The sequence below is a fragment of the Myodes glareolus genome, chromosome X, assembly GCF_982192425.1.
Source record: "Myodes glareolus chromosome X, mMyoGla1.1, whole genome shotgun sequence".
NCBI classification, from domain to species: Eukaryota; Metazoa; Chordata; class Mammalia; order Rodentia; family Cricetidae; genus Myodes; species Myodes glareolus.
The window spans coordinates 86,835,961-87,124,318 of NC_142053.1; the positions used below are offsets into that span (position 1 = coordinate 86,835,961).

General features: G+C 37.5%; 3 protein-coding genes and 1 pseudogene across 4 annotated transcripts; 2 read left to right on the plus strand and 2 right to left on the minus strand.

The window, feature by feature from the left end:
* The first annotated feature begins 39,504 nt into the window (after window positions 1-39,504).
* Eda2r (ectodysplasin A2 receptor) lies at window positions 39,505-86,861 on the plus strand. Of its 2 annotated transcripts, XM_087902738.1 has the most exons (8): window positions 39,505-39,637; window positions 46,706-46,802; window positions 59,428-59,524; window positions 75,767-75,945; window positions 76,472-76,557; window positions 78,082-78,246; window positions 81,159-81,533; window positions 83,053-86,861. In XM_087902738.1, the coding sequence occupies exons 3-7, from the start codon at window positions 59,438-59,440 to the stop codon at window positions 81,521-81,523; spliced, it is 882 nt and encodes a 293-aa protein (XP_087758864.1). In that variant the 5' UTR covers window positions 39,505-39,637; window positions 46,706-46,802; window positions 59,428-59,437; the 3' UTR covers window positions 81,524-81,533; window positions 83,053-86,861. The 2 variants fall into 2 exon arrangements, with proteins under 2 accessions (XP_087758864.1, XP_048273967.2); XM_048418010.3 differs by having other exon boundaries at window positions 81,159-86,861.
* Window positions 86,862-100,170: 13,309 nt separating this feature from the next.
* On the minus strand, window positions 100,171-100,865 carry LOC148117398 (ferritin light chain-like). The gene has a single exon (XM_087902939.1). The coding sequence runs from the start codon at window positions 100,848-100,850 to the stop codon at window positions 100,320-100,322; it is 531 nt and encodes a 176-aa protein (XP_087759065.1). The 5' UTR covers window positions 100,851-100,865; the 3' UTR covers window positions 100,171-100,319.
* A 59-nt stretch (window positions 100,866-100,924) lies between these two features.
* Window positions 100,925-202,660, plus strand: LOC125389212 (heat shock protein HSP 90-alpha pseudogene; annotated as a pseudogene).
* A 78,285-nt stretch (window positions 202,661-280,945) lies between these two features.
* On the minus strand, window positions 280,946-283,793 carry LOC125389211 (G protein-coupled receptor 83-like). The gene is made up of 4 exons (XM_048417677.2): window positions 283,357-283,793; window positions 283,036-283,161; window positions 282,587-282,720; window positions 280,946-282,209 (listed from the first exon to the last, which is right to left on the minus strand). Exons 1-4 carry the CDS (start codon window positions 283,723-283,725, stop codon window positions 281,486-281,488), a joined length of 1,353 nt encoding a protein of 450 aa, XP_048273634.1. The 5' UTR covers window positions 283,726-283,793; the 3' UTR covers window positions 280,946-281,485.
* Window positions 283,794-288,358: the final 4,565 nt, after the last annotated feature.

Below are 288,358 nucleotides of genomic sequence, written 5' to 3' on the forward strand. Positions count from 1 at the left end.
TGTCCATTGGTGTTGAATGGACAGGTCATTTCCATTCAATGAGAGGAGTGTTGAAGTCTCCTACTATTAGTGTGTGTGGTTTGATGACTGCCTTGAGTTCTAGAAGAGTTTCTTTTACATATGTGGGTGCCTTTATATTAGGGGCATAGATATTCAAGATTGAGACTTCTTCCTGATGAATTGTTCCTGTTATGAGTATGAAATGTCCATCTCCATCTCTTCTGATTGATTTTAGTTTGAAGTCGATTTTGTTAGATATTAGAATGGCCACACCCACTTGTTTCTTAGGTCCATTTGCTTGGAAAACCTTTTCCCAACCCTTTACTCTGAGTAGGTGTCTGTCTTTGTGGTTGAGGTGTGTTTCTTGTAGACAGCAGAATGTTGGATCCTGTTTTCGTATCCAATCTCTAAGTCTGTGCCTCTTTATAGGTGAGTTGAGACCATTGATATTAAGTGATATTAATGACCAGTGATCGATGACTCCGGTCATTTTTTTTTGGGTAGTAGCGTGTATGTGTTTTCCTTCTTTGAGTTGTGCTTGTGGAGGGTCGCTAAATGTCTGAGTTAATGTAGGCAGTGTTGGGAATGTTGGATTCCTTGGGTTGTGATTTTCCTTCTAGTATTCTCTGTAAGGCTGGATTAGTAGCTACGTATTGTTTAAATTTGTTTTTATCCTGGAATATTTTGTTTTCTCCGTTGATAGTGAACAATAGCTTGGCTGGGTAAAGTAGTCTGGGTTTGCATCCATTGTCTCTTAGTTTCTGCAGTACCTCTATCCAGGACCTTCTGGCTTTCATGGTTTCCATAGAGAAGTCTGGTGTAAGTCTGATAGGTTTACCTTTATAAGTTACTTGACCTTTTTCCTTTGCAGCTTTCAATATCCTTTCTTTAGTCTGAATGCTTTGTGTTTTGATTACTATATGACGAGGGGATGTTTTTTTCTGATCCAGTCTATTCGGTGTTCTGTATGCTTCTTGAACCTTCATAGGAATATCGTTCTTTAGGATGGGAAAGTTTTCTTCTATAATTTTGTTGAGTATATTTTCTGGACCTTTGAAATGCAATTCTTCTCCTTCTTCTACTCCTATTATTCTTAGATTTGGTTTTTTTATTGTGTCCCACAGTTCCTGAATGTTTTGTGATGAGAATTTGTTGGATTTGCTGTTTTCTTTGGACAGAGTGTTTAATTTCTCTATGGTGTCCTCAGAGTCTGAGATTCTTTCTTCTATCTCTTGTATTCTATTGGTTAAGCTTGTTTCTGAAGTCTCTGTTCGTTTACCCAGATTTTCCATAGCCAGCCGGCCCTCGGTTTGTGATTTCTTCATTGACTCCATTTCAGTTTTCAAATCTTGAACTGTTTCTATTACCTGTTTGATTGTTTTTTCTTGGTTTCCCAGAATTTCATTTACGGATTTACTCATTTCTTCAAACTTTTTGGTATATTTCTCTTCCATTTCTTTACTCATTTCCTCAATTTTTTTGTTATACTTATCTTCCATTTCTTTACGGCAGATTTTCACCTCCTGTTTAATTTCCTCTATTATTTTCATAAAGAAGCGCTTAGAGTCAATTTCTTCTATTTCTTCTGGCGTAGGGTGTTCAATTCTTCTAGTTTCGAGCTCCCTGGATTCTGGCGGTGTCATGTTGCCTTTCAGGTTGTTGGAGGAATTCTTGCATTGGCGCCTGCCCATCTCTTCCACTCTGGATGAAACTCCTCAGCACTTTCTGGATAGAACTCCTCAGCACTCTCTGGGTAGGACTTCACAGCACTCTCTGGATAGAGCTCCTCAGCCCTCTCTGGGAAGAACTGCTCAGCAGGGCAACAAGGCTAGCTGGTCTTCCCAGGACTCAGGAGACAAAGGGCCCGCAGCAGTGGGGGGAGGGGAGGGGTCCCTTGGAACACCAAAGACCCTGCTGCAGATGCTGGGGGGGGTGTGCTCTCTTCCTGGGCAGTGGTGAGCACCCACTCACCTCTCTGGGAAGAACTGCTCAGCAGGGCAACAGGGCTAGCTGGTCTTCCCAGGACTCAGGAGACAAAGGGCCCGCAGCAGTGGGGGGAGGGGAGGGGTCCCTTGGAACACCGAAGACCCTGCCGCAGAAGCTGAGGGGGGGAGGGCTGTGCTCCCTTCCCAGACAGGCAGGCAGGCTGCCCAGGCTAGCACCCACTCACCTCTCTGGGAAGAACTGCTCAGCAGGGCAACAGGGCTAGCTGGTCTTCCCAGGCCTCAGGAGACCTGTTTACTTAGTTTTTATCACAATGAACAGCACGTAGTAACAGCTAGTGGATGATTTTATGGTTCTCTATCTGTGCCACTTCTAATATACTCAAATGATTGTAATAAATATTATTCTACTTCTTATGAATATATATATGTATATATATTATGCATTTCACAACACCCACATTCCATAAGTGATCCTTAATAATATGTCATTTCAGAATATGAACAGAGGTGGTACCAATGACAAAGGGCTGAGGAAGGAATACATGAACTCTAGACACTTCCTTGTAAAAGATTCTGTTCCAAACACACTTCAGGCTGGGTAGACAATTACTATCTAAAGGTGATATACACCTGTAGCATTCTTGTGGCAAACACTGATTGACTCACGTTCATACAGTTTGTATTTGAAGATTGTGACTTCAGTTTACTAGCATTATAGCAAACCTCTAAATTCCACCTTCTTAGCATGGAAAAATGAGAATGAAAATTCTCTTAAACCCTAGGGTTGTTGCCCATACCAAGTGAGTGAACAAATTTGAACTTTTCAAGAGTGTCTTGGTGATAAGAATTAGAAGATGTTATTGTTCATGTCACCTTTCAAGAACCTTGGAGGAGAAAGTCTCAAAAGCTTTTGCTGTTCTGTGGTCTCTCATAATAATGCTGTTAACTAAAGATGTAACTAGTGTCCAGCAAGACACATCAAAGCATCTCCAAATCCATGTGCTCCACTTTCATCTGAGCTTAGTGTAACCTGTGGTTTTGGTCTATTTGCTATGCCCCTGGTCTGGCCTCACATGCCAAGTTGCATCCTCTCACACACTCTTTAAACATCTGTCTCTCTATACTCTACTACACCATCTCAGTTGGAAAAAAAGTCCTCCCACCTTATATCCTTCTCAGACTGCAAATGCTTTTCTTGCTTTTCCTTAATTACCTCCACAGTCACACCTGCCGCTCTATTTTTTCATAGTAAGACTCACATCAATCCAGTACACACTCTCACCACTCCTCTGATAGAGTTCTGGTAGACATCACCAACTACCTCTTTAATATTAGAAATTGGAAGTCACTGCAGAAAACTTGCCAATTTGGCCCTTGATCCAGAGAATTGAGTCTGTTTGCAACTCTTTTGGCTTTGGGTAAACATATCTTAAGCACTTCCTGTCATCATTTCTCCTCTATATCTCATGTTTGTAGACTTCTCTTAATATACCCAAAAGACTACTTTTCCTAGTTGTTTTGCCTCCTTTTCCACTCATTAATCTATGCATAGATAGTGGACATTCCTATTCATTGCCAATAACTTGCTTACAGCAGTGATTAAGTATGCAAGTCCTAACTCAAGACGGCTGAGTTTAAATGGTTTCTTTGTCACTTGTAATGTATTTAATCTCCTCTAATCCTTAGTTTTTCCCTTAGTAACCAAAGTACTAGTATGCTTGCTAAATAATAAGATCTTTGTGAGAATTAAATAAGAAAATATTTTTAAGTGCTAATCATGTAATGATTTTTGAGTCAGTTTAATACTATTTCCACTCAGAATAATATTAGTGGGTTCTCCTCTAAGGCCTAGGACCTATTGAGCCATAGGTTTTTGCTACTAATACCTCTGCCAAATACAGGTTTTATCTTGTGCGCAAGGCCTTAAATCCATCGAAAGGTAGTTGACTTTACCCATGATGTCCGTGTCAGTATTTAACCAGTATGCATCTCTTATTTTTAATAATTGTATTGCCTATATGCATGTCTGTGAAAACTGTTCATGCCTGGGTGCCATGAAAGCCAGAAGAAGGCATCATATCTCCTGGAACTGGAGTTACAGATGTTTGTGAGCTGTCATGTGTAGACTAGGAGTCAAAACCAGGTAGATCCTCCAAAAGACCAGCACAGCTCTTAACTGCTGAACCATCTCTCAGAATTCCTAGCTGGTAATATCAGCGACTAATTTCCTACTCTGGTACTGTGCATAGCTCCTTCCATTACCGTGAAAACTAGGTAGTATGGATAGACCTTTCATTGGAGCGCATTGATTTCTCCATACTCTATGACCCAAGTATATTGTATCTTTACCAATGCAGTCTTACCATTAAGTTCTATAGGGTAAACTACAACATTGGCAGTAACTCGAATTCCAGATCAGTAGCAGCGATCAGATCCTCAAAGAGATCATCAATGAAAATGCCTCCAAAATGAGAAAGGATATATCCATAGAGAAACAAGAAGTATACAGAACACCAAATAAATAGAAAAGACAGGAAAAGAAAAGTCTTACAGCATGTCATAGTTAAAATACTATATATGTAGGGAAAAGATATCAAAAGTACAAGAAAATCCATCAGAATAATAGTTGATTTCTTAATGGAAACTTTGAGAACCAGAAGAATGCATTTCAAGTTGTAAAATACCATGATTACTCCCCTAGACTACTGTATCCAAGAAAATTTTCTGCCATAGTTGAAAAATAAAGATAAATTTTACATGATACCACTAGGCTAAAAGAGTTCATGTTCAGAACATGAGACCTACAGAGACTAGAAATAATACTTTGTACTGAAGATAAGAATAAGAATAACCAAGAGACTGTAGAAAAAAAATATAAATCAAGTTACAATACTGAAAAACAAACTACAGGTAAGAGCAAAAACTAAATAAAAAAGAAAAAAATGAAACAAATGACTGTAATTGGCACAGACCTTTCAATCGTAACTTTAAATTGAGATAATGTCAAGTCTCCAATCAAAATGCACAGGCTATTTGAATGGATCAAGAAATATAATCCAACTTTGTTATCTGCAAGAAGTTCCATTTTAATGATAGGAATGGCCTTAAAAGGAAAGGATGGAGAAAGGTGTTCCAAACAAACAGAACCTAGAAGGAAGAAAGCTCTGCTCTCTTAATACAGGGTAAAACTAAAATCAGTCAGAAGTGATAGAGAATGGAACTTAATCTTATTAGTAAAGAAGACATCAAAATCCAAAAGCTATATGTACATCTATGACAGATTTTTTTTTCTGGGAGGATACAAACTACACATGCACGCATACACACACACACACACACACACACACACACGCACACACACACACACCTACTCATGTCAGATAAGGAACTCGGTCGGTACAGATCAGATTACAGATACCATTGAAGTCCAATTTTATGAACCAATTCATTTTGCAGGGTTTATTTGCTGTAATATGAGTGAGGGGTTATTTACAGAAGCAGGAATTTACAGAAAGACAGCATTAGCAATTCTTACCCCATGGGTAACAGCTAAGCTCACAAACGATGGAATCCTGGAGCACAATGCATACCGTACAGGCAACTCAGTGGACTGGAGCATGTCCTTCTTATGTGGCCCAGATTGTCTGAGCCTCTTTCAGACAGATGATCTTTGTCTTTTTTTTTTTTTTCGAGACATTCCAGCAGTCGCTGATTCTTTCAGGTTGATTGGCTAGCCTTTACTTCTTCCTCTACTGTTTATATAATCTTAGGAAAGAAGGAACTTAGTAAATTTGGTCAATTTTAGGAACTTACTAGAGCTGTTTTGAGTTGTCTACCATGGAACTTCTCTGCAGGATGACAAGTTTCACTTCCCTGTAAATATCTTGTCCTAAATATCCTGTTATTTTACATACTGTTTATATTCTGTACCTTAAGATGTTTCCCTCCAAATGACAGGATTTAAACTCAGAGGAAACTGCTACATAACAACACCAAACTTTGGAACATTTCAGTTTCTGAAAAGCATATTACAACTCATAATTTTAGAAGATTTACCTTTACGTATTTGAGAATTCTTCACAGTTATTTGTAGAGTAGCTAAAGCAGTCTGCACTACCATCAAAGATGAATGAGGGTTAAATTTCCAGCATACCTTGCTTGTTGTTTTGTTGATCATTACCATTCTGACTGAGGTAAAATAAAATAACAAAGTTGTTTTGGTATGAATTTCCCTAAATTATTAAGTACAGTGAATATTTTTTAGTTATTTCTTAGCCATTATATTTCTTTTGAGAACTCCCTGTTTGCATGCCAGGCCCATTAAAAATATTTTTATTGTTTTTCATAAGTATATATTGTTCATGTGTTTCCCTCCTTCAACTCCTCCAAAATCTTCCTGTAAGTGTTATAACTCTGAAGATGAAGGATTTTCCAATTCAAATGTCTCTGATATAAAGAGAAAGGTATCCTGGAAGTTGGAAACCAAAGAAGGCAATTGGAAGACAAGGAATACCACAAAGTCACACTGCACAACAAACCTCACACAAGAGATTTATTGCATGACACAAGAGGGTGACTGCCTCCGCTTTAGAGAGAAGCAACAGAGAACCAAGTGGGAGGCAGGTGTATATAGGGATAATTGAGGGTAGAGTTTTTCAGGGTGGAGATTTCCAGGGTTGGGGATTGGTACAATTTCAAGTCCTGATCTTGGGGAAAGCGCAAGGATTGGTGGTTTATGAGTTGAGGTATTGGTGTGTTTTCAAAACCGGGAAGTAAGCTCATACTTTTTACCCTACATTTCCCATTTCCCTACACACCCAAATTCATGATCGTTCTCCCTCCCAATGCCCCCATCACTGTCTGTTTCTCTCACTCCCTGAAAAACAAAAGCAAACAAAAACCAGAAGTTTAATAAGATAAAAAACAAATAAAACAAAATGAAAAAATGGTTCACAAATAAACAACAAACATGGAATCAGTTTCGTGTTAGACAACTAATCCTGGGCAAGGGCTTGCCCTTGAGTGTGGTTAACAAAAAAATTAGTTTTCATTTTCTAGCAAGTTCAATAAGAAATAAGTTCATAGTTAGGAGTGCAATATTGTGTTCTCTCTTCTTTCTCAGTATTAGAGATTTATCTGGTTTGAAATTGTACAGACATTGTGCATTGTGCCAGTTTCTGTGAACTCATATGTATATCAGTTCTGCTGTGTTTGAAAGACAATGCTTCCTTGGAGGCACCACTACCTCATGTTCTCCCACCTAAAACATTGATTTTCTTACAAGATACACTAGAGCAAAATTGGCACAAATGTTATGGGAATAACCAAGCACTTTTTTACATGATAAGTCATTTCATATGTCATTTTCTGTGAGAAAGAAGATGTATGGATAAAATATGAGCAAAGAAACATGAATTTTAAATGACATCTTACATAAAAGGAATGTAACAGATATCTACAGAATATTCCATATAAAACCAAAGGATATACATGCCATTTACCAGTCCATAGAATTTTCTCTAAAACATACAACACCCTGGAAAATATACACACACACAAACCTTAGCCACTTTAAAAATATTCTAATAACATCATGTATGCCACCTGAATATAAGGCCATAAAACAAAATCAAAAGCAAACAAATTTCCAGTAAGTGCACTAACTCATGAAAGTCATGGGATCCAATATTGAATGATAAATGAGTCATATAAATAATCAAGAAAAAATTTATGGAACTGCTGAAACTGACAATATAACACAATTAAACCTATAGGAAAATTTCAAAGAAATCCTGCAAAAAAAGTTAATCAAAGGCCCAAACGTAAGTACATGTAATTTGAGGCAGATTCTAAAAACATAGATAGAAGAAAAGAAAGTATATTCTATAAATGGTGCTGGGGAAACTGAATGTTCATACGTAGAAGAATAAAATTAAACACATATCTTCTCAAAATAGCTCCATGTGGATCAGAGACCTAAAGTTTAAACATGAGCCCCTGACACTGGTACATGAAAACATTGGCAATATCACCCTACGTGATATAGGTGTAGAAAAGAAATTTATGACTAGGATTTAATTTGCCCAAGAGTTCAGGTCAACATATGATAAGTAGGATTTAATAAAACTAGAAAAGATTTTGCATGGCTAAATAAACAATCATTGGGTAAAGAGGAAACCCACAAAATAATAGAAACTCCTTGCCAGCTATACATCTGACAAAAGATTAATATCAAGATAAACAACGAAGTCTAAGCACAAAACAAAAACAAATGACCCATGCAAAATATGGATTTTGAACCTAAACAGTGAATTCTCAAAGAAAAATAATAGTTAAGAAATATCTCAAAAAATGTCCATCTTTCCTAGCAATTTGGAAAATACCAATAAATTGTGAAATGCTGTCTTAACATGATTAGAAACAAACATATAAAAACCTGGCATCAAATGATGTAAAGGATGTGGGGATCAAATGAACTTTCATTTGCTATGGGTATGATTGCAAATTGGTCCAGCCATTCTGAAAACCAATGTGGTGAATTCTTTCTTTGGCACATGTCCATAGGAGCCGACATCCTATTCTAGAGATACTTGCTCAGATATGTTCATTGCAACTCTATTCACAATACCTAGGAAATGGAAGCAATCTAAATGTCCTTCAATTGATGAATGGATAGCGGAAATGTGGTACATATGCACTACCGAATACCATTCAGCTGTAAAGAAATATGAAATTAAGAACTTTACAGGTAAATGGATAGAATTCAAAAAAGATCACATTAAGTGGTGTAAACCAGGGCCAGAAAGACAAACAAATCCTAATCATCAGATTTGGAATGTAATACACATATCCTAGAATAACTGTAAAAATCAAGAAAATAAAAAGGGACTGTTACTGGCGTAGGTATGGGGTGGGGGATCAATAGAGAGATGAATAGCAGGAATCAAGTGATGTGATCAAAGAAATGGAAAGAGAGAGGGCTGTAATTAGGGAGGGGAAGGAGAAAAGATACAGAAGGGGAAAGAGAGTAAAATAACAGTAAAGATTACTGTTAAAGGTAATATGCAATCATACTATTAATTATCTACCTAAAATGTGTACAACACATAGGTTTGTTTTATATATGTGTGTGTATAAAGACGTTTTCATAAATGCATTAAAAGAAGTTTTCACATATAGTTTAAAAGTGGTTTAAAAGAAACTTTCTTATCTTGACCGACAATACTCCCTCCAAAAGCCAAAGACTACCTAACAAAAGCCCCAACAGCAAGCATGAGAAGTCCTCTTTTAAGTTGTTGGTCAGAGTTGTCCAAGAGACTCCTGCAGCTTTATGGGCTATTTCTATTGTCCACGGTTGAAAGGCCAGTCTCGATTGTTGAAGACACCAGGCCCTTCAGACATAGGCTCAGAGGCCCCTTGTTGAGGACCAGCCGCAACAGTAACAACAACAACAACAAAAATAGCCCACTTCTTGCCAGGCTACATATGTTGGCGACCAGCCTCAACAAGAATCACTTCTCACCAGGGTAGAGACATGGGAAAATAAGGACAAAATCACACAACAGCTTCAGGAAGGAGCTTCAGGGATTATTTGAAATAACCCATGTTTATTTTTTCACAGCTTTTTCTATGAATGTAAACTGGGGTTGCAGATAACAAAAGGCTTCATTAACATTCTGTTGCCTAGGTACCGGGATGGCACGGTCAACACTTGGTCATGTCGTCATAAAAGACCTCCTCCCCAGGTGACCTCATAGTTAAAATGGAAGGAGCAGAATCACCTTAGCATATCCTGACCGCCTCAGTCAGGATGGCCTCGAATTTGAATTTACTTAGCTTCAGAAAGGCCAGGCGACCACCTCCTGTGTGGAAGGTGCAAATCGAGCCTGTTAGTTTCCTGCCAGACAATGGTGAAAAATGGCCCTACCTTTCTCTGCTGCTACAGCCCCTGAGGTGGAACCGACTAGAAAGCCTTCTCCTTGAAGACTAGCTTTCATGATATGAGAAAATGTCATGTAAACTTCCAAAGGAAAGAAGCAACCAACAATCCTAACCAGCTTTGACACCTATGAACGAAAACAAACAGCAGCCTGGCGCTATACCCCAGCATAAGTTTGGGATAACCAATCACCTATCACTAGGTGGAAAATCATGTCTGATATTGGAAACCCAGCCAACTTCCCAGGGTTAGTGATGTCATGGATCACTCACTGGTGCTGGAGAATTATCTGTATTCTTTCAATCATATTTTAATAAAACGCTGATTGGCCAGGCAGGCAGTATAGGCAGGAAAGCCAGACAGGAAGTAGAGGTGGAGCAAAGAGACTGGGAGTATTCTGGGAAACAGGAAGCTCCCTTCGCCAGTTCGCCCAGACCACCAGAGAGGAAAGATGTAAGCTGCCCAGCTGAGAAAGGTACCAAGCCATATGGCTAACATAGATGAGAATAATGGGTTAATATAAGCTATAAGAGTTAACAAGAAGCCTGAGGTAATGGGCCAATCAGCTTTATAACTTATAGAGATCTCTGTGTGATTGATTTTCTCTGGGACTTGCTAGCTGTAGGGTACCGGGCGGGTCGGAAACCTCAACAAGCCAGACCCATCATGTTACACTCCACTTTACTAAATGGCTGTTTCCATTTTCTAGCTGTTGTGGTTAGAACAGCAATGAATGTGACTGAGCAAGTATATGTGTAGTAAGATGTCCAGTCCTTCCAATGTACTCCAAGAAGTGATTCTACTGATCCAAGTGCAGTACTGTGGAGCCCAGTCCCAGTGAATACATTTACAAAACTCAGCTTTCGACTCTACAGATTCTTACTCAACTGTATATGGCTCTTCTATTCTCAAGAACTGAAATATGGAAACTACACAATTGTAGCTTTGTGGATGAATAGATAATAAAAATATGTCATATATACACCATCAATATTATTCAGCTTTAAAGAAAAATGAAATCATCAAAATTTTGTGTAAATTGATGAAACTAAAAAATATTTTATTGCATGAGCTAACTCAGACTCAGAAAGAAAAACTACTGCATATTCTCGTTAAATTATTCTTTTTAGGTGCAAATCTTCAGATGTGAGTATATAACCCAGAATTACTGCAGAAATGGGGAAATGACAACAGAACTCTTGTGGGATACTCTAAAGATGGTAACATAGAATCAGGGTAATATTAAGATGGAAAGGGAACAAAAAGGGAGAGAGACTTTAACTCAGGAAGACTGAGCAAGAAAATACAGAAGGAAAGAAAGGGAAGCGGGATAAGTAACATCAATGATGTTTTTAAGAGATATACTGAATAAATCACATCATTTTATATTTGCCTATAATTATACATAGACATGGATATATATTAAATAAAATTAATTTGTGCCTCTTGGAGTGATATTTCCTCCAAGAGTAATAGGTTGTTTAATAAATCCCTAGTACCAGGCAGAAGAAGCTTCCTATCAAGTTCTTAGATTTAGAGTTTTGGTTATTTCTATATTGATATAAGCTATGGCCTTTGTCTTTGGTTACCTCCTAGAAGCTGGAGTTAAGTCCCTATGGCTGGACAAGACACACATTGGATACAAGACTTAGAGAATTTGAGGTGACTCTGAGCCTAAAAACTTCTTTAAGAAGACAAACTATCACAGTACTAGAAATTCCTATGCCATTTGTCAAGGGAAGAAAGCAATCAATACTCCTACCCAGACATGATGCCTATGAATCACAGCATCACTAGCACTAAGGATATCCTTAACAGCACAACAATAGAGCTTGTATCTTGGCAGTAGCCCCAGCTCTCTCTTTGGTCATTAGGCCTGCTCACCAGGAGACAAATTGCATCTGGTACTGTAAACCTAGACAATAAGCTATGGCTAGTAGGGTCATGGATCTTAGAGAAGAATCTACTACTACTTTCTTAAATCAGTACAATTCCTAACTTCTTTCTACCGTGATAACATTAGGTAAGTGTAGCTCTCACCCTGCATTTAAAAATCCTCTTTTGCGGAAGTTGGAGACAATTGCAGAAAGCTAAACTTCGTTAAAACAGGAAGAACAACAGACCATGGTGTTTCCGGCCTCAGTTGATATATCTACAATGCAACCTCTACCCCTTATTCCCAAGAAGAGGAACATTTCAGAAGAAAGTCTGGGCAGACTGTCACAGCCAGAGGACCAGGAAGACTGACATGAGATTGGTCTTCTACATATCACTGTCAAATCTCAACAGTGTGACTGGCTAAATAAGAAATGAATAAATAAATTCCAGTAATAGCTGGCATGTCATGTGGATGCAGGCAATCTTATGGTCCCAGACAATTAATGACTGCTTATAGCAAGAGAATTAATTTTCCCCAGGGATTAGTCCCCTCATTGCTCATTAAATACCAAATAACCAGCCCTAAAAATGCATGCATAGAAGCAACATATACAACAACCCTGCATATTTTATTTGTAGAATAAAGGGGACCTGCTTGTTGGGGTTTCTGTCCCGCCCAGTACCCCACAACCGGCAAGCCCCAATAAAAATCACACACAGGACTCCATAAGGTTATAAACTGATTGGCCCATTAGGTCAGGCTTCTTACTAGTCCTTGTAACTTATATTAATCCATTATCATTATCTATGTTAGCCACACGGCTCAGTACCTTTCTCAGCATGGCAGCTCACATGTTGCCTCTTCGGTGATCTGGGCAGGAATGGCAGAGGGAGCTTCCTGCTTCCCAGAATATTCCTGTTCTCATCGCCCCACCTCTACTTCCTGTCTGGTTGACCCACCTATACTTCCTGCCTGGCCAATCATCGTTTTAATAAAATACATGATTGACAGAATACAGATAATTCTCCCGCACCATTTATTTATATATTTATTTGTATATACATGTGAATGAGTGTGTGTGTATGTGTGTGTGTATGCGTGTGTATGAATGATGATAACAATGGAAGAAAAAGATGGGCTTGAGAGAGAGTGTGTGTGTTGGGTAACATGGGGATTGGAGAAAGAAGGAGGAGGATAAATACAATGACATTTTAAATGAATATAAAATTTTCAAAAGAAAACCTATTTCATGGTAAGCACTTAATGAAACAGCTAATAAATTTCACTTTCTTTATTGCTTGTATATACTAATACATGAATTTTGCCGAATATTTTGCCCCTAGTCTCAGTATCTCTATAAGATCAGGCAAAGTTTTAACATTTGTATTTGGAAAATAGTGAAATTGGGGCTCAGAGAAAGCAGTGACTTACTAAACCAAAGGTCATGAAAGATAACTCATTTGAACATCTTATGTTTAGTCGTTTTATTCATATATATGACAGAGTGAGTTGGGATAGAGCACGGTGGAGACAGTAGAAGGAGGAAAATGCTGAGAAACAGCCAGAATTGAATTTAAGGTTTAATTTTTTTTATTGTGGACCACCTAGTTCCTTGAAAGGTTATGCCCTGGCTGTTATGACACAAGGAGGCACAACAGAGAGAAGCATAAAACCAGGATAAAAATCAGTTGGGAGAGATGACATAAAAACAGCCCAAACCTCACCCTCCTTATCAGTCATCAAGCCCGACAGAAAGTGCTGAAAGAGATGAATCAACTTCCTGGGGAGAAAGGGGGAGCTTTTACACAATTATTAAGAACATCTGGCAAAAGGCTTTCCGATTGGCCAGCATAAGTTCTTAGGGTAAATCTTTGAGTTCAATGTTTTGCAGTTAATTCGTGGTTGTCACAGTGACATAAACATAGCAATAACTACTTTTTCCTCACTCAGAACACTCATCATAATCCCAGCTCCAGGAAAAAACTAAATTTTACCCTAGCCTTTTTTGTGTTTCTTTTCACTTTTTCCTGGTTTTGTTTTTAGAATTCTATCGTAATTATCTCCCCTCCCTGCTTCCAGTAAAGTTATCTGACAGTCAAAACAAAGAAGTGGTCTCACTATTTCTTTCTGAATCATATATCTGCTTAACTCTCCACACACTACTCTCTTACAAACCGACACACACACACACACACACACAGTCCTATTGCTGTCTCCCTAGATGGGTTGAAGTGGAATAATTAAATTTCACTAGTGGCATGGTTTTCAAACTTACAATGTTCATAGTGGCTTAGAAAGAAGATAAATATCGGGAAGCAATAATACCTACCACATACCATGGATTGCACATTTTAAATAGTACTTCTTGTCACAAGCCTTTCTTAAAAGATTTTTATTAATCTTCATCTTACGAATCAGACAAAGGAGGCTTGAAAATGGCAAGAGATATAAACTAGCAAACAATGCCAAGTATATCTGGCTCTAAAGCTACATGCTCTATGCAGTGTATCCCATCATTATGAAGGAAACAAAATGTCAACAGGACAGGATGAATGCTAAACCAATAACTGTCTTATTTAATTCTCACAGTGCATCTGCCCACTAGTTGTTAACTCCCTTCTATAGATGAAGAACACAATGTTCATTTTGCAATGTATAAAGTGAGTTTATAGCAATGGATTATTAAGTAATTAAAACAATATTATGTACAAACTCCTAGAACTACATTTTGTACTAGTCAGAAACTGTAGTATTAGTTTCCTCCCTGACTTCAGTGAGAATTTAACAGTGAGTTTGGACAATTCTTGATGTGTTTTAACTGGTTCTTAATATGCTTAATATCATGCTCAGTTTCAAAATGACTCAGTCTTGGATCCCTATTTAGAAAACTATATTCAGAAGAAGGGAATCCAACTTGAGGTATGTACTCCTATGGCTCATAAGCTAAAAATAATTTAAGGATATTTAATGGGTTGTAACACAGAAGAGAAGAACATGAATAGGAAGTAAAAACAACAGTATGTGGCCCACAGGCCTGAAATGCTCCCTAATCCCTTTAAAAAGTTTGCTAGATTCTGTGTTATTACCTAGTATAGTGGTGAAATCACAAATAGTAATTAGGCTGTGATAGTTGTTTCCCTTTCAACCATATCTTTCTTATTCCTGTTTCTCTATTGGCAAGTTCTCTACAAATTGTATGAATACATAATCCAAGACCGGCTAAACATAATGTGGCATTTTTTTTGACAATGATGATTGTTCTAGGTCAAACAAAGCCTATTTGGGTCTTTATCTGATATTTGTAAACTCTAGAGGGAAAGTTATTACTTTTTACTGAAATTACTAAACCAAGATTCATAGCAGCAGTGTTTCCTGATGTAGACAAGTACTGTCTGAAATAAGAAGCGAGGGAGAAACTTGAATTCAGAAATGAAGATGAGAGATAAAATGAAAACAGAATCATGGCATTTCATCGTCCCTTGTCCTGATATTGAAGTGTTCTTGTGGTTTTTACTTCAATTCCATGACTCACCTTAAGACTTCTTCCAAGGATATCTCACATGTTCTTCTTAAAGAAAGCCCGTGAATATTTTTGTTTATTTCATTTTTGCCTAATCTAGACTATTGATTTTATAGCACAGCAAACAAAACAACAAAATCCTGCCCCAGTAGAGCACTGGTTAGAATTTTTTTATAATAGCTATCAAGCAAACATCCCACTTCCTTCCTGACTGTGAACTTTAGAAATGTACCATATGCCATTAATGTCTGTTTCTACATCTTAAATTTAGGATGATAATACCTATGTAATCAAGCTTTATAAAAAGTACACAGGTAAGCTAAATGTATAAAATAGTCACGACAAAGGTGGCAATATGTGCTCCCAAGTATATGAGTTCTTTTCTCCAATGGCAAGGTCTAACAGACCGGCTGATTTCCAGACAAGGGAAATGTTCATGACTCATAACTGCCCAGCTGTTTCTTAGTGACTCTTGACTGTAATAAACCTGTCACATCTCTACTCTATAAATCAAATCTTGAACTCAGCAGCTAGCATGACAGGTGTAGTTTAGTAGCGTAGGCTAAAGAAATCACTGAAACTTCTGATAAAGCTTGAGTCAAGACAATTTCCTCCTGCCACATGTTATCTAGCTTCATAAATTGTATGCTTTGCAACCCTCTAGGTTTTCCAGTCACCTAAATAAGCATATTCATCTTAAATCAAGTCACATAATTGTGATGAAAATATATTCTGGACTCTCTGAGTGGGTAAATAAAAATTCATGCCTCTTTTTAGGAAGAGTACTTTTATTAAGAGATAGATTTGGGACTGGGGATATGGATCATTTGGTGAAGTTCTTGCCATGCAGTTATAGAGACCTGGAGGAAACCTGAGTTATGATCCTCAGCTCTCATTTAAAGAGCTGGGCATAGTGATGCATTTTTATCACCAAAACACTGTAGAGATGAAGACAGGAAGGTTCGTGGGAATTGCTAGTAAGCTTGTCTTTCAGAATCAGCGAACTCCAAGTTCAGTGGAAGAACCTATCTCAAATAATCACAGGATACTTGACTTTGATGTATATTCTACACATACTATACAGAGACAACTTCCTTAGTTTTAAGAGAAAATTGTTACAGACAGGGTAAGAAGTGAGCTTTAGATTTCACATTTGGACCAAGATAAGTAATATACATTAGAAAAAAACAAAATCTTCCAATTATACACATCAGAAAAGGACTTGCTTAAAATGGAGCCATGTCTCAGAGCAGCAAATGCTGTCAAGTAACAAGAAACTTTGAGTGTGTGTGTGTGGGGGGGGGTACATAGCTAGACGTGGCAGCTTAATTTGGAAGATGATCTCGATATCCACCCAGTAGAGAAGCCACAGATAACTCATGGATAAGACACTTCAACTCAAATAGTATCAGTATCCCAGCCTCCATTTTCCTGAGAAAATCAGACAGTAACATGGAAGACAAGTATAAGTAAGGAGGGCTTTTTCCTTATTGTCTGTTCTCTTCTTTTCCTAAGACCAAAGTATTTAGGTCATGAAAAACATACAGCTCTGTAACTCTATGCCTCCAAACACATAAATATACATATGTGAATACAAATCTAAAGTTCCAGAGAAGAAGGCAGAAAGGAATATTTTATGTATTTTTTTTAAAATTCTGCTTCTTCGAGCTACAAAACTTGACTGTGACATTAAAGAATAAGTCTTGAAAGAGATATGGCATTAAGATTTCAGATTGGGTCAACTTTTCGAAAAATAGTTATGGAATCTGATGAAAATATCTGTTAGAATCTATCACTCAGCAAAAAGAAAAACAGAAAGAAAGAAAAGAAAGGAAAAAAATAATTAATCCTAGCACAGTAAGCTATCAATGGAATTAAAATATTTCACACTGAGTTACACTGTTCAGCTAATCTGTGCACATCCAGTTTCTTTGAATTCTCTAAGTAATTACTATTTAGCTCAGTAAAAGTTAAAACTTTACTATCTAAGGAAAAGCCCAGGCTAATCTCTCAACTCTGTATCCACAATGTCATAATCACACTGACTTTTCTTGGCTTACTGAACTCACATGAATTATTCCCATGTTTGTGACTTTATTTCATTTTTCTATAGCTTTCTTAACTAGATCTCATGGAACTAGCTCCTTTAAAATACCAGCTTATATGCCATCACCTGTGTAATGGTTTGAATAAGAATGTCCCCCATAAGCTCATGTATTTGAATACTTGTGGAGTGACTTTGGGAGGTGTGGCCTTGTTGAAGTGGGTGTGGCCTTGTTGTGGGTAGGTGTGGCCTTGTTGGAAGAAGTTTGTCACTGGGATTAGGCTTTGGGGTTTCAAGTGCTCAAGCCAGGCCCAGTGATTTTATTTTCCTGCTGCCTGCTGAACCAGATATAGTAGTCTCAGCTTCCTCTCCAGCACTATGTCTGGTCTGCCAGCATATCACCATGCTTTCTAGTGTGATGATAATGGATTGAATCTCTGAATGTAACCTAGCCCCAGTTAATATTTTATTTTATAAGAGTTGCAGTGGCAGTGATATCTCTTCACAGCAATAGAACATTGACTAAAGCAACCTGGGAACCATACTTTCTATTTGAAATGACCCTCTCAAGACTAAGGGTGTCATCCATTTAGCACAGTATTTGCCTATGGGAATCATTTGTAAAATTTAAAGAAATTGAACAGGTTTCTCTAAGATGAATTGGCCCTCTCTTTACATTCATGTATGGAATTTTCCTTATGATAGTTATTTGCTCACCGGTGTTCCCTCACTAATATATTAGTGCTGTGAGAATAAGTATCTTGACGTTTTCTTTTAAAACATTAAAATATATTTATTGTATAAGATGATGTATTTCATAACTAAATTTCAATTCAAGTATATTATTTAGCATATCCATATCTACTGCCCTTTCCTGTTCTTCCCCTTCTCTAACATACCAATTATTATTCTTTCCTTAAACATTTTCTGTCTACTTTGATCACACAGAAAGAGAGAGAGGGAGAGAGAGAGAGAGAGAGAGAGAGAGAGAGAGAGAGAGCGCACCCCTCTAGGCTGCCACTGTGAATGCAAAAATCGGTAAAATTTGGGAGTAAGTATACGCATTTTGCCCATTGTGCAAGGTTGTAGGTAAGAAGCACTACAACAGTGTACCTTGCTTCACACAGATTTCAAAGACTGCATATGAAAGCCATTGGTTCTAGGGAGGGGGATTCTCTAATAGTGTAATTCCTAATGGAGCTAAAGAAACAGAATATTCCAAGACTCCCAAGCCATAGCCTGAAATATCATTTTTGGAAACTTTCATGAAAAATAATCCAACCAGTGAGATCTGTAGTGTGTGATGCTCTTGAAAACCTGGGGCCTAGTCTATATCAGAAAGCGGAAAACACAAAGGTTATTCTCATTTCTCAACATTTAATGGTAGTTTTCGGTTACATTTTGTATTTCCTTTGGGATCTTTATTCCTTTTCACTGTGTTACCAAGTTCTATTGTTCAGACATTTTGCTTTGAGTGTCTTCTGTGAGTCCATGCAAACCAATGTCTTTATAAATGAAAGAGACCCTAATGATCCCAGAAAATAACTCTCAGACCTGATAAACACTTTCAGCACAGTGTCAGGATACAAAATCAGTACCCATAAATCAGAAGCCTTGTTCTATATTGGCAGCAAACTCAATGAAAAACATATCAAGAAAACAATTCTGTTCCCTAAAACCACAAAAATTAAATTCCTAAAAAGATATCTAACTAACAAAATGAAAGACCTCGACAGTGAAAACATTAAGACACTGAAGAAAGAAACTGAGGAATATACTCAAAGATGAAAAATTCATTCCATGCTTACTGATTGGAGGAATGAATATGTGAAAATGCTCATCCAAAAACAAGCTCCAGACTGAATGAGATTCAACAAAAATGTTAGTTCAATTCTTCACAGACATGAAACCAAATTGTAATGATTTGTCCTGTGCCTTTAAGAGACAAGCCACGCCCACTCCTTCCCCTGTTCACTGAGACAGGCAGATCTTCCTTCCTGCTTGCAGCCTGAGTATCTTCATTTTCATTCTCTCCCCCAAGAGGCAGCTTCTGCCTTGCTCTATTTTCCCCACTTCTCCCCTTTCTCGCCTCTGTTTCCCTCCCTCCCTCCCTCCTTCCCTTTCTTCCTCCTTCCCTCCCTCCCTCCTTCCCTCCCTCCCTCCCTCCCTCCCTCTTTCCCTCTCCTTCTCCTTCTCCCTCTCCTCCTCTCTCCTCTCCTTCTTCCTTCCTGTCCATAACCTACTAAATATCCAACCTAACTCTGCATGGCATGCCTATCCATGTCTGTGTCTCTTGCCTGCCACCACGTGTCTCCTTCATGGGACCAGCCGCCTTGGGAGACCTGCAATGTGGTCTTGTGGTGTGCCCATCTGTCTATCTCTCCTCGTGGGACTGACTACTCCATCAAGGTCTCTCTCACCCACCAGGCAGCTTCATGTCTGGGACTACTGCAGCCACTCAGGGAACTGTATCATCCTTGCCTGGGACTGGCTGATCTCTGACTGGACTTACTGTTCGCTTCCTGCTGCCACATGGCCCACTGCTACCCATCAGGAACCAGTGCCAGTCCCTGTTTAGGATTGTCTGCTCTCAGGACCTGCTGCCCACTGCTGCTGTTCAGGGACCTGCAGCATTTCTGCCACCACAGCCGCTGCCGGGGTCCTGCAGTATTTTTAATTAATAGATTACACAAACAACCTCAAAATTTGTATGGCAGCACAAAAAATAAGGATAACCAAAGCAGTCTTGGACAAAAAGAATACTTTGACAGGTATCACCATACTTGTTGAACAGCATGATGCTAACATATAAACAGAAGTTAAGATACATAAGTGTATGTTTGTGTTTGTGTGTATGTATGTGTGTGTGTGTGTGTGTGTAGTTTCTATGAAGTTATGCCACTTGAATACCACCCCAAAAGCAACAGACATGCTACCAAAACTGTAGCACTAATCATGAGGAATTTCATTTTAAATTCTTAGACACAGGAGTCCAAAAGTCTCCCAAAACATCGTAGGCTCTTGTCTGAGTTTGTCGCCCAAAAATTAAAGTTATGTCCATATTGCTAAAGTTATATCCATATTGCTAAAGGCACCTTCCAACTAAAATACAGAATCCAGGGAATAAATGAATAAAGGAAAAATAAGTTCTAACAGATAGCCTTCTACCTGAGAACTAATTTTCGTACTACCTGAAGTTGCTATTCAGGCTTCTAACAAAGGAATTGACCAATGGTTCTTTTCAGTTTTGATGCTTATGAACAATAACAATGATCTATACGACAAAATATCCCTAAAGTTACAATATTGCATGGTGGTAAACAACAGCTGTTTAATTGGACTTAAGTACTACTGAACAGAAGGGCAATCATGTTCTTTACTGTTAACCTAGTGAACTAGGTTAACTATGGCTAGGGAGGTTGTAGATAATTGAGGAGAATATACTACTGCCACTTTTCCATTACAGTTTCTAATTATATTCTAAATGGTCATTCTTATACCCATAGATAATTGTTAACTCTCAACCCTCATTACAGAAGCTTCTTTTTGCCGCAGTTAAAGAAAAATACAGAAAACTGTAACTATTTAAAATTGACAGATCAACTAACCATAGGGTTCCCAGCCCTTGTTGATGCATCTATAACACAATCTCTTTAAGTGTGACTCAGGGAAAATTTCAGAATAGGGGGTGGAAACTCTGTAAGAGTCAAAGTACCAGGATCTGATGTAAGACAATGTGTTATAATATGATAAGGAAGCTGTACTCGTGGAATCTCAACAGTAAAGCTACTTAAAGAAAACCTAAACAATGACAATTCCAGTTAACATAAAAGTATGGATGGGAAAAATTTCACGGGACACCACCCCTAGATGAAGAGCTATAGTCAACTAATGACTACTGAGAGGAGAATTAGTCTTCCCAAAGGGTGAACCCTTTAAATGGTTATCCAATACCAAGTAGTTGGGCCTAAAAACTGACATGCAAACAGCATTAAACAGACTCAGTAGGGTGCACTTATATATGTATAATAATACTTTTACAAAGAGGCCATGAATTTGAAAGGCAATGGGTGGGGGTATAGAAAACGTTAAAGGAAAAAGTAGATGGAAATGATGGAAATGTATTGTAATTAAATAAAAGTGTTGGTGTTGTTTGCTGTGAAGGAAATGAAGACTAATATTACTTTGTTGATTCATTTGCAACAGCCAGAATGACCAAGTTCAGGAACTCAAATGACAATACAGTCTAGTATGGGTGTGGGTACAGGTGAGCTATTACACTGTTGATGAGAACAGAAAGCAGGCCAGATGCTTCCCAAAAATAGAGGTAGAAATGCCCTATGACCAAGCTATATTATTCCCGGGTTTATACAGTCCCCAAAGACTTTATGTCTTATTTTAGAGAAACTTAGACATCCATATTAATTGAGACTCAGCTCAAAATAGTAAGGAAGTATAGCGAACCAAAATGTTCACCAGTTGATGGATGGATGAGAAAAATGCGTTGCATATGCATAATGGTCTACCACACTACTGTACATAATAGGTGATTTTATGAAAATTTCAGGTTAATGAATGAAATTGGTAAAAAAAAAATTATAAGGAGTGAGGTCATCCAAACCCAGAAAGACATGCTGGATGTTCTTTCTTACATCTGCATACTACCTTCAAACCATTTGTTTTGTATGTTTAACCTAGAATATATGTAGAAGCCAGAATACTAGAAACAAGTTGTTGGAAGATGGCTACTGTAAAGGTAGCGATATATGGAAAGAAAGGTAAAATGAAAGTAGAGAAGGAATTTACCTAGGACAGAAATGTTTAAGCATGGAGAAGGCAAAAAAATGGAAATGAGGTATTGAACAAAGGCTTAAGTGTTTTACAGCTGTGTTGAAACCTGTAATCTTCCAGCCCCAGAAAAACAGTTCAATTAGAGAGGTAGTTGAACAGTGGTGAGAATAAAAAGAGGAAATACTCAGAGTTAAAGGTGTAAGTGGGAATAGGATTGCAAAAAAGAGCAAGGGAAACGGAGGGTGTGTTATCTTGAAAGAAAATGGTCTCCAAAGGGAGTGGCACTCTTAGGAGGTGTGGCATTGTTAGAGTAGGTGTGGTCTTGTTGGTAGAAGTCTGTCACTGTGGTGGAGGACATTGAGGTCTCATATATGCTTAAGTCATGCCCTGTAACATGAGGGGGCCGGTTTGTTGGGGTATCTATCCCACCCAGTACCCCACAGCCGGCAACTCCCAAGGAAAATCAACCACACAGAGATCTCTATAAGTTATAAAGCTGATTGACCCATTAGCTCAGGCTACTTATTAGCTCTTATAACTTATGTTACCTCATTATTCTGATCTATGTTAGCCATATGGCTTGGTACCTTTTTCAGCTGTCAGCTTACATGTTGCCTCTTAGGTGGTCTGTGCAGGAGTGGCTGAGGGAGCTTCTGCTTCCAGAAGACTCCCAGTCTCTTTGCTCCACCCCTACTTCCTGTCTGGCTTTCCTGCCTATACTGCCTGCCTGGCCAATCAGCATTTTATTAAAATATGATTGACAGAATACAGTCAATTCTCCCATACCAATGCCCAGTGAGACAGACCACTTCTTGCCTATGAGTCACGATGTAAGAATTCTTAGCACCTTCTGCTTCTCCATGTCTGCCTGTATGCCGCCATATTCCCAGCTGCCATGCTCCCCTCTGTGATGATAGTAGACAGAGCCTCTGAAATTGTAAGATACCACCTCAATTAAAGGGTTTCCTCTTAATAGTTGCCATGATCATGGTGTCTCTTCACAGAATTAGAAACCCAAAAAGACAGAAGTTGGTACCAGTGACTTAGGTATTGCTGTAGTAGACCTGATCATGCTTTTGTTTGAAGGATTACGGACCTTGGTTTTGTGGATGAGGAAAGCACTACTACTTAATGGGCCATCCTAGTAGGAACATGGAAGACAGGACAGTGGTGCAAAGTGTGAATTGAACTCTGGGGTACTAACTCAAAAGGTTTCAAGAAGAAGAATTTTAGTATGTTGCCTAGAGATTGTTCTTCAGATATTTTGGTAAAGAATATGGCTGCCTTTTGCCTTTGTCAGAAGACACTGTCCGAAGCTAAAGTAGAGAGATTTGGATTAATTTGATTGGTAAAGAAAATCTCTAAAGAGCCTAGTATAGGCTCTGTCATGTGGTTATTACTGTTAACTCTAATGAAGATTGATAATGAAAAGGAAAAAGCTAAACAGAGAAGTAACAAAATGTAAAATTTGAGAAGAAAAGGAGCACCAGGAAGTAGAATGGAGCTAAACCCTGTGTTCAAGTTGATAAACAGATTAAGAAATGGAACAAAGGGAATGGTAAACGTAGGGCAAAATCCCACCCAGTTACATTTCCAACTTGTGAAAAGAAATTAAAGAAAAGTGTAGAGTTGGGTGCAGTGGTGCAGGCCTTTAATCCCAATGCTAGGAAGGCAGCAGCTGGTGGATCACTGAGTTTGAGGCTAGCCTGGTCTATAGAGAAAATTCTAGAACAGACTACATTAGGTAGTAAAGAAAATCATTGAAAATACTGGTGAAGATGTGATTGAACAAGTAAGCAGCAGAATTTGGCGGCTTTGGCCACATGGTTCTAGAGTTAAGGATACAAGAAAGGGGTTATAGAATCTCCCTCCATGACTAAGGAAAGCTGCTGAGGTCAGACACATACGTGTCCCTGAATAGAGGCCTAGAGAAGCCATTGTGTTAAACCCTGGGGGTAAAGGCTGGATTGCCTTGGAGGCCACAAGATGTTGGAAATGACAGAGTCATTGGATACTTGTCAAGGAAAGCTGCTAACAGGGAGTGGAACCATCTCAAGAATATAGAGAGAGATGTGTTGCAATCAACAAATCTGAAAGGAGTAAAAGATCTGAAGAGCGCTTGACATCAGACATGGAGATGCAGAATTTGGTGTTTGCACAGCTGACTTTTGGTCTTACTTTGATCCAGTATTTCTTCACTGTTAGGAAAAATCTCCTAAGATGGGTGGCTCCGCTGGCGCAAAGAAATCCTATTAGGTCAGATCAAACCAAATTAAAATGCCCATTGTTTTATTAAATATGGTGCTCTCAGGTAGCTGAGTGCATGGCAGAGAGACAGGAAAGCAAGGAGCACATGCAAATCTTGAACCACATGTTTCTCTTCTGGGAGCCCACTTAAAAACCCTGTGGAAGTGGTCCTGACATCCCCCCCCCACCCCGAGGGGTCAGAACCTGGCATGCTGGGATTTGGAGGCCAGACTAATGCAACTCCCAGGCCAAGGGGCTGAGATGAATGCCAGGGACTGGGGCTATGCTTCAGACTTAACATTCACTATGTTCCTTTCCCTACATTTTGGAAGAGTAATGCATATTCGTACACCATGATATGTTGGAAGTGTGTGATCTGCTTTTTGAGCTTGATTTTTACAGGGAATTCCATGTAAGAAATTGCACGACTCTCAGAAGGGACTTGGAACTTTAGAATTTGAAATAAATTTGAGACTGTTTTAGACTATGGGGACTTTTGAAATTGGACTGAATATATTTTTGCATTGTGATATGGATATAAGTCTTGGGGATCTAGGTACTGGAAGGTGGTGGTTTGAAAGAAAATGACCCCCAAAGGGAGTGCACTATTAGGAGGTGTGACCTTGTTGGGATAGTAGGTGTGGCCTTATTGGACAAAGCGTGTCACTGTCGAGACAGGCATTGAAGTCTCATATATGCCCAAACCACGCCCAATGAGACAGACCTGTTGGCTACAAGTCAAAATATAAGAATTCTCAGCAACTTCTCTAGCACGATGTCTGCCTGCATGCCACCATACTCCCAGCTGCCATACTCCCCACTATGATAATAGACTGAACCTCTGAAATTGTAAATCACCATCTCAATTAAATATTTTCCTTATAAGATTTGCCATGGTCATGATGCCTATTGTAATTTTAAAAAATGGCATGAGAGAGAGAAAAATGCCACTTGACAGGGTTCACATGGAGGTTTTTTTGTGGGGGAAAAGAGAATGGGAAAAGGGGGGGAAGGGAGAAAAAGACTGGCCTCTGGTGACAGAAGTGGCAGAAGAGAGGAGAAGAGAAAACAAGAGAGAGAAAAACAGACAGAAGGACAGAGAAAGAAGGGGGAGAGAAAGAGAGAGAAAGAGGGGGGGGTCAGGGTCCTTTTAAAAGGGAACATAGTGAATGTGCACAGGAGGTGCTCTTAGTGGCTAATGCTGAGGATGGCAGCCTGTCAGAACCCCAAGGGCAGGCCAGTACAGAATGCTAACAGTGTCTCTACACAGAAATAGAAACCCTAACTAAAACAGAGGGTAAGCCAACGCTAATGGTACATAAAGATGTCTTGCCTAAATCTACTAGTTTATAAACCAATTAAACTTGTGTGTGTGTGTGTGTGTGTGTGTGTATTGTTGGTTTGAATGATAAATTTCCCAGTATTATCACATATTTGAATATTTATTTCAATTTGGTGAAAGTGTTTGGGAAGGATTCTTAGGTGTGGCCTTGCTGAAGGATGTCTATCACTTGGGGGAGGCTTTGAGGTTTCAAAAGTCCAGGCCAATCAGGGTTAGCTTTCTCTCTGCCTGTTGGTTGTGTCTCATAGTATAAGTTCTCAGCTACTACTCTAAAGTCATGCCTGCCTGCCTGCCTCTTACCATGCTCACCACCATGATGGTAATGTGCTTTAACCTTCTGAAACTGTCTAAGTTGTCTTGGTCACGGTGTCTTATTACAGCAATGGAAAGTAACTAAGGCGTATATATCTAAGAAGGGAGTAGAGGCAGAACTATCCTGGAAGGGTGGACAGTGCTGACTCTGGAATATATGGGTTAGTTAACAAAAATCTCAGTGCCAGCCATGGGTTATCTCCTTGTCATTTAATGTTCAGGGGTGTCCTAGAAGCACCCAAAACAACACAGGTTATTGTATTGTTCTTAGTTTCCCACCATAATCAGATAATGAGACACTATTTGTGAAGACACTACTCATTTTGGATGCAGGGTTTGAAGAAATAAACCTCCAACTGACTATAAAACTCCCTAACCTTACATAAAGTCACAAGTTGTTAATCTATACTTCTGGGGGAAGACACCCTGGCTTCTCCATACAACAACACTGACCTTGTTGGCAAGATGGGCCTGTTAGTGTGTAATAATGGTATGATGAAAATGGCATAACTAACCACTTTCTGTTTGTATATGGGGCCAGATCCAACTGGAAAATTTTATGCCTGATACTGTAAATAGGGTCAAAACTCCATGATTGGAAAGACCATTAGCCCTAGCGGAAGCACATAGACTATTGTTTTTTAAGTGTCTTACAGTGTCAAATTGCATTCTAAACACTATGTTTACACAATAGATTTGTGCTACCCTCAACTGCAGGAAAAGAAACTTCTTTGTTAGGTAAGTAATTGTAAAAATACAAATAACTGAGTGTTCTGCTTCCAACCATCCAAGACTTAGGGAACTTTTCAGAAGAAGAGAATAAAAACATGATAGAGGGAATTTGGAGGAGACTTGTAAAATGCTAACTTCTGAACATGACATATCTGTAGCAAACAACTCATAGCTGCTCTGATTACTTGCACAAGATCAAGTCACTGAAAATCTCATTATGGATGAATAATGCCTAATTTCACACTTCTATCAAAAGAGCTATAAGGAGTTGATGAATGTTGAGGGAGGAGGTTCCACTCTCCTTTGTAGATGTCACACAAGAGTGGATTGCTCATCTATCATTTCATATAGATGTATAATTATCTTCTCCAACTTAAAGATAAACGTTCAACAGCCATTTATTCCCAGCATTTTGGCCAGTTATAATCCTCTACAGTAACCATTGCTAAGTATTTAAAGAAGTTTATGAGATTGAAATGGACAGAAGCAATAATACATGGACATAAATATAAATATTAAGAAGGCAATTTGACAAGTATACCATGCTCATCAATAAAACAAAAGCAGATGTTTCCCCATTGAGGCCTATGACCATTCCAGGCAAAGGGTATTCTTATCCTGACTTAAAATATTAGACACTGATCTCTTCATGCTGAGGTCTTTTGTAAAACCTGGTGCTCACTTTAATCTCCTTCTTCCACATACATATACAGGGTATCTTTCCCCACAACATATTGCTTGCACTTAGAGGAAGTATAATGTAAATCTTCCTTTTCTATCAATTCCAAAGAGTTTTAATTTTGTGGTATACTATAATCCCTCACATAAACACCTTAGTTTATGAAGGTATTTTTATGTATGGATAGTTTATAAAATTGATATTTCTACAAGAGGACAAGTACCGAAATGACCTATTCTATTATGTTGTTGAAGTTGTTCCCACTTAGTATTTTACTTGTTCATTCTTTCCAGTTTTATACCTTTTAAATTTTTACTTTAAGTTTCTGTGTTACTACATGCATATATGTGTATGCACCATTTACATGAATAGTACCAGAGAAGGCCAGAAGAGGACATGGGATGTTCTGAAACTTGAGTTGCACGTGGTTATGAGCTGCGCAATGTAGGTTCTGGGAACCAAATCAGAGTCTTCTGCACAATGTGAAAGCACTCTTAACCACAGTGCCATCTATCCTGTTCCCTGTTTTCATTTTTAAAATGGAACCAATATTTGAAGTGGTGTAAAAGACTGTGTCTGTCTCTCTTGCTGTTGATGTTGCAGTAATAAAACATTTTGACCAAAAGCAACTTAGAGTTATTTGACTCAGGGTTCCAGTAGGTTAACATTAATAATGATGGGGAGGACATAGTGTCACAAAAAGGATGCTGAGAATTCATATCTCAGCAACACACAAGAAGCAAACAGCTAACGAAAATTTGGACGAGGCTGCAAACCTTCAAAACCTTCTTTGAAGGACTTGCTTCATCCAGCAAAAGGGTTCCATAATGTTTCCAAACAGCACCACCAATTAAGAACCAATTAGTCAAATATATTAGCCTATTGTGGGGGCATTATTTTTTAAACTACAGCAAAGAGTTAGTGAGATAACTTTTTAAAATTTCCTAGAACCAGTGTCTATATATAGCAAAAGTCTCATGGATGGTAATTCTGTCCTTTGCAACTAGTAAACTAGCATAATTATGATAATCTTTCCCATCATATTAAATTTAAATGACAGAGGATGGCTATTTGCTTTCAAGTTACTTTAAAGTAAAATTATTAATAAGCATATATGTAACAGTATCTTTCTGGCCTTAAGCCTGCTAGTGTAGTCTGTAGAAGAAAACATTGGTTTGGCTACTTGCCTCAGTCACAATTGTATTATTTCAGTCAGTGTTTGAGTAATGAAAGACCAAATAAAACCAGGAAGTGTTGAGAAGGAAGTAGATTAATAAGCAACGTTCTCAGCGAGGATGTGGAGAACATGGTTGGTGGGCTATGAGGAACTTGGCAGTTAGGATGTCCACACAAGATTTATTGTTTGGTTATGCTCTGTTTATTCACACAAGAATTCCTTACAATACTATGCTGTAATAAAGTTATGATAACCTTATGCAAACTTGGGTGTCTCTCTAAGCAGGGAACTATTGGTCAGGCAGAATATTGCTGCACGTTCCTTTCCTGTTAGGATGCTTCTCGCAGGCCTAACCCACTTCTTTGTGTAGCTCTTCACCTGTGGTAGGTCCAGAGAATGGCACTGTTGGAAGTCCCAAAAGGTCCTTGAGAGTTAAGACACTGTTAGCACTGGCAGGTAGGCATGTGTGAACTCAACAACAGTGCCAAAAACTCAATAGTTACTAAAGCCAGAGCCAAACAGAGAATATTCTCAAAGTCTACTTGTGCATAGATATCATTGTAGAGGCTTGAAATGCTATCTCAGGGCAGTTTTATACTAGAATTGCCTCCAAATTTTCAAATCTTTGTATTATTCTAACAGTGTTAGTTACATGCTATGGGACTTTCAGACTTTAGGGATCTTTCACTAATATATTAGTGCCACCTTGGGGCTGTTTAATTAATATGCCAAAGCCTGTATTGGGTTTGGCTCATCTAGGGAAACCCTGTGGTTATCTCCTGTCTCCTGGCAATTAATCGTTCCAAATCAAACAACATAGTTTTTGTTGCACAAATTGTCTCATTTACATTTCTAACAGAGCATCAGAAAATTACTTGGGTAAGGTGTGCTTTATTCCATTCTGGGTGGTAGAAAAAAAATCTCTTAACCTGGGTAGGCTATAAGAAACCTACATTTCTCGTTTTCCTATCAGCTTGGAGTACAAGATTAAGATGTCATCAGATTGACCATTTGGTTCATGTCCACTTCCTCTATTGCTGTCCTCGTGTGCTTCCACATGATGGAAGGGGCCCGGAATACTTATGATCTATATGATTTTTTTTCATAAGAATACTTATCATTTTCATGAAGTCTCTGCCCTCACAATCTAATCACTTTCTAATGATGGCGTACAAATCCCCTGTCATTAGAGTTTAGGCTTTGACATATGAATTTTGGAAAAATATAAACTTTTAGACCATAGCAAGAGGAAAGGTTTAGTAATATAATCACTTGTATTAGCAGGATCTAGTGGTGATAATTTCAGTTACTGAGGTCCTGTGTATAGGGTTCAGATATGGAGTCTATAAATGTTCCTCTTTAATCTTCCTAAAAATCCTTATTTTGTTCTCATTTTAAGGATATGGACATTGATGTTCAAAAAGGTTTAAGTTCCTTCTTCTAAATCTTATAACATATAAGCCAGTGAAAGATGAGTAACCTCAACTTATATTCCAAACTCAGTCTACTGTTGAGTTACATATGTATATTTGTTTAAGAAGGACATGTTTGGAATCAGATTCTGGCTTTCATTCTGGCATGAGTTTGTGCTCCTTGAGTCCTTGGAGTTCCCTACTTTATAAAAGAATGAAAAGAATACATCCTTCAAAGGACTGCCTATAAGGTAGATGAATTCATGTGCATAAAATATTTTGAGAAGACTCGCCTTAAAAATATCCATAGAGGCAAGACAAGAGAAAGATTTGTGACATGCTCTGAGAGGGAATATTTTGAGAAATAGAAGAAAAATTTTCTCTAAAGAAAGAATGTTTCAGAAAGAAAAGTGATCAACATTGGAAAAAGTTGTGAATAAAGAAGAAAATGAGAAAAAAAATGTTCCCTAATATTTGGCGCTAAACTTGTCCCTTGTGGTCCGAAGAACAACACATGGGATAAGAAGCCTGATTACAATATATTAGGCTGGTGATAGAAAAGATTGCATGAAAACAGTTAGTGCAAAGTACTCTGATCATAATTTTAAAATTATTTCATTCATATATATTAATTATATACTATAATAGGTTTCATTGCTACATTTTTACAAATATATACAATATAATTTGATCGTACTTTCATTTTTCCTTATTACCACTCTCTCTACCACTAATCCTCCTTCTCTTCCTAACAAAGTCCGCTCCATTTTCATAGTGTGTGTGTGTGTGTTTGTGTGTGTGTGTGTGTGTGTGTGAGAGAGAGAGAGAGAGAGAGAGAGAGATTCAGTGAGTTTCATTGATGTTGTTTATTTATAAGAGCATAGGTGAGTGTTTTTTGACAGTTCTGTGGGCAACTTATCAGTGGCTACACTGTGGAGAAAATGCCTGTCTCCCTCATCAATCAATCACACTGTAATAAATCCTTAGGCCGAGTGCAGGATCATCTCCTTATTTCATGAAAAAGTGTTGACAGGTCCATTCTTGTGCAGATTTTAAACAGCTAACCATGGCTGTTGTGAGTTCAAGGGTGCAGTAGCCATGTTATGCTTGGAAAACAGTGGTCCACAAACTCCTACCCCTGCTTCCAGTTCTGACATTCTTTTTGACCATTTCTTGATATTTCCTGAACCTTGTAGGAAGTAATTTAGATGTTCCATTCATGACAGTACATTCAACAATCGCTTATTCTTTAGACTTTAAGTAGTATTGTCCCTTTAGTTGCATTTTGTACTGCAAAATGAAGCTTCTTTGATGAACACTAACAATAGCACTAATCTATATGCCTGAACATAGTTATTCAGAAGTGATTTGATTAGCACATTATGCTTATTTATAAAAAAAATGTCTTTCCCACTAGGACCTATGACCTCTCCAGCCATGGGCTCTTGTCTGAATTTATAGTATCTGACTCAATATCTAGTCAGAACCTTAACTAAGAAAGGAGAAGAGATGAAGCTACTCTTTAAAAAGAAGGCACTGTAGATCTAGTTTCAACTTAATTTTACAGTGGGAAGGGGACTCAAACGTGTTTGTGGGTAGAGAGCATGGACACAACAGAAGACAATAATATGGATACCAGTGAGGACGTGGATGATGGATGAAGCATGTCCACAACTGGCAGAAGGAAGAGGCTCATTTCTCCTCTTCTCCTTTTAGAGAGAGGGGCAGAACAGATGAAGAAAGCATGACTATTATAGATTTAAGTAAAGGAAGCAGAGGTATTAAATACCCTATGTCCTCAGATGTGGTGTTGAAAATCCTTCTGTATATGTGTTGCTTTTATTGGTTAATGAATAAAGAAGCTGCTTTTGGCCAATAGCTTAACAAAATATAGCCAGGCGGGAAAACATATACAGATAAAGTACGGGGAGTCAGAGAGAATCCGTGGAGCTGCCAGAGGAAAAAGACGTGAGTTGCCAGCAAGGATCCTTGCTGGTAGGCCACAAGCCTTATGGTAAAATATAAAAACATTAGGAATGGGTTCATTTAAGTTGTAAGAGCTATTTTGTGTGTTTGGCCAAAAAGTATTGCAATTAATACAGATTTCTGTGTGATTATTTCTAGTCATTGTGGTCAGGAAATACACTAAAATCCTCCCCCAACAAATTGGTGTCAACATGGGTAACTATATCCATAAAAACTGAGAGACTACTCTTTTTCAGATGGTCTCTGTTTGCTTGCAGTGAGTAGGAACACTGTGCTTCCTTTAAGAGAGGTCTTTCTGATTTGGTGGTATCAGAAAAAATGTGCAGTTTCAAAACCACAGCCTCCTAATCCATGCTGCCAACATGAACTCTGGCTCTTTCATGAGGCCAAGCACTTGAATGGGGTTTGTGGGTAGGTTACTTGGTGACAGCATGGGCCAACTGCTTACCAAAGGTAAGTAAGCGTGGCTCCTATTTGGCAGTCTCAGAGGCAGTGAATGGACCTCCGCTATGTTGGACAGGACAGAGCCAAAAAACAAAGCAGCCTTAGTTCTAGCCATGCCACTTTGCATCTTAAAAAGCTATCCTGGTCTAAATAGTATTACAGATACATAATAAAGACAAATTCAGATGAAAAATACCTCTAAATGGGTCACAGTGTGTTTAAAAACTATATGTAGGCTTGGGAGAAAGAAGAAAAAGAGCATAGAGAGTCATAAAAAGAAGTAAATGGTTTTTTAAAAACTAGAACAAAGTCTTTAAAGAGACAGAGTACAGATAGTCATAGATTAAAGGGGTAAAGAAAAAATAAGCCATGTAAAGATGGAATAAACACAGAGATTGGATTATGTATATTATTGTATTTTATTTAAATGTTTTTGACTGTGAAGGAGCTAAGTACAGAGAGACATTTCATTGTATGGGCTGCTAAGCTAAACCAACATATATACTTTAAGGGTATTTTGACTTCAAAATTTGGGTAAGGATAAGTTGCTTTGGAAAAGAGGTTTTTCTTTTATTTCCACAGAAAAAGGGAACCTGTGGATTCCTTCCAGACTAATGCAGTTTGATGGACCAAGAACACCTGAAAAGTCACTGTGAACAACCCTAAAAATTCACCCAACCAAAAGCAGGAAAATGTTTGGAGAGAACTGTGCCTAAATTCCCTAAATTATTATTTATAAATTTTGTTTACATTTAAAGGGGTATATGATATAGAGATCAATAATTTGCATTTTTATGGATTATGGATTATTGATATAAATTTAGGATCAATTTTGTTTTATATATATATTTCTGCTCTTGATTAAGGTACTTTGTTTGTGCAGCTCATTTAAAAATGTAATGTATAATTAAGAAATATATGTTGATAGAGAGTCATCTATAATAGTTAAGTTTGTCATCATGTTAGGTAGCTTTTCCAGATATATAGATATATATTTCAATTAGATTGGTATTCTTCAAATCTTTCAGAGACTATCAGAATATGTCATTTCAAATATTTTAAGAATTTAGGACTTTGAATGACAGTAAGACACATCTGCTCCTAGCAGCACTAATCTACTTCAAGAGGATGATGGGCATCGAAGATGTTCCTCATGGAGTTTGTTAGTCTTTTGGGCAGTGAACTGCTCTTGCCTGAACTGCTTGACTGGACTTGCAGAACCCACAGTAAAATGACTGCTGAACTTGCCTAAAGGTGAAATGGTACTTCAAGGTTCTTGCTTCATGAAAGAGTCTGTCAGGCACTCTGGAGGATAGAGAAGGAAGTGATTGACAACCTGCCAATATAGGCAGAACTGTCTTTGAAATTTCATGCTTCTTGGAAACGTTTGCTGGATACTATGGGCCTTTAGGCTGAAGACTGGATGTCCCAAAGATAGAGAAAAACTTTGGGTGACTGTCCAGGCAATGAGACATCTCTGTCAATTCTAGAGTTTTGGAAGTTGCTTACAATGTACTCTCTGTTTACTTAGATAATATTATATCCTGCTGAGGTCTTTGATGGAGTTGAAGAATAGATAGTTATAATTACAATTTTCCTTAGTTATGATAAAAGATAAAGAAGAAATATTGTAACTGTAATTCTTGCTTGATACCCATTTTGTTGTATGTAATTTTACTACATTAAAGTTAAAACTTTCTTTTTTATTTAAACAGAAAATGGGAAATGGTGTGGGAGGTCCTTCTGTATATGTGTTGCTTTTGTTGGTTAATGAATAAAGAAGCTGCTTTTGGCAAATGGATTAACAGAATATAGCCAGGCTGTAAAAGATTTATAAAGAGAGTAGGCAGAGTCAGGGAGAAGCCATGGAGACACCAGAGAAGAAAGTGTTGCACTGCCAGCTGAAACCTTGTAGGTAGACCATGGGCCTCATGGTGAAATATAAAATAATAGAAATGGATTAATTTAAAATATAAGAGCTATCTAACAATAAACTCAAGTGATTGGCCAAGCAGTAATTTAATTAGTATAGTTTCTGAGTAATTATTTCTGGTCTGGCAAGCTGAGAAACAAACAAGCAGTCTCCGACAACATGGATGTTCACAACAACAACAAAAGTATCAAAGTCCATTTTTGAGACACAGAATTCAGTACTGAGTAGGAAATTTAGGGAAATATTTGAAGTACAGAATAGTTCTCCAGATAAGATAGAATGGTCCATTTTGGAAAAGAAAGAATGGGATATTTTTTAATGCGGCAGTAAGTAAATCAGGGATCACTTATATTTGAGAGTCTTGGGTTACTTGCCACTTGTGGCATTATGAAATATTACCTATCAATTCTGTCAATCAATTTTCTCAATTATAAAATGAAATCATGTGTATGGAATATTTAAGATAGGACGTAATGTGCAGAGTTGTTGAAGTGATAATAAATTTTTAGCTATCAGTACTATTTATTATATACTTCCAATGTTTGCTTTTGTTTAGTTGAGGAGGTATTGAAAATCTTGTGTGGTGGTCCCAGTGTGGCCCAGAAAACATGATTTAAAGTTTTTATTCTTTGTCCTTCCAACCCAGTCATATGAGAATTAGTTTATTAATGACATACTAATAGATATAATAAAATTGGGCAAAACTATACTTTGAGTGCTAATTTGCAACTGGAAATTAGTGAAATGACATTGTAGGTCCTGGACACACAGGTTCACACTACACTTAAACAAGTTACAGTCAGTTATGAGGACCAATGGAAGAAACTCTCAGATATTCCAACATGTGAGTTGTAAGTAGAGAAGAAGAATCCAGGGAAAAGAATAGAGGAAGGAATGAAAGGAAGAGCCATAATTTCGACAATCAAGATAGAAGTCAGGAAAAAGGGGACTCAATAATTCTGGATGTTCTAAGAAACTCAAATAAGTAGAAACAAAGAGTCTTTATGTTTGACAGCAAGTAATCCATGAGTGGTCTTAAGGAAAGAAGAATATAGTTAGTTCAGAAATGAAGAGGTAGAGATAGATATAGTGGCTTTTATCTTTAAAGCCTGCTTTAGAGATGCTATGGTTAGAGAATCATATAATTCTGTTCTGCTCAGGCTATGTAATAAGAGACTATTTTTAAAAACCCAAAACTACAAGCAAAAATAAATAAAAAAATAAAAATGATCATATAAAACCAATTAGCATGGTAAATCCTTTGCAGAATTGGCTTCAACTAGAAAGAAGAAAAGCAGAAGTGTCTGAAGGAAAATGGCAACAAAGACCCATGAAAAGTAATAAGCACCACAATAGGAATGAATGCTGATAGATCCTTCTGAGGCAGGAAAAAGCTAGTTCTTAAATAAGACAGAAGGATAAACTTAAGGAAGTAGAGGTCACTGTCTTATATATTCTTTATTAAAAAAATGAAGTAATTAGTTAGGCATTTTAGAGTCTTGACTAATATGAATGAACTTGAAATAGTCATTTTGGCAAATGAATAGAAACATGATTCAGGATGAGAAAGAACACTAATTAACTAAGCTCAGACCCACTTGAAGTTTGAAAAATCACCCAGAAGACCCTAGTCATTACATGAGACAGCTATAGCCCAAGTTAATTCTGAATATTGCACATGGTGATTAACAGACCTAAGAAACTGATTGTGCAATTAGGGGTGATGCTAGTCATACTAGAATCCAAAGAGTTAGCTCTATTGCTCTCATCATCCTGTGATTCATCAACTTTTTCTTTCATTTTCACTCATCAGTTTCTACAGGTTGGAAAAGCCTTAGTCTAGCTGAGTAGACAGTATTTTCTATTACAATAAGTCACTGTGTCTGCATTTTATCCTTGAATTCTATGCTATCCTGGCTTGAGAACTCACTAAGGCCAGTATTCCTAAGTGGTCTGTGAAATATCTGAAGCCTGGCAGTAGAGAGCCCCATATCTCTCTGTGTGACCCAAGAAGAACTCTTCTGCAACCATAGATATGCTTAAAGGAGGCTGGACTTGTCTATCCTCCTGTTAGGTATGTCAGACATGTTCTAGCAACACTTCAACTAGGATTATACTCTTTGGCCTTATGAAGTAACTTCTGCCCAAGATAAAAGGAGGATTTGGGGGATCCCCAAGAAGTGAAGTGACCCAACTCAGTTTTCACTGCCGTTAGAAAGGAATAGATGCCATATAGAGGACAGAGTTGGGAGCCTTACTTTAGCCTAGTGCCACACTGTACCTCAGGTACTTGGAGCTAGTGCTGGAGAAAAGCTCATTTATCCATTGGAATCAAAAATGCAGGGGCAGTTCTTTATATTAGGGTATTCTTGAAAATTCCTTTTGAAAACATTTCGATGGAGAGCTAGAAGAAGTGATGGATGAAATCATAATAATGGCTGGGAATAGAACCATGGTGATGGCTGGTGGAGAAATTTCTAAGCTGTGAAAGCACAAGTCCAAAGACCAGTCTTTAGCATGTCAAATTTTAGGAGAAGCCAAAGACACTGAAATGGTTGACCATAGTAAGGAAGGCGATTGGTAGGAGATGAGATCAAATACATAAGACACATTGGTGGCAGTCAGATGGAGTAGAGTATTTTATAAGCTATTGAAAACCATAATTAATAATTCGGTTTTTACTATTAATAAGATAATCCATAGCATGGCTTGAAAATATTTAGATTTATTAATATTTTAAAGGGTTACTCTGGTTACTAAGCTGAGAATTGACTCGGGTGAGGGAATTACAAAATCAAGGAGAAAACATGGCTGGTTACCAGAACAGTTGAAGTAAAGATGCTGAATTGTGGAATTTAGAACGTATTTTAGAGTCAGAAAGTGCTAGTGAATTATATGTGACATTTAAAAAATAATTTAAAAATTATTCCATTATTTTTGGTCCTATAGGTTAAATATAGGTTCCATAGGATAAATATTTGGTCCCATAGGATAAAAATATTAATCTAATCAATTATAATGTATGAAAGAATCCCTACCGATTTCTCAGTGAATATCAACAAATTATTTTATTATTGACCAAGTTACAGATGGAGGCAGAGTTGCTTAGAGACATTTTGCAAGTATTACAACAATAACTGTGCACTCTGAAGTTTTTCTGCAACTTTTTTTTCAGTTGCCTTTGTAACTTTTCTTTCAGGTGCCTTTCAGACATGATCGTGAAGTACTAGGATTCACTTTGACTGCAAAATGTAATTGTTAGGGGCAAGGCAACACAATTTACAAGATTACAGATTGCTTTAGTTTACTACATCTGAAATGTCTAGCAAGTGTCTATTTGTCTATGGCTTGGACAATGTCCCATTGTACTTCTAGAAAATGCTAAAGCTTTTAAGAAGTGAGGTCAGTGGGAGAAATTTTGGTAACTAGGGGTATGTCTTTGCAGAAGAAAGTGAGACCCAGATTATTTGAAAAGTCTCTCTTTTGAATTCTGGCCATCATGTAAACAGTTTTGTGCCACTTTGATAAGCTAAGTTGTCACAGAGCAAAAAATAACAGGGACAGCCAACCATGGACGTAAATCTCCAAAACTATGAGCCCAAACAAGCCTTTTTTCTTCAAAAACTGATCGATATTGTTATGGAATGCTGGCTAATGCAAAATGAGTTGTTAATGTTGCTTCTGTCCATCGTCTAGACCTTTACTATTTAATGTATTGTTATAACTCAGAAGCAACTGCGTCAAATGGGAATGTCGACAGAAAGCTAGTCTCGGCCTCATAGCAGTGCTTCTAAGGCAGAATCTATGTGTTGTCAGAAAGTGTATGTAACTGCATGTGAACACAAGCATGTGGGAAGACCCACTGTAGAATTTCAAGGCTTTCAAGAATAAGAATCTGTTCAAGTTTAAAATGCCAAAAGCAAGATTGAGAAAGATAATATGATTTTACACATGAATTTGGCTTGGGCAAGGGTCCTAATGCCCAGATCAAAATTCGTTTCATTACAATAAGGTCTCAAGACTCAATTAGTTCAGGCACTATCATTTGAAGAAGATGGAGAAAATCAGAGGACCCCTCTTTTAGAAAAAAGTTGCCCTTTTTGGAAGGAAAGGCCGATTATTCCTCTATTGGTCCCTCCTCTTTATTAAAGACAAAATTAGCTATGTAGGGTAATAATTTTCACTTTAATTTCAGAGATGATATCATATTGTCCCAAAAGTGTATGTATTTATTTTTTATGTCCAGTATACACTTGTATGCAACTACATTCTAGACATTATTCTACTCCAATTCTGATCATTTCCTCCAAATGATTTTCAGCATCTGATACTTGATTATGAATTCCTGTTTATGGCCTCTACCCAGGCCAGGTGAGGTATCTCAAGACAAATTTGAGATTTGGTCAAGACACATGCCCTCCTCTATACCTTGGCTCAAGCTTCCACTTCTTCCTATCTATAATGCATTCTAGGACATCCCCTATAGTGTGGTCTGTGAAATCCCAAGACTCTCAGAAAGTATCATTTTTGGCAGAGCCCTTAGAGATACTATGTATATGACACGAGTGTGTTTGTGTGTATGTGTGTGTGTGTGTTTGTACCATATATGTATGTGTAGTGAGACCCAGAGACCCGTCAGAAGTAACAGGATGTCTTAAAATTAGAGTGAAGTGTTAGAATCCAATTTTTCTTCATTTTTTTTTTTTGTGGTCTTTCCCCAATTTCAGGTTTCCTGGTAAAAATCTTAATCTTCTGAGAGTACTAATATAAAACTGCAAAGCCAGAGCTGGGAAGTGGCTTTTCCTTGTGTCAGAGAATCGTAACTGTCCCAACATTTGGTTTCTCTGGAACTCCAAGCCTGCTAAGTCATGCACAGAACTTTGGAAAACTGAGCTGCATTTAGCTGCCTCCGCCCTTCCTGCCCACAGATTCAGTTAGATCCAACTCTAGGCCCTTCCCCCGTCATGCCCCAGCTTCAGTTCCTGGAGCTTTAATAACTCTTGCCATACTTGTGGCTTGGCCATTGTTTACCAGCCAGACTCGCAGCGGTCTTTCAGGGGCGGGGTTTATTTGCATAACCACTCCCAGACACATCAAATAGTCCAATAGTTGTCCCGCAGGCCTCACAGAGGAGAGGAGGGGTGTAGGCATAACATGAAAGAGAGGATGGATTTGATCTGTTGTTGCCACACGTGAAAGTGAAATGAATCCAGCAGAACACTGGTTGCAACGGATTTCGCCTATTGTGAGAGCGGTATGCAGGCTGGGGGCTGAGGGGCGGCTATTGGGCAGGATGTCTGTTCTGTACTCTAATGTGTTTGCTCAGGGAGTCTCTATGTATGATCCATCCATTGATCTTTACAGGTTAAGTGTGGGAACACTCTTTCATTTGGTAACTAACTAGGGATGGAAATAGAGGACCATTTCAGATATCCCTGTAAGGGTGCTACAAAGTCAGCCTGACTTGGGGAAAAGTATTCTCTAATCAGTCATCTCATCGTTTGAGCCCTGAGAGCACTCTCTGAGATGTCAGAAACTTAGGCTGTTATCCCTACAGCCTTGACTAGTCAGTTCCTGACTGTGCAGGTTCGAACTGAAGCCAGATGGCCGCTGGGAATATGCCCGGACTTGTCCAACAACCTTGTGCGTCTGGGATCCAGAGATGAGGAAGAGAGAGGAGGAGGGAATGGATTGGATATTCAGAGCATCCTGCAGAAAGCTGAACTACTTAGCCCACCCACGTGGTGCTTGGGCAAGTCCGGGCCTGTGTAAAGAGCAATTTGGCACTGTGTATGGGGGCTTTCAATCCAGCCTTGTCACCAGTGACTGAGTTACATTTGATCACTTGCTGCTGGAAGCCAAGCCCAGGACAGTGATATTTTGATCCGACCTCACCCCAAACACTGGCCAAGACCCAGACAGCTGCAAGAACTGGCAGGGTGCAGGAAGAAGAAGAGACCTGCCAGAGACTAGGCTGGGAAAACAGGCTGGAGGATCTCATTTTGACAGGTTTTGGCGGGGATGGCCAGTATCATGTAGGGCAATGGGAGGTAGTAAATTGTGGAACTGTTTAGGTAACTCTCCTGTTCCCTTCACATTTAATAAACATAAAATGCATGCTGAATATCTACCTTCTATCACCAAGTTTGAATCACTAAACTGTCTACAATAGAGAGGCTGCATCCCCTAGAACTTAACAGACTCATCCTGAGTGGAGGAACACAAATAATTCTGTACAAGGTGAATTTTAAAAGTTCAGTCAAAATGCTCTCAAGTAGTCAAGGACCACATCAACTAAAGCCAGAGAAAAACAGAAAAGCTGTGCTTGCTCTCTCTCTCTTGCTTTTTTTTTTTTTTTTTTGTATTTTTGGGTGTTTTGTTTTGAGTGGAACTTGTTCTGGGTATCTTTAGGACCTGATAGTGTCCCAGGTAGGATAAGGCTGGACTAAATGAAACTCTATCCTCCTGCTTCCAACTCCTAAATGCTATAAGCACAGGTATGTGTTCATTATGCCCCACTGATTGCTTTTCAGTCCTAACACCTTTGGGTGCTAGAGAGCAATACTATTTGTATTGAGATCTCATGTCACCAAATAGCAACTGTGTGACCTTGATTGAAAGGCATAAAAGGGACCTGAGATTCATTTTACTCTGGGTAAAAGTTAACAGCGCCAACATTGAGTTATTGTGATGAACTGAATTAATCCATGTGAAATGCTTGTACATGCTTAGCATGGCTCAAAATAAGCACTCAATAAATTTTAACCATTATTATTGAAGGTAGATTATGTAGTGCAGATAGGGTTTCACAGGTGGAAAAAAGGAGAGGAGGCATTTGAAGTAGAGAGAACATGAACAACTGCTTGATGGCAAGGAACTCAGAACATGTGAAAGGAACAATAGTCAAAGTGGATGCTTTCGTAAATTGGGAAAGAGTACCAGTTAGATTGGTGGGAAACCACTCAAGACTTTGGATACTTGAGTTTCTGTTTATTTGACAGAGCATTGTACCGCCACCGTGGGTTTCTGAACTGAAGAAAAGGTCAGGTCGGCACTTTAGGAAGAATAATTAGGTAAAGGTGAATCAGCTGGGCAAGAATAAGAACACACAAAAGTGAACAAATGAAAACTGATGTGGTGGCCAAGAGCACAGAAAGAAGGCAATATATGTATCAAGTAACACAAACTTTGAAATCTCTTCAGAGATTTGAAATGATGAATTACATGAGATTTGAAAAGGGAAGGATCGAGTTTATCTGTTAGGGTTAACTTACACTTTGAAACAGTACACATTTTCATCCTACCTTTCTAGAGAGTACAATTTAGAACCTGTTGTTGGGAATACTAAATGCATTCATTGTATATTCAATATTTCCACTATGCATCAGTACTAACTGGTTTTATGCAGTAAAGAGATTTTTCTTCTGTCCACGATAGAATCATGAGGAAACCCAGGAAAAAAATCCAAACTTCCCTATGTTTCTGTTTTCCTAAAAAATGAGAAATAGTTCCCACTGGTTGGAAGGATTAAAAATGATAATTTTCCAAAGGATCTATCCCAATGCTTGAAGAATAGTAGTCTTTTGTGAGTCATATGCTTCTTTTCTAACATTTGACTTCAACTTTAAACATCCATCTCATCTCTGACAGCACTTCTAGAGGAAAAGTCTTCGCTGTTCTCTATAAGAACCCATTATCTGGCTGTGGGGAAATCCTTGACAGCTGAAAGTTTTTCCCCTGGTTCAGCTGCATTCTCTTTGGCCTCTGATGTGTATTCAGTTGTTCATGTGGTGCTTTCTGGGGATACTTACCACACCTCCTTTCTCTCTTCTGAAAGGTAGGAGCTCTGAAGACCAGAGACCAAATTTCCCTCCATATTCTATCCCCTGGGAAATCAGCTGGGTTTCTTCCATTTCTCATGTGACATGGTATTAGTTAAAATATGAGTCTGCAGTTTTGAATTATACAAAAATGGAGTGGCAGCACCTTAAGAGATGTGTCAATAACTGCAAAAGAAACATGATAGAAGAATGTGACAAATTTCTTTATAATGTATTATTCCTTTTAATTCTTTAATTGCATCATTTCTTCACTAGAATATGCTTAGAGAAAATGAAACTTGCTGGTGATCATTTGGACTGTGTGTGCAGTTTGGTAACTGCAAGCCACAGTTTTCTTCTAATTCACGTTTTTCCTTTTTTTTTGGTAACAGCTGCTTGCATATAAGGTGTTGGCTAGATAGATTAATTCTGGCACTAGAGAGGAAGAGAAGAAAATAGCTATTCATCTGCCTTGTGTCAGCTACATTGTCTTTGAAATTTTTCAGGAAGAGGAACCAGGGGCCTAGAAACCTAAGGCAGGCCACATAGACTTCCTTTAGTTAGATGTCTTCTTGATCTGTTCCACTTGAATGCCTTATGCAGGGAGTAAGGCATATGTCATTATTGAGAGCTGAAGCTTTTGAAGCAGCAGCTATTTTTTTCTGTTTTCTTTAGAGAACTGGCTCTACCCATATATTCTGCCCTAAGATGCTTAATGGGAAGAGTACTGGTCAGTTTTATCATCAGTTTATATATGAGATGGACCATTATTATTAGAGACGTATGAGAGATGTGAGGATGGCTGTAGTCTGTCTTAGATTAGCATTAACTATATATTTTTTTCAGTGTTCCTCTAGACATGCTCTCTTGCAAATGATTAGCCTTCTTCATTCTGGTTTCGTGGTTTTCTCTTTTGTGACAAAGGCTAACAGAATTCCTAGTGTAGAAAATAATTATCAGCTGAGATTTTAGTGACCGACTATCCATTCTGAAGGATTTACAGTTATTCTGTACGAATCCCTAAGAACAACCTAGATGCCCTCAACTGAAGAATGGATAAAGAAAGTGTGGTACATATACAAAATGCAGTATTACTCAGCTGTAAAAACAGTGACGTCATGCAATTTTCAGGTAAATGGATGGAACTAGAAAAAAAATCATTCTGAGTGAGGTTACCCAGACCAAGAAAGACAAACACAGCATGTACTCACTCATAAGTGGATACTAGATGTAAATCAAAGGATAACTAGACCACAATCCACAGCTCCAGAGAAGCTAGGTTACAAGCAGCATCCTAAGAGGGACACATGGATCACCCTGGGAAGGGGAAATAGATGAGGTCTCCTGGGTAAACTGAGGGTGAGAGGTGGTAAGTGGGAGGTAATAAGAGATGAGAACATGAGGGAACAGGATGGTCCAGTTGGGGGAGGGATGGGGTGGAAGATCAAGGAAAGAGATATCTCCATAGAGAGAGCCATTATGAAGCTTCAGAGAAATGTGATGCTAGGGAAATTGTAACATGAGGGCCGGGCTTGTTGGGGTTTCTGTCCCATCCGGTCCCCCAACTGTTTAGTCTCAGAGAAAATCACACAGAGAGTCTACATTAGATATAAACTGTTTGGCCCTTAGCTCAAGCTTCTTATTAGCTCTTATAACTTATATAGCCATTATTCTTATCTATGTTAGCCACATGGCTCAGTACCTTTTTCAGCAGGGTAGGTCACATCTTGCTTCTTAGGTGGTTGAGACAGGACTGGGGAGGAATGGACTTCCTCCTTCCCAGCATTCTCCTGTTCTCCTCGCCCCACCTCTATTTCCTGTCTGGTTGACCTGCCTATACTTCCTGCCTGGCCAATCAGCGTTTATTTAAAGCATGATTGACAGAATACAGACAATTCTTCCAGACCAGGAAATTCCCAGGAAACCACAAGCAAGACCCCTAGCAATAGTGGAGAAGGTGCCTAAACTGGCCTTCCCTTGTAATAGACTGGTTACCTGTCATCATAGAAACTTCATCCAGTAACTGATGGAAGCAGATGTAGAGATCCACATCCAAGCACAAGGTCAAGCAACTGGAGTCCAGTTGAAGAGAGGGAGGAGAGATTATATATTCAAATGGAGAGGGTCAAGATCATGACAGGGAAACCCACAGAGACAATTAATCTGAACTGGAGCTTACAGACTCTAGACCTGCAGCTGGAGATTCTGTGTGAGACCTAACCAGGCCCTCTGCAATTGAGCAACAGCTGTGTAGCCTGGTCTGTTCATGGTACCCCTGGCAGTGGGATCAAGTTCCATCCCTGATGCATGAGCTGGCTTTTTGGAGCCCATTCCCTAAGGTAGAATACAGGATGGAGGATCTTGGTCCTGCCTTAACTGAATGGGCCAGGCTTTGTTGACTCCCCATGGGAGATGTTACCCTTTCTGAGGAGTAGATGAGGGTGGGTTGGGGGAGGAGGGGGGAGGAAAGGAGGGAGGGAAAACTGTGCTTGGTATGTAAAAATGAATAAAATATAAAAAAGAAATAGCAACCCATCTAAAAAGTAAAGTGGTTTCCATGTAATATTATGATGGAATCAAACAATAAGGTGTCATTATTTCCAGGAGGTTGTTAGTCACTATTGTGATTAAGCCAAAAAGAGTGGGCAGTACTATTTCCCCTTCCATGAGCCGTCTTTCCCTGACCCACTATACCCTTTGGGATTTTTTCTTGTTGAGAGATTACAAAGCCAATATTATGTTTTGAAGAAAAGAGAAACTGGATCCTTGGTAACATAGTTAGTCAGCAGTCAGTCCTGAAGGTGGCCTGCCTCTTTGTTTATGGGAAATAGAGAAGGCATTGAGCCCTGGGTAGAGACTTACATTATAGTCTTAACAAACTATGTACATTTGAGGAAAATTGTATTTTTCCCCTCTGCAGCTCCAGTTTTCCTACTGGGGTCATAAAGGTTGAGGTTATCTTGATAGATTCCTGTGGCATTTCCTGCCTACATAGTCCCAATTAGTTGTATCTTAAATTTTAATCAGTTGTCAAAATGAAGAAAAAAAATATAATGAAAACATATTGTCTTGTGAGTACTGAGCTGCCTGTTACTATAGGAGTTCAAAGAGAGATGGATGATATTTTTCTCTGATCAATAAAAACAGAAAGATAACATGAGATTTTGTGTGAGATTTTTAAAATCTAAAATTATTTCTGTAAATTATTTCACAAATGCATAATTCTATATGAGATAATAGGTTTATTTTTACCAGATATTTTTATAATACTAACCCTTTCAAGTCCTCTGTTTTTTTCCTCTTTTTGAACATTTTTTCACATAAATTTCTTCTTTAAAAATTTTTTAGTTAGCATACAATACATTAAGTTTTATTGTGACATTTTTGTAAATGTGGATCAGTCTTTCTTATTATGTTCGCCTTCAATTACCCTTCCCATTTCATGGGCATGACTTTTAAGTAGAGGGTGGAACAACTTTGGCAACAGTATCTCCTCTCCGAATGAGTCTCAACGTCTGAGCTGATTTTCCAAGTCTCATTGTGGAGGTTTTGCCTTGAGTTGTATTACATGTGCCTCCTGCTTTATCCCACAGTTTCTGTAGGATATTTCATTTCCTGGCCTTCTGAGGAAGAAATGTCATATTTGATTACTTTTGGGTAAAAAGGACTGAGGGATTCAGGGTGGTACAGTTCGTCTAGATTGCTTATAAACCTGGACAGAGTCAAAAGTACTAAGGGAAACCAGAAATTAGAACAGACTTTCCAAGTCACACAGTTTCCAGTCACGCACATAAAGAAATCATATCATGATTTTGATTTCTTTCTGGGATAGTCTGCCAAATTTCCTTGGGAAGCTAATGAATCTCCACTTCAAGCACTCTTCTGGTAGGTAATTAATTATTGCTCATAGCGAAATTTCATGCTGTCTTATGGTGGTCGATACACAAATCAGTGATTCACTTAGGCTTGGGTGATAGTAGAGCAAATCAGACTGAAATATTGACTCAACATTGCCGTGACCTGTGGCTTGTCGCCAATGTCCTCTGCTCCTCTGCTCTGGGTAGGATGGTAACAATAGTCCTAGCAGCTCTTCCCATGTGAAGCCCTATCTGGAGTTTCCAGAGCGCTTTCACATACATTGTCTCATTCTTTCCCTTGAACATATTCCAGAGCAGTTTCTGGACTTTTCTTCTACTGGGCATGACTGTTTTAGCAGAAATCAAAAGGGTATGTTCCCTTTAAAATCAACCTAAAATTGATTGACTTTAATTAATTTCATTAATTTTTGTTAATCATCTCTCTCATATATATGCATGTGTATGTATACATAGTCTGCTCAATTTACTGTCTTCTAAGTTGTATTTGTGTTTTTGAGAAGTTTATCTTTTTCTGTAGTAGCTGTATGTGCAGGCACACATTCTGAAATTTAACTCATATGATTACTGTTTGCCTTTGGATGAGTAGAAGTGGCCCAGTTTACTGACTTAATTCTATTTCTACAGTGACAACTGTCTTGAAAACAAACTATATACTTCAGCCTACCTCGGATGAGATATAACCTCTCGCTTTGTGCACTGGAATAAAGGACAAAGTAAGCAGGTGAGTCACTCTTTAATTGTTTACAGCTCCTTTTTATTTTCCCGAAGCTGTTATCATGCACAGAAGAAATTCTTAAGCCGCTAGGAAAATAGAAAAAGGAGCCAATTAAAAACTATAATAAACACCTTTGTCTCTTAATTATTTCTATTCCAGGCATATGATTTAGCAAATTTAAGCATAAAAAGATAATTTACTTCTAAAATATGGCTTCTAAGGCTCAAATCCAGTTCATCAAGCTTTCATGACAAGTACAATTACCTACCCACTAAGCTATTTTGCTAACTTGCAATTTACCTTTACACAAATCAATATCAAAATTGCACATCTTAACCCCTTTGTCCATTCCTGTACCAATATCTGGCACTAATTCTCACACCTTAGTTACTAACGTTTTATTATGCATTAGCGTTCCCAGAATCAAGTTTTCTCCTGGGTTTCCCTTGTGTGTTGGTGGCTGCTATAGCCTTTCTAGCTTTAAATATGTGTATCACTTAACATTTTGTTTGTGGCATCCTTCTTTATCCATCTAAGTCTATTTCACTATTTACCTAGTATAATGATTCTTAACCACCAGATGTTTTGATTTAGCTATGGGTGTAGGCATTTCACAAAACTTCCCCAGTAACCCTTTTATAAGGATTATTTAAAGAAAAACCAATTTAATGTTCAGAAAAGTTTTTTTCTGTTCACTGAAAATATCTCATAAAGGAAAAAAAATCAGTAAGGTTATGCACTCACATATTAGTAGAACCCTGCTTTGGGAAGCATGATACACTATGGATTCTAAACTGCCTTTGAGTCTTGGCTTTCTTCCTTTTTTAATTTTTTAAAGTAAATTTATTCATCTATTTATCTTACACCCTTCCCTCCAAGCCCCTCCCCCACTTCCTTTTCCACTCCCCAAACCTCTCCTCCTTCATCTCAGTCCAGAAAAAGGCAGATCTCCCATGAGTATCAATAGAACATGGCATATCAAGTTGCAGTAAGACTAAGCACCTCCCCATGTATTAAGCCTGGGAAAGGTGACACAGTATGAGGAATAAGGTCCCAAAAGCAAACAAAAAAGTCAGAGGCAGCCCCTGCTCCCATATACAGAGTTTGGCTTTCTTTCTTGCCAAGTAAATGAACTTTAGGTAATTTCTCTCTGAGACTCATTTACTCTGTTTTGGTAAAATCTGTCTTAGCTCTGTCCTATGGTTATTGTGGAGATCAATAGAACTAAGGGGCACTACAAACTGTAAGGTTGTTACTATTATTCTGTATAATCTCTTTTTACCATTTAGTCAAGTAATAAATACTTATATAGTGTCTACTGTGTGACAGGCACTGTTTTAAGTATATTGAATGGAGCAGTAAATATAAGTGGGTACAATGATATCATAGTTACTTCTCTTTATTTAGAGGAAAAATTGTATACATGTTAATAAGAAAAGTATAACGTCTAAGAAATTCAAACATGCTATGGAGAATAATGAAACAGGAGGAGGATAGGAGGATTATGGCAATTCTGATTTTAAAATAGTGGCCAAAGAAACCCTCTTAAGGGATGATATATTAATAAAGACCTGAAAAATTAGAAAGATCCAGGCAAATGTGTATATTCAGGAGAAGATTCTTGACTTGAGAAGATATGAAGGCCTTTCACTGAAAATATCCCTGCTTAATTTGACAAATAGCAATGAGACCACTGTGGCTGCAGTGGATACAGTAAGGAGAAGAATTGTAGACCCCTTGGCTAAAGATAGCAGAGGAAGTTTAAGTAGCCAGATTCTATATGGTATCACCAGCCATTAAAAGGATTTCAGTTTTTTTGTAAGGAAAGGGAAAAGCTATTGAAAGAGTTGAAAATAATGACATCTAACATGTTTTAAAGGATCTGTTCTCCTATATTCTTCTCCTTTCTCATTCTCCCCCAAAAATGAAAAAAAAAAATGGCTAGATTACATCTGACTATGGAGGAATGGAAATTCTCTTTTACTGATTATGCTTTATATTCAAGCAATACAGAAAGTCAAAGCTAAAGGAACCCTTAAAAACACATCATTCTTTAGAGTTGCTGTATTTGAGAATCAACAGGTAAACTATGTAAGTTCCAGAAGCTCAGTTCGTACTTGGACTGATTATATCAGAACCTCAAGAGTAGTACCCAGGTATCCATATATTTTGAAGCCTCAGAAATAAAACTAAGAAGGAGGACCACTGGTCTGAAGTATTTAAACTAATCAACCTTCTCATGATGACTGTGCAACTTGACTTAGCACTGAGTAGCACTGTTACCTTTGGCAGAGCTGCCCCTGGGACCATTTACTCTAAGTAAAATAAGAAATAAAAAATGACAAATGGTGAATAGGAAGAAGGTAAGATGCTTGATAATACAGTGATCTGACAAAAGGAAGCTTAGCTAGAAATGGATCTGGGCCAGACCAGAAAAGAGAACTCTGAGAGGCACTGTCTCATCATTTACAGCAACATCTGACCTGCAGGCCAAACATCTGGAATTGATGAGGGCACTATCCAGACTAGAAGTTTGATGTCCAAGGAAAGAATTATTCTCAAGGCCAAGCTGAACCACTGCTCTGATTTTTGACAGCCCCGAGCACACGGGTGGTGACTGGGCTTCCATGAGAGGAATGGACAGGGAATGGGGCAGCTGCTATCTTCATTACCCTTTTTAAATCTCAGGACTTCTGTACTGCCCAGGCAAAACAAATAGCCTAAAGTCCTGAGTTCTTAATTTAGACTCGCCATCCTCCAAGTTCTACCCATCCTAGATAGAGACCATGCTTCATGCCACAGGCATTTCTGCAAGTTGAGAAGACCAACAGCCACAAATGGTGGCCAGAGGCAGCTGCACACCCAGCAGTGTGACAACCTTACACCCAACAGAAACGTAGCCAGCATCATTTATTCAGGGCACAGTGAGCTAATGTTAGATTATTATTAATGCCAAACTTGTTGCTTTTCTTTTTCCTGTATGCCTGCATTAACTCTCTTCTAGGTTGTTTTCTGGGGAATTAGGACAATGGAAACAGGCTCACAGATTATGCAGATAGCAGATAGCACTAGTCACTTTTTAAGCCATTCCAGTGTTACTGGATAATTATTTCTGTGCACATGTTTAATAAAATATTAAGTTAATAATATCATATTAAGTACATATAAGTGTGCATACACATTGAATATGAAATTGGGGTGAAAAGTAGAATGAAATAAATCATTTGGACCAAGAGGATATTTGCGTATTTAACTTAAAAAATGAAGGTCACCTTTCTCCAAAAAATTGAAGCATAATTCATATAACATAAAATCGACTGATACACATTATAGCATACATTATATATTTTATTCCTATGAATAATGTTTTGTTGTATAGACATATCAAGCTCTGTTTATCAACTTTGTTTATAAGTTTATGGATGTTCAATTTTTTATTGTCTTTTATTATGAATATGCTGCTAGGAACATATATGTACCAGGTTGTGTGTGAACATGTGTTTTCACCTCTTAGCATATATCTTTAGGAATCTATGTTTAGGAAGAATTGTTATATTATAGATTAATACTGTTTCATATCTTAAAGAACCAATAAATCACTTTCTATAAATTTTAGACTCTCAACAACAGTGTAAGGAATCCTTGTTTTTTACATCTTCCATGACAGTTGTTTATCCATATTTAAGAAAAATATATAGCCACCCTACTGTGTATAATGGAATATTTTTCTTATAATTTGAATTTGGATTCTGACTGAGCACACATTCGCGTGCTTGTTGGTCACTTGTCCTTTCTCAGAAGTGTCTGCTTAAAGGCTGAGCTTATTTTATGTTGTACTTTTTAAGTTTTGAGTTATAAGAATTCTAATTATATTCTCGGTACAAGTATTTTTTTAGTTATGGTTTGAAAATTTTAGTTGGTTGGTGGTGGTGCATGCCTTTAATCCCAGCACTTTGGAGGCAGAGGCACGTGGATCTCTGTGAGTTGGAGGCCAGCCTGGTCTACAGAGTGAGTTTCAGGACAGTCAGAGCTGCACAGTGAAACCATGTCTCAAAAAACAAAAACAAACAAACAAAAAAAACAAAAACAGAAATGCTGTGAGCTTATTTTTTTATTTTATTAAACTTTCTTTTTATTTATTCTTTGTGTCTTTCAATTCATGTATCTCAATCCCTTTCATTTCCCATCCCTTTGTGTTTGGCCTCTGTCTTTGCAACCTTAGCCTCAAAATATAAAATTTAAGAGAAAGAAGAAAAAAGGAGAAAAGGAAAAATCTTGTTAAGGAAGTTGCAATGTGACACAGTGAGCCATGCACTAAACCCTTTTATCTTTATATCTTTATTTCTAAGTGTTCATCACGAAGAGTCATTGGTCTGATTCTATGTCTCTGGTTTCTTCTGCACAATCGATGATGGACCTTCACTGGACCTCCTCTTGGATATCCTCTTGTTGCCCTGTGTCATGGCAATCCTGCAGCTTTGGGTCTGCAAGACCAACCCCTTCATGTGCTTCAGCAGATCATAGCTGGGGTGGAGGCTGGGCGGGGGCAACTCATAACCCTTATTCTGGGCCTGGATAGTGGCATGGTTGGTCAACCCTCCAGGTCTCCCTTGTTTTTACCACCAGGGTGAGCTCTCTAGCATTGCCCTGGCTAGTCCATTCCTTGCAATGCTGAGCAGGAGTCAGGCTCCTGGCCCATAAAGGTCAGCTCTGCCACTCTTAGACCTTCAGGACCAGCTCTATAGTGCTGTCCAGACGAGGTGTAGGGGGCATTCTGCCAAGTGTTGCAGCTGGTGAGGGGCAGGGAGAGTTCTCCCACCTTCATGACCTCAGGGCCAGATCTCACCTGCTACAGGCAGCAGGGTGTGGGGGGCATGTCTCACCATATGGTAGATGACGGGCAGGGCCGGATCCCCCATGCTCCCGATCTCGGGCAGTTCACTTGCCTCCCTGTCAATAGGGTCAGCTCTACTGTGCTGCTCATGTTGGGTGTAGGGTCTGTTTTCCCCGGAGTGCTGCCACTGGCAAGTGGGGGAGGGTTATCTCCCTCACCCAGTACAGGTGGCAGGGGCAAGCAGGAGGGCATCTTTCCCTCACCCTCAGTTCCTCATGGCAGATGAAAGGTGTCTCACACCCTCAGGGCCAGCTAGTCAGTGCCTCTGCAAACAGGGTCTGCTCTATTGTGCTGCTCAGGCGAGCATCAGGGTCCACTTTCCTAGTGTTGCAGCAGGTGATGGGGAGGGATCGCTCCCTCGTCTACTGTAGGTGGTGAGGAACAAGGGGTAAAGATGGGTATCTCTCCCCCACTCTCACTGCTCCATGACAGAAGAGTAGTGGGGACAGCTCTCCCATGTTCACAACTTCGGGTGGGGGGCTCACCCACACCTTCACCAACAGGGTTGGCTCTATTGTGCTGCTCTGGTGAAATGCAGGACCTGCTCTCCTGAGTGCTGCAGTAGGTGGGAAGTAGAGGCAGCTCTCCCACCTCTCCTTCACCCATGCTGCCATATGACAGACGAGGGGAGGGGCAGATCTTCGATGCTCACATTCTTGGGGCAGGCTCACCTATGTCTTCATCAACAGGTCAGCTCCCCTGTGCTCCCCAGATGAGTTGCAGGGTCAACTTTCCCAAATCTTGCTGCTGGTAAAGGGGAAGGTCAACTCCCTTGCCAGCTGGACGATGTACGGGCAAGGGGGAGCGCATCTTTCCCTTGCCCCCACCACCACGCAACAGACAAGGGAAGCAGTATCAGCTATGCCCCTCTCATGCCTTCAGGACTGGCTCACCCATGTTCCTGTCTATAGGGTCAACTCTACTGTGCTGCCCAGGCAAGGTGCTGCAACCGGTGTGGTATTGGGTCAGATACCCGACCTGCTGAAGGTGTTGAGGGGAGGAGGGCATCTTTCCTTCACCCACACCACCGCATGGCAGAGAAAAGGGGTATGACCTGCTCTCCCATTTTCATGCCTGCTTACTCACGCCCCTGAGAACAGGGTCACCTCTATTTTGCTGCCCAGGTGAGGTATAGGACCCTCTCTCCTGGCTGCTTCAACCAGTGAGGGGCAAGACCAGTTCTCCCTAGGGTTGCAGCCTGTGAGGTGCTGGGGCAACTCTGTACAACATTTCCTCTCTGCCTTCAGTGGTATCTGGAGCCATGGAAATCAACACAGTCTGTGGTTGCATCAGGGCCAAGAACCCAGACATGGGTCCAATAATCTTAGCTTATTTTAAATTGTGTTTTTTAATTTTTAAGTTATAAGAACCATAACTATATTCTATGCAAAAATACCTTATTAGTTATATGATTTCTAATTTCTTGTCTTTTTATTAATTATTGGCCATCTTTGTTTTTAAAATATTTTAATCTTGATTAACATGTATTAATTTTGACATATTAATGAGGTTCAGAGTGTTATTTTAATATATTCACCCAATGAAAACCAATCACCTTGATTTGTTTTCCTTCTCCTTCTTTCCTGATGTTTCTTTTAAAATTAATCTTAAAAAATAACAAATATCAACTAATTGTTTACTGAGCATGTTCAAAGCCAATATGTAGGAGTGTTAACATGTAAGAGTGAACTGGTGCCAGGAGGTGTATTTCCACGCTGGGTACTGCTTCACGACCAGACTTGAAGTGGCAGTGTTCTCACTGGCTGCTTTGGAACTCTCCCCACAAAGCTATCATGTGGGAGAGAAATAATACTACCCAACAATTTATGAGAGGGAAAAAAGGCAGAATTTCTCTTCTTGGTTCTCTCCTATCTCCCTTTATCTAGTAGTCAAATTTTACCCAGGAGTATTACCTGTCCCACAAGTCTGGTATTCTATGGCTATGAAGAATTTCAGATCCCATCTCCTACGGTCGGGAATTCCATTCGAGTCTAGTGGGAAGGTACAGAAACTGTGGTTATGTGAATAGCCATGCCAGAGAGACTCTAATGTGGTACCTATGCTATATGCTATATTCATTGTAGCCTAGGACTCTTATTGTTATTTTCTAGAAGATGATGAAATAAAACCTGGTGTTAAAAGACCTTTCCCAAGGTCATTTTTCAGTAAGAAATAGTTTTGCTTTTTTTTTTTTTTTTTTTTTTTTTTTTTTTTTTTTTTTTTTTTTTTTTTTACATAAACTTGGTGCTGAAGACTGTGGAAGACCTAGGTAGAGATCCTGGACTTTATGGACCAAGTAAACAAGGGTCATTAAGTGGTTTTGAGGTCAAGAGTGTCAGAAGATAAGAATTCTTTTAAAGCCCTTTATCTCTGTTCCATTTTCTCATCTGACTAAAAGGGTATAGTACGTGGCTCAGAGAGACAAGAGCATCAGAGACTATTTTTGAAAGTTTTGAGGTATCCCTGGTGAGGTCAACAGCTTTATTTGGGCTTTAATCCCACAGCCTAATACTCCTTCCTCTATTTAAACCTTTACATATCAAAGGGATGAGCTAGTCTGAAGCAGTGAGGTCAGGGGTTAGAAAGTCAAAGAAAGGAGAAAATTACCTAAAGCTCTTGGTTGGGAGTAAGAAGACCGTGGGTCTTTCTTCATTTGGCCTGAGGTTCTAGGCAAACTAAAATCCACTGATGAGTCCTTTGGTGCTACCTACATGGTTAGGTGTCATGAACTGTAAGCTGCAGTCATTATATCCATAAGGTGATTATCTAGTGTATATTCGTATAACATTCAAGTACATGAGAGCATGTGCAGTGTTTTATATGTGTAGGGCTTCTCACCTGTATCTTTATTTCAGGACAGATAAGGTGAGAACATTTAGTATATACCTTTCAACAGTTGCCATACTGGCATAAAGAAAGACTTGAAACCAAGGGTTTTCTCTTGAGTGCCGTTGGCATTCTCTTTACTCTATGGAGCTCCTGTGGGCTACTCAAACAAGACAGGGTCTGCCTGGCAATCTGACTGGTTCACAGGTACATTCGGAGATTCTAAAGTAAACAAACTACTGATACCCAGCCACAATAATTCAAAATTCATAGAGATTTCTGATAAATAGCGTCTCATGAGTAGTAGAGGATGTAGCTGGGCCCAGTAGAAGCCAGGCCTGATAGTAGTACCATTTCATGTGTTGAAGAAGCTGTTTTAGAAGGGAACAAGCATCCTGCAGTATTTGGGCTTTGGTGATGGATACGATTGAGATGCCACTGGAAGCCAAGGCTGGAAGGCTCAGGCTCACTACAGGATATAATACTTTCCCTAAAGGTCATACCCATTCCTGGAATCCCAGGCCTTCCTCAAGGCATTGTGTGGGACCCATTTGTAAATCATGCTCCCTGGCTAGAAGAGAGCTACCCCCTGAAGGAGTAAGAGTCTCCTGGGAGCAGTAGCCCACACTCTCCTTAGTGACATAGTGAACTACGATTACTTTTTATTCATATTTTGCCTGAGTGACTCAATATACCAAAAAAAAGTATGTGGGAGAAGACACTTCAATTTCTTCAGACTCTGAAAACAATGATGAATGCTTAATGACCCATAGTTGTAAGGGATGTACATTCTTTTTCCAGAAAAGAAGCATATTCAGAACTAACAGCAACTTCTTCTCTAGAGGTGTCTGGTGGACAGACTATCAGGATCTGAGTTCTTGAGCTACCAACTCATGTTGTCCAGAGTTCAAGTCCACTTTGGGACTCCAGGGGTTCAGAGCCACTTCAGATCAGAGGGGAGGCTCTTTCCTAGTTTTCTAATCACATCTTGAGACAAAAGCATTTTGGATTTTTAAGTACTAAAATGTATAAAACTTGTCTTCCCACCTTGCCTTTTGGTTGCTTCTGGTATTTTGCTAAAGCTTAAAAACTTTATTATCTGAGATACCAAGAATTTAAGCCCATATTATTTGATCAAAACAACTTTAAATTATACAGTTTAATATTTCTTATGAAAAATCATATAAACAAGAAACAAAAAGGTGATTTCTATATTTAAATTTATATGACATAAATGGCAGTGAAAATATATAATGACAGAAACTGTAATGACAGTCACCTACAGGAAGGTGTCATGTTTCCTGGAAAAGAGGGACAAGTAGGTAAAGTAAAGGTTCTATATCTTTACATGGATAGTATTTCCTGTCACAAACCACAGCATTTGTCCTCTGCATCTGGGATTTCTTCAACGTTCATCTGTTTTCTTGGACTATATTTTTCTTCCTTTTTTGTTGGGCAAGGTGGAGGCAGAAAGAACTTTTGACTGTGACTTGTTTTGGTACAGTTGAGTGGATTTTGAACTGTGGTAGAGGCATAAAGAACCCTACCCAGCCTGTGTCATGCTCCAGGAGAGAAGACAAGAGATGCCTGATACTTCCTTTCATCTCCCCCTTTCCAGTAATAGAATGATATAAAAAGAACACAGTCCCACGTCAAAGATCAGCCAGAGCACTAGGATGTGACAATGAAAGTGATTGTTCTGTGGGAAATGACCTGTTACTCAGCAAAGTCCCTAATATCATCCCCCCGCCAGTTAATTTGTACATATTTGCAATTCCATTTCAGAAGTAATTATCTCAGAAAACTTTCTAAGCCTTGTCCACTGTATTCTTATATGGGAATATCCTGATGGAAAATATTCAACAAACTAATACAGTGTTCAGTTTAGCCAAGGTGACTTACTGCACACATTGAAGGGCACATGTGCTTAAGCATCATGTTGGTGGTGGAAGCAGTTATCAAGGAGGGATGTCTTCTGCAGACACCCAGTTCTTTGGTGTGACTTCTGTGCTCCTGATGACATGGGCCACTGAAGTATTTTATGTGCTTCACCCTTTCCTTTCCTGCAAATACCTGGGGTGATAAATGCAATTTCTCTTGAATTCTTTACACTTCTAAAAATAATCTCTTGTAAACTAGGGGCAAATGTGAAGAGAAGTTTCTGATTACCATGTAGTAGCACTTGCACACATTCCCACACTAGGTCTTTTTTGGGGGGGGGGGCTTTTCAAGACAGGGTTTCTCTGTAGCTTTGGAGCCTGTCCTGGAACTAGCTCTTGTAGAGCAGACTGGCCTCGAACTCATAGAGATCCACCTGCCTCGACCTCCTGAGTGCTGGGATTAAAGGCATGCGCCACCACTGTCCGACCATACTAGGTCCCTAAACATATGTAAGAACATCTAGTTCTTTATAAATTACCATGGAGGCTTTGTATTATTAACATAAAAAAATTTAAGGGTAAAATAAGAAAACCATTTTAAAGGCTGGTAAATGGCGGAGTTCTGATTCACATTCAAGTCTGCTTGGCATGGGCTTACAATGAATTGTCTGGAAAAGCACAATTGGAGAGAGAAACGATCTAAGTTTCCGAGACACATACATAATTAATCATAGGCCAGGAAAGTAAGTGTGTTCACAAACTAACAAACAGCAAGCGCTGTTGGACTACAATTTCTGTACTAACTTGGTATTGGGCATTAGGATTCTTTACTAAAAAAATTCATAGGTCTGACTGTGCATTACTGACTTGTTCAAAACTACATCTTCTGTAACACTTCATAGGAGGACAGAGTCAGAAATAGGATATATAAGGATAGTTGTATTCACAATGTCTGATTATTGTTTCTTATTCTTACCATAAATTAACATCTGCTGAAGGACACTGCATTTCACAGGAAATAGTTTCATATAAGGCCTCACATTATTGATGGTGATGACCTTTATTACTTATTAGGCAGTTTTATCAAAATAACCAAGATACTTCAGAAGAGTCTAGCATATACATGGCTTTGTTTTTTCAAAGAAAATAGTTTTTAAACTCCAATTGAGAGACAATTTAATTTATGTTTTGGATAATTGTTTTCATTTTTAAAAAAAGAGGGACAAAAAAATTCTGTGTTTATTTGCTATGTCCTGGGTATGTGTGGAAAGCCTACCTAGACAGCATTCTCAAACTGGGGCTAAAGGGAGATACTATGCTTCAGGCAATTTAATGTTTATTTGCTGAACTGGGCTTTGGAAACGAAACTGAAAATAGGCCAGTAGCTTTCAGAGGAATTTTGCTTTGTGGACCCTGTCAATATCTGTATCTGTTTGTCTGTCTTTCCTCCTTTCTTTCTTTCTCTCTCTCTCTCTCTCTCTCTCTCTCTCTCTCTCTCTCTCTCTCTCTCCTCCCTCCCTCCCTCCCTCCCTCCCTCCCTCCCTTCCTTCCTTCCTACCTTTCTTTCTTTGAAAAGAAAACCATGCAGGAAAAGTTTTCTCTAGATACTCCATACTAAATTTGTTACCATAATCCTGAATTCCCTTGTTGTTGAGTGTCAAGAGACTACTAATAGTTTTTGTCCTCAACGAGAAGTATAGAGAATGACGATGAGAAGCTTGCCTTCTGAGGCTGACAGTTTGAAACAACAGAGGAGAAAGTGTATTCACTTTGTGCCAAAAGTGAAAAGGTGTCACAGGACACCTTCCATTGAATGAAGAAATTGGAAAGAAAAGTTATGGGAAAAGTTATACTTCAACAAAAATGCCAACCAACACATCTATTTCTATTGGTGACCTTTGTGGAGATGATTGGTAGTCACACTGTCCTCTCTTATAATTAGAAGCATATATTAAGGTCTATCAGTATGTTGAGAACCCACCTGAAATACAGTCTTACAAGAGATTGGGAGTAACAAAAAAAAGTCCCATCATGAGTTTTATTTTAGAGAGACAGGCACCATGTTATAAAAATTGTGTTTGGGCAAAGCTACCTATCTCCATATTAACTCTGTTTTACTTATATAGTTCCTCATGATTACCTAAAGACCTTAACACATTTAATCCTTTCAAAAAGCTGTCTGATGTACAAGACGGAAGCATGATGTTCATTTTCTTTGGTTTAAGTAACTGAGGTCATTAGTAATCCATCCAAGACTGCAAGTTGAAATGGAATGGGCCAGTCAGGGTAATCAGACACTTTGGCAAAGAAGAATCATGTTTCAATTTTTTCATTCACAAAGGAAGATAGTTTTCACATTGCTTAAGTGAAAAAAAATATATTTGCAAATATAATAAAATGAGTGTGAAAGTGATTTTTAAATTCTTAAGAGATTTTCACACATTTGTTTGTAGCTACAAGAAAGAATCCAACTAACCAGGCAGTGGTGGCACACACCTTTAATCTCAGCAGTTGGGAGGCAGAGGCAGGCAAATCTCCATGAGTTCAAGGTCAGTCTGTTCTACAGAGCAAGTTCCAGAGCAGGCTCTAAAGCTACACAGAGAAACCCTGTCTCAAAAAGAAAAAGAAAGAAAGAAAGAAAGAAAGAAAGAAAGAAAGAAAGAAAGAAAGAAAGAATCCAACTGTTTTACTTATTTATTTGCTTGCTTGTTTGTTTCTTTGTTTATTGACAGTGAGCTCCTGGTATAGCTGAAAATTTCTTTGTCCCTGTGCCTTTTTTTTACTTGTAACATGGAATTCATAATAATTTGTGTCATTTTTTGAGAATCGAATATATTGTCACATAGGAAGCATTTAGAAGAGTTCTGGGCACACTGTCTGTACTCTAAAAGTTTTACCTACATTAGTTTTCCTTTGTTGGCCATTCTCACTAAAAGCCACAGTTAAGAAGACACAGAAACAAGGTGTCAGGAATGCCATTGCTTGAAAATTTTCTGGTTTTCTCAGTAGTAATTGTTTTCTGCACCCATAGTTTCTTCACCATGGACTGTCAAGAAAATGAGTACCGGGACCAATGGGGACACTGTGTCACCTGCCAACAGTGTGGCCCTGGACAGGAGCTCTCCAAGGTAAACCCTTCTGATCAGTGCTTTTCTTTTGTACATCTAAGAAACCAGGAAGTGTGTGTGTGTGTTTGTCTGTCTGCCTGCCTGTCTGTCTGTCTGTCTGTCTGTCTTGTGAAAGAAATAAGGAAACAAATGTTTAAGAAAAAATTTAAGAAAGGACAATATTAGAAGTTTCATCAATTCTCAACTCTTATTAGTTCAGTTCAGTTGGGCAGATACAATGAGATACAAATCGTATGCAACAGTAGTCAGTGTTCAATCAAGAAGTGAGGCTAGCAGACTCAGAGGCCAGGGAGAGCTTAATGCAATACTGCGGTACCTCATAAAGAGATTTGTAAATATAAAGGTTCAGAATTTTTGGATGAGAGAAATCTGTTAAACAAAGCAAAGTACATTTAATAAGGTTTAGAAACAAATACCAGGTTTGGGGATTGTGAAAGACAGAAGAATCACGAAAGCTGATGTGGCCTCTGTTCTGAAGGGTCTGCTTCACTAAGAAAACTGTCTGAGAAAGGATTCAGGGATAAGAAACCAGGTGAAGCATAGAATGGTCCAATTAAAGGTAAATTTTTGAATAAAAAGAAAAGCAATGAAAACTGAGAACAAGGCAGGGACTCCTTAATTTTTACTTACTTCACATCCCTTGTTGCTTCTTCAGTTGCTATTAGATTTTACCATAAAGGCTATCAATAGAAAGTCAGTAAAGTTTCTGTATGCGTATGTTTGGTTTTTGCACATTTGTTCATTCATCAATTACTTGTCTCACATTTGCAAAGTGACCAGTATGATTGTAAGACCCCCCGCCTCTCTCTCTCTCTCTCTCTCTCTCTCTCTCTCTCTCTCTCTCTCTCTCTCACACACACACACACACACACACACACACACGCACATTGAGGGCCCAAGAACAAACTTATGTTGATATGATGCAGAGTGGAAGCTGGGAAGAGCTCCCTGACTAACTGCTTCCTGGGAATGATGTATAGCTAACGCAATCCCAAGTAGAGTACAAATTAGTATTGTTTCATGGATAAGAAGATTAACACAACTGATTCATAAATAAAGAGAGTGATACACAATGAAAGGGGAAGGAAAATATAAGTCTGATAACTTGGGGACTTTGATCAGAAACATCATTTTTCTAAGGGCACTAAGAATCTTCAGGGGTTTTTAAGTAAATACCATGTTCTGTCGACTGAAAAAAATAAAAAAAAATATTTATCCTAATTCCTTCTTCCATTTATAAGTTAAAAAAAATAAAAAAGATCTAAGCCCAAGGCTATCAAAAGTTAGTATTAACTCTAGTTTTAACATGTATTCTACAGAGGGATGCCCATAGGGTTGTGGAGGAATTCCAAGGCCATGGCAAGGCTACCACAGGACAGGTCATATTGGTTATTAGGATGAAGCTAATGCAACAAATTTCTTGTCTTGACAAAAAATATCTCTTTTAAGTACCACATTAGTCTTCATGATAAATGGTTTACAAATGTTCCTCTCGTGTACATGGTTATTACCTTTAAAACCATCTGCATTGGCAAAACTGCACTTCTTTGAGGGAAAAAGAGGTCTGTTAATCCATTAAGCTGCTGTCATGAAACTCAAAAAAGGAAGATCATAATGAAAGGTCCATTTGACTTAGTGCCTCTCTGACTACCATTTACTTCCACACCACTTGAAAGTTCAGAAAAAGAAACACAAATATGGCAATACTGTTGCTGGAAAACTTTAACTATAAAGAATTTCTATTTGTCCGGTCGTCTGGACTTTGTAAAGAACTCTCTCAAGGACATTATTTTGTTTGGTTTTATAACTGTTCTGCCAGGAAACTATTGTGAGCCTCATTTTACAGACTAGACAACCACAGTTCAGAGAGTGTGTGCAACTTGTTCAGTGACAATGAATAGCGAAGAAATGCATTTGGAGTCAGGTACAATTGGGTCCCGTCTTTCTTTCAAATTAAGTAAGATGCATTAAATTGAAAGTAACATTTTCCAAAAGAAGACATACAAATAACCTACAGGGCCATGAAACCATGTGCTACATCACTAACCAGCGAAAGACTTTTCAACAGCAAGATTTTGAAAAGAAATAATACTGAAGATGTTGTTTTTAATGCTGGTAAGGATGTAGAATGAAGTCGTGTTATAAAACAGCTTGGATGTTTCTCCAAAAAAAAATTAATTAAAAATAGGCATTTTTAGGGAAGTTGGCAGATTAGAGATCTCATGATGCAACCCACTGAAAGAAAACAGGAGAGTACAGGGTCCTCTTTATCCTTGCAAGAGACAGTAGCTCTAAATGGGCTTATTAAGCCAAGTGAGATCTCTGTGGGGAGGCAGACAGGAGTGGCTGTGAACTAGTGCCTAGCTGCACAAATTGGCTCTGGTGAGGTAATTGGAAACCACAGGGAAGCACTTTGCAGTACATACACTCAGCAGAGCTGCAGTAACAGTTAGCTGAGAACCAAGGACTGGCTAGCAATTGGAGATGAGGCCTTGGAACTAAAGCTTTCCATCTCGCAGCAGGGTTCCGGTTGAGGTTAAGCGGGAACTGCAGGACCAAAGCTCATACCGCCTTCCCCTTTCTGAGTACCAGTACGTCAACACTGTGACAGAGCCTGAAGAAAGATCTGCCACAAAACTGAGAGCTGGGTGGGTCCAGGGCCTGAAATGTGATAGGGCAATTGACACACTCTGTTAAACCAAGTCTGTTGCTTTAGTCAATGGGAACCCACGGCAACAGATCCCAAGCTGTCTTCTCCAAACAGTGCTGCCAAACCACAGAGAGTACCAAGGAGGGAACCGAGAGCTGCACTGCTCACCTCACTGTGGCTGTGCCAAATGCTCAAACCAAAGTGATGCTAGCTAACCTCTATGGGACAATGCATACACAAAATCAGGCTTTACAGATGTCTACTGGAATAACAAACAAACTGCAACTCTCCCATTAGTGCAGTTTGCCACATGAAACTTTTGAAGGGAAGGAAAAATTTCAAAATCCATCCCAGGATAAAAGAAATATTGACTGACATGATGTTTTAAATTCAAAGTGCTTTTACTATACATTTTTGCTACTGTTGAAAGTTTTGTAAATTTTAATTTTTCTTTTTGTCTTTTAATCTTAACTCTTGAATAAATGCTTCATAATGGTTATGCTTTAGGTCACACAATGTTAAGTTTGCATGAGTGTTTTGTTTGCTTTTAAACCATTGTACTATTATGTACCATGTGATATTCTTCCTACATACAAACAGTATATTTTCTCACTCATTTCTACTTCTTTTTATATTTTGTCTTTCCTGCCCCCACTTCTTTTTCTTATTAACTCTATATCTCCAAACTTTTTAAAAAAATGTTTAAACTATAGAAATTAACAATATACCAATGCTCTGCTCCCAAATATTTTTCCTCATTTTAATTTTCTTCCAATTAATTTAACAGAAATCCCTATCCATATCTAGACCACATCCCTCCTCCTTAGAATCTCGGTAATACTCTACTATTCACCATACTACCCATATGCATTAGTCCTCCAATAGTTACTGAAGTTAAAAGGATCATGCTTACTAATTGGCTAAAAGAATACTTTCATAGAATTTTATCCAGCAATGTGGCTGATTCTACAGATAATATTCAAATATTACTGTAAATCCCCGTCTCCAGCCTCCATCTTTGGAGGCGCTGCCCCCTGTGCCCCTTGAAACTTGACCCCCCTCCAAAAAGGGTCAAGGTAGCCCACCAAAATTTGACACCTCCCCTCAAAAAAGTCAAGACCACTCCCCAAGGCTATTTAAACTGCTCCCCCCAAAATAAACACGTGGTTTTCCCTCTTTCCCACGTAGTCACATTGTCAGCTTTCTGGTTTCCCTTGGGATCACCCGAGAGTGCAGGAGTCCAATTAAGCCTGGATATCTTCTAATTTGGTTTGTTTTGATTTGGCTTGAGTGGGATCTTGCATCGGCAGAGAGCTCGTATTAGAGAATATTCCTAACAATTACCAGGCACAATGAGTACATGACAGGGGTATAAATTCTAAATTATGCATATAAATTATATCAATTGAATACTGATAATATTTTGACTGCAATAGAACAACTGATAAACCCAATCAATGAATAACTCAGATGCATAGATCTCAATGGAATGGAACAAGGAAGAGAACAAATCAAGGAAATATGATCTTCTCCCCTTGGAAAATATCATAGTACCGGTCCACAGTGAGATCGAATTAGATAAAATCCCAGAAAAAAAATATATTAAAGGTGCTAGAAGGAAGAAATGGAAGAGAGAGAATAATGCAATTGTGTTTCGATTCTATTAAATATAAGAGAGTCAAAAACAGTATATTCAATAAAGCCATTATAAAAAGCTTTCAAAACCTAAACTAAGAAAATGGCTATCCAGGCTCAGAAGGCATATCAATCACAAAATGGCAAGGAACTGAAAAGATCTTGAAAAAAACTTTCCTAAAATCAGAGTAGTTAAAACTCTCTCTCTCTTTCTCTCTCTCTCTATAGATAGATAGATAGATAGATAGATAGATAGATAGATAGAGATAAACATAGATATAGATATATCATTACTATTGTATAAACTGATGACTTGACCTCTCCATGGTATAGTTGAGGAAAAGGTTTTATTGGAGCTATGAGGGAGAGTACAGTCAGAGGCATCTGGAAAAGTCCAGAACAGGGAGAGAAAGTAGTACAATGAACATAGCCAGTGTACTGAACCTGGCAATGAGAGCAAGGGTGGAGAGTAAGAGCAAGAAAGAAAAAGAGTATGGGGAAAGGAGACCAAGAGAGTGTAAGAGAGAACTAAACTAAGAGGTGTGTGTGTGTGTGTGTGTGTGTGTGTGTGTGTGTGTGTGAGAGAGAGAGAGAGAGAGAGAGAGAGAGAGAGAGAGAGAGAGAGAAAGAGAGAGAGAGAGAGCATAACAAAAATAGCAAAGTTAAAATTAAAAGAAGAAATTATGAGAAGCTATGGAGAGGGAGGCCCATGAGCTGGAGACAGTTAAAGTAAGGGACTGATGGACTGCCAGGATGGACTGAAATATGGAACAGGTCCTTGTGATACTCAGGAAGCCTCAGGCCAGAATATCCTTTGGTATGCTAATAAGCATCAGAAATAGTCATTTATTCCTTCTGAAAGTGATAAGGAAACGGTTCCTTTGGTAGAGGGGAACTAGCTTCACAAGTTCCTAAGGAAGGCTGACTTTTGTCTAACCATCAGAATTTTCACCTGACATCTATATCCAGAAAAGTTATATTGAGGAGATAGCTCAGTTAATAAAGTATTTGCTTTATACATGTGAGGACCAGAATTTAGACACCTTGCACCCATAAAAAAAAAATCCATACCCGGCAGCATGTACCTATAATCTTATTCTAAAGAGAAATAGCTAAAAGGATTTTTACAGTTTGGTTGCAAGCTAGTCTGTTTGGATTTGTGAGCTCCAGACTCATTGAGAGGCTTTCTCTCAAAAAATTAGTTGAAGAAAATCTGTGATTTGCATGTGATCTTGCATGCATGTACACACACCCACACAAACAGAGATTACAAATAAATAATTTATTAATATCACTTATGGCTTTGGAAGAGCAAGTAAAGCCAAACCCTAAATCAATATAAAGAAAGAAATAACCACTTTCCAGGATGAAATTAAAATAATTGAAAGATCAATCACAATAATAAAACAAAGCAGATAATTAATTAAACAAAGACTTGGTTCTTTGAAAAAATAAGTTAACAAAACTTGTTAAGAGAAAAAGAAGGGAAACCTGTTATTCTTTTTTTAAGATAAGTTGGGGGAGGCTGGTCCCACAAGGGGCTCTGGGGTCACTGGAGTTTATTTAGTGGGTTATAGAGGGGAAAAGGGAAAGAGAAGGCGGAAGAGAGAGAGAGAAGCAGCAGTCACCTCTTCAGAAGAGGGACAAAAAGAGAGAAGAGGCAGGCTGGAGGAGGCAGGAGATCCACTTGCCTAGGTGAAAGGGAAAGAGGGATTGGAACTGAGTGGTTCCTGTATGTTAAAAGGTCTGGATACCCAGGTGACAGGCTAGCAGATCATAACAAAATCAAAATTGCCAAAATTGCAAGTGAAATGTCAAATTTTATAAAAGATATCAATGGCATTCAGGAAAAATCTTTTAAGACATTTTATAAAAATGTCTCCCACCAACTTAAGACATCTAAAAAAAATGAATGAATCACTAGACATGTGACTTAACAAAATTAAACTAAGATGAGGTAAATAACTAAATAAAATCTCAATACTCAATGCAGGATGAAGAAGACTTGAGAAGACAGTGTGCTGGTCAGTTTTATGTGAACTTGACATAAGTTAGAGTCATTTAAGAAGAGGGAACCACAAAGGAGAAAAATGCTCCCACAGAATTAGCCTTTGGGCAAGCTAGCAGTTCATTTCCTTGACTGATGATTGATATGGGAAGCTCTAGCTCACTCTGGGCGGTGTCACTCCTGGGTTGATGATACCAGGCACTATTAAAAAGCAGGTTAATCAAGCCTCAGTGAGAAAAACAGCAGGCAGCATGCTTCAGTTTCTACTTCCTGGTTCCTGCCCTGATTTCCTTGAATGATGAACTGTGATGTGGAACTCTAAGCTTGAAAGAAAGTTTTTCTTCCCCAAGTTGCTTTTGGTCATAGTGTTTTATCACAGTAATAAAAATCTAAGACACATAGAAAGACCACCAATTCTCATAAATTAGAAAATAATATTCTGAAAATGATTCCACTGCCAAAACCAAAACTACATAGTCAATATAATCCCTTTTGAATCTCAATGCCATTCTTCACAGAAATAGAAATAAATAAATAAATCTATGTGCTTACACTAAAGACCCTGGATATTTCCATCAATTCTGGAGGAAAAAAAAAACAAAGAAATGCATATACCCACTCATTATTTAAGTTGTACTCCAGAACCATAGCAATAAAAATAGCACTATATGAGCAAAAAAGTTCACTTCTATGGATCAGTGTAACAGAATATAGGACCCAGATATAAGCCCATACTGCTACAACCATATGATTTTTTTAAAAAAATCATGATTAAGAAATCATACTTGAAGAAATGATAATCTCATCAATAAACGTTGTTGGCCAAGCTGAATAGACCTATAACCCTAAAAGTGAGAGTAAAACTTAAAATATAAATAAAATCAAATACTATCTGATAGAACTACTATGACATTGATTGGTAGATGAAATTTTATGAAATTAAAATATTTCTATACTGCAAAAAAAACAATTGAGCAAAGAGACATCTTAGAGAATGGTAAAAAATACCTGCTAGTTAGTAGTATGAAAGAAAGTGTTGTGTAGATCATAAATGTACTGAAAAAAACTAAACACCATAAAAAACACACACAATCAATAAAAAGGCCTAGCAATAAGTGGATTATTCTCAGAAGATGATGTATGGCAAACATGAAAATGAATGCCGAGAGCTTGGTTCAGCTGATACAGTGTCATGTTTAACTTTTGTGTACCAATTTAAAATAAATTTAATTAGAGCATTTTTTTTTGCAATTTCAACAACTTGTCTATCTTTAGCATGAAAAATAGTCATTAAAATTTGAAGTGACTTAATATATGGGCCCATGTATGGACATGTTGAAGTCTTGATACAGACAACTTTGTGGTGTGCTTTGCTGATCATCAATCTTATCAAAGACACAGATTCTTTTCTGGTATTTTGAAATCTTTGCTCTTCTGTTTACATACTCATGGCTCCATCGTTGTTAAAACCCAAAGAATCATATTTCCACACCACAAAAGTCATGAAGCAGAGACAAAGCCAAAAGAGTTTTCCATCTACTGGGAAATAAATATTTCCCCATGTTTCCAAGTAGACTTTTCTTTATATATTATGATATGTAACTGGGCAATGCATGTCTATATACCAGGTAGGTTGACTGGGAACTTTGCATTTGGCAAAAAAGAGTGATATCATGATTGACTAAACAAATTTAGAAACCAGTTTTAGCATGGTCATCGTAGTACCTAGAATGAAATCAGCTATTGATTACTAAAGAAGGCCCATGGTGTTTTGATTAGTTGGTAATGACAACATTTCTGTTCAGTTACCTTTATTTAACTTTATGTTTCACTCATGAATTATAAATAAATATCACTGAAAACAAACTATTGCAGAAAATTAACAGTACTTCCTCAGGATATTTTTCTAGAAGTATAATTGGTAAACTAAATACAATTTTAATATTTTTGAAATATATGAACAGATACCACTTTTGAACATTTTTACTAATTTCCATTACAATTACATGAATTTTCAATACTGCATAAAGCTTCCATGTCCCAGAAGTCAAACCCAAAAAATGAATAATGCATATTTCTATCATCTGTTAATTTTATGCTTTCTTCTGTAATGTTAAATTACTAATTTATGAAACTTTATGAGAATTTTTGTTACTTTTTAAATATTTGATAGAGAAATATACTAACCTGTAAACTGTTTCTTAGTGCAATGTTTACTGTTTGAATTCTACTCATGTAAGGTGCTTAAGTAGACCAACATTGCCAAATAAAATATTTTTTAGTCATTTATAAATTAAACAAATATATTAAAATCAGAAAATATTTCAATTTATTTGTATTTCATTATTTTATATGTGCTTTTTATATATTTTGTCTTTACCATGTTATTTTGTTAGTATAGTAATAAATTCTTAAAATTAAAATGTTGTATATTTGCAGATAAACCAAACCATTCTTGATTATGATTGTTAGCTAATTGTTTTTATATGGTACAAACAACTTTTCAAAAGAAATCTCTAAACCTACTCCATGATGAGCATCAAAATTTTGTGTCAGCATCATCAAAGCATGATAAAATTAAGATAAATGTTTCATGGTTATAAAACTGATTAGCAGCAAAAGCATTTGGGAATCTGAATCATTTAAAAACAAAATTCCCTTTGCCTCCTACCTATGAAAGATGATTCTCAACAAGAGTTTTAAATGATAATTTGCATCTTTTTAATTCTTTGGAAATGATTCATTCATCAGTGGAAGAAATGGCTACTGGGGGTAATTTGATAGCATCTGATTTTATCTACAATGCTCATTTCTGCCTTTTAATTGCTTTGCTTAGATGATTTAAATTTAAGATTATTACTGATTGGCATTTTAGAGCTTAAGGCTACCATTTTAGTTTTGTTCTCTCCGCTCCTATTCCTTTCGCTGTCTTTTCTTGCCTTCCTGCTGGTTACATAAAAGTATCTTTTAGGATTCCATCTTGATTTATTTGTGCCATTTTATTGTATTTCTTTGTATTACTTACATAGCCTTTTAAGTACTAAAATACACACATGTAATTTTCAGGGTCTGCTGGTTTCAACTCTTTTTCAATTATGAATATAGAAATATCACTTCCATTTAAGTGTCCACCATGACCATAGAAACTTTTATAAAGAAAGCGTTTTGTTGAGGCTTGCTTGTTTCAGAAATTTAGTTCAGCATTAGCATGGCAGGAAGCACAACAGAATGTGGCTGATATGGCACTGGGAAAGGAACTTTAGAATTCTACAACCAGAACTCTAAACTTCCTGCAGGCAGCAGGAAGAGAGAGAAAGATCCTGGAACTGGTTTGGGGTTTTGAAACCTCAAATCCCACTCCCTCCGTGATGCAGCTTCTTCCATAAGGCCACATCTTCTCCAACAAGACAACATCTCCTATGCCTTTACAAATAGTGCCACTCTCTGATGACCAAACATTCCAATATATGAGTCTATGGGCCTTTCTTATTCATACCACCACACCCACCCACTATAAATATAATTGTTAATTGGTATCAGACATTATACTTTAGTATAATCAGCAAATAGGATTTATAAAAGTTATGAAGAGAGAGGTTTATTAAAAACTTTTTTTTTAGTTTTTCAAATTAAAACATGATTGCATCATTTATTTTCTTCCTTCCCTTTCGTCCCTATTACCATTACTTTATCATCCCTCCTTGATATTGGTGTCCTCTTCTTTGGGGAAAACTATTTCTCCCACGCTAGGCATTCTTTAGTTGCTTGTAGCTCTTTGTGTAAGGCTGAGGCCTCCTGGCCTTTCCCATTCACTTGAACGTGTCTATGTTGTTGTCCTTGTTCTGGTCATGCTTAGGCCTTCACATTGGTAAGACTATGGGTGTATTTCTGACATTACCAGGAAACAGTCTCATTGCAAACTTCTTTATCCTTAACATTCCATGAGTTTTAGCTATAGAAGTTGTTTTGTAGGTGTTTCCATTGGGGCTGGGCACTAAAACTCTGCATTTTTATTATTTATGATCTCCTTTTGCAAAGATAAGTTTCCTTGATAAGAGGTTAGGACTACACTTATCTGTGGGTGTCAAGACAGATATTTAGAATGTGGTTGAAGATATTGATGAATTAGTTAAGTAGCAGTTGTAACTTCTTTCAGATCTCTGACTTCACTAACACTAGGCAATTGAAAAGGTTTCCTGTACCAGGTATGATGTCTCTCTTGTTGAGCCAGTCTCAAGTGAAATTAGAAAGCTCTTGGTTACCACCAAGGTGTGTATGCCACTGCTGTACCTATTAGGTTTATTGTGTCATGGAAGTCAGTGTTGTGTTTCATAGGCGTCATAACTGGGCAGTAACAACTGTTCGTTGTGTTCTTCCTTTGGAAGCTGTGCATGGCTCCATGGTCTCTTCTGGAAGCATGAAAGCTACTCCTCATGGAGGATACATTCGAGTTAGTTCCAGCACAGGGGCATCTGAGCCCTGTGCCTAAAGTGCATAGTGTCTTTCGCAACAGGGACTTACCTTCTTCTTTTGAGGGCAATCACTCTTAATAGCAAAAGGCTTATTTAGGAGTCTCTTGGACAACCCTGGCCAAAAATTCAAATGGAGGCTCCTTATGCCTAGTGTTGGGGTTTTGTGTTAGGTTGGTTTGGGCTCTTGGAAGGAACATTGTCAACCGAGAGCATATGTCAATATATTTTTATGTTAAAAAATTCCTTTTTATTTAACATATGTACATATATTTATGCATAGAGTTATGTTTAATAAGATTTTTGGTAAATAGTTAATAGTGTGATTCCTTGTGACTTTTTTAGACATGCTTACTGTTATTTTATCCTCATTCCCGTTTCTTCTATATTTATCTCCTTCTCCCTTCCATAATTATAGCCTCTCTGCCCCATTTCCCTGATCAGATCATTTATACCTGGCTTCTCCATGCTTTCCTTATCTCAAGCCTATTTTTTGAATGGTTTATTTGTGAATTGTTTTTATTTTTGTCTGTTTGGTTTTTGAGATCTTTACATTTTTTGGGGGTGTTAATCCTCTGCCAGATGCAGGACTGACAAGGATTCTCTCTCATTCTGTGGGAGAACTCTTCATGTGATCATTTCTTTAGCTATACAGAAACTATTTAGTTTTATGATTATAAACTTTATAATTATGTGAAGTCAGTTGTTGACCTCAATTTCTGGGCAATTGGAATCCTATTTGGAAAGTCCATTCCTACACTCATTTCACACAATATGCTTCAGATATTTTTTTCTCTAGACATTTGAGATTTCACATTAATTCTTTGATGTATTTGGAGTTAAATTTTGTGAAAGACTAGAGACACAGGTCTGAGATCTTTCTTCTACATGGGGACATCATGTTTTCCCGGCACCATTTGTTGAAGATGCTGTTTTTTCTCCAGTGTATGTTTTGGGCATTTCTGTAGAATAGTAGATGGATGTGGTTATGCACACTCATGTTGGATCCTTAGGGTTTTTTTTTCCATTGTCCATTTTTGTGTCATTATCATATTGTTTTCACCACTTGACTGTAATAACCTATTTGTATTTGTATTTGTTTGAACTTATTCTATCCTAATTGATAGTCTTATCTGGTTATTCTTTTTCTAAATTTGTGAAAATTTCAGCCTTTGTTTCTTTGGTTGTTTTTGACGCAAATAATTTTGATTTTCCTTTCATGTGCTGCTTGATTATAACCCCAAAGTTCTCCAGTCATTGTCTTCTTTGTGTCTATGCTAGTCTAATTTTCCTGCTGTTTGAACTGCATTCATTCTATTGTTTTATCTTCAGGTTCAGTGATTTTTCTAATTTCCTGTAATTAGTGTACCCGGTAAATTTTGTTTATCAATTTAGTTATTTTTAAAACTTCAATTTGGCTCTTTAAAAAATAATTTCTTTGAGCTGAATGTGGTTAGTTCCAGCTCTATTGCCAGCATTCAGAAGACAGGAGCAAAACAACTTCAAGCTTAAAGTCAGCTTGAGCACTATGTCAAAAAACAAACTTGCCAATAAAAAAGTCATTTATTTGCTGTGGTGTTTTAATTTTCTCTCATATTTAAATGTAATTTGTAATTGCTTGTCAAAACAGTTTTTATGGGTGCTTTAAAATCCTTGTTAAGCAATTCTAATAATTGATTCATCTAACTGGTAGTGCCTGTTGATTGCCTTGTTTTCATTAATCTGATTTTCTTGATTCTTGTTATCACAGATGTTTATAGTGTCTGATTTTTTTTTCCAGGAGACTCAAAGTCTTATTAAAATCTTCCGTTTTATCAGGCAGTTGTCTGTTTTAACATACATGCCTTCTTTATGTATGTCAGTTTGAAAGACTAATTTTCTATATCCTGGGTACAAACATTGTTGCATCTATATTTTGGGGGGAGGTACTGCTGGGTCTTGCATTACTCTGTTAGGCTACCTGTTGATTGCAAAGATTTTTTCTTAGCATTTTCTCTACTTATCTCATTTAAAGGAAGGAAGTCTCTGAGTTTTGAGAAGAAGGATATTTCTAAGACTGCAGTGGTTGTAGAATACTGCTTCCCAGTATATACTCAGCCATCCAGCCTTTGGTGGTGGTGGACTGGGTACTTGTTTCAATAGCCCTGTTATTAATATCATATGATATTATGATATATATATATGGCCTTTTAACCCCCCAAACAAAAATATTCTATCTGTATTCTATAACTTGAGAAATATCTATGAATAATATCAGGCAAAAATTTTATAACTGTTAAACCTGTGAGAGTTAGAATAATTTTTTAACCATAGTGTACAGGTGTTTTACTCCTTTTATTGAAAATGGATTTTTCTCACATAATATATCGTGATTATTGTTTTCCGTCCCTCTCATCCAGATACACCCCGTTCTGTCTCTCAGTAGAAAAGAAACAAGCTTCTAAGGAAAAATAACAAAATAAAATGTAATAAGATAAAACAAAAACTCGCACATCAGAGTAGAAAAAAACAAACAAAATGAAAAGAGCCCAACAGAAGGCACAAGAAACAGATACAGAACAGACCCATTAATTCTCATCGTCAGGAATCCCAGAAAATCTTTCAACCGGAAGCCATAATATAGATGCAAAGACGTGTAGGGTAAAAAGAAAACAAAAATATATAAATAAAGTAAAAATGAAAATAAAAATTAGATAAACTTTAAGAAATGGAAAACCCTGTTCTGGCATTATGAAACAAGAAATGTCCAAGGATTCCATTGAGTTCATTTTTTATTGGTCATCTACTGCTGGGTGTACAGCCTACCCTTAAGAGTTGATTGTTTCTCCAGTGACACTTACTTGGAGAAAAATAAATTTTCATTTGTAAGTGACTATCAAATGAAGACAGTTTCTGAATTAGGTAGGGATGGGGACATTTGTCCCCTTTTCTTTTCAGCTCTAGGACACCAACTGGAGCAGACTCGTGTAGGCCTTGCGTATGCTGCCTTAGTCTCTATAAATTGAGTATTTTTGATCATGTTGATTCAGAGGGCCTTGTTTTCTTCATGTCCTCCATCCACTCTGGCTCTTACACTCTTTCCACCTCCTCTTCTTCAGATTTCCCTGATCCCTGAGAGGAAGGATTTGATGGAGGCATCCCATTTAAGGTTGGGGTTCCAAAATCACTCTCTGAATAATGTTTGGCTTTAGGTTTCTCTATTTTTTCCATCTGCTGTAGCTGCACAAAGAAGCTTCTCTGATGACTGAGGAAGACACTGACCTATGAGTACAGCAGATTGTCATTAGGAGTCCTTTTATTGCTTCTCCTTTATTTAGAACAGTGGTATTTGGACTTATCCTAGATCACTGAGATATCTAGTCTCAGGTTTTTGGTCCCGGAAGCAGTGTTGGATATGGTTTCTCTCTCATGGAGTAGACCTTATATCAAATCAGGTATGGTTGGTTACTCCCACAAGCTTTCTACCACCATGGTCCTAGCATGTCTTGTAGGCAGGTTACCATTGTAGATCAAAGAGTTTATACCTGGGTTGGTGTTTATGCTTCTACTTTGTGTGCAGAGTAACATCTGGTACCAAGAACACTATTCTGCATAGGTGAAGCCTCTAGGTAGGCAACTACTTGAATTCTCCATCTTAGGTGAGTTGCATAAGTTGTTGTCTTCAAAATGGGGACTTGAGGTCAGTTTGTGTAGAGTAACCTATACTCTTGGCAACAACCCGAGTTATTTGGGTGTTCCCATGGGATCACATTGGCCAACAACTCAATGAGATATATCCCATTTCTTGTACTGATGGCTTCCACTTTTTTGATAAGAAATGTCCAGTTGGAGTTCTGTCTCCCCTTTTATTTGACAAATTCATTTAGAGTGCCTTCATATATGTGCATACTTTAGGAAATGTCTACTGCATCAAGTTTCCATACTAGTCCTAAAATGACCCTTAATTTTAGTTTTTTCTCCCTGTATTTCCTCTCTCATCTCCCTTTTCTTTTCCCCAGATTACTTGATCATCCTATTTCAGTATTCCCACCTGTCTATAACTATCTATTCTAGTTCCTTTCTCTAGGGAGATCTATTCATCCCCTCTTTGGAGTGTAACTTAATTATAATTGATTTAACTATGGGCAACAGCATCTAATGCATACCATATTTGTCCTTCTGCGTCTAGGTTACTTTTCTAGAGCTGATATGTTTTTCTGGTTCTATCCCTTTACCTACTGATTCATTTTGGAACAGGCAGATAATATTCCATAGCAGAAATACCCCACATTTTTATCCATTCATCTGCTAAAGGACATCTAGGCTGTTTCTAATTTCTGGCCATTATTAATAGAACAGCAATATACGTTGTTGAGCAAGTGTCTCTGTAGTATGATATAGCAACCTGTGGATATGTGTCCAAGAGTTGTATGACTAGATCTTGAGGTAAATTGATTCCTGTATTTCTAAGGAACCACCAGACTGATTTCCAGAGAAGGAAAGCTATAGTAATCTTTACAGTATGTCTATTACAATCTCCTCAAGTGCTCAGTTATTTTATGCACAGAAAAAATAGTTTGGGAATAATATTAATAGCAGCATTGCATTGATACCTAACTTGAAGCAAAAGCCAGAATAAATCCCTTATCCAGTGAATATTGAAACATTTTTATTATATTAGAGTAAGATGTAATTTTTCATCATTACCCAATGTACACTAATATGTGTTTTACCTGTGAAGGTTAATTAAAAAGATAGGTACTATCTTTCATGTCAGATATTTGCTAGTACCCATCTTTTGACATACTGTAAAATTGTTCTTTCTTGTACTCTTTATGCTTAATAATGATCAGTTGATTTGTGTGTCCTGTGCTGTATGATAAAAGTGAAGTGTATTATTTTTGAGGACAAAATGTTCTCTTTTACCCGATGTTTCAGTCATAGTAGCACAAAAATGAAACCTTTCTTGTATGCTCCATTGTGGCTAATGCAGGTCAGAACCCTCATTAAATCTCTAATAGACCGAGTGTGAGTAAGCCTCATCTACAGAGCAAGTTCCAGGACAGCCAAGAATAGCTATGGCTACACAGAAAAACCCTGGCTCAAACAAACAAACAAAAGAGAAATAACCTTTTGTTTTCACATAGCTAAAGTTTTCAGGTTTTTTTTCTTTCTTTTTTTTTGAAAGTAATTTTATTAAATTATAAAAGTTTCCATTTACGCCCCTCTTCCCAACACCCTCCCACTCCCCCCATTCCCTCTCCTCCTCCCTCTTCGTCCCTTGTTTGTTTTGATTGATGCACTTGGCTTTACTTCACTTTATCTCACTATGCTGTTTATTTCCATTTCAATTTTCCATGTTGGTTACACCTAGTAAATTGATTCAATGACCAAATAATATGGAGGAAACTTGTAGTTTGAAAAATATTGCTTTGTACTATATTCATTTGACTTCTAGCAGATACACTCTTAGAGCTTTTATGACTACGCCTATATTTCAGGATTGTGGCTATGGAGAAGGTGGAGATGCATACTGCACAGCCTGCCCTCCCCGAAAATATAAAAGCTCATGGGGGCATCACAGATGTCAGACTTGCATCACCTGTGCAGTCATCAATCGGGTCCAGAAAGCCAACTGCACAAATACCTCTAATGCTATCTGTGGAGACTGTATGCCCAGGTAAGCCATTAAATGATATCAGTCTTTCTGGAACTTTTTAGAGCTATTTGATGTCCCTTATCATCCTACCTCTTAGACCCTAGTAAAAGTATTCTAACTACCCATGTAATTAAGGTCTATGAATGGAAAGCCATATATTCCTAACTATATCCCTAAATATAAAATATCCACCAATTATCAAACACAGATGAGTGCTTAAAAGCTTTTCAATCGTTCTGATAGTCTGTCTAAAATTTAAAGTAAAAATATTGCTTTAGACAGATTGCACAGAAATCATGAAGAAGTTGGTATGCTATACCTGCTTCCCTGTCTCATGACCTTAACTCCCCTTTTGGCTATAGGATGTGATGACTTAGGAAAATGCTGGACTGAAACACACATGTCAGAGATCCCCCAAGGGTAGGTACTGCTTCCCATGCAGGAAACATTAGGGAAAGACTCTTAGATATCCCCTACAACCTCAGGAAGGACTGTTACAATCAATTGCTATTTCATCCCTCCATATTCCTTTCTGCTCTGATCACAGATTCTACCGAAAGACGCGCATCGGGGGCCTGCAGGACCAAGAATGCATCCCATGTACAAAGCAGACTCCTTCTTCTGAGGTTCAGTGTGTGTATCTATTTTTCTCTCCTGTCTTCCCCCAAACCTCTGTGTGTCAACGAAGTCAATAGACATCTTTATTCCTGTAGAAGGAAAAATACTCCTTAGTACTCCTTCTATTGCATTGTTGGTAAAGGCAGTCACCTATGACTAAACCTCAAATTTTCAACATTCAGACTCATTGGACATCCATCATTTCCCTTGTTTTGAAAATTGAATCTAAATGAGGAAATATTTTTATTCATGCTTTGTGACCTACTTGGCTGGGTTTGGTGCCATAATAAATGCTACAATGTACTTTACAAATAATAGCATCTCTACACTTATTATTTGCAATTATAGTCAATATTGCTATTAGAGTCGATACACATGGTATATGGAAGTTCTTAGGCTTTAGACCACATTAATATCTGAAAAAAGAGCTAGAATCTATCTATATCCATGCCACTTGACATTTACTTGTTTGTCTGACTTCTATAATTTTTGACTGTCTTCTAATATAGTCTTTCAATTATTGGTGTATCTCTAACAATCCCTAAAAATTATGATAAATAAAACAGACTTTGCAAAATACACTTAAGTATAAAAATATAAAGTCCTTAATAGCTGAGATTTCTAGATAATAAATCCTATTTTCAAAATATTTCCTTCAGCGTTTTAAAAGAACAGACATAATAACCTTCCCTTTTGATCCTGTCTGAGTCCTCTTCATTCCTTCCCTCCACAGAAACCACCACTGTCCTGAAATTTTAAGCAGCTTTTTACCAGACTATCCTATGGCAATAAACAAATCCCGTGTTTCTTTTCAAAAGGCCAAAGCTTCATCTATCATGTGCCTATGATTGCTAGACTAGGTAGTGCCCAGTTCCTTGTCACAGAATGAAATGATTGAGATGTATCAGCTCTTGACTGACTCAGTCTAGAAATGACATGCATTGTTTACATGGGCTGCAAGTATGTTGTTGTCTTTACTGTAACGGTGTAAAGAACACAAAGAGTGTGTCGTTAATTCATGGGCATGTTCTTCTGCTACCTTCTTCACTACTGTTTAAATGTTTTTATTACATCTTGTATATTCATATTCTTAGACAATATTGCTAGTATTTTGTATTTTACAGCATTTTTCTATAAAGGTCATCAAGCTATTCTTCACTTGGTTTTTCTCCACTGGGTTATTTATATTAATCAATGAAAGGTCTTTTATGACGTCTTGGGGGTAAATCACGATTTACTGATCTAGTATTTACTGATGAGCATTTTAATTTGGTTCTATTTTTTAGGTTCTGTTACTAAACATAGCATGAATGAACCACAACAGCAGTGTCTTTTGGTTAGTCATGCTAATTTATACAGTGCCTGCAGCATATGAGTTTTGCTTTTTCATTATAATCTTACCTACTATCAGATAAGAACATAACAGCCCTGAGAGAGATGACCTAAAGGAGATGTGGCCTAAATAACTTTAGGGCCCTTTTCTGACTCTTAACTGCCCACATTGACTGCCTCTCCTATTATTTTGTTGGTGTTCCACAGGTACCTTCCAGTTGAGTTTAGTGAAGGTAGATACACACACTGTTCCTGGTAAGGAAGCCACACTTGTCGCACTGGTGGGCAGTTTGCTGGTAGTGTTTGCACTGGCCTTCCTTGGACTCTTCTTCCTCTACTGCAAGCAGATCTTTAACAGACATTGTCAATGTGGTAAGTGTGTCTGCCTAACATTTCATATGAAACAAAAGTAAAATACAATTTTTGGCAAAAGAGGAAGATTTTTGAGATTATAAGTCAAGGTGCCTTCCGTATCACATTAGAAAATCCCAGGAATGATGCTCTGTTATCATGTGGAAACTATCTGGCATGGCATCAAAAAACACGGAATGTCAAAAGGGCTAGAATTTACTTGGAAGTTTAGTAGACCAGTTTATTAGGTTTTAAGGGTTTATGGAGAGTCTCTTTCATGGGTTCATGGAAATCACTTGGTAAAGAAACCCTGAGACCAATTACCTAACTTTATTTTTAAATAATAGTGTAACTCAAATTATATAAATTCTTTAGGATTATTTATTTTTAATCTTCAAAATGATAGATGGAATTGGATAAGTTGTTTAAACTGTTTTCTCTATTTATGTATTAATAGATTCTGAAATATCAGAATTGGAGATTTAGATATACCTGAAACATGACTAATAAAATTTAATGAGGTCTACAGTAAATGCTGTCAATATAGGAGTTTCCCAAAACTGGATAACCGAAAGCATAGTGTTTAGTCAGCATTCTTATGTTATTCTGTCTTCCAAAATTCTGCTGCTGAAGATCTGGCCAAAGCCATAGAAGATTGGTACATTAAAATCAAGACAAATGGTCAAGTTTAAAGTCTTGATAATACTTTTACTTTTGTCAATTTCATCTATCAGTCAATAATGTAAGACAGAAAGTATAGTTCATCCGGGAGCGAATACAGAAGAGGTGGGATCATCAGGACTAAATAAGACATTAGAATTCCAGACAAGAATATGAGTGTTCAATGCAGCTTTAGTGCAATTAACAGAACCAAGAACTAAACAGGGACAATAAAAAAAACCTAACATAGATTAATAAATAGACCTGTATTAGCAAAGGAAAGGATGGACTTTACTAGATATAAGAACTGTCAGGATTCCATAACTAAATGGATACTGTACCTGAAGGAGCATGTTATTATAGCTTCATTCTGTTTGTGTTGGAAAATCCTTCTTAAATAGAACTTGCTTAGTCAGTTTGGCTCTAGAGTCTATCAATGATGTACCTCTGAGTATTCCTTGTTTAAGCAAAGATGAATCTAGCATTTCATGAGATGTAGTTTTCCCCTCTTGATTCTCAATGACCCTTCTTCAGCTTTACTTCAATCTCCTTAAAGCTCCTCTGGTAGCTCTGACAGTTTAGACAATGGTGGACTGCTGGATCTCTGTCTCATTGACCAGAAGGTCAATCGGAAGGTGGTGTGTAAAGTAAGAATTCTTGCCCAGTACTGAATCATGAGTAATGAAGTGTTTGGGTCACCGGTCTCAGCAAGGTGAATGTGATGGGACATCTAAGCCCTGCCTGTCTCCCTGTTCTTCCATTGGGAGAGAAGAAATGAATAACCCCTTTTCTATACTATTGCAGTATCCCCTTGGGAACATAAGGACAGGTAGCTCCCTCATGATTTCCATATGAAAAATGTGCTTATTAGTACTCACTGACTTACACTCATTCTATGGCTTTGTAAGGGAGGTCAACTTGATGTGAATTAAATCCAATGCAGATGCAGGAAAAAGAAATAGGATTGTGACATACTAGAAGGACCATCTCCTCTCTAATCAAGAATCCATTACTCAGCTGCATCCCTTTGCTACCACTGTGAAACCTTTCAAATTTTCAAATAATCCAGACATTTGTAATTTTGTATGAAATTTTCTTATGCACTCACATAATTTGAACAAACTGTGGAAATGCAGTCACAGTGGGGAAACATGAAGACACACAGACTCAGTTTGCAACCTAATATTGAGTCTGACTCATGCATGAGTGTTAAATTACTTATCTATCATTGTTGTAACAAGTTGTCATATTTAATGGCTTGCCTCGGTTTCCATAGTTCGGAAGTTTAGCAGGCTGTATGAAATCTTAACGAGGCCTAAACCAAGAAATTGGCAGGACTGCATTTCTTTCTGTCTGTCCAAGAGGAATCTGTTCCCTAATGAGTGTGTAGAATTGAAGTCCTATTTTCTTGGTGACTGTGAGTTGATGATCACTTTCAGCTTCTAGAGCAGTAGTTCTCAGCCTGTGGATCATGAACCATCTGGGGGTCAAATGATGCTTTCACAGGGGTCGCCTAAGACCATCAGAAAACACAGCTATTTATAATTCAAAACAGTAGCAAAATTGTACCTTTAAAGTGGCAACATGAAGAACTGTATTAAAGGGTTGAAGCATTAAGAAGATTGAGAGCCACTGGTCGAGAGGCTGCTCGTATGTTTTGGCTCATGGTTCTCTTCTGTGTTTAAAATGAGCAATGGTATAATGAAGTTGTTTAGAGAGATGTTATGGCACATCTTTCTGTATTAATGCTCTGTGTCATTTATGCCTTCTGATACTTATCAGAATGCTTCTAGTAACCTAGAGAAATAGAACTCAATTAAAATGTTCATCATTAATCACAGAATAAAAAGTCATGATTTATCTTAAGGATTTTCTGAACTCATCTGCATAATTCAAGATAATTTTCCTATTTTAACACCCACTACCATAATTCTGATTGTATGGTTCCTTTCCCATATAATATACCCAGATCATGGAAGAAGGGGGCATATTAAAATACTTTTCCTAAAAAGCATTTATCTCTAGCTGAAGAAATTTGTCTTCCCTAATCCAGCATCTAAAAGACTTAATGTAATACCCCAAGGAAAACATGTCTCTGAAATGTGTCATTCTCACCTACTTCTAGATGCTCAGGTCCTTCAGGAAGAAAGAGGGAGTCTGGCTCCTAGATCCCCTCACCCCCCCCATAGTTTGTGCTCAAGAAGAGATACCGTGTTGCGAAGAGACCCTGACTTTGTGCCGGTGACTCACTGGCTTTCTGCTTTGAGTTGCAGGAGGTTCATTGCAATATGAGGCTGAAAAGGCAGTGGAGGAGGATTCTCTTTTTCCCGTGCCACCTGGCCAGGAGACCAGTCCTGAATTTCCAGTGAATGAGATCAAGCCACTCAACTCCATCCTGGATGATGACTGCAGCTCCACTCGTGGCTTCCCCACCCAGGAGTCCTTCACCATGGCCTCCTGTGCCTCAGAGAGCCATTCTAAATGGGTCCATACCCCAATTGAATGTACAGAGCTGGACCTGCAAAAGTTTTCCAGCTCTGCCCCCTGTACTGGAGCTGAAACCTTGAGGGAGAACACAGTTGAAAGTTCCGGAGACAGCCTGGAGCTCCATGTTCCTTTTCAAGTTCCCAGCCTTTGACTCTACTAAGGTGAGCTAGAAAAAAATGTGGGTAAAAGACCAGGAGGTGTGGGGCCACTCTCAACAAATTTCCAGCCCCAGTTCTATTGTTTCATAGGGCTTGGGTGGAAGAATGGCAGGAAATGAGGCTGGGAGAGGTTGGAGATCAACAGTTGTGGCACTAAATCTTTGAGCTAACTTTACATCAGACTTGGAAGTCAGCAATTGTCTGGAGACCCGGCAGGCTGGCATGATGCCAGTTTCTTCATCTGGACCCTACTCTTGACTAGTCATATTGTTTACTCCTTTCATTTGTATAAACACAACACCATCATACAAATTTGTAACTCTGTATTCAGATGAACCCCAGTTCCTGAACAGCCTTATGATCACGAGCAAATTGCTTTACCTCGTTTAGACAGAGTCTTCTGCTCATGAGTTAGTGTGAGGGTTGAATGACAACATATGCAAGTGTCCTTTATAATGTCTTCGTGAGAAGTGTTTGTACCATGATGGCATTTCCTTCCTTTCCCTGTGTTTCGTCAGCAATTACAAATTCCTTCTATGTCCACTACATTTTATTTCTGAACTTTGTAACTTCATGCCTTTGTGGTAGGCAAATAAGAAATATGCTAATCTCCTTTTAAACAGGCAGAAACTGAGCCACAAAGATGAAAAGTGATTTGCTTAAAGACACAAAGTAACCCATTCTCAGAACTAGGCTAGAACCTGGAATTAGCAGCCCCATTACAGAGTTCATTTAACTCCATCATTGGATTTTGAAATATATGTGTATGTACCTCAATATATGTCACTTATACATATGTTGTATGCATGTATATGTGCATGCGTGTGTATAGAAACATCTTAGATAGAAAACCAGAACATACACAAAATTCATTTGTGCTTCATGTGCACTTTGCACACATAACCTGAAGGTACTTTCATGTGCTATTCTTAGTACAAACTGTCATGTGTGATTAAGTGTGAAATTTTTCACTCATGGTGTCATGTCAAGTAGTAATAAAATTTTGAGTATTTCGGATTTTGAATCTTTGAATTTTGCACTAAGGACACCCAATATATTTCTTCTTCAAGAGGTTATGTAGTTCTTGTTCAAATATTGCAGTGAAAAGAGCTCACAGCTGCCCCATGTGTATTACAGTTACAGCTGAAAAATTGGAGCTCAATCTAAAAAGCTTAATTGTATCTTGTACTCACTTATGGGTTCTAGTTCTGTCCCTGGGTCACACATCTGACTTCTCTGCCATATTTGAGCACTGGAGACAACATCTGTCTGAGAAGAACCACTTTGGGTTTTTCTTAAGTACATGGTGCTAAATCTTAACCCCGTTTCAGGAAAAAAATATTTTTTCTAGTTTTGATTTTTTTTCTAGAATATGATAGATTTTTATCTCCAAGGCCAGGTGATAGATTTCTGCTATTGTGCCCTAAATCACTGGTCCAAACCCAAACTTTTAGAGAAAAGGAAGAGGAGGCTGGTGATTACACAGCATCACAGGATTCTAACTACTCTGCTCTTTTTCTAGGTCTCTTTCACTCTTGGCAACCTTGCCAGTGGTTGTTCCTGGACTTTCCTGCTCTTCTTCTATTCAACAACTGTAGCATGGGCCTGGGATGTAGGCCCCACAATAATCAGTACTCTAAAAAATGGGGAACACAGGGCTCATTCTACCAGAGGATTAAATCCCCACCATTTCCCCAAGACTGGCCTTGAGCATTTTTTGTTTTGTTTTCTTATTTTAGTCTGGGGACTCAGAATTCATAGCCATGAAAATGGCTATGGGCCAGTTAATTAATTATAGAGGTGGGGGAATAACAACAAACAAGGTAGAATTTTCCTGCCTGTATATTTTTTCTTCTTATATTTTTTGTCAGATAGATCTGAAGAAAGGGTTTTACAAAAGTCTATTGACATCTATATACCACTGTAGAGAGAAAAATAAAGAGCTTTCCAATTTAGCTTTCTGCTTTGACTCTCTCCCCTAATACACACACACACACACACACACACACACACGCACACACACACACACACACACACACACACTCATGCACACACACAGAGTGGAAGGATATACATATAGAGAGAGAGGGAGATCATGGGAGAGGTATGAACAAACATGCACACACACGGCAAATACATACACAGAGAGAGAGAGTGTGGGAGAATATATGAAAAGAGATATCATGATCGAGGCCTGAAGCCTTAATTTTACAACTCATGTCAGAGCTATACCTGTGATAGCTCTGAAGTCAGCATATTTGTTAGAGTCTGCATTCGTAAAGATTAGGCTGCCAACAGTCTCTGCTAGGATTCAAATTAGTGTCTTTTAGATTTTAAAATTATCTTTTTTCTTAAATGTCTTTTCATTTTTACTGCTCTAATATCCTTACTTTTTCCCTCCCAGTCACGTCTTGACTGACAAGTTTCTGAGGAGCAGGAGTAGAGCACTAAGGAGCAAAGGGGACCATTTGGTGCTTTCTTGGCTTAGAGAATAGTCAGTCCATTTCTCTTAAGCTTGAACCTCCAGTTTCACATGCTTCTCAGCATGAATTGAAGCCTTTTCCTCCATGACCTTTCTGTGGAGCATGGCAGATGTGACCCTCAGGACTTAGATGTAAGCATCCCATACTGGTTATAAGTATCCCCTTATTCCCAAAAGAGTCACTAGTTTTGATGCCTATTCCCTCATAGTGGTTCAGGTTTAGAAGGGGGAAAATAGTCAAGTGAGTAAAGCATCTTTTTGCTTGGGAGTTTTATATACTCTCCACAATGCTGATGTGACTTAATTTATTACAAAAAAAAATAACTAAAGATAAGCACAATCATTTTGGTCAAAGATACTAAGATTTACTATACATATGGTGCTTCACTTTCTATTATTGACATCAGAGCTGTCATCTCCGTAGCTCACTATACATACTTTGATAAAGGCAGTGAAGTGGTTAATCAGTGAAATAGGAGTTCATAACAAGGCTTGAATGTTTTCAGTCTTTTCTCTTCATTTGAAACTTCCTGATGAGTTTTCAAAGGTACAAGAACAGGGCAAGGATGCATGCAAGTATTCTCTTACTATAAAGGAGGCAGAAGTACCAGCATTGCATTTTCAAGCAGGTCTGCAGTGCACTGCAAGACTCTTTCTCAAAATCCCACGGGGTAGCGATTTAGATAGTGATGGAGTCCTTGCCTTTAGCATGAACAAGACCTAGATTCCATCCTAGCAAAGAAGAAGAAAGAGATTGGGGGAGGAAGGGAGGAAAAGATGAAAGTAAAGAAGAAACTAAAACATTTTCGCCACCAAAAAATTCAATAGATCCCAGAATCTGCTAGTGCTACAGAAACTGCGGTGGAATTTTCCATCAGAAAATGTTACATGAGTTCATCTTAGGAGCTCTTCTTGCTTTTCCTATCACTAACTCTTAAATACAGTTTATAAGATTTTTTGACTTGATTCTTGGGTCCTTAGACTCATAGTCTGTGAGTCTGCCAGAAGGTCCAGCGGATAGTCAAAGAGCAATGATCCTGAGTTGAACCATATAACACAGAAAGGAAGTTTCATATGGGTCTCCTGGGCCTTATCTAATATTTGTAATTCTATATTTTTCTAGCCCTAGCAGCAATCCAGGCTGAAGTTTGATCTTTCAGGACTCTACAGAATATTTTTGAGCCAGTTTTTCTGTTTTCAATGTCTGGGCTTTCAATACAATCATCCAGAAGGTGCTTCAATATAATTTCAATACAATGCCCCCAACCTATTTAGGGTTAGCTAAGTGAGAATAGGAAAGATGCCCCAAGGTATTGGTATTGCTTTTGAAATGTCAGTTCGATACCTAGTGTGCTGTCCATTTGGTTCTTTTTGAAGGTTCATGTTGCCTTTAGTTCTTCTCTGTTTGTTTCCTGAACAGAGAGAAACAGATTTTCTGTGGAGATTATATTATTCTTTATTATCTCAAAATCTTTCTGAATCTTTTATAGCTAGTTTCTATTCCTGAAGTGGGTGGTTAAAGGAGAACATGGACTTCATCAATCAGGTCTTACCACTAACAGAGTATTCTCTACAGGATTTCTGTTTTGAGGATTCTGTTAAGTATATCTTTAATAACAACTCATCCATAACCACTGATTAAGGGCCTTAAGGTCAAACCACTGATAAGTGTGTTAAAAGCATGGGCGAAAAATGCTAAAAGGTCCCATTGTACTCGGCAGGGGATTAGAAGCAATGAATCACAAACCTGCACCAGGCAACCTGGTCTCATGTAAGCATTAGCAAATACGTGTGAGCCAAGATTTAGGCCTTGATCTTTGGGCACTCTGTATTTTTTTTCTGGGACAGTTGATTCTTATCTCGCCAACTTTAATTAGTCATATCTATACTTCTGAAGGAGAAGAACTAACACCCAGTCTAAGGTAGATTGAACTTAAGTAGTTTCCAGCTGTCGAAAGGTCACCATGTGCCTGGCACTGCTTCAAACTCAAGTCAATGTGATGAAATGAGCTAGGCATCCTACCACACTGTGTTTTTACAGAGCATTGCCTATATATGGTATATATGTATCTACCATACTAAGAACCATCTTGGTTCCAATTTTCTTAAATTTAACAGTTGGAGTTGGTAATTAGAATAAGGTGAAGTTTGGTTTATATTTGATTTCTAAGATATCTCGGGTAAAAGGGAAAGGTGCTTTTTTTTCTTTATAATTGGTATTTGGCCATGGCCAAATAAACAGTTGTATGTTTGCTCAAGAAGTGTCCTTATAGAGTGGGACAACTTTGAGTACTATACTTTTATGTGTCTTCTGCTTGGGAGTATAAGTCAGTAGAAGACTTCATTAGACATGTATTCAACATAACTCTGAGCCTGGAAAGTATTCTAGTTTTACATATTTGATCTGGAAAAAGAAAGTTAATTTTGTTTATATGGCAGAAGTCGGTGTTTAGTGGAGGTGAGTCAGGTTTCAGAATTCAATTTTTTCCTCCATTCACAGTTTCACTGGAATTTTGAAAGGATATTAGTAGTATGGGAGGTCAACTTTCTTTCTTAAGGATCTTAATATTTGGTTAAGTAAAAATGTCAATACTATACCACTCTCCCCAACAAACAGCCCTGTCACACTGAGATAGACCCTCATACACCCCTCTCAATTTATTACCAAGGACTTTGGTATTTTGTGTTTAATGTAGGTAGATTTTAATTATTGTTTTCCTTAAATGAGCTATTTATAAATATTTTGTCAAATCTTGAGCCATATGCATGTGTGGATACTGACAAGTTGTGTTTGGATTATGAAAATCTGCAAACAATTCATATGAATCAATAAACAGATGTACATTCAAGTGTCTTGTTTATTACTCTGCTTTCAGGGAACTGGGGTGACTCATTTGGTTGTTTTCTGTGTCTGCTCAGTCAGTACAGAAGAAATGTGTTTCTAATCATTGGGCGTAGCACCAGGGCTACAGAGATTCTGACTTGTAACCCAGGAGATCTGAGTTATAGTCTAAATTATCCTGCCTTTGAATTGTTTATGACATTTATAATCTTGTCTGACTACAGATCTACAAGACAATTTTATGTTCAAAACTTATAATTCTTAAGAAGGTTTATGTAGTCTTCAGACTGCATGCATATATTTGGAGGAATGAACCAAATTCCTATTTGGTCGCACTGTTTTAAAAATAGGGAAAAGCACACATCACACGCACACATCACACACACACACACACACACACACACACACACACACACACACACACACACTAGACCATCAGTAAGATTGCCTCTGAAGAACATTACCCATTACCTCCCATTGTTTGGTCTGTATTTCTGTTTACAATGTTATTTGATTCAAGGGGCTGCTAAAGGACTAACATTTGATTTGAAATGTTCTTCACTCCTATAATTTTATTTAAAACCAGGACAATTAAATTTCTTCCTATCTCAAATATCGTCTAATCCTAATAAAACACATACTGACAAGGATGTGAAAAAGGAGAAAATCTATACATTGTTGGTGGGATTGTAAAATGGTATGACCCTTTGAAACAGGCTGGTGGTTCCTGTAAAAGTTAAAGCTTCAGTTGTCATATATTCAATAATTCTACTCATCCATATATTCTGAAGGTAACTAAAAACTTGTACATATAATACCTTGACTAAACACTTTTATAAATATTGTTTATAATATTCAAAGTCAATAACAACCCAAATTTCATAAATTGATGAATGAATAAACAAATTGTAATACAACATGTTATTAAACAACAATTAATTTAAATTCTTATACATGACATGCTAGAGTTCAATCTCAAATTATACAAAGTGACAGGATCCAGGAACCAGAAGGCACATGTTACATAGTCGTCTTTATATTAAATGTTTGTGCAATGTAAACTAGTGGTGACAGAAGGTAAATTATTGGTCTCTTGATAATGGGTACAAGAGAAACAACTAAATGTTAATAGTCGTATATGATCTTATTTAGAAGATAAAAATGCTATGGTGGTAGCTGTTCTTCTCAGTAAATTTATTTAAAAATGCAGACCAGCAGCCAGATGGTGATGGTGCATACCTTTAATCCCAGAACACTGGAGGAAGAGACAGGTGGATCTCTGAGATAGAAGCCAGCTTGATCTACAAAGCAAGTTCCAGGACAGCCAGGTTTACACAAAGAAACTGTCTTAATCCCCCTCACCAAAAAAAAAAAAAAATTGTGGAAGACACACTTGAAATGAATGATGTTTATTATGTAAAATACTCAATAGGGCTGTTTGGCTGTTTTAAAAATGTTTCATGATCACTGATCTCTGAGTTCACTTTTAGACTTGTTAATTTAAGTACTTTCCATATACCTTCATTGTCAGGACTGAGTCTGTTCTATCTATCTATCTATCTATCTATCTATCTATCTATCTATCTATCATCTACCTATCTATCTATCTTTCTCTCTCTCTTCCCTTCCCTCCCTCTTTTCTTCTCTCTTTCATACACTACTTTGTTACTCAATTCAGGATAATAAAGAAAAGAGATGTGTTCAGTTCTATTCTTTTTGAACTATCTACATAGTCAGGGAGAAAGAGAAAAATTAACTTAGAGGAAGGTTTAGGCATGTGTCTCAGACCAGAGGAGGAAGACCAGGGAAGTCATTACAGTTTTAGGATTGCACAAAGAGAACATATGTTAGTCAAAAGAAGTACCAGGACAGGGCACAGTGAAGCAAATTAACATTATCATTCCAAAAAATATTGATTTCCTGGCAATTACTAGTTGTTGAGAGGCTGGGGACTGTGGCCAGACTGTCCTGTTTCTGGATGTAAGAAACATGTCAGGTCTTAAAGTCTCACTTGATTAAAATTAGGAATGCTTCTGTAGCAAAGATGATTAAATTCACAAATATATGCATAGAGATGGAGTGGAGGCACAGAAACAGTTAATATGTGAGCAGTGACCTTGTCTTCTCTGGAGTTGAGGTCACTGTGTGCCTGTGCTAGTCACAGGGCAATGAACTAACTCCCACTCTATGCTAGAATGACGTGGGGAAACTAGATCTCTGAACAGATGGATAGGAGCAGTAAAATCATCAAAATATTAAACAGGTAATCTTTAGATTGTTATTAATCTTTTTATTAGTTACTGAGAGCACTAACATTCTTCTGGACTAGTAACACTACTTATGTTCAGAGTGTGACTGGTAGGTTTCTGTATACTGAGAAGTTAGCCTTTTAAGGACTGAGAAATAATATCTACATGAATATTGGGATTTTAAGTGCTGTTTTTTTTTTTCTGAACAAAATGGCATCTTACTTAGGCAACTTGCTCCGTTGCAGAGCTATCATCCTCTAAGCTTTTATCCTTGTCACTTCTCATGGAAGCAGATTCCATTCCTTCATAGCTCCTTTGTAAGTAATAGCACCGTGACAATGAAGTGGAATGGAGTATTCGTATGTGCTGGTTCGTGTACTGATTAATTTTTTTGTCAGTTTGAGACAATTTAGAATATCTGAGAAGGAACCACAATTGAGGAAAAGACTCTCTCAGACTGGCCTGTAGACAAGCCTGCAGGACATTTTCTCCATTAACCCTTGATGTGGGAGAGGCTAGCTAACTATCTGTGGTGCTATGCCTGGGCAAGTCATCCTTGGCTGTACGAAAGGGAAAACTGAGTAAGGCAGGGAGGTAAGAAACATTCCTCCAAGGCCTCTGCTTCAAATTTTTACATCCAGGTTCCAGTTACTGCTCCTGTCCTGACTTCCCTCAATGGTGGATCTGGACATGTAAGCCAAACAAACCCTTTCTTGCTGCAGTTGCTTTTGGTCATTGTATTTCTCAAAGACATTTAAAAATAAAACTAAAGGACACTCTTATGTGGGTTGACCCTACCTATTCATCAATAGCCTGTATTTTATTGAACCAAAACCTTATGATATAGATCGTACTTGCCCTTAAGGATCTTCATCTTATAAAGAAGAAAACTGAAATTATGACAGATTTAATGATTTTCTGATGGTTATATGACAATATTGAGGAAGAGACCTGGTCAGTTGTCCTCATCAACTTAGATCATGAAACCCAATATGGACAAGTTCAACAGAATCGCAACATACGGGCTGCCTGCCCATGCATGCTTCAGCATTACCAGTGCATAAATTACATTCAATTTCAAATTTCATATGACATTAAATGATGTTCTGGAATTCTAGCTCACGTCTGTGTGTCCCTTAGACTTAAGTATGTTCTTCTATTCCACAGATGCCTCCCAATAACAGGCACTAGGAAACACAATGTTTATCCAACTAACCGCCCCCCATATTGCGTATATGGTGAAGGTTGGGTGGAAGGAAAACCAACACACAAATTTCAGTGATCACAGACCATCAATGTTCTCAGAGACAGCCTGTTTGCCTGTTTGGTTTTTTCAAGGCAAAATCTAATGAAAAGTGCAGCCTAGACAAATAGCATCACTGTAAGCAATATTTGTACTACTTAAGCCAAATACAGAAAAATTGTTATTTTATCCTACCCTTTCCCGTAAGTTAGTGTGATATGGGGGTCAAGGCATGTAATCTTACTTTCCTATAATGACGTATTCTTTTCCATCCTACCAGGCTACTACCGAACAAGGCCAAATGCAGTATGGAGACTTTGTCAGTACCTGTATCTCACTAAGGTATCAGTGGAAGCCTACCATGAGTCTGGGATTTCACCTTGCCATGTAGCTACAGAGCACTCCTCTCACTTCCAGCTCGGATAGTAATTGTTAGTGGCATTTATGTGAAAGCTAGAACAAAGTATCTTGCCATTCAAAAGTGTCAGTGGTGGTCATCGAGGGAATATTAATATGTTACCTTCCTCTGACCAGATTAGTATCTACAAAAATCTCAGAAAAATTTAAAACTTTCATGTTACCAAGAACAAAGAGGGGTCTCTCACCTCAAGCGTATAAGGGGAGGCTGAGTGAAACACTTTGACCCCAACAACAACTGGCAGTAATAACAGGGTGAGTCATGTCCTTCAATTTTTGTGCCAGGTTTCTTGTAACCTTTCTTACTTGGAGTTCTTCCACCTTAGTCACTGTCACAACCACCCTGGTCACGGTTGACTATTTATCAATCATCTCATAACACTACAGAACCTTTTAATTGCCATTTCCTCTGGCATAATTCATGACACTAACATTCTGTTTTAGGTTTCTTCTTAAATGTTACCATCTCAGCTAAGGCTTTCCTGATTTTCTTAGGTCTCAACTAGTGCATATATATTCAAGTTCCCACTCAACCCATTGCCCTTCCAGCATCATGTTCCTTTCCTCTGCTTTTAGTTTTTATTTTTTAACCTATTTAATCCAAATAGCATTGTTCATATATACATAAGTATGGAGCCAGCCTACCAAGGCATGAGCATCTTACCAATGAACATACTCCCAAAGAATGATCACTTCTGTCTTCCAGCACCTACCAACTGCCAAGAGCTCCTTAGTTAGGGATGGGCTCTTGTGAGCCTCTCTTCAGTCCATGCTAGAATTTTAGCTGGCTTAATCTTAATCTTGGGTCAGTAACCCCAGCTGCTGTGAGCTGAGTAAAATAGCTTTATCAAAAGCAGAAGATAGTATTTCACAGCACTCCTCCCTATTCTACAACTCTTAAACTCTTTCTACCTTTTCTTCTCTCATGTTCCCTGAACATTGGGGCTTAGATAAAGATGTCACATTTAAGGATGAACACTCACAGTCAGTAATTGACAGCAATTTTACCAGTTATGAGTTTCTGCATTGGCAATAAAACATTTCTCAATGCAAACAAGCTTGACAAATGCCATTCTAAATATAAATAAATTCTATGACAAACCCCGAACTCCACTACCTTCATTTGTTTAGTGGCCTTCCTTTTGGCATTGTCTCATTTATCCTTAAATCACATTTCATGCTTGATTTCTAACTGAAGTACATGAGGACAAAAATAACTGAATTCATTTTTAATTGGTGAGATCTAAAGCAGAATAGTTTAACAACTATTCCTACGTCACATAGCACGGAAGTGGCAGAAGCAGAATGATATAACATGCTCATAATGTGAAAGATTGCTGACTCCAATTCATCCTTTACCATGTTCTCCTCTGGAATCTACCAGTAGAGCAAACTGTTTATTATTCAGGACGCATTGAGGTGAGTAACTAAGGACACAGACTTGAGAAATCAATGGGCTCATTTTCAATCGTGTCTCTGGCTGCTATATATAAACCTGACTTTAAAACTCAAGTCAGTTTTCCTGTTTGTACCTTTATATTTCTTTAGTAAAGCAAAAATAAAAATTGTTCATAAGATGACTCACATCCCTGCACTTATTATAACAGTGGCATATTGTATATGTTCTATCAATATTTGCCATGATGAGAATGGATGACTAAGCTGGGGTCAGTTTGCAGTTGTGGCCTCAGGGTTGTTGTGTCTCCATTGTCTCCAGGACCATAAGATTTAACTGTTGTCCTCTCCCACATAACTCAACAAGGTCTTGCTATGTAAGCAAGGATGGTGATTATCTGGTGAACCTCCTGCCCTCCCATACCAAGTACTAAAGTTACAGATATGTTCTGCAGTGACAAACAAGATTGAGTTTAACTGACATCTTCAGACTGATCTCTCTTTTATATAAGTCTCACATTTCTTGCATTTTGTTTCTGTAAAAGATAATCATTTTCTAAATGTAGAATCACAAAAGACTGAGGAGGAGAGTTAGCTAGTGGACAGGTAAAGTAATTTTGAGAATTCCTGAAGGGAATTTTTTTGCATTTTCTAGTATATGAGAACAACATATTCAATATTAAAATTTTGAGTTAAAAATATATACTCTAGTTAAGATTCTGGAAGGTACAGAGCTTGAATGGGCCATCTCCTGTAAACAGGTGAAACTTCCAGTGGAGGGAATAGGACACCAATCCAGCCACATAATCTTCAACCTACAAGTCCTGCCCACAAGATGTGCTGGAGTATAGGCAGTGGTGTAGAAATTCTGGGAGTGGCCAACCAATAACAGGTCCAGCCTGAGATTCATGACAGGAGAGGGAGGCCAGTCATAACACTACTTAGAGGGCCAGAACACAGAAGATAGACATTCCAGAGACCCAGGATAGAACCAAACACTACTGGCAAAAAAATCAATGAAATTATTCCTAATAATACTCTACTATACTCGCAGATTGGTGCCTAGCCCAATGGTCATCAGAGAGGCTTCATTCAGCAACTGATGGAAACAGATGTGGAGATCTAATATCAAAAAATAGGTGGACTTTGGGAAATCCTGCAGAAGAGGGAGAGGAAGGATTGTAGGAGCCAAAGAGATTAAAAAAACCAAGTGACATACAAAATCAGCTAACATGGGCTCATAGAGCCTCATAGAGACTGAATAGACAACCGGGGAACCTGCATGAGACTGACCAAGTCCTCTGTATATATGTTACAGTTGTGTAGCGTGACCTTCTTGTGGGACTACTAACAGTGGAAGCAGGGGCTGTCTCTGACTCTTTTGCCAGCTTTTGGGACCCTTATCCCCATACTAGGTTGTCTTGTTCAAACTTCAACTTGATATAGAATGCCTGTCCACCTCTGAATAGAAATAAAAGGAGTAGATGAGGGCACAGGAGGAGGCATAAGGTACACAGGGGAGGACTGGGAGTAGAGAAAAGAGGGGAAACAGTGTCAGTTGTAAAATAAATAAATAAGATTTCTCAAGGGTGATTATGAATCAAAAAACTGGAGAGTGTTTCTTACACTAAAAATTATGATAATGATATGCAAATGCAGCTTTAAGAAAATTAGATTATAGACAGTGGCCGAGGTAATTAAATAAACATCAGGACAATGCAGAGAAATGAAGAGTGCTCCTATATTCTGAATAATAAAATTCTTGTTATTGATAAGACACACCATGGTAAAATAACAGATATACTATGATTCCTGATCTTTCAAGAAAATCTGCAGTTCCAAAAACTGTCAAAAAAGAGGAACATTTAATCACAGAACAGCTTTGCACTGCTCTAAAATTCTATATTATCAGTACTTACTGTCAATTAAGCAAAAGTAATATGATAAAAATTCTATCAAACTATGGATGATTAATTTTTTTACCTGTGTGAAAGATAAATGTATGTGGGTCATATAGTGGGTGTTCACAATGAATATATATGTTTTTTTCCTTTAGGCAAACATATTGTTGCACTATCATGAGTACAGAATCCCTGTCTTGCCTAGAAGACACTGTCTAGCAGCAGACATCCTGATCTTCTGGCTCTTAGATCTTCCTTCTCCCTCTTCCATATGCTATGTGAGCTGTGGGTTCAGGGGTTATGTTGCAGATGGATACTTCGGTCCTGGGAACCCCACAGTCACTTACTCTCTGCAGTCTGGTCAGTTGCGGATTTCTGTTGTGGTTTTCATCTTTTGCCAAAAGTGGCTTTAATGGGGGCGAAAACTACACATATCTGTGTATATAAAAGTAAGTATTTAGAACCCAGTTACCATATTGGTTTAGGAACATAGCAGTAGTAGGTTCTCCTCTGGGGTTTATGACCTCTGTTTGCAACAGACACTTGACTAGGTTTACTGTACCAGGTATGAGTTCCCTCATATGAAGTAGACCCTATTTATTAGACAGCTGTTGATAATGCTCAAGGTAAAAATGCCACTATTGCACCATGGAGATATCTTAGTAGACTACTCATTGTTGTGGGTCATAATCTATACAGCTGGGTAGGATTGTTTTTCTTCCTTGGCAGTTTGCACAGCAGTTTTTGAAACTATGAGAGTTAGTCTTCAGAGAGGAAGCTTATGGTTAATTTTAGTTCAGCTCATTCAAGTCCTTTTGACTGAACTGTTTTGTATCTTCAACAATAAGGACTTCAAGTTCTGGGACTAAATAATGACAGCACAACCTGATATGCCCATCTGTAGTGGGGAAATTTCAAATGTTCGCACACCTAGTAGAACAGCTACCAGCACTCAATGGCTGCCAAGAGAGGGAGAATCAGTTTTCTCCAGGGAAGTACTTAGTGATAGATTACCTAATCCAAAGTGATTATCTCTAAACACATGTACATACAATCATTCTATGTAGGATACTTGTAGCATACACTCAAACATACACACGCATGATAGTATTGGTTGGTCTTCTATTGCTGCTATCATAATCCTACATAGAGTTAATATTTTTAAAACAAAGTATTTAAAAAGGAAACAGGTTTATATAACAATAATAACATAAAAGAAAAGGTCATGAGCATGAGAGGGAGTGGGTGGAACATGGGAGGGGTTGGATGGAGGAGAGGAAGAATGGGATGGAAATGGTATGAATATAGTACTTGCATATAAATTCTCAAAAATAATTTCTACTTTTATAATATTGAAAATGCTGGCTGGTATATAATTCTACCTTTGTATCTCTCCAGTTTGTGATCTTTTATAATTTTATTTTCTCTATTCCGAATGAATTTCTATAATCATAAAATACTAATAATGATATCAATTTCACTGGGTTATGCTAATAATTAGGTAAAATAGGCTATATGAGAACTTTAGAACTATGTTATAGTGGTTTGAACGAGGAATATCCTTATAGGCTTAGGTATTGGAGTACTTGGCTCCCAGTTAGCACTGTTTGGGGATGTGGTCTTACTTTAGGAAGTCGATCACTGGCGGCAGCCTTTGTGTGTTCATACATCCAGTTCATGCTTTCTGCTTCCTGCTTGAGACTGAAGATGTGAACTCTCAACTTCGTGTTCCTGCTGCAGTGCTTTCTGCGTGCTGCTATTTCTCCTTCCTTGACCAACTGTTTGCCCTCGGAAACAAATAAATTAAAATAGTCTTCCAGAAGTTGCTTTTGGCTGGTAACAAAGAAGTAACCAATACAAATATGTGGCAGATTTTAAAACCTTAGTAAAAAATTATTATAATCATTATTGTTATCATCACGATTCTTTTTTTACTTTTTCACTATTCTTTATATAATAGTACTTAGATCATAGTAAGTATTTAGTAAATGTTATTGATCATCATTAAATCATCATAATATTAGGCTGTTATTGCTGCTATAACAAACCCACATGAATTAATAACTTTAACAATGCAATTAAAAATTTAGTAAGGTTTATGATATTTCATTTCTACTTTTCAAACATCAGACAGATGTTATTAGGCTAAAATAAAATCTTTTAGATTACATTACTGTCTTCAGGTTTGAGGGAAAAACAATTTCCTTAGGTTTTTGAGCTTCTAAAGGTTGCCAGCATCCCTTTGCTTATGGCTTCTTATTGTATCTTAAAAGTCAGCAATAACAGGCAGAGACGATCTTACAAGGACAAGTCTGTGAGGATTGTTCTGATCATTCATATAAGAAGTTTCAGTCCACTTTCACTGACACATTTTTTGTGTGTGTAAATGGTCCTAGGATAGTTTATGAAGGTTGGTCTTGGGTCTAGAGAGATGGCTCAACCATTATGAGAGAAAACTGCACTTGCAGAAGACCCAAGATTGGTTCTCAGCACAGATTGGCCTCCACAAGTAGTGGTATTCACATGCACATGCCCCCAGGCAGACATGCAAACATATGCATAATTAAAAATATAATGATTCTTTAAATATGAATAAAGCTAGCAAAGCCTTAGCATGTGAGAGAACCAGAAAGTAAGCATCAAGAAGCATTCTGCCATGGTTCTCTAACCCACATTTCTGCACGGAGCTTCTATGCTGACTTGTTTCAGCTGCTTTTGAACAATCTGTTTTATCACAGCAACAGAAATCAAACTAGAATAGAAATTTGTACCAGGAAACTGGGCTGGTGCTGCGATAGACCTACTCATGTGGCTTTTTTATCCTTTGGACTATTTTGTGGGAGAACTGGGAGGGATGTTGGGAGCCTTGGGCTGTAAAAGTCATTGGCTTCTCAGAGCTTAATGAGCTATTGTGTGAGGGAATGTGAACTGCAGAGGTTTTGCTTGTGAGAGTTCAGAGGGAAGAAAAGACTTTATTAGGGCTGTTTGTGTGATAGTTGAAATTAACAATCCGTGATTGCTGTTTAGCTGGAGCTAAAGAAGCAGCTATCCTAACAAGAGATCAGAATCATTAAAGTGAAACCTGTGCATCTTTAGAACAATGGATGCTGATCCACTAGGTTAGAAAATCTGCTTTGATTATAAGAGATCGTCAGCATCGAGGTGAAATCTTCTGGGAAGTATTTTCTTAGAGTCAGCACACAGAAGCTGAAGAACGCTAAGTACCTACAGAGAAGTTCTTAAAAGACATTGTTGTAGTTGCCTCTTCAGTTGCAGTAGAGAACCCAGGATATTGGATATACCAGAATCCTGAGATGTACACCAAGAGAAGAAGCCAACGTGGAGTAGAACTGGTCTAAGCATGAGACAACCGTGTATGCTGCAGATGGAAGAGCTAGAAAATTGACATTGTCTAAGGCCTTTTGAGCCAAAACACTGTACAATGAGTGAGACCCAGATGCTCAACATTAAGCTCCAGGCTCCGTAGCCACACTGCTTGATTTTGATTTTGCTAAAGTCTAGTTACTTTATAATGCAAGGATTTTCTCATTTAGAATAAGAAAGGGTATAACTTAATTTTATTTTATAGAACTTTGGATTTGTAATGAGACTATAAATTTTCAAAACATGAGAAATTTTTATAAAACAAAACCTTTGGGAACTACAAAATTTTATAGTTTGTGATTTTTAATAGAGTATTTTTATACAATGTATTTTTATCATATGCAACCTCCCACTTCTTTAAGCAACTCCCTCCAATACACCCCAACCACCACCCCATCCTAGCCTCTTATTTGCTTTTTACTTCCTTCCTCCCTTTATTCTTCCTTCCCTCCCTCCCTCCCTCCCTTCCTTCCTTCCTTCCTTGCCTCCTTCCTTTCTTTATTTCTTTCTTAATTTTTAAAAGAAAGACTATATCACAGCAAATATCCTGGTCCTCTAGCATTTTCAACTTTCCCTCCCTCTTTAGTGACATTCCCTCAGCCTTAACTATAAAGGCTATGTTGTAAATGTGTTAATTAAAGAGTAGAACCCCATGGTCAGTTGATCTTTTTGATTTGACCAGTTGTGGCTTCCTGTGATGATCCCCTGTCTGTTGAGAAAAAGAAGAAGCTTCTTTGGTGTAGGGAAGAGACCTACACATACCTGAGCATATAGCAATAAGTATATAGGTGCAAAATTTAGAAAGTACACTGGTTTAGGAAACTGGCAGTAGTTAAGTTCTCCTCTAGGGTCCATGGCATCACAATTTCTGGGTAGCTGGTTAATTTTATACTGCCAAGAATGACTTTCTTCCTACTGAGTAAAATTTAAGCCCAATTAGATGACTGTTGCTTACCCCCAGAATTTGTGCTACCATTACACCTTTTGGAATATCTTGCCATGTTCCTCGCAGGTACAGATGGATAATACTATAAATTTCTTTTCTCTTTTGGCAGCTTTATGGTTCCAGCAGATATTTTGAGACCTAGCCCTCAGTGAAGAGGCTTCCAGGTCAGACTTAGATGTATTTTTCCAAATCCTGTGTCCCAAGTGTTTGATGTCATTAACAAACACTTAACTTTAAGATAAAGGAACTTTATCTTCTTTCCCTGGAAGGCACAGAAAGCAATGGCAATACTCTAATTGTTTGGAGGGGTCTCTTGGGCTCTCCTGGCATGAAGGAAGCTTCCCATGGCCAGTCCTGGGTTTTTGTTAGATAGTCTATGATTTTATGGGGGAGAACTGTTATCCCAGTTAATGTAACTTCATTTAAAAACATATTTTCATACACATAAACATCATATATATATATATTAAATGTAATCTTTAGTAATAACAGCACAATTCCTTTAGGTTGTTCTAAGATAAAGTGTTGTTCCCCCTCTTCCTTCCTTTTCCCTCTATATTGCCTTCCCTACTACCTCCCCATGTGAGTCTTCTCTACATGTCTTTCCTGTTTCACCCTTCATAATAATTGTGCTCAACTGTTCTCCTCTCTATTGATCCTATCTTGTGCCCCATGGCTCTATTTTATTTTCTTGGCATCTATAGCTGCTCCAAGATATATACTTCCATTTAAAAATTCAAAGCTTGTACAAAACATGAGGGGGCCAGCTTGTTGGGGTTTTCTGTCCTGCCTGGTTCCCACAGCTGTTTAGCCCCAAATAAAATCACACAGAGATCTCTGTAAGTTTGAAGCTTATTGGTCCATTAGCTCTGGCTTTTTGCTAATTCTTGTAGGTTATATTAACCCATTATTCTGATCTATTTTAGCCATGTGGCTCAGTACCTTTTTCAGTGGGGCAGATCACATCCTGCTGCTTTGGTGATCTGGACAGGAGAGGAAGGAATCAACCTCCTCCTTCCCAGAATCCTACTGTTCTCATTGCATCATTTCTACTTCCTATCTGGTTTTCCCGCCTATACTTCCTGCCTGGCCAATCAGCATTTATTTAAAACATGATTGACAGAATACAAACAATTCCCCCATACCACTTCCCCCTCTTTTTTTAAAACAACAAAACAAAACAAAAAAAAAACAAAGGAAACTATCCATAGTCCATTTTTGGGGAATGTGGGCATAGTATTTCAGGCTACTTCCAGCTGGTTGGGGGCACTGATAATCTTATGGGACCTAAAGAAAATTTAGAGTTATGATCAACTCTTGACTGAAGTATCCTGTGAGTCTTGATCATCTCAGGCAGCAGTCTTGAACCTGTTCTGGATGAAGAACTCAGACATCTGGGCCATTTGTTCCTACCGGAGATTTCTCAGGTGGTCTCCCTTGGTCAAATTGGATTTTTCTTAACTCAGAATGAATCCACAGCCTCTCATTTTCTGTGGAAACAAAAGCAAAATCTCTTCTCCAAAGTAACATACCTTTTAATTTCAATTTTGAAGCCAAGGTATTTTCAAAATACCTCTCTTGGATTAATTCTGCAGCATTTATAAGCAAATATCTTTTAGCAGCTGTTGCTCCTTCCTCAGCATTCAAACAATTCAAAGAGAGCATAATAGCATACAGTATCAAGATTCTCTGTGTATTTTCCATCTTTACGTGGCTTTATTTTAACCTCTATTTCTTTTATGTTTACTGTTAACTTTTGGCTTTTTTTTTTTTGCTGTTTCAAAAGGCTTTATTTTTACTTGGTCCAAGACTTGAGAGGGGCTCCAGGGCGTTGCAAAGCTGCCTAGTGGCTTCTTGAGAGGTTTGGGTAAAGGTCCTGAGGCTGGCTGGTGCAGAGCAGAGGTGGGAGCCCCTCGGAAGGAGAGGCCCCCTAGTCATGCTTCAGAGTGAGCTGCTCAAAGAGGTACTCGCCCAGAGATGCCTGGGGCCCAGAAGTCAACCTGCGGATGTTGGTCAGGTGGTTGCCCATCTTCTTGATTACCTTGACCTCCTCATCCAGGAAATGGTTTTCAAGGAAGTCACAGAGATGAGGATCTGTGCGAGCAGAGCCCAGGGAATGAAGATCCAAGAGGGCCTGGTTCAAGTTCTTCTCCAAGGCCAGGGCAGCTTCCATGGCCTCCTGGGTTTTACCCCACTCATCTTGAGATGGCTTCTGCACATCCTGAAAGAGTGCACGGCCTCCGCGATCGTTCTGCAACTTGAGGAGATGCTCGGCGCCCTCGCGCTTCTCCTTGGCCAATTCACAGAAGAAGTGGCCTACACCCTCCAGAGCCACGTCATCCCGATCAAAATAGTAGCCCAGCGAGAGGTAGGTGTAGGAGGCCCGCAGGTGCAGGTTGACCAGGCAGTTCATGGCAGCCTCCACTTCGGTGGAATAATTCTGACGAACCTGGGAAGTCATGGCTGAGATGCAGTCTGGAGCTACCCGCAAAAAGATGGTGCTGGCTGGTCCTGGGAGCTAAAGGCAGCGCGGAGATGATCCCGGAGACTGTGACTGCAGATGCGGAGCGGTGGAAGCTAACAAAGGGAGGCCCCGGGTCTGTTCTGTCTAAACACTGTTGAAGCAAGACACAGATCCACGGGATCTCCGAGGGCTGCTAACTTTTGGCTTTTTGAGACAGGTTCTCTGCATATCATTGTCCTGTAACTCCCTCTGTAGAGCAGGCTATCCTTGAACTCCCAAAGATCCATCTGTCTCTGCCTCCCCAGTGCTGGGATTAAAGGTGTGTACCACCACACCCAATTACTCTCTTTCTTTCTTTTTTCTTTTTTTTTAACTTTGAGAACTTTAACCTTTAGCCTGTATATATTTTTAACATATTGTAAACCATTTAGAAGTTTTTTTCACTTTTTGAATCTTTCTTTATTGTATATCTCTCTTTTTCTGACCACATGGGTCTTTAATTGGCTAAGAAATATGAAGAAGACAACACTCAAAAACTCCTAAGGCATTTTAAGGTCCTTGCCAGGAAGCAAGCTGCAACAGTGTTTCCATAAACAACAACATTGAAAAACTCCTATGGTTTCAAGGTCCTTGCCAGGAATCAAGCTGCAACAGTGTGTCCATAGTCTGGACAGCCTGCTTGAAAGAGTCAGAGTTTTCCCTGGCAGGACCACCAAGAAAGCTGGCATTTTAAAACAGCACAGCTTTTTTCCTGCTACAGCTGAAAACTGAAATGCTTTTACTCTAGTCTTTCCCAAGCTTTCTCAGTCTTTCTGTGGATGCTGTTATCCACATTGGGCACAATTCTGTAGTGATGAGGCGAGCAGGCCTGCTTTTTTGTCCTGCCCGGCTCCTACACGGTTAGCTTTATACCCAAAATAACAACACACAAATTGTATTCATTTAAACACTGCCTGGCCCATTAGCTCTAGCCTCTTATTGGTTAACTCTCACATCTTAATTAACCCATTTCTATTAATGTGTGTAGCATCACGAGGTGGTGGCTTACCGGGAAGATGCTAACCTTTGTCCATCTTGGGCCAGAGCTTCATGGCATCTGACTCATTGCCGTCTTCCCAGCATCCTGTTCTCTCTACTCCACCCACCTAAGGGCTGGCCTATCAAAAGGGCCAAGGCAGTCTCTTTATTAACCAATGAAAGTAACAAATAGACAGATGGCCCTCCTATACTTGTATATAAAACAAAACATATTGATTGTCTTTCTAGGTTGAGGTAACCTCAAAGAAATAATATTTTTTAGATTCGTCCATTTACTTCCAAACTTTACTATTTGATATTTCTATGAATCCATGACAGTAAGAGGTGTTTCTGTCTTTTGGTGTCTTCTTCAGTCTCTTTCTTCAGAGTTTTAAAGTTTTCATTGTAGATCTTGCATTGCCCTGGTATCTCCTAGGCAGTTTATCTTTCTAAGGCTATTATAAATGGTGGTGTATCCATGCTCACTTACTCATTGTGTTTATGTTGATATAAAGAAACTGAGTTTTGTATTTTGTATCCTGCCACTTGATGAAAATGAATAATTTTTAGACATTTCATGCTGTAACTTGGGGGACCTCTCAGGAATAACACCATATCATCTGCAAATAAGGAGAATTTGATTTCTTCTTTTCCTATTTGTATTCCTTTGTTTGCTTCTCATGTCTTGTTGTTCTAACTAGTGCTTTGACCACTCTACTGAGACGGAGTGAGGGTAGTAGACAGCTCTGTCTCACTATTGATTTTAATGAGATTGCTTCAAGTTTTTCTCTATTTAAAGTGTTGTTGGCTCTACGTTTGCAGTTTATAGCCTTTATTATGTTGAGGTATGCTCCCCCCAGTCCTATTCATGGTAAGACTGTTTTTCTTGAAGCAATGTTGAATTTTTTGCTTTAATTTTCATTTATTTACTTTTTTATTTATAAACAATCTTTTTCTCATTTTACCAATCCCAGTCCCCCTCCCTCCCCTCTTCCCATTCCCCTCACCTTTCTCCCAACCCCACCTCCATTCATTCCTCAGAGAGAGTAAGGCCTCCCATGGGGAGTCAACAAAGTCTAGCACATCAAGTTGAGGCAGGACCAAGCTCCCCCCCAACTCCATATTAAAGCCAGTTCATGCACTAGAAATAATGAACCCACTGTCAGTAACTCCACAAGCTGCCCAAGCTACACAATTGTCACCCACATTCAGAGGGCCTAGTTCAGTCCTATTCAGGTTCCCCAGCTATGTTGGATTTTTCAAAGACATTTTCTGATTCTCTTGAGATGATCATGTGATTGCCTTTAAGACCATTTATATGATTCATTGCATTTATCATTTTACCTGTAATGAACCAACTCCTCAGCTAAATTCTGAGATAAGTCATGCATTGTTCATCATGGATATCAGTCTTTTTTATTGAATTTTTGCAAGCTTTTGTTATTAAAGTAATACTGGCTTTGTGAAAGAGTTTAGAAAAGCTCCTCCTCCCTTCCTCCCTCCCTCCCTCCCTCCCTCCCTCCCTCCCTTCCTTCCTTCCTTCCTTCCTTCCTTCCTTCCTTCTTTTCTTTCTTTTAAACTAAAAACCACCATCAACATTGACAATTTGAGTCTTGGTTGTAGACCTTCCTTGGAAATATGAGAGAAATTTTCTGAGAAGTGAATCTATCTGAGACTGGGTTTTCCTTGGTCTTGGTCTGGTATCATTTATTTTAAGTTTCAATCTATTTATTTTTTTATATGGTGTCTTTAAATTGTTACTTCTTCTTTACTTAATCTTTTTGGTTTGGATCAATTTAGAAATTAACCGTTTCTTTTAGGCTTTCTAATTTAATGAAGTGTAGGTTTTGAAAGTATTCCCTTATAATATTCTGATTTTTTTCATGTCTTTTGTAACATTTATCATTCCTGATCATGTTTATTTGGCTAATTGTGCCAAGGGTCTACTGATCTTGTTTATCTTCTCAAAGAACTATATCTTAGAAGAAGTTATTGTTTTCTTTGTTTATATTTCATCTATCTATCTATCTATCTATCTATCTATCTTGCCATTTACTGGATTTGGGCTAAGTTTGTTATCCCTTTTCTGAACACTTGAGTTACAACGTTAAATAATTTATTTGTATTCTTTCTAATTTTTATATAGGCACAAAGAATTATAAATGTCCCTATTAGGATCATTTTTATTGTATTTCAAAAGTTTTGTTGTGTTTTCATTCCTATTTAGTTCTAACATTTTTAAACTTTTTGATTTCTTCTTTAATTCCAATAGTTCATGAAATTGGGTACATCAGAGTTTGGTGTGTATATATTTCGGATTGTGATGTATTCTTGATTAATTTTCCCTCAGTTAGAATGAAGTGTCTTTCACTATCTCATTGCATTTGTTTTAGTTTGAAGTCCATTTTGTCAGATAGTGACACCTCTTGCTTCCCAGACAAGTTTGCTTGGGATAGTTTTTCTTTCTATCTTTTCACTTGAAGGTGGTCCCTGTCTTTAAAGATAAACTGAGTTACTTGTAGACATCAAATAAATGTATTTTTGTTTCCTAATCCATTCAATTAATTGTGGCTTTTGATTAGGGAACTGAGTCCATTGGTATCTACGGTGTTTGTTAAAAGGTGTACGTTGACTGAAGTCACTTTTTGGGGGTGAGATTTTTATTTTTATTTTCCTGGTTTGTTTTCATAGTTGTAGTTTGAATTTCAATAATTATGAGTTTGTTTTCTATACAGTGTCTTGACTATGCTTACTCCTCGCTTCCGTCTAACTTTCAATATTCTCTGTAGGGTTGGTTTGACTGCCATAAATTCTTTGAGCTTGTTTTTATGATGGAAACTTTTTCTTTCTCCTTCCACTATGACTGATAGTTTTCCTGGGCATTGTAGTCTAGGTTGGGATTTGTGATCTTTTAGAACTTAGAGTATGTTGCTCCAACCTGTTTTACCATTTAATGTTTTCATTGGAATGTTGATGGGTTTTTCTTTATATTTGACTTTTCTATTATTCTCTTGTTGCTTCTTATATTTTGTCTTTGTTTTGTGTGTTTAGTGTAACTAGTATAATATGTCTTGGGGAATTTCTTTTCTTGTCTAGCCTATTGGTATTATGTGTGTATCCTGTATCAGTATAGTTATGTCTTTTCTTAATTTGGGGATGTTTTATTGTATGTTCTTATTGAAGATCTGGTCTATTGCATTGAACTTGATTTTTTCTGCCTTTGTCAATACCTATAATTTAAGGATTTACTCTTTTCATATTGTACCATATTTTTCTGTTGTTTTAGTGTATTTATCAGATGTATTCTTTGTTTCAGTGCTCCAATTCTGCTATATCATCTTCAACTCCTGATATTCAATATTCTAATGGTCATGCTCTACTTATAATGATTTTCCAAGTGTTTTCTAATTGGGTTAGTGAGTTTTTCAATTCCTTCCTATTTTCAACTTAAGTTCTTTTCAATATTTCTATGTTTTTACTGAATACCATTTTCAAATCCTGAAATGTCTTCATTATTTTATTCAACTATGTTATTTCTGTGTTCTTGTAAACTATTGGGGTGCTCTTTCTCTTCTGTTTAATTTCAATGAATTGTACATGTCTTCTTTATACTCTTGGAATACTTGGATACAATTTTATTGCTCTTTTAAATACTCTATCCTAAAGTTCATCTGGACAATTCTCATTAGAGAACATTTCTATATTACTAATGGAGTTGATGGAAGTTTTGTTATTATGATTTTTCAAATAGTTTGTATTTTCTTGCAATGATCTGGGCATGTGGACTGTGTTGGTTGTGTATCTGATATGAGCTTGCCTTAGGTTAGGCCAGTGAAGGAGATGCATAATAGGAGTTGGGCCCTAGAAAGCAGGTGCAAGAGCTGCTTGATTGGACCTACGCTAGGCCAAGTTTGTTCATGAACCCTATGTTGAGAGCTAGGCCTGAAGATGGTGGCAGATGTGAATGGCAGTTGGAGGAGGGACTCACTTGACAATGCTGCTTCAAGATTGTTTTATAATATTAGCATGTCATAGACAAGGAATGAAAAAGAATGACCTGAAGTCATCTGTTTGTGTAACTAGTTGACAGGACATAAAACATTTTTTAACAGTAACTGTCAACTTTACATAGTCTATAACCATCTGAAGAAAGTGTCAAATTTATTAGGTTGGTCCATGAAAACACCTCAGAAGAGTATATTGCTTGTCTTAATTTATATAATAAGGTTCAACCCACTTTGATCCTGACAGGTTCCTGACAAAGCAATTTTGGAGTATATAAGAAAACTATCTAAGCATGAACCTGTGAATGATCCAGAGAATAAACCATCAAGCAGCATTCTTCCATGGCTCCTGACTTGAGTTCCCACCTTGAATTTTCTTAATGTTGGATTATAACATAGAAGGGCAAACCAAATAAATATTTTCTCTTCAAGTTTCTTTTTTTCTAAAACACTGTTATAGTGACAGAAAGAAACTAGTGTACCATTTCAATAATTTTAAATGTAAAATTTAGTCATATCAAGTACGTTAATATTGTTCAATTATTACCATTATAGATCACAATATTTTCTGACTCCTAAAACACAGTTTTTATCAAATAAACTATGTGTTTGGAGTACAGATCAATTTTTTAGAGTAGTAACTTGGTATGTGTAAGGCCCTGGGGAATTCAATCAGTATTACTACAAACAGAACAAAACAAACACCAAGATTCTGAACCTTAAATCCTTAAAATTTTTAAATTACCTTTTTTTCAATTAGAATTAGTTTAAATACAACCATCCTAAGATTGCAGACTTCCTGTCTCCTGCTGGGTTACTTCCTTTTGGTTCTTCGTTGATACTAACTCCATTGCCCACACAACTCCCAGCACCTGCATTGTTAAGTAGAGTTGCAATCATTATCCGGCTATATAAAAATCTGAAGGCACAAAATATTCTTTGGCTTCATTGACTTTTCTTTCTCCCAAACTTTCCTTAGACCCTAAGTTCTACAAAAGATTTCTTCACTTTGTATGTTTTGTTCTTTCGTCCATTTATTTTCTTTTTATACGGTTGTCCGTGTAAATGATCACTTCGTTTTAAAGCCAATACTTGTATTTTAGCTCAAATTTGAATGTTTGCAGGCTGAGAAAGGTCCTAGCACACATGAGCAGGGTTGATTAAATAATAACAAAATCTGAATGAACAATCATACAACACTGATGTTGTTTTATTTTTGACGCCAGAATCCAGCTTCTTTAGTCTTTGAACTTGGGATGAAGATCAGCAGCTTTTCAAATATTCTCTAGGTCTTCCGTGCCACATTGGCACTACTAACGTGTGGCAAACACTGTGGATGAACTCTCAATGTTCCTCAAATTTGATCACTTCCTCAGATTTCTATGTAAACTCTCTCAGAAATTGCCTAAATATTACAACTTTTGTTATGGCAGAGTCTTAGACTGCACAAAGTCCATACTTCTTGTCCTGTAAAGCCTTTCCAACTGTCTAGCTGGAAACATAATTATGCTCTGCTAAAGACTAATGAGCTGCCTTTCTGAATGTGCTCTTTCTTTGCTAGAAGAAATCAATAATTCTTTCTTTGATTTCAATTCGGTGATAGCTCCTGGTTTGAAGGGCAAGTCTGTGGGGATCTGCAAACTCCAGGATCATACACCGAGGGCTCCAATGAGGCTGTGGTTCTGGGGACGGGGTTGGAAACTGTCCAAGGGGAAAGCTATGTATGGGTAGGAGGAAATTTTAGTTACCCTCTTCCTGGATCTATCTGTTCTTTATATCTCTGATTTTATTCAGGATAAGTTATTTTCTCACACTTTTTTTTCTCACACTTTTTTTTCTCACACTTTTAAAAAGGAGAATGATAAGCATCAAGGCATTTGTCAAACACGAATACAACAGTGCTGTTTTAGAAACATTTTATTTAGTCCAAACAAAAGCAAAATGTTATATGCAACTGTCACATAAATGGGAAGGTGAACGTTGTCAATGCAAATTTCAAACATTCATATTACTAGCCTAATTTATAACAGTTATTAGGAAGGTGACATTGGATAGAGTACCTTCTTAACCTGCAACAGGGAGATAGTGTTAGCCCTCATCAGAGAGTTGAGGTGCAGAATCACATAAGATAAATATAATAAAGCAGATAAATATACTAGCACTAGTAAAAACTAAAAATACGAGTTCTTGTTACTTTTACCTTTTTTATTCCTATCAATCAGAAGTAAAATAAAAGTATACTGTACTGGCTATTTTTATGTCAACTTGACACAAGCTAGGGTCAAGTAAGGAATCTCAATTCAGAAAATATCTCCATAGTATTGAACTGTAGGCAATCCTACAGGGAATTTTCTTAACTGGTGTTTGATGGAGAAGGAACCAGTCCATTGTGGGTACAGCCATACCCCTCCAAATTGGTGGTCCTAATTTCTGTAAGAAACCAAGATAACCAGTTTATGAGGAGCAAGCCAGTAAGCAGCACTCCTCCATGACCTCGGCCTCAACTCCTACACCCAGGTTCCTGCTAAATCTGAGTTTCTGTCCTGCTATCCCTTAATTGTCTGTGACTTGATATATGTAAGACTAATTAACCCTTTCTTTCCCAAGTTGCTTTTGGTAAGGGTGTTCATCACAGCAACAGCAACCCTAGCTAAGACATATATACAGACAGAAAGACCATTGGAATGACCACAGTCATGAAGTAAACCAGTGTGTATGCTAACTACTGTGCTGTCTTAGTGACTTAGCTGACTGGTTACTATTGTGGTCCAGCCTTGATGGATATGTTCTGGGGTAAGGGCATGTGTTGCAGGGTAGGGTAGATTAGAAAAATTAGGTAAGAATAAATCCTGGTCCCACTGCCAGTGGCCCCACAGACTACCCAAGCTACTTGAACTGGTGTTTTGGAGCCCATTGTTTTTGGAGGGATACCTTGCTCAGCCTAGATATAGGCAAGAGGGCCTCAGTTCTGCCTCAAAGTGATGTCAGACTGTGTTGACTCCACTTGAAAAGCCTTAAGCTCTCCGAGGAGTAAATTAGGGGTGGGGAGAAGATGTGGGAGAAGGAGGGAGTGGAAAATGAGATAGGTATATAAAATGAGAAAAAACTATTTTGAAAAAAAAATAAATTTAATAATAAAAAAGGTAAATTAGGTAGAAGAAACAGAGATATGAAAGAAATACAGAGATGTAGGATAGTACCAGGAGAGCAACTCAGTGAATGCTGAATCCTGAATACTGAATGTGCCCATGTTTATTTTCCATATGCTTATATACCCCAATCCAAAAAGGAGGGAAGAAAGCAAAAGACTGCTTTAACATGTGACAAAGGACAAACAGAACAACTACTTGCTTCAGTTCTTGAGACATCAAGTCTCTGTTTCCTGAGTTAAACATTCTGCTATTTTAGGCAAACAGTACAGGGACCACAGCTTAGACCAAGCATCCTGTAGGCCCCCACTCCCTGGCTTAAAGCCTTGAAGGAGCAGGAATAGGATTGAATTCTCTGACCTTTGATCAAGGTAGAGGGGAACCACCTCTGTGGGCCCTCCAATACACCAAATAACCACATTCTAGGTCAGGATATCTTGTTTGTAGCCACTCCTTAAGTCAGGCTTCTTGTCAATAACTTTGAAAGAGCAAGAGTAGGCTTAAGCTGTCTGACCTTTAGTCAAGGTGGAGTGGACCCATTTCAGTGGGCCCCCAGAGGTTACCCTGGAAACCACAATAAATTTAAAGAAGAAATGCTAGAAGGGAGGAAATCTCCCTTTGGGCTGGCTGACTAATAGAATGCCCACAATACAATCTCAACCTTCATTATAATCTCATCATAGGATAATAATCTCATACCATAACAGTTGACCATTTCCACGACTACAGCAGGAGAAAAAAAATATCTGAATGGTGCCACCTTAATTATTAGAAGAGATACCCATTTCCAGAAAAGACAAATATTCCACAACCTTTTTAGCCTGTTCCTCACCAGAATTTCTTCTGTCTGTGACTTCTTAAACGTTATAGGCAGACAAACTGAGTTGTAAGTTGTAAGTTTCTCCTTTATTTTTCTAGCATATAAATTATTGGTTCTTTAATTCTTAAAGAAACAAAGGAGTCAATTATGGATCAAAACTGATGACATATCCACAGTCATCTGCTTTTTGAAAACAAGACTAAAATTATGCACTGGAGAAAAGACATTTGCAATAAAATACAGAACACTTTTGATATCTATATGCAAAAGAGTACAACTAACCCCCATTACTAGTTATAAAAATAAACTAAAAATGTTTTGACAATTTAAGAGTTGTGAAACTAAGGGGGAAACAAGATAAATACTTTAAAACATTGAAAAGGCAATTGTACCTGGTGGTACAGGTCTGTAATCTCAATTTGGGAAGCTGAAGCAGGAGTATTACAAGTTTAATGCCAGCCTAAGAAAACTATTGATACCTTATCTCAAGATTTTAAATAAAAATAATGAGGGCTGGGGTTAGAGCTCAGTTGTTCAACACTTACCTGTTATATACTTGGGTAAATCCTTAGTAGCACATGTGCCATGGAGTGCTGGTGCATACACAGACAAACACACAGAGACACACAAACACACACACAAACACACACACACACACACACACACACACACACAGAGAGAGAGAGAGAGAGAGAGAGAGAGAGAGAAGAAAACATTGGAATGAATAAATATGTTTTATAGAAGATCTGTAAAACATGAGACACTAAATAGAACATATACAAATAGACACCAGTTTTACATGAATGCTTGTTGCTACAAATCACCAGGAAAATGAAAATCAAGACGATGATGAAATAATACTTTAACCTAGACCAGAGACAACAAGAGCTGGCACAAATGTAGAAAAAGCTTCAATAATTGAATATTGCTGCTGGGTAGAAAAATGTTAAAGTTGAACTCCCCACATATGATTCTATTCTGTTGCTGAAAATATGTCTAAACTAAATAAAATCTATCTATCTATCTATTTATATATATATAAATTTATGCTCATAAATATGAAAACACCCTTTTTAATTTTAATACTCATTTTTAAAAAAATAGACACAAATGGAAATAACCTAACTGAACATAATAAACATATAATACATATACAAAATGAAATACCACTCAACTATTAAAAGAAGGAAACCCTGATTATAATTCTTCCATTCTTATCCTCAGTCCTGTAGCAGACAAAATGCAGAGTCCTGATCTCCTACCCTACCTGCATTCCTTGGGTTCTCCACTAAAGCTTGTGGTGGACTCAGCTTTCCTCTCTATCTCTATCACTTTATGTGAGCTGCACATACATAGCAACTGTCTCTACCTGGAATCCCAGTGGTGACACTGCCTGGAAATCAGGTAGGCAGTTTTCTCTCTTCCTCCTGTTCACATTTACAAATTTGTAATTACATTCCCCAGCCCTGTAACATACTATTTGTAGGAGTCAGCTCTTCCATCCTATCTCCAGTTCCTGTGGACTCCATAAAACCTCATATCCTCCTTCCTCACTTCACTTTGTTTCAGCCATGGAAACCTAGAAATAGCAAAGTATTACTAACAGGTGCTCCTCCTCCCATTTCAACATTTTTCACTGGAGATTACAAACTCTTGGTTCAAATCCAGAGTCCCTTTAGCCTTCTCATCCCTCTCCATTGAGATAAGGCTTTGACTTCCTGAAACCTACTTGCAGGTTCATCCCACCACACCTCAAGCTCTCTATGGATCCCACATATAGGCATGAACAAGACCTTCTTTATACTTTCCTAAAGCCCCTTTAATCCTTTTCTCACAGCCTACCTCTATGTCTCCTTACCACCCACTAACCTGTACAAACACTCCCTACCAGGCAGCTCAGAGCCACCACACTTTCTTAAGATCCTGATAAGGCAAAACAAACAAACAAACAAAAAACAAAGAAAAAAACAAGAAAAGGAATACCTACTCAAAGAATACCTACTCAACAAAGGCAAGAATATATATCAACACCTAGAAATGCAATTATCTAGAACCCCAGATAATCAGACACAAGGACAAAACCACTGTCATTAACAGTCATGACAATGTGTCTCCAAAAGAACCCAGTAACGCTATCTAGTGTAGGCCCAGAAAAATGCAGCATAATGGAAGCACAAGACAAGGACTTCAAAATAGCTATTATGAGTATGTTCAAGATCCTTGAAAAGAATATGAATAAATCCCTTAAAACAGTCTATAAAAATACAAACAAGCAGTAGAATAAAATGATAAAAGCCATTCATGAAATGAAAGTAAAAATAATAGAAATTAGATAGAGTATCATTAAAGAAACTGAAATAGAGATAAAACTGGAAATAAATAAAAATTAGGAACTGAAAGCAAAAGATCAGAGGTGATCCTCACTAACAGAACAATACATGAATGAGAGCATCTCAGGCACAGAAGACAAGACAGAAGAAATGGATACCTCAGTCAAAAAAAATGTTGAATCTAAAAGAAAAAAATCTAGGATCAAAACATTCAGGAAAATTGGGACACTATAAAAACACTAAATCTATGAGAAATAGGAATAGAGGAAAGAGAAGAAATTCAAGTGAAAAGGCACAGAAAATATTTAACAAAATCATAGAAGAAAAATTTTCTAACCTAAAGAAGGAGGAGCCTAACAAGAAGCCAAATATAAAACCCCAAATAAACGGGAACAGAAAAGAAAATCTCTACAACACATAAAGCACTAAATTTATGGAACAAAGGAGGAATATGAAAATCTGCAAGGGAAAAAGACCAAGTAAGATATAAAGGAATGTTCATTAGAATGATGCTTGATTTTTCAATAGAAACTAAAAGAAAGAAGTCTTAGACTGATGTCCTACAAATTCTAAGAGACCACAGACGTCAACCCAGATTATTATAACTTTCAAAGCTATCAATCACAATTGAGGGAAAGAGAAAAATATTTCATTATAAAACTAAGTTTAGGCAACATTCATCTATAAATCCAGCTCTATAGGAGATACTAAGAGGGAAAGTTCAATCTGAAACACTGAACCACATTCAGGAAAACACAAGGAGTCAACAGGAATCAATAAATACTACTCCTTGATAACTCTCAATGCCAATTGCATTGGTCCTCTAGTAAAAAGATAGACCAATAGATTGGAATAGAAAACAGGATCCATCTTTCTGCTAAATTCAAGAAACACAACTTAACATCAAGGATAGACATTACCTCTCCATAAAAGCATGTGAAAAGATATTTCAAGTAAATGGACCTAAGAAGCAAGCAAATATGAGCATTTTAATATATAACAAAATATACTTCTAACTAAAATTAATCCCCAAAATATTAAAGGACACCATATACTCATCAAAGAAAAAATCTACCAAGAGGACATTGCAGTTCTTAATATCTATGTACCAAACACAAGGGTAGCCAAGTTCATAAAAGAAATACTACTGTAGCTTAAATTATGTATTGCCTCTCACAAAGTGATATTGAAAGTCTTCAATATCACATTCTCTTCAATTGACAGGTCATTAAGATGAACACCAAATGCAGAAATGCTGGAGTCAAATAACATCATAAATCAAATGGATTTAATAGATATTTACTGAACATTTTATCCAAGAAAAAACAATACCAGTCATAGAATTTTCTCGAAAAACCAGATATGTGAGCACAAAGTCATTCTAAAAAATATAAGCAAATTCAAATAATGCCCTTTATCCTGCATGACCACCATGAAGTCGAGGTGATTTTAAATGACAACAGAAACAAAATAATGTATACAACTGGTGTAGGAGGTTCTTTTATCTATGTGTTGCTTTTATTGGTTGAATAAAGAAACTGCCTTGGCCTTTAGATAGGGCAGAACTTAGTCTTACTCAACTCTATATGCCATATTTTGTTGATACCCATGGGAGACCTGTCCTTTCCTATACAGAAATGAAGAAGGAGAGATTAATTGGGGGTGAGAATAGAGGGACCATGGGGATAGGGCCTGGGGAGAAAGGGGAAACTGCTACAGGATATAAAAAAAATAATTGAATTCTAGACCTCTGCCAAAACTCAACCTACCTTCCCCAGACCTACATCACTCCAAGGACACATTATATCTAAACCTTCCACCCAGGCTGATCTACCTCCACACTCCAGGCTTTGATCAGAATGTACATCCTACACACCAGCCTAGTTCCTTCTGTCCATTTCACTTCATTATACCCAAGTCATTTCTACCACCTGGCCTAACATTCCACATGTCCTCTCTACTACCCTAACTTTCTCTGTCCATATCAGACTGAGAACTAAAAATAGAATTCCACGTGCCCATATCTCATAGCAAACTTGCAAACAATGTGAAATGTCAAGCTAGTATCTCTTATCAAAACCTACAAGTACCTTAGAATTAATTACCTAAAAACAAGAACATCAGGACCCAGAAATGAAAATTGTCATAAACTTCATGAAATAATTCAAAAAATTTATAGAAATAATGTGGGATTCCCCTCTGTATGTTGTGAATACCATTGGTGAATTAACAAACTGCCTTATCCTGTTGATAGGACAGAACTTAGGTAGGCAGGGAAAACAAAACTGAATGCCTGGAGAAAGGAGGCAGAGTCACAGAGAAGCCATGGAGCTGCCACCAAAGACAGACATACTGAAACGTTGCTGGTAGGTCATGACCTCATGGTGATGCACAGATTAATGGAGATGGGTTAAATTAAGATGTAAGAGTTAGCCAATGAGAAGCTAGAGCTAATGGGCCAAGCAGTGATTTAAATAGTATAGTTTCTGTGTGGTTATTTCAGGGCTTAACAGCTGAGAACTAACTAGCAGCTGCCTTCCTACTACATAGAAAATATAAAGAAACAGACCAATGAAATTTAGGAGAAAGTACTTATGAAGAACAAATGCATTAGTTATGCCTCCTCAAGAAAACAAAGGAAAATAGACCTACAAACAGAAGGCTGATTTAAATGATGAAGGTAACCCAGAACTTGAAACTGGAATTAAATTAGTGGTAGAAACATTAAGGAGTAATCAAACTAAATGAAGATGTAGTTGAAAAACCCAATGTCCCAACTAGAAATTGTCAGTTTCAAAAGAAACTCCAGACAAATCGCTATCTGTTGCTGTGGGACAATGGACTTATATCCTCTTACCTGTATTGTTTTAATAAAATGCTGATTGGCTAGTATCCAGGCAGGAAGTATAGGTGGGGTGATAAGAAGAGGATAATTCTGGGAAGAGGAAAGAGTTAGTTTGCAGTTGTAACCCAGATACAAAGTAAGCAAGATGAAAATGCCTCTCTGATAAAAGGTACCAAACCACAGACACAGACAAGAATTATGGGTCAATGTAGGATGTAAGAGTTAATAAGAAGCCTGAGCTAATAGACCAAGCAGTTTATGATAAATGTAGACCTTTGTGTGTTTCTTTGAGACTGAACAGGGGACTGGGTGGGACAGAAACCTCTGTCAATAATCTGTGGTGATTATTAGCACACTGACGTGCATGTTGGCCTCCAGGATTCATCAGTTTTATAACTAGCTGTGGCTCTTCTCAGCTGTTCTCACCTCATGCCCTACCCTAAACTTCTTCAGATCATTGACTTGGCTTCTTCTCACAGCTTCTCATTCCTTTATCACCCTGCAATTTTGACTAAATGCTCTCTTGGTCCTTTTTTTTTCTGTCTTCCTCTATTGCTTGGGAAGTTATATCTTCCTCATTGTTTGGTTGGAAGTTTCACCCTGACATCCATGTGTCCAGGGAGTCAGAAATCTTACTTTTTACCAGACCAGATTTCTTGATAAAACAGCAGAACTTCTCGAGGAACCTGCAGGTATCTGTAAGACAACTGGAACAGGGACATTTTAGAAGACAATTAAATGGAATTGGGAACTCTGGATCTTTGAAGATACATCTGAAATTTGCTAATCTTAGAATATGAAACCTGTGAAAGAGGCATACCTGTTTATATTTTTTATCATTACCTTAAGTCATCAAATGCCATTAGACAGATCTGGGAGGGATAAATGAGCAGAAATGAGACAGGGTTTTTTTTTAGCTATACAAGCAATCCCAAGTCTCTCCATAGTCTTTGGCGAACTCCAGCCTTAGAAGCAATACTTGCTATTAGCTGCTGAGTCCAGGAGGCCTGAAGACTTTTCTGTGGGGGGAGAATTTATTCTACCTGTCTTGACAGGATGAGATGATCAATCCCCTGGTGTAATGTCCAGAGAGCTGATGAGGTAGAAGGCTGCTTTTAATGTTGTGAGTGGCTTTGCCATACCCAAAGGCAAGCCTCCAGCTGGAAGGTCTTCAGTAACTATGCATCTTCTTGGAAGAGCTATAGGATGCTACAGGAACTGGCATGTCTCTGTGTTAGAAACTCTTTTGTTCAATGCCATAGTCTCAAATCTGTAAAGGCACTTGAGAATCAAGGTATCATTACATGTCAGTTATACCTTAATTAGATATATAAGTTAAATTTAGACATATACTTTACCCAATTAGTTATAGTTTACCAATGCTACTAAATGTAAGAAGATTAAAAGGAATGCTTTAGTAAGTCAAAGAATATTGTAAGTGGAATGTCTTCTTGGTAGGTCCAGCATACTCTTACAGAAGATGGCAATGAGGTCAAAATGGCAGCTACTCATGTGTTCGTATTTTTCAGAGCTGTTGTAATCTGGAGTTACAAGTTTCACAGATTTCAAAACAAACACACAGACATAAAACAAGCATAGCATGGAAAGAAACACACATATACACATAGACATAAAACAAGCATAGTTGGCCACATTATTTTAACAGACAGACAGACAAAACTTTTTTTTAGGAACCTGTGTCAGCTGACCACCTTAAACTCCTGGTGTATGTGGCAGAAACCAGGGAAGCACACAGGTGGTCCCATTAAGGACCAGATTAGCAGATGCTGTAAATGAGATCAGAAAAATGAGGACAGAACACCTATACAGTCTTAGAGTGGAAGGACGGGGGGGGGGGGGGAACAGATCCTTTGTAGAGAGCAAACAGTGAGAGAAGTGGGGAGGGAGGTTGGGGAGGGGGAGCAGGAGCACAGCATCCAGAAACCATGTGCATATCGGCGCTTGTTTGTTATATGTTAGGGATTAAGGGATGTATGGTGTCAGCCCCATTTTAAAAGGATTTTTGTAAGAAAGTAGCACAAGGGAATTAAAGGCTCTGGATTCAAATTGCAGGTACCCATCATACAAGTCTATGCCAGGACTCAGGACTCAAAGCCTAGCACAATGTGTGCACTGTGATAGACTCTTGAGTCATAACCAGAGAGGTATGGGAAGTTCCTTAGAAGGACGCCTCCCACCCAAAGGAGCCCCACAGGGCCAAGGCAGGCCCTTGTCCCTCCTGGTTGGGTCAGACACCTGGCGTGGCCTGTGATTTCAACAGACAACCCAACAAACAATGAGACTTTAGGCCCTTATGGTGACTTGGGAATGGGGACTCACCCAGATAAAGCGGATCTTAGCCTGGCAGAGAGCAGGTGATCTTAGCCTGGTGGAGAGCAGGTGTGGGCAAGAAGGGTGTTTTCCAACACATAGACCTGGGCAAGTGGGAAAAACAGCCCACTTGGTGGAACCTACAGATGAAAAGTTTTAATGGCCTGATAAGCCTCTCAGCTGATGTAATAATCCAAATCAGACCAAATCAAACCAAATTAGAAAATGCCCAGGTGTAATGGATGCACTCCCAGGTGGCCTTCCAGGCCCCTAGGGATGAAAATGGGAAGGAAGACTAGGAAAACCATGGGGAGGGAAAAGAAAGACCAGGAAGATCACATGTTTGTTCTCTAGGGGGCAGTTTAAATACCCTGTGGAAGTGGTCTTGAGTCTCTCTGGGGATGGGTCACTGTTTGGCAGGCTTTCTCAGAGGTAGAGTCTGGACTGAGGCAACTCCCAGAGGAGGGAGCCTAGAATGGAACCTTCCACCCAAACATTTCAGACTCCCCAGACACATGAACGCCAGAGACTGGGGTGAAGCTCCAACTCAAACACTCATATCTACAATAAAAATCTCCTAAATCATAGCTTAGAATGGTCATGTTCTCATTTGAAACATCTGAAGCTGAAACTTCTGAGTAGGGCATAAATAGACCCCATACAAGGTACCTGATCTCTCCTAAGTGAAACAACTGCTGATTTGACGCTTCTAAGAATGTACGGATTATTTGTTTTCTCCTGGCTTCTGCAACCCACCATAGTTAACTCCAAACTGTAGACTCTACTTCAGTCTCTCTCTCTTTCTCTCTCTCTCTCTCTCTCTCTCTCTCTCTCTCTCTCTCTCTCTCTCTCTCTCTCTACCTTTATGCATCTCCACACTGATTCCATGTCTCTGGCCACTAGAGCCAATTATTGCTTCCTGGGGACTATAACATGCAAAGGCTCTGTCTCTCCCTCTATATGCTCTCTCTCTACTGGATAAGTATCATCCTGGAGCATCCATGTGGCTGGCAGTTGTCTTTACTAAGGTTAAAAGAGTTCATGCCATGTAATTTCACCAACACCTTGATTAAGATGACCACATGATATAAGCAGTATATGGAGCAGTACACACAAAACATCTTAGTCCTATTGAGCCCTTGGCTTATCATTGAATCTCCTATTTAGACAAAAGAGACAACAGTATGTCTTCAAGATATTTTGGACTAGGATGGATTTTTGCATGATGATTATTGTCCTAAGAGTAAAAAATTTAGATAAGGAACAATATATGTTGGATGAATAAAGCATGTTTAGCAAATAAGATTTATAAATTCCTAATGTTATAAAGGCCTATTTAGGTTAACAGAAACTGTCTTAGAGATGTATGACTAACCATTTATGTCTTTGCTGTGTTTGACATCAGCCTTCTAGAAATTTTTAAATAAGGAACAACATATAGTTGATAAATATGGTATGTTTGATAAATAAGTTTTATAGATCCCTAAGGTCTCTACAGACTAGAAAAAGCTGACTACAAGATATATGTCTAACCTTTTTGCCTTCTCTAAATTTTTTAAGCTATAGCTATTTGGGAAAACCAAGTCATACAAAAAACTGTGATATTCTATAAAGGTACAGTATAAAAGAATCAGGAAAATAAGCTTTTTAATCCCCTGTTGAACTGTATTTATGGTCTTATAAAGTTCCCAGTCTCCCTATGGACTATATTTATGGTTGAAAGTTTTATTTTAATGTCAAAAGATCTTCAATTAAATTGCCAATTCATTTTTAAGGCTCAAATTTAACAGTGATAAAATTGTAAAATACAAATCTTATAAAAACTACTAACATCTAAACTGTTAAAGTTAATTTAAACATGCCAGCTAATAGTAAGTCACCTTATAAATAATTAAATTCCTTAATGTGCTTAGAACTATTCTTGGAGTCTTTCTAAGAATAAATGTAATTCACATACAGGGACGAGCTTTGTTTAGCCTTTTATATATGTTTTTAAGGTTAAACCTGAAATAAGAATATAAAAACAAGTAATGGTTATCTAAAATTAGATAGGCTTAATAGAATATGGCCCTCAAAATCTCTCAAGAGATCTGCTGAATATAACATTTAAAGTGCTTAATGAAGAATGCTTCCCATGATAGACAAATGCCAGCTACTAGCTACTAGTGGCCCTAAAGTCTCCTCCAAAGAAGATGGGGCACAAATGAACCCCATTCCATTTCTGCTTGCTTAATTCAAATGTGGCAAACTTGACTGCTGGGCAAAGAACTGTTCAATGCCATGCCCACCACCAGGGCCTTGCCTAAACTGAACACTGTCGAGTTGAATGTTCTATTCTGCCTCACGAATATATATCAGTTTCACCAAGTTCCTCATCTCTCAGATCTTCTTGGTGTGGCAGCTGAAGGCTAATGTTGCAGTGTTTGGCAGCTAAGGATTTAATACTGACCTGTTTGATAGCCAAAGATTGATGTCTCTAACCCCACACCATCAAGATCACTGTAGAAGAGCCTAGGGTCACCTTCTGGTTAGCAGGTGAGTCTACATCATTTTAATTGGCACGGCAGGCATTTGGGGTTATACTTGTTGCTCTAATTTACCCTTCTCAGATCACTTCAGCAGCAAGGGTCCACCTCCTCCTCCAATGGCCACAGCTGCCTAGCCAGTTCATTTCATATGTAAAAATCAGCCATTGCTGTTTTTTTTCTAGAGCCACCAGATTTCCTGCTGAGAAAGGCAAACTAAAAGAGATAAACTCCCAAAACAGCTTTTAATGCAATATTTTTACTATTCCTTTATTTTAAAAAAAACTTTCTTTTTTTCTTTTCATATTTTTATAAAATTATTTTTTATTTTATATACCAACACCAGTTCACCCTCCCTCCAATTCTTCCACCCTCATCTCCTCCCTTCCCATACTCCACCCACTCCTCATAAAGGGTAAGGCCTTCCTTGGGGAGTCAACAAGGTCTGGCGTACCAACTTGAGGCAGGACAAGCCCCTCCCTCCTGTGTCAAAGCTGAGCAAGGAAGGTATCCTACCATAGGGAATGGGCTCCAAAATGCCAGTTCATACATCTGGGATAGGTCCTGGTGTGAATACCAGGGCTCCTTTCCAACGGATCTAGCCTCACAACTGTCACCCACGTTCAGAGTGGCTAGTTCAGTCTCATGCAGGTTCCCCAGATATCAGTCCATAGTCAGAAACTTGTTTTTCAATGACAACTCTCAATAATCAGCCACCTGTTGTCTCATGAAAAATGATTGGATACAAAAAAGTTCAAAATTTATGTAAGTTGTAAGAGTCTAAGAAAGTATTTTAAGGTGTATAAATAAATGCAAAGTATAAAGGACTAAGGATGCAAAAGTTTAAGTAAATTGTGAGAGTCTAAGAAACTGATTTCAGATTTAAGGTATATAAATACAAGTTGTAAATGTCAAGAAAGTGATGTAAGGTATATGAAATATGGGAAGTGTTTCAGTGTTTCAGATTCCTTTCCCTCTCACTATGCTACTGCTATATCAAGACTTCAGAAGTCCAGAGTATTAATCAATGGAGTTTTGATAAGTTGTTAATTTACCACTAGTAAAGAACTGACTACAATTATGATAGTTACAAGGTCAAGATTTTAAATTCCTTCTGGTTGTCTTCTAAATATAGATTTAATGTGCTTCTCGGTGCCTTCTGGATGAAGGAAAGAGTATAAGTTGACTTCAGCTGTTTACAGATACTTGACTACCTTTTCTACAATGAGGATTTCAGTACAGATTCCAAACAGTGGTAATACTAACATATAAAACTTTTACAGATTTTTGTAAACTTAAGAAATTCAAGAATGCTTCAAAGAGTGATGGCTAAGAGTCTCCTGTCACAGGTCAAAGGGATTGCAGATGAGTACTTCAGTCAACAGTTTAAGATTCCCAGCCTACTGTTTCTCCCTAAAGATAAGATCTCTCCCTCTTTTTCCTGGTCTTAGAACTTTTTTCCACAACTGGAAGGACCATAGGGCTGGTATAATTGAACCTTCCCTTCAATTATACCGTGGAGAAGCTGCATACTCACCTTATGCAGAAATCACAAAGAAAACCCTTAAAAATAGACTGCATCAAGAAGAAAATAAAATACCTACATTGAAAGGTAGAAGATCTAGACCAAATAAGCAAGGCATATGAAAAAAGTAAACACATACATATGCACTCAGAGAGGAAAGGCCTATATAGGAAAAGTGGGAGACCATGAAAAGAACTAAACTTTTGAATAATAAGTATAGTGAGGAAGAAGAATCACAAGTAAATAGCAAATAGCATAGACCATCTGTTCAAAAAGAATGTAGGTGAAAACCACAAACTAAGGAAAACAGCATACCCATACAGATGCAAGTAGTACACAGAACACCAAATAGACAAGTAAATTCCCATGCCATGATGTGGGATTCCCCTCTGTATGCTGTGAATACCATTGGTTAATAAAGAATCTGTCTTGGGTCTGGCAGGGCAGAATAGAGGTAGGTGGGGAAAACTAACCTAAATGTTGGGAGAGAAAAGGATGAGTCAGGCAGAAGCCATGTAGCCCCACCAGAAACAGACACAGGATGGAACCTTGCTGGTAAGCCACAGCCATCGGGCAATACACAGATTAATAGAAATGGGTTAAATTATGTCATCAGAGAAAAGGAAATATAAACAGCTCCGAGATTCCATCTTCACCTATAATAATGGCCAAGATAAAAAACACTGATGACAGCTTATGCTGGAGATGTTGTGGGGTAAAGGGAATACTCCCGTATTGATGACAGGAGTGTAAACTGGTACAGCCCCTTTGGATATCACTATGGAGATTTCTTAGAAAATTAGGAAACAACCTTCCTCTAGACCCAGTAATACCACTTTTGGGTATATACCCAAAGGATGCTCAATCGTGCCACAAGAACATGTACTCAACTATGTTCATAGCAGCATTGTTTGTCATAGCCAGAACCTAGAAACAAGCTAAATGCCCATCGCCCTAAGAATAGATAAGGAAAATGTGGAACATTTAAACAATGGAGTACCACATAGCAGAAAAAATACTGACATCTTAAAATTTGCAGGAAAATGAATGGAACTAGAAAACAACATATTGAGTGAGGTAATCCAGATCCAGAAAGACAACTCTCATATGTACTTAAGTGGTTTTTAAACATAAAGCAAAGAAAACCAGCCTACAAATCACAATCTCAGAGAACCTAGACAATAATGAGGACCGTAAAAGAGACATACATGGATCTAATTTACATGGGAAGTAGAAAAAGACAAGATCTCCTGAGTAAATTGGGAGCATGGGGACCTTGGGAGAGGCCTGAAAGAAAGGGGAGAATAAGGAAGGGGAGCAGAGGAAAATGTAGAGCTCAATAAAATCATCAAAAAAGATGTAAGAGCTAGCCAATAAGAAACTAAAGCTGAAAGATCAAGCAGTGATTTAACGAATACAGTTTCTGTGTGATTATTTTGGTTCTAGGTAGCCAAGAATAAACATTCAGACTTAATAAAACAAATTGGAACTCCAATGTGGTCAACTATATTTGCTCAAAACTTGACAAAGCTTAAAGAGCAATTCTAGACACAAAAGAACAGAGTTAAGTAAGGCTTAACACTATTGGCTTCTTTAAGAGATGTTTTCTTAATTAGGCAGTAGCAGAAAAAAAAAGTGTGGTTTCTAAACAGTGACTTACTGGGCCATGCTGCCAGCATGAATTCTGACTCTTTCAGGAGGTCCAGCTATGAAGTATTTAAATGGGGTTTGTGAACAGAGTATTACAACTTGCTTCATGGCAACACAGACCTGCTGTGACCTGAACCTGGATCTGTGGCAGAGAAAATGGCTCTCAGAGACAATGAATGGGCATCAGACATGTTGGACTGGGCAGAGCCAAAAGGCAAAGCAGCCTTAGTTCTAGTAATGTCGCCTATCATTTTAAGAAGCTCTCTTTGACAGAAAAGGGTTTCAGGTACACAATAGGACAGATTCAGACATAAAAGACCTCTAAATGAGATGCATTGTATTTAAAAAAATGTATGTAGGCTTGGGAGGGGGAAGAAAAAGAGTAAAGAGACTGTAAATGTAATATAAAAGAGTACAGACAATCATAGATTAAAGGAAGAAAAATAATAAAATAAATACTAAACTTGTAGAGAAAGTAAGAGTGTAAGAAAAATAAGCCATATAAAGATGGAATATACACAGAAAGTCTGGATTATGTATATTATTGTATTTTCTTTGAATTTTTTTTAATGTGAATGAACTAAGTACAGAGAGACATTTCATTGTATGAACTGCTAAGCTAAACCAACATATATATTTTAAAGGTTTCTTGATTTCAAAATTTGGGTCTAAGGATATGTTGTTTTAGAAAAGAGGTTCTACTTTTGTTTCCACAGAAGATGAGAACATGTGGATTCCTTTCAGACTAATGTGGTTTGATGGACTAAGACCCCCTGAAAGTTCTCCACAAGCACCACCAAAAAATTATTTTGCCCAACAAAAACCAGGAAGCAGTTTGGAGAGAACTATACCCATATTCCCAAATATTGTCTATAAACATTTGTTTATATTTATAGGGGAATATGCTTTAGAGATTTGCATTGGTATGGATCTTGGTCTAGTGATACAAAAATAAGTTCAATTTTGTTACATGTATATTTCTGCTCTTGATTAAGGTTTTGTGTTTATGCAGCTCATTTAAAATGTAATGTATATAATAGTCAAGCTTGTAGCCATGTTCGTTAGGTTTTCTAGATATATAGAGATATATTTCAGTTAAATAAGTATTCTTCAAATCTCTCAGAGACCTTCAGAATATGGCATTTCAAATGTTTTAAGAGCTTAAGACTTTATATCTCAATGAGACACATTTACCCCTGGCAGTACCAATTACTTCACGAAGATGATGGGCATCAAATAGGCTCTCTAAGGAGTTTCTTAGGCATTCAGGTAAGAAACTGCTCTTGCCTGGCCTGATTGATGATGTGCTGTATGAACTGGACATGTAGCACCCTCACAGAAACGATGACTGAACCTGTTTAAAGGTGAGATGATCCTTCGGGGTTCCTGCTTCATGAAAGAGTCTGTCAGACATTCTGTAGGACACAGAAAAAGTGGCTGACAACCTGCTAATATATGCAGAACTATCTTTAAAATTTCCTGCTTCATGGAAAAGTCTGCTGGATACTATGGGCCTGTAGAGTGAAGATGGGTCCTCCAATGTTACAGAAGAACTTTGGGTGACTGTCAAGGCAGTGAGATGTCTCTGTCAAATCTAGAGTTTTGAAGTTGCTTACAGTGCACCCCCTGTTTACTTAGGTAACATTATATCCTCTGGAATCTTCAATGGAGTTAAAGATTAGTTACTTATGGTTATAGTTTTTCTTAGTTATGGTAATATTATATCCTCTGGAATCTTCAATGGAGTTAAAGATTAGTTACTTATAGTTATAGTTTTTATTAGTTATGATAAAAGATAAAGTAGGTAAAATATTGTAACTGTAATTATTGCTTGATACCTGTTTTGTCATATATAAATTTACTATGTTAAAGTTAAAACCTATGTTTTTATTTAAACAGAAAAGGAGACGTGATGTGGGATTCCCCTCTGTATGCTGTGAATACCGTTGGTTAATAAAGAATTTGTCTTGGGCCTGGTAGAGTAGAATAGAGGTAGGTGGGGAAAACTAAACTAAATGCTGGGATAAAGAAGGCAGAGCCAGGCAGAAGCCATGCAACCCTGCCAGAGACAGACACCAGATAGAAACTTGCTGGTAAGCTACAGCCACATGGTGATACATAGATTAATAGAAATTGGTTAAATTAAGATGTAACAGCTAGCCAATAAGGAGTTAGAGCTAATAGGCCAAGCAGTGATTTAATTAATACAGTTTTTGTGTGGTTATTTCGAGGCTGAGCAGCCAGAACAAAAAAGCAGCCTCTTACTACAATAGGTTAAATATTAAGCATACAGAGGAAAGTGTATGTACTAAAAGCTTCAAGAGAAGCACAAATACACACACACACACACACACACACACACACACACACACACACATACACACACAGAGTATATTTTTTAAAAATCCAACAGATTAGCAGCTGAATTCTCAATGGAATGTTTGAAAGCCAGGAAAGCCTGGAACACTGAATTTCAAGTCCTGTAGAACCATGAGGGCCAACATAGATTGGTATACCCAGAAAACTTTGGGCCATAGTTAAAGGAGAAATATAAACTTTCCACAATATAAACAGCCTAAAAGAGTATATACAACAAACCCACTCTCCCCCCAATCAAAAAAGCAACGTTTCTAGATGAAGAGAGTCATGGGCATAGCCAAGAGACAATGAGAAGAAATACATAGCCATAATAACCAAAACACAAATTAACAAATTATGACTGAAAACACAAGCACCACTCCTAAAATCAATAATGCAATGACTATCATTAACACACAAATTTCACTAATATCTTTAAATATTAGTAGTGTTATTTCTTTGGTCAAAAGGCATATTGACTGAATGAGTCAAGAAATAAAATTCATTTTCAACAATAAACACCTGTTTTCTTTATAAATAGGTACAGTCTTAAAATACTACCAGATTTAAAGACTCAGATTAATATCATTCCATTAATGATAGATGATTTTGATACTCTATTTTATCAAAAGACAGATCATCTATACAAAAATAAACAGATTAATTGACGTAATACATTAATGGACTTAGTGGATATCTGTAGAATAATCTATACAAATGCCAAAGAAAATACCTTAACCTTAGAAGCACATGGAACTTCCTCTACAATAGATCAAATCCAAGGACACAAAATAAATCTTTACAAATTAAAAAAGACTGAAATTGGTCCTTTAACCTGTCTGATTATAATGCAATAAAATTTGAAATTAATAGCAAAAATATCTCTAGTAAATACACAAACACATGGAGATTAAACAACCCATTATAGAACAATGAATTGGTCAAAGAAGAAATCAAGAAAGAAATAAAATAAACTTCCCATAACTAAATGAAAATGAAAATAATACAACAAAACAAAATAGTGCTACATGGGAAATTTATAGCAGCAAATGACTATATTAATTACCCTCATGATATCTAACCAAAGGAAAAAAAAGAGAGGTGATCAAAAATAATTTACACAGAAATGAGCAGAAGATTGCAACACATATGGAAAAGTCTCGAACACTTTAAGCAAATACTTTAAACAACTATACTCCATTAAGCTATAAAACCTAAAAGAAATGGATAAATTTCTAGATTCTGTTAAACAACCAAAGTTAATCCAAGAGGTAAACAGCTAAAAGTGGCCCAAACAAATGAGAGGCAACTTCTTTAGTAATAAAAACCCTTCCAAATTAAAGAAGAAAAAAACTATTCAGAGCCAGATGAATTCACAGAATCCAAACAGGCCAATAACCTGGTTGAACATAGACTAAATAACTATTAATAATATACTTACAAATAACACACACACACACACACACACACACACACACACACACACAAAAGATCATCTACCTCTTGGTAGATGGAATACAGTGATTGTTTTAATGTATACAAGCCACTAAATGTAATAATCTACATAAACGATCTTAAAGACAAAGGTCACAAGTTCATATCAATATATGCATAAAAAGTTTTTGAGAAAAAGCAATCTAACTTCATGATAGAAGTCCTAAGACTGTGGGACTAAAGGGAGCACATATCATCATATTAAAAACTATATATGAGAAACCAACAGACAACATCATCTTAAATGGAGAAAAGTTTGATGAAATCCCATTTTAATTAGGGATGAAAGAGGGGGTCCACTACCATTGCTCTTTCACAGTATGTTCTCAAAGTAATAGCTAGGACAATAAGGCTAAAGAAGAAAATGAAAGGGATACAAATTGGGAAAAAGAAGCAAAATATCCCTATTTAAAGATGACAGCATACTATATACTAGAGCTCCAAAATTCTTCCAGAAAACTTCTAGAAATTTTAAAGTAATTCAGTAATGTGGCAGGATACAGAAACAATGTGCACAAATCAATAGCTTTTCTATACACCAACATCAAACATACAGAGAAGGAGACCATTGGAACATTTCTATTCACACTGGCCTCAAATAAAATAAAATATCTTAGAATAAGCATAATTAAGAAGATGAAAAAAGTTACAATAAATATGTTAAACCTCTGAAGAAAGAGATAGAGAAAAACAATGGAAAATGAAAAAATCAGAATGTACATGGATTCATAAAATGAATATTAAAACCGTGACAATTTTTGATGTGGGAGGTCCTTCTGTCTATGTGTTGCTTTTATTGGCTAATGAATGAAGAAACTGCCTTCACCTGCTGATAGAGTAGAACTTATGTAGGTGGGGAAAACTAAACTGAATGTTAGGCAAAAGAAGGGCAGAGTTAGGGAGAAGTTATGGAGCCACCGCCGGAGTCAGACATGCTGAAACATTGCCAGTAAGCCACTGCCACGTGGCGATATACAGATTAACAGAAAGGAGTTAAATTAATATAAGAGTTAGCCAATATGAAGCTGGAGCTAATGGGCCAAGCAGTGACTTAATTAATACAGTTTCTATGTGATTATTTCGGGTCCAAGCTAGCCGGGCGGCCGCGAACCAACAAGCAGCCTCCCACTAAAATTTTACCAAAAGTCATTTGCAGATTCAGTGCAATTGCTATCAAATGTCCCATCTCCTTCTTCACAGAAATAGAAACTCTATCCTAAAATCCATATGGAACCATAAATAACTCTGATATCCACACGCCACATCCTGAGGCAAAAAAAAAATGCTGAAGAGGTTGTAATTACAGAATTTAAGACTTATTACAGACAGAGCCCTAGGAATTCAAAACAATGTTATACTGACACATAACCAGATACTCAGACCAATGAAACAAAATTGAACATCTCAAAATGATTACATGTAATTTTAGCAATTTATTATTTGACAAAAATTCCCAAAGTGCAAGCTTGAGAAAAAAAAAAAGCATCTTCAATTAATGGTATTAGTAAAGTTAGATTCAACTAATGGTATTAGTAAAGGTAGATGTCCATATGCAAAGGAATGAAATTGCACCCATGATCCATGAACATTCACAAACACTAACTTCAAATGGATCAAGACCAAAATGTGATACCTAAACACTGAAATTGCTAGAAAAAAAGCATATAGGTGGTACCCTACACAGTATAGTTGTAAGAATGAGTTTCTGAAATGGACTGCAGCTGTCTAAGACTGAAGGTCAACAATAGATAAGTGGGACTTCCTAAAACTATAAAGACTCTGCACAGCTAAAGGAACAACCCGTTGAATGGAAAAGTGTTCTTGTCAGCTGAACATCTGACAGAGGATGCGTACGCAGATTTTATAAAGAACTAAAAGTCAAAAATTCAAAAGAACAAACGACACATTAAAAACTGGGCCTGGCCCTAAGCCTAGCCTGGGGTCCCTGAACTTTGCCTGGGCAGCAATACAGAGTGAACCTTGTTGGCACAGGTGTGGGTGAGCCAGCCCCAAAGTTGTAAGTATGGGAGAGCTCTCCCCATTACTTATCCATCTTGTGACCATACGGGTAGGGGAAAGACACCGCCTCCTCCTGCCCAGCAATGCCTGAGGCAGGTGTGAGAACTGACCCTGCAGTCACAAGAGTGGGAGAACTGTCCCTGCCTCCACCAGCTGCAACCCTTGGGAGAGCAGGCCCTGCACCTCACCTGGGTGAACACTGTTGACAGAGTTATGGGTGAGTCATGCCTGAAGTTGTAAGCATGGGAGAGCTATTACTCATCCCTCATGTGGTGGCGTGGGAGGGTAAGAGATGCCCTCCCTTGCCCCTTGCTCCTTACTACCTACAACAGATAAGACCCTTCCTCTTATCAGATGCAGCCCTCGGGAAACAAGCCTTGCCCCTCACTTAGGCAACACAGCAGAGTTGCCCGGTGGTCAGAAGTGAGGGAGATCAAACCCCAATGTTATGAGAAAAGGAAAACTGATCCATTGCTCATCTGACATGTGGCAGCATGGGTAGAGGATCCATGCCCTTCCCCCTACCTCCTGCCTATCAGTGCCTGGGACAGTTAGTGGAGATGGCCCCATGGTCTAAGAGTTGGAGGGCTGTTCCTGTCCCTACCCTTCACCAGCTGCAGCACTTGGTAGAAGGACTCCTGTACCTTACCTAGACAACAAAATATAGTTGGCCCTAATGGGGTAGGTATGGGAGAGCCAATACTGAGTGTGAAAGCAGAACTGGCCTCATCCCTTGTTCATTGCTGCAAGAGGTGAATTAGCGAGGGGCCATGCTGAGTGTTCACTCTGGTGGTAAGGACAGGGAAGAACCTGTGGGAAGATCAACACTGCAGCTGCCCAGGCACAGTATCAGGGTTATGACTTAGCCTGCCCCAACAACCACCCTACCTATGATCTGCAGGAGCATGTGAAGGGACCTGACCCACAGAACCAAAGCTTCAGGATCTCTACAACATAGGACAACAAAAGCATATCCAAGAAGAGTCCTAGTTAGGGACAAGCATTGATAGTGTAGTAGAAAGAGTTTTCGAACCAGACCAATGGCTCTAAGCAATGAAAACTTGCAAGTAAAGATATATGGATAAAGGCATTTACTGCCTAACTCACTATGTCACACTGCAGTTTCCATGACAATATTTTTCATTTTTCCCATTTTTTTCTTTTTTCTCTTATCTTTTGGTTTATTTGGGGAATGGGATGCAGGGGCAGAGGGAGGATGAAAAGAGGTGGGGAAAATAAATGGGATAAAGATACATGGTATAAAAGATACATAAAATAAATTGAAAGAAAGTAAAGAAAAATGGGCCTGGGAACTGAAAAGAGAGTTCCCCAGAGAAAAAAAGAATGGCTAAGAAATATATCAAAAATATTCATTAGCCATAACAATAATAACAATGCAAATCAAAACAAATTTGAAATTTCATTTTACTCTACTCAGAATGGCTAAAATCAGCAAAAGAACTGATAACACTTGCTGACCAGGATATGGAGAAAAATCAGTTTCTCATTCACTGTTGGATTTACAAACTGGTCCACCCTCTCTGGATACCAATGTTAAATTTTCCAAAAACCTAAAATTAAATCTACCATATGACCCACCTATATCACTCCTATGCCATTCACCTATACCAACTATAGGCTCAAAGGACTCAACATTGTAGTTCACAGTTTCTTTCTCAGCCATGTCCACTATGTGCCGATTCACAAGAGCTAGGACATGTAAACAACCTATTTGTTTTTCAAAACTGACAAGTGGATAATGGAAGTATGGTACATATACATTATGTAAGAGTATTCTGCTGCAAAGTAAAATGAAAACATAAAATTTCAGGTAAGCAGATGGAACTAGAAAATATCATATTAAATGAGGTATCCCATAACCAGAAACACAAACATAAAATGCTCTCTTTCATGTGAGGTTCCCAGCCCTATATCTTCAGATGTGATTTCATATGCTGTAGCAAATGTAGTAACACGGAAAGTTAAACAAAACCATTGTAGGAATAGGATTAGGAGAACAATAGAGAAGGAAACAAGTTACAAGCGATCTGAGGGGAAGATATTGGAAAATATGGCAGAGGTTGTAATTAGAAAAAGGGAGGGAAACAAATACAGTAGAGGGAGGAGGGGTGTAAAACAACAGTGAAGATATCGGAAAAAGTCACAAGGAAGCATACTCTTAACTATCTATGTAAAATACCTATGATACACATAAGACATGCATAAATATACGTATATACCTATTTTCCATGTTGAATGTTGTCTTCAAAAACCAAAGACCATTTAACAAAACTCCAACACCAGGCATGAAAATCTGTCAGTTGAATTATTGCTCAAGGTTGTTCAAGAAACTCCCGAAACCTTACAGGCTACCACTATTGTCCCCTTGTGACTTTCAGAGGTGGAAGGTGATCTATTATTGCTAGAGAAACCGTTCACATTATACACAGGACCCAGAGGCCCCTGAACTTTAACTGACCTGAGCGCGTCCTCCCTGTAGACTAGCTTTCATGCTTCCAAGAAGTGTCATACAAGGTTCCGATGGAGAAAGTAAACAAGTCTTACCCAATTACGTTGCCTGTGAATCGCAAGACTAATCACCATTTCATTATAACTCTAAGGGTGCAATAATGACATGCACAACTTGATGGTAATCAACTGCTCTCTAATTGGAGATAAGACCCACTCAACAAGAAAGAATTCATTCCCGTTGCTGCAAACTTAGAAAACAGCCATGAATCATGAAAGAGAACCTACAACTGCCACTTTACTAAGCCAAAATAATCCCTAACCACACTCTAAATATTTGTCCTACCCACAGGTAAGTGCAGTTCTTATCCTTCATTAAGGAAATTTCTATTTGCAGTAGATGAGCACCATTACAGAAAACCACACCCAATACAAATGTAGATATGTGGAACCCATCCCCAATGGATATGTTTACAATATAACTCCTGTAGCTGAGCCTCAGGGATCATTTTGAAGCAGGGGCTGGAAAGATTGTAAGCACCAGAAGATTGAGGATGTTTGCAATGAGATTCTGTCTCTTCGGACTGTCACAAGCTATACCCATAAATTCTCCTCAGTGATGACTGCCTAACCATGAGCTGAACAAGAACAACAATAGAGATGGTAATATGAATGAGAGAAAGTCCATGAAGATTCATTTCTACACATAAAATTACAGGCAACTAAGGAATACTGAAAGAGATAAAAATAGTCTTCTCCAGTAAAGAACACACTAATTGGGTATCCAATACCTAACAGTCAGCCCTGGCAACATACATACAATTACCATCATACAGAAGGTGCAGGGTAAAATGATGCATTTTTGGAAAAAACATATATGTAAGCATGATATAACAATTAATTAAGAAAAGGGCCATGGATTTAAAATAGATTAAGGAAAGGCACATCAGAGAACTTGGTACATGAAAAGGAAGGTGGAAATTATGTAATATAGTACAATTTCAAAAAAGTAAAATACTTTAAAAGAATAGTCATGACGACTGAAAAAATAAATAGGCAATTATTAATTTATATTTACCTAAAATCACATGCAATAGATATGAGTATATGTGTATTTGGGATAATAATATATCCCCCAAGGAGAAAAGAGTATCTAACAAAGCCCCCAGTACTGGGAACTAGAAACTTCCTTGGTTACCTCTTAAAGTTGAAGTTATGTCCCTACTGCTGAAGACATCACACATTTTGGACATAGGACTCAGAGGTTCTGAGCTGGATCTGATCTGATGGCTTCTTCTTTGAGGACTGTCTTTAATAGCACTGGAAGGTGATTTGCAAGCTACTATGTGAGGAAATGAATCCACAGCTGTGACACCTGTGAACTGCAGCAGTGACTAGCACAGTAAGGTGTCATTAAAAGTGCATAGTGGTGCATGGAAAAGTGCATCTAATAGTGGTTCATATTAAGCAACAGCTATCTAACTGGAGTCAAGGCCCACTCAACAGTAGGGAAATCATGCCAGATGTTGTAAATCGAATAAACTGTATGTTGCTAGACTATGTATTTTAGGGAATTTAGTATCACCAATTCAACAAACAATTATAATTCCTAACTGCTTTCTAAATACATATTGTTTTGCCCACAGATGAGTTTAGATCGCTTCATGAAAGAAGTCACATTACAAAAAGCCACAATTAATCAAAATACAGAGAACCACTGACTACAGGGTCCCCAACCACAGTTGATACACCAACAAAAGAACTCTTACACACAAGGAGCAGGGATATCCCAAAATCATCAGGGGAAAACTCGTAGGTCCCACCCATAGATGAAGAGCTATAAGCAATTAAAACCTGCTGAGAAATGGAGTAGTCTTTCCCAAGGATGAACTTCCCGGGTTGATTATTCAATATCAAATGGTCAGTCCTAGAAATACGTACACACATCCAACACTGAGCAGACTCAGCAGGCTGTATTTGTGATTTATTCCTTTATATGTATATGTAACAACACTGGTTATCCTCCTGGATATTGGAAGTAGACAAGATTGCCAGGCAAAACTTGGGTGCACGGGGGTGTGGAGGGGTGGATGTAAGGGGAGATGGGTAGAGAGAAGGGAGAAGGGGAGGATTCAGGAGAGCTTGGGGGAATGGGATGGGTGGGATGGAGGAAGGGTGGATTTGGGAGCAGGGAAGTAAATATCTAAATTAAGGGAGCCATTTTAGGGTTGGCAAAAGACTTGTCTCTACAGGGGTTCCCAGGTCCAAGGAGAGGTCCCCAGACTGTTCCTTGGGCAGCAGAGGAGAGGGTGCCTGAACTGGCCTTGTCCCATACCCACTCTGATGAATATCTTGCATATCACCATAGAACCTTCATCTGGTGATGGATGGAGATAGAGACAGAGACCCACATTGGAGCACTGGACTGAGCTCCCAAAGTCCAAATGAGGAGTAGAAGGAGGGAGAACATGAGCAAGGAAGTTAGGACCACTAGGGGTGCGTCCACCCACTGAGACCGTGGGACTGATCTAATGGGAGCTCACCAAGGCCAGCTGGACTGGGAGTGATGGAGCATGTGATCAAACTGGACACTCTGAATGTGGCTGTCAATGAGCGCTGACTGAGAAGCCAAGGACAATGGCACTTTCCTTTTATTCTACTGCATGGACTGACTTTGTGGGAGCCTGATTTGTTTGTATACTCACCTTTATACACCTGGATGGAGAGGGGAGGACCCAGGACTTCCCATGGAGCAGGGAACCCTGACTGCTCTTAGGACTAGAGAGGGAGGGGGAGATGCAGAGGGGGAGGGAAAAGGGAGGCGGGGAGGAGGTGGAAAATATTAATAAATAAATAAATAAAAATTTAAAAAAAGAATGGTACTCAACTTCATATGGAAAAGCAATAAAACAAGGATAGCTGAAACAATCCTGTACAATAAAAGAACTTCTGGAGGCATCACCAAAATAAAAAAGGTATGAATTTGGGATGGGGTACACATGGAAAAGGTAGGAGGGGAAAAAAGCAACAGGAAATTGTGTCATATTTTGATCAAATTATGAAAAGCGATGAACAGACAAATTAAATGTGGTATATTCAGGCAAAAGAGTATTATTAGATCATAAACGAGAACAAAATTTGTTATTTGTAGGGAAGTAGATGAAAAAGTAGTTCATTAATTGAGCAAAATAAACAAATTTTGTTCAGAAACATCAATATCTCATGTATTGGTTTAAAACTATTATGCATATCTGCTGAAAAGAGACTGGGAATTATGTGAGGGTAAGAAATGGTGAAACATGGTAAGTAACAAGAAAGGGTGATTCAGGGCAAACACAAAGATCAAATTTTCTCCCACATGAAATCAAAATTTATCTGGACAGATTTATCAGAAAGGAGATAAGGGGAAACAATGTGAATGTAAATATGAACTAAACAAAATATCTATGCATGAAAATATCATAAAAATACATTATTTTGTATGCTAACTAAAACATAATTTTGAGAAGAGAAAAAATGAGACCAAAATCTTATGACTGAGCAAATAAAGCACAGACCTCCACCAGAACATAGGCTGTATTTTGGCCCTTACAATACTGATTTAGTCGAAATGGATTCATTACTGCCTTTTTGCAACAGAAACGAAATTTACTAAAAATAACAACTGCAAGCGCCTGAACTAGGTGTCAGGTGAACAAGATGGATTTGCTGATTAGAGTCCCTGGACTCTGACGCACGCTACAAAAATATCACTGTGTTTAGAAGTTGAAAACTATTTGCTAGCTCTCTCGCCCACAGACAGATCTCTTTTCTCAGTAAAATAAGCGGCTGAATTAAGCTAGATTATACTGCTCATATTTGGTTAGCCCAGAACTAGTCAAGTTCCTTACTTAAAATCTGATAATCTGAACAGATTTTTGTGCACCCAAAAGAGTTTAGCTAGCAATTGAGTTAGTTAGGAAAGGTTGTACAGTGATCATCAGATTGTAAGTCTTCTGATATTTTACTATTTCAATAAAGATTATTTTACTTCAGCTTAAATCACTATTTTCTAGCATCTTTAGTTACAATGCAATCCAAACATTCAAAAACTTTCATTTATTTCTCATAAATAGGATCTATTTCAGGAGAAATATAAATTTACTGGTTCTATAGATAGAAGCAGAGTCTTTAGAGTTAGATTAAGGGTTCAAATCAAAGAACCAAGCAGAATTACTGTGATCTAGAGACCTGGGAAGATTTTATTTGTATAGGTCTTTCTGTTTCCAGGTTTCAAAGTACAACGTGTATAACATAGTTCTCTTACTCTCTTAAACTCACTATCTTGTTCATAAAAACAAAAAATCAGGAATTTAGGTAATGATATATACCTCTCAATGAATTGAACTCCATAAGCCTCATATTTGTTTTGTATATTAAACAGTATGTTTTATTCTTTGTTCATATCCATACAACCCTATCTTCTTCTAACTCCCCTGAGTACTCCAAGTCCATCTCTCTGTCTCAGCTACACATATTTATTTATTTATTGATATTGATTTATCCCCCTTAGTCCAATTAGAACTGTCTTTATGCATATAGATGTATGACCAACTACAAGGTTATGAAAAAGCTACTAGTAACCACATCTACAAAGAAGAATGACTCTTCCTCCCTTAGTTGCCATTGACTTCAAGATGCCTACGAGACATCATTGACCAATAACTTGTATGAAGGCCTTCCTCATCTGACACTGAGATTTTGATATAGTGGCATATGTCTTCTGGGAGCATCATTGTCCATATGCTATATTATATTACAAGCTTTTCATTATCTTACTGAGTAATAGATTTACATCAGGATTTTTCATGCATCCCATCTCTAATTTAGACTAATGTTCTCCCTACCCTCTCTTCTTTCCAATGCTCCTATCTCCAATTAAACCTTTAGCCCAGTATCAGCCTCTCTCCTTTAATGTTACCTGTGTTCAGTTATACGTTCTAGTTTAATTGATTTATCCTATTTGGAGGATCATAAGTTTCTATATAGCTTTTTCATGTATTTTTCATTTTGGTTAAGCCTTCAATTAATGACTCATTTCCCCCTTTCTTCTCCCCTCCCCATGCTTCCATTCCTAACCTTTTGTTACCCAATATTCTTTCCCTCCCTCTACTTTCATTTTGCATGTATTTTACTATGCACCTCCTTTAAAGTTTCCAGCTCCACTGGCCTGTGTCCAGTTTCTTGGTTGTCATGTGTACTCCATGTTAAATATACAAAACAAAAGATTTGAAGCTAGGGTCCACATATGAGAGAACATGCAGTACTTGTCTTTCTGGTACTGAGTGTTCTCACTCAGTATATGTTTTCTAGTTCTTTTTATTTACCTGAAGATTTCATTTTTTTTCATCTTAGTAATACTCCATTATGCACATGTACCACATTTTGCTTATGAGTTCAACTGGTTGACATATTTGTCGATTCCATCATTGAGCTGATGAAGATTGAGTGTCAATGGACTTGGATGGTGAGGAGGCCTAAAAATATGAGCCTATTTCCACATTGACCAAAGATTAGAGAGTGGAACTTACCTTTAGTTCCTTCAAGGTTATTGTGCTTCTACCTCAAACAAAGTTGTAGACCAGAGAGTTCTACTTTCTCAAGGTTATTGTCAACAGGTGTGGCTACTAGCCAGACCTTGTGCTCCAGAAATAGAGAGGTCAATCTGTTTCTACCTCAAAGGAAAGTCTAAGGATTCAACTAAGTTCCAGTTCCCTTAAGGAGATAATGTTGGATTCCTCCCAGGGAGTGGTTTGCCTACAGAATGTCTTGGTCTAGGGTGTAAGCCTGACTTGTTTTGTTCTAGCAACAGAATGTGTAACTGTGGCTGCAGCTCGGGGCCTTTAACTGGTCTGTTCATTTCCTTGTACTGTGTTAATGCAGTCTGTTGTCTTATGCCTACGTTTTGGGGTCAGGGGTATTTTAAGCAATTGGAAATTAAATGCAGGAGAATTTCTGTACTCACTGGAATTCCCTCCCGATACTATCCTTTATGTTTCTCTGTTTTATTGTTTTCATTCCCGTCTTCATATTATTTACTAATATTTTCTAAATCGCCATGCTTCTACCCTAGCAAGAGGTATTTTTGGTGCAGACTGGTTCCTGACAAGATTGGGCATGCAAGTTTCTTTGTAATGAGATATGAAATCCTTTGGTTATATTCCCAGTGGTATAGCTGTGTTTTATGGTAATGCCCTTTCTAGTTTTTTGAGAAATACCCATACTGATCTCCATAGTGACTCTACTGTTTTATACTCCCACCAGCAATATATAAGAGTTCCCCCTTTCCTACATGCACACTAGCATGTTTTTTTTGTAATTTTCATACCTCATCATGGCCATTCTGGCTACGATGATATAGAATCATAAAGAAGCACCGATCTCTGTTTCCCTGATAGCTAAGAGTAATGAACACTATCCTGTTTACAATTAATTTGTATTTATTGTTTTGAGAACTTTTTCTCCAACTATACAGATTTTTAAAATTTAGTTGAATCATACATATTTGCACACCTATGATTATAATGCCATTAATCGCCATGTACAATTCATATGTTCATACATGAGTAAATGGATTAACACAATAATATTTATTATTAATACTTTGACATATAGTACAACACAGATGATCCTTGAAGCATAATACTGAGACAAGATAGTAGGAAATGGAAACTCTTGAATAATCAGTACCTAAGAAATTCTCAGTCCCCAAGATTGAAGTTATAATTGTCAAAGGTTTCTGGGGGACAGTCAGGGTGAATTATTATTGGATTGGTATGAGGTCTCAGCATGGGTAGATAAAAAATATTTTGGAAGTGAATTGTGATAGTTGTATAACAATATGTATACAATTATTATCAGTGAATGGCCCGTTTAAATATGGTTAAATGGTGTGTTTTAATATATGGCTACTACAATGACAAATAGCTACAGTAACTTGGAGAAGAAAGAAATCAAGAGGGAGAAAGAAGAACTAGTAGCAGTAAAAGAAACAAAATCAAGACGCTCTGAAGTTCTTTGATAATAGAATCCAGGTGCACTGTGCAGCTTCTTGGCTGTTTTATTCAGCATGCATTATAGGAAATTAGATTAAGTTCTAAATAATACACCCTTTTCAATAATGTTTTCAATAAGCATTTGTTAGTGTCTTTCAAGCAGCCCATACCCTTGAGAGTTTTGGGGGTGGAAAGAGAGACTGGAAATGACAAACATATAAACAAGTAATTACAATGGTAAGATCAGGTTTTAACAAGAAAGTGTATGGGGGAATGGAAATAAATAAATTTTGCGTGGGATGTGGAGAAAGTGTTTTTGCTCCAGTGCATTGAGAACAGGCTGGGAATAAAAGAATACTCAGGAGCAATCGAAGATAACACCACAGTGATCTAGCATATGAAAGATTAATAGTTATGAAGGTAAAAATCATTTTAGACAGAGAATGAGGATTTGAGTGAAAATATTTTAGGTTTAATAAGAAATGTCTATTTAGGAAACTTGCCACAGCTAACAATAGCTGGTTACAAATATTGGTCTTACAGCTAGAAATGTATGTTTGGATCAGATCCTGAAAGGGCTAGATTGTAATAGAAGTTAAAGTACAGTGAAGCAATTAAAAATCTAACAGAAACAATTTTGTCAAATATGAACTTCAGGAAGAACCATAGGCACAGCTACAAAGCTTGAACTTCCATAAAATTTATACTAAATAATAAAGAGCCAATCAGGGTTTCCTTCCCTCTTATTCCAGTTCTTCTCCACCTCACATACCATCCAGGTCTATTCTCCTTTTGTCACTCATTATAAAACAAATGGGCTTCTAAGGGATAATATAAAGCAAAATATAATATAATACAACAAAATATAATAAAATAAAACAAAAACTAGCACATCAGAATTGTATGAAACAAAAGCAAGAATAGAGCCCAAGAAAAGGTACCAGAAACAGAGGCTCACTCATTTGTATACTCAGTAATCCCATAAAATTACTAAACTGACTATTCTGGAAGTCAAAATATTTACACAAAGGACTTGATGCAGACCCACAGAGATCCTGGGCGTGCTGTCTCAGTCTTGATCATGGTGACTTAGAGGGCCTTGTTTACTTGGTACTCTCCATCTCCTCTGACTTTTACACTCCTTCTGCCTCCTCTTCTGCAGGGTTCCCTGAACACTGAGGAGTGGGCTTTAATGGAGATTTACATTTATGGTTGAGTATTCTGAGGACTCACACTTTCTAAACATAACCTGTGTATTTGTTCTCATCTGTTGCAGAATGAAGCTTCTCTGATGATGACTGATCCATGAGTATAGCGCAACAAAAATGGATTATAACATAAACAACCCTGAATAATAACAGAACTGCTGGAGGTATCACCATTCCTGACTTCAAAATTGTACTGCAGAACTATAAAATAATAATAACAATAATAATAATAAAACATTGTATTGACACAAAGCCAGACTTGTTCATCAATAGAATTTAATTGTAAACAAAGATATAAGTTCACACACCTATATACATTTGATTTTTGATAAAGCATCCAGGAATACATACTGGAAGAAAGACAGCATCTTCAACAAATGCTGCTGACCAAACTGGATGGTTGCATTTAGAAGGATCCAAATAGATTCATATTTATCACCCTGAACAAAACTGGGCTACAAATTAATCAAAGACCTCAATATAGAGCAATTGACACTGAATCTGGTAAAAAGAGAGAGAGAGAGAGAGAGAGAGAGAGAGAGAGAGAGAGAGAGAGAGAGAGAGAGAGAGGAGAATAATCTTAAGCTCCTTGGCACAGAAAGAGTCTTTCTGAACAAATCACTGTCAGCACAGGCACTAAGATCAACAGTTAATGTTTGGGATCTTGTGAAACTGATAAGCTTGTGATAGCAAAGAGATCATCATTTGGACCAAGCATCATCAACCTATGGCGTGGAAAATATTTTTAACCGACTCTACCTCTGACAGAGGGTGACTATCTGAAATATACAAAGTTTAAAAAATCTGGATATCAGAAAAACAATAACCCAAATAAAAATAGGATTCAGTTTTCAACAAAGAATTTTCAAAAGGAAACTCAAATGACTGAGAAATCCATAAATAAATGTTTAACATCCTTAGCCATCAAAGAACCAGTCAGAATTGCCACAATCAATAAAAAGGAATTACAGAAGGGGGGCCTAATGGCAACAAAAAAGTAGTGGTCTTTATCAAATTTCATCCACACATCAGTGAAATATATCCTTATCTCATTCTTATCAGTGCAAATGGAAAACTGATTCGAAAACATTATTGTTGTTGCTGTTGCTGTGGTGGTTTTATTCACTACTCCCTTTGTTATGCTATTCAGTATCTAATTCTAATTCCAAGCGGTTTGTTTTTAAACTCTAGGCAATGATCAGAGCTTCTAGCTGGATAGTACCAACTGTGATGAACAAGAAACTGATCTTTCATCATGCAACAAACGGTGAGTGGCCTAATTTCTCTCCAGAACCATGTGGTTTAGATGAGTTGGAGTGCAGAACTCTATTTATTATGTTAAAGAAGTAATTAATATTCTGATTATCCTTTCACAAATAATGTCAGTGGGATGCAATGCAAAATTAAGCTTCTGTTACTATCCAACATCAAAAATATGTGACCAAATGTCATGTCTTACATGTTTGAAAAACTGATTCATGTTTAAAAGTAAATAAGTGAAATATATCAACAGGCTAAAGAATAAAAATCATAGGATTTGTATCAGTTATAAAGAAAGGAAATTTAGTAAAATCTATTACCCATTCATAATTTAAACTTTCAGCCAACTTTCTACAAATTTCTTCATTTTATAGGCAATATTTTAAAAATAAACTTTATTATTAACACTATACTATATTATAAAAACTGCATCTTCTCTTTAAATAAACATGGATATCCATCTTTATTCAACGTAGTATTCAAGTTCAAGTCACCACACTAAGGCAGACCAGTAAGTTACAGAAAAATAAACCAAGAAGCTATGAATAGAGAGATGCATCACATTTCTGGATTAAAAAATTCAACAATGTCTTACAGCTACTCAGATTTGAGTCTATTTTTTTTTTATCACTTATGGGTCCATAGATCTAGCCTCCTCTTATATACCTTTCCACATCCCATGTGAGAAATCAATTTGTGGTTGCAATAGTCTTGTCTCTGTTGTTACATAGATTTGTTACTATCCAAACTCTTTACTTTAAGCAAGCATCATTCATTTTCAGAAACTAAATTTCTCCATATTTGTAAAATTACACTCAGGGTCAGTGGTTAGAGGTGTCACCTGTCACCTACCAAATCTTATGAGCCAAATTCATTACCCGGGACTCCACAATGTTGTTCTTTGATTTTAACGTATCTGTGCACACACAGCAATTAAATATAGTATAAAATAAATTTTAAATGAAAATCAAAATCTCTTTCACTGAATTTTAAAAATATTATATGACATTTGAAATTTATTTCCAAAATTTGTTAGAAAATGGTTCCTTCTCTCTTCTCATCTTCATCAATTTTTTCCACATATCATATAAAAAAATGAGATTCAAATTTACATTTATCATTTCTATTAGAATAATTTCAATGAAAGCACCTGGAGTATTTATAATTTTCCAGATAGCATTGTCAATTCTTTAATATATCAACTGAAATGTGTAAAGGTGTTAAATGACTTGTCCAGAGCAGTAAAAGACAGAATTGTGATTCAAACCTAGCAACCTGGCTTTCATGTGACATAGCGCTTCTTTGCAAGGTATAAAATGCCCATGTTACTATACTGATCTGCATGATTTTAAATTTATGTTTCATTTTATTTATTTTAAATTTACATTCAAACATCATATATTTAAATTTAAATCTGCATGATGAAATTTAAATACATTAGGTTAAGAACCATCTCATATATTTTAAAGTTATTTGATATTCTTACCATATTTGTTTCCTAGTTCTGCTTTTTAGCTATTTTCCCTTGAGTTATAATGATGATGATGATAAAAACAAAACCATGCTTTTTATTATCATGATCCTAGAGAATTATTTCTCACTTGTTAATTGATCATTTTCATGTTATAAGTGAAGGGGAGAATTAGCTTCCTTCCATTGTCTCTGAAAATAGGCAGGGAGTTAAATGGATGAAGATGTGGAGAGAATCTAGGAGTAGTTGAGGAAGGGAAAACTGTGGTCTCACTATCTTGTATGAAAAACATTTTCAATAAAAAATAAAAAGTAAACTTCTGAGTAAAAACTAAAATAAAGCAAAAAATGAGCTGGCGAAGTGGCTTAGCAGGTAAAATACATGCTACGTAGACATAATGATCTGAGTTTAATAACTAGAACTCTCATAGTGATGTAAGAGAATTAACTCCTTAAAAGTTGTCCTCTGACCCCTCCAAACATGTGGTCTTTTCTTCTTCTTCTTCTTCTTCTTCTTCTTCTTCTTCTTCTTCTTCTTCTTCTTCTTCTTCTTCTTCTTCTTCTTCTTCTTCTTCTTCTTCTTCTTCTTCTTCTCCTCCTCCTCCTCCTCCTCCTTCTCTTCCTCCTCCTCCTCTTCCTTCTCCTTCTTCCCCATTTCCTGATTTCATTACCCTGACTGATGATTTAATGCATTTTCTTAAGTTCTGCTAGCAACTCACTTTCCAGCCTAAGTTATTCTGAGCCAGGTGCCTTTATCAGAAACCAGAGGACTTCTACTGTGCCATCAACTTAATCCTGCACTGATTTTTATACCCATCTGAACCTATCATTGGACCTGTCATTGATTTACATGATTTTGTGACCAAGTCTCCAAATATATTGCTATCATAATTTAACCATATGCTCTTATATTCCATGCAGATTGTGTCCTGTTAGTTTTTATAGTAGTTTGAATTATTGTTTCTAATTTTATAGTTCTTCCTTGTTACATAATTGTATATACATTTTATAATGTAACTTTGTAACATCAACTGTCAGAAAGAATATTATTATTACTATTTATTATGGAGTTCTACTATATGACTTATTTGGACAATAGAATGATGGAGGGTATGTTGTAACCAGCGAACTTAACTGTAATTGTATAATTTTGTTTGCCACGTTTGTTTCTTGTGAGTCACCATAGAGAAGTCTATAATTAGATAGTACTTAGATAAAAGATAAAGAGGTCACATGGAGCAGACATATATTCTAATGACAACTTAAAGCCAAGGCCAGGACAACAGCTGACTCAAGGTTTCACATCAGTGAAAATTAATGTTGGAGTTTCAAGAGAGAGAAGGTTCTGAGACTTTGAAGAGTTATTGGAGCACTGCAGGCTAATACATTTCAGTCTTAGAAATACAATGATTATTTTCATAAACTTTAGAATTAGGCACAGTGTATTAATTGCACAATTCATACATGTACCCATAAACAAAAAATCTACATAATATATCCAGTTATGCTTAGTAAATACATACTAAGTTCAATGAAATTTGTTTTAAAGAAACATTCAGGGAATCTTCATGAGACATGATTACAGAGCTGAATCTTCTCATCTAAGAACAAGTGACATATCTTTTATTTATTTAGACTCTCTTCTATGTTCCTTAGTGGAACTTCAATTCTTTTGTCATGAAGCTATTGAATCCTTTGTTGAGTTTCTTGATAATTCAACATTCTCTTGTTATTACTATGTTATCTATAGTCCTAAGCAATAATTTTTTCAGTTGTTGATCATGTAAACTGGGGTTCTGAAAGCAAGACATCATTTCAGAGTAAAAATGATTTTACACTAACATAGAAAATGACCTCATTAGTATGGCATCCATAGTTTTCCATTTTCTGAGCTCCTTATTTCAGGCTTCAAGTAATCCAAATGCCCACGTTTTTTATTTTGTTGTGAGTGTAAACGCTATTTTCTCTGCCTTCTCACACAAATTCTCTAACAGAATATATCTCTGTCACATGTTCTTGACAGGCATGTTAGTCAGACAAAGACTCTCTTCACTTCTATGACACATTCAAGGATCAACCACCAGAAGTAGGGATGACAATATCTGCATTATGTCTTCATCATACAATATTGTATTTGCTCCATAATAATATTGACTGCTTGCCAAATGTACCTCCTCCTCACCTTATTTGTCACACACCTCATTCTCCAGAATGTATGTTCCTTGAAAGCAAGGAACCTATCTAATCCATGACTATATCTGTAGCGTCTAACACAGAGCATTTCTATAGTAGGCTTTCTCTGTAGCCATCAACCAGCTGCCAAATAAAGACATGGAGACTTAATATTAGTTATGAATGCTCATCCTTAGCTTAGGCTTGTCCCACTAGCTCTTATAGCTTAATTTAACCCATTTCTCTTAGTCTATATTTTGACTTGGGGTTTTTACCTTTCTTTCCTTTCTTTCATTCTGTATGTCGTACTACGTGTCTGTCTGTCCGGCAGCTGGCTGGCTGTCCCTGGGCATCTCCCATTTTTTTCTCCCTCATTCTTTTCTCCCATATCTTTTTCTACTTATTTTCTCTGCCTGCCAACCCCACCTATCCTCCTTCTACTGCCTAGCTATTAGCCATTCAACTTTTTATTTGACCAATCAGGGACCTTAAGCAGGTGAGATAAAAGAGCAACACATCTTTACATAATTAAACAGATGTAGCATAAATAAAAGTAACACATCTTTACATAGTCAAGTAAATGCAGCATAAACAAACATAGCAAACCTTTACAGAGTTAAAGTTATATTCTACATCATAAACAATTGTAACGCATCTTTACATAGTTAAAGTAATATTCCACAACACTTTCTTTGTTAATTTTGTTGTCATCTTGAACAATTGGGAAGAAGGAACCTTAATTGAAGAACTGTCTCATTTACCTTAACCTATGGGCTTGTCTGTTAGGCATTATCTTGATTGGGAATTGATGTAGAAGTGCGCAGCCCACTGTGTGTGATACCATCCTCTGGACTGCCTCTGTAACAAAGGTATGTGAGCCTGAGAGTAAGTAAGTAGCTTTTCTCCAAGGTCACTCTTCAGTTCTAGCCTTCAGTTTTCTGTCTTGAGTTCCTTCCCTGGTTCCCTTAAAGGCAAATTGTAACCTATGAACTGAAATAAATCCATTTCCTCCCCATGTTGCCCTTGTCCCAGTGTTTCTTTGAGAATCTGGAAGCAAAATACAACATTGCCCAACTTAAATCTTCAATTAATAATGATTACATAAATGAATGCATGAGAAAATTGATTCTAGTACTAGGGGACAACCTTGTAGAACATATTACTTAACCCATTAATTGCCTGTATGAAGTGAAACACCCAGAGAAATTTACCCTTCCTCATATAGAGGTTTAATTTAAACTTACTTAATAACTCCTGGACTTTGCTCCAGAAACGAAAGGAATAATGGAAATCTGGGTACTAACTCTATTTTCTATGATCTTATTTCTTCTACAATTATTTCTTCTTCTTCGATGCTCTATCATGCAATGTATTCAATCTATTATGAGTTTATGCCTTCTTTTCAACTTGATACAAGCTACAGAAGAGTGAATTAAGAAATTGACTCCAAAAGATTAGAATGTAGGCAAGTGTGTGGGGAATTTTCTCCATTAATGATTTGTGTGGGAAGGCTAAGGCCACTGTAGGGAGTGCCACTGAATGGTAGAAGAAAGCAGGCTGAGCAATCCATGGAGAGAAAGTCAGTAAGATGCACTCCTTCAAGGCTTCTGTTGCAGTTCCAGCCTCCAAGTTCCTACTTTGAGTTCCTGCCCTGATTTCCTCTAGCAATAGACTGTGTAAAATGAAATAAACCATTTTCTTCCAAATTTGCTTTTGGATCACAATAATAGAAACCTTTACTGAGAAATTCTGTCAAAGGCAAATCAACTGGTTACTAGTTAGTAGCTAAAAGAGATCATGAATCCCTTTCAAACTAATCTATAACTTTCTTGTTTCCTGCATTCAAACACCCCGAGGCCATTCTTATTTATTATCTTCAGTTTTACAGTTCTTTTTCTAAGTTTCCTGTTTCCTCCTTAATATTGTTCTTTTAAAATTTACTTGTCTGCTTACTTTACCTGGGGTTCTTTGTCTAAAGCACATTTCACCAATTATCAGGAAGCTATATTTCTTTCGAATCACTACACTTCACTAAATTATAGGAAGACTCTACCCTTAAAATGGCATTGAGTCTGGGTCTGATAATTACTGAATTAAGACCTACAGTTTAGAAAAATAATATTTTGCATATCTAGAAAAATTATAGATACTAGTCCTGGTGAGCACATGGGTTTAAGAAGCTACAGGATAAAGTTCAAATTTCACTGTTGTGTGTATGTACTTATGTGTCTGTTTATTTGTCTGTGTTTATCTGTGTGTGTGCTCATTCTTGAGTTTGTGTGTGCTAGTATATGAGATACCAAATAGATTAAACCATAAAATTGTTAATATTAAATAATTTTAAAATTGCACAAACAGAAATAGTTTGATATAACCCAAACTACACTTCAAATTGATCATTTTAATTTAAAATATTAATAGTAGCATTTATTTATGGTGTTGTGAGGAATAAATGATATTCTTAAAATTATATTGCCCACAGTAAGTACTCTATAACTGTTATAAATATTGTATTTACTCTTTTAATGGAAAATTAAGGTTTGTAAATTTCTATTGAAGAAATATAAACCATTCAACTATACAAATGAGTTTTCAGAAAATACTGATTCATTATTATTACATGCTTGAAACTATACTAAAATAGTTCAGTAAAACAACCAAAAAAAATTCGAGGCTCCTAATTGGGTAATAATTGCAAATATATACACAGACATCTTTAGATACCTCCTTCTAGCACATCCCAGCACTTTGATTTTACTTTATATACTGTTTTTTTTCTAGGTCTTGGTCTTAGAAAAATGTTGAAGTGTCTTTCATTTACACACACAGACACACACACACACACACACACACACACACAAATTCTTCATTCCTTCTCCTTTCTCAATTAAATATAATTAGTTGCCATTCTAGTTGATTCCCACTTTTGCAGTTTCTACTCTGATTATGAAATACTATCCTAAGATAAATATAACTGCCACAATTCTTACAATGTCACAAAATAACTGTGTATTCATTAATATTTTCCTTTCTATCTTTTAAACTCCCTGAATCACGGATTAAATTGCATTGATTTTTGCACCTTCAGAGTACAGCTGACTGCCTGGAACTTGGCAAGTGGTCGGTACACAGTTATCAAATAAATAATAGGTGTGATAGTTACCTTAGTGCTTTGATATAAATAACTGGGACATTTGTTCTTCAGGTTTATGATGTCTGACTATGGAAAGATAATGATTTTTTTGCTTTTTTTCTTATTTTAATTGGTGAAAAAGAAAAACAACATGATCACCTCATTAGATGCTGAAGAAGCTTTTGACAAAATACAACATCCCTTCATGATAAAGGTCTTGGAGACAGCAGAGATATAAGGAACGTACCTAAACATAATAAAGGCAGTATACAGCAAGCCAACAGCCAATACCAAACTAAATGGAGAGCAACTCACAGCAATCTCAATGAGATCAGGAACAAGACAAGGTTGTCCACTCTCTCCATATTTATTCAGTATAGTCCTTGAAGTCCTAGCTAGAGCAATAAGACAACAAAAGAAGACCAAGGGGATACAAATCAAAAAAGAAGTCAAATTCTCACTATTTGCTGATGAGATGATAGTTTACTTAAGCAACCCCAATATTTCTACCAAGGAACTTCTACAACTCATAAACACTTTCAGTAATGTAGCAAGATACAAGATTCACTCAAAAAAATCAGTAACCCTCCTTTACACAAATGATTACTGGACTGAAAAAGAAATCAGAGAAACATCACCCTTCACAATAACCACAAATAGCATAAAATATCTCATAGTAACTCTAACCAAACAAGTGAAATACTTGTATAACAAGAACTTTAAATCTTTGAAGAAAGAAATTGAAGACATCAGAAAGTGAAAAGATCTCCCATACTCTTGGATAGGTAAAATTAACATAGTAAAAATGGCTATTTGAGAATTGCATATAATTTATTTTGATTATATTCATCTCCTTCTCAACTCTCACATCTTTGTTCTTTTCTTTGTGTACCTATGCAATTTTGTGTCCTTTTTTTTTAACTCATCAAGTATAATTTGTGCTTCCTACACATTTATTGTACTTGTAGCCTTCTATTGGAACATAATCAGCCTCCCCAAGGCTACACCCTTAACGTAAAGAGATTCTTGCTTTCCCAGCGTTAGTCCTCACCTAGGAAATGGATTAAGTGCACTTTCCCTCCTTCCCCAAATCCTTCAAGATCCTCCCACTTTCCCTTTAAAAAATGGACTTTATGACCATTCTCTTTCTCAAAGAAACAAACAACATAAGTAATATTTGGGAGGGTTTTTTTTTGGAAGCATTAGTCTCTTGGAGAGAGTACCATCAGCTCAGATATGAAAAGTTACTTGAAGTTATATTTGTGTGTTTATATACAGTTTTACATGTACTCTAGATTTGTTATTAGACAAATAGTTAACAGTATGATTCTTACGGCTTTTTTAGACATAATAGGCATGATAAGATCTTTTTTGAGATATTGACCAGTGTTATTGATGAAAGTTCTCAAACATACATGCTTAGTGATATTTCCTTGGTTGCTACCCAGAAAGAGATGGTAGTCACTATTGCAAATTGCACCACACCCTTAAGAAATAAGGCCAAGAAGTTTCTGAGCTCTGGGTGGCCTGAATTCCATATCCCTTTGGTTTACCTTTCATGGCACCAGAATATTTCATGAACTCACTCTTCCAAAGGATGGAGGTGATGAACAGGCCTACTCAACTATGATGCCTATGAACCACATTAATGACCAGCAATGGTAGGATAACCTCTAGTGTTCAACAGTAGAATGTATACCTTTAGGAAACCCACAGCTTGCTAATTCAACTTAAGACCAGTTCAATAAGAGGAAAACCATTCCTGGTACTGGAAATCTAGCTAACTACTCAGTGTTAATTTTGTCATAGCTACTGGAGGAGACTCTGTAACCTCTAATTGGTAAAATAGCATAACCTCTAACAATAATCTATAAACGTTTGTCCTTATTTCCACAGAAAAGTTTAATCTTTGCTCCTCATCAAAGAAAGTCTTCTTTGTAACGGATAGAGACCACTGGGAAAACAACACCCAATCAAAATTCAGAGTTGTGGAACCCAGTCCCAGTGGATACACTTATAAAACATTCCCACTTCCGAGGCCCATAGACCATTGTAGAAGGTGGGGCAGAAATGTTATAAGAGCCAGGGAATCAGGGAGTTTGCTGTGAGCCTCTTTCTCCAAGAAATGTCAGAATGCACACCCACTAAAGTCTCAACAATCTCACTGTCCAAATATGAGCTGAGCAAAGTTGACAACAATGGACATGCCAACAAGAACAGAAGAAAGCTCATGAGGCCTCAGCTTTACATAAAAACTATAGGCAACTTAGGAAAGCTGGCAGTGGGGGTGGTCTTATCCAGGGACTATCACACCAATTTATTGTTCAGTTCCAAATGGTCATCCCCGAAAGCATACACACAACTAGCATTATATGGACTAAGTAGGTTATGCATGTATATGTATACATGTGTGTATTCGCAAAGACACATATGCAATAACAATTAGTTATAAGAATGCCATGATTTTGAAGGAGAGCATGAATGGTGTAGAAGGAGGAAATGGAAGGGAAACTGTTGTAATTATATTACTATCTCAAAAAACACAAATAAAACACAAAAATGAAATACAATTCATGTAGACTAAATACTACTGGGACTCGGACATGCCCTAGAGTGCAGCTAATATACCTAGTGTTAACCCATTTAAGAAAAAACTTATTTTTCCTTTCTTAATATCTATAAATTAGTGATGAGATGTTGTACTTACTTCCCATGATGCATGGTGGGATTTTTTTAATGGCTTGTTCTTCTGAAGATTTTGTACATACTATCACAAGAATCTTTAAGTCCATATGTATTTCAGCCTGTTGTTTCTGGAAGACACAATCTCCTTAAAATAATATACAATCTCAGATATTTACAATCTTTTTGCCTCTTCTTCCACAAATATCCCTAAGTCTCAAGAGGAAAGGTATGTAAGAGGTATCTCATTTGTAGCTGAGTATTCCAAAATCTCTCATTCTACACATTATCCAGTTGTGAATCTCTGTGTTAGTTACTATCTATTGCAAGAAGATTTTCTGATGAATGCTCAGTGTTACATTGATATGTGGGTACAACAGTATGTCATTAGGAGCTTTTTTACTGCTGTGTTCACATAGTAGAATAATATCAATAGGTTTTCTCCTAAGGTCATCAAGCCTCAGGTTGTTGACTTTATTAACTGTTGTGTATGGGCTCTACGGTAGACTTTATATCCAATTAAAAAGTCATTGGTTACATTCATAAAATTCATGCCACAATTACACCAATGGGCATACTTTGCAAACAGGTTGCTATTGTAGTTTGAAGAATTCATAGCTTACTGAGATTAATGATTTCTTTTCTCCTCCAGGTAGCATGTAAAGAATCTTTAAGCACTGTAAACTCTAGACAGTAAGGGTGAAGTTTCCAATTGAATATCATCTTAATTTCCCCAAGTCCTGTGACAAAAGGATGTAGTGTCACCAGCCATACAGTATTATCATCCACCAGGTTGTGGGGGACAACCAATGACATTGGCAATATAACATAATGTCTGGGGGTGGGGGCAAGCTAAGAAAATCCTTTTGTCAATGGCTCAAAGAAACGTAATTCATGCCTATTATTGAGGGTTTGATTTGTTAGCATATTATGTCTCTTTGGTATATTGTCACGCCATTATATGCTTACTCAATTTATGCAGGTACATATTTTAGCAAATTTCTACACTACTAGGTTCCTATATGGAATTTCAAATGGCTTTTGTGTTAGTTATCCCTTCACATATTGTGTCTTCTACCCTTCCCTCCCATCCTCCACCTCATTTCAACTCCTGTTCTAATTTGCACTTCATCCCTTCATGACACTATAAATTATATCTCCGCTTTCTTGGAAGATTCTTATCCCATTCTAATGTTTTACTAGATGCTTATACTCTGTGGATATTGTAAATGAAACACACACATTAAAAGTTAAAAACAGCATATAAGAAAAACTATACAATATTTGTTTTATCTCATTCAGAATGATTATTACTAGCTCCATCTATTTACCTGAAAATTTTATGATATCATTTTTTCTTAACAGCTGAATAATAATTCATTTTGTACCTGTACCATGTTTTCATTATCCATTCATCAGTTGATGAGCATCTAGGTTATTTTCAACATCCATGTATTTGAGCAAGTATCACTATAGTAAGAGAATAGAGTGCAATGGTCAGTACTTTCAGAAATGAATAAACATTCCAGATTCCTGGCATCTGTTGTCATTTGTTTTACTAAACCCTCTAACTAGGGTAATATGCAACCTACCACCCATCCCTTACTTCTTTCTTGAATGGTGACTAGTGCATTGCATAATGCAATGTTATTCTTAAACCCAGAGAAATCCTTAGTTACAATTTTCTGAAAGCTTCATTTTAGAAACAATCTCAGAAGAGAAAGGGGGGAAAGATCCAGAAACGTAGATGAAACCGACAGCATGTCCATGATTAGGAGTCAACAAAATACCTGGTCTGAGATGGGACTCTGAGATTTTAGAATCTTTTAACGTTCATAAAAGGGGGGGTGTGTCAGGACATAGAAAGAACTATTGAGAGAGGATCACACACTCACTTGATGTTTCCAGGGTAGTCAAACTGGTCTGTTGGTGGTCTCAGGCACTGTATTTAGGCAGAGGTTTTATCCTTCCTAAGCCTGAAATCTTTCTCTTTTCTGGAGGGACTGAGTGGTAAATGCGTAGCAAATTTTTTAGACATCATCCTCTTCCAGTCCCGTCTTCTACCCAGGGAACAATTTAAAGACTTGAGATGACATTATTTGCTTAATGTTCCACTCTAAGTAGAATTGGCTGAATTAGCTTGTTAGGGGAAAGCACCAGAAGCAAGCTAATGATCAGTGAGTCAGCCACTTCTGATCTTCCATTTCATCTTTCAAAGTTCTAACTGGAGTGCACACTGGGGAACTTTGCACCTCGGCTCTAGCCAACATTTTATCTATTATATCTTATCTGATTTAACCTTTTCATTAAAAATATTTGTTAAATTGGAAAAGTACAGAGAAACCCAAAGAACAAAATGTAAAATCCCTGCCACTGGAACACAAGCCACAGTTGATTATTCTGTTTATTTCATTTCAGTCTTTCCTTAGTGTGCATATACTTTAAAGTAATTGCAAAATGTAGAAAAGCTTGGTTGATTACATTATTGTAGCCTTTCATTTTTCTTATTTTCATATTTGTTTCATCTCTCAAACAATTATTCTATTGAAAAATAGTATTTACATTTTAATATCAGACAATGAATTGCAGTTCAATGGTAGATTATTTTTGTAGCATGGAGAGACCCCCAGCACTGCCAGGAGAAAAAAATAATGCCTCACCTACCACTCTGACACTGGGGTTTAGCAAGTTTCTTTCCCTTTTAGGTTGGCCATAGAGAGAATAGTGTTTGTATAATAGCAGCCATACCTTCAGAACATTATCCGGGGTACTACTTTCTCTTGTATTAATGAATACATTCCAAATTTCTAGGTAATTTTCATCATTACTCTATATTTTGTAAACTATAAAAGCAATAAACTCAATTGCACAAGATTTTAAAATTTAAATCAAGGATAAAAGTTTCTTTGAATCTAGGTATCAGAATAAAACCTGATTTGGAACATATATTTCTATGCCATGTTTGATTTCCTGCTTAAAAATTCCAAATATGTCAAGTCTTGATATGAGGACTTTTGCCTTCTCTTATTGTATCTTGTTTCACTGTTTGCTACTTCTTGTAGGCCTGCTCCTTTCTGAAAGGGGATAGAGGGGGAGTGAATCAGGGAAAAAGGTGGAGCTGGGCAGATCTGAGAGGAGTGGAGAGAGATGTGGTTAGGATGTATTGTATGACAGGAAAATATATTTTCAAGTAAAAATACAAAGAAAAAAGGAGAAGGGGAGGGTTGAGGAGAAGTTGAGGGAGTGAGATAGTCTAGATGGAGGAAGGCCAAACAAGAGAGCAAGGAAAGAGATATCTTGATTGAGGGAGCCATTATAGGATTAGCAGAAACCAGGCTCTAGAGAAATTCTCAGGAAACCACAAAATGATCCAGTCTAAGATACTAAGCAATAAAGGAGATGGGGCCCGTTCTTGACTTGTCCTGTAATCATTCTGATGATTATCTTAAAAATCACCATAGGACCTTCATCCAGCAACTGATGGAAACAGAACAGAGACCCACATTGGAGACCCATAGTGAAAGGAATGTGAAAATGAGCAAAGAGGTCAAGACCATGAGGGGTTCACCCACAGAAACAGTTTACCTGAGCTAATAGGAGCTCACCAAGTCCACTCAAACTGTGAAGGAACAAGCATAGGACCAAACTAGTCCCGCTGAATATGGTTAACAGTTGCATGGCTGGGGCAGTGGCACCAGGATTTATACCTACTGCATGTATTGGCTTTTTGGGGTTCTATTCTCTTTGGATGTATACCTTGCTCAGCCTAGATATAGTAGAAAGGGCCTTGAACCATCCACAAAGCTATGAGCCTTACCCTCTTTGAGGATTAAATGTGGGTAAGGTGGGAGGGTATATGGAGGGAATGGGAGGGGGAAAGGGAATGGGAACTTGGATTGGTATTTTTTAAAAATAAATCTAATAAATTAAAAAAAATTCCAAATCTGTCTAATCCTATGGTGTGATCCAAGTTTGCATTTTGTGCTTTTCCATATATATATATATATATATATATATATATATAATATATATATATATATATAAAACACAATATTGCAGCACATTTAAAAAACAAAAAGGAAAATAGAATCTAGGTCATTCCTAATCTCTTCAACCCACTTGGACAACATCATTAATTTGGTACTCTCCTTTAGATTTTAGCTATTTTTTTTAATTTTGCATATTTAAAATGTGTTTATGTTATGATATAGTATGTTTAGCTTAAAATTTGTATAATTGTAAAGCCGGGCGGTGGTGGCACATGCCTTTAATCCCAGCACTTGGGAGGCAGAGGCAGGCTGTTCTCTGTAAGTTCAAAGTCAGCCTGGTCTGCAAGAACTCATTCCAGGGCAGGCTCCAAAGCTACAGAGAAACCCTGTCTCAAAAAAAATTGTATAATTGTAGAAAATGTATGTCATGATTATTGTTTTTTAAGATAGGGTCATAGACTAGGCTAGCCTCTGGCTCACAATCCTGCTGTTTCAGTCTCTTGAATGTTAGGAGAATTTTTTTTTTTTTTTGCCCAGCATGTTAACGGGTGCTTTTAAAAAATAATTTGTGGAACAATGTGAATTCTGCTTAAATATGTTTATACAAATGGGAGTAGTCAGAGCACTCATGAGCTCTTGTAACAGACTAGGTATTGCTTTTCATCAATTTGATATGCAGTATTTTTACATTGTAGATAGAATTGCAACCATCTCATTATTTTTGCTTAAGCAACACTAGTTAATGTGTACCTATTCCAAGCCCCATTTTGGGTATGCTTACATATTCCATCATTCAATCTGCCTTATGGTTAGCAAGAAGAAACTGAGGTTTATAGGATCTGAATAGATTTTATGATACAATAGAGCTAGGAAATTGCAGGAACTGGCATTCAAGACAGCATATTCAATCACATTCAATGACTTAAGTCTTACCTATCATTATAGTCAAAAGACTATAATTCAATAAAAAGTTGAGTTCCTATAAGAGAAGGCAATAAACCAATAGGAAATAGGAAAAGAAGTCAAAATATATGTTATTATAGATGATATGATTCTATATGTAAGTCTCCAAAGATTTTATGTAATAAAACACTTAGAGCTGAAAAATACTTTCAGTAAAGTAGAAGGATACATAATAAAAATAATCTATAACGTTTCTATAAACCAGTGACAAACATACTGAAGAAGGTATCAGGGAAACAGACCTATTTATAATTTTTTCTCTCTCTCTCTGTCTCATACACACACACACACACACACACACACACACACACACACACACACACTTAAACCAATGTAGTAGAAAATGCCGTAAAGGAAAAATTTAAGACCCCTAAAAAGGAAGTTGAGGAAGAAGATAGAAAAGCTTCTTATTATCATGGATTACATGAATTAATCTTGTGACAACTGACGCAATTAGTTTTTTTTATCATAAAACTAAAATAAGAACTACTTATGACCCAGCTATAATATTCCTTGTCATACACCTAAAGGACTTTATACTTTCCTTCAGAGATGCTTAGTCATACATGCTCATTGTGCCTCTATTCACAGTAGATAATAAATGGAATAAACCTATATTTTCAGTACCTCAAGAACGGACAATGAAAATTATATATATATATATACATATAATTATATATATGAATTTATTCAACTGCAAATAAGATAAAATTATTGAATTTTCAGGAGAAGAATAGAGCTGAAATTATACAGGGTATAAAACCATGCCCTCAAAAGACAAATACTATGTGTATCACTCTCATATGAGTATGGTGATGGAGGAAGGGGAAGATTCAGGGATAGGAGTGGGTTAGCCAAAAAAAAAAATAAAGATGCATGAAGAAACCTAATGAAGTACTACTACTCCACAAGGAAACTAAATATATTTTAAAAACCAGATTTGAATAGAGATATCCCACATGGGTGAGCAATGATGCTCCCAGACAGGTTATTAAATGAGAATTTCTGGTCCAGCTATCTGTTGCTTCCCTAGGTGTTATTTCTCAGGAAGATCCCACAACCACATAAAACAATTGTTGTAGAACGAGGGACTACTTGTTCTTCCTAACCGCCCAGCTAGCTTACTCCTGAAATAATCACACAGAAACTACATTCATTAAAATACTGCTTGGCCCTTTAGCTCTAGTTCCTTATTGGCTAATTCTTATATCTTAATTTAACCCATTTCTATTAATCTGTGTATCGCCACCTGACTGTGGCTTACTGGCAAGATTCTAACCAGTGTCCATCTCAGGCAGATCCATGGCTTCTCTCACTCTGCCCTTCTTCCCAGCATTCAGTTCTGTCTTCTCCACCTACCTAAGTTCTGCCCTATCAGGCCTAAAGCAGTTTCTTTATTCATTAGTCAATGAAAGCAACACATGAACAGAAGAATCTCCTACATGAAACAATACGATCTATTGTTGCTGCTCTTGTCTACCTATAATAAATACATTAATAAAATATATTAATATAATAATTATATAATTCTATAATTATATTATAAAATATAGTAAATTGCAAGACCTGGTTGCTGAAGACAGTACAGACTGGTTGTGAAACAGAGAAATTAGTTCTGAACTGACCAGGAAACACTCCCTAATAGTCAACTTTCATAGTGCTAGAAGGTGCTATGTAGGCTGTTTGGAGAAAAAAGACATCAATGGCCTTACCCTGTGTTGTACCCTAAATCTTACAATACTGACCAAGGATGCAAGACTTGCTCTCTGGTATAATAGTGACAATACTGTTTCTGGGAATAATCAACTACTCTCTTGATTGGATTTAAGACATGCTCCACAAAGGGAAATTAATGCCTAGCATATTTTATGTGATCAAAACTCAAAGCTAGAGAAGTCATGGGACCAAGAGAATATAATGGTATTTTGTTAAATTGTCATGTTTTCAAATTGCCTTCTAAATATTTATGTTTATATCCAAAGATTTGTGCTGTTTTCAGCCTTCATCAGAAAAGCTTATTTCAGTAGGTAGTGGTTAATGCACAAACTCATTTGTAAGGAAAAATTGGAACAGGAAATGTCACACTCAGAACAAGCATAAGACAACAATTAGAGAATCAAAAGTATTTATTCAGGCCATCACACATTCAGGAGAGTAGTCTCCACAACCTGAGTCTTGATCCTCTTTTTATTATAAAACTTAGAAGCCAGTTAGCATGAATTCTGACCTTTCCTGTCATTTGTGGGTTCAGTTCTTAACTTCCATGACTGGGGATCATGAGTGGGGAATTTTTAGGATATATCAACCATTATCTGGAATTTTTATTAACTAATTTATTCACTTATTTTACATCCCAATCACGGTTTCCCCTCCCTTTTCTCCTCCCATTCCTTCCTACATCTCCCCTGCGACCCACTTCAGATTCACTCCTTCTCTATTTCTGTTGAGAAAGGTGCAGGTCTCCCATGGGTGTCAATAAAGCATGGCATATCAAGTTTAGGTAGATTTAAGCTCCACACCCTCTTATTAAGTAAAACTTGGTAAGACAACCCAGTAAGAGGAATAGGTTCCAAGGCCATCACAAAGGAACCCACAGAAACAATTTGTCTGGGCTCTTAGGAACTTACAGACACTTAACCAACAGCTAAGGAATCTGCATGTGTGACAGTTGTATAGCTGACAAACTTAGGTTTTCTATGTCATTGTAACTATTCATGATGCTGAGAATAATTAACAGTACTCTGCTTTAGATGGAACATTAATGCCAACCTTTCCTGGGTGAGAATGGCTGGAGTAGGGCAGACATCTGGCCTGGTCTCTGGTAGAGTAGGGAGCTTTTGCCAGGGGTGTGGACCAGAATACAGAGATGAAGAAAAGAAGACAGTAATTGTTCTTGTTTAGAAAAGTGGTCAATAGTAGGTTCTCCTCTAGGGTTCATGATCTCACCAGCCCCAAGTACGTGGCTAAATTTACAGTACCAGGCATGAATTCATTCTTACTGAATAAGTAGTAAGCCCAATTAGACAGTAGTTGTCTATCTCCAAGATATGGATGCTACTATTTAAAATTATGAATATATTTCAGTTCTTTATACTGTTGAAACTTATAAGCACCGTATCTGTGTAGGATTATTGGTTATGTTCTCACCGTGGCAATGAATTCACACAGTACCTCTGAATACTATGAGAACTAACATTTAGGACTGAGGATTCTAAGTCAGCTACAGTTTTATTCATCCAAGTCCTGGATCTTCTCTTCAAGTTCTGGGAGGTAATGAAGGGCAATAACAATAGCCCATATTGTTTTGGGAATCACTTGGACTCCCCAACCAACAATTCAAAAGAAGGTTTCCCTTGCCTCAAATTGGCATTTTTGTTAGATAATATATAGTTCTTGGGAGAATCACTATCATTCTAAGTAATATAACTGGTGTGGGAGAATTGTTTGTATTCTGTCAATCATGTTTTAAATAAATGCTAATTGGCCAGGCAGAAAGTATAGGTGGGACTACCAGGCAGGAAGTAAAGGTGCAGCAAGAAGAACAGGAGAATGCTGGGAAGGAGGAAGCCCATTCCTCCCCAGTCCTACCCAGACTACGGAAGAAGCAAGGTGTGACCTTCCCCGCTGAGAAAGATACCGAGCCATATGGATGACATAGATAAGAACAATGGGTTAATATAAGTGATAAGAGCTAATAAGAAGCCTGAGCTAATGGACCAATCAGTTTATCATTAATATAGACTCTTTGTGTGATTTTCTTTGGGGCTTACCAGCTGTGGAAACTAGGCAGGACAGAAATCCCAATAAGCTGGCCCTTCATGTTACATAATAACTTCTTTTATCTATCGTATATGTGTACATTATTATAAAGAAACATTTTTACCTAAAATCACACATTCACACACATGCATACACACATGGTTTCTATATAATTTTCAAACATTTTTAGTACTTTTTGTCCCTCTTTCTATATTGCCTTGCCTCCATCTTTCCCAGGTAATTCCCTCTTTTTGTATTTCCTTCTTTACTGTATTTTTGTCTTTATGTCCTGATTTCTATATTTCCTTCTCCCCCACCATTGTTATAGATTTGTTTTACTTTCCAGTCTTTTGAGATTATTTCAAGTTATATATTCACATCTACAAAGTCTTCCTAGTTCCATTTACCTGCAAATTACATAATTTCATTTCTCTTTATTGATGAATAGTATTAATATATAAATGTGTGTGTGTGTGTGTGTGTGTGTGTGTAGCACAATTTCATTGTCAATTCATCAGTTGAAGGACATTTAAATGGAAACAACTAATGTTGCTTCCATTTCTTAGCTATTGTGAAGAGGATGGCGATGAATACTGTTGGGCCAGCACTTGTGTGATAGGACAGTGAGTCTCTTGGGAAGATGTATACCCAAGAGTGATATAAATAGATCATATGATAGGTTTACTTTTTAGAATTCTCCACACTGATTTACAGTGTGGCTACAGCAGTTAGCAATTTCCCCTAATTTGAATGAAGTTCCCTTTTGTCTTCATTCTTGTCAGCATTTGCTGTATGTTTTGTTGTTTTGTTTTTTATTTTTCTGATTTTAGTCATTCTAACTAGGATGAGAGAAAACCTCAAAGTTAATTTGCATTTCTCCAATTTCTAAGGATGATGAGAATATTTTGAGGTATTTTTGGGCCATTTTTATTTTATCTATTGAGAACTCTGTTCAGATTCATAGATCACATTTAATAGAGTAGACTTTCTTCTTGATGCTTTGTTTTGTGTGTGTGTATGTATATGTTTTATATACTCTTGATAGTAATCCTTTATCAGATGAATGACTTACAAAGCTTCTCTCAGGTTCTCTTTACTTCCTCTTCACTTGGTTGTTCCCTTAGATGTATAGAAGCTTTCAAATTTTCTGAGGTCTCCTTCTTTGAGTTTCTATTGCTGCTAAGGGACATCATGACCATGACAACACTTGTAAAGAAAAAATATTAAATGGGGGTGCCTTACAGTTTCAGAGGTTTGATTCTTTATCATCATGGAGGGACATGGAAGCCAGAAGGCAGACATGGTGCTGGAGAAGGAGCTGAGAGTTCTACATCTTGATCCACAGGCAACAGGAAGCAGCTGTTTCACTGGTCATAGTTAGAGCATAGGAGACCTCAAAGCCCACTCGCACAGTGACACACTTCCACCAAGTTCATACCTACTCCAACAAAGTCACATCTCCTAATAGTGCAATTCCCTATGTGGACCATTTACTTTCAAACCACCACAATCTCACTTATCAATTTTTTCCTTAATTCCTGGGCAAATAGTGTCCTATTTAGAAAGCCCTTTTCTACACCTATATCTTCTAGAGTACTATCTATCATTTCTTCTAGTAGCTTTAGCATTCTAGGTTTCAAAATAATACTGTCAATGTACCTGCAACTAATTATTTTGCAGTATGTATAATTCCATATAAATTTTTTTTGCATCTGTATGTCAAACTTTCTTGGAAACATTTGTTGAAGATGCTGTCTTTTGTCTACTGCATGATTTTTGTCTCTTTGTCAAATATCAGAACGCTGTAGTTATATGCTCTCATATTTGGGTCTTCTTTTTGTTTCATTGTTGTACATACCTTCTTTATGTAGTATTATCCTGTTTTCCTTACTAATTCTCTGCAATATATCTTGAAATATGTAAATGATATAGGTATGAATAATTTGCATTGGTATAAATCTTGACTTATTGATACAAGTTTAAGGTCAATTTTGTTATATGTATATATATATATTTCTAATCTTAATTAAGGTATTATGATTATGTAGCTCATTTAAAAATACAATGTATAATTAGTAAATATAGGTTGTTAATGGATAATCATTCATAACAGTCAAGCTTGTAGTCATGTTAGTTAGATTTTCTAGATATATAGAGATATATTTTAGTTAGAGAGACATTCTTCATATCTTTCAAAGACTACAAAATAAGGCATTTAATGTTTTAATAACTTAGGGCTTTTTATGACAATGAGATATGTCTGCTCCTGGCAGCACAAATCTACTTCAAGAGGAAGATGGGCATTAAAGAGGCTCCTTATGAAGTTTGATAGCCATTTGGGCAAAAAACTGCTCTCGCCCGGACTGATACATAGACTGGATACAAAGAACCCGCAGAGAGAGAACTACTGAACTTGTCTAAAGGTGAGATGGTCTTTCGGGGTTCCTGATTCATGAAAGAGTCTGCGAGATATCCTGCAGGACACAGCAGATAATGACTGAACTGCCTTTGAAATTTCCTGCTTCATAAAAATGTCTGCTGAAAACTATGGGCCTGAAGGCTGAAGATGGATGCCCCAACGGTACAAAAGAACTTTGGATGACTGTCCAGGCAGCAAGATGTCTCTGTAATTTCTAGAATTTGAAGTTGCTTGTTTCTTATTTAATTAGATAGTATTATATCCTTCTAAAGTCTTTGATGGAGTTAAAAAATAGTTAGTTATAGTTTTCCTTAATTATGATGAAAGATAAAGTAGATATAAATATTGTAACTATAATTCTTGCTTGACAACTGTTTTGTTATATGCAATTTTACTATGTTAAAGTTAAAGCCTTTCTTTTTAGTTTAAACAGAAAAAGGGGAAATGATGGAGGAGGCTTAACTGTCTATGTGTTACTTTCATTAGTTAATAAAAAACTGCCTTGGCTTTTGATAGGACAGCAGCTTAGATAGGTGGAGTAGGCAGAACAGAATGCTGGGAGGAAGAAGGCAATGAGACAGTCGCCATGACTCTCCTCTCTGAGACAGCTGCAGGTTAGAATCCTCCTGGTAAGCCATCACCTTGTGGTGCTACACAGGTTATTAAAAATGGGTTCGATCAATATGTAAGAGTTAGCCAATAAGAGGCTACAGATAATGGGCCAGGCAGTGTTTAAAAGAATACAGTTTCCATGTAATTATTTCAGGGGTAAAGCTAGCTGGGGGGCGGGGGGCGAGAAGCGGCCCACTGCTCCTTCTACATGTAAAGGTATTTTCTTAATCATTTTATTTTTGTTAAGAGTCTTTTTCACTCTCTGGAGTCTTTTGTGGTTCAATGAGAGTTTTAGAATTTTGTTCCTTCTACTATGAAGGATTTTGTGAGGATTTTGATTTGTACTAGAATTGCTTTTTGTAGAAAGGTTATATTCATGATATTAATTTTGCCAGTCCATGATTATGGAAGCTCTTTCCATTTTCTAGTGTCTTCTCAATCTCTTTCTTCAGAGATATACTGTTTTAATTGTAGAGGTCTTTCACCTTGCCGAGGTTTATTCCCCTTTTATTTCTTTGAGGCTATTATGAGTGGGAGTGTGTACATGATATCTTTCTCAGTGAATTTGTTGGTGGTATACAGAAAGACTATTGCATTTTATGAACTGATTTTGCATCCTGTCTCTTTACTGAAATTCTGTTTGTTGAGTTATTTACTTCTATCTTCTTTAAATTCCTTAAAATCTGATGACATTTGTGACAGCTCTTTTAAATTCTGTGTCTTGGGGTTTACTACATAGTTCTTATTGAAGAAAATTTCTATAGGACTGGTGGATTGGTGATGTATGTTATTATGACCTTTCATATTTGTTTTTGCAATGAGTTCTGAGAATGTGGATTTCTTTCTTGGGTTTGTGTCTGATGTGGACACAGAATTCTGGGTTAGAGTACAGAATGATCAAGATGGCTTGGGTTTTCTGGAGGTTGAATATCATTGAGTGAGATTAAATCAGGTAGATGCGGAAGCCTGGGATATTATGTAGGTTATGTGTCCTTACCTAAACCTGAAGGTTGTACAAAACATGAATTAGTCCACCAGACTAAACCAGAGAATGATATGTGGGACCCATTCTGGATCTTAGGAATGAGGAGTATGTAGACAATGTAGGATCAGTCAGACTCGTCAGGTTTTGCCCAGATGCAGGCTGTGTGAACCAGGCTGGCCCTGTAGACTAAATATGGCGTGGACAAAATAAATCAGGTAGACACAGGTTATGCAGTCCTAGCCCAAGCAAGGTGTTTGCAAATGGTATAAGTTTGGCTCACCTGACTAGGTTAGAGTACTGCATATGGGACTTGGGCTAGATTTGAGGATCAGGAAGGATATGAGTTGACTTACCAGATTGAAACTCAGTACAAGTCATGCAGGACAAACTTGGCCTGGAGGTTGGATACAGCAGTACAGCAATAATCTTAAGAGTCAGTAAGTAGAAACAAGAAGGATAGCAACAAATTGGTAGATGGATAAACAGTATGTAGTATATCTGTACTTTTATTATTTTATTAATAATAAAAGTAAATAAACTACTGTTATCTACTACAACATGAATGAATATTGAAAATATCATTTAATAAAATAAATCATGCATATAAGGTTGCATTGTTATTCCAGTTAAATATAAGGTATAAACTGACAACCAGGCAGAAAGCAAAAAGAAAGTCACATACACACAAACACATGCACACATAGACATAAACATATACATATATACACACACCCACACACATATATTCCCCCAACATTGCTCTTCAGTATTATCTCATTAAGTTTACAATGTTTATTATCAATTATCACATGTGTTCTCCAGTCATACAAGAAGCCATGGAAAGTGGAAGGGATAAGGTGCTACTTCTCTTTTCCCATCCAACAGAGAATGCAATAGTTACAAACAGGATAATAACTAAAAAATATTAGCTAGCAAACAGCAAAGTAGTTAAAGGTATGGCAGCAGGGCTAACTGCTGTTAGAGGTCACAAGACTACAGACAGAGTAGGTACATTATTTTGCCAATGTTGCAGATGTGAAAGAAGAAAACTTATACTTTGAAGTCAAACATGAGGAAATGATAGGGGAGGAGCATGGAGAACTGAGTGAGTCAAAGACAAGAGAAGGACATCAAGGAGGTAGAAAATACATGAGAAATTTGGGGCACCTATATTACAGAATTGCCTATCAAGATTCATCTAGTACCATAATTTAGAAGGGAACATTGTACAGATTTGGATATTGAGGCCCAAATAGAAAAGAATAAGATTATGTAATGGAAGTCATATATGAAAGTATTTCAAAGAAAGAAATTCTTTCTTAGTGTCAGATGCTACAAAGACATAGAGAAAGATAATACAGGAGAAGTGATGACTTCACCTTCTTCAAGTTAGGGGGAAATGACAAAGAAGGAAGAACGGGATTTACAGTTTGGGTAAAGGGGTGGGTGGTAATGAGAAATATGTGGGTGTAGCTTGTATCAGTTGAACAGATTTCAATAGCAAATGAAATAGCCTCTACTACAATAAATTAGTTTATTTCCCTTTCTTTCTGTTTCATTTTCAAAACAGGAATTTAAAATGGTACTGAATATTTTCTAAATAAATATATTCATCCAAAGTATAAGATCTGGGTCATGAGCTTTGAGATGTAACAACATTTTTTGTTTCCTAATTCTGTACATCTTAGCTGGATAACTGAGCAGGTCCTTTCTTCCCTCACCCTCAGACTTTCTCATCTGCCAAAAAAGATTCTGAGACTACATAGGGGCAATGATGGAGAGAATATGGTGGCATAGGAATATAAAAGTGCATTGCATGGTCCCAGGAATAGAGTAAATTAAGGAATACGTGAATGAGGAATGAGGGTCCTCTTCTGAGCTAAATTTCTGGGTTAGTATTTGCTACATCAAATTTCATGAAAACGGTACAGTACAAACAAGTTCTCTCTCTCTCTCTCTCTCTCTCTCTCTCTCTCTCTCTCTCTCTTTCTCTCTCTCTCTCTTCCTTCCCTTTTCTGCTCCCCCCCTTGTCCCCTCCCTTTCTCTCTCTTACCCTCTCTCTTTCTATTTCCTCCCTACTCATGTCTCATATCTTTACATTGAAGATTAATCTAGCCTCTTCAATGCTCCCTTTTCACACCTGTTTTCCTATGAAGACTTACAGGGAAAGAGATGGATAAATTCTGAATGACTATCCTCATGTCCTTATGTATAGTCTCAGGAGGATGAATTGTTCCAAATTTACCAAAGAATATTAGTGATTTAGAACATAACATGGAAAATAGAGCACAATGACAAGAGACATTTCTAGGATCATATGGCCTGTTAATGGCAGAGTCAAAAGCAGAAGTAATTTTGCCAGACTCTCAAACAAGCACACTTTCTCCTATAGAAGGTTTCCTTACAGCAACATTGCTGAAGGGTGTAGACTTTAGGGCTGAAATTCTCTGAGCCTTAGTCTAAAATCAGAGCCTTCATCTTAAGATTGCTGTGTATACTCAATTAGCAAATTAACAAAAACATGTAGAAATATTTATTTGCATTATTCCCCTTATTATTGACTTCCTGTCTTCCCCTTCCTTCAAACACAACTCTATATACATATTTTTCTACTAATGCAACCCCACAGAACCCAAAATATTCTGGCTAGACAATAGCATCAAGGTATGTAGCTAATAACCTTTCAACGAGCAAGCAAATTTTGCTCCGAGGTGAATTGATTGGATATAGTTAGAGTGTTTTTCAATTTTCACTTGCTTTTCTTTTTCACAGAGATTATCTCAATCTCCTCTACTTCTCAAGACAATCTCTGTAATCATCTTTAAGATTCTAAATTTTCTCGTAGTTCCGAGAATTTGGGTTGTGCAGAGGACAGAACTGTCAACATAATGGCCCTTCATGCTCTTGAAGGCAGTTATTAAATTTCTATCCTTAAACGGCTAATGCAAGATATGGTGCTGTCATGTGCTATTTTCGAACTGGTCTCCAAGAGAGCTTCCTGCAGTGCTGTCTGTATTTGCTTTTCTCACTGAAGAATTGTGCATTATTAGTTTGTGGACTGCTACACATAAGCCTCTTACTCTTGTTGATTTTTCTACAACTTGCTACCTTCTGAGATTAAACTTCTCTTATCAAACTGAGGAAATGGCTCAGTGGATAAAGCACTTACCATGCAAATGTGAGAACTTCAATACAGATCCCCAGAACATACAGAAAAAGTCTGAGGCTCATTGGTAATTCCAGCAATCCTATAGTGAGTTGGGAAGCAGAGACACAATAATTCCCAGAATCCTGTGCTCCTGCCGACCTGGCCTTTGGCACATATACAGTGTCGAATGATAAGAGACTCAGTCGCAAGCAAGGTAATAGGAGAAGATCACAATCTGAGATCAATCTCTTCCTTCCACGAATGTGCTGTGGCAGACATGCCTGCACTTGCACACAGGAACACACACATACACACAAGCACACACACAATTTTTAAATTTTCTGATCTCTTAATCAGATTTTGCAAATACACTAGAATAGTCTATGCCTGGATGTTGTTATTTGCTCGTAGTTACCCTGAATTTAGATGGCGAAATGGGAACCGAGTCCTGTACTGGTGTAGAGCTTTAATTCTCTCTCACTCAGTACCTTGAAAATAGCCCTCAGGTTCATTATTCCACAAAAAAGCAGGAAAAAGCATTTGCAATCATCCATGTATTTGCCTAATGCTAAAGATTCAGTGTAAGAAGATGCTTTTTTTTGTGCAAAAATACTCATTTCTTGTTCAAAAAAAAATCCACAATCGCATAATAGAAAAAGTCAAATAGTGTGATATTTCGAGATTATAAGTAGAATCTTTATTCAAAGTATTTTAAATTTTATAGTTCCAGCATATTTTAAATGATCTCATGTATTTTACTAAGCTTCTATTTGGAAGCATTTTTATTTTTGTAGACAGTTAAGAAAAAGGAAAGCATATGGACCTTCACAGCACTATCTTTGCTCACTTACACAGCTTGTTGCAATTGTTTTTCTTAACTGCCATGCTGTTCAATATATTTACTGACACTGATGTTAAAATAATTGATTATTTTACCGCCAGCTTAACGAGTGTGTAGCAACACTGTTGACTTGTTAGAAAGACATTCCTTTGTTGAAGCGGTGGAAATTGTAGATATATCGTATTTCCCACCCTGTTGGCCTTGTCTTTGATAACCTGATAAAATGCAAAAGGCAACAAAAATAATGAGGCAAGATGACTCTTTAATATTTTCCCAGAACTACCTACAGGGATTTTTTTTTTTATTGGATATCCATCATGTGCCTAGTTTTACATGACTACAAGAATGAACGAAGAGAAAATGTCCCTATGTAAGGAGGTTGCATACAATACCTTTGTCAGGATTACCAAAATTTATCTCTTCCAGGCAAACAAAGACCGTCGAAGCAGAACCTGTTGTATAAAATGAGAATGTACCTTACTGAGCAGATGTTAATCTTTGTTATGAGAAGATCTAACACTCTAAATTTTTGTATCAGGTCTCCTCCTGAAAGCAGAGCACTCGCATGCAGTTTCCAATTTGCACATTCGGAGGATGTGGGCCTGGGATCCAGTCACAGTTTTAGCACATTGTGTTCACAACCTTGCATGATTCATTACTGTTTTCATGAAAACCAAATTACAGGCTGTAGATCTTGATTCATTTTTCTAACAAATATTTAGAAACTTCTATTGTAAGATAAGCTGAGATTTTTCAAAGTGTTAAATTACATTAGTAAACAAAACAAAATGAATAAAATTCCTGGCTTTGCAGCTTTTTTCTTGTAAAAAAAAAACAGAGAAAATACCTGAGAAGAGATGAATTTTGAACTAGTAATGCTTGATAAAGGAAGATAAAGAATAAGTCCAGTATGCAAGAGAGCATAGGAAGTTGGAAATTGATATTTAAGGAGTTCTTACTATTTTATTATGATCACAAGGTTGAAGATCTTGGATATAGGAATTGAGGTTCAGAGTGTAGAGTTTTATCTGACTAACCATAGTAAAGCAAGAAATGTATTCAGGGGCAACCCTGCATCCAGTTTTCTTGTAAGTACAAATCTGTGTTTTCTACCTAGCCTGAAATTACTTAAAAAGAGTCACTGAGCCTGATGTATCAGAAAAACAGTAAGGACATGCATTTATCCTACTCCAGACATGAAAGCATGTTGAATATGGACTACTATTAATATATGTAGCATTGATTTGTAATAAGGAAATGGCTACCTTTCATTTTTCTTAATTTTGAGTTTCTTGTATTGTGGTCATTTTAATATCACTTTGTAGTAATGGAGAGTTTATTGGAATTACTGTCGAGACTATACTAAAATATAATTTCAATTCCTATATTCTGGGTGAGCCTCAATCCACTAATCTAAGACATCATTATTTCATTAATATTGCCAGCTTAGCAAAAATGCCACTTACTACTGCTGCCAATTTAAATGAGTATTTTGTATGAATATTTCTAAGTCTAGTCAGTGTTTTCAGTGTTGCGATCATTTCATTAAGTGTGGAAAACAGGAATTTTGTAAACATTCACTTCATTTTTGTTTAGAAATTTCTCAAACATTATAGGCAATTGCCATTGTCCTCACTTACCTGCCAGAACTTGTTAGTAATATCCTATTGTTGAAGACAGCCTTGACTCATAGAACATAAAGGAATCAAAGAGGAAGCTTCATGCTTCCTGGCTAACTTTTGTAGTACCACACATATTATGTGTGCTACCTAAGGAAAAAAGTAATCAATCTTTTTATTTTCAAGAAAATAAGAAGAAAACAAACTATCTTTTTTCATTTTACATACCAATCCTAGTTCCCACTCCTTCCCTTCCTTCCATTCCCTCCACCTTCCCTCGACCCCTCCCCCCCATCCTCTCCTCAGAGAGGGTAAAGAAAGCACATTGCTTTGAGGAAGGACTAAGGCCCTCCCTACTACATCTAGGCTGAGCAAGGTATTCCTCCAAAGAGAATGGGTTCGAAGAAACCAGTACAAGCAGTAGGGACAGATCCTGGTGCCACTGCCAGTGGCCCCACAGTCTACCCCAGCCATACAACTGTCACCCACATTCAGAGGGACTAGTTTGATCCTATGCTGGTTCCTTTACTGTCCGGCCGGAGTTGGTGAGCCCCTATTTGCTCAGGTAAGCTGTTTCAGTGGGTGTCTCCATCATAGTCTTGACCTCTTTGCTCACATTCTCAAAAGTAATTAGCTCTGAACCCTGTGAGCTACGTTAATAACTGGCCTGGGAAGGCATGCATATTTGTGCAGTAGTTGCATAAGGATCATGGAAATAACAAATAACTCTCTGATTTGAATTAAGGCTTTTTTTTTCACAAGATGAAACCTATATTTGGCACCAATATCAGGACCATGAACCTATGGCTAGACAAGTCATAGGCCCTAGGGTACTGTGGAATAATCCTTCTGTACACTGTGAAGATGCATTGTTCTCATTAACACATTGCTGGTTGGTCAATGGCTCAGAAGTATTTGCAAGACAGAGAGAATGCTGGGAAGAAAAAAAAAGTGGAGTCTGAGGAGTTGTGAGCCAGATGCAGAAGAAGCAACATGGGACGTTCATAGATGAAGTAAATTATCCTCGGGACAGCACATAAATTAACAGAAATGGGTTAATTTATGTTGTAAGATCTGGCTGGAAAGAAGTCTAAGTTATCGGCTGAGAATCTATAATTAATACGAAGTCTCTGAATGGTTATTTGGGAGTAGGTGCTGGGACACAGAGAAACTCAGACTTCACTGAGGGAGATCTTATTAGTATTATTCTGAACGGACTTTTAACATCTTATCTTTATATCCATAGATAAATGCATCTTTCAACCCTCATTCAAGACGCTTCTATTTGCAATAGAAAACAATTAGCACAGACAACCACAAGAACAAGACACTGCAGAATGCTCAGTCAAAAATGGAACATGTATACTGTACACCTCATCCAAAGAGTTAAGGTTCACTGTGGAAAAGTGGGAAGAACGGGTATAGGAGCCAGAGATATTGTCAGGCCAGAAAACAGATAGCTAAAAACTATTACCGAAACTAAGCATCTCTCAAGCAAACCAAGCCACAATGAACCATCACAAGTATTTTCTCTGTTACTCAATTTTTCACAGCTGTAACAAATACCAGAAGAAAACAACTTAAAAAGCATACAAGGCGCCTTAGACTTAAACTAAATTGTCAATGTGTCTGGGTTTAGGATTACCTGAGATTTGTAAGGTACACCTGTGAGTGTGTCTTTGAAGGAATTTCCATACAGGTTACTTAGGTTAAGAAGCCCCAGAGTGAACATGGGCCATACCATACCATAAATGGGAACATAATGGAATAATGATGGAAAGCAGAAGGTAGTGAAGATCCTGAATTCCCATTCTCTGAGTCATTGCCTGCCATGTCACGAACTAACTGATGGACAGTACACTGTAAAGCTGTGAGCCAAAATACCTAACGCCTTCCCTGAAGATTTTCTTTCAGGTGTTTGGACATAAGAACACAAAACTAACACAAGAAGATAAGATTTTTTTGGGTCACCATTTTAGAGGTTTCAGACTGAACATTGTCTGGGCCTATCGTGAGGCAGAGCATTCAGACAGATGGGCATGGTAAAGAAAAACCACCCACCTCATGAGAATCAGATTGTATAGGCTGAGAAGGGAACTGGTACAAGACAAAGCCCCAAAGAACAGTCCTCCAGTGTCCCACTCCCCTCATGTAGGACGAACTACCTCACAAATAGCACCACCAGCTAAGGACCAAGCCTCTGACATATGAGTATATAGGGAGCATTTAATATTCAAACTGTACCACTACCACCATAACAGGAATGGCTAAACAAAACTGCAGCAGAAATTACTTAGAAATGGAAAGAAAATAGCCATAAATTCATCTCAGCTGGCAGCCCCTCATTCTGAACAGAATTCATCATTGCTGAAACAGAACTATTTATATGCAGTCCTTCAGAATTTTAAAGAGGCTGTATGAGAGACACCAATGCACCATGTAGGTGAAAAACTGGATGGGAGTGGGAGGGGCAAAATAGTGCATTTCCTAATCATAGACAACTATTAATTTAAAACAAAAAATAAACTCTTCAAAATTCCCTTCACTGAGAGGAGACACACACACAAAAAAAACCATGATTTTCACAGAAGCTCATTTTATGACTGATGGCTTAACTTTTCGGCAGAGACAATTAGAGTATGAAAGAAAGGAGGTAGTGACATTCCAAAGTAAGGAAAGAACCTTGGAATTAGGGAAGCGTTCGTTGCTTCTTTTATGGAACTATGATTCTGTGGGTGCAAGCAAATAAATATGCTTCTCCTAAGACAGCAAATCTGAACTTTTATTTACCAACCAACTGTGCATGTGTGTGTATGTGTGTGTGTGAGTGCGTGTATGTGTATGCATCTTAATGTATATAATCTTGTGGAAAGACTATATATGAGAACTGGGAACAGAAAGCAGCCTAATGTGAAGGCAAATGAGTAATTTGAACATAAAAGGCAGCACAGGTTGAGACACGTGAAAAAACTTTAGGTTGGAGATCTGTTCATTGAACAGTTGATAGACAACTTCTAAAGATAATTTTATGATTATATGTTATTACTATGTTAGAACAATGCAATGTTTTGCTGCTGAATTTCTCCATGGAAGCTATTTGAAATCATAAAGTTAGTAAGGCACAGGATCCCTCATTTTCCACATAAGATGTGAGCTGACTCATAATATAACTAATAACAGATTTCTCACTTCCTATTGTGCTTGAATTGTATTATATTTTTAAGGAGAATTCAGGTGACATATTTTTCAGTCCCTTCATTTGTCTGAGAATAAAATTCTTATAGTGGTAAAATGACCCATAACGTCAACATTCTGTCCTAAGAAACTGTGAATATATTACTTTTTATGTCAAAAAGGACTGTACAGATGTGATTAAGGATCTTGAGATTAGATATTATCCTGCATTATATAAGTGAGTCCAATTTAATACAAAAGGATGGGAGATAATACATTTGTTCAGATTAAGCCATGAGTTTGTAGTGACTTGTTAAAGAAGAAACTAAAATAACGCACCTATCCTTTGTTAAGACTTGAGGGACTTTACAGAAGGGGACAGAAATGAATGTAAGAGCCTGAGAGTAGAAAAGTGTGTAGAGAGATACTGTCTTCTGGACATGACAAGACTGACAATCTTACCACATTGTTGAATACAGAAGACCTACACAAAATCAAGCCAGTCAGCATTCCAGTAGGGAGTGGGGAGATACAAGTCTCATTCCTAGGTGAAGAGCTATAGGTAGTTGATAGCTACTCAATGAGAATTTTCTTTGTTGGTGTGTCCCCTGGCAGTTTTTTTCAATCTCTGGTGGATGACTTTGTACCCTAGGTATATGGGCAGGACTAACTTGATCTTGAGTTACTAAGAAAAGAAGACATCAAGATAATACAAGTTACATGTTCTGGTGTAGTAGTAGGGGAGTTGAGGGTTGATATGTTCAAGATACATTATGTACATATACAGAATCATCATTTTGGAGTTCAATGAAGCACACAGAAGAGTGAGAAGGAAAGATTGTAGGAGTCAGACTTGTCAAGGACACAAGGAGAACACAACCCACAGATCAACTAAGCAGGGATCATAGGGACTCACAGAAACTGAAGCATCAATCAAAGAGCCGGTATGGATCTTCACTAGGTCCTCTGCATACATGCTGTAGTTGTTTAACTTGGGGTGTTGGGGGAACTCATAAATGTGAGAGTCTGGAGCATCTCTGGCTCTTTTACCTGCTCTTGGGACTCTTTTCCTCCTCTTGGGCTGCCTTGACCAGTCTTTATGTGTGGGTTTGTGTCTAGCCTTATTGCATCTTATTGTACAATATTTGGTTGGTATCCCTTGAATACCTGTTCAATTCTGAAGGGAAATGCAAGAGGAATCAATCTGGTGGGGGAGAGGAGATGAGGGAACAAGGAGAAGAGAAGGAAAGGGAAACTGTGATTGAGATGTGTTGTATGAGAGAGGAAAAAAAAATAACATTCTTTAAGAAAATTCTAAAAAAAAATAAAATAAAAAAAATAAATCTCAACTCCCAACCAAAAAATCATGGCATGAATGAGGACATGTGAGGCAGAACTCCTATACTGTAGACTCTGTCACTGTCTTTTATCCAGGATTTCTCAAAAGCTAGAACAGGCAAAAACATAGCTTGCTATTTATTTATCTATCTGTCTGTTTATGTGTCTTTTTTTGATACAGGGTTTCTATGTATAGCCATGGGACTTGCCCTGGAACTTGTTCTGTGGACCAGGCTAGCCTCAAGCCCATGGTTATTTACCTGCCTCTTCCTCACAAATGGTGGGACTAAAGGCATGCACCACCACCATCTAGCAACATTCTAGTCTTACAAGGTTATTGTTCTAAGACAGTAGCCAGACAAAAATCTTAGTGGTAAATGTGGTGTCATATTTCCAGGAATATGAATGTGGTATAGAACTACATAATGCCTTTAACCCACACTTGAGTGCTCTGTGGACTATGGAACAAGAAGACCTGAGAACTGCTCTCCAAGTAACGTCTTTGGCAAGCAGTAGTGTTCATGACTGGCCTGTGTATGTCCCAGGTCGATGACTTTGGGCATGCGGTAAGATTTTATTTGACTCTTCTGTGTATAAATTATTGCTTGGAAATATCAATGAAACTGGGAAAAAGGGAATCTGTCTTTGAATCCACCACTTTCCAGGCATCTTCTGAAGACTGGCAGACAAGGTATCAGTGACTTGTTCTACAATCTCTGGACTTTAAATTGCTGTTTATGTCTCATGTTGGACAAAAAGTATCTGTAGCTAACCACTCCAGAATAGTTTCTAAAAGATGTATTTCTATATATCTCTATTTAACAACTATCCAAATGAATAAGGGAAACTTTTGTCCTCAGCCTAAATTATTTTCAGTGTGTTCATTATTAAAATGTTGATCTGGGACTGCAAATCCCTAAACCATGTCCAGAATTTTACTTCAATCAACCATTGAACACGTGGAACATGGGATGAAAAGGGAAATGACTGTCCCAAGCCACTTAGTCCCATTCATCAGGTAGAACCTGGGAGGGGGGGGTTCTAGACAAGGATAGGGAAATAGAGTTACTTCTGACTATAGCCTTTTGCTAAGGACTTGAATTTCTTTCACAGACTTTTGTGAACTTTCATGACACTCAAACTATGATTGGGTAAAAAACAAACAAACAAACAATTACCCTCCCAAAATATTAAAGACTCTTTGACATAAAAATTTTCCCTTTTAAATCTCCAACTGCACTATACATACAAGCAATATTAAATGTACATAGCAGATTGTATTTATATTTGTATGTGCTTATACATACATACATAAACACAGGCATACACAATAATGGAAATATTGTGAAAATAAAGGAAATAAGGCCATGAATTTGAGAATAGGAATGTAATATTAGAGAAGTTGGAGGAAATAGGAAGAAAATTATATAATGATATTAAAATATTAAAAATAAGATGATTTTGCTATGAATATGATTTTTTGTTTTGTTTAGGAGTACTCATAAGAGTAGAATTTCAGGGTTATATGATGTCTGTAATTTCAACATTTTTTTGTTTTATTTGAGACAGGGTATATGACTCAGACTGAAGTCAACTTGTGAGTCTTCAATCTTGAAAGCTGAAATTACAAGTATGTGTCATCACACCAAGGTTAGGCCTGTTTTCATCTTTTTCAATATTGGCTTGACTATTTGTGGTTCCTTGAAATTTCATCTGAATTTTAAAATCAACTTGTTCATTTGCACAGAAAGCCTACTAGGATAACGAGGGGATCTTACCACATCTGCAGGTTTTCCTGGGGAGCACAGACCCTTTACAACAGTCCTCTGCTTATGGATTCAGGCTCTCTTTCCACTCATGTGGCTCTACAATACAATGTTTTGTGGGTTTTTCAAAGCACACATCTTCTGTATTGGCTACGTGTTGCTCTCTTTGATTTGGAGAATAAGTTCTCTGCTCCATGAGCATAGGCTGGGTGCTTACGTGCCACTTTTCAATAATGCTTTCCCATTTTCTAGTATAACACTCACTTTCCAGTATCCCAACCTACACTGTTTAAATAGATCCTTTTAGAATCATGCTATTATTTTTCTCTTCAGTTAGTGATACTACTATAGTTCTATAGCCCACCATCTCCTACCATGACTCAAGTATCTATAGCTTAGGAGGGTATAGTGCCTGGGAAAGTGGTTGCTCTAAGAACCTAATTGAATTGAATAATGAGGTCTTACAATGTCTGTGAGGGACAGGATATACTTAGTCATGCTACATATGCGGAAACTGGGGCAGTAAGTATTAGGGCCTATTAAGATGTGGGTCTTATTTCAGAAGTGGTTAGTTTATGAGTGCTCCTGAATGAATTACTATTGTTGCAGTGGTCATGTTTCAGAGGAGTCAATCCCACAACTGCTGCAGCAGGTTGTTAGAAAGTGATGTCAGCTCAAATACTTAGCCTATTCTGCATGTGGCCATTTTCTTTGCCTTTTCTGATATGTTCTGTGTCAGCAGAGGAGGTCCTTGTCAAAATTCTAGAACTATGCTCATTGGTCCTTCAAGCCACTAAAACTAGGATCAATTTATTTATTTATTTTCTAGGTCTCACCATGTTGAGTAGATTACCCTTGAACTTAGAGAATCAAGTGATTCTTTTACCCAAGTCTCTTGAGTAGCTGGGACTATAGATGAATAATACAGTACTAAGTTTAAACATCCTTACCTATAAAGCGCCCAGCCTCATTTGTTGTACTACAGTAACACAAATAAGACTAAGACATAAGCTTATTCTAACCTACAAAACAATGAAAATTTTATAAGATACAAATTATTTCATGAAATAGAACTTGAGGTAGGTGTCTTGAAGTTTATGTTTCACATAGCTAGAAGAGACATTTTCTGAGTCTGAAACTTTACTGAGACTTAAATACACTTTGCAGGGATATACTAACTGTGAATGTAGCATGTACATCAGAATATGTTGGTCTCTGTTGAGCAAAAGACTACATTGTGTTCTAAAATAAGGTGCCCAAGATAACTGAGTGCAGTGCTACTTTGTCATGCTACATTTCTGACAGTTTTTAAATATTATACATACTAGCCATTTATTCATTTTGAAAATATTCAAAATATTTGAATGGCTGTACCTTCTATAGCCATACTCTTAATGTTTCATAAAATAGCAGATTATAATCTTAATGAAATACAGTTTATCACTTTGTTATTTATTTATAGTGCACTTTATGTAAAGTCTAAAATATTTTTACAAAGATATAAATCCTCTGGATTTCCTCCTACGTTTTTCTAAAACTCTTATAGCTTATGTTATACATTGTATTCAGTGATCTTTTTTGATATCAGTGTTATAGAAGATGGGGAGTTTATGAGTAGAAATAGAACAAAAATAAGTATAAACTGATAAATCAAACTACATGGTCAGTAAAGGGAAGAGTTGTCACAGTGAGAAGGACAACTTACAGGACAGAAGACAATATTTTCCAACTGTTCACTAGATGGAGGATTAATGTCCAGAATATAAGGAAGCCAAAAATTCTTAATAGGAAAACAAAACAAACAAATAAAAATCATGAACCAAATTAATCCAATTTAAAATTTGGCAAATCATATGAACATACACTTCAACTGACAAGAATATAAGGAACAAAAACTCAATATTTTTAACCACTAGGGAAACACAACTAAAACCTACACTGAGATTCCTTCTCAGTCCGATTACAATGAATAATATGAAAACAAATACTTGTGAGGATGTTAAAGAAGGGGGAATTTTTCACATAGTGTTAGTAGGAATGTAAATTAGTGCCACTATTGTGGAGAACAATGTGGAGTGCCCTTAAAAGTCTAAAAATACATCTGCATATGATTCAACCTTGCTACTTCTGAAGTGACATGAAATCATCAGCATACTAAAGTAAAGCCTATATGCATCTATTTATGGCAACAGTACCCACAGTAGCTAAGATGCAAAATCAATCTAGGTGCCCTTTAACAGATAAAGGAAAAGAGGAAGTTATTCAGTCACAAAGAAGAATAAAGCATTTATTTGCAGCAAATTGCAAAGAAATGGAGGATATGATGTTAGATGTGGTAAACCAGGCACAAAAAGACAAGTTCAAAACATTCTTTCTCATAAATGAAAGTTTAAAAAAGACAAAGTGAGCATACAAGTGTAATTAGTACACACTGGAAAGGGTTTGGGTAAGACAGCTAAATGGAGGATAACTTTATTCTATGCATACTGTGTATATGTAGTAAAACATAACACTAACAATATTAATATATATATAATTAAAATTAAAGGATGTATACAGTTCATGCTTATAATGTACATAGACTAAGAAGGTAAGTTTGGATCAGAAATTAGGGGTTCATTTTAGGCTAGCTGTCAAAGCAATGATACTGTGAAAGTAGTATGTTAAGTCTGGCTACAATGTGCAGAAATAATTAGAAGTTCAAGTTCCTTCTTTGCAATTATAATTTAATTGATTCCCATTGATAGAGCTGACACCATCTACTATAATTTATGCTGTGAAAATATCGAACTTTACAGCCTCCAGATTTAGTCCTGGGAGGCCTATCATTTATTATCCTGTATGTCCAAATGAGGGTTATAAATATTGGGTATATCCATAAATCTTACCCCAGACTAATATAAAACATGAGCCACACCAAAGTGGAGGTACCATGTAAATTTTCTCAATCTGAATTTATTCACAGGCTTCCTAAAACAAGATAGACATCCTGAATCTTACTTGTTCTGCCACATTTGCTGGTGTAGGCATCAGGCACATTATAGTAAAGACTTAATTTCTTCTTATATATTTTTATGGGGCTGAGTATGGAATTCTAGGTTATGTGCATTCTGATCAAGTACTCTTACCGTTATGCCACACATTGAGTTTTAGCATGAAGTTTCAAATAAATCAAAGGATTAAGTTTTATTTGCTTATACAATGGCTATCTCAACAAGGTAAGAAATACTCTAAATGATGATGTGGGAGTCCCCTCTGTATGCTGTGATGAATAAAGAAACTGCCTTGGCCTGTTGATAGGGCAGAAGTTAGGTAGGTGGGGAAGACAGAACTGAATGTTGGGAGAAGGAAGGCAGAGAGAAAGTCGCCATGGAGCCACCAGAGACAGATGCTGGGAATTTTACCTGTTAAGCCACTGCCACATGGTAATACACAGATTAATAGAAATGGGTTAAATTAATATATAAGAGTTAGTCAATAAGATGTTAGAGCTAATGTGCCAGGCAATGATTTAATTAATACAGTTTCTGTGTGGTTATTTTGGTTCCAGGCTGCCAGGATGAAGAAGCCCCTCCTCGAAACAATTGGCACCCACGTGGCCAACTAAATCCACATAAAAACTGAGAGGACTTGAAAAGGATTTCTAGACAAAATATAATATAAAGTTTAACACAGCTTCTTGCTGTTTGCTAGAGGCTTGCCGCAGCTCCTTTAAGAGAGATTTTCCTGACTCAGCCATAGCAGGAAAAAGCCTCAGCCATTTTGAAATGCCAACTTTCTGGGCTATGCTGCCAGCGCAACCTCTGGCTCTTTTGGGAGACCAAGCATTTAAATGGGGTTTGTGAGAAAGAAGTTGTAGAAAAAGACACAAATGTGCTATTAAGGATTGTGAGTACATGACATGTGCCACATGGAAGCCATCCTAAAATGGTGTTGGGAGCATGTAGAGTGGTGACTGCAATTAATTGGTTGTGACTGAAACCTTTATATTGATGACACATAGCCTAGCATCATTGTTGGACTCAAAATTACAATCAGTGATCTGTCTTATAAGAAAATTTCAAACTAGCAATTAATAAGGAAATATAAAGTTATAATAAACGAGAGTTTTAATTTCAACCCATGTCTTATACCTGAGTCTTCTTTGCTTCCTCAAAGTCAATTCTTATAAAATTTTGAGTAATGAAAGGCACCTAATGATCAGAACATGCTGGTACATATTTATAACCTCAGCACTGAGAGATATAGGCAGGGATATTGCAGATTTGAAGCCAGTGTGGGCTACATGGTGAGAGCATGATTCTCCAAAAAAATTAAAATTAATTTCAGTTTTTTAAGGTTTATTATTTTATGTGCAAGAGTGTTTTGCTTCATCTATATATAGACACCGTGTGTTGGAGGAAGTGAGCCGTTTGTTGGTTCCTGGCCATCCGGCTAGCTTAGACCTGAAATAATCACACAGAAACTGTATTAATTAAATCACTGTTTAGCCCATTAGCCCTAGCTTCTTATTGGCTAAGTCTTACATATTTATTGAAGCAATTTCTATTAATCTATATAGCACCACGAGGTCGTGGCCTACCAGCAAAGTTTCAGCATGTCTATCTCCAGTGGCTGTTCCATGGCGTCTCCCTGACTCTGCCCTTTTTCCTCCCAGCATTTAACTTAGCTTTCCCTGCCTACCTAAGTCCTCCCTTGATATAGGTCCAAAGCAGTTCCTTTATTCATTAATGGTAATCACAGCATACAGAGGGAACTCCCACATCAACCATGTGCTTTTTTGGTTCCCATGGAAGTCAAAAGGGGTGTCAGGTTGTGGATGCTTGTGAACCACCATGTAGATGCTAGAGACAGACCAAGGTCCTCAGCAAGAGTAACACATGCTCCTAATAGCTGATCTATCTCTCTAGCATGGAAAAATACATGCTAAAGGAACTATCTGAAACAAAGTGAAAGTCAGAGCTGAAAACTTTGGGATTTACATGTGACTGTTTGCTTGGGGGAAGTTTGAAACATTTCCATCATCTTTGTAGCCCTCATTTCCCATGTCTAGAAACTGACCTTTCAAGTTGTGTCATTTTATGTTTTTGCTTACTTAATTACTTTTAGCATTAATGTCCATTTTATCTTTTAAAGTACCTATTTATTTGCAATTGCACATGTGTGCATGTGTGTCATGGTATATGTGTGAAGGTCATAAGACAACCTGAAGGAGTCTGTTTTTTCCTACCCTGAGAATCAAACAAGTTGTCAGGCTTGGCAGTAAGTAATTTTACCCACTGAGCCATTTCACTGCTTCCCTTTTGCCTGCTTTAATGATGACTGTATTTTGCTGACTCATATTTTGTTTGTGGCACACAATACCTAGCATCCACTCATTTGAACATTTTTCTCATTAGCATTTATTTGCTTTGATTTGGAATTTTAGTTTCTTATATTTTTGGTTTTGCATGTAATAAACCAAGGCAATCAATAATTTTCTGGGTCAGGTAATAAAAACAGCAGCAAGTGATTTCTTTCTCTAGGCCTATGTAAAAGTTGCTACCCTATGGCTCTGTCAGGAACATGTGAAAGGCTGACCATGATTGCTTTATGTCAGGTTTCTCATAGAGGTCAGGGAATTGGGAACAAAATGTTCCAGTTCCTTAAAAATAGATAGAAACTTTAAAAACAACTCAAGTTGGCTAGAGTATTAATTCAAGGATCTCAATCTAGATGTACTCAACCACGCTGGGAAATGTCTATTCAGGCTTCAATGCCTCCTGGTTTCATTAATGCCCTCTTCTTCCAAAACTAGCTGCTCAAGAGGCTGTGGAGGGGGCTATAACCATGAACAATGAGTCTTCCTGATTAAAATGATGGTAGAAAATTGCTCCTTTTACCATGTATGTGAACCACTCATTGTTGGTATCTCTCACTTGGTGCTCAGGATGTCTTTTATGTGTATTTTTCGTTTTCTCTTTAACAAAATGTAGTTTCTGGGGGCAGCAAATTCATCTCTTTGGGTAGTTCTCTTTTAAGAGCATGCTAACCCCAGCTCACAACCTTGCTCATAGTAGGTACTTAGGTGTTTCAGTTACTATGTCCCCCATATATCAAGTATTTGAAATGTAGACCCACTACCTGAAATTCATTTATATGGGCTTTATGGTGAAACCTCTACCCAGGCTGGAATATACCAAGGAAATTCCATACCCCTTATCAGAACTCAAGTTACTCCTGCTGTTCTCAGGATCTGATTGAATCAGTCTGTTTGATGCGTGAAGTGTGAATTAAGTATAAAAAGCTAAATAAATGGAGGATCTTATCTTTGAGAACTATATAACACAAAGCAAATGCTCTCTGAAAGTCTTGACACTAAGAGAAAGACACAGTGTGGCTTTCTAGCATTATCTCTGTCCTCCTTAAAATGCCTTCCTAGTGACGTTTGTATATTTATTATTTTAGCCAATGCTTGAGCTCACCTTTGTACTTCTTTCCTTAGGGCATTTACTGCAAAAGATTTACAATAGTGAATGTATCTTTTGTCCTTTTAAAATGGCTATTTATCTTCTCTAAGGCCTTGAATATCATTTCCTTGAAATACCATCTTCAGAGCTAAGGTATCCATCTCCAAGCCTCTAGAAGGGAAAAGAATTTTATTGTTCATGACTGCCAACTATAGGCTTCTGTTTTCACACTCCCTACTTATTCATTCTCCTCTTAAAATGACTGGTCTCTTGTATACAAACTCAGGTATTTACTCTATTGTCAAGACTTACAGAAATTCCTTTTTATTGCTTTAATATATTTTCAACATTATTTTGACAATTTCAAGATACTTATAAAATAGAGAGACGGACTTATCAGAAATTAACTTCTATAAATATGATATGTTTGTATAAGTGTAAGCCTAAGGTATCAGAGAAGCATTTCAATAGGCAAATAATTAAAACCACTAAGAGAGGAGCCTTCCAAGATAAATTGGTGTGCCTAAAAGAGGAAGGGCAGAGCTGGTGTTCTAAGCAAAGAAAAAAATTCATCTACAGAAGAAAAGGAGCAAGGAAAAGAGCAAAATATTTCCTATATTTTAAATGCAAGAGGAAGTAAAGAAAAGCAGTATATGCTATAAAGTTAGAAAGATATACAGAGGCCTGGTGATGGAAGGCTTTGTGTTCTCTGACAAAGCAGTCAGACTTCATTCACCGTGACCTCTTTAAAACAATGATTGTGTCTGGATTTGCTCACCTTGGGTTCCCTATGATCACTACAGTGTCTGGCTCATAGTGGATGATGACTAGATATATTTTGAATAACAGAACATATGAAAGACCAATACAAAATAACAATAATTTGAATTCTATGACTGTAAATTATTTCTAGATAAATCTCTGGGAGCAATGAGAATTATGAACTTGGAGAAAGTAGGGTAAAGACAGTACAAACATGTAGGAAAACAAAACAATAGCCATAATAACATAGGACAAAAAGCCTGACCTACAAACTGAAAAGGCAGATTAAAGAAATATTCTGAAACTAAAATCAGCAAGAATGGGAGAAAAGGTAAAGTCTAGGAAAACCAGTATTTTTTTTTTAGCTTAGATGACTAGCAGACAGACATACTGCTATTTTTTAAAATATTTTATTGTTTAAATTTGCTCTTTGACAGTCCTATACATCTATGTAATACATTCTAATTTTTATTTCCTGTCAACTCCTGTGAATCTTCTCAAATCCCCTACAGGTTCCTCTTTCATGTTTATATCTTTTTGTTTTCATTGGCATCCAAGTAAGTTTAACTAAGGCCATCTCTGTGACTATGGGTACTCAACTATTCACTGGTCACTAGTGTGTTCATCAGTGGATGCACGTCTTAAGACAGTGACTACCCCTCCTCCACAATTCATCACTAGATAGTAATTTATCAGACATGGGTATGCCCCATGTCTTTTCTATCCATGACTGGCTGATGACTGGTCCAACTTTATACACGTCTACTATAGGCAACCATAACTCTCATAATTGCAATAACCGTATCATACTCAGCATAGCATTTTGCTTCCCCTTTTGCTGCCTTCTGAGTCTTACAGTCTTTCTGTCTCTTATTTTGGAATATTCCATGAATGGTAGATACAGTCATGTAAATGTCCTCCTCAGAGCTGAGCATTCAATTGTCCCTTTTTCTCAGCAACTTAAGTAGCAAAAATTCTCTTAGAATTATTAATTATGCAAATAATGGGTTTCATTATGCCATCACACACCTGTACTTAAGGTACTTTAATCACATTCACCTCCTCTAACAATCATCTTTTGTGCCCACTTTCCATTTCCATTTTTCATATTCATGGTGATCTCTGTTTAGCATTCATTTCTTCATATTACTGGGGATTTCTGTCTGGCATTCATTTCTTTCGCCCCTTTTCATTTTTCTACACATGAGAAAAAATATGCAAGAGTATTTTCATCGAGTGTACCAAAGATTTGAATAGATAGCACTGAAAGGAGCACAGACTCAAAATGAAATGATGAGTTCTGCTTTGAAGGGTTTAACTGAAAATACAGCTTGACATTCATCAGAAGAGAACCAACACAGCTATTTCTAGATTCATTGTCTGAAATTCCTTCAACATGCTCATGATTTCTAAACTTCGATCTCTAGCCACATTTAACATTTTTTCATACAGTATATTTGACTGTGTTTTCCCTACCCCAACTCCTCTCAGATCTTCCCTTCCTCCCTGAACACCCAAGTTTATGTTCTTTCTCTCTTAAAAAAAGCACAAAAGTACAACAATAAAAATTAAAACAAACAAAAAGCCAAGAGACGACACTCCTTTGGAGAAAACTGATCTTCCCTTTCCCAGCAAGTATCACTTGCAAATGGCTTCCTAGTTAGGAATGAGACTTTGTGTCTACTTCTCTCTCTCAGAACTGTAGCCCTATCTGCCCTGAAGCTGGGCAGGTCTTGTGCATACTGCCAAAGTCTCTGTGAGTTCATATGAGAGTCTGTAGCGATGTGAATGAGAATGGCCCCCATATTTGAACACTTGGTTCCCTAGTTGGTGGAAGAGTTTTGGGAATGACTGGGAGGTGTGTCTTTGTTGGAGGACATGGCCTTTAAGATTTCCAAAGCCCACTCCAGGTACAGTCTCTCTCTTTTCAGACTTGTGGTTGTGGATCAGATGTAAGCTCTCAGCTACTGCTCCAGTACTACGCCTGCCTGATTGCTGTCTTGCTTCCCATCATGTAACGGTAGTGTATATTCTTTGTCATTACATGTTGGGAGCAGGTGATTTACTTTTTTCAGGCAATTGCATTAAGAGATTGCCTTGAGTCTCAGAAAAGACTTTGGACTTTTAAACTGTTTTAAGACTGTGATAGACTATGGGACTTTTGAAATTGGATTAAATATATTTTTCATTAAGACATGACAGCAAACCTATGGGGGAAAGGGAGTGAAAAGTGTTGATTTGAACTAAAATGACCCAATGACCCTCATATGCCCATATATTTGAAATCTTGGTTCCTATTGGTAGAAGTGGTGGGGTAAGGCTAGGAGGTGTGCCCTTATTGGAGGACATGTGTCCCTGGGTGTGGGTTTTGAAATTTATTTATTTATTTATTTTTCTTTCTTTCTGCCTGCCTTTCTTTCTTTTTTTATGTTCTTTCTTAAAAACAAAAGAAAACTAACGTTCTTCATTTTACTTACCAATCCCAGTCCCCACTCCCTCCCCTCCTCCCCTCCACCTATCCCCCCCAGTCCACCCCCATCCACACCTCAGAGAGGGTAAGGCACATTGCTTTGGGGAAAGTCCAAGGCCCTCCTTACTATATCTAGACTGAGCAAGGTATCCATCCAAAGAGGATAGAAGAGGATAGGTTTCAAAAAAGCCAGAACAAGCAGTAGCGATAAATCCTGGTGCCACTGGCAGTGGCTCCTCAGTCTGCCCCAGCCGTAAAACTGTCACCCACATTCAGAGGACTAGTTTGGACCTATGCTGTTTCCTTCCCTGTCCAGGGAGTTGGTGAGCTCAAGCCCACATTAGGTCCAATCTGTCTCTCAACCTTGTGGTTGCTGATCAGATGTAAGCTCTTAGTTACAGCTCCAGTGCCATGCTTGCTTGCTTGCTTGCTGCCTTGATTCTAACCATGATGTTTATGAATTCACTTTCTAAAACTGTAAGCAATCTTCCTATTAAATGTTTTATTTTAAATTTGTTTTGTCATGGGTGGCTCTTCACAGTAATAGAAAAGATATATTCAGTCCCATCGTGTCTGGAAAATGCTGTTTCCTTGGATTCATTCTCACAGTCCTTCTATCTCTTCAACCTAGATGACTGAGACTTGAGGGGGAGAGCTTTTTTAAAAACATTCCATTTAGGCTCCAAAATCTCTCATCCTCGGCACATTGTTTAGCTGTGTATCTCTATATTAATTTCTATCTATTGCAAAAATAGGCTTTTCTGGTGAGAGTTAAATGATGCACTGATCTATGGGTATATGAATGTGTCATTAGGGGCCATTTTATTATTAAGTTCCTTTTGCAAAAAAAATAGTATTAGGTTTTTCCCTAGGCCTATGGCCTATCAAGTCTCAGGGTTTGGACAATTTTAGCAGTGCCAGGTATAGGCTCCATATCATGGAGCGTGACTTAAATCCAATAACTTTTTTTTTGTTTCTTCTATACCATTTGTGTCACTACTGCAGCAGTATATTTGGCAGGCTGGTTGCTGTTGTAGACTGTGGAGTTCGTAGCTGAGTGATATTAATACATTTCTTCACCAGTAGTATGCACAGTCTCTTCCAGCAACACGAATGCTAGTCAGTACGGGTGAAGCTTCTAGTTGAGGACCAGTTTGACTTCTCCAGGTTTGTTGAAATAAATAAGTTTTTTTTTCAGCAATGGGGCACAAAGTATAATCATTGCTGCTGCATCTATAATAGCCAGAAACTGAGAACAGCATAGATATCCTTCAACTGATAAATCAATAATGAAAATTTGCTATAATTACACAGTGGAATGTTATTGAGCTACAAAGAAAAACGAACTTATAAAATTTGCAACTAAATGGTTGGAGTTAGAAAACTCATTCTGAATCAGGCAACCTAGAGTATAAAAGCAATTTAGTGTATTTTTTCCCTTAAATATGGATGTGAGTATTTAAGTTTTCAATATGTATGCTAGAATCCACATAACCATGGAGGTTTAGGTACTTATTAATGGGCCAGGAAGAAGAAGAGGATCTTCCAGTGCAAGGGAACTAGAACACAGTCCTATGGAGGGACAAGGGGAAAAGTGAAATAGGAAGATTAAATGCGGAGGCAAATGGGAGAGAAGAGTAATAAAGGGAATATGGGAAGAGATAGTTCACACTAAAGGTCTTTTGAAAAGTCAAACAGAAGCATCCTCTTCTTAGAAGCCACCTCAGGTGATCTGGGAAGATGGTTCATTACTCTCTTGACCCAGAAAACCCAATAAACCATGTAAATTTTCAGGGTCACTTTAAGAACACCTGTAAAACTGTCCAGGCCCTCAAGGTTCTGTATATCCAAAAGGCCACCAAGTACCTGAAAGATGTCGGTTTAAGGAAGCAGTGTGTGCCGTTCTGACAGTATAATGGTGAAGTCAGTAAAAGCGCCCAGGTCAAACAGTGGGGCTGGACACAGGTCAGTAGCCAGAAAGGAAAAAAAAACCCTACTGAATTTTACTGCACGTGCTTAAAACCTCAGAGAGCAATGCTGAACTGAAGGGTTTAGATATAGGTTCTCTAGTCATTGAACACACCCAGGTGAACAAAGCACCTAAGATGCACCGACGAACTTATAGAGCTCATGGCTATAATACCCACACAGGAGCTCCCCTTGCCACTGAAAAAGAACAATTTGTTCCAAAGCCAGAAAAGGGGGCTGCACAGAATAGAAGATATCCTTGAAGAGATAGAAACTTTTTGGCACGGGAATAAATTCAAAATAAAATGAATACAGATAAAAGTAAAAGAAAGGAAGAGAGAGAGAAGGAAAGAATAGATCAAATGGAAACCTACTGCTGTACTGGACAAGTTTCCTAAAATCTATCCAAACTTTAAAGGAATTGTCATATAATGAAAAGGACCATAAACTAAGTAGATATCTTATGCCACCAAGTAACACCTTCAGTGCCATGAATATAGTATATCTTGTTTAATAGTGGGCCAAAGGGGTACCATGGAAGCCCTTTTGACTCACCAAACATCACAGGCAGGATATTGGTTATTCACTGGCTATATTATTTAGCCTGAATTCCAGACATGGGTTTACAACTTCAATTGGTACGCATCTCAACATAAAATGGTTAAAATGTGATACTTCTCTTCATCCTAATGTCTTTTTTTCATCTAGAAATCTCCATTTTAGCAAAAGTTATCACAATCTCTACAGTGGCTCAAAATGTTATAATTAAAATCTTTTCTCTTATTGCTCTTAATTCAACAACTAGTCACCATATTATCTTTAACTATAACCAAAATTTAGCTACTTATCAGCTTTATTCCTATCAAGTTGATGTCAATATTCTACAGTAATTATTTTCCTGTTCAGCCTCAATTGCTATACTACTTTGTTGTGGTTATAATATCAAATTAAGATAAATAATTAATATTGAAGTTGCACATTTTATTGTTTCAGAATTATGGCAGTCAAAACACCAATATAAAATTTCGTAGAGGTGAAATTAAGGTACTAACTAGGGTATGTATTCTACAGAGTGTCTGGAAAATAAAATTGTTTTCTTGCCTTTTGCCAGCATATATAACAAATTTCTTGCATCCCTTGGTTTTCTATGTTCTTTATTCAAAAACATATCCAATAATCATATACTTCCTTCATCTATAAAGATACTTAGGATGTCATTTGGGATTCAATCTTAGGATAATCCCCATGTTTCCAAATCCTCAAGTTAATCACATGCATGTGCTCTCTTTCACAATTGACAAGTTCCAGATATTAGAATCAGAATATATTTGGGGGATTTCAACCTAGCTCAATAACTTAATACATTTTACAGAGTCAGAGGCATATATCAGTGGTGTAGTACCTGCCTAGCATGCATGAATTCTTAGGATCAATTCCTGGCACTACAAAACACATATTTTATACAAGTGCTGCATATATATTGTCAACTTATCTGTAAAAAAATCTTCCAAGAATACCCAACGGATAAAAAATATTCTCTTAGAAATGGCACTAGGACAACTGGACCTTCTATTATAGTATGCATAACATCTTTCCAAAATGAATTGAATATTTGGCTTAAATATATCACACTTAAACCATTTATTTACACCAGACTTTGTACCTGTACTAAAGCATCATGACTGGAGTCTGGAGAAATGGCTCAGAGGCTAAGAGTACTTACGACTCTTCCAGAGGACCCAAATCCAGTTTCAAAAACCCACATTGGGCCGTTTACAACAACTTGTGACTCCAATTCCAGACAATCTAATTTCCTATCCTGACTTCCATGCACACCTGCATATATGATATTCATATATATATATGTATACATACTTCAAGCTACATCCTCTCTTCCCATTTTCAATGATAAGGAACTTCCTTGGATAAGCAAGTCATTCATTCATTTATTCCCTAGAAATTTACTAAGTATGAATTTTATTTTAGATACTAAACAAATCTAAAGTGTTTACATTGCTGTTGTACATCCTGTGGGATGGGACTTTTATGGTCATGAACAAAGGACAATACGAATGTTAATAAATTCTAAAGTAAAGTTAGTAACAAGAATATTAACAATGTCCTTGCACTTAATAATTTGCTTTCCCTACACTTGAGTTGGGAGTATAACAAAAAGAGAACTATTTTGTAAAATTGGACTTGAATTTAATCCTAGGATTTCTCTATAACAATAATGTATCAAATACCAATACTTTGTATTTTTGCTACTAAATTTTTTCAACTTTAATGAAGATTATATTACATATATTATACTTATATACTCATAGATCATACTTACATATATTTATATACTTATGAGTATGCTTTTAACTATATGCTTATAGATCATAATATATTGTAGATTATAGATTATACATACATATCTATCATGATTAAATACTGTGCCCAAAAGCAAATTTGGGGAGCAAAGGATTTATTAGACTTATACTTTATAAGGTCATAGTTTTTACCTGAGGAAAGTAGGGATTCAAAGCAGAGACTAATAAACAATGATTACTGACTCACTCTTGGGTTCATAATTAACTGGCTTTCTTATATAGCTCAGGACTATTTGTCTAGGAATGGTGCTATGTATAGCAGGCTAGACCCTCTGACCTCACTCAGCAATCCAGACAATCCTCTACAGACATGCCAACAGGCCAAGTTCATTTGGGTAATCTCTCAATCGAGACTCTCTTCTCAGATAACTCAGGCATGTGTTATGTCAGTTAAAGCTAATGAGAGCCCTACACTACTTGATAACTTAAAACACAGCACTTGAAAGTGTAAAGTTTAAATTTATTATTCTTATATAAATATTATTATAGCAAACACAACACAACCTTTCAATTCTTACAGTCATCAAAAAATTCAGACCTACGTAGCTACTAATCCAGCCTTACAGAGAATACTAGAAGGAAAATCACAACCCAAGGAATCCAACATTCCCAACACTGCCTACATTAACTCAGACATCTAGCGACCCTTCACAAGCACAACTCAAAGAAGGAAAACACATACACGCTACTACCCAAAAAAATGACCGGAGTCATCGATCACTGGTCATTAATATCACTTAATATCAATGGTCTCAACTCACCTATAAAGAGGCACAGACTTAGAGATTGGATACGAAAACAGGATCCAACATTCTGCTGTCTACAAGAAACACACCTCAACCACAAAGACAGACACCTACTCAGAGTAAAGGGTTGGGAAAAGGTTTTCCAAGCAAATGGACCTAAGAAACAAGCGGGTGTGGCCATTCTAATATCTAACAAAATCGACTTCAAACTAAAATCAATCAGAAGAGATGGAGATGGACATTACATACTCATAACAGGAACAACTCATCAGGAAGAAGTCTCAATCCTGAATATCTATGCTCCTAATATAAAGGCACCCACATATGTAAAAGAAACTCTTCTAGAACTCAAGGCGGTCATCAAACCACACACACTAATAGTAGGAGACTTCAACACTCCTCTCTCACCAATGGACAGGTCAATCAGACAGAAACCAAACAGAGAATTGAGAGATCTATTGGAGGTATTGAATCAAATGGACTTAACAGACATCTATAGAGCACTCCACCCAAATAGGAAAGAGTATACCTTCTTCTCTGCAGCTCATGGAACCTTCTCGAAAATTGACCACATACTTGGTAACAAAGCAAACTTCCACAGATACAAAAAAATATTAGTGACCACCTGTGTCTTGTCAGATCACCATGGATTAAAATTAGAATTCAACAACAATGGTACCCCCAGGAAGCCAACAAACTCATGGAAGTTGAACAGTCAACTACTAAATCACCCCTGGGTCAAGGAAGAAATAAAGAAAGAAATTAAAGTCTTCCTTGAATATAATGAAAACAAAGACACAACGTATTCAAACCTATGGGACACAATGAAAGCAGTGCTAAGAGGAAAGTTCATAGCACTAAGTGCCCACCTAAAGAAAACAGAGAAAGCACACATTGGAGACTTAACAACACACTTGAAAGCTCTAGAAAAAAAAGAAGCTGATTTACCCAGAAGGAGTAGAAGACTGGAAATAATCAAACTGAGGGCTGAAATCAACAAAATAGAAACACAGAAAACAATTCAAAGAATCAATGAAGCAAAAAGCTGGTTCTTGGAGAAAATTAACAAGATTGACAAACCCCTATCCAAACTAATCAAACGGCAGAGAGAGAACTTGCAAATTAATAGGATCAGAAATGAAAAGGGGGACATAACCACAGACACAGAGGAAATTCAGAGAATCATTAGATCTTACTACGAAAGTTTATATGCCACAAAGTTGGAAAATGTAAAAGAAATGGACATTTTTTTAGATAAGTACCATATACCAAAGTTGAACCAAGACCAGGTGAACAATCTAAATAGACCTGTTAGTCGTGAAGAACTAGAAGCTGTTATCAAAAATCTTCCCACCAAAAAAAGCCCAGGACCAGATGGTTTCAATGCAGAATTCTACCAGAACTTCCAGGAAGAGCTAATACCTATACTCCTTAATGTATTCCACAATATAGAAAAAGAAAAGTCACTGCCAAACTTCTTTTATGAAGCTACAGTTACCCTAATACCAAAACCACACAAAGACACAACCAAGAAAGAGAATTACAGGCCAATCTCACTCATGAACATCGATGCGAAAATTCTCAATAAAATACTGGCAAACCGAATCCAAGAACACATTAGAAAAATCATCCATTATGATCAAGTAGGCTTCATCCCAGAGATGCAGGGATGGTTCAACATACGCAAATCTATCAATGTAATCCATCATATAAATAAACTGAAAGAAAAAAATCATATGATCATTTCATTGGATGCTGAAAAAGCGTTTGACAAAATTCAACAACCATTTATGATAAAGGTGTTGGAGAGACTGGGGATACAAGGATCATACCTAAATATAATAAAAGCAATATACAGCAAGCCGACAGCTAACATCAAATTGAATGGAGAGAAACTCAAAGCCTTTCCACTAAAATCAGGAACACGGCAAGGCTGTCCACTCTCTCCATACCTCTTCAATATAGTGCTTGAAGTTCTAGCAATAGCAATAAGACAACATAAGGGGATCAAGGGGATTCGAATTGGAAAGGATGAAGTTAAACTTTCGTTATTTGCTGACGATATGATAGTGTACATAAGCGACCCCAAAAACTCTACCAAAGAACTCCTACAGCTGATAAACACCTTTAGTAACATGGCAGGATACAAGATCAACTCCAAAAAATCAGTGGCACTCCTATACACAAAGGATAAAGAAATGGAGAGGGAAATCAGAGAAACATCACCTTTCACGATAGCCACAAACACCATAAAATATCTTGGGGTTACTCTAACCAAGGATATGAAAGACCTATTTGACAAGAACTTTAAGCCTTTGAAAAGAGAAATTGAGGAGGATACCAGAAAATGGAAAGACCTCCCCTGCTCTTGGATTGGGAGAATCAACATAGTAAAAATGGCAATTCTACCAAAAGCAATCTATAGATTCAATGCAATCCCCATCAAAATCCCATCAAACTTCTTCACAGACCTTGAGAGAGCAATAATCAAGTTTATATGGAAAAGCAAAAAACCCAGGATAGCCAAAACAATCTTATACAATAAAGGAACTTCTGGAGGCATTACTATCCCTGACTTCAAACTCTATTACAGAGCTACAGTATTGAAAACAGCTTGGTATTGGCATAAGAACAGAGAAGTCGACCTATGGAATCGAATAGAAGACCCAGATACTAACCCTCAAACCTACGAACACCTAATTTTTGACAAGGGAGCTAAAGGTATACAATGGAAGAAGGAAAGCGTCTTTAACAAATGGTGCTGGCATAACTGGATGTCAACCTGTAGAAGAATGAAAATAGATCCATATCTATCACCATGCACAAAACTCAAGTCCAAATGGATTAAAGACATCAACATCAATCTGTCCACTTTGAACCTGATAGAAGAGAAAGTGGGAAGTAGTCTACAAGATATAGGCACAGGAGGCCACTTCCTAAGTAGGACCCCAGCAGCACAGACAATAAGAGAAACAATGAATAAATGGGACCTGCTGAAACTGAGAAGCTTCTGTAAAGCAAAGGACACTGTCAGTAAGACAAAAGGGCTGCCTTCTGACTGGGAGAAGATCTTCACCAACCCCTCATCAGACAAAGGTCTGATCTCCAGAATATACAAAGAACTCAAGAAACTAGACACTAAAACTCTAATTAACCCAATTAAAAAATGGGGTACTGATCTGAACAGAGAATTCACAACAGATGAACTTCGAATGGCCAGAAGACACTTAAGGTCATGCTCAACCTCCTTAGCGATCAGGGAAATGCAAATCAAAACCACTTTGAGATACCATCTTACACCTGTCAGAATAGCTAAAGTTAAAAACACCAATGATAACCTATGCTGGAGGGGATGTGGAATGAGGGGAACACTCATCCATTGTTGGTGGGAATGCAAACTTGTGCAGCCACTTTGGAAATCAGTGTGGAGGTTTCTCAGGAAACTGGGAGTCAACCTCCCTCAGGACCCAGCAATTCCTCTCTTGGGAATATACCCTAGAGATGCCCAAACATACTACAAAAGCGTTTGTTCAACTATGTTCATAGCAGCACTATTTGTAATAGCCAGAACCTGGAAACAACCTAGGTGCCCCTCAATAGAAGAATGGTTAAAAAAGGTGTGGAACATATACACATTAGAGTTTTACTCAGCGGTAAAAAATAATGACATCTTGAATTTTGCATGCAAATGGATGGACATAGAAAACGCTTTACTGAGTGAGGTAAGCCAGACCCAAAAAGAGGAACACGGTATGTATTCACTCATAAGTGGATTCTAACCATAATTAAAGGTCTTTGAGCCTATTATTCGTGATCCTAGAGAAGCTAAATAAGAAGACGAACCTGATGAAGATTATTTACCTATCCGCCAGGAGGTAGGAAATAGTCAAGAGTCCCAGGTAACCTTGGGTGCATGGGGGGGGGGGGTGGGAGGGTTGATGGAAGGGGAGAGGGTTAGAGAGAAGGGAGTAGGGGAGGAATGGAGAAAGCTCGGTTGACCGGGATGGGAGGAAGGGAGGAAGGATGAATGTGGGATCAGGGAAGAATATATTTCAACTAAGGGAGTCATATTAGAGTTTACAGGAAACTTGATTATATATGGGATCCCAGGTCCAAGGAGAGATCCCCAGATTGTTCTCTGGACAGAGGAGGGGGTGCCTGAACCGGCCTTGGCCCGTGACCATACTGATGAATATTTTGCTTATCACCATAGATCCCTCATCTGGCGTTGGATGACGATACAGATGGAGGCCCGCGTTGGAGCACGGAACTGAGCCCCCCAAGATCCAAATGGAAGGAAGAAAATGACGAAGGACTGCGAGGGATAATATCACCCACTGATACAAGGGGTCGGATCTAATGAGAGTTTACCAAGGCCAGATGGACCGTGACTGAACGAGCATGTGATCCAACCAGATTCTCTGAATGTGGCCGGATTTTCTGAATGTGGCTGGCCTGCAGTCTTACTGAGAAGCCATTGACAATGATACTGGGACTGGTTTCCTCTGCATATACTGGATGTTTGGGATCCAGTCTGTTTGGATGCTCACCTTCCTGGACCTGGAGGGAGGGGGGAGGAACTTGGACTTCCCACAGGGCAGGAGACCCTGACTGCCCTTGGGGACAAAGAGGGAGGAGAAGAGGGAGGGGGGGAGTGGGAGGGCATTGCGAGGAGGGGCGTAAATGGAAACTCTTTATAATTTAATAAAATTACTTTCAAAAAAAAATAAAACACATGCGACAAAAAAAAAATTCAGACCTTTAAAATATCAAGGTTTCTTTAAAATTAGTCTCTTAAACTGTAGGCTACAATAAAATAAAAAAAAATAACGTACTTTCTTACCCCAAAATTTAAGAACTAGAAGATGAAAGATCTACACTTGTGCAAAACAAGAATTTGATATTGTAAAACCATATCTGGCTATTCTGTGTCTGGCATCTTTGATCCACTTGTCTTCTGGGGTACAAAGGATTAGGTAGCTCCATATATCCAGTTTTTCCATGCATAACCTGTACAGCTTGTCTCCTAAGCTTGAGCAAGCTCCACGTTACTCTGGCAGCCATCCTTGGTGAATGTTCCATGATACTGGCATCTCCAGTAAGACCTGGGGTCCCCATTGCAAGTGAAGCTGTATCTTCACCAATAGCTTTCCTGGCTTCAGTTCAGAGTCTGTGCCACTGTCACATCATGTCAAGTCCCATCTCTCCCCATTGCCTCCTCAAACCTTCAGCTTTCAAGCAGTGAATATCAGACCCATGTAAGTAACAGTTCCATATTGAGAGGTTCCACTATCAGCTTGAGATAGTGGTCTGAGCATGAGCTCTGGTCTCTGACCTCCAGATTTTGTTTCTTGGCTTTGAGGAAATACTTTTCAGAATATTTCACCTCATTAAGGCTGGGCTCTTAATAATTACAGCTGATCTTTCAGACCACGTTGATCAGCATCTATTGTCCTAGGAAGTAAAGGTTTCATGTTAATAGTACTCTTGCTAATCACAGCTGATTATTTAGTCCCAACTGATCAAAAGGCATGCAGAATTGCTTTTTTGTTTTCGATTTTTTATTCATTTTACATAGAAACCATAGTTTCCCCTCCTTCTCCTCTTGCTGCTCCCTCCCTCTTCTCCCAACCCAACATCCACTCCTCAGAAAGGGTAAGGCCTCCCATGGGGAATCAACAAAACCTGACACATCAAGTTGAGGAAGAACCAAGCACCCCTCTGCCCACATCAATGATGAACCAGGCATTCCACCAAAGGAAATAGGTTCCAAAATGTCAGCTCATATACCAGGGATTGATCCTGCTACCACCGCCAAGGTCCCCTAAAACCAAGCTACACAAATATTCTTCTCTCATACAATACATTGTGACTGTAATTTCCCCTCCCACCACTCCTCCCAAGAGTGGTAGAGCTGGATCTTGAGGTGTCCATTAAGATCTGTAAAAAATTTTGTTGAAATTTTGATAGGAATTGTATTAAATTTGTAGGCTGCTTTTGAAGAATGGCCATTTTTAATGTTTATCTTACTGATCTATAGCATCATCTTTTTTGCCTTCTATAGCATTCTTTATTATGGAAGTCTTTAAACAATCAGATAATACAGATACTAATAATCAGATACTCTATTCCAGAACTTTTTTACCCAAATTTTACTGACTCAGCATATGTTAATTTTATTTGAAACAATTTCTTCTTAAATAAATATCTGGATGCAAAATCTTGAGTTACTGGGTAAACTTAGTTATTAGATGTGTGAAATGAGCTTGTATTTACTTGAATGTAACATTTGACTTAAATGCAAGCTCAAAGCAATCTCTCTGTCTCTGTCTCTCTCTCTCTCTCCCTCCTTCTCTCACCCTCTCTCTCTTTCTATGAGCATCTTCTGATCACTTCTTCAATTTCCTTCTTCAAAGACTTCAAGTTTTTGTTATAGACATCTTTCACTAGCTTAGTTAGAATTACCTCAAATTATTTTATATTATTTGAGGCTATTATAAAGGGTGCTGTTTCCTTGATTTCTTTCTTAGTAAATTTGCCATTTGTATATAGGAAAGCTATTGATTTTTTTTAGTTAAAATTTTAATCCCAGCACTCAGAAGGCAGAGGCAGGCGGATCTCTGTGAGTTCGAGGCCAGCCTGGTCTACAAGAGCTAGTTCCAGGACAGGCACCAAAAACTACATAGAAACCCTGTCTCAAAAATCAAAAAAACAAAATACAAAAAAATTTGCATCCAGTCACTTTGCTGAAAGTGTTTGTCAGCTGGAATTTTTGGAATCACTTACATATAGTATTATATCATTTGCAAATAACGTTTCTTTTACTTTGTCTTTTCCAATTTGTATCCCCTTGATCTCCTTTAGCTGTACTACTGCTCTAGCTGAAACCTCAAGTACTATATTCAGTGGATACAGAGAGAGGGTACAGTATTGTCTTGTTCCTAATTTTAGTGGAATTGTTTCGAGATTCTCTCATTTAATTTGATATTGGGTATAGGCTTGCTGTAAATTGCCCTTACCATGTTTAAATATGCACCTGTATCCCTAATCTCTCCAGTATGTTTATCATGAAGGAGTGTTGAATTTTGTCAAAGTTTTTTTCAGCTTCTAATGACATGATTATTTGTTATTACTGTTGTTTTATTTTGTTTATTTATATGGTGGATTACATTTGCTATTTTTTTATATGTTTAACTATCCCTACACCTCTGGGATAAAACGTGCTTGATTGTGGTGGATGATCTTTTTGATGTGTTCTTGGATTCTGTTTGTAAATCTTTCACTGAGTACTTTTATATGTATATTCATAACGGAAATTGGTTTGTAATTATCTTTCTTTGTTGAATTTTTTGTGGTTTGGGTATCAAGATAACTGTGACTTCATAAAATGAGTTGGACAATATTCCTCCAGTTTCTATTTTGGAATAATTTTAGAAGTATTGGTGTTAACTCCTCTGAATGCCTGGTAAAATTTCTATTTCACTAGAGATTATAGATCCATTCAATTTTTTAATCTGGTCTTGATTTAACTGTGGTATGTGGTACCTATCAAATGTGGTACCTTCAAAATTATTCATTTCACTTATATTTTCCAATTTGGTGAAATAAAGGTTTTAAAAGTATGTCCTTATGATTATTTTGTTTCCTACTGTCTGTTGTTATCTCCCCGTTCTATTACTGATTTTATTAATGTGGATATTTTCTCTCCATCCTTTAGTCAGTTTGTATAAGGTTTTGTCTAACTTGTTTGGAGCAGTTTAAGAAAAAACCTAATAATTCATTGCATTTCCCATCAGGTCCAATCAGGGGCAACATACATCCTGGAGTACCTTCAGCCTGTGGACCTACTACCCACGTAATCAAGAATATGTGCATATGGGTCAAATAAACTTGTTTCAGGGAATGAAACCTATGTGACTTATTATTTCCTATAAATAATAACCTTCAGCATTTTAGGAACTATCTGTCCATGGGCAAGGGGCTTGCAGATAAGAGGCATTTTGTTTCATAGTAATTAAAACTTAAAACATAATTTTGGTTTTCACAATAAGCAGTTCAATAAATTCCCATAAATATATGCCCATTCTATCAAGTATATTTCTATAGAGAATCCTACCTAATATAGAAAAAGAAAACATATAATGATGGTAGATTTGGGATGGAGAAGAAGATTGCGAGTTACTTTTGGTTTTGATTATATTATCTTGAAGAATTAATGAAGTACTCATACGGAGTTCTCTGGTATGCATTGAAAATACTATATAGTTTTGAAAGGAAAGGAAATTATATAATTAATACAACATGGATAGAAATAAAAGAAATTACATTAAGTAAAATTAAAAGGCACAGTAAAACAAATGATACATTTTCTCAAAGACATCTTAAGAACTTGTTTTCATGTAAACAGAATACTGAAAGTTATTATTGCTGCCTGGAGAAAAAACTAAAGGCTGAGTGAAGGAGATTAGACTTCAGGGAAGCTTTAACGATATATTGCACTATGTGGAAATCATTATTAATAAGGTATTACATATTTCAAACTTATAAAATCCTCATATTTTAATGTTCTAATCACCAAAATGATATTGATGGTGTGATGTTTACGTTAATTAAATTCATTAACTCCTTATATAGTGTATACATAGAACAAAACATTGTATTTTATCCCCAAATATAAAGATTAGTTTTGTCAAATAAAACAATTTTGGGTTATGATTCCAGAGATATTGTGGTACTCAATATGTGGAGATGGTATTCAGGATCCTAAGGAAAATGGGAACAAACTGAAGAATAACTTTCATGTGCATGGATTCTCATAAACCTTAGGATGACAGATATGATATCCTTAGCAAACCTGTGACTAAATTAAAACTCAGAAAGACATAATGACTTTATAAATCTAGAAAACAACAGAATCTATATGAATACAAAATGGTATGGTTATATAGAAACCAACATCTGTTGACAATAATCCTGCCACTGGTCAGTACTGGTTGGCACTGGTTAGTATTATGTGCCATTAATATACAGAATAACCACATATTTATAAGACAGCACTTTTTAATCTATCTATTTTGCAATGATTCTGATAGAATTCAAATTCACATGCACACTAAGTAAGTGCTATGCTCTTGATATATCCCCAGAATTAGTACTTATTAACATTTAAATATGAGAAAGCTGAGGCAAGAAAGATGGTTAACAGGTCCAAGGTCATGAGGCTACTAGGCAATAATGGTAAATTGAAAACCCATATAATTTTACTACTAAACCTAATCTTTAGAAAAAATCAAATATTGAATCATTTGTCTTAAGCTGATGTTTTTGAGTGATAGATCTAAGGTATACATTAAGAAATAGATTGTGCTAATGAAGCACTCATACATTGATAGCTTACCATAATCCATGGCAACATGGGTTTAAAATTTCTGCTTGGTGATTGTGATAGTTTGAATGTAATTGATCCCCATAAGCCCATAGGGAGTAACACTATTAGAAGGTGTGGCTTTGTTGAAGTAGGTATGATGGTTTTATTGGAGGAGTGTGTCACTGTGGGGGTGGACTTTGAGGTCTCCTATGCTTACCTGTTCCCAGTGTCAATCCACTTCCTGTTGTCTTCAGATCAAGATGTAGAATTCTCAGCTCCTTCTCCAGTGCCATGTCTGCCAGCACACCACAACGTTTCCACCATGATGATAATGTACTAAAGCTCTGAACTGAGCCCTAAACTGTAAGCCACCCCAATTAAATGATTTCCTTTATAAGATTTGCCATGGCCGTGGTGTTTCTTCACAGAAATAGATACCCTGACTAAGACAGTGAGAAATGGGATTAACGAATGGTGTTTAAATTTGAGAGTTACATGAACTCAGTAATAATTTAGAGTTGTCTTTAAAGTTATAATGAGATTTTGAGAAAACTACTTCTTTCACCTCTGATCCTCATTTTTCCTGTATGAATATAAAGAATTAGAATAGACTGCATTAGGATCTTTATTTCTGACTATATAAATACTTGTGTTATTTGGATTCGCTATAGAGCATAGTTGTTGTGTTCTGCAGGCTTTATCAGAGAAAGAGTCCTTCTGAATGATTTGTCTACAGAGATGTTTCTAGTCTGAGATTCACTAGATAGAGGATATCATTAGAGGTGGCTGTAAGACATTGAGATGTCATGGAAACCATAATAGAGAGGAAAACTCGAGACTTGTTTTTCTCTTTGCTGTGCTGCTAATGGGCTGCACAATATGACCTTCTCGAAAAATCTTTCTGAATATCTAATAACCTCAGCCTCCTAATCTGTAAAATGAGAAGAGCAAGAAGATTATGATCTATGTTTCTAGAATTTAAAATATTATTTAAGAGGAACATGCAAAATTATTGGTTAATTAGAAGGTTCAAGTTGCCTGGAATTTCTGTGATTAGGTGGGTAAAACTTTCCTTTTCGGTTTAGGAGGCTCCAGTAGATAAACATATACTGCACTGTAGAATCATCACTGTAGCCCGTAATTGTCACTAACTTCACAATGTGTCTTTCTTTGAATTGGTTTTTCTTTACTATTTTAGTTTGATTCAACGAATTCCATTGATATTAATGAAAGAACAGATAACATTTTTGTCTATTTACTTGATGAGCAAGAGAATAAATAAGGGTGACCAAGTGTACCAGGTACAGCAGCTCCTTGAAGCTTTCCTTTTGCAAGAAGAGAACCTCTAATTTCAATTTTAAAGAACTGAGATCATAGTCAGAGCTGGTGATGGTTCCAAGCCAAAGTGATGGCAAAAAAATGCAGTGATAAGTCTTGCTTGTAATCCTAATACTTGAGACCCTGAGACAGAATTACCATGACTTATAAGCCAGCCTGAGAAACACAGTGAGTTCTAGGCTAGCTTGATTTACAGTGACAGCCAATGTCCAAAATAGCAACAAAAAGGAAGTTAATTACAGGAAAAAAGGAATGAATGTGATAAAGTGGCTTTGGGGCTTTATTTATTGGTTTATTCATTCATTTTGAGGTAGGAACATATGTTATCTTGGAGAAATTATAAATATCTATTCATTTATTTTCCCCAGACAGCCTTCCTAGGTTAAAAAAGGTTGTACTGAGATTATAATTATGCAAAAGTTTAGCTTATCTTAGAAATCAAGTTTTGCTAAAACAAGAGATCAGAGATAAAATTGAAAAATTAGAAAGTAATGGCTAACTAAATATTTAACACGTGGCAACATGGTATTTATATTTTATCATATTTGGGATAGGAAGCCATAGTAATATTCTGGGTAAGGCAGTAAAATGATCAGAGATGCTTGGAGCAGATAAGATAGTGATTGCGAAATTACCACCTGTGTGAGAAATAGGAAAGAGTGCAAACTCCACAAACTGGCAAATCTATTAAAGGGGCCTTACAGAACTCTTGCTAGAAGATTTGGGCTACTCTAAGATTTGACAGTGGGATGTAGCTTCAGTGTTGTGAAGTGGCTAGTCATGTTTCATATGTGGAAATAAAAATAAAAGGAATATAATGACAAGTGTGGAATAGATGATGTTGGTTCAGAAGAAGAAGGAAGGGAGGAGGAGGAGGAGAGCAAGAGGAAGAGGAGGAGGAAGATGTTGACAACAACAACTACTGATCAAGCATTCAACAAAACAGTCTATTTGGAACAGAAATCCTGATGACATTACTAATAAAAAATATGGAGAGTTATACAAGCTCTTAACCAATAATTGCGGAAAATATTTGGCAGTTAAACTTTTTTTTTCATTGAAGGACAATAGGAATTCTAAGTTCTATGCCCAAGACATGACTCTTTTTGTCTGTTTGAAAACAGAAATAAAAAGATATCAAGTTGTACATATGCAGAGGTTTCATCATGAATAGCTATGAGGAGTTCATTCATAAATATCTGCATTTTATTAGAGGGGTGATAAATTCCAAGGCTCTCCCTCTAATTTTTGCAGAAAAGTAAAAATTTGAAGGTTATAAAAATAATTTCATTAAGAAATGCTTAGAACTCATCACTGAACTGGCAGAAGAAAGAGTGTCACAAAAAGTTTCATGGGCAGTCCTCAAAAAATCCAAAACTTGAAATTCATTATGTCTCTCAAAATCAGAAAAAAATACTTTCAGAGCTCTTTTGGTACTACACATCTTTCCCTGGGGATTAGGTGGTTTCTCTCAAGGAGTGTTGCACCATAATGAAGGAAAACCAGAAACACATCTATTTCTTATCAAAAGTTAAACCTAGCATCAAATAGCTAACTCAGTCTTTGTGAAACATTTCTGAAATCATGGCTTAGGAGTGATCTCTATGATTGAGCCCATTGGTGAGTATTGTGAGCAACAACTGTAGGAATTTGAGGAAAAAACCTTAGTGTCAATTGCCAAAAGACTGGATGCCAGAAGATGAAGAGGAAACAAAGAAACAGCAAGAAAAGTAAGGTTTGAAAACCTCTGCAGTGTGATGAAAGACATTTGTGAGAAAAGGTTTGAAAAGGAGGTTGTCCCAAACCAATTGGTGACAACCCCATCCTGCCTTTTCACTAATGCACATGCATTCAGAGCAAACATGGAGAGGATCATCAAAGCTCAAACCCTCAGAGACAACTCAGCAAAGAAACACCTGGAGATAAACTCTGACCACTCAATTATTGAAACCTCAAGGCAAAAGGCAAAGACTGACAAGAATGACAAGTCTGTGAAGTTTCTGATTATCTTGCTGTATGAAACTGCACTTCTGTCTTCCAGCTTCAGTCTGGAAGATCCGCAGAACACGTGCTAATAGGATCAACAGACTGATCAAGCTTTGTCTAGGTATTGATTAGGATGAGCCTACTGCAGATACATGATGCCAGTGCTGCTGTAGCTGAAGAAATGATGCCCCTGGAAGGAGATGCTGACACATCACCTGTGGAAGAAGTAGACTAAACTTCACTAGAAGAACCACGTGTTTAACGCTTACCTTAATTCCTTCTGATAACATATTTTTCAGGGTTTTTTTTAAATTTTTTGTTAGCATTTAAAGGTATCTGCCTGGCAGGAAAATAAAGTGGAAGATAAATTTTTTTTCTACTTATGATACTGTGATACTGTATGCTTGTTTCTACAGATTGGTAGAAGGTTTGTTGAAAATGTAACCTATTGTTAATCATGTGGTCTGAAGTGTTAAGCTATGTAGCTTAATTCCTTAGTAGTGCAAATTGTTTGCCACTGAAGTATATATCTTCATGTTTAAAAGGAAAAATGGATGTTTGAAATTCATCTTATAGAATCTACTTTCCAAATTTTTCATTCCCAGTAATTAATTCTGCATATACTAGTCTTATAAATTAAAAAAAATACAAGCTGAAACAGCCTGACAGAAATTCCCCACTTGGATTGATTTCCCAAGTAAAGTATGGAGAGCGAACCCCTAAGCTTCACTTGGTCTTGTAACACAACAAGGCTTGTGAATGGAAGTGCAGTGCACAACCATATTCTCCTTGAAAAGGTAAAATAGTTGAGATTAAAAAAAAAAGCAAGTTCACAGTAGGGGTTAGGTGGGTAGAACAATGGCTATGAAAAGTTTGAAGCATTTTGTGATACTCTATGATGATTTGGAAGCATGTAGTTCAGTAGCATAAAAATATCTGTGACCTGAGACAAAGGGAAATGTGATATATCATCTACATGAGAAAAAAAACAGTTTTATTTATTTTTTGAGATTATAATACATCACCCCCTTCCTGTTCCTCCCTCCAAACCTCCCATATGCCCCCAATTTGCTCTTTAAAATTCATGATCTCTTTTTAAAAAATTTTATCTTTCTATCCATCCATCTACCCATCCATCTACTTACTTACCTACCTATCCCATCTAGATGCAGATATTCCTAGATATATAGAGTTAGATATTCCTAAATACAGCCTTCTCGGTCTAAATGATGATATTTGTATAAGTTTTCCTTTCTAATTCTTTAGTATTAGATAATCAATTGGTGTAATCCTCCCTGTGGAAGACTATTTCTTCTTCTATAGACATTTTGTTTCTTGTAGTTCTTTTTCTAGGGTTGAGACTTCCTGAGCTTATCATGGACCTCTCATTATCATGTTTATTGGTGTTGTCCTTGTTCAGGCCAGGTTTAGGCAAGCATGTTAGTAAGATTGAATAGGTATAGCTTCTGGCATTTCTAGGAGACACAATCTCACAGCAAGCTTCACATTCTCTGGTTCTTAAAATCACAGATTTTTATAACATTTTGGAAACAGGTTCTCACATTGTACCTCAGGCTCTCTTGTGTGTGGTGCAGGTTATCCTTGCATTCACAACAATTGTTACCTCAGTCTGTTGCATGATGGAATTATAGTTGTGCACTACCACACTTAGTTAAACAAGTAACATTCAGTCAAAGCTTATGTCAGCAAGAGTCAGTCTCTGCCGAGTGTGTTTGGCAGAGCTTCAAGGACAAGGAGAAAAGGAAGACAGCGTTACATTTGGAAAACTGGAGAGGTGATGTGTAGTAATATTTTGTTTGTGTCTTAACATGTAAAGCTTCCCTGAAGATCAGAGTACAGAGCTAAACCACTAGAGGCCAGGGAGTGGAGACACAGACCTTTAATCCCAAAATTCAGGACACAGAGGTAGAGGGATTTCTGTTAGTTCAAGGCCATCCTGGGCTACACAAGATTGAATCTATCTAAAAGAAACAGAGCTCACACAGAGGTGATCCCATCACTTGAGCTCACACACCTTTAATCCCAGCATTAGGGAGGTGGAGACAGTAGTGATATGGCTGGACAGAGAGGGAATACAAGGTGGAAGGGAACAGAATCTCATTGCAGCTTAAGGTTTGGTAGAGACCGTGGCAGTCTGAAGTTTTGTGGAGATGGTTTCAGTCTGAGGTTTAATGGAATCAGTTGCAGTCTGAGCTTTGTTGTAGACAAGTTGCAGACTGATGTTGGGTGGAGATAGATGCAGTTGGGAGATGCAGTCTAAGGACAAGATCGCCCCTTCATTTGAGCATTGATAGAGGTCAGATAACTCTCTAGTGGCTGGCTACTCTGATTTTCTGATCTTCAGCATTAACCCCTAAATCTGACTCCTGTGTCGCTATGGGAGAACCCTGAGGATGGGAAAGAGGAGAACTGGCCTCACTCCCTGCTCACTGCTGCAAGGGTGAACTAGCAAGGGCCGTGGTGGAGAGCTCACCCTGGTGGTGAGGACAGGGGAGAACTGGCAGGCCAACTACCCAGGCCCCCAATGCAACATGTTTTCAAATTCCATTTTGAAACCAAGATATCTCCAGTGTATACAGGCTGGTTTAATTCAACAGTCCCTTTCATGCTCCAATGACCCCCAGCAGCTATTGTTCTCAATTCCTTAACATTCATAAAATTCCAAGTCCACAGAGCACCATACAGGATCCAGATGCCCCATGTATTCCAATTTTACATGACTTTTTAAAATATTATTTTACTTTCTTTTAAAACATTTTATTTTATTATTTTAAAATGATTTACTGCTTGCTATTACTGTCTGTACCCATTTTCTTTTCTATCAAACATCTAAGCATATTTTTAAATATTCTGTGCCTTTTTAGAGGTTTTCTATGTATGGACCTGACTTTCCTAAGAATCTGCAGTGGTCTCTGACCATGCAAGGCAAATCTTAAACTGTCATGTCAGCAGCTGCATAGCTCAGCTTAATGCAAGGCACTGACACATGACGCTGGCAGCTGGATCCAGCCAGCAGGCAGCAGCTAGTTGCCACACCTCTGTATGCCACTGAGCGTCATCCAGCCTGAGGAAATACAGAACTAGGAAGCTACATCCAGTTCCTTGTCCAGAATTTTGCTTAGCTTACTCAGACTCTACTTTTGGGTACTCAAGCCTCCATGTTGGACGCCACATGTAGTAAGTCTTTCTCAGTACCACAAACTCCCAAATAATGACAAAGAGACTTATTAGTAATTATGAAAACTTGGACTCAGCTTAGATTTGCTCCCCTAGCTCTTAAAACCAACTAACCCATTTATTTTGATCTATGTTCTGTCACATGGCTCATTAATTCATTTCTCCATACTGCTCCTGTTGCTGTCTCCACATCTGGCCAGCGACCCTGCCTCCCTTCTTTCCTGACTCTTCTCTGTCCCCGGAAGTCACAACTAACCTCTTTCTGCCTAGTTATTAGCCATTATGCTCTTTATTAAGCAAATCGCAATGACATATCTTCACATAGTATAAAGGAATGAATATTCTGCAATGTTACCTCAACTAGTGTATTTCTGAGATACCTTATTTTCCTGCAAAATTTATAATTTCGGTTTCAGTTTTCTTTATAGATGAATAGTATTCCATCATGTTTATATACCACATTTTGATTGCTCATTTATTAGTTGAAGGTTACTTGTATTATTTCCATATGTTAGCTATTGTGAATAAGCAATGGCTTAGAAAGTATCTGTAGACATTTGAAGTTCTTGTTATTCAGGTCTTTCACTTGTTTGGTTAGAGTTACCCCCAAGATATTCCATAATTTTTATAATTGTGTCAATTGTGATGGTTGTCTGATTTCTTTCTCAGCCCATTTATCAGATGTATGAACTTTAAGTCTCTAAAGAAAGAAATTGAAAAAGATATCAGAAAATGAAAAGATCTCCCATGCTCTTGGATAGGTAGGATCAACATAATAAAAATGATAATCTTATCAAAAGCAATCTATAGATTCAGTATAATCCCCATCAAAATCTAAGCAAAAAAAATTTCTTCATAGACCTCAAAACAACAATACTCAACTTCATATGGAAAAACAAAATTCCCAGAGTAGTTAGAACAATCCTGCAAAATAAAAGAACTTCTGGAGACATCACCATCCCTAACAACAAGCTCTACTACAAAGCTACAGTAATAAAAACAGCTTGATATTAACATAAAAACAGACATGTAAGCCAATGGAATCAAATCGAAGACCCTGATATGAATTTCCAGACTTTTGAACATCTAGTTTTGGACAAAGAAGTCAAAATGGTACAATGAGACAAGCCAAGTATCTTCATCAAATGGTGCTGGCATAACTGGATGTCAACATGTAGAATACTGAAAATAGATCCATATCTGTCTCCTTGCACAAAACTCGAGTCCAAATGGATCAAAGGCCACAATATTAATCCACTTACATTGAATCTGATAGAAGAGAAAGTAGGAAGCAGTCTTAAATCTTTTAACACAGGAGATCGCTTTCTAAATATAACACCAGTAGCACAGATACAGTGAGCAACAAACAATAGATGGGACCTCCTGAAGCTGTAAAGCTTCTGTAAGGCAAAAAACAAGGTAAATAAGACAAAACAAAAATGACAACATACAGAATGGGAAAAAAGATTCACCAACCCCACATCTGACAGCGGGCTGATTTAAAAAAAATAAGGATCTCAAGAGCCAAGAAATCAAAATACAAAATGATCCAATTATAAATGGGGTACAGACTTAAACAGACAATACTCAGCAGAAGAGTCTCAAGTGGCTGAAAGACATTTGAGGAATTGCTCAACATCCTTAATCATCAGGGGAATGCAAATCGAAATGACTCTGAGATACCATTTTACACCTGTCAAAATGGCTCAGATCAAAAGTACTGAGGATAGCTTATGTCAGGAGATTACTCCTTCATTGCTGGTAGAAGTGTAAACTTGTTCAGCCACTTTAGAAATCACTGTCATGGGTTCTCAGAAAGTTGGGAATCGATATAACTCAAGACCCAGTAATACCACACCTGGCCATATACCTAAAGAATATTCAATCATACCATACGGACACTTATTCATCAATGTTCATAGCAGCATTACTCATAATAGCTAAAACCTAGAAACAACTTAGATGTCCCTCAACTGAAGAATGGATAAAGAAAATGTGGCACATTTACACAAAGGAGTATTACTCAGCTGCAAAAAAAAAAAAAAAATGGCACCATGAAGTTTGCAGGCAAATGGATGGAACTAGGAAGAAAAAAAAAAAACATGAGTGAAGTAACCCAGACTCAGAAATATAAATACAGTATGTACTCATTCATAAGTGGATATGAGATGCAAAGCAAAAAATAACTAGACTACAATCCACACTTCCAGAGAAGCTATGCAATAAGGAAGACATTAAGAGGGACATATGGATCTCCCAGGGAAGGGGAATTTTATGAGATTTCCTAGGGAAACTGTGGTGGGAGATGGGAACATGAGGCAATGGGATGTGAAATGTACTTCTGTATATGTATTACTTTTATTGGTTGATAAATAAACCTGTTTTGACCAACAGCTATAAAGCAAGTTTAGTCTATGTGTATCTGGCAAAATTAAAGAAAATATTCTATCATCTATTTTTTCTTTGTGAGTCTAAAGTTTGATATCTGGTTTATCTTTTATCATAAATAAGGAAAACTATATTATAACTATCTAGTTTCCAAAGTTCTTCTGTAACATTGGGTCATTCACCTTTAGCCAAAAGAACTTTGGGTGACTCCCCAGGCAATGGCACGTCTCTGTCAATTCTAGAGTTTTGAAAGCTGCTTACAATGTACTTTCTGTTTACTTAGGTAGTATTATATCCTTCTGGGATCTTTAATGGAATTTGGAGAGTAGATAGTTACAATTATACCTGTTTTTATGTGTAATTTTACTATGTTAAAGTTAAAACCTTCCTTTTATTTAGACAGAAAAGAAGAAATTATGTGGAATATACTTCTGTGTTAGTATTACTTTTATTTGTTTATGAATAAAGCTGTTTTAGCCAATGGCTTAACAGTATAAATCCAGACAGAAATCTGAACAGAGATAGAGAAAGAGTGCAGTGATAGAGACACCATGTATCCACCAAAGGAGTAGCATGCCACAAGCTCGGAGTCAATCACAAGCTCATGACAATACACAGATTAATAGAATTGGGTTAATTTAATAGTTAGAGATAGTCATTAAGAAACCTAAGACATTGACTAAACAATTGTAACTGATAACAATCCTCAGAATGGTTATTTTATAAGTGGCCTCTGAATCAGGTGGGTGGAAAAAAACCTGTCCAGGGGAATCATCAGAATGGAGAACACTTCTAGCTACAGGGGGGAGAGGGACAGACAAGGGGGAGAGCAATGAAAGACAGATCTTGATAGAGAGAGCCACTTTGGGGAGAGTTTGACAAATTTCTATTACTGGGAAGAATGTAATCCATGATAGGCATGGGCACCAGCAAAAGGGGTGTGAGGCAAAGCACTGCAGGGAGAAGACCATACCTTCTGTCTCTGGGTCTACTGAGGAACATGCCTGATTGCATAGAGGTTAATGTCCAGAGGTATTGATATAAAAACATAGACCCTTTCCTCCCCAAAAAGACATCTGTAACTCTGAAAAGAAAATTCTTCCACCAAGTTGAAAAGAATTTTTCCCACCAATTAAACATGGGAGGATTGGGCCTCTGTTTCCCCGCACTGGTTAATGCCCACTCATCTACCTGATAAACTTTAACTTGCCTCATTCTAATTCTTAAAAAGGGCAGACATGCCTGAAGCAAAGACTTGTATTTTGAGATCTGCATTTTGTTTACAGCCATCTTAAGCTCACAAGTTAAGAAAAATATTTACCTCTATCCCCTCTGCAGGGTCTAGGAAATCAACCTGGCATCTCATCTCCTAGCAGAGACCTGTTGGAACCAGGCTCCGGAAACAATTAGCATTTTCCTTTGTTGGTCAACAATTACAGACCCTCAGTATTTACTTATCAGCTAGGGATGTCTCCGGACCTGAATTCCAGCAGACTGGAGTTTCCTGACACCCTTCCCTTCCCCCCTTGCCTGTTTGCTATATAACAGCTTCTGAGGAAATAATAAACGAGACCGTCTGATCAGAAATCCTGTCTTGCCGTCATTTCTTGTGTCTCTTGCCCCTTCATTCCTCTCCCCTAGGTTTATCAGGGATCCCCATTCGTATTCCCCTGGCCGGGATATAGGAGGGTTTCTCATCTTCTAGTGTCTTTTTCAATTTCTTTATACAGACATGTTGTTCTTATTAGAGAGATCGTCCAACTCCTTGCTTAGGTTTACTTCTAGACATTTAATCTCTTTTGAAGGTATTGTGAATAGGCATGTTTTCTTTCATTAGCCTACCTATTCTTGATACATAGAAATATGACCCTAACAGAAAGACCTCTTAGAGATATAGAATCTGGCTCTGAGGGGAAAAAAAATCCTATATAGAAGAAAAGGATACATCAATACCCTACTATGACTTAGTCCTTTTTTGAACATTGTAAACAGCTCTATTCCAAGAAGATAGAATGATTTATTAATTCATTGATTGATTGATTGATTGATTGATTTTGGGTTTTTTGGGACTGGGATTCTCTATATATCTGGCTGTCCTAGAACTCATTCTGTAGGCCAGGCTGGCCTCAAACGAACAGTGATCCACTTGCCTCTGCCTCCCTGAGTGCTGGCATTAAAGGTGTGCACCATCACCACTGTGAGAATGTTTTAATTTTTAAAATTTTTAAAAGTGTAGCCAATAAATTGATTCCAGATGCACATCTTTCAGAATAGAAAGAAAGAAAGCTGTCTTAGCTAGGGTTTCTATTGCTGTGAAGAGACTCCGTAACCATAGCAACTCTTAGAAAGGAAAACATTTACTTGGAATGACTCACTTAACAGTTCAGAGTTTTAGTCCATTATAGTTATGGCAGAAAGCAAGGCAGAATTCTGTCAGACATAATGCTTCAGGAGAAGAAGCTGAGAGTTCTCAGATCTTGACACATAGGCAATAGGAGGTAGTCTAAGATATTGAGCTTTGCTTGTACATATATGATGCCTATCTTAGGGTTTCTATTGCTGTGAAGAGACATCATGACCAGGGCAACTTATATAAAGAAAAATAATTAATTTGAGTGGCTTACATTTTCAGAGGTTCAGTTCAGTATCACCATGGTGGGACATGGCCACATGTAGCCAGACATGGTGCTAAAGAAGTAGCTGAGAATATTACAGTTTGACCTGCAGGTAACAGAAAGTAGTCTGAGACACTGGGCCTGGCTAGAACATAAATGAGACCTCAAAGTAAGTCTCCACAGTAACAAACTTCTTCCAACAAGACCATACCTGCTTCAACAAAACACCTCACAATAGTGCCATTCCCTATGAGCCAAATTCATTCAAACTACCACAAATCCAAGATAAAATGTCTCCTCCAAAAAGTAATAAATTCATGGTAAAGATAACGACTTAGAAGAATTTCCAGACAAAGCCTTTCAAAAATAATTATAATGATGTCCAAAAAACTCAAAATACATGAATAAACTTCAAGAGAAAAAAGATCTGAATGAAATATGGAGCTCAATACATGATAGTAAACAATGGACCAACATGAAATACCTAAATATGAATACATAGAATTACAACAATCTCATATTTGACAGATGCCAAAAATATACACTGAAGCAAACAGAACATTCACCATTTGTTTATATTTTATAAATCATGTCATTTAAAGAAATGGTTATAGGAAAGTATCACGAAACCGTTATAGGCGTTCCTTCTGTTTGTGTGTTGCTTTCATTGGTTAGTGAATAAAGAAACTGCCTTGGCCTAGTTCATAGGGCAGAACTTATGTAGGTGGAGAAAACAGAACTGAATGCTGGGAGGAAGAAAGCGGAGTCAGAGAGAAGTCAGATGGACGCTGGTTAGAATCTCTAGTAATCCATTGACACGTGGCGATACACAGATTAAGGGAGATGGGTTAAACTAATATGTAAGAGTTAGCCAATAAGAAGTTAGAGATAATGGCCAATCGGTGTTTTAATTAATACAGTTTCTGTGTAGTTATTTCAGGTGCAAGCTAGCCGGGCCACCAGGACAAACAAGCAGCCCTCTCCTTGCAACATGAAATGGTATATATATTTTTATACCTTACTTAAAATGGCAGAACATAAATGTAATTAGACTGTGAGATGCTGCATATAATATATTGTAATATGATTATAGAAAAAAGTATGATAACTATACAAACTGATATATTCCACTATAATACAAACATATCAAAAGAGAAACTTAAAATGTTCAAGGAACATTCAGGAAAAAAAAAGAGATAATCAGATATAAGTGAAATAGGGAGGAGACAAATTACTCAATCACAAGAGAAATAATGCCATAAAATGGATAAGCTCATTGAGAAATATTAAATGAAATAAATTTCATAGTGAATTTTATAAGAATAAAAAATATAAAATTATAGAATATTTATTCATAGACTTTTCAAGTCTAGAATAGAAACTAACATTCAGATAGGAATCCCACAACTCCTTAAATAGACTAAACATGAAGTTGACTATATATGTTCATTTTAATCAGTGATAAATTTAAAAGCAAACAGAAATTTTAAAGTGACATAATGTATAAGTGAACAGTTTCAACAGATAGATAACTCATCACAGATCCTATATGGCAGAAGACAGTAGCAAGATATATTTAACAATATAGAAAGGGTAAGATTCTAACCAAGAACTCTATATTCTGAAAAGGTGGTCTTTGAAAAAAATTGAGCTATTCAAGTATTTTTGGCAATAATAGCCTGAGTGATAGTATTAACTCTAAAGCTGGGCTGTGAGAAATATATAGGGCAGCATCTTCAAGATGAAATAAAGAGATGCTAAACAGCAATGAAACATATAGAACAGTAATTCTCACAAGCAAATATATGTATATTTGTATTGTACATTAGAATTATTACCTATTAGTATATACAAATAATATAATGTAGAAATGGTAATATATACATTATATAAAGCTAGAGTATAAAACTTAAAAGACAGAAATAGTAAAAAGAATTTTAATTACCCAAATTTAATGATGTATTCAAATCTGAAAAAAGTTGAAGACTTCAAGAAAATATGATGTGTGTATATGGGAGTATAAAAATATATGTTTTAACATGTAATTGAATTTATGATTAACTTAAAATTCATAATTAATATTAAAATATCTATGAAAGTTTATGAAGAAATAAAAAGATAAAAATGAAAATGAAGATAAAATATAAATTAAAAAATCAAAAAATTGTGACAACAAAAGAATACAGGAGTAAGAGAACTAAAACAGAAATCAATACAGATGTCAATAGAAAGATAGCTCCCAATTCATTGAGATTATTAAGCTGAGAAAAAGTTCAATATATATAGAAGCTTCTTTGAACCCAACTGTGTCACTCAAGAAAGAATATGTGCTTAAACCAACTTCAACTTACTTTAACACTTAATTCTATGCATATGGTATTCTGGAAAATATCATAATAGAAGTCACATTAATATGATTGGAGATCTTATGCATAGCCCAGTCATGGTTGGTATGGATAATATATCATATAATTGCCAGAAAAATCGATGATATGTTGCAACTTCCTCCAGAAATGATTTAAAAATTATTTAAAGGTGTGTGTATTATTCCTTGCTAAGATCCTCCTACACAGTCCCTTTAACCAACATTATTAGATTGTTGTTATAAACTACTTCTGTAAAAATGTGCTTACACAATACTACCTTGCAAAATTTTTAATACATACAATGAAAAGGCCAAAAAAATAGACTCAGTAAACATCTGCTTTAGTCAGGGTTCTCTAGAATTACAGAACTTGTGGAATGAATCTCTCTCTCTCTCTCTCTCTCTCTCTCTCTCTCTCTCTCTCTCTCTCTCGTGTGTGTGTGTGTGTGTGTGTAAATGGAAATGTATTGGATTGACTTACAGGTTATAACCAAATTAACCCAACAAGGACTAGCTGTGGATGGAAAGTCCAAGAATCCAGTAGTTGCTCAGTCCCTTGAGACTAGGTGTCTCAGATGGTCTTGTGTATATGTTGGAATCCTGAAGAAGTAGGCTTCAATGCTAGTGAAAAAATGGAAATCTTCCTTCTTCTATTGTCCTTATATAGGCTTCCAGAAGATGTGACACAGGTTAAATGTGTGTCTTCCAGCCTCAAGATCCAGATTAAAGGCATGTGTCTTCTTGCCTCAAGATCTGGATCAAATTGGGCACCCTTCATTTCTGTATTATAGTTCATTCCAGACAAAATCAAGTTGACAGCAAAGAATAACTATCACGATCCATTTCTTGTCAGCTTGACACATATTTATATCTCCTTATGTCATGATTAGTTTCTGAATGAAAGCAATAGTCAGGTCATAATAACACCTACACATAATATAACTATCCCATAGACAATCTCAAACTATGTTTAACCAGGTCATAATAACACCTAAACATAATTTAACTATCCCGCAGACAATATCAAACTATGTTTAACCAGGTCATAACCAGGTCATAACCACCTAACCTGATATAACTATTCCTTGTAAAATTGTAAATTCATTTATACATTTAGAATAGGTGGCAATGTCCTATGAGGGACATTATTTTAGTATTAAACTTAGATATAATAACCATTGGTATTCTCTTAATTGTTGCTAAAAAATTGAAAGATAACTCAAATATATGTACAAAGGCATTTTTAACAAAATATAACAGAAGCACTTATGTCAACTATAATTCTCATTTCTGCAACTGCTCACATAGCCTTTGGCAGTATTTATAACTGTCTTCCTCTACTACTCATTCTGTATTTCCTTCACTTTCTACAAGCACCTCATCAGGACTTGGCTCTTTTCCTGGAGGAGTGACCTATACCTTTTATTCCTGATGGGCTTGTGCCCTTTGTTATCCTCCTTTGATTAGGCTATTGTATTTTTCTATTAACTTTAATCAAAGGGAACAGTAGCACTAAGATGCCCTAAAAGATCTCCTGTACTCCAGACATAATCCTTCTTATCCTCATTGTGGAGAGGCAATCCAATTTCCCTACGGTCATCTAGATCTATCACCCTTTATAACATTGTTATTCCTTTCTTATATTGCTGATTTAAGGGAATTAATAGCCCAAAGCGACCAGAGAGAAACCTGAACTTCCAGTTGAATGAAATGTTTGTTATGACTTCTGGCAGGAATATCGCTGCTTTCTCTGGAATCAAAACCTCTAGACCAGAAAAATTTAGGGTTTCAGGAACAGGAAGAAATAAAATCTTTCCTAATGAGCCCCTAGAGGTGATAGTGAGTGGAACTATTCCCTTGTCTACCTTTTGATTCCTGGACCCATGGAATCTGGCTATGGGAGAAAGAGTACCATATATTAGATGGTGATTCAAAGCTTTTTCTGCCTTCTGAAGATCCCTGCCCCAGTCCCACATGCTGCTGCCACTTAATTGATGCTGTAAAAAGGCCATTCAATCTTCCTGTCAGGCCAGCTGCTTCAGGATCGTGGGGTACATGGTAAGACCAGTAGATTCCTTGACTGTTGGCCCACTATTTAACTTCTCTGGATGTTAAGTGAGTTCCTTGGTCAGAAGCAATTCTGTGTGGAGTACTACATCAGTGGTTAAAGCATGGTATACATCTATGGATGGTGGTTTTGACAGAAGCATTACATTCAGGAAAGGCAAATTCATAACCACAATAAGTATCTACTCCAGTAAGGACAAAGCTTTGTCCTTTCCATAGAGGAAGTGGTCCAATGTAGTCAACCAGCCACCAGGATGTGGACTGATCAGACCAGGGAATGGTGCCATCTCTGAAGCTCAGTGTTGGTCTCTGCTGTTGGCAGATCTGGCAGGTAGCAGAAGCTATAGTTAGGTCAACCTTAGTGAGTGGAAGTCCATGTTTTTGAGCCCATGCAGAGCTCCTATCTTCTGCCACCATAGCCACTTTGCTCATGGGCTCAAGGGCATGGCTGGGGGAAATATCTTGTTGTCCTCAGAATGGGTAAGCCTATCTACTTGATTACTGAACTCTTCCCCAGCTGAAGTCACCTTTTGATGAGCGTTTCCATGGAACACAATTGTCTTCACACCCTTTGCTCATGTGGAGAGATCAATTCACATACTTATTTCCCGGGTGTCTTTCTCACCAATTTTTCAATCATGCTCTTTCCAAGTACCTGACCATACAGCCATTCCATTGCTTACAGCCCATAAATCAGTGAACAATCATACATCAGGCCATTTCTTTTTCCAAAATAATTATAATACCTCATGTACTGCCTAAAGTTCTGCCCTCTGTGAAGATTTCTCTTCGTCAGAATCCTTCCAGGTTATCCTAGAAAGGGGTTGTAATAATGCAGCTGTCTATTTCTGGGTGGTGCCTGCATAATATGTAGAATCATCAGTAAAGAGGTCCTAGTCTCCTCTTCCTCAGTCAGTCACTCCATGAGTCTATATGTGTATGCTTGGCAGCAAACAGCTTTGTAGCGGAAGAAGAAACCATAGGCATTTTTATTTGAATAATAAATTGCAGTTGTTCATGTCCTAATTTATAACTTGGTGGGTCTGGTAACACTTGGTTCATTATCAGCAGCTCAGATCGCATGGTAACTTGGTGGTCCACTGTCCAACAACTAGTTCTACTAAGGCTCAGTAGCAGACCAAGAGCTGTCTGAAGATGATGGAGGAACCCTCTTCCCAAATCCCAAAGGTCTCATCTGTGGTTCACCTATAGGGGCCACTCAAAGGCTCCAAACATCATTCCTGTCTTCCAGTGACACATCAAGTACCGTCAGGTCTGCTGGTTCTTATGGTTCAAGTAACAGGACCTCCTACACAGCAGTTTAGACCTGTTGAAGAGCCCATTCCTGTTCCAGGCCCCACAGAAAGCTAGTAGCTTTATGAGTCACTTGGTATATGGGCTGGAGTAACACACCCAAGTGGTGAATGTGCTGTTTCTAGAATCTAAAGAGGCCACTAAACATTGTGCTCCTTTCTTAGTGGCGGGATAACTAACTGGGTTCAATGGCTTTGCCTTCACCTTAGAAGGAATATCTCTGCATTTTCGACACCACTGTGCTCCTAGCAATGTTACCAAGGTAGAAGGTATTTGAATTATTTTGGATTTATTTTCCGTTGCTTGATATGCATATGTGCTACCAATGAGTTCAAAATGATGAGTTCCTAATCACTTCATCAACTAACCATCATGTCATCAATACAGTGCACTCGTGTTATATTTTTTCGAAGAGTTCTAACAAAGTAGGAGAGTTACTATGTCCTTGAGGCAAAACTGTAAAGGTATGCTTCTGGCATTACCAACTCAACAAATTGCTCCCAGTAGTCCTTACGGACAGGCACTGACAAAATGGCATTTGCTAAATCAATAGCTGCATAGTGTGAACCAGGAAATGTGTTAATTTGCTCAAGTAAAGACACTACATCAGGTGCAGAAGCTTCAGTTGGAGTTAGTACCTGATTTAGTTGTCAATAATCAACTGTCATTCTTCACAACCCATCTGTCTTCTGTACTGACCATATAGAAGAGTTAAAGGGAGATGTGGTGGGAACCACCACCCTTGCATCTTTCAAGTCCTTGGTCGTGGCACTAATTTCTGCAATTTCTCCAGGGATATGATACTGTTTTGATTGACTGTTTTCTTTGACAGAGGCAACTCTAAAGGCTTCTATTTAGCCTTTCTAACCATAATAGCCCTCACTCCATAGGTCAGGGAACCAATGTGAGAATTCTGCCAATTTCTCAGTATATCTATCCCAATAATATATCCTGGAACAGGAGATATAACCAAAGGATAAGTTCAGGGACCTATTAACCTACTGTACCTACTGTGATACAGACACCAGTCAAAACTCCTTTAATCACCTGACCTCCATCAGCCCTTACATTAATTGGAGGACCACAATGCTTCTTTAGCTATCCCTAAATCAGCATCAGTTCAAAATCGGTAGCCAAAAGACCCTGAAAAGTCTAATTGTCTCCTCTCCCCCAGTGTACAGTTATCCTTGAAAAAGGCCTTGGGTCCCTCTGAGGAAAAACTGGAGAAAAGTTAACAGTAGAAATCTTAGGTATCATTTTTCTTTTTTAATTGATTTTATTGAACTATATACTTCCTCCTTCCTTTCCCCTCCCTTCCCTTCAAACCTCTCCCATGGTCCTCATGCTCCCAATTTACTCAGATCTTCTCTTTTTCTACTTCCCATGTAGATTAGATCCATGTATGTCTCTTAAGGTCCTCATTGTTATCTAGGTTCTCTGGGATTGTGAATTGTAGGCTGATTTTCTGGTTTTATGTCAAAAAGACATTTATGAGTGAGTACATATGATATTTGTCTTTCTGGGTCTGGGTTACCTCACTCGATATGATGTTTTCTAGATCTATCAATTTGCCTGCAAATTTAAAGATGTCATTATTTTTTCTGCTGTGTAGTACTCCATTGTGTAAATGTACCACAGATCCATATTTATCACCATGCACAAGACTCAACTCCAAATAGGTCAAAGACCTCAACATAAGACCAACAACACTGAACCTCATAGAAGAGAAAGTGGGAAGTATACTTTAATGCATTGACACAGGAGACCACTTCATAAATATAACCCCAGTAGCACAGACACTGAGAGAAACAAGAAATGTGACTTCCTGAAACTGAAAAGCTTCTTTAAAGCAAAGGACATGGTCAACAAGACGAAACAGCAGCCTACAGAATGGGAAAAGATCTGAACCAACCCCACATCAGACATAGGGCTATCTCTAAAATATACAAAGATACAAAGAATTCAAGAATCTTGTCATCAAAAGAAGAAATAATCCAATAAAAATGGAGTACTGACCTAAACAGAGAACTCTCAACAGAAGAATCTAAAATGACTTAAAGACACTTAAGGAAAAGTTCAACATCCTTAGCCATCAGAGAAACGCAAATCAAAACATCTCTGAGATTCCATCTTACACCTGTAAGAATGGCCAAGATCAAAAACACTGATGACAACTTATGCTGGAGAGGTTGTGGGGAAAAGGGAACACTCCTGCATTGCTGGTAGGAGTGAAAAGTGATACAGCCCCTTTTAATATCAGTATGGTGATTTCTCAGAAAAGTAGAAAACTACCTACATCAAGACCCAGCAATATCACTTTGGGGTATCTATCCAAAGGATACTCAATCATACTAGAAGAACATGTGCTCAACTATATTCATCGCAGCTTTGTTTGGCAAAGCCAAAACCTGGAAAAAACCTAAATGCACCTTGACCAAAGAATAGAACTTCTAGGCATCTTATTGGGATCCTTCATCTAGACACCCCTTCATTCAAAGGATTCTGGGTCTACAAACTGGCTCAAGCCTGGATATTGATTCACTTGCTGAGACTGCCTTTTGCCATAATCCAATGTAGCCTTTCTTTCATTTCTTTGAGATTTTTTCTCCTTATACAGGTGTAAAAAAATGCAGTGGGCTTCGTATCTATTTCATGAAACACCACCATTGATTATCCAGTACTAAAGGTACATATGAGTAATGCCACCATAAAATTCCCTTTGCCTGTGCTGAACATAACAGGTTAGGCCATTATGAGCATTGCTTTGTTTACACTGCTCTTTATGAAAACTATGATACCTTGCCTCATCAATTCAGTACTGCCACCTGGCCCCTCCTACCTCAGGACCAAACTAAACCCATGGCATTTAATTCATTCAGTTGAACAGTATCATCCACAATCCTAAAGTCTGGCCCAAGAAAAAGGGTGACAGCAAAACTCTTCAAATGTGCTGGTGCCCCTCTCCTCAGTTTGCGTCTTACAGAATTCATGAAGAAGTGTCAACATGTCTTCCTGGCCTTCCCATTGTACATGTTTTATACATCACACCCACTCGTGCGCTGCAATTTCCGTGAGCCTTAAAAATCCTCTCATCAATACTAAGTCAAGAGATATCAGACATCTGCAGCTCCTTTTCTGTAGACCTGCTCTTAGGGTCACTAAATTCGTTGCCACTCACTATTGATGAATCAAGGTAATCAAAGACATTTGTTTCTTTAACTTTGAAACATAGATTTTAAAGTATTCTCCAAGCTCCCAACAGAAGGAGTGACTGGAGAGGTCTCAGAAGCTGAAGATGCTGGTGAATTTGAAGGTGCTGGTGAATTAAAAACCCTATCCTAGAAACGTAAAAGACTCACACTTGAAGTGGGAAATTTCAAAGACAGTTCTGATTATATTGGCAGTTTGTCTCTTTCTTCTGTGTCCTGCAGAATGTCTGGCAGACTTTTTAATGAAGAAGGAACCCAAAAGAACGATCTCGCCTTTGAAAAATTCTGCCAGATACTATGGGCCTGTAGACTAAAAATGGATGCCCTTGTGTTACATTGTAACACACCCTTATACTTCTGTCTCTCTACAACCACTCAAGTATCAAATCTTCTGTATTAGTCAAAGTTTTCTAGACTCTCAGAAATTATGGAATGAATCTATCTGTCAATCTATCCATCTATCCATCTATGTATCTATCTATAACTATATCTAAATATAATCTATATCTATATAAAATTTATTGGAATGACTTACAGGCTACAGCCCAATTAATCCAACAATGGTTAGCTTTGAATGGAAAGTCCGAGAATCTAGTAGTTGCTCAGTCACACAAAGCTGGGTGGCTCGGGTGGTCTTCTGTATATGCTGAAATCATGAAGAAGGAGGCTCCGGTGACAATGGAGGAATGGATATGCTGGCATGGCTAGATCAAGCAGTCAATGAAGAAGAAAACCTTCAGTCTTCCATTGTCTTTACATAGGCTTCCAGCAGAAAGAGTGGCCCAGATTGAAGGTATGTCTTCCCACCTCAAGATCTGGATCACAAGTGTGCCCTCCATTTCTGGATTGTAGTTCATTCCAGATAACAGTCAAATTGACTACCAAGAATAACCATCAAAACAGCTATCTAATTGTATACATTTTCAGACTGACTGGTTACAATTGAAATCAAGTCACTATTGGCAGCTATTTCCTTAGGCATAACTCATTTTATATGGATTATGTCTATGACACATTCCACATATAATTTCCCTGGGTTTGTTTACTAAAAAATAAGGGTTTTGCAATTGTTTGAAATCCTTGTACATGTATATATCATGATCACACTCATCCATTAATCTCTCCCTTCATCTTCCCACCAGGGCCTTCTTTTGTAAAACAGTGTCCAAGATTATAGCCTTCCATTTTAAAGGGAATCCCATTAAAAACAGTGTGGTTACATCAAGGTCAACCATGCCATCCTTGTAGGCCCATATTTACTACATGGTGTGACAGCCATCTTCTAGAGTCATGGTTGGTTTTCAAGGCAGCTACTACCCTGCCAGACAACCTGTGGCTACCTAACAAAAGGCTCAGGATGTATTGCTTCTTTTCTTTTGTTATTTTGTAGATTGCCTGGGAAAAGGTGTGAATTCCAAGCTGGTGACCAAGTTGCTGGTGTAACTGTACTCCCCTCCTGTGTCCCTGGAAAGAAAATATTAATGGGCTTCCACTTTGGTTTACCTGGGGGAATAAAAGGCGTTTGAATAATAAACACGGGTGATCTTCAGGAATGAATGAAGTACGAGACTCCCTTCCAATATTGCTGTGTGAACTGTCTCATTTTTTTACGTGCCTCCACACTAGTCCAGATAGGGAAAAGTAGTTTTATGTTGGGGCATCGAAACCTTACATATCCTACAAGGAGACTCTTTAGATCTCATAAACAACTCTATAGTTGCAGGAAACCCCTGAAATTGACCATATATACTAGCCTCTTCTTCCCCTAGTCTGACCATACTCATTCCCTCCTTCCCCCAAAGTACTTCTGAGAGACACTCTCAGAAAAATCCAGCTGCCTAGAAGGTTCTCAGATAAACTAAGCTGCATAGAAAAGCCTCAGACAAAGCAACTTAATGTCCTGGAAGAAGCAGATAAGCCAAGATGTCTGGAAGAGTAAGAAACCAGCTGAACCACCTGAAGGAAAGAGAAGTCAGTGACACTCTGCAACCTCTTGAACTACTTGGAGGCTGCGTAGTATGCTTTCCAGCTTTGATGAGTTGTCAGCAAAACATGGGTGAGTTTTGGTGCTGAAGATGCATTTGAGTTATGATTGTTCCTGTTAGTAAACTCAATAAAACTCATTGGTCACCAAGTTGGACTTTGGTGGAATCTTTATTTTGGTCTGTTGTCAGAACCCTATCTGGAGTTAGTAGACATTTATTCACCGGAAAAGGGTTACAGAACACTTTCTCAAAATCATGTACCTTTTTTCATTAGAAATCACTGAATACAACTGTACTTCTCATTTATGTATGGCTCTGCTGCATAAATGATGGCACAAGCTGCCTACCAGTAGTCACGCCCCAAAGAAAGTGACTTTCCCTCTACCAACCATCAAGAGATTATCAGTTAGATGTGGAAACCAGGGAGTGTGTCCCCTCTTTATACTGGGATATTTAATTGGTTTGATCATTTTGGTCTATGCAAAGAGTGACATCCATTGTGAGTTCATATACTCAATGGTTGTATTATCTAGCAGCCTGTACTTTACACCAATCCTCTTTATAAGGTAACTCATACATTTTCTGTCCCTGCTTGCTGAATTTCCCTGAGCCTTGGGGAGTCAAGAGCTCTATAGATATTCTGTCTAAATTTGAGCATTCAAAGTAGCTTATTCTCACTACATTGACCAGTTAACTGTCTCTGAAATTAACCACTGTCTATCACAAAATGAAGCTACTCTAACAGAGGTTGGGAATAGTCTAAGACTGTGGACTTAAACATAAATATTAAGAATTCCCCCCTGTGGAACAAATCTCAAGTTCAATCAAGAGAGTGATTTGTTACACTTCCCCAAAGAATCTTGCCATTATCACACCAATGGACCAATGGGCACATCTGGAAGGTCAGGATTATAGTTTTGGTAATATCCACATAGTGTCTGAGTACTGTCTAGTACCAATGTTGTATATGTGATACACATATACATAAAGCCACAATACACACACACACACACACACACACACACACACACACATCTATATATAGTGGTGGTATGTGATGTGTATGATGTATTATGCTATGTGTATGTGTATGGTGGTGTTGTGTGTTATGTGTATTGTGATGTTATGTTGTATATGTGGTACACATAACTCACATAGCTGTACATATGTATATATATGTATGTATATATATATATATATATATGGTGGCTTTATTTAAATTTTTTATAGTTTTTCATTTATTTTTCTCTCGTATATGACACATCAATGGCAGTTTTCCCACCCTCTTTTCTTCCTAGTTCCTCCGGCCACCTTTCCTCGAGATCCACTCCTCCTCTGTTTCTTTTTAGAAAAGAGCAGGCTTCCCAGGAATATCAAACAAATATGGCATAATAAGATACAGTAAAACTATGCACAAACCCTCATATCAGGAGTAAACAACCCAACCAAGTAGGATGAAAAGGGTCCCAAGAGCAGGCAAAAGAGTTAGACATAGCTCCCTCTCCCATTGTTAGAAGTCCCACAAGAACAACAAGCTACACGACCATAACATATTGACAAAGGACCTAATGGAGCATTACTCAGCTGTTAACAACATCATGAAATTTTCAGACAAATGGATGGAAAGAGAAAAAAGTCATCCAGAGTGAGATAACCTAGATCCAAAAAGACAAACATGATATGTACTCACTTATTAGTAAATATTATCTGCTAAGTACAGGATAATCATGCTACAACCCACAGACCGAGAAAGGCTAAGTAACCAAAAGGGTTCAAGGGAGAAATGCATGGATCTCCTAGGGAAGGAGAAATGGAATAGATTTTGCAGCTCGACAGGAGCAGGCAGGGATGGGAACAGGAGAAATTATGTGGGAGGATGTAGGGAGACTGTATTGAGAGGGATGATTGGAACTGGTAGTTTGAGGAAACTTATGGAAACCTAGAACAGTGGAAATTTCCTGGAATCTATGAGGGTGACTTTACTGAAAACTTATAGTGATGGGAGGTAAGAAGCCTGAACCATCCTTCTCTAACCAGGCAAGATTTCCAGTAATGCAACTGTGCCAACAAGCCAGTGACAAATCCTTTGATCTAGCCAGGCGGTGGTGGCACACACCTTTAATCTCAGCACTCGGGAGGCAGAGACAGGCAGATCTCTGTGAGTTTGAGGCCAGCCTGGTCTACAGAGCAAGTTGCAGGACAGGTTCCAAAGCTAAAATGAAACCCTGTCTGGAACCTGCCTCCCACAAAAAAAAAAAAAAGAAAGAAAGAAAAAAGAAACCCTTCAATCTAAAATTTGCCCTTCCTGCAAAATGGTAGCACAGAAATTGTGGGAGTGATCAACCAACAACTGGTCTAACTTGAGGCCCACACCACAAAAAGGAACCCATGACTGGCACTACCTGGATGGCCAGTAACCAGATTCAGGACATCCCAGAGACATGATTAAACACTTTCTATAAACTCTCATTTAATTAAATCCTTACAATAGCCTCTAGCTTTTCCTTCTTCCTTTTCTTCTTTGCGAATCATCTCTACATTTCATGTAATTATCTTCATCCTCACTCTTCTTCCTCCTGAGAGCTACAGTTAGAGGCATGACTTACCATGGTGGTCTTACATTTAAAATGTTAGTAAAGTATTTTCCTTTTAAGGAGAAGAGTTTCTTTCCCACGTGAGAGTGCTAAAGCAAGAATAGAAAGGATTTCATTAGTTATCCACAAACTGTCTTACTGAAAAAATTTCCCTCACGTGGTTTCTCACCTCAATGACCTTTGATACCAAAAGACGTTTTCTCTTTTTACAGCAATCTGGATATGTATGTACTTTAAATTCACCTTCTATTTTGTCTTTTATTTTAGCATAGTAGAATTCCCCTGGTAGTAGAATCTTCATTATTTTTCATACTGTTTTACTGATTCCACACTTCCTGTGTTTTGTATCTAACACAACTTAAAATTCAGGAACAGTAGCTTCCCTGTTTTCTAAATACGGTGTAGAATTTTGATATTTTCAGATCTTTGTGGTAATACACAGAAAAATCTGGCAGAGGAATTAGTTAGAAACTAAAACATTGTTAATGTATTTGGGACCATTTTTAGTACTTAGGGAAAGAAGTCATACGATAAAATTTCCAAATGCTGCTCAAAGATTTGCAGCAAAAAAATACATTCTTTGGAGAAACTCACAAAAATAGACACCAGAAAAATGGTTTGTTTAGCTTTCCCAAAATATCCAAGTGTATGAGTGAATATATTCTATACATATTTAAATAGGACCATATCACAAACCATTTCATGTATGAAACAAGGATAGATGTCACTGCTATAGCTTAATAACAAATACAAAATAAACAAACTAAGAAGTCAACGACTTCAATTAGTGTACCACAAAAATGAGATATAAGGAAAACCTTAGCCCCTAAAACTAGACAGACTGACATGTGACAACAGGGGATCACAATTTTAAGAGCTGAAATCTCCAAGCAGAAATATCAGTCAGAACTAGCACAAGATGAGAGAACCTAAAACATAGCTGAATTACTGGAAACGTTAAGTAGATTAATCTGTGAGCTTATAAGTCTGTGAGGAGCCCTGCACTTTTTGAGTTTCATTTCCTATAACTCTACTTGTTATTGACAGGAAGATAAAAGTCCCTCACACATCTTGCAGTAAAAGGGAAGAAATAGTTTTTTTTAAATACATTTAAGAAAGACAGCCAGATTGTTTTGTCAGATTTTAACACAGTGTGATTTTTCTTAGAACCTATATAGTGTAAGGGAATAGAAATTCAAGCCCATACTCTTCTAGCCATCTTTGTAGAGAATGAAAATATACAACACCAACTCCCTTCATTCATCTTGCTTCACTAAAGGTAACTGATAACCTTAAGGTATTTGAGAAGTTCACAGCTGAGGAACATAGCTCAGTAACAGGCTGAAACATCATTGTGGAAGAATGTAGCTTTTTCCCTCCCTTGATGTATCACATCACGGAATGCTTATTTATCAGAGATCCTTTCAACTAGTATATCATGCCTAAACTTTAACATAAAGTTACACGAGCTACCACATATCTGGAAGAGATGTAATCATTATTACAAGCTCAAAAATTCACTAGACTACCATAAATGTTGCAATGCTAAGTCTTTGGAAGGCCCAGATTTTTTCATCAGTGCAAATTCATGAAAACAGATTAAGAATCTGTTTTCTCTAAGTATTCAAATACCAATGTAAAGAGTCAAGGAAAAAAAGAAATAGGAATTAAATTAAGAAACAAAGTCAATTTATGAAAACCAAGCCCAATATAGCAGAAATGTGATTTACTTCACATGTCTATTAATAACTGTCATAAAGATATTTGATGAAGTCTATATTATATGCTCTAACAAAGTGAAAACTTTCAACAATGAAATAGAAAACATCTACTTTAGAATAGGTAATCGTTCTTTCCTCAGTTGGTGGTTGTTGATGCACAGACTCATAACTTGTTAAAGAATTGACTATTGTATGCTCAGCCTCCAAGTCTCAGAAACATTGTGGAAGTGGAAGCAGGAAAAATGTTAAGAGCTTGAAAGGAAAGTGAAGTGCCACGAATTTTATATTCTGGGCATGACAAAACCACTGGACTCATGAAATCAAAACAAATGTGGTTACACACACAAGACTGAACCCTTTAACATACCATTGTGCATAAAGGAGAGGCTTGGGAGGACTCCTTTTTCCTTGAGGGAGCATTGGCAATTTTTAATTTCTGAAAGAGAAGAAGGCATTTGTTAGTCGACACTAAGTTAGCTGTCTTTGCTCTAGGAAATAATCTTCACCAGCACTCATAAATATAACCTTAATTCAAGTTAGTGGGTCACCAAAAAATATATGAATGTAGGAGAATTTGTTCATAAGAAGATGGGGTTTATCAGCATTGGGATATGAATAATGCGAGAAGTAAAGGTAAAAATTATCAAAACACAGTATATATATGCATGACATTATCAAAGAAAAAAAACAAAAAGAAAATTTGAGGCCAAAAATTACTAAACTTGGAGCCTACAAATTATAGGTCAATTATTATTGTTTAGCAGCTAATATTCACATGTAAGTGAATATATACAGTATTTATCTTTCTGTATCTGGGTTACATCACTCAGGATGAATATTTCTGGTTCTATTCACTTGCCAGCAAATTTCAAATTTCATGATGTCTTTTTTTTTTCCAACTGAGTAATACTCCATTGAGTAAATGTACCAAATTTTCTTTATCCATTCTTCTATTGAGGGACATCTAGATTGACACAGAGAACATGGGTAAGCAAGTGTCCTTGTGGTCAGAGGAATTGTTCTTTGGGTATGTTCCTAAAAATGGTATAGCTGAATCCTGAGGTAGATCAATTATCAACTTCAGCAATATTAATTTCAATCGTGACTTACAAGACAGCACTTTCACCAATGATGGAGGAGTGGTTCCCTTATTCTGCATCCTTGCCAATAGGAGCATTCACTTTTTTTATTGATCATAGTCATTCTGACAGGTGTAAAATAGAATCTGAAGCTGGGCAGTGGTGGCTCATGCCTTTAATCCCAGCACTCGGGAGGCAAAGGCAGGCAGATCTCTGTAAATTTCAGGTCGGACTGGTCTACAGGAGCTAGTTCCAGTATAGGCTCCAAAGATAAAGAGAAACCCTGTCTCAAAAGCAAAACAAAACAAAAAACACCAAAAAAAAAAAGATAGGATCTCAAAGTCTCAAAGTAATTTTTATTTGCTTATCCCTGATGATTGGAGATGTTAAACACTTATCCAAGTGTTTCTTTGACCATTTGAGTTCCTTCTACTGACAATTCTCTGTTTAGACTGTACTGCACTTTTGTTCTTCTCTCATTCATTATATCTTGACTGCAGTTTCTCATCTTTTCATTCCTCCAAGGGCCTCCTACATTCCCTTTCCCCCAGAACCCTTCCTCCTCAATTTCCCTTAAAAAAGTCAGTCCTCCCAGGGATATCAACCCTGTATGGTATAACAAGTTGCAATAGAACTAGGCATAAACCCTTACATCAAGGCTGGGCAGCACAACCCAGTAGACAGAAAAGAGCCCTAAGAGCAGCAAAAATAGTCAGATACCCCCTACTCATACAGTTAGGAGTTCCACAAGGACACAAAGCTACACAACCAAAACATATATGCAGAGAACTTGGGTAAAACCCATACAGGATCTGTGATTGTCACTCCAGTCTCTGTGAGAACTGATTAGTTGATTCTGTGGGCTTTGTTCTCTTAGTGTCCTCAAATTCTCTGGCTCCTACAGTCTTTCCTCTCTTCTTCTGTAGAGCCTACTGGCTCTACTTAGAGTTTGGTTGTGAGTCTCTGCTTCTGCTCCTATCATTTACTGGATGACACCTCTCTGATGACAAATGGACTACTCAGAAATCTGTGACTATAGTAGAATGTCATTAAGAATCATATCATTGACTCTTTTTTATTTTGCCAGATGTGTTTGGTTCTCTTCTGTGTCTCTGAGCTGCTAGCATCTGGTTTCTGGCCATCCAGGTAGTGTCAGATGTGGGCTCCCTCTCCTGGCACAGGCCTCAATTTAGACTAGTCATTGGTTAATCACTTTTATAAGCTCTGTGCCACCATTACCCTAGCACAGCTTGCGGGCAGAATAGATTATAGGTTGAAGGTTTTGTGATTCGGTTGTTGTCCCAGTCCCACTGAAGAGAATCTTTATTGACTAAGGAAGAACTATTCAGGCTCCCTTCAGGCTCCATACCCCCCCCATTACTAGGCATTTTCATTAGAATATAGATTCTCTGGAGTTTCTTTGTATTGGGTTTCTGGATTAACCCCCAAATGTCACCCAATTTGAATCATTTCTCCCAATACTTTTCCTTCCATCCCTCTGCCTGATCCCTCTTATTCCCACTCCAACTGCCCCCAGTATACCTGCAAAATTTATTCTATTTCCCCTTCTCAAGGAGATCAATGCATTCCTCCTTGAGACTTCCATGTTACTTAGCCTCTCTGGATCTGTGTATCATAGAATGATTATCCTTTATATAACAGCTAATGTCAACTTGTTAATGAATACATACCATGTTTGTCTTCCTGGATCTAGGATACCTCACATAGGATGACGTTTTCTTTTTTCTAGTTCCATCCACTTGACTACAAATATCAAGATATCATTGTATTATACTGCTGAGTAGTACTCATTGGGTAAATATACTACATTTTCTTTATCAATTCTTTGGTTGAGGGCATCTAAGTTGTTTCCAGTTTCTGACTATTATGAACAAAGCCACTATTGTTCTTTTTAAAAATAATGCCATGGTTGGATGTCCCAGGCAGCTTGCAGAGCAGCTGCAAGTGGCAGCGCCATGCGGCCGGGGGAGTCAAGGTCCCCGGGCGAGCAGCAGAGTCAGGTGGCTGGATGCGGTGGACGACAGAGTAAAGGGACACAAGGCTACACATAAAGCTAGACATTTATTACTTAAAGAAAGGAAAACATAGACAAACATAGAGAAAACAAAGACACACACACACACACTGCGCACACACCCACACACACATGCACCAGAGAGAAGATGGCTGCGGGGGAGGTCCAAAACTGGCTGGGGTGGGCGTGGTTAGTTCTTAAAGTGTCCCAAAGTAATAACAGCCACTATGAACATAGTTGAGCAAGTGTCCTTGTGGTAGGATGGAGTGTCCTTTGGGTATGTGTCCAAGAGTGGTATAGCTGGGTGTTGAGGTAGATTGACTCCCAATTTTCTGAGGAACCTCCACATCAATTTCCATAGTGGTTGTACAAGTTTGTATCTCACAAGATTGGAGGAGTATTCTCCTTGCTCCACATTCTCCCCACCATGAGTTGTCACTTGTATTATTAATGTATGTAAACAGGTATAAGATAAAGATCTCAAAGAAGTTTTGGATTGAATTTCCCTTGAAAGCTAAGTGTATTGAACATGTCTTTAAGTATTTCTCAGTCATTTTAGGTGATTGTGTTTAAATCTGTATCCTGCTTTTAACTTGATTATTTGATTTATTGATGCCTAGTTTCTTGAGTTCTTTCTTTATTTTGGACATTAGTACTCTATTAAATATAGAATTGGTAAAGAAATATTTTCACATTTTACAGGCTGCCATTTATCCTATTGAAGGTGTCCTTTGTCTGACAGAAGATTTCAGCTTTATAAGGTCCCATTTATTAATAGTACCTGACCAGAAGATACAATGGAGAGGTAAGTGTGTTGTTCCTGACTGCCACACAAGCCCGATTAGGGAACACACAATATTCCCTCCATCCTTATCTCCCTGGCTACACCAAAGGGGCGGCTTCCCCCAGCTAAACCCTCTCTCCTTCTACGCCATCCCAGCTTTCTGCCTGGAACCCCTACCTTTCCCCTCTCCCTTTTTCGGGGCTTAAATTCCTCCATCTCAGCCAGGGTGGGCACCATGGGCCGGGACAGGCGGTGAGTGCAAAGGGACTGAAGTCCCTTTGTTCTAATAGCCTGCCTGCAGCAAGCTAAGGCTGCAGGCAAAGTGATTCCTGGATAGCAAGGGGCACTAATCCAGTAGAAGAAGACCCAGCGGAGGGAAGAGCAATTAGAGAGCATCTGAAGGAAGAGATGGGCAGGCGCCAAGGCAAGAATTCCTCCAACAATCTGAAAAACAACATGAAAACACCAGATCCCAGCGATCTTGCGACAGAAGGACTTGAACACCCTATTCCGGAAGAAGTGGAAAACAGTGTCATTATGAAAGCAATAGAGTCTCTTAAACAGGGTATGAATAATTCACTTAAAGAAATAGAAGAGAAATATAACAAAAAGATGGAAGAAATGAGTAAGAAATGGAAGACAAATATAACAAAAAGTTTGAAGAAATGAGTAAATTCGTAAATGATACCCTGGGAAACCAAGAAAAAACAATCAAACAGGTAATGGAATCAGTTCAAGAATTGAAAACTGAAATGGAGGCAGTGAAGAAAACACAAACCGAGGGCCGGCCGGATATGGAAAATCTAGGTAAACAAACAGAGACTTCAGGAACAAGCATAACCAATAGAATACAAGAGATAGAAGAACGAATCTCAGATTATGAAAACACCATAGAGAAAATAAATGCCCTGACCAAAGAAAACATCAAATCCAACAAATTCTCATCACAAAACATTCAGGAAATATGGGACATAATAAAAAAAACAAATCTAAGAATAATAGGAGTAGAAAAAGGAGAAGAATTGCAGATCAAAGGTCCAGAAAATATATTCAACAAAATTATAGAAGAAAACTTTCCCATCCTAAAGAATGATATTCCTATGAAGGTGCAAGAAGCATACAGAACACCGAATAGACTGGATCAGAAAAAAACATCCCCTCGCCATATAATAATCAAAACACAAAGCATTCAGATTAAAGAAAGGATATTAAGAGCTGCAAAGGAAAAAGGTCAAGTAACCTATAAAGGTAAACCTATCAGACTTACACCCAGACTTCTCTATGGAAACCATGAAAGCCAGAAGGTCCTGGATAGAGGTACTGCAGAAACTAAGGGACCATGGATGCAAGCCCAGACTACTATACCCAGCCAAGCTTTCGTTCACTATCAACGGAGAAAACAAAATATTCCAGGATAAAAACAAATTTAAACAATATGTAACTACTAATCCAGCCTTACAGAGAATACTAGAAGGAAAATTACATCCCAAGGAATCCAACATTCCCAACACTGCCTACAATAACTCAGACATCTAGCGACCCTTCACAAGCACAACTCAAAGAAGGAAAACACATACACTCTACTACTCCCCCCCAAAAAAATGACCGGAGTCAACAACCACTGGACATTAATATCTCTTAATATCAATGGACTCAATATACCTACGCAATATACAGTAAGCCGACAGCTAACATCAAATTGAATGGAGAGAAACTCAAAGCCTTTCCACTAAAATCAGGAACACGACAAGGCTGTCCACTCTCTCCATACCTCTTCAATATAGTGCTTGAAGTTCTAGCAATAGCAATAAGACAACATAAGGAGATCAAGGGGATTCGAATTGGAAAGGATGAAGTTAAACTTTCGTTATTTGCTGAAGATATGATAGTGTACATAGTGACCCCAAAAACTCTACCAAAGAACTCCTACAGCTGATAAACACCTTTAGTAACATGGCAGGATACAAGATCAACTCCAAAAAATCAGTGGCCCTCCTATACACAAAGGATAAAGAAGCAGAGAGGGAAATCAGAGAAACACCACCTTTCACGATAGCCACAAATAGCATAAAATATCTTGGGGTTACTCTAACCAAGGAAGTGAAAGACCTATTTGACAAGAACTTTAAGTCTTTGAAGAAAGAAATTGAGGAGGATACCAGAAAATGGAAAGACCTCCCCTGCTCTTGGATTGGGAGAATCAACATAGTAAAAATGACAATTCTACCAAAAGCAATCTATAGATTCAATGCAATCCCCATCAAAATCCCATCAAACTTCTTCACAGACCTTGGGAGAACAATAATCAAGTTTATATGGCAAAACAAAAAAGCCAGGATAGCCAAAACAATCTTATACAGTAAAGGAAGTTGTGGAGGCATTACCATCCCTGATTTCAGCTACAGTATTGAAAACAGCTTGGTATTGGCATAAGAACAGAGAAATCGACCTTTGGAATCGAATAGAAGACCCGGATATTAACCCACAAACCTATGAACACCTAATTTTTGACAAAGGAGCTAAAGGTATACAATGGAAGAAGGAAAGCATCTTTAACAAATGGTGCTGGCATAACTGGATGTCAACCTGTAGAAGGATGAAAGTAGATCCATATCTATCACCATGCACAAAACTCAGGTTCAAATGGATTAAAGACATCAACAATAATCCGTCCACTTTGAACCTGATAGAAGAAAAAGTGGGAAGTAGTCTACAAGATATAGGCACAGGAGGCCTCTTCCTAAGTAGGACCCCAGTAACACAGACAATAAGAGAAACAATGAATAAGTGGGATCTAATGAAACTGAGAAGCTTCTGTAAAGCAAAGGACACTGTCAGTAAGACAAAAAGGCTGCCTTCTGACTGGGAGAAGATCTTAACAAATCCCTCATCAGACAAAGGTCTGATCTCCAAAATATACAAAGAACTCAAGAAACTAGACACTAAAACTCTAATTAACCCAATTAAAAAATGGGGTGCTGAACTGAACAGAGAATTCACAACAGATGAACTTCGAATGGCCAGAAGACACTTAAGGTCATGCTCAACCTCCTTAGCAATCAGGGAAATGCAAATCAAAACCACTTTGAGATACCATCTTACACCTGTCAGAATAGCTAAAGTCAAAAACACCAATGATAGCCTATACTGGAGAGGATGTGGGGTGAGGGGAACACTCATCCATTGTTGGTGGGAATGCAAACTTGTGCAGCCACTGTGGAAATCAGTGTGGTGGTTTCTCAGGAAACTGGGAGTCAACCTCCCTCAGGAGCCAGCAATTCCACTCTTGGGAATATACCCTAGAGATTCACTAACATACTACAAAAGCATTTGTTCAACTATGTTCATAGCAGCACTATTTGTAATAGCCAAAACCTGGAAACAGCCTAGGTGCCCCTCCATAGAAGAATGGTTAAAAAAGGTGTGGAACATATGCACATTAGAGTTTTACTCAGCGGTAAAAAACAATGACATCTTGAATTTTGCATGCAAATGGATGGACATAGAAAACGCTTTACTGAGTGAGGTAAGCCAGACCCAAAAAGAGGAACACGGTATGTATTCACTCATAAGTGGATTCTAACCATAATTAAAGGTCTTTGAGCTTATTATTCGAGATCCTAGAGAAGCTAAATAAGAAGATGAACCTGATGAAGATTATTTAGCTATCCACCAGGAGGTAGGAAATAGACAAGAGTTCCAGGTAACCTCGGGTGCATTGGGGGGGGGAGGGTTGTTGGAAGGGGAGAGGGTTAGAGAGAAGGGAGTAGGGGAGGAATGGGGAAAGCTCGGTGGACCGGGATGGGGGGAGGGAGGAAGGATGAATATGGGATCAGGGAAGAATATATTTCAACTAAGGGAGTCATTTTAGGGTTTACAGGAGATTTGATTATATATGGGATCCCAGGTCCAAGGAGAGATCCCCAGATTGTTCTCTGGACAGAGGAGAGGGTGCCTGAACCGGCCTTGGCCCATAACCATACTGATGAATATTTTGCTTATCACCATAGTTCCTTCATCTGGCGATGGATGGCGATACAGATGGAGACCCACATTGGAGCACCGGACTGAGCCCCCCAAGGTCCAAATGAGGAGCAGAAGGATGAAGAAAATGAAAAAGGAAATAAGGACTGCGAGGGATGCTATCACCCCCTGATACAAGGGGACGGATCTAATGAGAGTTTACCAAGGCCAGTTGGACTGGGACTGAATGAGGACGTGATCCAACCAGATTCTCTGAATGTGGCCAGATTCTCTGAATGTGGCTGGCCCGGAGTCTTTCTGAAAAGCCATTGACAATGACACTTGGACTTGTTTCCTCTGCATATACTGGATTTTGGGGATCCAGTCTGTTTGGATACTCACCTTCCTGGACCTGGAGGGAAGGGGGAGGAACTTGAACTTCCCACAGGGCAGGAAACCCTGACTGCCCTTAGGGACGAAGAGGGAGGAGGAGAGGGAGTGGGGGGAGTGGGAGGGTGTTGGGAAGAGGGGCGTAAATGGAAACTTTTATAATTTAATAAAATTACTTTCTAAAAATAAATAGTACCTGAGCTATCAGTGTTCTGTTCAGAAAGCCGTTTCCTGTTCCAACATATTCAAAGCTGTTCCCCACTATCTCTTCTATCATGTTCAGTGTATCTCATTTTATGCTGAGGTCTTTGATCACTTGGACTTGAGTTTTGCGCAGAATGGTAAGTAGGGATCTATTTTCATTCTTCTACATGCTAATATCTAATTTGACCACCAGCAGCAGTTGAAGATACTTTCTCTTTTTTACTGTGTATTTCTGCCTTCTTTATCAAAAATAAGATGCCCATTGGTTTATGGATTAATGTCTGGATCTTTAATCTAATTTCATTGATCAATCTGTCTGTTTTTATGTCATTACCATGAGTTTTTTTTATTACTATTGCTCTGTAATAGGGCATGAATTCAGGAATGGCGATATCTCTGGAAGTTCTTTTATTATATAGAATTGTTTTATACGTCCTGTTTTTTGTTTGTTTTATTATTTTTCTATATGGATTTCAGTATTGTTCTTTCAAGGTCTGTAAAGAGTTCTATTGAAATTTTGATAGGGATTGCATAGAATATGTAGATTGCTTTTGACAGTATGACCATTTTTCCTATATTGATCTTACAGTCTGTGATCATGAGAGATCTTTCCATCTTCTGATATCTTCTTCATTTTCACTCTTCAAAGACTTGAAGTAAACAACGATATATTTTAAAATGGGCAAAAGAGGGAGGTGAGATGGTTCAGTAGGTAAAGGCTCTTGCCTCCAAGCCTAACAACCAAGTTCAATGCCCAGCAAGCACATGGTTGAAAGCATGACCCAACATTTTCATATTATTAGAGTGTTGTAGTTTGCTGTTTTTACTCTTTATTCTTCGCTCTGTGGGTGCTTTCCCTCAGCGATGGATTGTGACTTGAGACTTGTAAACCTTTTTCTTCTTGAGTTGTTTCTGGTAAATAGTTTAACACAGTGACAGAGAAGTTAATGAATATACTTGTCTTTAGTTTTCATAATTTTATACATACATACCACATTCTTTGATCAAAGTCTCCTCCTTATTTTCACTTATCATATTCCTCTCCCCAGAAAAAACTCTTCTTCCCAAGTTCCTTTTTTAATTTCCTGCTTTTTTTTTGTATGAGTTACTTAATTTAATTAGGATCTCCTGACAAAGCGTAGGCAGGGGGTCATCTGTTATTTAGTTGAGCTAGCGCAGCATATTAGTGATTCTAACCTTTAACTGCAGTCATTTGTTTGCAGCACATTGATCAGTTATGAGTCACCACACTGTCACCCACTCCAAACAGAAGCTTCTCTGAGCAAAGCTGGGAGCAGCACTAATTCATAAGTACAAATGGAAATATAGAGAGAGCAGTTTAACATTAAGTAAATTTAGCAATAAGCCATTAGTAGGCTCCTCTCTAGAATCTATTACCTCCCAAGCTATGGACTTTGACCATATAATACCAGGTCTGAATTCTTCCTGTGAATTGGTAGTTGAGATTCCTTAATAGGCCTAGGAAAAGGTATAGTGACAAGGACACTGCCAACCTCATTACTTATTGTCCTCTTTAAATGTAACACTGAAAAAGATCAAACCAGCCAAAATCTCAAAATGAGTTGGAGGGGGACTTAGGAATTTTTACCAGCAGCTGAAGGGTTATTGTCTGTTGGTGGCTAGTGGCAGGAGAGTCAGTTTACTTCACAGTTACAGCTCTTGGGAGGCTACACCTGTCCCACTGGGTTGTTCAACACTCATACACATACAGGTAGCACTAAATGGTTTCATTTGCTTTGTTTGTTTGCTCTGTTCTTTTAAAAATAGAAAATGAAATTGGGAAGTATAGTGATAGAAGGTAGGAAAAAATTTCAGGGATCAAAATGCACTATAACCATGTATATGAATTTTATGAGAGAATGTGACTGGAAGAAGAGTACATCAGGAAAATTATTTGCTCCAGTTAAACAACTGGCATAGTTTCGGGATGCTGGCCTACAGAAGCAGTTTTATAGTTACATGTTCTAGGAGGGGACTATTTAATGGCCATAAGAAGTTACCAGTGAAGTCCACTGAGCCAGATGATATGCAGCAATTGATTGGCTGTTCACTCTGGATAATACTTTCCAATCTGTAAGAACTGAAAATGTGCCAAGACTTTAGTCATTTTACAGAATTAAACTATGAAAGGACTAGTGGTCAATAAGAAAATGCATTTTACAACTACCATATCAGAAAATAACAAGAGCTAATAATACCTTTAATGTATGAATTCCTTTCACATGTCAACCATTAGTAAAGGTACTGTCATATTCAGAAGCATGTAATACCACAACCAGTCCGCAAGAATAGGCATTGTTTTCTGTTTCATAAATGAAGAGTAGAAACTCAGAGGTAAAAAGGGTCTAAGAAATAAGTAATTGAAATCCTATCTGAAGTTATCTGAATGAAATAAATTTGAAAATATTTTGGTCTCTTTTTAAAATGATTTAGATACTTGTAATAATATAATATTTGTATTAGCTCTTAGTGAACTACAAACCTTTATTATATTCACCCCCACTGATCCCTCAACTTCTCCCAGATCCATTTTATGTTCTCTGTGTTTTTGTTTTAGAAGATATTATCTCAAGAAGCAGCTGTTTGATTCTGCAGCTCATATGATCTTCTCAGACCCTCTTCTATGATGTTCCTTGATAAATGCTGTCTTTTAAATGTATTGGTTGGGGTGGGTACCCCATAGTCAGTTGATCTCTGCAGCATGCAGATAGCTTGTAGCCTTCTATAATGATATCTATTTGCTTCACAATGAATCTTCTTGCATGAGGATTAAGAACTACATCTGTGGATTTAAGAAAAGTTATTTAGTATGCAGTCAGAGGTGATACTGTTTAGGAAACTGGCAACATTACGTTCTCCTATATCATCCACGGTCCCACCAGGCAGATGTTGTTGACAAAATTTGTAGTGCCAAGCACAAATTCCATACTACTAAATGAGTCTTAAGTCCAGTTAGGTGACTATTGGTATTGGTTACACCCATGATATACATGTCACCATTACATCCTTTGAAATATCTTGATGGGTCAATGCTTTCTGTGGTACACTGTTGTTATATCTGTATAGGGCTTGTGTTTCATTTCTCTCTTGTCAGCTTTACAGCTTCTTCTAAATCTATGAGATCTAGTCCTCAAGCTTCTAGGTTAGATCCAGATAGATTCCTCTAACTCCTGTGTCTGAAGTTTGTGGTGTCTTCAGTAATACAGTCTCAACTTCTTTTTCTGGAATGCACCAAGGGCAACAGCAATAATTTATACTGTTTGTGAGAGGTGTCTCTTTACATTTCTGATCAACAACTAAAAGGAGATTTCTGATTACTAACAGTATATTATTTGTTATTTTATGGTTTATGTGGGGAGCATTATCACCTCAATTGCTATAACTTCAGTATATATATAATTTTAAGTAGTAATAAACTGATTTCCTCATGAATTTATTCCTAAACATCCTTACTGTTAATTATGTTCCTTTCTTCTTCCTCTGTGTTGATATTCCTTCCTTCCCAAGTAATCTCCACACACTGCTTTTTTCATTCCCCCCTTCATAGCAACTGTGTCCTACTGCTTTTTTCTCTGGTACTTCTCCCCACAAAACATCATGGTTTATTTGTACTTTTCTGGTATTTGTGGTTACTTTAGAATATGTGCTTTCATCTAAAGATTTAGGGCCAGCATTCACAAAAAAGAAAAATTTGGTATTTTTATTTTTCCTTCATAGTCAATTCACTCAGCATAATATTTTCTAGTTCCATCTATTTATCTCCAAGTTTCATGATTACATTTTTTCAGGGGTAAATAGTATTCTATATTATATATGTACCACATTTTCATTATTCATCCATCAGTTGAAGAGCATTTAGACTGTTGACATTCTTTACATATTATTAATAGAATCCCAATGAACATGACTGAGCAGGTACCTATGGAGTACAATGTCAAGTATTTTGCTTACATGCCTCTCAGTGGTATAGTTGAGCCATATGAAAGATTTATTTTTAGCTTTTTGGGAACGTCTCACATTGATTTCCAGAGTAGTTTGCAAACTCAACAACAGTGAAAGAGGATTCCCCTTTCCTTACATCCATGTCAGCATTTGTTGTCAGTTGTTTTGTTGATCTTTGCCATTTTGACTACAGTAAGATAAAATTTCAGGTTTTTTATTTATACTTCCCTAATTGGTAAGGATGCTGATATATTTTTGTTTTGTTTCAAGAATTATTTGCTATTCCTAAGATTTATTTTTGCCTGGACCTAGACTTCGAGGTGTAACATGTGGGGTCTGCTTGTTGGGGTTTATGTTCTGCCCAGTTCCCCACAGCTGGCAAGCCCCAAAGAAAATCACACAGAGATCTCCATAAGTTATAAAACTGAGTGATCCATTAGCTCAGGCTATTTATTAGCTCTTGTAGCTTATATTAACCCATTACTCTTATCTATATTAGCCACATGGCTCAGTACTTTTCTCAGTGGGGCAGCTCATATCTTGCCTCTTCGGTGATCTGGGCTGGACTGGGAGGGAGCTTCCTGCTTCCCAGAATACTCCTGTTCTCATCGCCCCGCCTCTACTTCCTTCCTGGTTGACCCACCTACACTTCCTGCCTGGCCAATCAGTGTTTATTTAAAACATGATTGACAGAATACAGACAATTCTCCTGCACCATTGAGGTAAGAGCATTCAGGGAGGACAGCCTACATTGCCTGGCAATCTGTATCTGGAATTATTTTCAACTCCCTTCATTTTTTTGTGACAAAAGTTTGGCATATTATGCAGCATTCACTATAGTTATTAATGTGGTCTTTCTTCAGAGGAATATGTTAGTTGTAGTCTTACAGGAAACCTGGGCTAAGAAGACACTGAATCATGGATGCTTTGGTCATTGGTTTCTAACCTTTGTTTAGTGGTCAACATAAGTACAGACAGTATCTTCTTTAGAGAGATCAAAAAGCTTTTGGATTCTTCTAGCTCTTTTGGGCCCCCTCTGCCAAGGCATAGCTGTATCTGTTCGTACCGAAATATCATTCTATTTTTTTTTCTATAACTAAGTGGAAAATGCTCAGATTGGCATCCACAATGCATCTCAGAAAAGAATTGCACACCCTCTCTCTAGTACTTGTTGTCTATAACTAAATGTCTATTAGTTAACAGCAGGCACACTTTACCATGGGATGAGACACTTTACTGCTGTTGGCTAACCCTTCTGTACACTGTGAATATATGTTGCTCACATTGGTTAATAATAAAAGCTGCTTTGACCTAAATATAGCAAGACAGAATATAGACAGGCTGGAAAGTCAAGCTGAATACAGGAGAAAGAAGTGCAGAGTTGAAAGAGATGTCATTCAACTGCCAAACAAGTAGGAAGTGTAGAAAATGAGGTAATAAGAATTGAGTCATGTGACAAAATATGAACAGAAATATGGTTTTATTTAAATGTAAGAGTTAGCTAGAAATAAACCCGAACTATTGGTCAGGAATTAAGAATTAAAACAAACCTATGAGTGATTATTTTGAATAATTATTTAGAAGCCACCTTTGGATGGGGCAGGACAGAGAAACCTCTGCTTAAACTTTACTTGATGGGAAAATATTCTTTGTCATTCCCACCACTGTTTTGGACCACAAAACCCTTCAACTCATCAGCAGCTACTTCTGTGACCATGCACTTTTCATAGAATTTATAAGGATTGCAATAATCCTCAACTTCAATGAGTTTCTTAGAGCCAGTGGCTTGCAAAAGATGTTTAGCCTCACTTAGACATAGGTTTCTGCCTTGAGACAATACTTATTCATTTTTATTTCTTCTTTTGAGAACTCTCTGCTCATATCTATAGCCCACTTTTAAATTGGGTTGTTTCTCTTCTTTACTCCTTGTTTTTTGAAGTTTTATTTAATATGCTGGATATAGTTTTATTTAATATACTGAATATCAATGCTCTGCCAGATGTGTGGCTGACAAAGATTATTTCTGACTCTGTTGGCTTCCTTTTCTGTTGGTTGATTATTTCGTTCTGCTTTACAGAATATTTTAAGTTTTATTTTAAAGTTAGTAATATGACTTTTTCTCTTTTTGATTTAATTTTTCCTTCTTTTTTACTTCTTTCAAATCCTTCTCACCTCCCTACTCATTCAATTCTATGTTTTCTGTCATATCACTTCTGTTTAAAAAATCCACAAAAACAGACAAAAGATCAAAACAAGCACAAACTTGATAAGATAAAAATTGACAAAACAAAACAACATGAAGCAAAAACATCCAATAAACAGACATAAAACAAAACTCATGGGTTCTTTTAGTGCTGGTCAACTACTCCTGAGAGAATGGGGCCCATTCTACAGTGAGATTGATACACCAGTAACATTCCATTGAAAAAAACTGATTTTCCCTTTGTTAGTACATGTCTGATATGGGATTTTCCTCAGTATGCTGTGATTACCATCAATGAATAAAGAAACTGCTTCAGACATATAGCAGGGCAGAACAGAGCTAGGCTGGGAAAACTAAACTGAATACTGAGAGAAAGAGGGAGGAGTTAGAGAGAAGCCAAGCAGCCCTGTCAGAGATAGACACCAGAACTTTTTACACGGTAAGCCACAGCCTTGTGGTGATACTCAGCTTAATGGTGATGGGTTAAATTAATATTTAAGAATTAGCCAATAAAAAGCTAGAGCTAATGGGCCAAGCAGTGATTTAATTAATACAGTTCCTGTGTGATTATTTTGGGTCTAAATGGCCAGGAACTAACTAGCAGCCTTCTTACAACAAATTGATGCCCATTCTTGCTTGATACCTGTTTTGCTATATGTAATTTTATTATGTTAAAGTTAAAACCTTCTTTTTTATTTAAACAGAAAAGGGGAGGTAATATGGAATTCCACTCTGCGTGCTGTGATTACCATTGGTTAATAAAGAAACTGTCTTGGGCCTGCACAGGGAATAGAGATAGGTAGGGAAAACTAAGCTGAATGCTGGGAGAAAGAAGGAAGAGTTAGGGAGAATCCATTTAGCCCTGCTGAGCTAGATGCCGGAACTTTTCACAGTAAGCCACAGCCTCGTGGTGATACACAGATTAATGGAAATGAGTTAAAATAATACGCAAGAGTAAGCCAATAGATGCAGCTAATGGGTCAAGCAGTGATTTATCTGTGTAATTATTTTGGTCTGAATGGCCAGGAATTAACTAGTGGCCTTCTTACAACAGGTATCAATTATAAATAGTTTTTTTTTTGAGGGGGGTGTGACCCAGTGTCACACTTCATCTACCTTGAACCTGTGCAGATCCTTCCTGTGCTGCCACAGTCTCTGGAAGTGCATACTTATATCAGCCCTGCTATGTATAGAAGACATTGCTCCCTTGGAGTCATCCACCATTTCTGACTTTCAGGATCTTTCTGCCAACTCTTTTACATAGATTTCTGAGATTTGAGGGAAGCAGTTTGGTAAAAAGATCCCATTTAAGACTGAGGGCTTTAAAAATTCTCACACTCAGATCATTGTCCAGCTGACAGGCTCTGTATTAATTCCCATCTACTACAAGAAGAATCTTCTCTGTAAAAGTCTGAGCACAACATAGGGGGAGGAGCTCTGTCCCATGTTTTGTGTAAGCCCAGGGGAGGTCTGTTTCTTTCTGGATGGAGATGGAGGAGGAGAGGTTGGGGAGTTGGGTAGATGGGGAAAGGGGAGGGGACAGGAGGGAATATAAACTGGTTGGTATGCAAAATAAATAAAAAATGTTATTTAAATAATTAAAAAGAAAAAAAGAACAAGCTAGGCATTGTTCTGATTCCCAGGCTAGTGTGGCTGGTAGAGAGTGTTCCTTTGGGTAAGTGGTTTTCACAAAGTAATGGAAATGGGTTAGAATGAAATTCTGAAAGGGAAAGCAGAAAATAATTGGGGGACCCGGTGTCAACATGAAAAATTGGAATCCCAAGAGCAGGTTTTAAGTTTTATGTGGTCTCATTTTTTTAAATTTTTGAACTTAATTCATAAGCAAATGAAGTACAATTAATACTATTATAAAATACTTTCAATACCTGTATCATGTGTTGTATTTGTTTTCCTCTAGCTTTTTCAGTGTTTCAGATTTAACACTAAAATATTTTGCTCATTTGGAATAGAATTTTGAACAGCATGGTAGGTCTGGTCTAATTTTATTCTTCAGCATATGGACATCCAATTTTTCTGCATCATTTTTGAAGGTGCTGTCTTTTGTTCAGTTTGTATTTTTTGTAGCTTTTTAAAGCATATGGTTATTTAATTGTATGTGTTCATACTTGGGCTTTTTTTATTTTTCCATTGATCTACATGTTTGATTTACATCAGTGTTATTATATTTTTATTTCTTGTTTTATTATACTATTTCGATAGATAGATAGATAGATAGATAGATAGATAGATAGATAGATAGATAGATACTCCCCTTTTACTCTCTCCCATGAATCCCACACTCCCAATTTACTCAGGAGATCTTGTCCTTTTCTACTTTCTATGTAGATTAGATCCACGTATGCCTCTCTTAGTGTACTTCCTCTCTGTTGTCTATGTTCTCTGGGGTTGTGAATTGTAAGATGATTTTTCTTTGCTTTATACCTAAAAGTCACTTATGAGTGAGAATATAATATATTTGACTTTCTGGGTCTGGGTTACCTCACTCAATATGATGTTTTCTAGATCCATTCATTTGCTTACAAATTTCAATATGTCATTTCTTTTTCTGCTGTGTAATACTCTATTGTGTAAATTACCATATTTTCTTTATCCATTTTTTTCAGTCGAGAGGCATTTAGGTGAAGAAGGACACTAAAAAGAAATCCCACAGTAGCTCAGAATTGAGTATAATAAAGGGTTATTTATTTAGGGATAGACTTACAGATCACAATCCTCTGCATGAATAGGGAACAGGAACCAAATCACACCACAGGAAGAGAGGCTGGACACATGCTTTACATCAACATATATAGTATCAGATGCCACACCCAAGTGGGCAGGTAACTTAAAGGTTGCTGGCTGTACGAATTCCTACAGTACCTCCCACTATTGTTTAAATAAGAAAGTTCTAAGCCTAATACAAAATTATATAAAATAAGAACAAATATCAGGTATAAAAATTAGAATTACAACAGCATAAACAATATCAAGCAAGAAACATATGATAAATGTTTCAATAATTATCCTATCCTAAGGAGTTTAAATCTTGTATTATAAATAACTTGGCCAAATCACAAGAGGAAAGTAACTACAATTATCTAGTTTTCAACCCCATGGAAGAGCTGAGAAGAGCAATAATATTACTCGAGTAAGCAGGAAGTGCAATCAAGCAACTTCCAAAATGTGCAATGAATAACAGAGACAACTGGCTATCTGGACAATCACCCAAAGTCTCATTTGCAATGTTGGACAACCAACTTTGGCTAAGGCTTAGAGTTACTGACAGACCATTTTCAGAGGCAGGAAAAATTTCAAAACCTTCTTAACCTGTCTTGGCAAGATTTGACAGTCTTTTTTCTTGTATCTTGCTTGTCCTGTCCAGACATTGTGCATTTTGTCAGTGGTCGAGGCATGGACAGTTCCTTGCCTAAAGGCCAGGTTTGCCAAGAAGAAAACTAACTCCAAGTGGAGTGTCTTCAGTGCTCAACATTCTCTGGGGAATAGATCAGTGCTGCCAGGAGCAATCGTGTCTCATGTCAACAGAACCCTAAGTTATTTAAATTCCATATTTTACAGCTCTTCTTACCTAGCTACGAAAAATACAATCTATATGTATCTAAAGAACCTGATTAGTCTAACGATAAGTATGACAAACATGGATGACTATTGATGTATAAATCTTAATAGCTATATAATTTAAAGACTAAGACTTCATATTAGAATATTGAAAAAAACTTTAAACAACTGTGCAACAAATGAGGACAATGATCTCAAAATTATCTCACAATGTTTAAGTATCTTGATCAGAGGTAGAAATGTATATTGTAATATAATATTATATCTTAAAATTGTATCAATATACAAAATGTCTTAAGCATGCATGCATACAATATGACAAAATAAGTTTTCCTAAGTATACAAATATTGTAGATGAAAATAGGAACATAGTCAATATTATTTAAGTTTGTATCAGTATACAAGAATCTAAACCAATGTAAATTGCCTATAAATAATAGCTCATGAGTATTTGCTCTATTACTCACTATTATTATTAGTGTGAGTAATCTCAGACTAATCTATCATCCCATTCAATTTTCCTTTTTTTCAAAGAGATTCCTGAGCTTACATAATTTCCCTTCAACCCAAATTCTATGACAATTATAATCACTCCCTAAATAATGTCCCTAACCGTAGGACAAACTGTTGGGAGAGGGGACTTCATCTTCTAGAATTACGTCCAGCTCTCATGGAGGCAATGTCATTTCTATGGGATCCTGTGAAAGTTAAATGATGGTTATCTTCCAAGATTACTGTCTGGTATAATTGCAAATAGTCTCTGAGTATTCAGTAGGCTTTTTCTGAGGTTCCTATTTGGAGTTCTGGCCAGAAAGTTGTAAGAAAGGGCACCATTTCAACTATCCAAGTTGGGCCCATCTTGAGCAGCTGGTACCCAAAACAGGTCTTATAGTAGCGCTATCAGCATCATGATGCCATATCAACCAGGTGTGGCTGTTGTTGTAGGGCCTCATCTTCTTCCTGGAAGCTTCAAAGGTTACTGCAGGAAAATTTATTGTTCATAGTGGAAATTTTCAACATTATTTATACAGACATATATATTCAATGAAAGGTATAATAGATAGAGACAAAAATATGCATGAAGAAAAGCAAATTTATTTCTAAATTCTATTTTCCTTTCTGTTCCATACCATGGCTCCTGACATGAGACAGAAAGTCTGAATTTTTGTTTTAACAACATGTTTGAATTCAGAAAAGGACAGAGCCATTGAACAACAAAAATGTGCAATGAATAACAGAGATAACTGGCTACCTGGGCAATCACCTAAAGTCTCATTTTCCAATGTTGAAGCAACCAACTTTGGCTAAGGCCTAGCATAACTGACAGACCATTTTCAGAGGCAGGAAATTTTTCAAAACCATCTTAACCTCTCTTGACAAGATTTGACAGTCCTGCTTATCCATTTCTAGATACTATATACCTTGTCAGTGGTTGAGGCATTGTCAGTTCCTTGTCCAAAGGCGAGTTTTGCAAAGAAGAAAACAAGTTCCAAGTGGCGTGTCTTCAGTGCTCAACATTCTCTAGGAAATAGATTGGTGCTGTCAGAAGCAATCATGTCTCATACTGACAAAACCCTAAGTTATTTAAATACCATGTTCTAAAGATCCTTGAAGTGGTTGAAGATTCCCTATCTAGACAGAATACAATCTCTATATATCTAAAGAACCTAATTAATCTTACTATATGTACAACAAACATGAACAACTAATGACTTATAATATTTAATACCTGTATAACTTAAAGACTAAAACTTCTGCATTGGGATGTAAGAAAAAAAGACTAAAACTTCATGTCAGAATATTAAATAATCTGTAAATAAATGTGCAACAAATGAGGACAGTGACATCAAAATGTAAACAATCTATAAGTATTTTGATCAGAGGGATGAATAATATATAATGCGATATGAAAATATATCCTAAAAGTTGTATCAATATACAAAATGTGCTAAACTGAGGTAGAAGCATGCAATATATACAATCTGACAAAATAACTTTGCATAGGTGTACAAATGTAAACAAAAGTAAGAGATATAATTTGAGCTTGTATCAATATACAAAAACTATACCAATATAAATTATACATAAATAATAGCTCACAAGTATTCACTCTATTACCCACTATTACTATCTCCCCCTTTTTTAAACAAGCATAGTGTTCACCCCAACCCTCTATCTAGTACAAGTAATAATCAACAATCCCTAAACAGTGTTCCCAACCCTATGGACAAATTTTTTGGGATGGGGGTGTCATCTTCTAGAATTGTTTCCCTCTGTCGTGGGGGCAATGTTCTTTTAATGGGACCCTGCAAAAATTAAGTGGTAGTTAAGTTCCAAATTTACTGTCTAGTATAGATGCAAACAATTTCTGGGTTGTCAGTAAAATAATTTTGTTTTTTTTTTTTTGTTTTGCTTTGCTTTGTTTTGTTTTGTTTTTCAAAGTTCTCATTTGGAGTTCTGGCCATAATATGAGAAGGTGTACCATTTCAGCAGCTGGTATCCCAAAAAGCAGTCTTATAGTAGTACTGTCTGGATCACAATATCATTTCAACTAGGTGGAATTGTTGTTCTTGGGCCCCATCTCTTCTTTGAAAATTCAAAGATTACTGGAGGAAAAGGATTTGTAGGAAAATCTGTGTTCATCATGAAAAACTTAAACATCATTCATATAAACATGCATTCAACAAAGAATATGATATAGACAAAATAAGCATGGAGAAAGTAAAATTTTTCCTAAAGTCTTTCTTCTGTTCCATACCAGATGGCTCCTGATATGAGACAGAAACTGTGAATGTTCCTTTTAACAACAATCATGGATTTAGAGAAGTACAGAACCATTGTCCAACTCAAAAACCAGCTAAGTATATTAGTGTGTGTGTGTGTGTGTGTGTGTGTGTGTGTGTGTGTGTGTGTGTGTGTAAATGTAAGTATAACCCATACCTGGATTTACAAACCATATTCTGTTTCCTAGATGCTCCTCAGTGGATAGTTATTTTTTCTTCTATAAGCATTCAAACATCCAGGGTCTCTTGAAATTTTGATGATGTGTATTTTCTTGTAAAGATAAGAGCAGAACCCTGCCCAAACCCTAATGAGCTTTTCTTACCGTATGGTTGTCATTGTTGTAGATGAGGTATCATTTCTCATTTTCAAGATGTTTCTCCTTTTCGAAACGAATATTTATTAATTTTGATGATATCCATAATTTTTCTTCTCCTGTGGAAACAACAGCAAAATCCCTTCCCCAATGTAGTACATCTCTTGGCTTTCCATTGTGAGATCAACAACACATCCTTGAAATATACTGGTTGATTCAATTCAGAAGTTTTTTCCATTATCCAATGCCTCTCTGCTGCTGTTGTTCCTTTCTCACTAGCATTAAGAAAATTCAAGGTTAATAAAACATTATTCAATCTATTTCTGGGGGTATTTTCTGTCCCTTTCTGCTTGTTCAGCATATCCTTTATAGTACGATTTGACCTTTCTGTAACTGTCTGACCTGTAGAATTATTTGGTATACCTGTAATTTGTTTTATATTACAATAAGCAAAAAAGCGTTTCATTTTCTTAGATACATATGCTGGACCATTGTCTGTCTTTATCTGTGCAGGTGCACCCATGATGGCCTTAACTTCCAGTAAATGTGTGATTACTGAATCAGTCTTTTCTGAGCTCAAGGCAGTTCCCCATTGAAAGAATGAATATGTGTCTATGGTGCTGTGTACATATTTTAATTTACCAAATTCCATAAAGTGGAACACATCCATCTGCCAGATTTCATTCCTTTGAGTACCCTTTGGGTTACTCCCTGTAGACAATGGTGTTTGATTATAGAAAGAGAAAGTAGGATACCTCTTTATAATCTTCTTAGCTTATTGCCATGTAATAGAAAACTCTTTCTTTAAAGAATTTCTATTGACATGATCTTTTTATGAAATTCAGAGGCCTTCAACACACTTCCAATCCAATCAATAATTGATCAATTTCTGCATTACCTAGTGCTAGAGGACCTGGGAGACATGTATGGGACCAGATGTGTGTTATGTATATGGGACAGAACCAATTCCTGATTATATCTTAAACCTGTGTGAATAATGAAGTCAATTCTGTATCATCTAGTATAAAGTTCACAGTTTCAATATGCAAGATAACTCTTTCAGCATATTGTGAATCAGTAATTATATTAAGAGGTTCTTTAAAATCCCCTAGTACTAAGAGAATAACATAATCTTTCTGCCTTTTGGACAGAATTATAAGGGCTTTGTTCTACCTTACTCAAATCTCCTTATTTATAACCTGATTTTTCTGATTTTTTTTTGCATTAGTATAGAATTTATGGGCTCCAGTTATTGGTGTGTCCCATACAATGCAAGGAAAGATCCAAGTAGTTCTCTTTGTGAGGCTAATTCTATCACTTTTGGAATAATTGATATTAATCTCTCCTAAAAGTTAGCACAAGCTCTTTGCCAAGGTTCATTGTCTTCCCATAAATTTTTAATTTCATCAGTAGTAAAAGGCGCTATAATCTCTCCTGGGACTATACCTGCTAGTTGAAAAAGTCTCAGTTTTCCTTTTATAATTAATTAAGAGACTTTATCCACATAAGTTTTTAATTTTTACTTGGTTTATGTGGTAAAAGATCCATTCTAAGATAATACCTTCCCATTGCATTAAAATTCTTGTAGGAGAAATTCTGGAAGGCAATATGACTAAAATGCAACTAAGATATGGATTCACCCTATTCACATGTGCCTCCTATAATTTTCCTACAACAATCAATTCTTTTTCCACTTCAGCTGTTAATTCTCTGGGACGATTTACGTATTTGTTATCATCTAAGGTTTGTTTAAATGAACCATTAGATCATGTGTTATTCCAACACATGTAAGTGATAAGTCATGCGGGAATGGTTTCTTCAACATTGGCAACATTAATAACTGAAAATCATTTAATGTAAGTTATTTTCTAAGAAATTGTTATCACTTTGGGTGAAATAGTCTCCAATATAACGGAATGTATCATCTAATATGGATATATATTGAACAAGTTATCAGTATTAATAATAACAAAACACGTATGCGTGTATAATACAGAGTATAAAATATAGGATGCTAAAGAGTGAATTTTCCTGTGCTTGGTAATTCCAACATAAATATCCCTACTGTAAATGTACCACATTCAGTTTTGCCCCAGTTTCTAAGTATTAAATTGTTGGGCATAGGGTAGGAAATATCTAACTTCTTTCTCCATGAGCACTCTGTGTCACAATTGTATAGAACAGAATGTAGACAAGTGAAAAAATAACCTTCAGCTTTCTAAATACATTACCTATTTTGGAATAATAGTGAAAGATTTCTCTTGTTCTATGCTCACATTTGTATATGTAATCTCTCTTTTTCTGAAGGAACTGGAAAGTCACCTGAAACATTTCTCCGTTGTCATGGAAGTGGCCATCATACAGCTGCTCTGTGATTAGAAATGTAACCAATGAGATATCTGAAGTGAGCTTATCTTTTAAAATAGTTCAAGATGAACTTGGGTGGGTTTCAGATAATGAAAGTAGAATTGGTTCACCAATTCCCTTTAGAAAAGATACATAGAAACCTGAAAAAAATGTCAATAGTAGCAATTTTACAACAGTGAAAACTGGCCGAGGAGAAAGAAGCAGAAAATGCTTCTCATTAAAATAATTTTAAGTCTTCCAAGTTTGTGAGTAAAAATTGTCAGGTATCAGTGGCCTTCAAGGCTGAAGTGAATCTATTTTTGCATTTTCTAGGGTGGCTATGAAAATCAGCATGCTTACTGACATAAACAATGAATTTTGGTGTTAGGCTTAATCACAGATGAAGAAAATGTAAAGCCTTGCATGGTCAGGGTGACATTCAAGTCAGGTAAGAAGAGGCGCAGACAGCAATTTAGAAGATGGTGCTAGAAATGAAATAGTGACAAGCTAATCTTACCTTTCTGCACATCCTTACTTACTTCACATTTTCTTGAGATACTGCATCATTTTTTCCCTTTCCTCTCTTCAAATTCTCCCAAGTACAAGCCCTTGCTCAGTTTTAGTCTTTTTATTTAATTTTCTTTTAAATTTTGCATGCTAGCCCCAGTTCCTCCCTTCTCCCACCCCCATCTTTCCCCATCTCACCCCCATTCACTCTTTAGACGGGGTAAGGGCTTCCTTGGGGAGTCAACAAAGTCTGGTAAACAAAGTTGAGGCAGGACCAAACCCCTCCCTCCTGTATCAAGGCTGAGCAAGGTATTCCTCCCTAGGGAATGGGCTCTGAAAAGTCAATTCATGTATGGGGATGAGTCCTGGTCTCACTGCCAGCCCCACCTAACAGATTAAACCACTTAGCTTTTATTCACTTTCAGAGGGTTTAGTTCAGTCCCATGCAGAATCCCCAGCTTTCAGTCCAGACTCTGTGAGCTCCCATTAGCTCAGGTTAGCTATCCTTGTGGTTTTTCCCAATTATGCTCTTGAGCCCTCCTGCTCACATGATCCCTCTTCCATCTCTTCAACTATGCTTCAGGGTCTCAGCCCAGTACTTGGCTATGGTTCACTACACCTGCTTCCCTCAGTTACTGGAAGAAGTTTCTTGATGACAATTAGGGGAGTCACTAATCTGAGTATAGGGGAAGACCAAGTAAGTCACCCTCTCCACTATTACTAGGAGTCTTAGCTGGGGTCATCCTTGTGAATTCCTGGGAATTTCCCTAGCACCCGGTCTCTCCCTAACCCCATAATGGCTCCCTCTCTCAAGATACCTCTTTCATTGTTCCCATTCTCAGTCCCTTCCCCAACTCAGCAAGACCTCATGTTCCAACCTCCCATTCCCTCCTTCTGATCCGCTTTTCAGTTTATCCAGGAGATCTTAACTATTTCACTTTCATGGGGCCCTCCATGTGTGTCCCTCTTAGGGTCCTTCTTTCTACCTAGCCTCTCTGGGATTGTGGGTTGTTGCCTGGTTATCCTTTGCTTTACACCTAATATCTACTTTTGAGTGTGTACATACCTTGTCTGTCTTTCTGAGTCTGGGTTACTTCACTTAGGATGTTTTTTTTCTAGGTCCATCCATTTGCCAGAAAGTTTCAAGATGTGATTGTTCTTTATCACTGAGTAATACTCAGTGTGTAATTGTACCACACTTTATTTATCCATTCTTTGGTTGAGGACCATCTAGGTTGCTTCCAGGTTCTAGCTATTACAAATAATGCTGCTATGAACATAGTTGAGCAAATGTCTTTGTGGTATCAGTGTGCATCCTCGGGGTTTAGGCCCAGGAGTTATATTGCTGGGTCATGAGGTAGATGGATTCCCAATTTTCTGAGAAACTGCCACACTGATTTCCAAAGTGACTATACACGTTTTCACTCCCACCAGCAGTGGAGGAGTGTTTCCATTACTCCACATCCTCTCAAATATAAGCTGTTATTAGTGTTTTGGATCTTAGCCATTCTCTACTTCTTTGTGTGTGTGTGTGTGTGTGCGCGTGAGTACATGCACGCATGTGTGTATTATTAAATATTTGAATACAACGTTCCCTGTCTGTAAAATGTTACTTGCATGTATGTTTTCAGGGCTTACCATTGGTATTGGGCAACCAATTAGTATACTCTTTCCTGGGGAAGACTTCTCCCACTTTCAGCATTTCTTAACTACATGTAGCCTTTGTCTCTGGTTGAGGACTGGTGTGCTTTCCCTCTTCCATGTTTTCATCGAACTTTGTTCTCTATATCTGTTTCTCTCAAATGTCTACTACATATTGAGTGTTGGCAGAGATGTTGTACTACCCCTTTCTCTCAACCTCACAATGTATACGGTGTGTAAGACACTTGCTGAAAAATGTATTTCTTTCCTCATCCCTCATGATTGTTGTGTGTTGAAGAACAATTTAATCTGGATTTAGAAAATGGAAAGGTTCCAAATTTTGTAGATTCCTGGGAGAGATTCAGCAGATATCTTGTCACTGAGCTCTTAAAGACATTGCATATAGTGGAAGCCAAATATCAGTACCAGACCAGCTCCCAAGCATGTGCACACACACAAACACACACACACACACACACACACATCCAGGCATACATGTCTACACACATACTGGTAGTCAAGGAGACTATAGATATAGTAGACAGTCTGATAACGAGTATGTCATCCATTATTTTTTTTTGAAATTCTTGCTTTATACCAATTCTGTTCAGTTCAAAGTTAGAGTAAGTCTCAAGGACAAATTATCTCCTGTTTTTGCAAGAAGCTCAAATTTATTTGAGAAGATTGAAGCAATTCATGAGATCATGAAGGCTTGGGAATGATCATCTTTGCCTCAGCATTCTTTTGTCAAGCCTCAAAGGGATGGTACCATTATCCCCATACCCCTCAGTGGATGCTCTAATGCATTGATCCTGTTCAGAAGTCCCTCCTATGAAACATTTCGCTCTGGTCTATCAGTATACTGCAACACAAGAGAGACCAATTATGCTCCTGGGCTTCATGAAAAAAGGCAGACAATTTAACCTTTGATTTGTTTGGGTTCACTTTTCCCTCTTTTAGGATGACATATTCCTAGACAGATAATTCTGTAGAATCTAAAAGGTCCCATATCCTTAAATCATTTTGTACCTTTTTTTTTCTATTTCCTTTACTCCAATCTGGCAGTTTCTGATGGTACCATCCTACTTCTATTCAAGAGATGCCTAGTTAAATTCATGATTTTACCCACAGAAGTCCATAGTAATCTCCTTACTAAATGAATCTTAGTTGTATTCTTATTATTCTATTCTGAACAAAGTTTTCTTTCTTTTCTGATACAGATAGGCTGAAAAATTTTCAAGTCTTTATGTTCTGGTTCATGTTTTAAAATAACTGCTTGTTCAATTAATCTCTACTATTTTGTATTTCATTATTAGCAGGCAGGAGAGTCTATACTAGACATTTAGCATTTTGCTTAGAAATCTCCTTGGCAAAATATTGCATCTCATTTCTTATAAATTCTATAAAATATGAAAATATACACAATTTAGGATTAAGGCGAAGATAGAAAGTGAAGTGATAGAGTGGGACAATATATTTTTATTATTACTTTATTAATACTAGGAATCAAAACTTCCACTTCCTCCCCACTTACCACTTCCCTCCCACTCACCCCCTCCCACCTTCAGTCCCAAGAGAGCGCAGGTTACCCTGCCCTGTGGGAAGTCCAAGGCCCTCCCCCCTCCAATCAGGCTTAGGAAGTTATGCATCCAAACAGACTAGGATCACAAAAAGCCAGAACAAGCAGTAGAGACAAATCCCAGTGCTATTATCATTGACTTCTCAGTTAGCCCCCATTGTCAGCCACATTCAGAGGGTCCAGTTTGATCCCATGCTCGTTCAGTCCCAGTCCAGCTGGCTTTGGTGAGCTCCCATTAGATCAGACACACTGTCTCAGTGGGTAGACCAACACTTCGTGGTCTTGACTTCCTTGGTCATCTTCTCCCTCCTTCTGCTCTCCACTTGGACCTTGGGAGTTCAGTCCAGTACTCCCATGTGGGACTTTGTCTCTATCTCCATCTGTCGCCAGACAAAGGTTCTATGGTGATATTCAAGATAGTCATCAGTCTGACTACAGGACTAGGCCAGTTCAGGCACCTTCTCCTCTACTGACCAGGGACCTAGCTGGGGACATCCCTGTGGAAATCTGGGATACCTTCTAGATTCAAGCCTCTTGCCAACCCCACAATGCCTCTCTTTATTAAGATATCTGCTTCCCTGCTCCCATATCTGTTCTTCCACCATATAAACCATCCCACTCCCCCAAGCTATCCCCAACCCTCTCCTCTTCCCCAACCCCATCCTCTTTCCAATCACTTTGGAAATCAGTGTGGCCATTTCTCAGAAAACTGGGAATCAACCTACCTCAGGATCCAGCAATTCCACTCTTGGGAATACACCCAAGAGATGTCCAATCATACTACAAAAGCATTTGTTCAACTATGTTCATAGCAGCACTATTTGCAATAGCCAGAACCTGGAAACAACCTAGGTGCCTCTCAATGGAAGAATGGATAAAGAAAGTGTGGCACATCTACACATTAGAGTACTACTCAGCAGTAAAAAACAATGACATCTTGAATTTTGCATGCAAATGGATGGAAATAGAAAACACTTTACTGAGTGAGATAACTCAGACCCCAAAATATGAATATGGTATGTACTCACTCATTAGTGAATTCTAGCCATAAACAAAGGACATTGAGCCTATAGTTCACGATCCTAGAGAACCTAAGTAATAAGGTGAACCCAAACAAAAACATATATAGATCCTGCTGGAAATTGAAGCAGACAAGATCGCCAGGCAACAGTTGGGACAATATATTTTAACAGATACATCTATTAGAAAGGGTAGGCTATGTCATGATGAATGGCCAGAAATGTCAGTTACAAATATTTAAAAATATTCAATAAGGCAGAGGATGGGGAGTTGACTCAGTACTTCTTAGAATTTTCTGTCTTTACAGAAGACCCAGGTTTGGTTCCTAGCATCTACATGTTGCCTTACAGCCATGTGTGACTGCAGTTAGAGGAAATTCAATGTCCCTGAGAAGCTCACGTATTTGGCAAATACCCAAGCATGTAAAAATATTTTTACTTTTTAGTCTTTAAAATCTGTTTTGATTTTAAATTTAATTCCTTAGGGATTTGCTTATTTTTGGAGAATTTTGCATATAAGGACAATATTTGCCTCATTTTCTTTCTTACAATTTCTCCAATTTTCTTTCTGTGATGGCTATTTTTGGTTGTCAACTTGACATCTAAAATGAACTAAAATACAAGCTACTGTGTATATTAGAGAGTTTTTTTTAATTTGTATTTTGATTGGATCATTTGAGGTGGGGGAAGATTTTAAATCTGGGCCATATCTTCTGGTGGTAGCTTACATAAATGACATGGATTAAAAAGATCTTTGGCCTCTGCGATCTTGACTGCACTCAAGTTCATTTTTTCACTGGCACTGAAAGCCTACTTCTTCAGGATTCAGGCATATGCTACATACTGAAAACCATATAAGATATAACACCTTTTAGATCAAAGAACTACTCGAGTTTTGGACCTTATGTCAGAAGACAATCATTATTGGAATAGTCATACCACATCCCATAACCCACTGTAATAAATCCAGTGCATACATATATACACATGCACTTACTTTTTCTATCATTTCTGTTTCTCTGGAGAGCTCTAATATACACTGTCATGGTCCTCAAATCCATGATCTTCTATTCTTTAATTATTAGTAATGTATATATTTAAATATATTAATATGACATGCTGAGTCATTTAGTGTTGCTCAGATGTGCATGTGCTTGGAGATGAACATTTGGGATTAGATAACCTATCAGTGACATGTTGCTGGAGAAGATTGCTTCTTCACATATAATTGTAACATTAAATTGATCATATATATATATATATATATATATATATATATATATATATCCAATCTTTTTAGCTGATATATTTATGTGTGTGTGTGTTTACAGGAATGTGACAATAATAATTTAAAAACAAGTTGTAAATGAGTTAAGAACACAGAAGAAGTGGGAGAAAGGAGAGGGATGGGTGTATTCACATATGAATTTTTTGTTTTGTTTTGTGTACGGGTGGGATTGAGACATGGTTTCTGTGTATAATTCTGGCTTTCCTTAAACTCTCTCTGTGGAAAAGGCTAACCTCCAACTCAAAGATCTACCTGCCTCTGCCTCTCAAATGCTGGGATTAAATGCATGTGCCACCATTACTCTGCACATACGAAATTTTTAATTCTTAATGTTTTTATTTATTCTGCCTTATTGTGCCTGTAGAATAATTATTTTAGAATTGTCCATCATCACCTCTGGTTCATACAATCACTCTATCCCTCTTTTCACATAGACCCCTGAACCATGAGAGGTCAGGTGTGATAAAACATCCCATTAATAAATGAGTACTCCAAAATTTACATCTTACTGCAGAGACACTGGCTCATCCACTTCTATTCCTGCTCTGACATAACAGACAGAAATTAGGTTCAACCAAGACATCTACCAGCTAATGAATGGATAATGAAAATGTGGTCCATTCACACAATGAAATGTTATTCAGCTGTTAAGAAAACTGAAATTAAAAACTTTCCAGGTAATTGGATGGCTCTAGAATCAATCATCCTGAGAGGCAACCCAGAAACAGAAAGGCAAGCTTTGCACGTGTTCCCTTGTATGTCAATTACGTTTTATGCTTTGCATATATGCGCTTTTTTTTCAAATACCTACAGAGGTTAGGTAGCTATTAAGAAATTAGCATGGACGTATTAAATGGAGTAGAGTTGGGAGGGCAAAGAGGAGGAAGGGATATGAGAAGGGATAACTAATAATAAAGGACATTTGAGAAGTCATATGAAAACCTACTCCTAATACATATATAGTATATACTGCATATATGTTATGCACAATGTTTAAGGTCAGAGAGAGGGAGAGCTGGGAGGTGATGGCACACTGCTTTAATTCCAGCACTTGGAATGCAGAGGCAGATGGGTCTCTGTGAGTTCGAGGCCAGCCTGGTCTACAGAGTAAATTTCAGGACAGCCAGGTCTACACAGAGAAACCTTTTTTTTATTATCTCTAAAAAGCCTATATATATATGTATGTGCATATATATATATATATATATATATATATATATATATATATATATATGTATAATGGGTCACCATATACTAGGAGAAGCAATACCCCAACTAGGCAACATATGCTACCAAACAAAACAAAACTTCTAGTATCAGGAATGTGCTACATCTTGTTGAATCATAGGCCCAAAGTATCCCATAGACGTCCTCTCAAGATATTTTTTTTCAACTTGACACAAACCAGAATAATCTGGAAAAAGCAGCCTTAATTGAAAAAAAATCCCTCCATCAGATCTCCTGTGGGCAAGTCTGTGTGAGAATTTTCTTGATTGGTGATTACTATGGAAAGGCAAGCTCATTATGAACGGTGCCACTCCTGACCAGGCAGATGTGTTCTGTGTGATAAAACAGACTAAGAAAGAAATGAGAAGGGAGTCAGTTAGCAGAATCCCTCTATGGTTTCTACTTCAGTTTCTGCCTTCGGTTTCCTGCCCTGACTTTCCTTGATGATGAACTATGATTAGAGTATTTAAGCTAAGTAAACCTTTTTCTCTTCCAATTGTTTGGTCACGGTGTATAATCATAGCATTTAAAACCTAACAAAGACATCATAGAATGTAGAATGTGGAGAAATCCAAATGGAAGTTTCACCCCTACTGGCTGTCACTAATAATGCTACAAGATTCTAAGCATGCTACTGAAAGGGGCAAAAAAAAAAAAAAAAAAAACACCAACCTCACCCCGTGAGCTATGATAGCTGTAAGATATGTCCACTGGTGCCATAATGAAAAGAATGTTAGTTTAATTATTCAGTGTTTAATTGAATTTAAGGCCCAGTTCATGATACAGTTAATGAGGCTAAGGAACTGAGACTAGATAAATCATAAGCCTGGTGGAAGGCTTATTATTATTATTATTATTATTATTATTATTATTATTATTATTATTTAATTTATTTATTTTATAAATGAATATTGCAACAAAATGACCCCATATCCACAGATCCATACATCACTCAGTCACCAACAGAGAATCTTCTTCTTGAAGTAGATGGCAATAAACATAGATACCCACCAATTGACAATGTTCAGAGGATAAGAAATTTTGAAATACCCCACAAACTTTTAATTTAAAAATTACTCTTTACTCTGATTCAGCTCTCACAACTTCATTATTTTTCCATTTTTACCATCAAATGTCAATCTGACTGACTAGGTTTGGCCTGCTCTGTTCTCAACCTCATCTCTTTATCACTGGGTGCTCTTTGCTTACTTTTCTCTTTTGTTTTCTTTCATTTTCCTTTTGATAGAAAAATATAGAATTTAATAGTGTGTAAGCTATTCACATATCTACTGTCTAGGAAAGGAATTCTTTACCTCTCACTATTTGGTCTACTCTTGACAATGCTTTTGTATCAACTCCAATTCCTGTTGATCTCCCCTTCTGCTTAGATTTCCTTAGGTCACCTTTTGCTCAACCAAACAAATACTAATTTCTAATATCATTCTATTTTTTTACCTTTCTATTCCTATACACAGTGTCAATAGTCCATTGAAAAAATAAAAGACTACAAACTATTCATTGAACAACTTAAACTGAGATGCACAAATTCCAACAGGTAAGCACAAGAAACTGGAAAACCAAGGAAATACGCCTTCACCAAAAATTGCTTATTCCATGCTATTGTCATATATTCATAGAAAAAATATATATATAATATGTAAAAAAGATGCAAGTATACTCCTGGATGAATTCCAAAAAAAATAAAAACAAAGACTGGAATGAAATAAGGATGTCAATAGAGGATATGAACATCAAGTTCATTAAGAACTAGTGGAAAAAAATTAAAACATTCATACAATGGAATGATAATTTAATACACTCTGAACAACAGATTTGATATCTATGGGTAATTATGAAAAGACAAAATCTATAAATCATGGGCATAGAAGGAGAAGAAAGTCATACAGAAGACAAATAAAACATTTGTAGTGAAATCACAGAAGAAAAATTTTCCAAATTTAGTGAAAAAGATATTCATTCCTATAAAAGAGGCTTTTAACACACCACACAGACTCACCAAAGAAGAACCCCTCTATATGATAACATACTCAAAATACTAAATATGAAAAAGAAAGTGTATTGATAATCATAAGAGGAAAACACCAAGCTATATATAAAGGCAGGGTTATAAAAATAACTGCATATTTCTCGCGAGTAAATTTAAAGACAAGGAATGCTCAGAATGATGGAATTCAAGATCTAAAGACTATCAGCAACCTGGACATATTTGCTGCAGAATATTTGATTACACTGAAGATATGTTTTTGCCAAGTCTTCTTTCTGATTGGTTTAATAAAGAGCTAAATGGTCAAAAGCTAGAAGGGAAAAGATTATATGGGACTTCCAGGGGACAGAGAGTACTCTGGGAAGGAGAAAGAAGAAATGAGCCAGACACAGACAAGGAATGAGTCAGACACACAGAATGGGATAAAGGTAAAAGCCACATGGTAGAACACAGATTAATAAAAGAATGGGGTAATTTAAGATATAAGAGCTAGTTGAAAACAAGCCTAAGCTAAAGGTCAAACATTCATAATTAATAATAAGTTGCCATCTTATTATTTGGGAGATGGTGGACTAAGGATAGTTTCATAATTAAAGGAAAACATTGATTATGAAAATAGGCTTATTGAAATGGTAACAGCTAAAATGGATCTACGGAGGACTCTTGAAGGAAACCTTCAGATTAAAGAAAGATAAACACATCCATGAAGCCACAGCAAAATCTAAACCATACTAGAACATAGTTAAACAAATGAAGAATAACAAAATTCCAAACACTGTAAATTTTTTGAAAGGCAACTTTGTAACAATAACTAATTATTAATACTTTCAATTCTTCAATGAAAAGCCTGGAAGATTACTTTAGAAGATGATACATATATTGAATACATATGTATATAATTTAATATGTATTCAAAATTCATCTCTCTATATATGTATTCTAAATGAATGAAAAGAGTAAAAATTAAATTACCTTATAATTGCTCAATAATGACAACAGAGACTAACAAAGAGACTCAAAGACAGCAGAGGCTAACAAAAATCTCAGATCCAAGAATAATTAAACTCTTTTAGAATTACTTGACAATCAGATACCACAGACTCCCCAAACCTACCAGGATACAGCCAATACTATTGATTACCTTCCAAAACTTGATTGTGTCATCCAACTGATGAAGACGATACATACTTGAGCCATACATTATGGAAAAATCAAGCTGGTACTGACTTGGAGACTTCATCCTTACAGGCTAGTTTTCATAGTGCTGGGATGTGTCATGCAGACTGCTGGAGGAGGAAAGCAACCATCAGTTTACCTAGTTTTGAACTCTGAAAATTATAATGACTAGCCTGGCAAGACATGCCCATTGGTACAATAGTGGCATTGGCATCATGGGAGTAGCCAAACACTTTATGGTTGCATTTAAGTCCTTCACAGTATGAAACCCATACTAGGTACTATTAGCAAGCCAAGGCCCAGTGGTTTGCAAGGTCATTGGTCCTATGGGAGATTCAACTATTCTTATTCTAACGAATGAACATAGTATAACTAACGCCTAAAGATTTTTTACTATAACCTTGAATTAATACACCTGAATATAATCATAAATTCAGCTCTTTGAACCCTAATCAGAGAGCTTCTATTTGCAATAGGTTATGGTTATCATGTAGACTCACAACTGGTCAAAGAGCCGATCATATGGTGCTTCAGAATGCTCAACCTTAAATGGAGCATATATACAGTACCACTCCTCCTAAAATTCATGGATCATTTTAGAGATCATAGAAAGAGCCAAGGTGGTGGAAACAGTATCTTCTGGACATGCCAAGATAACTACAAATATAAACTTTTAGTAGTTATAACAGTATACCCAAGCCATACCAAAATCATAATATGAGAGCTGAGATGAACACAAAATCACACCCCAAGAAGAGAAGTCATTGTCAACTGATAGCTGCTAGGAGAAGGAAGTAAGTTTTCTTTAAGAGTTTAGTCCCTTTAGAGTTGAATATACCACAGTGGAAGACCACATCCAAGAATAAATGGAGATTACAGATTAGTGTTAGTGGGTGTATTAAAAAGGGGGTAATATAAAGTTAGGTGAACAGGGAATGGGAAATGGATCTCGGAGGAGTTAGGAAGAGAAAATATGATCAAAAAATGTTGCATGAAATTTTCAAAGAACTAATAATATTTTAAAACATAAACAAAATTCATTTTTTGTCCACCAGAAATGTACTCAGCATCCCAGAGATCAAGTAGGCCAAAAAGAATCGGAAAACATTCCAAGTAAGAGATCAAGGAAAAAGTTTTAGTACTGGTATGAAAATCAGTGGAATAAAATAGAGGACACAGACATAAATCCACACAGTTCTAACCATGTAATTTTGACAAAATGCAAAAATATAAAAACAAGATAACCTATTCAATATACAATGCTGTAAAACTTAGATATACACATAGGTGAGAAGGAAACTAGAACATTATGTCTTAACCTCCTCAAAAGTGAACTCAAATGGACCAGACACTTTAACATAATACCTGAAACTCTAAAGCTTTGAGAAGAAAATATAAGGCAAAAGATTCATGGTATAGATATAGGCGCACACAGTCTGAGTAGAACTCGGGTCACTAGGGGAAAATGCCCACAAATGACAAATGGGATATCATGAAATTTCAAAGCTTCTATGTAGCAAAGAAAACAGTTAATCAAGTGAAGAGATGGCCTACAGAATGGGATAAAGTCTTTCCTAGCTATATAAGACGAATGATTAATATCTAGACTATACAAAGAACTCAAAAAAACTAAGCAGCAATAAATCAAACAACCTAATCAATAAATGAACTAATGAAATGAACAGACAGTTCTCAAAACATAAAATACAAATGACAAATAAATAGGTAAAAAATGTTCAACCCAACTGTCATTGGATAAATGCAAATCAAAACACATTTAGATCCTAACTCAACTCAGTCAGAATGGTACTAATTAAGAAAAAATTTCTGAAGAGAGAGTGAACCAAGAAAATCCCCGCACACTGCTAATGGGAATGTAAAGTAGTCCCGCTACCATATGTTTATGAAGGTTTCTGAAAAAAACAAAAATATTTCTAACATATGACCAATCTGTACCATTCCTGAAAGAGTGTAAGTGAACATATAAGACACCTGTACGTCCATGTCTATTGGGACTCAATTCACAGTAGCTAAATAATATAACCAATCTAGGTGTTCACTAACAGAGAGGTGGATACAAAATACATAGAACATATAAAATTGAACTTTTTAGTCAAGAATGATGAAATAGTGTTATTTTCAAGAAAATAGATGGAAGTAGAAATAATTGCAGTAAGTTAATTAAGCCACTGACTGGAAGACCAATCTTACAGGCTTTTACTTACATGTCATTTCTAGATTTTATATAGATTCATAGAATTGTATACACACACACACACACACACACACCATGAAAGCAGATGCAAAATTCCTTGTCTGAAAGCATATAGTAATGGGAATGTGAGTGGTAAAAGAGATAAGAGTCGTGAGTACAATAGAGAATATGTTTAATGGGAAATAAATCCTTTTAAATAACTGTACTCATGTAACAAAATGACACACACACACACACACACACACACAAAATGAGACATTTTATTTTGGCTAAATCTATTTCCCACTTAAGTCTTTCAAATTCTCTCCTACCTGTTCCTACCATTTCCCCCTCTATTTTTGTTTTTTAAAACCCACTGAATGTATTTAGTTCTGCCTTTCCATGCATGGGTGTAGGGTCATCTACAGAAGCATTGTAACCTCTCAAGAATTATCCCTAAAGAAAACAAGTCCCTTTACTACCAGAAACCATCAATTGACAATAGTCCCTCAGCTAGAGATGAGACTTCATGAACCTATCCTCCATCCATGCTGGGATTTTATTTTTTGGAATTAAAATGTAATTATGTTATTTTCCTTTTATCTCTTCTCTTTCTGAAAACACACATGGACATCTTATTTTCCTTGATTTCTCTCTCAAATTCCAATTAATAATCTCTAAAATCAAATATATACAAGGAGTGCTATATGGAATAAATGATATTATATATTTAGAAATATATTTGCATATATGTATGTGAATACTATATTATATATATGGAGTGAGTGTATAACAGCAATTAAATAATAAAAGTTCAGATCCATGTTGGCAATTTGATGGTTGGGTGCTATATAGGCCTTGTTCATGAAGGTACTATGAAATAATGTGTAACAAAGCACTAATCCTATTATATGCAGAATACTTATCTAATAGCTGACACCTGCTTCTTCTGACTCTATGAAATTCTCAATAAAAAGAAAATGGGTTTTAAAAATGGGAAAAATTAATGGAAGAGCTTGAAGATAAGTTATCAGATTTTTAAGAAGAAAATGTTTAAGATTAGTAATGTCAAAATACAAGCACATCCCTATGTTTTGATCGAGATTAGGGCTAGCTGAAAAGAAGATAAGAATGCATGTTTATTATATATATTTAAAAAATATATTGAGTTTTTGTCACTCTAACCACACTTTTTCCTTATGAATATTTTCTTATGAATAAATTTATTTGGGACCATCTTTCTTTAGCTTTGATTTTAGAGATAACATTATATTTTAATATAGTCCTTCTATATTGAACAATTATTAGACCAATAATATTGTGATATATAAAATTTTTCCCTCCATTTTTGAGTGTATATTCTGTCAGATAGACTGATATGCCAATGGAATCCTAAAACAAAATAAAATGAGTTCAGAGCTAAAGTTCTATTAAGACAAAATTTAACTGGTGTGGGAGAATTGTCTGTATTCTGTCAATCATATTTTAATAAAATACTGATTGGCCAGGCAGGCAGTATAGGCGGGGAAACCAGACAGGAAGTAGAGGTGATGCAATGAGAACAGGAGAATTCTGGGAAGCAGGGAGGTTCCTCTGCCACTCCTGCGCAGACCACCGAAGAGGCAGCATGTAACTTGCCCAGCTGAGAAAGGTACAGAGCCATTATGGCTAACATAGATGAGAATAAAGGGTTAATATAAGTTATAAGAGTTAACAAGAAACCTGACCTAATGGGCCAATCAGTTTATAACCTTATGGAGTCTTGTGTGTGATTTTCTTTGTTGCTTGCCGGCTGTTGGGGTACTGGGAGGGACAGAAACCCCAACAAGCCAGCCCTCATGCTACATTTAACAAGAATACTGATGGTATTACTTAGACAGTTCAGTTTTTTCCTTCTAGAAAAGATTGTAATTAAACTTGAATTAAAATTAAAATTAAAATTAAGCAACTCTAGTTCCCATAATGAAAATAGATCCATATATATCACCATGCACAAAACTCAGGTCCAAATGGATTAAAGACATCAACATTAATCCGACCACTTTGAACCCGATAGAAGAGAAAGTGGGAAGTAGTCTACAAGATATAGGCACAGGAGACCAGTTCCTAAGCAGAACCCCAGGGGCTGAGACAATAAGAGAAGCAATGAATAAATGGGACCTCCTGAAACTGAGAAGCTTCTGTAAAGCAAAGGACACTGTCAGTAAGACCAAAAGGCTACCTTCTGACTGGGAGAAGATCTTCACAAATCCCTCATCAGACAAATGTCTGATCTCCAAAATATACAAAGAACTCAAGAAATTAGACACTAAAACTCTAATTAACCCAATTAAAAAATGGGGTTCTGAACTGAACAGAGAATTCACAACAGATGAACTCCGAATGGCCAAAGGGCACTTAAGGTCATGCTCAACCTCCTTAGCGATCAGGGAAATGCAAATCAAAACAACTTTGAGATATCATCTTACACCTGTCAGAATAGCCAAACTCAAAAACACCAATGATAGCCTATGCTGGAGAGGATGTGGAATGAGGGGAACACTCATCCATTGTTGGTGGGAATGCAAACTTGTGCAGCCACTGTGGAAATCAGTGTGGCGGTTTCTCAGAAAACTGGGAGTCAACCTCCCTCAGGACCCAGCAATTCCACTCTTGGGAATATACCCAAGAGATTCCCTATCATATCACAAAAGCATTTGTTCAACTATGTTCATAGCAGCACTATTTGTAATAGCCAGAACCTGGAAACAACCTAGGTGCCCCTCAATAGAAGAATGGTTAATAAAGGTGTGGAACATATACACATTAGAGTTCTACTCAGCGGTAAAAAACAATAACATCTTGAATTTTGCATGCAAATGGATGGAAATAGAAAACGCTTTACTGAGTGAGGTAAGCCAGACCCAAAAAGAGGAATATGGTATGTATTCACTCATATGTGGATTCTAACCATAATTAAAGGTCTTTGAGCCTATTATTCGTGATCCTAGAGAAGCTAAATAAGAAGGTGAACCTGATGAAAATCATGTAGCTATCTGCCTGGAGATTGGAAATAGACAAGAGTCCCAGGTAACCTCGGGTGCATGGGGGGGTGGGATGGTTGTTGGAAGGGGAGAGGGTTAGAGAGAAGGGAGTAGGGGAGGAATGGGGAAAACTAGGTGGACTGGGATGGGGGGAGGGAGGAAGGATGGATATGAGATCAGGGAAGAATATATTTCAACTAAGGGAGTCATCTTAGGGTTTACAGGAGACTTGATTATAAATGGAATCACAGGTCCAAGGAGATCCCCAGATTGTTCTCTGGACAGAAGAGAGGGTGCCTGAAACAGCCTAGGCCCATAACCATACTGATGAATATTTTGCTTATCACCATAGAACCTTCATCTGGCGATGGATGGAGATAGAGACAGAGACCCACATCGTAACACTGGACTTAACTCCCTAGGTCCAAACGAGAAGCAGAAGGAAAGAGATCGTGAGCAAAGATGGCAAGATCAGAGAGAACCTTCATCCCACGATGGATGGCGATACAGATGGAGACCCACATTGGAGCACCGGACTGAGCCCCCCAAGGTTCAAATGAGGAACAGAAGGAGGAAGAAAATGAAAAAGGAAATAAGGACTGCGAGGGATGCTATCACCCCCTGATACAAGGGGATGGATCTAATGAGAGTTTACCAAGGCCAGTTGGACAGGGACTGAACGAGGACGCAATCCAACCAGATTCTCTGAATGTGGCTGGCCGGAGTCTTTCTGAAAAGCCATTGACAATGGCATTGGGACTTGTTTCCTCTGCATATACTGGATTTTGCAGATCCAGTCCGTCTGGACACTCACCTTCCTGGACCTGGAGGGAGGCGGGAGGAACTTGAACTTCCCACTGGGCAGGAAACCCTGACTGCTCTTAGGGATGGAGAGGGAGGAGGAGAGGGAGTGGGGGGAGTGGGAGGGTGGTGGGAGGAGGGGCGGAAATGGAAACTTTTATAATTTAATAAAATTACAAAAAAAAGATTGTAATTAAACTTGAATTAAAATTAAAATTAAGCAACTCTAGTTCCCATAATTAATAAATGAATAAACAAAATATAATATAGCCATACATTAGAACATAATAAACTGTATTTAAATATGATATAATAATACATGCTAAATATATGGGTGAATGTTTAAAACATTGCAGTAATTGAAAGAAGAGAAACAAAGAGACAAATGTCCATAGATAAAGTAATTAAGCATATGATTGTCAGGGGCTGAGGAAAGTGAGAAATGTAATGTACAGTTACACATAATGGGCCCCAGATTCACTTTTATGATGTTGTAACTGTCCTCTGAGTGGAGAAATTTTTATCTTGGGGTGTATTTATTGCACGTGGTTCATCCCAGCTGGGCTTGTTCACTATTCACACCCATCCATGAAGGAGCAAAGTGGGAAATCAGACTTCACCTGAGGGACTCCCTATCACAGTAACTGCCCTAATTCCATATGATCACAGGGAAATAATAGACTATATGGGCTTGAGAAGACTAGGGGAGGGGGATTTCATCAATCTGGCTATAGGGAATCCCTTGCTCTTGGTGATTGAAGTCTTTCCAGGTGTGATCTGTTTGGGTTTGGGGAGGATCTCCCTCATCCTTGTAAGTCATTCCTTACCTATGATCTTTGAGGAAGTCCAATAAAGTCATTAGTTTTCCAGTGTTAATTTTGGTGGAAACATGCCTTGGTTGATCATTGAGACTTTTAGGAGATGGGATAGATGTTGCTTATATCTTCTATAGGATGGGCTTTTAGCAACATATGGTGAAGAAAGTATCCTAGGAATACAGATAGTTAATGGTTACAAACCTTTGTGAACATGCCAAAGACCATTGGATTGTGTTCCCTTTTGGCAACATGCACTTTCTCTTATTAAATTATATCTCAATAAAAATAGTTAGCACCTTCATTGTGTGTGTGGGGGGGGGTATTTTGAAAAAGAAATGCTCCTGTCATAGTGGACAAGAAGAAAGACATCTACAGAATGTTTGTATTGATGAGTTTCTGGTTTCTCTTCATGTTCTATCTCAGGCTTGAGACAACGGTGTTCATATTCTTTTCCCCCTAGAGAACAACACCTTCACAAATAAACCTAGAGGAGTATTTTACTACTTTCTTTGGCATATCTTAAACCATTCCAATCAACAATCAAGATTAATAACTAAAGTCAGTACTGGGGCATTAAGCATGGAAGCTTATTTAAGAATAAATTACATAGAGATAAAACAAATCAACTAAAATAAACTGAGAAAGAATTTACCAAGAAATAGAAAGATAGTAAGGAGCAGGTTATTTCTTGTGAGTTCAAGAAAATTAAAAGTAAAAGAATATGCTTGGCAATTAAATTTGTGAAAGGTCAAATTAGATAGAAAACTTTTCAAAACTCATTTGATTCAGCAATTACAAGAACAACATTGATAACCTTTAACAAGACAAAAGTGAATAAAGATAAGGATATTGCAGTGGATTGAAGAATGAATTTAAAATGTTAAGGATATAATGCAAATTTATACACCTTTAGGTTTTGAATGAAGAGAAAGTGTGAGGGGGGATTAAACACCGCATTGGTTTTGCTATTAATTCATATGATGAGTATCAAAAATTAATATGACAGTATTCTTAAATTTGCATTGGAAAAGGGCTTGTAGAAAATGAAAAATTAAAACAAAGACATATAAAAACTGATAAGCATAGCACCTATATGATTAAATGGTATTCATAAAACACAGAAGAAATCATCTTTGCACCTGAAAAGTTACCATGTCATGTAAAGGTTGAGGGAGGGAGATAAAATTGGAAGGAACTGATTTTCATCACTGCTCAACTGCCGGTCTCTGGATTCCTCAGTTCGGGAGACATTACTGCTTAGTACAAGATTTTCTATGGGGATAGAGCTGTAGTAATCTTCACGATGAGGGGTCATTACACCAGAATGTTTGATATTTACACTAATCACCTGAAAAGAGACCTAATTCTATTATAATCTGCTTGCCTTTCTTAGATAATTAAACTCTTGCTTCATTTTGGATTTTAAGCATAATGAGGCAAAGGATTACGTTAAAGTTCTCTAAAGTCTGCCGTGAAAGGAAATTGCATAATGTTTTGAATTTATTGAGAGCATCTCTGGGATATACAATTTTAGCTGGATTGAAATTATTTTCTTATTTTCTTGTGTCCTATTTGCCTGTGGGTATCCATGGTTTCAAGGCTGAGTACAAAGGGTATTTTCAATGTCAAACATAATTTAAAAGTTATGATTCATTTGTTGGGAATCTGTTCTGCTTCTGTTTAGAATCAGATTTTAAGGCCTTGGTGGTATTACTGAAATCTTAATATTTTTGTTTTTACATGTAAAATCTAAAGATTCTCTCACATCTAAAAGCCAGTAAATATATATGTGTGTGTTTAAAAGTTGTTTTATTTTCTTTTGTAATGTGACTAACATATCATTTGTACAAATAATATAACTGAGCACTTCAGTATGGATTAAAGGTTCTGAAAAAGTATGTTATTCTGAGATTTACTTTAATATACTCCTTCCAAAACAATCACAACAAACACTGGATAGACATAGGTGGAATAAAATTTGAATATTATTGGTATTTATTGAACCTGTTTAAATTGGATTACGAAACTTGATATCTATTACATTATTAAAGAATTATATATAATGATTCTGAAATATTTAAAATTATGAAATGTAAAATAATCCCAAACTATATGTAGATTAACTTCATTATATTTTGCTTTGCTTTGTGTAGATTGACATCAACAACCTTGAGTTGACTGAGCCTACTGGTTGACAAGAAATGTTTTTCATTAACAATATTCGTAACTCTACCTCTGTGCTATATGTTGGATCTTGTGTGTTCCTCAAATTTCCATATGTCTAAGACTTGTTCTTTACTGTGGAGAGTTGATAAACTCCTTAAGAAGTGAGTCCTGGAGTTAGGTTTTCAAGTAAGTAGAAGGTATTCAATGGAAGTTGATTTCAAAACCCTGGTCTTTTCTGTTTTCTTTCAATTCCCTGTCATGACATAAACAGCTCTTTTAGGTGAACTGTTTCCCATCGTAATGTGCTCCTTGCACATAGATTCAAAAGCAGCAGGGCTGTATTAGCTTCTTTTCTTGCTGCTGTGAGAAAATACTTAGTAAAACAGATTTTAGGAAAGATTTATTTTGACTCACAGTTTGAGTCAAGATTTAATCTGGAATGGTGTGGAAGGCATGGCAGCAGGAGTGTGATGTGCCTGGTCATAGTCCATCCAGAGGGAGGAAGCAGAGGAAAATGAATGCTGGTACTCATCTCGCTTTCTCTAGGACTGAAAGGCCATGGAGCTGTGCCACTCACATTCAGGGGAGGTTTGGCCTCTTCATTTACACCTCTTTACAAACAGTCTTATATACACGCATAGAGGTGTGTTTCCATGGTGATTATTAATAATAAATGTCAAATGTGTTCTACAACCCTTTCCCCTCCCTCAACATTTATATTTCCTTCTGCATGGTCTCCTTTTAGTTTCATGATACATGCACAAACTCCATGTCCACATACATATCATACAAATATGTTTCATATTTTTTAATGTATACTAAAATCTAGACTCTTGCTGACAGAGCATATGTAGTATTGGTCTTCCTGAGATGCGGATACTTTGATTAATACAGGAATATCCAGATATATCCATGAAAATTTTTCCTGAAAATTTTATGATTACCATCTTTATTCATGACACAAGAACATGCCATTACGTATCACATATTCTTTATCTATTCATCTTTTGATAGACATCTGGTTTAATCATTGCTATTGTGAATAGAGAAGTAGCAAGCATCTATGTGGTTATCTCTGTGGTAAGATGTAGAGTTTTGGGGAGTTTATGACAAGGAATGATACAATTGGGTCATACAGAAGCTCTTGAGTTTATTGTTTTCAGATAATTCCATATCGATTTTTCATAATGACTATAAATGTTTACAATAGCACCAGCAGTGAATAAGGGTAAACTTTCTTCACATTCTTGTAAGCGTCTGTTACCATTTGTTTACTTACTAATACCCATTCTGTCTGTGAGGGAGATGAAACTGCAAAATACTTTTACTGTGTATTATATTCATTGGCTAAAGATGTTGAATACCATTAAAAATTATTTTTAGACATTGTGTTTCTTCCTTTGAGAAAGGTCTGTTCATTTCACTTGCACATTTATTAGTTGGCACTTTGGATTTGGTATTTAATTTTAGCAGTTCTTTATATATTTTAAACATTAATTCCTTGACTGAAGTGTTATTGGTAAAGATTGCTCTCCTGTTCAATAATATGCTATTTAATGTGCTTAACAGTTGCTTTTATTGTACAGAGCTTTTTGGATTTCACATAATTCCATTTTTAATCTTTAAAGATCTTTACAGTTCTTGGAATCTTTTTCCTGACTATGTATAAACCTTGAAATATTTTCTCTATGTTGTCTTCACCACTTTCAGCTTTTTAGGCTTTAAAATTTTATCCCACTTTTAATTGATCTTTGTGAAGTACAAGAGATAATGGTTCTAACAGTATTGTATGAGTTTATTTCAAAGTTCTCTAATATTTTCCATTAACCCACCTGTTTTTATTATTATTGATATTATTGAGGTATACATATTTCTCTGCTCCACTCCCTTCCTCTCCTGTCCCCTTCATCCTTCTCCCATGGTCCCTATGCTCTCAATTTACTCAGGAGATCTCATCTTTTTTCTATTTCCTATGTAGTTAGACCCAGGTATGTCTCTTTTAAAGTCCTCCTTGTTGTCTAGGCTCTCTGGAACTGTTAATTGTAGGCTGGTTTTCTTTGCTTTATGTCTAAAAGTGACTTATGAATGAATACACATGATATTTGTCTTTCTGAATCCTGGTTACATAATATGATGTTTTCTAGATTCATCCATTTGCCTGAAGATTTCAAGATGTCATTGATTTTTTTTCTGCTGTGTGGTACTATTCCATTGTGTAAATGTACCAAATTTTCCTTATTCATTCTTCAGTAGAGGGGCATTTAGAGTGTTTCCAGGTTCTGGCTATGACAGTGTTGCCATGAACATACTTGAGCACATGTCCTTGTAGTATGATTGAACATTCTTTGGGTATATACCCAAAAGTGATATTGCTGGGTCTTGAGGTAGGTTGTTTCCTAATTTTCTGAGAAATCAGCATACTGATATCCAAAGGGGCTGTACCAGTTTGCATTCCTACAAGCAATAGATGAGTGTTCCCTTTATCCCATATCCTCTCCAGCATAAGTTGTCATCAGTGTTTTTGATATTGGCCATTCCAGGTGTAAAATGAAATCTCAGAGTTATTTTGATTTGCATTTCTCTGATGACTAAGGATGGTGAGCATTTCCTTAAGTGTCTTTCAGCCATTTTAAATTCTCCATTTTTTTAATTGGATTATTTGTTCTTTTGATGACAAGATTCTTGAATTCTTTGTATAATTTGGATATCAGTTCTCTGTCTGATGTGGAGTTAGTTAAGATCTTTTCCCATTCTGTAGGCTTCTGTTTTGTCTTGTTGACTATGTCCTTTGCTTTATGGAAGCTGTTCAGTTTCAGGAGGTCCCATTTATTAATTGATTCTCTCAGTGTCTGTGCTGCTCAGGTTTTATTTAGGACATGGTCTTCTGTGCCAATGCATTCAAGTGTACTTCCCACTTTCCTTTCTATGAGCTTCAGTGTGGTTGGCTTTATGTTGTGGTCTTTGATCCATTGGGACTTGAGCTGTGTGCACGTTGATAGATACAGATATATTTTCATTCTTCTACATGTTAATATTCAGTTACGCCAGCACAATTTATTAAATATGTTTGCATTTTTCCATTTTACATTTTTTGCTTCTTTGTCAAAAAACAGGTGTTCATAGGTGTGTGGATTAATATCCGGGTCTTGATTTGGTTCCATTTGTCCCCCTGTCTGTTTTTAAGGCTGTTTTCGGTACTGTAGCTCTGTAGTAGAGTTTGAAGTCAGGGACTGTGATGCCTCCAGAAGTTCCTTTACTGTACTGGATTATTTTGGTTATCTTGGGTTTTTCTTTTCCAAATGTAGTTGAGTACTATTCTTTCTAGGTTTGTGAAGAATTTTTCTGGGATTTAGATGGACATTGCATTAAATCTGTAGATTGCTTTTGGTAAGATTGCCATTTTTACTATGTTAATTCTACCTACTCAAGAGCATGGGAGATCTTTCCATTTTCTGGTGCCTTCTTCCAGTTCTTTCTACAAATATTCAAAGTTCATCATGACTATGTAATATAATTTGGGGTCAGATTTTCTGATAACTTCAACAGTGTTTTTTCTTATTACAGGTGTAAGATGGAATCAACTCCAGAGCAGGTCTCTGGCTAGAGCTTGTTCCCACGGAGGTCACTGACTTTGGCCTTCTCCCATAGATGTCATTGGCTTTCTTGTCCACTCTCTCTTATGTGACATATGGTGGTATACATATATGTGGCAATTGGTAATGGGATCTTCTATGGGTAGTATGACATGTACCTCAAGATCTGGAGATAGAGTGAAAATGAGGGAAATCCTATGGTGGCTATTTATATTCTATGCAGACCTCCTTTATGACTGAGGTCTGCCATATGAGTATAAGGAATACCCTGAAAGCTGTTGAAGGTGTGGAGCACACATTGCATTCCTTAAGAATAGGAGAGCTGTGACAAAATTTTTGAAAACAAATATCCTTTGTGATAGTTGCACAGTAGTGCTATGGGTAATATGATAAGCACTGAGGCCAAGATGTCTGTCAAGCAGAAGCTTTCTCATGTATGGATAATATTACAATGTAAAAGAAACATGGCATTAATTTCTCCACATTACCTTCTGATTCTTCTGATAACTGACGAAAGAGAGGATGGAATAAAGTTTAACTTGTCACTTCTTGCATCTGGTGGTCCAAAATAATAGTATATAAATTACATCTGTGCTAACGAGAAAATACTGGGATCCAAAATGTTGAAACCCAAGGGAAGAGTTAAATATAGCAAAGGGCCTAAACAATGAAGAAATGTTAGAAGATACCCCTCAGGTCCAACTGCTAATATAGAGCAAAGGAAAATTCCTTGATTCAGTATACAGATGGTGGTTTTAATAATGGCATGGTGGAGAAAACCATTATGCTCAGGGACTATTCTGTCTTGGAAGTTCTTGAATTGAGAAGCAAGAGGAGAAAAAACTTTCATAGCCTGATTTGTGAGTCTATGAGACATGGATGCAGATGGAGTGAGTCTGAGTACTGTAAAGCAGAGAAAGAGAATGTGTAGCTATTGGTTCCTTCTTGAGATGAAAGTTCCGTACCCTGAAGCAATTTGAGGTAAATTTGTCCCTGATGTACTGATTCACCTGACCTAGCAGAGACATGTGATTATCACAGTGTGGGGGGTCTCAGTGTATTTCGGGGACTAGAAGACAACAGAGAAGCTACAGGAGCTACTGGGGTAATTTGGCACTCAGTTCACCGGACCCAATAAGATTGTGTTTGCCAGACCATTAAACGAAAAAAGAAAAAAAAAAACCCAAGTATTTCAATTGGGACATTGGGACTGGAATGGGACTATATTTGCTGAGACTCATATTGGCCATAGCCTTTATGCAGTAATAGAGACTTTATTTGGTCTAAATGACTTAGAATGACATGTAAATCAGGCCTGGTATGTGAATAAAAATTGCAAAGTGCTAAAGAAATCTAGAGATGAGAGACAGGCAAAACAGACAAATGGATCTGATCTGTCTGAGTCACTGAAAGGAATATATAGCAAGATTTATGTTGAGTTAGAATTCTTAAGGGAAAAAGTGATAGAAAACCAAATGGGCTAGTGAGCTTTTGGAAAGTTTTAAAGCCAAAAGAGTTTATAGAAGGCAAAACGGATAATGTGGTGAAATGAAAAAGACCACCCTTGTCCTAGGGTCAAGCAGTTATCCACAGAATAAACTGGGTGCACTTCTCCCCTACAAAAAACGTTATGTTGGGGTTGATATTATTCGTCATGCCTTGGGCCCTCTGAGCCCCGTGACTTGTGGTGAAATAACAGAAACTTCATCCGTACTGTTACTCTAGAGCCTATTGGACCCACATGTCCATGTTGAATATAAGTCACAATAGGCCTAAGCATGGCCTTACTCTTTCCTGGCCATGGCCTTTTTAGAGCGGATTGAGCTCATTTGAGGAAAGAGAAATTAATGGAAGATCCATTGTAATACCTGAGGATAAAGAGAGGTGGCACATGGCTAGTGATCGTAGATTCATCGATCTAAATAAGGCAGTGTCTCCCATCCATGCCATGTCACTGCTTTTGAGAACAAAATGATATAAACAATGGAGTTCTTTCATTCTGCATTAGACTTTGCTAACATTTTCCTTTAGTCCATCCTTAGCTACTTATTCCTAAGATGAAATGATACTTTGAATGGTTGGTGACGAGTTTTCAGAGATCTTGTTGATCTCCTGCAAAAAGGTTTTACATAGACCATATAATGCTAACCTCCGGAATTCTTAGAGATTGTCCGGGCTAATTTATGAATGACTTGAAACAAATTAGAGTTATCTGAGTAGACAGAACCACAGTGGAGAAAATTCCTTGTATAAAATCGGCCTATAGGCAAGACTTTAAGGGCATTTTCTTAATTAGTGATTTATTTGTGAGGCTCTAACTCATTGTTGGTGGTGGCACTCCAGGGTAGGCAGTAATGGGGGATGGAGAGCAAACCAGTAAACAGTACTTCCTCCATGAGCTCTGCATAAATTACTGCCTCCAGGTACCTTCCTTGATTTTCTGCCCTGATTTCCTTAGATGTTGGACTGTGATTTGGAACTGCAAGCTGAAATAACCCTTTCCTCCCCAAGATGCTTTTTTTTTCTTTAATCATAGGAGTGGAAAACCTACTATAGTTCTAGAAAACCTTCTGGAAAAATACCAATAAAACAGTAGCCCAAAATTGTGGATGAAGGTGTCCAGTATGGATGCCTTTTCAGCACTTACAGAAATTATCGTATTAAATGAAGAACATAATGTCAGGAATGGACAACCTTCTTATGGGTTGTTGGTCAGACAATCCAGAGACCCTCAAAATGGTAAAGATTATTGCCATTTCTGTTTGTTATATGCCAAAACTAGATAGTAAGACACTATTCCTGAAGATGCCACACCCTTTGGTTTCAGAACATAGAGAAATCAAGCTAGGAACAAGCTCTAAGCTGTTAGTTACTGTCTGGCTATAATTTTAACAGAAGGGACATGGAGGTTGCTAGAAGAGGACTGTTACCAACAATCCTACTCAGCTCTACATTCTATATGCCATGCAGCTAAAATGTATTATGCTCCATGGCAGTGTGTGCTAGCTGATGCAACAGTATCATGAAATGTTACGAGAACACCCAACAACTTTCTGTTTGAAGGTGAGGTCCATTTCAGAAGACAGAATGGGTATTTAATATAAGCCAGGATGGAAACTCATAGCTGAGAAAACCCCAGTAGGGAAGCATCTTCCATTTGTTGTTTTTATTTAATGGATTTGCTATGCTTGAGAAATAGCCTTTTAAGCACCTATATTTATGCTTATGGTGTACAGCTGCAGTCTGCCTTGATAGAGAAATTCTTATAGTGAGTGGTATTTGCTACTAGAAGGAATAATAACTAGAAAAAAATATTGAGACTAAGTGACTGTTGAGGGGCCATGGCTTCCCAATGCTCACAAAAAGGGATCATGAACATGCCACACATTCCAAGGATCAGGGAACACAGCAGAAGAGGGGTTAAAGGAACATTAAGAGCTTGAGGAAAGGGATGCATCTTTAAAGTGTGGCCATATCCTTTCAGACATAATGTGATGGCATCTTTGACAGACAATATCTTGGGCAGGTAGTCATGGCAAGCAATTGAGAAAACAATAGTGATAGATAGGGTTATGGTAACAGTAGTGGAGCTATTGACAATATCGAGTAGATGAAATAGGGCATGGGATCCTCATGAAAGTCCAGCCCATGCTTCTGCTCTCTATTATTCCCTTAACTACTAGTAGCCTTAGGAGATGCTATGGTATATAGAAAGTGGAAAAAGAATAACTGTAAGATAGACTTCATGACTCAGTTCCCCTAACATTGTCATGGGTGGTGGACTGGGATGTTGGAGGAGGGGCCGCTAGTTTGTTCCCAACCTCTTAGCCCCAAAATAATCACACAGAAACCATATTATTTACACCACTGCTTGGCCCGTTAGCTCTAACTTCTTATTAACTAATTCTTATATTAATTTAACCCATTACTATTAATCTATGTATCGTCACGTGGCAGTGGCTTACCAGCAAAGTTTCAGCATGTCTGACTCTGACAGTGGCTCCATGGCATCTCTCTGACTCCACCCTTTTTTCTCCCAGCATTCAGCCTAGCTTTCCCTGCCTACCTAAGTTCTGCCTTGCTATAGATCCAAGGCGGTTTCTTTATTCATTAATGGTAATCACAGCACACAAAGGGGACCCCCACATCACTGGGACTCTGTGGTGATGCAGTTGCTTGGGGTCATACACACTCAAGTAAGTACTGTAACCCCTTGGTTCTCTAAACCAAGTTAATGCATTGCTTTGACAAACTCAAACTGGACTTTGATGGAACCATTATTTGGTACCTCAATGATACTCAGTCCATATTTTCTGTATTCACAGTTGCTTGATTGCAATGTTCATGTCTATTCTCCCTGTTTGCTTTCAGCAGCCTGATTACCCTTTCCTCTGAGGTTCTTTTGCTGACAGAAACAATACTGATCAGTGGGGTGCCTGCAATAATAGCAGCTGGGGCAGTAGCGGTGGTCACCAGGGGTCTATGCATGGGAAAAGCTAATTGGCAGTGCCTGTCCTGTGGGCAGTTCACTGGCCTAATCTACAGGGCAGCTATGGGTGATATAGTTCCAGCAGCTGCAGCAATGCAGCAGTGGGTACCCAAGGCCACTTGTGGGAGTTCACTCTTGTGCAGAGATCCAGGAGCTGGCCGCAGCAGTTTGGCTCATTGATGCAACAGCCCCAGTCCTCCTCCTTTCCCTAACTGTGTTCAGTCACTTAGACACAGCTTCTAACCTGCCAGTTTATCCAGACTTCTATTATCCCACCCCACTTTATCCTAGTGACCAATCAATTTCCCTCACATTTCCCTTCCATGCGGCCACTTCTTAACAAGGACTAGCAGTGTTAGATTTAGAAAGGTACATAAGTATAATCATTGTCTTTAAGTGCTGTGTGTGTGTGTGTGTGTGTGTGTGTGTGTGTGTCACTTGCCCCCTGACCATGTCCTTTATGTTATCTTTTATTCTCCTCTCCCACCTTTTGGGAGCTTAACCTTTACTGCATCCGATACTTGGAGAAACTAAAGCCCCTAGAGCACTTTTAATTCCACACGTTTGTTTCTGCAGCAACGGTGTGGCCATGCCAGGAAGAGGTTCTGTTTAATCAAGTTTAATTCACAGGCTGTTGCTCCGAAAGTCAATATGTCCTTTTTAGGTGACTGGCTACTGACTTGCTCTTTTAGAACTTAAAATAGTACAGGGACCTGCACTAAGGAAGAAACAGCTTTCATTTGCTTTAGCTTTATTTATTTATTTTTAATTGAGCACATACATAGTCACAAAGGATTTGCAAAGGTTTGTAGTTTCAAACACTTGAAAATTTTTCCCCATCAAAATATACTTAAGTACAAAAACCAGCTGACACACAATAATCAGAGTCAGCCAACTCTGAACCCTTAATTTGACAGCTCTCCCTTTTGAACAGATCATCTGAGTAGAGCTTGGAGCTCCAGAACTTCATAATTCACTCCTGCTGGTTGTCAAGCAGTACAGTTTTGAAAGCCAGTGCTGTGTCAAGGCGAAGGGTTTCCCTCAACTGTAACCTGTTTTGGATACATTCCAGGGTAGTACACTGTTCCAAAGTCCAACATCAATATTCAGTCTTGGGGGGAGTTTCAGTGTTCCATATAAACAAGCACACATAAATAAAATTCATTTTTTCTTTTTTTTCTTTTTTCTTTTTTTGCAGTTTGCAAACTATTTTGGCAGGAAAATGGTTAAATATAACACCATAAAACACTTTAAGCACACTTTAGAAGAGCACCGTAATGAGTACTATTACACGTAATATATTACTATGATATCTAAAACATTAACAAATATAAATATGTAATACAATTATTGAGAATTACATCGAATCATAAATAACGGGGGTTCTTAGAAAAGGGATGACAATTCAGAATAGAAACCCTGTGTCATTTCCATACTTTGTAAACACTTTACCTCTTTCAAGTTTTGTCCTTTGATTCCTTATCTGCTGCTCTTTTCAGAGCAGAAGTGCTAAAATTCTGAGAAACCTACTTAAGAGACTAAGTCAGAAGTTTTCATTCACCTATTACTTGGCTTGTGCTTTTTTTGTTCAGTTATCTAGAATTCAGCTGGTGTCTCAGCTTTACTCTGGAAAACTCTTTCCTCTCAGCAGTATTCTGTCTAACCAAGTTTCAAGTAATCTACACAGGCAGTAGACGCTTCTCTTTTTTTCCCAATGAGATCCATCAAGTAGTCTTTTCTTAAACATCTGCATAACCGTCTTAGTTGTGTACAGGTCAGCACTTCAAGGGGAGCACAGTAATTTAACAATCACAGTAGTAACATTTACAATTAGAGGAATAGTAATAGCAATAATCACAAGGTAGGTAACAAGAAAATGAAACTATTAACAACAATAATACCTGTTGTCACAGATAACTCTTACAATAGCCCTATAAGGAAGTAGGTATTATTATCCACCTTTTATAGATGAGGAAACAGGGGAACACTAAGGCCACATGACTTTCCTAAGGTCACACAAATAGTTGACACAAGAACAAAAACATCATTGTCCCATTATTCTGAGTCCTGGGCTTGTTTCCATTGTAGATACTTCTTGCCTTACATCAATATCAAAGCACCAAGTGCTTTTACTTGTACAGATGCTGGATCTATCACACATATTGAATATGTGCTAGATTTCTTTCAAGAACAGGTTTCTTGAAGCCATTCATTATCTGCTAAAGTAAATCAATTAGATCACCAAAGTCTCATATCTAAGGTAAAGTTTGTGGCCATGAATAAACTTGTCTTATACATAAAGTTAGTTAAACCAGTTCACAATGATATAGTTCTTAAATTTATAAGCAGATACTAATGCCTACGTTTATAATCAGATACTAAATTATAACTATTCACAAAGAAAATCTAAGCAAACAATTTAGAGGAATGCTGAGATCTCAAGGAAACTGTTAGACTTTTCTCAATATCCTTGCGCATGGTGCCCTCTGATGGATTTTCTAAACCAACGTAATACACAAGAACAAGAATCTTCACTCATGTTCACTCTCTTTTTAGGTAGGAAGGGGAACTCTGGCAAAAAGGAAAAAACTAAAAGTGGGAGATCTGTGTACAGGGAAAACCAGAAAAGGAATAATGAATTAGTATTAGACTTAGATCAACACCAAGGAGAGGAGGGAGGGAAGGGAGGAAGGGGAGAAGAAGGGGAAAGGAGAGGGGGAGAGAGAGAGAGAGAGAGAGAGAGAGAGAGAGAGAGAGAGAAGGAAAGAAGGGAGAAAAAGAGGGAAGGTGGAAGAGAGAGAGAAAGCAAAGCAGGGGGAGCAAACGGAAAGAAAGACTAGAGTCTACAATGGAACAAAGCACCGGAAATGAGGAGGCTTCAATTAGTGAAGAGATGATGAGCCTCAGCACAGGAAGTTCAGAACCTCTGGTTAAGGCAGCAACCAAAATCCAAGATTAAATATTCTAGGACAAACAAATATGGAAAAGTGAGCACCTGGGTGAAATGTTGAAAGGAGAGAGAAGCAGTGTTGTAGACTATGAGGGTACTTTTGAAAGGGAGTGTATAACACACCGTATGGGTGAGACTGAAATAATCAACAAAAGAGAATGTAGAATATCAATTACAAAGAATTGGGTTGAAATGGGTATATGAGAAAGGGAAATAAAATGAAAGCCACTCATAAGTGATAACTTGATGCAGGTAGAGAAAAGCATAGAAAAAGCAAAGGCATGGAGATAGCACATGAGAGCACAAATTTGATGATAAATCGGTACAATTTTCACAGGGAGATAGACAACATCAAAAAGTAAAATCAAATCAAACAAAGTGAAGCACCAACTGTAAAGAAATGCTGATTCCAGAGGCAAAAAGTTGCCACACTCTCAGAGCCTCCAAGACTTCACTTTAAGGCATGAAATCTTGTCTAGGCTCAGTTAGCATGAAAATTACAGGTAGAAATACGTGAGAGCACCAGGCAGGTGGATAGCATGAGAGGTAACAAGGAGCAATATATACATGCTTATACCTGTGTGAACATAAAAGTGTATGCATGTGTGTGCATGTATGCACTTGATTATGTCATGTTAAAATGTGACAAATTATAGTTGATAGGGAATAGTGTGGGGGTGGAGATGCTGATCTCTTTGTCGTGAAAGTATTAGGAGAAAAGTATGACCACCTGTCAGTGAATAGTCAATTCAGATGGCCAGTTTTGATAGGAAAGGTCAACCAATACATCAGAGACCACATATGCCTGTATACACTAGTTCAATTAGTTCCTCCAGATAAATTCCGCAGTAATCTACAAGATGAGATATCTGAAGCTGGGGAGATCAGTCTAACATCAAAGATCTGTAGACTGGCTGTACAGAGTCACATTTACAAAGATGGGGTAATAGGAGTCCAGAGTCGCTCAGCAGTACTTCTTGTTCCTTACCAGGAGTATTTGCCTCAGACTAAGTTGATGCAGAAAGTCATTAAATGACAGCACCAAGTCGGTGCACAAGGGCAGTGGAGAAAAGGGTGTTCCCAACGTTAGAGAGAGGCTGGCAAGTAGTCCTCCTAGTAACGCTTTACACAGACCTCTCTCAATCACAGTTCCTCCATCTCACTATCACTACTAGCAATAATCACAGGTCAAAGCTGGAGGCAAGGAAAGACTTACTCAGGATATCTAGTTCTCGTAAGTTCATCTGCAAAGGTACGTAAGGTAAGTAACAACAAATTCCTTCAGGTCTGGCCAGTCAGTTCTCTACATTATGGCACAGTGGACTTATCAAGTAGAGTTCTGACGCCAGAACTAAGACTGTGAGGGTGCACATGATAGTAAAACACTGTACTCAACATCTAAGTTAAAGGTTATGCCATCGCTGACTGAATTGTCTGTGCGAAGGTACTCATTAAGCAAGGTTCTGATGGATCAGATGGGTGCCCAACTTAGTGACTGGTAGTCTGCATGTGAATGCAAAAGTAAGCATCCTGGGTGGAGGGCCCTGGCACCTCTTCATCTAGGGAGGGATCTGGATCTTCCCAATCCCCCTGAACAGAAACCTGGGAATTATCCCCTGTAGCCAAACTGGGATCCTCAAATGCCGCGGCCTCTGGAACAGCCAGGGGAACTCGTAGCAGTGAAGATGCTTTGAGTTCCCGAAGCTCATGACTCTCTGGTGCCTTTATTTTCTGAACCTGGGAGCTCTTACACAAAAACAGTGATTGCACTCTGACAGATGTTACAGATCTGAGTTTGGCACGGAAGCTCCTGTTGAGCCAGCAGTAGATGAAAGGATTGTAGCAGGTGCTGCTCATTGCAAACCAGTGAAAGGCATAAAAAAGCACACTATCATTTTCCACGCCCGCATTAGATATAAGAACCACATAGAAATTAAGTGGAAACCAACAAACTGCAAAGACCAACACAATAAGTATCAGCATCCGGATGCTCTTCTTCCGCTTCTGGTAGTGTGCCATCAGTTGACGAGCAGATGCATCGCCAATAGCATTCTGGACCCACAGCCTCTTTCCTAGGTGAGAATAGGTTACAACAATCACCATAAGTGGCAGAACGTACAACAGGACAAATGTGCCAAGGTCCACATATTTCGAAACCTGCTGGCTGGGTCCAGGATAGGAAGGGAGGCAGTAGCTCATGGCAACACCATCCCTGGAGGAAAACAAAACAAAACAAAAGTTAAGATAACTGAAAGGATCCCAGTATGTCCATAAGAAATCCCAGTCCCTTGCAAGTGTCAGTCTTAATTTCTTCAGTTTTGAAATTAAGGGGTTGCACTAAAGTGTTATCTCTGGTGGGCCTAGTCTAGGCATAGAACAATCTGAACACAGCTAGATTCTTCATTACTAGGGACTTTAACTAGATGGCCCATCCTCTTGGTTCCACTAACACATTAGAATTAGAAAACGACACCATATGTTCTATTCAGGAAAATGGGGGGTGGATGAAAACGAAGAACACTGCAAATGGCCACTTTCTGGGAGGCTCTAGAAAGAAAAGGGTGAAATTACACATTATGTCTGACTTACTCGTTCACGAACGTGAATAGATTCTGGTAAATTGCATGCGGAAGAGCAAGGAGTATCGCAATACTCCAGATCACGGCAACAACCATTAAGCTTTGGGCGTATGTTAGCCTTGGTTTCATTGGGTACAGAATTACCTACAAAAGAACAGAAACATCCTTCCTGAATCAGCCAAGGTCAACGTGGTTTACATAATCAGACACAGGTTGATGAGTTTCTGCTTGGATTAAAGAGAGATGCATAAAACGCAAGTACGGGGCTGAAACTCTGAAATTCACAATGGTATCAACCTGGAGTGGTATGACAGTGGGGAGAAGTGTCAGAAGCAGTCCACAAACATATTCTAGTTTCAAATACAGCTCTGCCTTGTAGATTTCTGCAAGATGTGTAGTGTTCCTGACTATTTCCCACCTCCTGCTCTTTTATTCAAAAGTGCCCTCAAGTGGTCTTACCTGGTGCCGGTCCATGGCAACAGCCATCAGTGTAAGAGTCGAAACATGGAGGGAGCAGTACTGAGCGAAACGACTGACATGGCACACGACCCTACCAAACACCCACTGTCCAGTCAGGAAACGAGTCTAAGGGATGAAAATAAGTAAAAGGGGTAGGTTATTTATTCAAATGTTTTCCTCAAGCACTGCGGAGAAGCTAGAGTCTAGATGGAGGCCCCAAATATGTATATTCCCTTTAGTTTTTATAGTCCCATCACCCACCCTTAAAATGAAACAGCCTCTTTTTTATGTGCTGAAACCAACTCTCTATACATCACTCACCATAGCAAATGAACTGTTGAGAAGGATTATCAAAATGTCAGATACTGCCAGATTGAAGATGAGAAGGCCCGTTGATTTCTTGATTTCTTTGTGCTTGAGAAAAACTTGGCATACCAGGCAGTTGCCAAAGAGAGATATCGTTATGATGACAATATATGCAAGAAACAGCACAACCTTAGCAACGATGTGGGCATTGTTCCCTAACCATTTCCTGATTGATTCTGTTGGCCCTTCCCATCCTGCAGTTGAGTTGGTTCCATTCAGACTGGTATGACTGCAATTTTGATCCTCGATCGGTGGAACCGAACTGACATTTTGTCGGAACAAATCAAGTACACTTTCCATTTGTGACAGCAAAGAAATGTTCATTTTTGTTTAGGGAGAAGAATTAAAGAGGTCCCAAGAGACCAGAAAGGATATAGATGATGAAGTCCTTTTCCAAATCCTCACAAACAGAAACTCCTGGTTCCACCTAAAATGGAAATGATCAAAGACTTTAGCATTTTATAGAACAGTGATCCCAAAGAAGCCAGCATCTAAGGTGTTTAGCTTTTTATAAGAGTAGAGAAGCCAGCAGGCTTGCAAATCAACCCACTTTCATTAAAATGATGGGATCCTATGAAGTCAATTAGATCACCCATATAGAATGATACATATACTACCTTGTTTTATTACCATGATAGTGTATAAATCTTGCCTAAAACAGTCACTGCCTTCTAATATATTCCATTAATTAATTGCTTAGTAATAAATGTATAATCAGAGTTGTGTTATTGAGGTCTAGCCAAATAGATAACTCTAGATTATTGCCATAGATTTGTAGGGTTATAGGAGTCTGAACTTTCTACCTTGCCTTGTGAAAGCAAAGATAGGTCTTTGACTGCTCTGACTTGTACTGATAATTTTATATAAATGCAAAGATCAAGCCAGAAGAAATGGGCTTCCAAAGACGTGACTAGTCTCCAACTGCAGGAGCTGACAACTATTTAAGAATGTGCACGTTTACATACATGTGAAGGGCTAGGATGTCAGAGACTGTAAACTTAAAGGCAAGATTTCGTTTACATTTCTATACTACCCATTCCTGTCACTAACTTGCAGTATGACTGTGCAAATAACTATGTTTAACAAAAATTAGTTACATATTTCTAAATTTTAGAAAGACCTGGAATGTTTCAACAAAAAGAAACAGAAAATTTGTGAGATAAAATGGATGCCAATTACACAGTCCAGTAATTTCACATTGTATACATTTGTCAAAATGTAGTAATATACCCATAAATATGCATAGTCATTGTGTCAAGCAAAAATAAAACTACATTCTTAAAAGCATTTTCTGCCTTGGTTTCTCCAACTACCTAGTGGCAATTATATATACTTTATAAGCCAGTGGAAAAGATTAAATTAGCAGGCATGAAAGAAAATGTCTACAATTCAAACACCTTCTTCAAGATGAAAAATTCTCTGGGTTTTCTTAAACTGGAAATCTACTTTTTGTTATTATTCTTATACAAGTAAGGTCTGGCCATAAGGGAGAAAATGGTACTGTCTGTGTGTGTGTGTGTGTGTGTGTGTGTGTGTGTGTGTGTGTGTGTGTGTGAGAGAGAGAGAGAGAGAGAGAGAGAGAGAGAGAGAGAGAGAGAGAGAGAAGTGTTTTGTTGTTGCATGTCCATGAAGGCACGTCCATGGGCATTTGTGTGTATGTGTTTTGTGTCACTGATTTGTTTTGCTTTAGAAAGTTATGTTGTTATGTGAACTCATATGTAACATGATTATAGTTCCACAATTGTAGACTTGTATAGTGTGCATTTTCTAAACACCACCTTGTGTGTTTGTGTGGTATGTTTGCATGCTGTGTTTATGTAATGAGTATCTCTGCTATGCATGCTCTTGTTTTGTATGTTTTGTTGAACGTGTCTGGTATATGTTTGTGTAGAACAAATAATGCATTGCTGTCTGTGATACTGGCAATGTGGGGGAGGAGACACAGATTTTCCTTCTTTTTTCCTTTCTACTTCCTACCTCTTTCTGTCTTCTCTACCCCACAAAATTTGCTATGGAAAGTTGGTGATGCAGCTGAGTGCCTGAAGAAAATGGATTCCATACTCAACCCTCCACAATTAAATCTCAAATAATATTGTAGCAGGCAGAATGCTCCCTGTTTTTTTTTTTTTTTTAAACCCCAGTACAGGTGATACTAAGGCAGAAGGATTACAAGTTTGAGGACAGGCTGGGCTATTAACAATCAGTTCCTGGTGAAGATGCATAGTGGAAGCCTGCCTTAAAAAATGTGGTATGGGGGCAAACAAGGAGCATCCTTATGCTAAGGTTAAGGGTCCCTTTTAAACACATATATTCCCTAAATGTCCCTTCTGACTGGGGGCAGTCAGGCTATGGTGGGTGACTCCTGTAAGCAAGGGCTACCCCAACATAGCATCTAAATGAGTCAGGCATTGTGCCTTAAAGGTTTGAGTCTCTGCCCCTCCCTTCAGGGGACTACGGGCGGCGGCGTGGGGGGGGGAGCTCCAAGCAGTTTCTGGCATTTTCTAGACCATCAAGTGGGAAAGGGATTAAAAAATAGGTAAGAACTATTTCTTCCCAGCAAGACTTCTCTTTAGCCAAATGGTCAGAAGGGGGCAGTGGAGAGGAATATATAATTTCATTCCAAGCCCCTTCCTCAATTTCAGGAGGGTGGGGCTTTAAGGAACTGCGTCATCATGAGACCTCTTAGCCTCCTAAGGGTGGTTGCTATTGGTGACCACCCCTCAACCTCCAGCAATACCCTGGAGACTGAGATTCTATAGTTCTAATTACAGGAATTTGCTCTTTTCTGTACTGCGGGTAGAAAGGATGGTGAACACTGATTGATCTCCACCCTATGCTGGGGCCCCTCCCCAGTTATGGACCAAATGATTCCTACGGGTGAAGGGTTCCTGTGGGAGAAGATTTAATCCCTACAGCAGTCTTTTATAGCCCACCTTTTCCCTGGAGAGCGAGGTGGCCAGGAGGGTTAGGGGTCTGGAGAGGGGGGAATAAGACACTTGCATCTCTGCAGCTGGCGGTAGTGAGCTCAAGCTTACAGTTTAAGTGTACTTTGATGCGCAAGAAACAACAACAACAACAACAACATTTCATTGTGAAAGCGTGACCCCGTGTGGGGGGCTAAAACACCCAGATTTCCGAGAATGGGATGGGATGTAGTAAATAGAAAGGAAGGCTTTCCAGATGGTTTTGGAGCAGAAATCCTCACTTTTTCAGGAGTTTCAGGATCCCTGCTGATAGAAACAGACAAAAACAGGAGGGAAATTCTAAGAAATCACCCAGAGCTCTTAAGAATTCAGTATTTTGCGCTTGCGGATAACCTGTGGAAGAAATGCATCCTGAAAAAAAAGCAAACAAACAAGCAAACAGGACTTGGGCTGTGGGCGCGTGGACTTGGGGAATGCCATGTCCCCAAATCCTTCCATTATACTGGGCAGTCTGCCCATTCCCCTGTTTACCTGGTGTCAGTCTCAGCGACAGCAGCTCACCCCCAGATATCTCCAGTCTTTCCTGGAAAGGTTGAGACTTACCTTAGAACGTTCTATCCGGAGAAGGACTGGAAAGCTAGGAGCCTACCAGCCTCAGTGTGCTGGTTAGGCAGAGGAGAGATGAAAAGGGACTAGCGGACTAGCCGCCAGTCCGTCCAGGTCCCAGCGCACTTCAGAGCCTGAGGTGTCTCTGGCTCTGCGCACACAGCCTACTGCTGCAGGCAAGGAGTCGTGCGCACTCCCCCGCGTCAGTGGGACTGGATAGTGACCCTCAGCAATAGGGGGCGGGGCCCCGCGAGGGCTGGCAGAGCTTTGCGCGAGACTTTGCCTGTACCACGAGATGCTGTCTGGGTCCGCAACACAAGGGGAGGGTAACAGGAGGGGGGTGTCACATGGAGGGGGACAGGGGGGGCACAGGTGGCCTCTGCTGCTAGATCAGAGCTAGTTCATTTTTTACACTTCCGCTGTGTAACTGCGGCTCTAGTCTTCCCTACCAAGCACTCTGGGGGCTAGATAAGACAGTGCAGCTGAATTTGGGGAGTGGATGCTGATGATGGGGTAAATTCCTCTTTTTAAAAACAAAAATACTCCTCGCTCATCTGACTATGCCCATTTCATTTTCTCAATCAGAATGTAATTAACATACACCTCTCTACTGAAGTTCTTCCATATCTAACCTGCTGCTTCCCACCTCCCCAAGGTAACTTGGTCTTCAGCTTTTTTTTGGACCTGCGTGAAGCCATAGCCAAGCAAACACTATGGAGCCATCAGAAGCGCAGAATCTTTGAATCTAGAGATGGAAGGTGGCAGGTGAATGGGAAAAATAGAGAAATGACTTCTTTAGAAGCTGCTTCTCAGTGTTCCTTGAATGGTCACAAACGTTTGTGATATAAGAACTAACCAGGAGCATTTGCAAACCCAGCGTGGCGAATATTTTTCGCGCTTCCATTTTTTTTTCCTTCAAAAGAAGGAAAGCAGAGGGGGATGAGGAAGATGAGAAGAGAGACCCGGGAGGTTCCTGGCATAAAATTCCCGCTTAAACGTAACCTTATTTGAATCGCTTGAGGTTTGGCTATTTTATTTCTAGAAAACTCCTTTCTGTCCTTTTGTGTATGTATAGTCAGCTAGATAAAATAGCCTCGGACTATAGTTGTAATTCGCGGACTGGATTTCTCATTTCCTCTATGATCCCTCTTCCGAATTTTCTCGAAGGGATATGTAAACAATCAAAGCTCTTACGTGCAGTGACTCACTGAGTCTCCCTGGGTAGAACAGAGATGCCCTTATCTTTGCACATACGATTTTTCACTCCATGCTATGCAACCTCTCCAGGTTTCTGTAAAACTCAGTCTTTCTGGTAGTGTGAAAATCCCATTTCCCCCCCCCCCCCTTTTCAGTATATGTCCCACCAAACAGTGCAGGAGTAATTCCACCTGTCAAGTTCAGAAAAAAATCATCCCCCTTCAGAAAGA

Excerpts from the sequence above, each read along its gene's own strand:
- Eda2r (XM_048418010.3), top strand. The coding sequence starts at position 59,438 with ATGGACTGTCAAGAAAATGAGTACCGGGACCAATGGGGACACTGTGTC. Across the intron at positions 59,525-75,766 it reads CTGGACAGGAGCTCTCCAAG|GATTGTGGCTATGGAGAAGG; the intron begins GTAAACCCTTCT and ends CCTATATTTCAG. Across the intron at positions 75,946-76,471 it reads TGTGGAGACTGTATGCCCAG|ATTCTACCGAAAGACGCGCA; the intron begins GTAAGCCATTAA and ends CTCTGATCACAG.
- LOC148117398 (XM_087902939.1), bottom strand. The coding sequence starts at position 100,850 with ATGACTTCCCAGGTTCGTCAGAATTATTCCACCGAAGTGGAGGCTGCC.
- LOC125389211 (XM_048417677.2), bottom strand. The coding sequence starts at position 283,725 with ATGAACATTTCTTTGCTGTCACAAATGGAAAGTGTACTTGATTTGTTC. Across the intron at positions 282,721-283,035 it reads TTGCCATGGACCGGCACCAG|GTAATTCTGTACCCAATGAA; the intron begins GTAAGACCACTT and ends GTTCTTTTGTAG. Across the intron at positions 282,210-282,586 it reads CTATTCACGTTCGTGAACGA|GGATGGTGTTGCCATGAGCT; the intron begins GTAAGTCAGACA and ends GTTTTCCTCCAG.